We start from the raw sequence: 239,985 nt of genomic DNA, 5'->3' as shown, positions 1-239,985 counted from the left end.
ACCCATGGGTATTCAGTGAATTGCCACTGCTGAAAGTGGTATTGACATTGTGGAAACATGTTTTATTTATGTTAATGGCACAGCTTCCTTATCATGATACTCCTTCTCAAAATAAAAAATAAAAAGGACTAGGTTTGTTGGTCAGTGATAGTGTCTCTAGGTTTAATCCCCTGTACTACAAAAAACTAAAAAGAAAAATTAGTGCAACTTAGTCATGATAGAGAAAGACATTTTCCAGACCAAGGGCACAGGAAGCCACAAAGTCTAAGACAGGGCGATACGAGAGATTAGAATTGAAAGGCAAGTCAGGACTTTGCTTTTATCCAAGGGACTCACTGAAAATTTTAAACTGGTGATGGGCTGGGACTGTGGTTCAGTGGTAGAGCGCTCCCCTCACACAGGCGGGACCCAGGTTTGATCCTCAGCACACATAGAAATAAAGGCATTGTGTTGTGTCCATCTACACCTAAAAAATAAATATTTTAAAAAATTTAAACTGGTGAATAATAATGGAGATTTGCAGTTTGTATAATTTCTTCAGTCTGGGTTAAGGTCAGAGGCAGAGAAACCTCTTCTAAGACAATTGCAGTAATACATGCCAGAGATAATGAAGGCATGAACTGGAGCCGTGTAACAGGTATGGAGTGAGGAGATAAATTTGAAAGGTATTTAGGGCTTAGATTTGCTCCCTGCCACTTGATATTGATCTGACCAGTATTTCTTCCCCTATCTCTTATTGGACTTTCATATCATCCTTGGCAAATGCATGGTGGAGCATACACCTGTAATCCCAGCAATTTGGGAGGCTGAGGCAGGAAGATCCTGAGTTTGATGCCAGACTAAGCAAGTTTAACAAAACTCTTGATTCCCATATCCTCCCTTTAGCCACTGTCCTATTGAAAGACCCACCGATTCCCTGTCCAAGAAAGACGCACGAGGCACTGGCTGCAAACGCAAGAGGTTTATTCAGACACAGACGCCTGTGGGTGCTCAGCAAAACCTCAGCCGGAGCTTTGGTGAACTGGCACACCGGGCTTTGGGGTACAGGTCTTTTATAGGATAATGGGGCAGGTTTCGCGCGCGCGGGAAGTGACAGGTTTCTTATTGGTTATTTTGAACCCAACATATAGATTACCTAAAGGGCAAAGTTGTTTTTCACTTTATGTTCCTGGATAAACCTCATGACAGTTACATATTAACACTCTGGTTTTTCTGTTCCTGCTTATCATTATCAGTTCCTGTTTGTTCAGGCATGCCTTGGGATCTGCTTTTCTGTTCTTCCTCAACCATCCTGTCCCCTCACAATAGACTACCCTTAACTGATTAACAGAGAGACCTCTCTTTACGTGGGTTAGCAACATGCCCTGATGGTTTCACAATGGGGCCTGGGGTTTCTGGGCTGGGGTCTTTCACTATCATTTCTTCCCCCCCCCCCTTTTTTTTTTTTTTTTTTGTACTGGAAATAGAATCAGGGGTGTTTTTTCTGCTGAACTGTATCTCCAATTCATTTTTCTTTCCTATTTTGAGACAGGATCCTTGCTAACTTGCTTAGGGCCTCACTAAATTGCTAAGGCTGGCCTCAAACTTGAGGCCCTCATGCCTCAGCCTGGAGTTGCTGCATTAAAAGGGAAAGGAAAATGAGGAACAGGAAGACCAGGCAGAGGTACATTGACAAATAAATTTGTCAGAGCTGACAAATAAAGGGACATCTCTCCATGATGGACAGAAGCAAAACAGGCTTCAGGACTTTTATGGGGCAAAATCAGGGATTAGAGCAGGTTGGGTCCTGATTCTGGTGGCTAAGGGTGGGGTTGGTATGAGGAAGTGGTGATATGCCCTTCTCAGAAACCCCCCTGGGCAGGAAAGCAAAATTTTTTCCTTAAAATGGTGGTTGTTATTTAAGATGGCCGTCCAGATGCTAAGCAAGGACCTATGTTCCCCCCTTTTTTGTTTGTTATTGAGCGCCTTAAGGGACAGGGGTGTAGATCAACCTTCTGTAGCTTCTTCCTGCTGGGAAGGAGTGGCATCTGGACCCTTGTTAGGGGTGCAGGATGTCATTGAGGCAATGGTGATGGTCAGGAGGTGCTGGGCAATGCTGACTCCAATTTTGGTGAGGGTGTGAAAAGTTCTGTAACAGAAGCTGATGCACGGTTTGGTTAGAGATCTTTTGAATCTGGTCTTGAATATGAAAAACCAGCCTCTACCTCAGAGCAAAGCCTGTCCAAGGAAGGTAGCGTGACCCTTGTCCTTGGAAAGACCCACAGGGCACTCCTAGGCACATCCCCACCCTGCTGAGTTGTTTATCTACAAATAACAGGAGAGATCTGCGAGCCAGGTGTCCCTGACCCAGTCAGGCTAGGTGGGGACCCATAGCAGCCCCCTAGCAGCCACCAATCAGCATGAGACAGGGAAAACACCTGGGATGACAGATGACCCTCCCAGTAGTTTATGGTGGTTGGGAAACCATGTAGTTCAGCACGTACACCCCTCGTGGCCTAAACCAATCAGTTCAAACGAACCCCCCTCTTGTACTAACCAATCACCCCTACCCAACTTGTTCCCGCCAGAGAATGTGCTACTCAATGTTAAGAGTTGTTGGAATGATTTGCTGTGTGATGTTGTGATGCATAGAGTACCCCCAAAACCTATAAAATCTCACTGAACAAAGGACCAGGACTCACTCCCTGGGAACACTGCGTCGGGAATGGTAGTGAGTCCAGGCTCGAGCTTGCAATAAAGACTCTTGTGTGACTGCATCAGATTCGGCTCCTGGAGGTCTATTGGGGTCCCACGAATCTGGCATAACAAACCATGTACATGTGGCCTGCAATAAAAGACCTTCCTGTACGTGGCAGGGATGTGGAAGAAGCTCCTCCAGAGTTTCAATGCATGAATGGGTGAGAGGAGGAGAGGTGGAAGAGTCCTGAGGAGAGGGGAGGCGAGTAGCAGGGTTTAAAGGTGTGGGAGGTAAGACTGGGACCTTCCACCAGGGAAACCTGTAGAGATAACAGGCTTCAGGGGTAGAGAATGTAAGTCCTTGTATGAGGAGTTGTGAGAGTCAGAATGGAGGGGAATAGAGAAGAAGGCATCTTTCCATGGGATGGATTGGGACGACCGCAGACTTGATGGAACAGAGGTCTAGGACCAAGCAGTAGGAAAAATTAGGCCTTTTATTTTTTTTTCACTGCCAAGATGGGGGTGTTATACGGAGGATGAGTTTAAGGAATCCCTTTGGCAAGAAGTCTTGAATGATAGGCTGCAAGGCTAGGAGTTTTTGTGGGGAGAGAGGTATTGTGATTAGGCCAGAAAGTGGAGGGGGTCTCTGGTGAGAGGCTGATGGAAGGACTTGAAACATCCCGGACAGCAGGGCCCACCTTGGAAGGCACTGGCAGACAGAAGAGGGGATGGTGCTAAGGCAAGGGTGAGGCTTGGGGAGCGGCAGGTGAGTCTGCATGGAAGCGGATGTGAGGGGAGAAGGAACGCGTAGCCCCCTTCCCATAAGGGGGTCAGGGCACTGTGGAATGACCAAAAAGGAATGGGTAAAAATTAGAGAACCAAAAGCGCAAACAAGTCTAGGTGTCTGTAAGGGCTGGTAAGGTTTGCCCTCTACCCCACAATAGAGGTCATAGAACTCCTGAAGGACTGAACGTGTAACCCCGTGTCTAGGAAGGAGACAGGCCCACCTGAAATACGCAGAGTTACCCTGGGTTCCCACTTAGTGATGGTAGTGGTCCGGCGGTGGGGACCTGGGCCTCGTCAGTCCTCTGCAGCCAGTCCTAAGAGTTGGAAAGGGGAACCAGAAGGGCCAGATGGCCAGGGGCTGCTATGGGCTCGGGGACATTCAACGCCCCAGTGCCCTTCCTGATGGCATTTAGGACAAGGGCCCAGAAGCTTGCAAGGCTTGGGACATATACGAGCCCAGTGACCTGCCTGACCACAGTTAAAACAGGGTCCAGATGGTCCTGAGGGACCCTTCCGCAGGCCAGCGGAACCAGGGACGGATGCTGAGGCCAGACAGGCGGCTTGAGTGAGCATCTGATGTTTCTGCTTCAGGACCCTCTTGTCTCTCCCTTTATACACCTTAAAGGCCACTCCCAGAACCTCAGCTTGGGGAGTTAGAGACCCCTCTTAAGGTGCCTTAGTTTGGCCTTAATATCGGGGAAACTCTGGGAGAAAAACTTGGCCAATAGTAGTGGTCTCCCATCTGGAGTCTCAGGGTCCAGGTTAGTATGTTGTAATAAAGCCTTGGTCAGGAGGTCTAAAAATGCTGAAGGGTTTTCATTCTTATCTTGGATGATTCCCTGGAGCCTTTCATAATCGATAGCCTTATGGGCGGCCTTTCTAAGTAATGAATTGAGGCAAGTAATGAATTGGTTTCTACTCCAGGTGAATTATAATCCCAATTGAGCTCTGGATCGAGGGCCACTTCCATGCCAATTGGATGGCCAGGGGAGGTCTGATGTACCTCATCAGCATAGTTTCTTTCCTTTTTTTTTTTTTTTTTTAATATTTATTTATTTATGTATTTATTGGCGGACACAACATCTTTGTTTGTATGTGGTGCTGAGGATCAAACCCGGGCCGCACGCATGTCAGAGGAGCGCGCCACCTCTTGAGCCACATCCCCAGCCCCATCATCAGCATAGTTTCTAGCTTGCTCCCAAACTCGCCTGCGCCCCTCGGGCAGGAGGGTGTCCACATGACCAGGAGGTCCATAGATCATATGGACATCACGGAAGGTCAAATCATATGATTGAGTCAGATATTGAAACTCTTTGATCCATGTGGTGGGGACTTGGAGTATCGGACCCAAGCCGCTTTTCTACCTGTGAAAGACCTGACAAAGAAAAAGGCTCAGGAACCCAGATTACACCATCCACCCAGCCACCTCATGTAGAGGACACAGAGATGAGGGTTGGGCACCAGCAGCCCGTGAGCATGAGGCAGGAGGAGAGAAGGGCGGAGGGGCCGAGGGGGGACAGTTGCTGTGGAGACTTCATCAGAAGGAGAATTCTGATTCTGTATGGCAGGGGCTCATCCGCTGGATCCAAGGAGCTAAGGAGTCCTGGGTAGGACCTTCTGTCCCTTTGGAAGCAGGCGTAGGGGAGGTGTGAGCTAAGAGGACTCGTGCAGGAGAGCAGGAGTTGCAGAGAGAGGGCTCAGAACGTAGCTGCTTGAACGTATGATGACTTTTTCCATTTTCCCGACCGCTCACAATAGTTGAAAAGGTCCCTGATAATATTGGGATCTAGAGTGCCCTTAAGTGGCCATTTAGAGTCTTTATCCAAAGGATATTGGGGCCAGATCTGATTGCCCAAGTGGATAAGTTTTGGGGGTTTAGGTCTGGGGTGAGAGAAACAGGTTAGAGAAGTTAGCCAGGAGGCAGCCTAGGGGAATTTGGGAGGGAATGGATAAGGAGCCACCCGTGGTGGAGGCGGGTTTAGAGGTGGGGCGTCCCCCAGTCTCTAGTATCACCTAGTCAAGAGGACAGTTAGTCACCAGCACTGGGTAAGTGCGGGGGCAGGAGCCCATAGAGGTACTTGGATGCCCGGCTGGGACTATGTAGTAGGGGCAGAAGCTGAAGAGATTAACCCAAGGCCGAGCTCTCACCAGGAACAACTCCCAAACAATCACCTTGGTGTTTTTTTTCCTCAAGACCCAAGACCCAAATAAAAGACCGCCTATAGACCCTAGGTATCAGCTGTAGCTGTGAAAGCTGTGGCTGGGGGTGTCCCCGACCACACACAGTAACCCTAGGAGTGCCAGAGGATCAACGGTCACTTCCCAGGACCCGTAAGGTGGTTTAGGTCGACAAGAGACAGGGGTCTACATGAACTGTCTGGTGGTGGGTGCGGAGAGGGCACTCAGTGGAATGGAGGGCCTGGTCCCAAGATGGAATCTGGATGGGGGCCCAGGGATGCTCAGTGACCCTTGAAGAGGGGGAGTGGGCACAGTGGGGAACGTGATCCCAGGTTTCAGCACCAAAATGAAGGGAAAGCGAGGAATGAGAGATGAAGACCAGGCAGCGATCACAGAGAGTTTATTTGTCAGAGCTGACAAAGGCCATCTCTCCACAGGAGAGAGAGGCTACGCAGGCTGGGGTGCAGGAGGCTCAGGAATCAGAGCCAGGGGGTCCTAATGCAGGGGGTTAGGGGTGGGGTCGGTGTGAGGGAGTGGGGAGCCTTTCTCAGAAAGGCCCTTAGACGGGAAAGAGGAACTTTTTCTTTAAAATGGTGGTTGTCACTTAAGATGACCATCCAGATGCTAAGCAAGGACCTTAAAGTACCTTTGTTTTATTTGCTTTATTGTGGTGCTGAGTATGGAACCCAGCGGCTGACACATGCTAGGCAAGGGAGCCACCACTGAGCCCCAGCCCCAGCCTCCCCAGCTGCTTCTCCCCTCTCCATCCCCACCACCCCCGCCCCTGTCCTTTTTTTTTTTTTTTTTTTGGTACTGGTGATTAAACTCAAGGACACTTGACCACTGAGCCACGTCCCCAGCCCTGTTGTGTGTTTTATTTAGAGTCAGGGTCTCACTGAGTTTCTTAGTGCCTCGCTGTTGCTGAAACTGAGCTTTGTACTCTGGATCCTCCTGTCACAGCCTCCTGAGCTGCTGGGATTACAGGCATGCACAACAACACTTGGCCTCTATTTTGATTTTTAATCTAGAAATAGTACAAAACAATGGCCTCCTGGAGTTTTTTGACCCCCCCATAATTTTACTACCACTCATGTGAAAGTGACCCAGGGCCTCCATGATGTTGAATCATGGTTAAGCACAGATCCTATTATACTAGACTGATCAGCAGCATTTGACCCAGGTGTTCACTCCTTCCTCTTGGAAGCACTTCAGCTCACCGGACACCACGTTCTCCTTGTTTCGCCATCTATCGCTGGCCCTTCCTCTCCAATGTTCTTCGCTGTTTCTTTCTCATTCTCCATCCTGCCAACTTGAGTGGCCTACAGGGCAGATCTTTGGCCCTCTCCCCTGCCTGTGCTCACTCCCTCCGTCATCTCTTCTCCTCCTGTGGCTTTAAGAATCCGCTATTGTGGGTGACCCCCCCACATTCCTACCTGCAGAGCTGCCTGCACTCTCTCTTACATTCAATCCACCTTCAAAACATCAGCTATACATTCAAAATGCATACAAAGCCAGGCGTGGTGGTGTATGCCTGTACTCCCTGCTACATAGGGGGCTGAGGCAGTAGGATCACGTGACCCCAGAAGTTTGAGGCTGGCTTGGACAACATGGACCCCATCTCTTAAAAAACAAAAATCTAGGTGTAGTGGTGCTGAGAAACTGATGTGACTCTATTTTTGAAAATGAATAAATAACAGCAGCTTCTACCTCAAGGTCTGTCCTAAGGAAGGGGGCGTGACCCTTGTCCTTGGAAAAACCCACAGAGCACTCCTAGGCACATACCCACCCTGCTGAGTTGTTTGTCTGTAAACAACAGGTGTCCCTGGCTCAGTCAGGCTAGGTGAGGACCCACAGCAACCCCCTAGCAACCACCCATCTACATGAGACAGGGAGAATACTTGGGATGCCAGATGACCCCCCAGTAGTTTATGGTGGTTGATAACATATTGGGAAACCATGTAGTTCAGCACATACACCCCTCGTGGCCTAAACCAATCAGTTCAAACGAATCCCCCTTTTGTACTAGCCAATCACCCCTACCCAACTTGTTCCCGCCAGTGAATGTGCTAATCAATGTTAAGAGTTGTTCTTTGACTTTCCCGCAGTATGGAATGACTTGCTGTGTGATGTTGTGATGCATAGAGTATCCCCCCAAAAACCTATAAAATCTCACTGAACAAGGTGACTGGGACTCACTCCCTGGGACCACTGCATCGGAAATGGTTGTGAGTCCAGGCTCAAACTTGCAATATAGACTCTTGTTTGCTTGCATTGAATTGGGCTCCTGGAGGTCTATTGGGGTCCCACGAATCTGGCATGACAGTGCACATCTATAATCCCAGCAACTCGGGAGGCTGAGGCAGGAGGATCGCAAGTTCTAGGCCAGTTTCAGTAATTTTAGCAGGACCCTGTCTCAAAAAATAAGTGCCTGTGGGGTGGGGGATGGGCTGGGGATATAGCTTGGGAGTAAAAGAGCCCCTGAGTTCTAGCCTCAATACCAAAAAGAATAAATTTAAAAACCCAAATTATTTTTTTTAATATTTATTTTTTAGTTGTGATTGAACACAATACCTTTATTTTATTTATTTTTATGTGGCTGAGGATCGAACCCAGCGCCTCTCATGTGCTAAGCGAGCGCTCTACTGCTGAGCCACAACCCCAGCCCCCAAATTATTCCTTCATAATTCTGGAGGCTAGGAATACAAATTATGATTATGGTTTGACCTGATGGGGTAATCAGGTTATGAAGTCAGCCTATTGGATTGTGGTCAGTCTATTTACAGGAAAAGTGGACACATAGGGCTGGGGGTGGAGAGCACTTGCCTAGCATGGCTGAGGCACTGGTTCGATTCTCAGCACTGCATGTAAATAGATAAAATAAAGGTCCATTGACAACTAAAAAACATTAAAAAAAAAAAAAAAAAAAAGGACACATTGTGTCAGAGGTGAGGATGGTTTAGAAAAGCCACCAAGGGAAAGGCCTTTTCATTCTGAAAGCGATAACAAAAGGCTCTTGTTTTTGTACCCTCAGTCCCCCACAATCGTTAATGTCTTCATGCTTGATTATCTGCCTCTTTGCGCTGTGGGAATCGTTTTAGGGTGTCAGGAAGAAGCTGTTTATTGTGTAATTTAGACAATTTATTCTGCCAGAACATCGTTTCATTTACCGTGTGTTTCACCCGAGTCTGGCCCATTGTATCTTTTGTCATTCCTGCTCCTGGAGGACTATGAAGCATGGAAAGATTCTGTATGGTGTCTCTATTGGCCCAGGCCCCTTTCCCTCCTGTGTGTTCCTTGGTTGGCGTCTGTGGTGCGGGCAGATCTCACAGCACGGCTAAGCGTCTGTCTGTCTGTCAGGTATTCTCTGTGCAGTCCGCACCCTAAGAAGCCCCCACCACGGGCACGTCTGCTGCCCTGTGATCCCGTCAGTGTCCTTGGTCTATCCACCAGATTGACTGACCCTAGGTTAGCTTTTTATGTTGTTTGCCAGGTTTCAACAACAGCAAAGCTTGGCAGATTTGAAAGATTTTTTGACTTTTTTTTTTTTTTTTTTAACTTTTGGGAGTGTGTGGGGTATTTTGTTTTCCATTCTGAGGATTTAACCCAGGGGTGCTCTACCACTGAGCTGTACCCCAGACCTCCCCTTTTTTTTGAGACAGGGTCTCACTAACTTGCTGTGTCTGACCTTGAATTTGCCATTCTCCTGCCTCAGCCTCCCGATTGGCTGGAATTATAGACATGCACCACTACCACTGTGCATGGTTTATATTTTGCTTTTTATTTCTATTTTTTTTGGTACTGAGGATTGAACCCAGGGGTGCTTTACCGCAGAACTACATCCCCAACCTTTTTTCACTTTCTTTTCTCTTTTTTTTTATTATTTTAAAATTTTTATTTTATTTAGTTTTAGTTGGACCCAATACCTTTATTTTATGTGGTGCTGAGGATCCAACCCAGGGCCTCGCACGTGCTAGGTGAGTGCTTTACTGCTGAGCCACCACCCCAGCCCTCCTTTTCATTTTCTATTCTGAGACAGGGTCTCACTACGTTGCCCAACATGGTCTTGAATTTGTGATCCTCTGGCTCTGCCTCCCACGAAGCTGGGATTACAGGTGTGGGCTATGGTGCCCAGCCGTTCTTGAGTTTTGTCTTGTGGGATATTAACAACTTCTGCCAATATATGGGCAACAGAAAGGGGAAAAAACTGTCTCCCCACATGATTTGATGTTGAGAAACCTTGCTTAATGTTGCTGTCATGGGAAGACTATGTAATTGGAAGTCAGACAGACCCTGGGTTCAAATCCTGACTCTGCCACTCCCACTGGAACAAACCCAAGCACCCTGCTTGGCCTGTGTGCATCATGCATGCGTGAGCCCTCTGAGGCCAGAAGGGGGCGCTTTCTCCCATGTCTGGGAAAAAACTCAAAGGTGGGCTCTCCCAGCCTCCCAGGCTAGGTGTGTGCTTCTCCTGTTGACCTTCTCTTCACGCAGCTGGGTTCTCTCCAGACTTCAGATTTCAGCCCGGACAATTCCTCCTCTGGGAAACCACACTGCTCCCCACTTGCTAGTTATGTAACATCTCTATACTTAACATCTTTGTGCCTTAGTTTTTTCATCTGTAAATTGAAGTTAATAGCGCCTACCCCCGGCATTATGGTGAAGAATAGATGAAACAGTCATGCAAACAACCCCTACCAACAGTAAGCACTCAACACATTTTGTTATTAAGTGTTGGTTACTTACTGATTTTATGAACACATGTTTAGTTTACTATTCTATGACTTCTCTGCCCAGGTGAGGGGGTGCCCCCACTCTCTGTTCCCATAGCCCTGGTTCTTTAACACCAAACTGTACTCCCCCCGCTTTTTTTCTTTTTTGCAGTACAGGGGATTGAACCCAGGGCCTCCTGCACGCTAGGCAAGCGCTCCACCACTGAGCCCCTTCCACAGATGAAGCTTTCACAAAAGCCGGGGGCAGAGAGATGCGATGCCCTCAGTGCACCAGCCCATGCCGAGGCTCAGCCTTTGAAGTCCTGCTGCCCTAGTTTACAGAATAAAAAGTGCACATGGGTGAGGAGAGCAGCTGTTCTTCTCCCCAGTGACCTGGAATAGAACGAGACAGAGCCCTCGACCGAGGTGCCAAGAGCTGGGCTTCCAGGTGAGCTGCCACCTTCCTGGGTGTCCTGCAGCCTCCCCTTGTGTTTCTGGGGTGCATGCAGGATTCCTCATTCCTCACCCCTCGTTCTTCCACTGCCCCCTAGAGGGCATTTTTCTCTAGCACCAAAGATGCCAGTCAAGTTCCACTGAGGATGGATATAGTTAGATAACACCTCCTTCTCTCCTGTGTTCAGTCCCGTTCTGGTTTAGATATGAGGTGTCCCCTGAAGGCTCCTGTTAGACAGTGCAAGAAAGTGCAGAGGTGAAGTAACTGAGCTCTGAGAGCGCTAACCCAATCAGTGTATGAATCCACTTGAATGGATTAACTGGCTGGCAACTGTAGGCGGGTAGGGTGTGGCTGGAGGAGGTGGTGCCCTGGGGACCTGCTTTTGTCCCTGGTGAGTGAGCGCTCTCGCTGCTGGCTGTCATGTCCTGAGCTGCTGTCCTCCACCACACCTTCCCACCATGACGTCTGCCTCACCTCAGGCCAGAGCCATAGAGTTGGTCCTCTACGGACTGAGACCTCAGGAACCATGAGCACCAAATAGACTTCTCCTCCTCTAAACTCGCTCTTGTCAGGCCTTTTGGTCCCAGTGGCGAGAGAGCTGACTGGAACATCTCTGGGGCTGTGGCTCGGGGTAGAGGCCCCGGCACCACAGGACAACACCGAGGATGATTCCAGAGAGTTCGGACATGGTGCCATTTCAGGGAGCTGGGATTGAGGGACCCGAGGGAACACTATGGACAAGAGGCCAGAAAAGAGCGGTCTGGGGCGGTGACATGTGAGCCGTGACACAATGACCTGCAGATACCAGCCACAGAGGGGATCTGCTCCATGTGGCAGGAGCGCAGCCCGTCAAGGAGCAGCCGCCTGGTCCCCTGTTGCTTCTGCACGTGCCGCTTCTCTGGACCCTCAGAGAGGCTCCTTGGGCATCTTCAGCCTCCTGCAAGCTCGGTCCGAAGGCCAAGGCCACAGCTCTCCTGGCCTGGGGCCCTCTCTAGAGGCCCGTGACTGGGCCGGATCTGAGTTCCTGGTTCCTGTCTGGCAGGGGGTGAGCCGAGTCCTCCCAGCCTCCTCTCCCAGGGCTCCACTCTGGCCCCAAATCTCCATGGCAACCCTCGACACAATCCCGTCCCACAGGAGATGGGTCTAGAAGGGGGAGCCCAGCGACCACAGTGCAGAGGCCACAGTCACTGGTGGACGTGCCTCCCTGTCCTTGTGTCCTGCCAGCTGCCCCACTAGTGGGCCAGGCCCGTCCCCGTTGCCCCAAGGATCTTCAGGTTGCCCGCTGCTGGGCGCACCATTGCTGGATGGCCGCCTGTGGGCTGCTCCTGCCCAGGAGGCTGCTCCTGCTGGGGATGGCCGCCCTGGCTGCGTCTGCTCCGGAGACAGGTGAGTGTGGGCCCAGCCAGGGCACCCAGGAGGCTCAGCCCCGTCACTCTGGAGACTGTGTCCCCCCAGTCCACACTCAGCCCGAGGGACTGGGCCCCCTTGAGTGGGAGGGGCTGGGAAGCCCTGTGCCCGGTCTTGCTTGGTATCCCCACGTCCACCCCAAACCCTTCCAGAGGCCAGAGCTCCAAGTCACCCAGAAGCAGGGGCCTGGGGGCAGGCAGGACAATTGCTTGAAATGCAAACTATCGTGGCTTGGGAATCAGGTGTCCCTGCACCCTGCTTGTGACACGTCCCTGCCCCTCCTCATCCTTCAACCCTCCAGGTCTCGGGTCCTGCAGCAAAGGGCTGGGTAGGCCTGGTGGTGAGGCAAGGCCTGGGGTGAGCCGGGCCCTGGTTTCTACCTAGACCTAAAAAGGACAAGACAGGACAAGCGTCAGGGACCACCCTGTGCCTACACGACGAGGTCCCCCATACCAGGCCCTCTGCCTGGCACAGGGAGTGGCCCAATCGACCACTCTTTCCTTTTTCTTCCTCTGTTTTTTCTTTTCCCTTCCTGATCCTAGAGAAGAACCAGGGCCTCGCCCAGCTAGGTGAGCCCAGTTCCCCTGAGCTCTGCCCGCCCGACCTTTACAAGGTCATTCTACTTTTATTTATATAAAAAACTTATTTCTGGGGACTGAACCCAGGGGTGCTCTACCACTGAGCTACATCCCCAGCCCTTTTTTGTTTTTTATCTTGAGACAGGGTCTCACCGAGTTGCCCGGTTGGCCTGGCACTTGTGTCCCCTGCCTCAGCCTCCCAAGTCACTGGGTTCACGGGCTTGTCCGCCACCCCAGCTCCAATTTCCTCACGTTTTAAATTTGATTTTTCTTATTTATATGCAGTGCTGGGAATCGAACTCAGTGCCTCCCCAACCCTAGGCAAGAGCCTTAGCACTTAGCCCCGGCCCAATTTCTTCCCTTTCTGAACTCCCTCTTTCCAAGGCAGGCTCTGACTCTAGCGGGTCTACACCCTGAGCCCAGGGAAAGACCTCCTCCATGAAGCCCAACGTCCTGGCTGGTCCTGGAGCACCCACTGGAGCTCCTGCCTTGCTGGGGCGACCCACCTCCTCTTCCATCCCTGCGCATAGAAAAATCATTGTAGTGTGGACACTTACACATTTTCTCATATAATCCTCACAATTAGATGGAGATGTTTTGGTCTGTAAGTAACATACTGCATGGAGCTTAAAGGTAAAGACACTGTTTTCCTTAGGAGAGGCTGAAGCTAGACGCAGAGGCGCACACCTGTAATCTTGTTAATTGTGGGGAGGCTCAGGCAGGAAGATCAAAAGTTCGAGACTAACCTCAGCCATTTAGTGAAACCCTGCTCAACACAAAACATAAAAAAGACTGGGACTGTAACTTGGTGGTAAAGCAAGACTGGGTTCAATCCCCAGTATTAAAAAATAAATAGATAAATAAAAATGGCTGTAGGTGATTCCGGAGCTAAGTCAGCAGTTCAACTGTGTCGGCATTTCCCTGTGATTCTCACCACCTCGCCTTGTAAGATGACTGTTGCAGCTCCAGACATCACACCCTCAATCAACTGTTTCAGAAGCCTGAAGAAAAAGGGACTCCTCACCACACACCACTCCCTCTTTTTTATGGGGAGGAAAACCTAGGAAACTTAGGGTCTCCCAGCAGATCTTCCTTCAATCTCATTGTTCAGAACCAGGTTATGAGCCCGTTCCTAAACCTGGAAAAGAAGATTAGGAGTATAAAACTAAGTCCCTTTAGCACCCAAATGTGTCCACTCCATCCCTGAATAAGGTAATAGTAGTAGCTGACACTTAAGTATCTCTTATTAACTGCCAGGTGCTGACCCGACCCCTGACCAGTCCCTGTCCACAATCCTTTGGTTGCGATTCCAACATTCACAGTGCAGCACTAGGCCGGGACTGGCCGGCGGCTGTGGACCGCCCCTGTCTGCCCACTTGGGGTGACTGTCCGTGGGGGGGCGCTGGAGATGGTGTTTGCTCTCGGAGAACTGCTGCGGACGGCATTTGACTGCAGCTTAATAGAACATACATACATCGCGTTAATTTCATTTTTTCTGTGCTGTGGACAATTCTGAAACACACCCAGGGCTGTGGGATAAGGGGCTGTGGAGTTGAATTAAATTAAACCGCTCAGTCCTCACCAAAATTCTGGGATTGCTTAATCATCCTCATTTTCCCTGATGAAACTGAGGCTCGGAGAGGGTGAGGCACTTGCTTGGGGTCACAGAGGGCTCAGGTTTGGAATTGACCCGGGGTTTGCCTTTCCCCGCAGCCGACCTGGTGGACCTGTGCGGGCAGGCGTGGCGCGGGGAAGCGCTGCTGCTGCGCTCGCACTCCGCGTCGCGCAAGTTCTACTTCGTGGCTCCGCACACGGACTGCGGGCTTTGGATGCATGCAGCAGCCGCAGGCGACAGGATCCGCTTCCAATTCCACTTCTTCCTGGTCTACAGCCTGACCTCGGGGGCCCGGGAGCCCAACGTCTCCTCCCTGGCGCCCGCAGACCCGTGCGCCCCCGGCTCCTACCTGCAGTTCTACGAGGGGCCGCCGGGAGCGCCCCGGCCCCTGGGGCCTCCCCTCTGCGGCCTGACCATCCCGGCCCCCGTGGCATCCTCGGGAAGCTCCCTAGGGCTGCGCCTGGTCACTAGAGGCCGCCAGCCCCGCGTGGACTTTGTGGGTGAAGTCACCTCTTTCCGGCTGGGTGAGTTGGGGCTGAAGGGCAGGAGAGGGCCCAGCACACGGGCTGCAGAGAGCAGGGCAAGGTGGGGGCACAGAAGGTGGAGGGCTATGGGTCCAGACAGAGGGTAGGAGGTGGTGACCAGGGGGCAGGGTGGGGTGTCCCAGTGAGGGACATTCCAGACCCAAAGAACCCCGTGAATCTGGCTTCCACCAGATGGCCGCCCTACAGCTGCAGGCACAGCCGTGCACACTCACCCAGCTCACCGAGTGCACACCCCACCCTCCACCACGCAACACACCACTCACGTCCTACACACCCATGCACAGGCAGTACCACTTTACACACTTAAACGAATCACACACTGGTCCTCTCTCCTACTCAGCCCTTCAGAGGTTTGCAGAGGGCATGGTCAGGCCTCTGGTGATTGCAAATAGTGGACCCACACTCAAGCAACAAGGGCCCCTGGGAGGGGAAGTTAATGGTCCTGGTTCATTAAGCACCGTGTGGTCCGCTGGGCTCCGGCAGGCCTCACAGCAACTCTGCTGGCCAGTGTTATTATTATTTTTTAAATTTTTGAGATGTTCTCACTACCTTGTGGAATTTGGCCTCAAGCTTGAGATCCTCCTGCCACAGCCTCCCCAGGCCCAGGGATTATAGGCACGTGCCACTGCACCTGGCTTCTGGCCAGAACTGTTACCCTCACATCATGGGTGGGAAGTGGCCCAGAAGGTTGGGTGCCTGAGCCCTCCCCATCCACAAATCAGGCTGCTGGCCTTTCATGCTAGAGGCCGTTCTTTGGTTTAAACTGAGTTTGAGGCTTTAGCCCTGGCGGGTTCTCCTAGGACTGCAACCACCTGCTGCTGTCCCATCATCTGCAGTGATGGTGAGCAGAGCAGCTCCCAAAGCCTGGAAGCCTTATGGCCATCCCCAGGAAACCCCCAGTTAGAGGACTAACGGGACCGTGAGCACTTTCGCGCCAGCACAGGGTCAGGAAGAACCAGGCTTTGACAGCGGGCCCTGGGCAGCCCTGTCACAGTGAGCTGGTGGGAACTCGCCCACCCTCGCCGTCTCATTTGTCCCCTTAGTCAATGTCTCCTTTCTTCCTCCCTGGAATTGCGCATGCTCTGAATTTCGGATTTTAGATCCCCTTTGCTACCACAGTTGCTGGCTCTGGGATAAACTATATGAGAAACATATATTTGAACCAGGGATTGAACCCAGGGGCGCTCAGCCAATGAGCCACATCCTCAGCCCTTTATATTTTTTATTTAGAGGCGGGTTCTCACTGAGTTGCTGAGGCTGTCCCTAAACTTGTGATCCTTCTGTCTCAGCTTCCAGAACTGCTGGAATTACAGGCATGTGCCACCTCCCCAGCAACTTCATGAAGTACCCTAGATCCCTGGGGCCATGACCAATAGCGTCCTGTCGGCTCTAGGTGCCCAAGCTCCTGTCCTGTTACAACTCTCCTGCGGTGGGGAGGACATCAGCTGCCTCTCTCACTTCTGTGGCCTTGCGCCAAGAAAGTCACAGCTCTTCAGCGTTTTGGAGGGGCTCCAAAAACCAGGATATTAAGGAATTGGATCCAGGAGTTCAGGCGCTGTCTCTGCGTTCCCTTTCTCCGTCCGTGGGTGCACGGTGTGAGTCTGAGTGGTTTCCATCTCAGGCAGCTCCTCTTTGACTTGGCAACAAAGTGACCCTGTAGCTTCAAGTCCACAGTCACCCTTACAGCTCCACCCTCGGGAAATAGAGAGTTCTGGCAAAAGTCCTGAGGCCAAATCTGATCATGGGGCATGTGTCCATTGATGCAGCCAGAAAATGGAATGCTCTGATTGGCCAGGCCCAGGTCCCATGTGCAACGGCTGAGTGTGGTAATGGTCAGTCCCAGGTGAGCTAGCTTCGTCCACTGCACGGGATGCCACATGTGCCAACCTGGCTGCCTGACCCTGCGCAGGGAGTCACGCCGTTCTCTGCCGTGTGCAGGTTTGTTCATTAATGAGTATTAGCTGAGCACCTGCTATGTGCTGTGGGCTGCCCTTGGCTTTAGGGATAGAGCAGTGAACAAAAAAGTAGCTCCCTGCCCCAGCAACTGACCTGGGTGGGGAGAGACCATAAGCAAATCAGCCAGTGAATCTGCTCTGCAGATGCAGCAAGTGCTGCAGAGGACCCAAATTAGGAGGGAGGGAGCAGTATGGGTGAGGGGGTGGGCTTCCTCAGGATGGGAAAGGCTGATGGTAAGGTTACACTTGAGTGATGGGAGGAGCATGAGTCAGGGGCTGCCAGGGGAGAGAATTCCAGAGGAGCTGAGGGCAAGTGCAAGGCAAGTGTAAAACCCAAGGGTTTGCTGGGGTGTGAGGCTCACTGAGAAACTCAACGTGTGTGCACACGTGTGCAGACCCACCCGCACCACCATGTGCCAGTGTTAATTAATGAGCACAGGATTTAGAACCAGCTTGCCTCAGACTTACATACAAGCTGTGTGACCTTGGTCAGGGGACTTAACCTCTCTGTGCTTCAGTCTTCTTATCTTAAATGGGGCCAACAGCAGTATCTACTCCATGGGTTTGCTGGGAGGACTAAGTAAGCTGGGGCGAGACGCTTAGAACCCTGCCTGGCACAGAACAGAAACTCAGTGTTAGCTGCCACCGCCAGTGGGCTCATCCTCATCCATCTGACCCCTCCTGCTCCTGTCTGGGTGCTCCTGACAGCCCTCTGCTCACACCCCCATCTCCCTACAGGGCCACACACCCTATGGATCCAGGATCCTCACCTGGCTGTGCTCTCTCTCTCCAGGACCCTGTGGAGCCTATTTCCGCTGTCAGAATGGCAGGTGCATTCCACCGAGCCTGGTGTGTGACCCCTGGGGCATGGACAACTGTGGCGACGGCAGTGACCAGGGCTCCTGGCCACCAGCCAGCTGTAGAGGTCAGTGACGGGTGTGGCCTGGGCCCTGCAGAACGGCTGCCAGGGAGGCTCTGGGGCAGGAGGTGGGGAGGCAGGAGGCAGGGGAGCCCCAGGGAGGGCTGAGGAGTCGGGCAGCAGCAGAGCTGGAGGCCGGAGCAGGCAGAGCCGGAGCAGCGCCGAGAGGAGCCAGTTCAGCGCTTGTATGTGATGGCTAGTGGCAATCGTCTCGGATGGGCCCTGGCACCGGCGACATCAAAAGGAGAGGTGTTCTGTGTAATTGGAACCGGGGGCCTCACCCGTCTGTCCGAGGGTCCTGGGTTCATCACCCTCGAGACACTTTCAAAACCATCAACGTGGAGACCTGAGGTCTTGGAGAGTCCGTGTCTCGCTCAAGGTCACAAAGCCAGAGACAAGACTCCAAGGCTCTTCTCCAGAGCTCTCAGGATCACCCCTCGCCTCCGGCCAGGTCTCGGCTTAACTCTTCTTTTTTTGGCACCAGAGATTGAACCCGGAGGCTCTTAACCACTCCCCCCGTTTTTAGATATTTTACTTAGAGACAAGGGCTCACTGGGTTGCTTAGGGCCTCGCTAAGTTGCTGGGCTGGCTCTCAACTCCTGATCCTCCTGCCGCAGCCCATGGACTTTCTGTCCGTCTGTCCTCATCCCTCCCCCGTCCCTGGAGCACCTGGGGCTGCCTGGAAACACTGTTCAGATGAGGGGAGAATGAAACGCTCCACGCCTCTGGGTCATTCTCTGTGAAATGGGGGATACGCCCATTCAGAGCCGGCAGGAGCTGGGGGGAGGCACTGCGGGGACAGGGCCCTGCAGAGCACGGTGCTTAGGGCACAGAAGGTACTTGCTTCGCCTGTGCATTGTCCCCTCCTGAGAAGGAGCTCCGGAACCAGGCTGGGGGCGCCAGGGTCACTCCAGGGGAACTGGGCTGCACGAAATGACCTCACAAGAGACAGAGGTACCTTTTTCTTTGGGTCCTGTGACTGCTCTGCACAAAGAGAGAGAGAGAGAGAGAGAGAGAGAGAGAGAGAGAGAGAGAGAGAGAGCGAGCGCACACATACACACACACACACAGGCACGCGTGCTGACCCCTTTTATTGAGGAGAAACCATTCAAATGAAGAGCAAGGGGTCGGGTTCGAGGGGGCTGAGTCTAGCAGGTTGACTGACATCTAGGAAGGCCACGCCCAAGGGCACAGTAAGAGAAGGGGACACACAAAGGGCGTTTCCATGGAACATTCTATCCCAAATAGGGCAAAGGGGCAGGATTACAAAGGAACAGGTGAGTGTGGCTCAATCCAGGGGTGACCTGCCTACACCTGAAGACAGGCCCTCAACTTCCTGGACCAGGACAACGTCCAGGTCACTGCGAAATGTACTGATAGAAATGTAGCGACCCGGGCTAGGGCTGTAGCTCAGTGGAAGAGTGCTCGCCTGGTATGTGACGGTCAGAGCCTCTCACTCAGAGTGGCTCCCACATGGGGGCGTCCAAGCCCCCTCCTCCCCTCCCACTGTGTGACCTTGGCAAGAGACTTCAGCTCCGAGGCTCAATGACTTTCGTTGCCTGTAAAACGGAAGCACTCAGGCCAACTCAGAGGCCACAGGAGGAGGTGCCCAGGAGGGGCGGTCCCTTGTGTGCTAGCTGTCACTGCCCACTACAGGTCCCTCTGCAGTACCCAGATGGACCAGGAGCACACATGACAACGCCTCTGAGCCCATGGCTCTCAGCTCTGCAGACCCCCTCCAGATCACGGCCGAGACAAGCCCCCCAGGAAGCGGGGACCCTGCCCAGGAGGACGCAGTTTTGGAAGGTAGACAGACAGATGGCTGTTGGTGACGTGCATCCCTGCTCTTCCCTCACTTGTCCCTGTCCAGGTGAGGGGGACAGGGCTGTGGGCCCAGGCTGTGGCTAACTGGACTCCCTTTTCCGTGGCAGGCCCTGGGTTACAGGGGATGGCGCTGGCCTCCTCTCTGCTGCTGGCCTCTGCTGGCCTCCTCGTGGGCCTCCTGTGGTGCTGCTGCTCCCTGGGCTGGCTGGCCTGGGAACCTGGGGTCCATGGCCTTCGCCTCCGACGCAGTGCACCCTGCAACATCTGCCACACGGGTCCTGACCGGGTTGCCCCTGGGGGGCTACGGCAGAGTGGGCTGGCCTTCCAGGATCGGGAGACCGTCCCTAGAGAGGCTGTGGGGGTCTGGGGACGAGTGGGCTCTGGGGCCAGACACGCCCTGAGCTCCAAGTCCTGGCTGGCTGGCGGCCTTGGACAGGTCAGTCGTCCCTCTGAGACTCTGTCTACCCCTCTGGAGAACAGTGCAAGTCCCGCTGCCCGGTCATGAGGGCCACAGGAGGTAAAGCACACACAGTAACTGGTCCCGTGGCGTGGGGAAGGGGGACAGCTGTGCTGTGGCTCCTATCTGTGGGATCACGGAAGGGTGCAACTCCAGGGCAGGGAGGGTTTGCTCACCGAGGTCACCCTGCTTCACTCCAGGGTCTCTGTGGCCCAGCTCTGCCCACCCTGGCCCACCCTCAGGTGCAGCCCGGTCAGGACTGGTCAAAGACACAGGAGACCCCTGGCGGGGATAGCACCGTTTATTAAGAAAAATCAAGACAAAGACCACAGCAGGGTCCCTTGTAGGACCCTGAGGCCAGGGGTCCAATGCCACAGTCCAGGGCCCGCTGACCCCGCTGGGTCCTGAGGCTCTCAGGTGGGCAGCGCGGTCACTTCCCCTCCTCTCCCTCCAGTCAGGAGTCTCGCTTCCCCGCCCAAGGCACTGCTCCTCCTGACCAAAGGCTCCCCCACATCCCCTGGGCCTTCACCTCCAGATGAGTGGGGGGTGTGGCCTGGTGTGGCAGGCGGCCTCTCAGGGTGGCCTCTGCGGTGGCAGCTGCCAGTGAGAGTTGGATGGGGTTTCCCTTGCAGCCCCTGAGGGCAGGGCCCTGGGCTGGGTGTTGGGGTGGGGTGCAGGCCGGAGGGCTTGGGGGGAGGCTGCCGGGGCAGGTGGCCCTCTGCCTAGGAGGAGGCAGTTCTACAGCGGGCACTGAAGAGCTCTGGGGAGAGGTGGGCACGGCCACTGCGGCGCCTGCTCTTAGGCCAGGTGGTGAGCTAAGGTTTGCTCTCTGTGGAAGAAGGGGTGCCCAAGGGCGGCCCAGATGGCACCCCAACTCTATGATGGGAAGCCCCCTGTGGGCAGGAGAGTGGGGCAGTTCCACCCAGCTCCGTGCCGGCCCCGAGTCCTGGTGGCCTTCGGAGTCCTACTCCCCTCCTGCCCGCCTGCCTGCCCACCTGCGGCCTGTCCACATGTGGGGGGTGGTGTGCCCACTCCAGTCCAGCCCAGGGCGTAGCAGCAAAGCGTGGCATTGCCTCGGTTTCTTACAAAAAATTCACCATAATAATATTAATAATAATATACTCCATGTGGTCGGTGAGGGCACTGCCCGGAGTCCGTGTGGGGCAGCAGGTGCCTAGGAGGCACATGGGCCTGTGTTGGCCCCCGCCTGGGCGCGGTGCTGCAGGTCCAGGGGCTGCGGGGGTGGTGCGCCAGGCCCGGCGGAGTGCAGGACCAGATTCTTGATACAGCCCGTGATGCCCGAGGAGAACCTGCCCCCCGTCAGCGCGGCCACGTCCGGGGCTCCGCCTGTGGGGAGTGGAGTAAGAGGACCTGTTGGCTGCAGAAGCCCAGGAGCCCAGCAGGCCAGGGGACTCCAGGGCACTCCAGGGGACTCGAGCATTGCAGGGGGCAGCTCCCTCCCCCGCCGGCAGAAGGCCCAGCCCGGGACTTACCAACGTAGACGCTGCCTTTGGTGTTGACTGCCACATTAGGGCCTGGGGACCGCCCACTGACCAGCTCCTCGCCATCGACCTGGATGGAGCCTCGCCGGCCCTCTCTGCGGTGGAACTCGGTCAGACCTTCGCCCCGAATTCCCAACCACAGCAACCCGCCCCCCGGGCAGGCTCCAGACAAGCCCCCGCCTGCTCCCAGCGCCTCCCTCTGGAGAGCAGGCCAAGAACCCCGGCCGAGCCTGCTCCAGGGTCTTCCCTCTCGGGGCCTCCGCCTCCAGGGCCTTCCCTGAGCCTGCTGGGAGCCGCCCCCTGCGCCACACTCGGCCTCCCAAGCTCAGCGCTACCTCTCTGGGCATCATGGGCATCCTGTCCCCTTGAAGCACCGTGGACCCTTATCTCCGGTGCCCACTGGGCACATCCTTACCGCAGTGCCGTCACACGATGCCACTCGCCATCATTGATGGGGTCCTCAGAGACCAGGCGGGCCTCCCCGCTGCCTAGCTGGTAGCTGTGGGACACAGGCCGTGAAGGCATGAGCTGGGGCAGGACTGGAGGTGCGGCTGGCAAGGGCGGGCACAGTGTTGGGGGGGCTCTGGGAGTGGCAGCTGCCTGTGGGAGGGGCCAGGACTCACCTGAAGACCAGGTGCCCATTCTGCAGTCCGAGGCTGATGAAGTCTTTGCTGTGGCTGGCTTCGCCCACCTCCTGCCAAGGAAACACAGGTTCTCTAGGGTCCCCAGCCTAGAAAGCCGAGGTCCTCTATGGCCGTAGCCTTTACCTTCCTCTCTCCCCTCTGCCCCGGCCTCCAGAAGGCCAGCCTCTGCCCAGGAGTCCCGAGACTCAGGGCCAGTGCCCACTCACCACGCCCTGCCAGAGCAGGAGGCCGTTGGCCGTGCTGGTGCGAACCTCCAGCTCCACAGTCTCGGGTGCTTCAGGCAGGCTGTGGCGGAGGGGAGGGGGAGAGGACAGAAACCTGAGATTCCTGTCCTCCCCCTGGGTCTGCAGGCTGTCCCAAGCAACACCTTCTTACCTCCTGGAGAAGACGCGGCTGGGCAGGGAGAGGAAGCCGTTGTCATGGAAGTAGGCTCCGTACTGCCCGGGGGCATCTGCGGGGTGGGGTGGGAGTGGGGAGATACCTGCTCCCATCAGGTCCCCAGGGGTTCCCTGACCCCCCCTCCACCCCACTGCCGGGGGCTCGGACCCTGCAGTCCCTGATACCCAGACACCTGGGCAGGCAGAGGGGCCATCAACACGGATCGGGGTCTGTGACCTCGGAGGGGAAACTCTGCCTCTCTGTGCTTCTTCCTGACACTTCTTCATCCAGGGATGGAGGGGACCAACCAGAGCAGTAGTAGCGGGGCCTGTGACTTGCCACTAATACTTGCTTATCACCTTAGAGTAGCCATTTTGTTTAGCTGCAAATGTTTTAAAATATTGTTTCTGTTCCTGCTGTTTTGGAAAGAGCGGTAGCTCTTCCGACCACCACAAGACCCTGCTGTTGAATGTGCTAATAAAGAAGCACGTTGTTGCAAGTCTAAAAAGTGGTTTGATGACTTCATTTCAGTCTAGCCAGTTTCCTTTGAAATCCTGTTTCTTATGTCCTGCAGCTGCCAGGGTCCATGGCGGGTGGGCCCGATCCCTGTTGACCAGGGTCTGTCTGACTTGAGCCCTCAAAGCCCCACAGCTCCTGAAACCCTTAGTCCTCAGCAAACAGGGACAGCTGGCTGCCCCAGTCCCTGGCCCCGGGCTGTTCCGAGCCCAGGTGATCCTTGGCTTACAGGTGGGAAGCCTGCAACCTGGGCCCGCTGGCTCCAGGGCCACACCACCCCAACACCACCCACTCAGACCCACCGGCAAGCCAGCGGGCAGCACAGGCCTGGCAGGTGCAAGGGCAGGACACTCTGCTACTCTCCACCAAGCACCCAGGATAACTGCTCAACTTGTGATCCTCCCGCCTCGGCCTCCAGAGCCACTGGGGTTACAGGCGCACAGCACTGCGCCTGGCCTTTTCTCGGCTTTTGATTAGATGGCCCTTGAGCGTACGGGTTCTACCTTCTTCATCTTATATTTATTGTTCCCAGGGCAATGGGGGCAAAGTGATTGATGTCTGTTGATTGCATGAATACAGAGGAGAAAACCTGAGTCAGAGTGGTTCAAAGGCCTGCCTAAGGCCATCTTGCCAAAAATGAATGGGGCGGGACCCTGGTCTGTGTGGCTCCTCTACTTTATTCTACCCATCTGTGCCTGGCAAGTCCCTCCAAGGCCTGTTTTTCTAGGTGGAATTGAGGGTGTGGGTAACTGGAAGACTGAGGCTGAAGGGACAATGGCTGCTCTGGCTGGCCACAGCAAGTACATACCGTTACCCCCACTGCCTTCAAGATGCCACTCGGACTCTGCCACGTCAAGTCCAGAGCCTGTGGGGGAGGGCAGGTTCTAACTGGTGGGTACAGACACCTGGGGTGTCCAGCCCCTGGGCCCCAGAGGGAGGTGGACAGAAGCCAGGCCTGGTACCTTGTTGGCAGCGTGGGCCAGAGAAGCCAGGGAGACAGAGGCAGCGGGTGCCCTGGCAGGTGCCCCCATGCAGACAGGGCTCCCGGAGCTGGCAGGGGTTCTCCTCGTGCTCACAGAGGTCTCCTGCAGGCCAGGGCAGAGGTGGGTAGGTGGGCAGGAGCTAGAGGTGCCGCTGACCACCTGTGTCCCCAACGCCCCGGGCACCTCTTGCACCTTTGAAGCCGTCTTGACACAGGCACTGAAACTCATACTCGCCAGCGGGCATGCACGTGGCGCCGTGCTGGCAGGGCTGGCGCTCACAGGGGGAGCTGTCGTAGCACTGCCCGATGCCCTGGCTGCCCAGGAAGCTGTAGGTGAGGTCCAGCCGCTTGCCATTCACAGACACCTGCGGGCACAGGGACATGGAGGGACTAAAGGGATGTAGATGGTTGAGGCAGCAGAGAGAAGGGCACAGCCGAGGGCAGCTGGGAACCAGGTGCCAAGAACACCCGTCCACCCTGCCGATGCCCAACACGGTCCTTCCAAGTGGGGGTTAGCATTCCCATACCTACGTACATAGATAATTTTGGTGGGGTACCAGGGATTGAACTCAGGGGCACTCGACCACTGAGCCCCACCCCAGCCTTAATTTATATTTTAGAGACAGGGTCTCACTGAGTTGCTTAGCGCCTCCTCATTGCTGAGGCTGCCTTTGAACCCACGATCCTCCTGCCTCAGCCTCCAGAGCCGCTGGGGTCACAGGCTGTGCCACCATGCTGTCTATTAGTCTATTATCCCCATTTTATGGGAGGGGAAAACCAAGGTGCAGGGGGGAGTGGAGGGAGGGTGGCCCCAGGACCAGGGCTAGCTGCAGGTTGGCCCAGTCTGTCCCCGCCCCTCCTGCTTGTCCTCACAGGCGGTTCCTCACCTCGCCCACGCAGCCGCGGAAGTGGGCGCTCACGTTGGCAGCCGGGGAGAGCGGCACTGAGGGCTCCACGCCGCCCAGGTAGAGGAGGGTGTGCAGGTTGAGGCCCTGGCTCTTGCCGGGGGAGGAGCGCAGCACGGGGCGCCCGCCGTCCACCCGCAGGCTGCCGTCCTTGTTGAGACGCTCTGCGGACGCGCGGTGCCAGCGGCCCAGGGCCAGCGGCTCCGAGCTTCGCAGGACAGCCAGGCCTAGGGAGAGCGCCAGGTGGGGCTGGGTACCAGGGTTCTGGTCCCCCCACATACAGGGGAGCTTCTGACCTCCTCAGGGGCTGCCCATGGAGGAACCAGGGGCTGCTGAAGGCCACACACGGGAAACGTGCAGGAATAGGGGCAGTGGCATGTTGGTTCCTGAATTTGCTCCTTAGTGCCTCCTTGGGGCACGAGAGCCAAAGAGGGCACAGGGCTTCGCGCCCAGAGCCTCACCTGCATTTGGTACCAGGTACTTACCTGACCCCAACTCATAGCGAAACTCCAGGTGGCCGCCGACCATGGCCAGGGACACAAAGTCCTCCACAGGCCCGGCCTTCCCCCCACTGAACAGCAAGATGCCTTCAGGTGCCAGCGGCTTAAACTTGACATCCAGGCGCAGCTCGTGGTGTGTGTTGGTGAGGGCGGGCAGCGCCAGGTAGGAGCCAGCGCCCGACATGGACGGTGTGGTCACTGTCACACCTGCAGTGGTCACAGGTCAGCCAGGGGCAGTGGGGACAGTGGAGTCCCAGGTCTTACCCAGGACAGCTACTCAGTCTTACCCTGGGACCCCAGTACCCCTAAGTCCTCAACCCAGAGGCTCAGGAACATGTGGCTGCAGTGCCTAGCAGCCCTGGCCCTGGGGCAGCAGATCAGACTGTAGGGACCACCAATAAGTTAGGCATTCTGGGTGGGGGCGCAGGTAAGGGTTCAGGCTGCAAGCATGAGACAGCATGGCCAAGGGATCTGAGATTTTTTTCTTTTGGGTGCTTAACCACTGAGCCACATCCCCAGGCCTTTTTTATATTATTTTTTAGAGACAAGGTCTCACTAAACTGCTGAGGCTGGCTTTACACTGATCCTCCTGCCTCGGCCTCCTGCGCCACCTCACCCAGCCGATCTGAGGTCTTCCGGGGAATAACTATCCCCTGCAGGGCTCAGTCTGGCCTCTGAGTGCCTGGCCAGCTTCCACAGCCATCACTGAGACCCTGTGGGTGTCACACCTGATTCCACTCACCTTCCTCACACCTCACCCCCGAGCGACCCAGGTGGCAGCGGCAGGTGTAGCCTCGGCCATCGGGCCGGTTCACACAGGTGGCGTCCGGCCCACAGGCCTCTGGGGAGCACAGGGGCCATGAGGACACTGAGGTCTGAGCCCTGTCCTTTGCACCCTGGGGGCTTGGCTTCCTAGGACCAGGCCAGCTGAGAGGGCCGCCCAGGGCGTGAGGGAGAAGGGATGGGGCCAGAAGAGGCTGCGAGGCGGGGACAGCCGGGCGTGAAGAAGTGACTGTGTCTGGGGCTCTCTGAGATTGTACTTGGCCACCGCCCCCGCAAAAAAAAGACCACGTTTGGGTAACTGTGTAGGGTGACGGGCTCCTGGGTAATAAGATGGGGAGGTGGCAGGGACCCAGGAGCAGTGACCGGCCGGGGAGAGAACCTGGGGGGCTGCGAAGGGAAGAGTTCAGTTCCTGGGCAGGAATGGTGAGAGGTGGAAGCTCCCCAGATATTGGGGAGGGGGTGGGTACAAAGGGGCAGCAGGGGTGGAGGCTAGCACCAGGGTGACGGTGACGGGCAGGGCGGGGCACGCACCGGGGTGGCAGTGCAGGGCCTGGGAATGCTCGCAGCGGCTCCCTGTGAAGCCAGACAGACAGATGCACACGTAGCTGCTGCTCTCCGAGTCCTGGCACTGGCCCCCGTTCTGAAAATCAGCCCCCAGAGGTCAGTCCAAGGACGCCCCCGTCCTTCCCCCCTCCCTGCAGGACTCAGGGCAGCCGGGGGTGGGGGGTATGGGCATGGCAGGACCTGGCAGGGCCGGTCCCGGCACGTGGGGCAGTGGGAGATGCCGTGCGCAGTGAGGTTGAGGTCCTGGAAGATGGTCTCCTCACCCTGGATGCGCAGCTCCCGGACACAGCCTGGGGGCAGAGGGCAGCATGAGCCGGGGGCCACAGCCACCGTGCCCCGAAGGCTCCTGGGGGTCCTGCCTTACCTACGAAGCCGCTGCTCAGCCCTGCGTGGGGGATGGCACCGTAGTCGGGGTACCCGCCCAGGTACAGCTCCTCGTTCAGGTCCAGACCCTGAAACTTGCCCTGGGAAGGTGGGGGCGTCAGGGGCGGCCGACGGCCTGGGCAGGGGAGGGCAGGGGGCCAGGAGTGGGGGGCCTGAGTGGGGGGCTGTCGTCTCACCTGGGAGGTCCCATTAACTGGGGCCAAGTTGCCCACAATCAGTGAGCCCTGGGTGAGGCTGCGCAGCAGGGTCACCGTGTGGAACTGGCCCAGGGCCAGCGGGGTGGGGTGGCGGATGGTGGCCATGCCAGAGCCTGCATCAAACCTGCTCGGTGGGCAGCGCCAGGGTGGGAGAGAGGAGGCACAGGGCTTGTAAGGAGGGCTGCTCCTGTTCGTGCCTTGTCCTCCGGGCACTGCCCCAGCCAGCCTGTCCCTTTCCTTCCCCAGGTCTTCCTCCCTCTACCCTTTGCCCAGAGCTGTACCCAGCAGCCCAGAGCTCAGGCTGTTCCCGGCTCCAGGACCCGCAGCCCCGCCTGGCTTCACTGCTCTGGGTCTTTCCGAGACGACCTTGCCTTTCTGCTCATGGCTGATGGGGATGGGTCTGCAGGACCAAGGTCCTGGATCCAGTCCCCGGGGAAGAGGGGGAGGGTCTCACCGGAACTCGGGTCTTCCGCCTACGAGGCCGAAGGAGATGAAGTCGGGCTGCCTGCTGGCCAGGCTGGTGGGGCTCCCCGGGGTCCGCTTCTGCCCGTTGTACAGCAACATCCCTGGGCGGGGACAGCGTGTCACCATAGGCTCCCGTCACACCCGCCTTCCAATGACCCAAGCTCCAGCGCCTTTCTAAGGGACTCTGGCCCCTCCTCTTGGCACACCTCATGTGGCCAGAGACCTCTCACGGGATGTGGGCCCTACACTGAAGGCCCTACTGCGAGCCGCTAGACAGACAGAAGCTGGCGTCATGCACCCGGGAGCTTCCACCTGCAGGAGGCGAGGGACCAGAGACTCACCCGAGTAGAGAAGGAGGCCTGGCCAGGGAGAGTCAGAGACCCGGGAGAGACGAGAGAGAGAGAGGAGGAATGGGTGAGAGATGGCAGAGGGAGAAGGAGCAGAGACGGGTCAGGAGGGTGGGCACTGAGGTGCCAATGGCAGAGAGGCTCTGGGAGGCGGGGATAGCGCAGAGGAGGAGCGGTGAGGAGAAGAGGCAGGAGAGGGTCCCCCGAGCAGGGGCCTGTGGCCTGGGGGCTCTGCAGATGTCCCCTCCCAGAGGGCAGGACTGGGGGTTGCCACGGGTCCCCTCCCAGGCCAGCCCCAGATCCACTCTCTGCTGCTCACCATCAGCTGAGTCTGGCCGGAAGGTGACCTTGATCTCAAACTTCCTGTAGGCATCCTTGATGGTGGGCAGCGGCAGGAAGGAGTGGGGGGTCTGGGTGAAGTAGGGCACCACCCGCTCTGTGGGCACAGAGTACGTTAGGATGCCCTCCAGGGAGTGGGTGGGGCACTGTCCACTCTGGGGGCTTTGTCTCACCTGGGACCTGCAGGTGCGCAAAGGCTTTGACCTTGCCCTGGCGGTTGGTGGCGGTGCAGACGTAGGTGCCTGCGTCCTGGGGCCGCACGGAGGGCAGCACTAGCATGTGGTTCTCCAGGCGGCTATCGGGGGGCAGGTGGCCGTCCACCTGCAAACGTGGCCCTGAGCACCTGGCCTTGGCCAAGTCTGCCGTGGGTGCCTCCCGTCCTGCCCCAGGCCCACTTCACTCGCCAGGTACGCTCCAGGCCCTGGGGGTGCTGAGATGGCCAGTGAGGCAGCCCCTCCCAGCCCCTGCCCAGCATTTACCTTGCTCCAGGTGATGTCAGGAGTCGGGTAGCCGGAGGCCATGCAGGGGAAGACAGCTGAAGAGCCGGCGGGCACACGCACCTCTGGTGGTGTGGAGATCTGGGGCAAGGCTGGGGGGACAAGACCCGGCCATTGGCATGATGACAGTCACCACGTGTGTGCCCAGCCTGGGCCCTGTCCCATCTAATCCTCACGCCATCCCTTGAGGGAGGAGCCATGTCTGTTTTACAGATGAGGGGACTGTTTAGGACTGTTTGTTTAGACGGGGCTCACTGAGTTGCTTAGCACCTCGCCATTGCTGAGGCTGGCTTTGAACCCAGATCCTCCCTTCACAGCCTCCCGAGAAGCTGGGATTGCAGGCGTGTTCCACCATGCCCGGCTCCTCCTTTTTCCCCTTGATGCCCATGGCATAGCTCTCTCCAGGGCCACTCCCTTTCACCCCCTCCTGCCACCATTTGTGATGAAATCTGCCCCTTAAATATGGCCACAGGAAAATTCGCAGGACAGCGGGAAGGAGGAGCAAAGCAGGCCTGGGGGGGTGGGGGAATGGCAGCGTCAGGAGCTGGCCCGGCTCGTGCCCCACCAAGGACCCTGCTGGCCCTCACCTTGCACAAGCAGCAGCACATGGGACTGGGTGGTGCCGGCCGCGTTGGTGGCGGTGCAGCGGTACTGTCCTGCGTCGGCCAGCTCCACGTGGGCGATCCTGATGACATTTCCGCTCTGCACGATGCCAGGCCGCAGGTGTCCTCCAACTTTGCTCCATGTCACCTGAGGCTTGGGGTCACCCAGTGCCAGGCACTCAAACTCAACGGCATGGCCGACCACCACGGTCTGCACAGTGGTGCGGATGTTGATGAGCACCGAGGGCAGCGCTGGGGAGCAGGAGGTAGAGGTCAGCTGGCCAGGGAGGCCACAGACTGCCCCGGAACAGGAGAGCCTGGCCCTGGCCATTCCTCCCTCTCAGCATGTGCTTTTCCCCATTCCATGACGCAGCTCTTTGTGTGTGTGTGTGTGTTACTATCCTGTGGCCACTCTCTGTTGCCTGAGCACCGGCCACTATGCCCACCCCGCCTTCCTTCCTCCCTTGCAATCTGAACAAGGCCCCCTACACCATGCTGGCCTCCAGCAAGCAGATCCCATGATTTACTTCATCCTTTACATGAAGGGGACTTCCCTACCTTGGACAACCAGCTGGGCACTGGCCTGAGCCTGTCCCCAAGGCCCATGGGCCTGGCAAACGTATGTCCCTTGGCAGCTCTGGTCTAGGTTGTGGATTCTGTAAGGAAAAAGGATTGAGGGAGTCACACCCATTGAGGATGCTCCGAGATCACAGAGAGTTCAGGGCTCACCCTGATAGGAAGCCAGGGCCGGCTGCCAGCCCCCCTGTGAGCACTAGAGGTACGCAGGTGGGGCACCACCCCGACTGTAGAGAAAGGCCTTCTGCCCTCGGTCATGGGTCCATGTCTGGCCCCAGAGCTGTTCTCCTTCGTCCACTAATACCAGTGCAGCTGGGCACAGTGGTGCATGCCTACAATCCCAGTGGCTCGGGAGCTGAAGCAGGAGGATCACTGAGTTCAAAGCCAGCCTCAGCAAAAAAGCAAGGCACTTAGCAACTCAGTGAGACCCTATCTCTAAATAAAATACAATATAGGGCTGGGGATGGGGCTCAGTGGTCGAGTGCCCCTGAGTTCAATCCTCGGTACCCACCCTCCTAAAAAAAAACAAATCACCAGTGCAGACATGGGCCACCGCTACTGGGGGACTCCCAAACGTCAAGCGGGGGCTAGGTGCTGGAGAGGACGTGTTTCCGTCTTCTACAACTCACTCTTGGGCTGAGAACACTGAGGCTCAGAAAGGTAAAGTGACTTGTGCAAGGACATTGCTTTGGGTTGAGGGCCCAGTTGAGTCTTGGGCTGGGGGGTCCGAGCCCCACCCTGACCCACCAGCACTCACCGGAGCACCCCATCCTGCACGCTGTGGCCAGGAGGCAGCTGGCCCCCTTCCTTGAACCAACGAAGCTGGGTGCCTGCGTCGCTGGGCACGGCACAGTGGAACTCAACACTGGCCCCAATGCTCTTGGTCTCCAGCTGAGGGGTGACCTGCACGGTGGGCGTGGATCCTGCCAGGACATGGGTGGCAAGCTGAGAGCCTGAGGAACCTGAAGAGATAGGTGCAAGGTTCTGCGGGTCTCGCTGTGTGTGGGAGGCAGGCGCGGGGAGGGCAGCCCCAGGCAAGAGCGAAAGGAGTCTGACATCCTTTTTTTTTTTGTACAAGGGATTGAACCCAGAGGCACTTAACCACTGATCCACACCCCAGACCTTTTAACTTTTTATTATTTATTTTTTTGTGGTGTTGGGGATCAAACCCAAGGCTTTGGGCAGCGAGGCAAGCACTTTACCAACTGAGCTATATCCCCAGCCCTCATTTTTTATTTTGATAGAGGGTCTCACTGAGTTGCTTAGGGCCTTGCTAAATTCCTGAGGCTGGCGTTGAACTCCCAAACCTCCTGCCTCAGGATCCCAAACCACTGCACCCGGCTAGGAGTCAGACATCTTAAGGAAGGATGACAAAGACTGTTCTGGCTGTAGCTCAAAATAAGAGATCAGGGACGTGCCATGGTGAAGACTCTGGTGTGTGTGGTGGGCGGGTGTGGAAGCATCGCCTCTATTTCCTAAGGGCCCCCCGAGCCGTGGGCAGCTGGTGCCTTTCTAACTGCCTATGTGGAGGCATTTCCTGTCCACCTTACCATGTGTCTCTTACCAACTGACCAGAGAGAGGGCCTGTCTGAGACCACAGTCCAGGCCCTTGGCTAGTGGGCTTCATGCCCTGCTGTTTCTAGAAGTCCGGGCCCAGAAGCCCTCGCCTGCCTTTGCAGGACTGGGCCTAACACTGTTGCCCCCGTCAAGCAAGTTCCCAGTCTGCCTGGGCCCTTGGTGGACAAACCCAGGGCCGCTGGGATGAGTGGGTCCAGGTCCTGCCCTGAGCGCCTGGCGTCTGGCAGTGAGCGCTGGGGAATTTGCGCACATGGTAGCTTCCCCTGCCAGGGCAAGTCAGTGCCAGGGGAGGGAGGTGGTGATGGAGGCGGGCGGGGCTGAGAACACAGGGCACTTTCTGGAGCGGGCAAGTCCGCGTGCGCCCGGGAGAACCGGGGAGAGCAGGGTACTGTGGTGGGGGAAAGGAGGGAGGCCTTGGTACTCCATGTGCCCAGGGGCAAGCTGGCTCCTTTCTGTCCACCCGGAGCCCCGCTGCTTACCTTGGACAAGCACCTGGGCAAAGGCCTCTGCTGAGCCCACCCTGTTCGCGACCTGGCAGCGGTAGCGGCCAGAGTCCTCAGGGCCTGTGGCCTCAAACTGTAGCAGCTCGTTTCTGGCGGCTGCCCTCGGGGGGAGGGTGCCATCCGCGCGGCTCCACTGGAAGCTGAGCGGGGGCGTGCCATGGGCCAGACACTGGAGCCGCACCGTCTCCCCTGCCCGCACGGACGCGTGCTCCGGGACGACAGTGGCATATGGTGGGCCTGGAGTCAGGGGACACAGAGGTGGGGGGAGGACAGGTCAGGATGGCAGCAGGGAATAGGGTCTGGGTGACAAAAGACCAGGGAAGCCCAGAGGACAGGATGGAGAGCACCGGGGCCAGGTGGGGACGTGGATGGCAGCAAGGGCAGTCTCTGAGGTCCTCCGGGTGGAAGGGGGTCCCGGGGCTCTGTGGGGACTTTGTCCCCACACCATGCACAGGGGAGCCCAAGGGGAGGGGATGAGCGTCTTACTCTCCACGTGCAGCATGATGGTGGCCTCGGCATGCCCCGCAGGGCTGGTGGCATTACAGATGTACTGGCCCGAGTCCTGCTGGGCCACCCTGGGGATGACCAGCGTGTCGCCTTCCAGCCGGTGCTGCCAGGGCAGGGGGGAGCGCAGCTTGGACCAGTGGATGGTGGGCGTGGGGCTGCCTGTGGGGTAGAGCAGAAGATGGCCTTGGTTGGACTGGTGGAGGGTGATCTGCCCTCCACGGGGCCACTAAGTGGGTGCTTCCTGGCCACAACGTCATCCTCAGATCCCACGTGTCTACAACCCAGGCCCTAGGGCACCTCTGCTGTGCCAGCCCCGTGGGCCACCCCTGGCCGCACCTGTGGCTGAGCAGCGCAGTGTGGCCGTGTGCCCAGCTTCCAAGGTCAGCTCAGCTGCTTCAACTTGGACCTGGGGGGCCCCCGGGGCTGCAGTGCCCGAGTCCACGATCACCTCCACACGCTTCTGTGCTGTGCCCAGGACGTTCTGGGCGAGGCACACGTAGGTGCCTGCGTCGGAGGGTTTTACCGATGCAATCTAGAGGAAAGCAAGGAGGTGGTGTGGGGGCTTTGAGCTGGGCCCCCCGCTTTTAGCACCTCTGCCTGGCTACTGAGGGCCACGAGTCCATCCGTCCACCCACGCGGCCATCATCCACCTCTTCATCTGCCCGCCATCCTCCATCCCTCCTTTTCCTCTTTCCCGTCCCTCTCCCCTGGCCCGCCATTGCCGGTCTACCCACCACCCACCTATGGCCTCCTTGCTTCCTTCTCCACCTGCTCCACCCTCCTGCCTCTCCTCCAGGCAGCTGCTCTGGGCCAGGTCCTGGACGGGGCTCAGTCCAAGACGGATCATCCCTGACCTTACCTTCAGCACCGTGTGGCTGTCCACCAGCCCATAGGTCCGAGGCTCCAACTTGGCAGGAGTGCCCACCCGGGTCCAGCGGGCAGAGGAGCGGGGCTCCCCGGTGCTGATGCACTCCAGGATGACGTCCTTCCCCACCTTCACCCGCACGGGTCCCTCGGGGAGCACGGACACCGTGGGCGGCCCTGCCCAGAGGAACGACCGTCGCTGACCCACAGCAGGACTGGGCCGATGTGCACGTCCCAGTTCCCGCTGGGTAACGCTGGGTGAGCACCCATCTCCCCTCCACTCTGGTGCTCAGAGAGGGAGGAGAGCCAACAGGGAGCCAGAGCGCCGGGGCCGCGCCCCCTCACCGTGCACGCTGAGGTTCACCACACTCTGGGCCACGCCGTAGGCGTTGGAGGCCACGCAGCGGTAGGCCCCGTGGTTGCTGGGCCGGCTGCCCACGATGGTGACGGTAGAGCCGTCGGCGCTGATGTGGACATTGTCTGTGGGTTGTGTTGACGGAGGAGGCCAGTGAGGTTCGACATGGTCCTCCTCCTACTTTGGCACTGCCAGCTGCTGTCCCTCTGCCCCATGTCCCCAACCTCTCAGGCCTGGGTATGTGACACAGAGTCCCAGATGGCAGAAGATAAAAGTCCATGGAGACTCACCACAGGCCACACGTGGACATGGTGTGGGCGTGGTCTTCTGCCCCTGCCCTCTCACCCGGGCCCTCAAGCCTGCCCGCAGCCCCGCTGCCCCGGCGCTCACCCTCCAGCTGCTGGTTCCGGGTCTTCCACTCCAGGCTGATGGGGGCCGCCCCCTCGTGGATGAGGCACTTAAAGCTGGCGTCCTGGCCCTGCTGCACGGTGCTGCTGGGTGGGTCGATGGAGATGACAGGGCTCCGGAGACCTGAGCCCAGGGGGCAAAGGGCCGGGCTCAGTGGGCGGGGCTGATGTGACAGGGAGGCCCCACCTTGGCTCCAGGGTCTTCCCCCCCTTGCCTGCAGCATCCCCCACACTCACGGTAGGAAGACCCCGCACTGGGGACGACTGTGACCATGAAGGAGGCTTCCTGCTCAGGACCTGTGCTGCTGGCCACTCGGCACACGTACTCACCCGAGTCAGCCGGGGAGACGTGGTGGATCCGCAGCTGGGAGCCATGGGTCTGTCAGCGGGAGGAGAGGGGACCCATCAGGCCAGGTGGCTTGAGACAGGGGTCATTGCCCTGAGGACCTCAGGAGCTCGGGTGCCAGCTGAGCTCAGGGCTGAGCAAAGCTTCATTCCCAGAACCCCAGGGGCCAAGGGGCTCACTCCACAGAGGGGACAACTGAGGCTCAAGGGACGAGCAGCTGCAGGGCTGGGAGAAAAGTCCAGGTCCCTCAGGAAGTCTTCCCTGACAGGTATTTGGTCCCCCTGGTCCCCTAGCAGGGGTTTGCAGGAGATCTAGAAGCAGAAGGAAAATGCAGGGTGGATCTTCCTGCACTAGGGTCCCCCCCAGCCGGGCCCCATACCTGGTGCCGGGTGGGCAGGCTGCCCCCTCGCTTGTGCCATGTGACCTGGGCATGGGCCTGTCCGGGCACCACGCAGTTCAGATCCAGGGTCTGCCCCTCGGCCACGTGTGAGGAAGAGGCCTCGATGTACATGGGCTGGGCCAGTCCTGGGGCTGTGGGGACAGGGGTGGGTGAGAGGCAGGCTCCTGGGGTAAAGCCAGGACCTATGGTGGTGGCACAAGGCCACTGGTCTCCTGGAGGTGCTGCGGCTTGCGAGTGAGTGACAGAGCTGAGCCACATTGACCTAAGAAGGTCCGCCTTCCCTGGGGGGAGGGGCTGGTTAAGGGGAGGGGCTGGAGGACAGCCAGGGCCCAGGGACACAGAAGTAGCTGTGGAACTTCACCAGTCACATCTGGGAACACCTGGCTAGGCTCGGTCTTCAGCCATAGAAAACCCCATGATCCAGGTGACAGCAGGAGCCCTGAGGGAACTGGGGTGTGGCTCCCTGGTAGAGCGCTCGCCTCACGCGTAAAGCCCTGGTTTGATCCCCAGTAGCAATGACCAAAAAAGAGCCCTGAGGTGAGATCAGGAGCAAAACCAGGAAGGGCCCTGAGCCCTGCTTCGCCATCACCCACTGCTCCTTGTCACTCACCAGGAATAGGGCCTGGGCTGGAAGCCTCAATCGTGACCAGGACAGAAGCCTCCAGGGTCCCCGAGCTGCCTGTCACTTGGCATGAGTACTCCCCAGAGTCGGCAGGAGACACGTGGTTCAGCCTCAGTAGGTGGCCGTGGACCTGGCCAACGCGGGGTGAAAGTGCACGGAAGAGCTGGGAATGGTGGCCCAGGCCTCCCATTGCCACACCCTCTTGTCCCTGTGTCCCCTGGCTGCCATGCAGGCTGCCTCCGACTGAAGGTGACTCCCTTTGACTTTAGTGCGGCATTTAGGTTTCTGAGGACACTCTTTCTGGCAGGAGGAAGTAAGAATCGAGAGTAGGTAGTGTCCTTTTGTAATGTGCACCAAGGTGCAGGGTGGAGGTGGTGGCCGGGTCACTCCCAGCCTCTTCTCAACCCCCGACTCCAGCCATCTGTTACCCCAGCCCTGAAACCCCCATGGCCGGGGCCACTTTCCTTCAGGGTCGGGTTTGGGAAGGACCGCTGGGGAGGGTGGCGCATCCTGTTTTTCCCAGATTTCATACCTGGTGCCGGGCGGGCAGGCTGCCCCCACGCTTGTGCCATGTGACCTGGGCATGGGCCTGCCCGGGCACCACGCAGTTCAGATCCAGGGTCTGCCCCTCGGCCACTTGAGAGGAAGAGGTCTCTATGCGAATGGGTGGAGTGCCTCCTGGGAGAGGGGAATAGCAAGGGGTCAGTGAGCAGAGGCTCCCACCCCTGTGTCCTTAACCCCTCTCCTGGGTGCCCTGATGTGTAGATCAGAGGCCACCTGCAGAGTGGCTTTTCCACCTTCCCACTACATTTGGGTCTGGAGTAGGTAGCCTAGCCACCCGGGGGATGGGCGAGCCTGGAGATAAAGGTACCACTTTCTGGCCCCATCCCCATCTCCCAGGACCACTAGGGTCAGGGCTAAAGCCAGGAGCCCCCACATAGATCACTAACAGTTCCCAAACTCCAGCGTGCGTCGCTAAGAACATAGACCCCGGGGCCAGCCTGCCTGGGTCAAGCTCCTCTTCAGACACAAGGATCTTTAGACAGCTGCTTCCCATCTATACATGGAGAAAACACTCATGCCCACCTCAGACGGCTACGGGGAGGATGGGATAGTTACTGTGGGTCAGTCCACCAGGGCCAGCAGACGCGAGCCACCCTCTCAGCCATGCATGCCCGGTCACGGTTTCTGCTACTCTGTGGGCCCCTGGGCTATTAATTACTGTATACTTTCCTTTCAATTGATTCACTCTAAAAACCTTCATTACTTAGCCCCATTATAGGCACTGATTTCCATGAAGTCAGGACAGGTTTGATGTGTCACATTTTTTCCTAATGTACTGCTCCCGTAAGATGTCTATTGGATCACCCGTAAAATCACCCAGGGCTACCCCAGAGGCACAGGTCCAGGCGTTAGGGGACTCCCTGGATGATTAATAGTTAGAGAGTAGAAGGCAAGAGCTGTACCACCCCCTTCACAATTGGGAACAGTGACATGTGAAAAGGCAAAGTCCCTTGGGTGACATCTCCAAGTATGGACAGAGGAACTGGGACTCAGGCCAACTGATACCAGCTCCAAAGCCTGTGCTCTCAGGTCCTTGACATGGATGGGACCTCCCCCAGCCTCAGCCTGGCCCCTTGTCCTGGACCGCGGGAGTGGGCAGGAGGCAGGAGTCTGGGAGCGGAGGGCCGCGGTCTTCAGATGCCCTCCTTTGCTGTTCCCCTCTCCACCCCTCTCCCTCTTCCAGGCTCCCAGGCCCCTCAGGCACCCTCACCAGGGACATGGCCGGCACTAGATCCAGAGGCCTGGATGGTGACCAGGACTGAGGCCTCTTGGGTGCCAGAGCTGCCCAGCACACGGCACACATACTCGCCCGAGTCAGCAGGGGACACCTGGTGCAGCCGGAGCCTGGAGCCGTAGGCCTGGGCAGGGCAGGACACAGAGAAGGACCACCGGTGTAAGAGGCCAATCTGGAATCCTTGAAGGCCTCTAGCCCAGGTGGACGTGGCACCCCCTGGGGCTCCCAGGCCTTTCTCTCGGGCAGAGTTAGCCAGGGCCCAGCCTGTAGTCAGCCAACAGTCCTCCCACCGTTTCCTGCTGACCCATACCTGATGGCGAGTGGGCAGGCTGCCCCCACGCTTATGCCACGTGACCTGGGCGTGGGCCTGCCCAGGGACCACACAGTTCAGCTCCAGGGTCTGCCCTTCGGCCACATGTGAAGAAGACGACTCAATCCTGATGGGCACAGCACTGCCAGAGACTGGGGACACAGGAGCAGCAAGTCAGGGCTTGGCCAAGGTCAGATTTGAGAAGAGGTTGTGGGATCCATGGCCCCGGGAGGGTCACAGTTAACACTTACTAAGGACTCCCAGTGTGCCAGCCCTGTCCCCAGCCCTTATCCGTATTAACTCATTTAACCCTCACAAACTCACATGCTAAGGGTGGCACTAGTCACATGTGGCTATTGAACACTTGAAAGGTTAGAAAAAAAATTTTTTTGTAATGCTAGGGATTAAACCCAGAGCCTTATGCCTGCTAGACAAGCACTCTACCACTGCGCTATGTCCCCGGCCCCTTTTCAAGTTTTATTTAAGTTCTCCGTAAGTTGCCCAGGCTGGCCTTGAATTTGCAATCCTCCTGCCTCAGCCTCCCAAGTAGCTCGGATCACAGTGTGCACCACTGAGGTTGGAATGATCCATGTCCCCAGTTACCTGGCCTGGAGACTGAGGCAGAGAGGGAAGAGTAACTCCCTCCGTTCAGGAGTAATGCACCGGGTGATCTGACTCAGGCACCTTTGTGCAGAACCCAACACTGACCACTACCCAGGTCTGAGGACTCTGATCACAGGGGACGCTGTCACTGGGTCCCACCATCTCGCTCCTGGGACGAGGGTTTTCATCAGACTCACCAGAAGGGATGCTGGGGCCAGGGGCGACCGAGACCACGATGGAGGCCTCCAGGGCTTCGATGTTGTTGTTGGCTCGGCACACGTACTCGCCAGAGTCAGCCACGGTCATCTGGTGCAACCGCAGGCGGGAGCCGTGGGCCTGGGGAGGAGAGAGGGGAGAGCTGAGGAGCCCGTGGTCACAGCTGGCTCGGGCTTCCCTCATGAGGCACGTGGAGGCTGCCTTCGGTCTACCCCAGGCCCAGGACGCGGGAGTGTCCAGGGCCTAGAAGAAGAAGCCCCTGGGCGGTCCCTGTGGTGCCCACCGCAGGGGACCAGGGCTCCACCTCCACCTCCGGGGGCTCGTCTACCTGGTGTCTGGAGGGCAGGCTGCCCCCACGCTTGTACCACGTGATGGTGGCCTGGGTCTGCCCAGCCACCACGCAGTTCAGATCCAAGGTGTCTCCTTCCACCACCGAGGGGGACGAGGACTCAATCCTGATTGGCGGGGAGACACTGGGCACTGGGGACAGAGTGGGGAGGACGACACCAAGTCAGACAAGACCCACGGGGCTGGGGACCTCTGCGCCAGGTGCCCAGGCCCCTGTCCTCCACGCTCTCACCGTGGGAGGAGCCGCTGCCCTGGATGGTGACGATGAGCGAGGTCTCCCGGGAACCAGCCCCGTTACTGACGTGGCACACGTACTCGCCGGAGTCAGCCGGAGTCACCTGAGGGATCCGCAGCCGGGAGCCCACGATCTGGAGGGAGCAGGTGACAGTGGGTGGGGATTCTAATCCTGGGGATGCTGTCACCTGGGCCCCAGGTGTCTCAGGCCCCTCGCCTGGCCTGCCTCTGGGCCTGGGGGGATGGCAGCTCTAGTGTCTGTGCTGTTCTCCTCGTCACCTCTCCGGAAGGCCTGCGGAGGCCCCAGCAGGGGTGCCCGAGCTGTCATACATGTCGTCCTTCAGCGTGTCTGCCTCCCTTTACGTATTTTAATTTTTTTTTTGTTGGTACCAGAGATTGAACCCAGGGTCCCTAACCACTGAGAAACATCCCCACCATTTGTATTTATTTTTAAAAATTTTGAGACAGGGTCTCACTAAGTTGCCAAGACTGGCCTCTAACTTGTGGTCCTCCTGCCTCAGCCTCCTGAGTCACTGGAATGATAGACATGTGGGCCTGGCCTGTTCCCTTTTAGACCATGAGCAGAGAGTTGTTTTTTTCTACTGGGATCTGTGGTGCCAGGTTAGGGCTTGGCCTGCAGCAGCCTCTCGGGGAGGCTCAGTGGGTGAGCAGACCCGCTGAGTTGGCAGGATGCATTTCTGTGTCTCAGAGGACTATGCCATCACAGACGCTCCATGTTTGTTGAATGACTAGATGAGCACAGAGGGGTGCCGAGAGCCTGCCTCCCTGGCCCTCCCACCAGGGCAGCGTCCTCCCTGCCGCTGGCTCCGAACCTGGTGCCGGCTGGGTAGGCTGCCTCCGCGTTTGTACCAGGTGATGGTGTGGGGAGCTTGGCTGGCGACCAGGCAGTTGAGGTCCAGCATGTGACCATTGGCCAGCGAAGCCGAGGAGGACTCGATTCGCACGGGGTACACCACGCCCTGGGCTGGGAGGACAGGTGCAGGGCAGGGTGTGGGCGTTGCTGAGGAGGCGATGGGCCCCTAGGAAGCCCCCACCGTTTGCCATGATCTCTAAGACACTTACGGTGGGAGGGGCTGGGGCGCTGCTGGATGGTGACAAGGACTGAGGCTTCCTGGGTGCCCGAGCCACTGACCACACGGCACACGTACTCCCCAGAGTCAGCTGGGGTCATCTGGGGCAGCCGCAGCCTTGAGCCGTGCACCTGGGAGGAGGGGCAGGTCAGAGGCGGCGGGCTCAGAGCCCGGTCCTGGGTTTGTGGCCAGGCTCCTGTTTCCTTCCCTGGGCTCCCTCATGGCCCAGCCAGGGAGATGCACCACTGATGATGGGCACTGGGGACAGAGGGGCGAGGAGGACACAATTCCTGCCCCAGAGGTGGCACAGGGTCTAACCTGCCACCTCGCCCACGTCAGCGACTGCGGACACTTGGCACCAGGGGGACATGGGGAACAGCACTTGCTGACGGGCTCAGGGTAGGTGACGCACAGCATGAGCTCATTTGGCCGATGAGGACATTAAAGATCAGAGAAGTCAAGAGACTGGCCTGAGTCACTCGGCAGACAAGCAACCGAGCAGTAATGAACCTAAACATGCCTGAATTCAAAAACCATGATCCAGGGCTGGGGCTGGGGCTCAGTGGTAGAGCGCTGGCCTAGCACGTGTGAGGCACTGGTACGATCCTCAGCACCACATAAAAATAAAAAATAAGAATACTGTGTCCACTTAAAACCAAAAAAAAAACCCAAAAACTAAGATCCTGTGTTTTTTGCGGTAGTGCTGGGGGTGGAACCCAGGGCCTCACCCGTGCTAAGCAAGTGCTCTGCCCTGAGCCGCAGCCCGATCCTGAGCCTCTGCTCTTTATTCTGCAGTTAGGGGCACCTTCCAGAACCCTCCTCCACCCCCACTTCCTACCTGGTGTCGGGAGGGCAGGCTGCCCCCGCGCTTGTGCCACGTGACCTGGGCGTTGGCCTGCCCAGTAACCAGGCAGTTCAGATCCAGGGTCTGCCCTTCAGCTACGTGGGAGGACGATGACTCGATTCGTACTGGCGGGGTGACCCCGAGTGCTGGTGATAGAGGACAGAGGGTCAGCCCCCGGCGGGAGATGAGAAGAGATGGCGTGAGTGGGGACAGGGGCCACTGGTCTCTTGGGAGGTGTGGACTGAGGCTTTTGGCCTGATCCTGCACAGCTAGGACAGGGAGTTCCCTGGGTGGGCCCCCAGCCCTGTCCCCTCTATTGCCACTCACCAGGCACGGAGCTCTCAGGCTCAATGGTGACCAGGACGGAGGTCTCCAGGGGCACCGAGCCGCCCACCACTCTGCACACGTACTCGCCGGAGTCAGCAGGTGACACCTGGTGCAGCCTCAGCAGTGAGCCGTGGGCCTGTTGGGAGTGGGGGGTGAGGTCAGGGGGCGCCCCCGCAGCACCCTCAGAGCCCTGGAGAACTGGGGGCAGGTGAGCACCCCGCGGAGCCCATGCCCAGGGGGAGCGGCTCTCAGGTTGAGATGCACCGGCAGCGGCCACGCCGAGAATCCTTCCCCCTTAGAGGTCTCCTGACCTCGGGGGACCCCAAATTCTAAAATACAGCGTGGCCACAGGCCATGGCACTGAGGTGGGAGCGGTCCCTCGGGGCACTTCTACGCACTGGGCCCTGAGAGCTCTGCGACTGAACTTGATCCTTGGGTAAGTGTCACCACCACCATGTTACAAATGCTAGAACTAAGGCACCGAGAAACAAGCACCGGCCTAAGGTCACAGTGGTGGACCGGGACTCACGCGTGGGCTGGCGGGGCCTCGACTCTGGGTTCTAACCCTGCACAAGGTTACAGGGGGGCCAGGGCCTCCAGTCCTCCTCAGCACCTGGTGCTACCCTCTTCTCGGCCCCTCTAGCCTCCTGGACCTTTACCTGGTGCCGGGTGGGCAGGCTGCCCCCACGCCTGTGCCATGTGACCTGGGCGTGGGCCTGCCCCGGCACCACGCAGTTCAGATCCAGGGTCTGCCCCTCGGCCACTTGGGAGGAGGACGACTCGATGCGGATGGGCGGCGTGCTGCTGGGGGCTGGGGAAGAGATCCCTGGTCACTCTAGTCCTCTAACGCTGCCCGGGCCTCTCCTCTTTTTGCATCCCAGCCCGGCCTGGGGGCCCCACTCACGGTAGGCAAAGTTGGCCCCCTGGGTCCCGGTTACTGTGACTGTGATAGAGGCCTCCACGCCATTGCTGGCCCGGCAGACATATTCTCCTGCATCCCCTGGGGAGGCTTGGAAGATGTAGAGGCGGGAGCCACGGACCTGGGCGGCCATGGGAGGGAGCATAAGATGGGGCTTCCAGAGCCCAGGAGATCCCCAGCCCTGGGCTAGGAACTACCAGCCCCCCAGTCCAGGGGCTAGGACCCCACCCCCCACCACCCAAGGCCCCTTCCCATGTGCCAGGAGCTGAGTACCTGGTGGCGGGCTGGGAGGCTCCCCCCACGCTTGTACCACGTGACCTGGGCATGGGCCTGCCCCGCCACCACACAGTTGAGGTCCAGGGTCTGCCCCTCGGCCACTGAGGGGGATGAGGACTCAATCCTGACAGGTGGGCTGGGTCCTGGGGCTGTGGGGACAGAGTGAGGGTAGCAGATGCTCCCCTGGAGGGCAGGACCTGTGCCACCCGGAGCTGCCTCTGCCTTGGGCCTTGGGGGGTTTGGTGGCCTGGATTTGAAATGCTCAGATGGGTAACCGTAACAGAAGAGCAGGCCTTGGGCTGAGCCTGGCGGAGCAGGGAGAGGAGGCGAGATGGGGAGGGAGCCGAGCTAGGAAAGGAGGAGGCAGGAGCAGAGGCCGAAGCAGTGACGGGGCACAGAAAGCCGGGCAGAGCCCTCAGGCAAGCGGGCTTCCTGGGCAGGCCCTGAGGCCAGCTCCAGGTGGGCTCCCTCCCCAGCTGGCAGCAGGAGTCACTTGGACCCCACACCCCTGGGTGGCCCTCAGCCCCATCCAGTACTCAGTGTCATCAGTCACTCACCAGGGATGGAGCCAGAGGGCTCGATGGAGACCAGGACCGAGGCCTCCGAGTGCTCCGAGCCGAGGACCACGCGGCACACGTACTCTCCCGAGTCCACAGGGGACACTTGGTGCAGCCGTAAAAGCGAGCCGTGGGTCTGCGTGCAGAGAAGGGTGGGTTGGGAGGAGACCAGCGCAGCCCCGTCCACCCCCTCTTGCAGGCTGGACCTGGGGGCCGTCGTACCTGGTGCCGGGCAGGGAGGCTGCCCCCACGCTTGTGCCACGTCACCTGGGCCTGCCCGGGCACCACGCAGTTCAGATCCAGGGTCTGCCCCTCGGCCACTTGGGAGGAGGAGGACTCGATGCGGATGGGCAGGGTGCTGCCTGGGGCTGGACACGGGGTGGATCAGAGGCCTGGGCACCTGAGCCTCAGCCTGCAGCCCTGGGCAGAGGGCCATGGCGGAAGACCAGGCCCCGGCTTGGGAGGGCTGACTCGGGGCTTCTCTGCAGATGGAATCACATCTTCTAGCTCCTTTCCTCCCTGTCTCCAGCTTGGGGCTCCAGGCTCATCTACCACTGTGACCTCTTATGACGAGGTGGTAGGAAGCCACCCAGAGATGCGGAGAAGTCACATGACTGTCTTCTCCAGAGCGTTCACCATGTGAGCTAAGCGCTTTCCACTGACACCGTCTCATCTAAACCACACCACAAACTGGTAGGTAATCTAGGAATGGTACCGTCTCCATTTCACAGGTGAGGAAACTGAGGTCCCCAAAAGGAAAAGGTCTGGTTCAAGGCTGATGAAGAGAGGAGTCAGGACTGGAAGCCAGGCCAGCCCACTCCCAGCTCAGAGTTCTGCCCTGAGGCGCTGCTGGCTGCCAACCTTCTGCAATGGTCCCGTCACTTGTGGTCCAGCCAAGCTGGATCAGCCCTCTGGCCCCGGGTCCCTGCTCCCTGAGCAGGCAGCAGAGGGTCAGAGCCTGCCTGAGATGTCCCCTGTCCCGATGCTACTGAAGCTCACATCTTCCCCGGAGTATCAGGGAGCCCAGGGCTCAGCCATCCTGGCTGGCCGTCCCCAGCTTCTCACCTAGGGTGTGGCTGGGGCCCGAATGGGTGCTGCGGGGGACGGAGACCATGATGGAGGCCTCCTTGGGGCCCGACTCCATCTCCACTCTACAGACATATTCTCCAGAGTCCGCTGGCGAGACCTGGGGGATCCTCAGCCGGGAGCCATGCATCTGGGCCAGGTGGGGACAGAAGGGAAGATGGACAGGGATGTGGCCGCTGCTCCCTGTGGCCTTGGTGGTTCCGCCATCAAACTCTCCTGGGCTCTGCTCTGAGCCACCCACCCAGGAGCGAGGAGGGAGGAGGGTAGCGTCCACCGGCGCACAGGCCGGCCCCAGCCAGCGCCCCTGCACCCTGGGAACCCCGCCAGAGCATGGGGCCTCCTACCTGGGCGTGGGGAGGCAGGCTGCCCCCTCGCTTGTACCAGGTGACCTGTGTGGGGGCCACCCCCGCTACCACACAGGTGAGGTCCAGCGGCTGCCCTTCCGTCACAGTGGGCGATGAGGACTCGATCCGGACTGGCAGGGAGCTGGCGCCCGAGGCTGGAACCAGAGGCGGGTAAGCGGGCCTCAGGGAGCCACCCGCCCTCCCCTCCCTCGGCCCCCAGGCCCCGCACCTGAGAGGACGACCACCTGGATGCGGGCCTGGGCGCTGCCCGCGGGGCTGGTGGCCACACAGAGGTAGAAGCCAGCGTCGGCCGCCGTGATGGCCGGGATGAGCAGCGTGGCGATGTCCGTGCGCTCGGACCTGGCCTGCCACACACCAGGGGCTCAGCCACCCGAGGGCCTGCCTGGCCCGGGCGAGCAGGGAGGACAGGCAGAGGGGCCCCCAGGCTGTGGCAGACCCGGGGCCAGTATCAAGGCCCAGCCGGGCACCAAGGGCAACAGAACCAGGCCGGGGTGACGGCCCGGGCCCAGGGTCCCAGGAGGGAGTGCAGGGAGCCAGAGGGGAAGAGGTGGGCACTGGGGGCTCTCGTGGAGGTGGCGTCCTGGGAGGGCAGATCTCACCTGCGGGGGGAGGCTACCGCCTTCCTTCCTCCAGGTGATGGTGGCACTGGGCACACCCGCGGCCCTACAGTACAGCCTGACCGTCCGGCCTTCGTGCACCTGGGTCCTCTCCGGGCTCACCTGGACCCTGGGCCCACTGCCCCCTGCAGACAGTGCCCTGTGAGAACACTGCTCGGGCCGCCCACAGCTCCCCGGCCGCCCTCAGCCCGGCCCGCTCACCGTGCACCTGAAGCATGGCCCTGGCCACGTGCTGCCCGGCGCTGCTGAGGCCCCGGCACAGGTACTGGGCCTGATCCGAGGCCTCGACCGCTGGCAGGCGCAGGATGCCACCGTGAATTTGTGCCTTCTGAGGGAGCTGGCCACCAGGGCCCCCTAGCGTGGAGGTGTGGAGTCAGTGCTGACTGGCACTGGCCTTGCTCAGGCTCCCAGGGGCCAGTCCTGGCCCTGCCCCCCCACCCCCAGGACGGTCAGGCCCCGAATGTCGCTGCGGCACAGCCTCACCTATCCACTCCAGGGTGGGTGTGGGGCTGCCTGTGGCGCTGCAGCGGAACTCGGCCGTCTGCCCGGGCTGCACCGTGAGCTGTGGCGGGTGGATGGAGACCACGGGAGCAGACGAGGAGCCCGGGGCTGGGGGAGAAAGACGACGTGGCAGGTTGGGGAACAGAGCTGACCGCAGTCAGAGCCCTGCCACTCTCTGCTGCGGCCCTAGCCCTGCGGGGCCAATTGTTCACCCAGTGGCCAGAGGGAGGAAAACACCAATGGGAGCCAGGTGCAATGGTGGCACATGCCTGTGACCCCAGTGACTCAGGAAGTTGAGGCAGAAGGGTCACAAGTTCAAGGCCAGGCTGGGCATGTTAGTGAGACTCTGTCTTAAAATAAAAAAAGGACTGGGGATGTAGCTCTGCGGTAAAGAGCCCTTGGGTTTGGTCCCCAGAACAAAACTGAAACAAAACAACACACACAGACATCTGTATGTACACATCTGTCTCTATGGGACCTTGTTACCTCACTTTGTGAGATCTGCTCATGGGTTCCCTATTGCTTTATAATAAAACCCAATTTTCCTCTGCTCCTCCACATACCGCACACTTTTACCTGCTTGGACCTGAGGGTTCCTTACCCACTCTCCCTCCTGCAGCCCCAGTCAGGTGGGTTTGCTGTTCCTTGGCCACAAGCTCCTGCCTCAGGGCCTTTGCACACGCTGCTCCCTCTGCTCTCTAATTGGCTCTGCGCCTTTCCCTTCAGGCCTGGGCTTAGGTGTCACCTGTACAGCAGTCCAGCTGCAGCAGCCCCCTCCCCGTCCCCTGCGCTCCTTTCCAGTAATCACATGCCATTTGTCTGTCCGTTTGTTCCCTGGCTATGTGTGAGCTCTCAATGTGGATCTGCATCTTAGGAGCATGGAAATCCTGTTTGTCCTTCTGGTCCCTGCTTCTTTGGAGGCCCAAGACCAGGACCTGGCATACTCTAGGCACTCAGAAATGACCCATCGTGTGAAGAAATGGTGTGCAGTCCCGGGGCTGGAGGGGTTCGGGGGCGGCGGCTCGGGCGTGGTGACATGGGGCTACCTTGCACGTGCAGCGTGGCCGTGCCCTTGTCCATGGCGAACATGTTGGAGCCCGTGCAGACGTAGGTGCCCGCGTCGCTCAGGTGCACGTCGCGGATGGTGAGGATGCCGTTGAAGTCCATGGCGCGGGAGGGCAGCTTCCCGTTGTGCAGCCGCGTCCACACCAGGGTGTAGGCGGGAGACTTGAGGGTGAGGCCGAGTGAGGATCACGTGGAAGGGTCAGGGACCCCATGACAGACCCCGCCCTCTCCTGCCAGCCCACCTTGCTCTTGGCTGTGCAGATGAAGGTGACGTCCGTGCCGGGGCGCACGCTCTGGCTCCGCTGCTCCTCCACTGTCACCGTGATGGGCTTGCTGGGTGCCTCTGTGGGGACAGGGAGCCCTCAGTGAGCTGGGGTGTGTCCTGTGACCACATTTTCTTTCTCTGTCCCCTTCTCTGGGGGTCACTTCTTTCCTGAGGGAGATGCCACTCACTGCCCTGGTGCCTGTCGCCCCCACCCAGGCTGAAGCCAGGCAACTGCACCCTCCCCACGGTACCCAGGAAGGAGCCCCTGGCCCCAGCTCAGGATTCCAGGCCACAAACGAGCTCTTAACACTTGACACCTCACTTCTGCGAGTTTCCCCATCTGGTTCGAGTTTCCATCCTCCCCAACAACATTCCACACCCCCTGGCTCCCTCTGCCTCCCAGCCACCCTCTGTGTTCACAGCTCAGGGCTGCTCACTCACACTTGTTGACAAAACAGAAACTGCCCTCAGGAAATGTTCCCATCTTCCCAAATCCCCAAATCTGCCCGCTCCCTCCTTCCTGGTCCCTGAGGGATGGACCCTCCTCCTGCCCACCCCCACCCCACCCCGCACCTTCTAAGACCTGTCCCAAACACGTCCCGCCTCTTGTGCCACACCATCCTCTCCTCTCCCTCCCTGCAGGGTTGGTCTACTCTACAGATCAGCGTGTTCTGGAATTTTCCAGTTCTGGACCCCATGTTTCCCCGTAGAGCGGCTACCCCACCTCCCAGCCTCCCTTCAGAGCCGAGCCCCTTGAAGAGCCTTCCAGACCTGCTACTTTCCCATCCACCTCCGCAGCCTCGCTCCACCCTGGTCTCTGCCTTTCTCCCCACTGACAACCACTCTTGTCTGACCTTCAAGGTTATCTCGGTCTTTATCTCACATCCCCTGGCAGCCGGCCAGCGACCTGCCCTCTGGAAGCCCTTTCCCCACCCCACTTCCTATGCCACCCTCCTCAGCTCCCTCCCACCCCACTGGCTGCCCCCTGCAGCTTTTCCTGTCCTTCCTCTTTGACTTGACATGTTCCACCTGGAGCTCCCTGCAGCTCTGTCCTGGGCCCTGTCTTGCAGTCACTGTCCCTGGGCGACCGACCGCATTCTGCACTGTGACTGTTGACACCATTCCGGGGCCAAAAGCCCCCAAACTCACCTCTCTGGCAAGGACCCCTTTCCGCAATTCAGACTCACACATAAAAACACCTGGGTGACAAACCCACTTAGGTGTCTCCCCAGCACCTCAAGCTTAGTGAGTCCAAGTGAAACTTGGGGTTGCCTCTGACCTGCTGCTGGCCCAGGCTGCTGTGCCCCAGCCCTGACTCCAGTGCCCTCCGGCCTCCCTTACACCAGAGGCTGCCTTCCTTGGCACAGGGCTTTCCTGGGGCCACTGGAGCCCACGGTGGGACAGAGGCGCAGGGGAACTGAAGCTCTGGGAATAGGCGCAGACTCCAGCTCCTGGGGGCAGGGGCAGGGAGACGCTGAGATGCGTGCAGTACCCTGGCTCCAGTGTACTTGGCCACACGGAGCCCAGACTGTGTGCAGCGGGAGAAGCTGCTGGTGACAACACACCTCCTCCCGCTGCACAGTCCTGTTTGGGCTCTGTTTGCAGGAGCCCAGATGAAGACACCTTCCAGCGGGGCCTTCTCTGCTCAGTAATGGCACCATGTTTATGCAATTCTGGGATCTAGACCCCGGGGAGCAGCCTCCTCTCCTGCCCTCCTGACCATGGTCAAGTGCTGCTGATTCTGTGTCTCAAACAGACCCCGAGTCCACCGCCCCTTCCTGCCTCCACAGTCATGGCCTTGTTTGGGTGGGCACCACATGGAAGTACCTGCAGCCCCGCCCAGGACAGGCCACCGTGGGTCAGGGAAGAAGGGACTCACCAGTGACCAGCAGCTCTGCCCTGCTGGTATTGGCGTGGTGGAGGTTCCGACAGGTGCAAATGTAGACCCCGGCATCAGAGGGCTGCACGCTGGGGAAGTGCAGTTCGGAGCCTGGGGGTGGCGGGGGAGGAGCTTGTGAGCGCAGATGTCCCTCTCGGCCTGGCCCCCCGCACACAGGGATAGGACCTGAGCAGGGCAGGGACAGGCCCACCTCTCCCCTCTCCCTGAGATGACTCTGGGGTGAAGATCCCAGCCAAGGCTACCTTGATGTCGCTGCTGGGTGCTGCTGGGCACAGGCCGCCCATCCTCACGGGTCCAGTAGAAGTAATGGGGTGGGCTCCCGCTGACCTGGCACCGCAGGGAGTGAGCGCCACCCTGGGGCACGATGCTCCGAGCAGGGTGGACCTGGACCACCAGCGGGGCTCGATCTGCTGGGGTGGGGCAGAGCAAGGAGAGGCCGTTCCAGCAGGACACCCCTCATCTCTCTCTCTCCCGAAGACTCGTGTCCCCCAGGCCCCCAGCTTCCCTGCCTTGCCCATTACCCCCACCTGGGCTCTGGTCCCACTTACCCTGTGGCAGGCACCGGCCCCCTGGCACGTTGGGGTTACCTGTGTAACCCGGGGCACACCTGTCAGGAGGAACAAGCACCGGCTCTGTCAGGCCGTAAGGGACCCCGTGGCTCATGGTGGACTTGGGGAGCCAGAAACTCCGCCAGCTGCCTAGTGTGGGGTGAGGTGGCTCAGGGCTTTGGAAGGAATTTGGGGACCAAACAGTCCCCAGCACAGGGCCTGAGCTGAGAAAGGGGAGTGTCAGGGAGCATAATGAGGAAGGAGGGAACAGCCATTCCACAACCGTTTATTAGGCAACTACTATGTGCCAGGCTCTAGGTGCCTAGTGAACATGATGAAGTCCTTGGCTTTGCAGAACCAACTAACTGGGACTCCGACCTGGAAATACCATGTACAGAGTCGGGCTAAGGGTCGAGCAGGTGTTAGTCAGGAGGCTTCCCGAGGATGGGACTCTGAGCTGTATCTCCCTGGAGCGGGCTGTACTCTTCCTTCAGAGGACCGACCACAGTTTGTAAATCGAACACTCGTGGGATTATTTTTTCCCTCCCTTCCTATTCCAGGTGGCAGACTCTGAAGGGGCCGAGATGGACTCCCCTTGGCTTACCACTTTATCTCCAACAGCTCTGTATATACATGGCCCACAGTAGATGCTCAGTAAAAATGTGTTGAATGAGGGAATGAAGCTAAGAGGAAGTTAACCAGGAAGGGGAGGGTTTAGGGGCAACAACCGTTCCGTGCAGAAGGAACGGCGTATGCAAGAACCGAACAGCAAGAATTCAGAAAAGCTCTGTCCAGCTAGCGTGGGAAGTTGGGTGTCAGAAAAAAATCACGTGGGTCCTAAGAGGTGTGGGCCTGTCAAGGGCAATGTAAGTCCTAGAAGGGTTTGGGGCAGGGAAGGCACAGGACTCTGTCTTGGGCTCTCACCCAGGAATCTACCATTTGCTCCTTCCCTGTATCTCTCGTTGCAAACTTACTGCTCGCAGTACTGTCCGCTGTAGCCGGGCTCACAGGCTGTGCAGCGGTAGCCACCGGCTCCCAGGCTCTCACAGGTGCGGGAGAACCTGGGGACGAGAGGCAGAGGTCAGGCCGTTGGAAGGAAGTCCAGTCCTCACGCTGCTCCCTCCGCTCCTGTCCCGAAAGCCAAGGCAGCGCGCTCCGCCCACAGAGGGACTGGTCCTGGGCCTCGAGTAGGGGCACCCACATGTTCTCCGGGTTGGTCAGCGGGCAGGCGCAGGGATGGCAGTCCTCGGGCGTTCCGGCCGTGGCGTCTCCGTAGTAGCCAGGTGCACACAGCTCGCAGAACTCCCCGGCAGCGTTGTGTTGGCATTGCTACAGGGACAAGGGGGTCAGACACCAACCGCCAGGTGGCATTTACCCCGAGCCTCGAACTTCTGCAATCTCTCTGTCCAGAAAGTCCAAGTTTGTGAGCTTATCTTACGCAAATCATGGAAGGGCACAGTTTCATTACAGGGACAGTCATTCAACTCCGAGGTGTTACAACACCCTAAACATCCCAAAGCGGGGAACTGGATCCATTAAACAGTAAATCCTCACAAACAGCTATCAAAAAGGACGGTGTAGATTATATTTCATGGATTCTTCTCCCCACAAACCTATGATCTCAAAAGAAAGCAAAGGTGTACACCTGGGTATCTGGGGATAGAACTTTGAAAACACATGCTTCAACGTGACAACGTCCGGGCTACATATGCTCCTCCAAAGACACGTATGTGTGTTGGATTAACATAGCATGTTCCTTGATCTGTGTTTTTAGCTCGTGGCTCTATCAACCAGCTGGCCCCTGGTCAGGTACCCAGGACAGCCATACACACACACCGCCCCGAAAAGCCCAGTATTACAAAAAGTTACATTATGGAAAGATATTCAGGAATTACTATAAGAAAACATTCGATTATTAAACACGATCCTGTGTGTATTTGCAGAATGAAAAATATTAAAAAGCATGAATATTGCTGGGTGTGGTGGTGCACGCCTGTAATCCCAGCCGCTTGGGAGGCTGAGGTGGAAGGAAGGCAAGTTCAAGGCTAGCCTCAGCACCTTAGCAAGGCACTAAGCAACTTAGGGAGACCCTGCCTCGAAATAGGAACTATAAAGGGCTGGGATGTGGTTCAGCCACCCTGGGTTCAATCCCTGGTACCAAAAAAAGAAAAAAGTGTGAATATTCAAGGCTGGGGAAGCAGCTTGGTGGTAGAGCACTTACTTAGTATTTGTGAGCCTCTGTCTTCAATCCCAGAACCACGCACACAGACACACATGCACACACACACACACACACACACACACGCACACGCACACATACACGCACACACACACATACACATAATGTTAATATTTGCCCAGGAAAGGAGCAAGACAATGTCTCACTCCAGTGCTGACAGCGATTCCCCCAGGTGGTGGGTGGAGGGGCTCTTAACTATCCTTTTGGTTTCTCTTTATGGGCTGGGCTGCGGGGTGGCTCCATGGTGGGCATTTGCCCAGCAGACCAGAGGCCCTGAGTCTATCCCCAGCACTGCCAAAAAACAAAACAAAAAAACTTGCATTTAAGAAAGAAAAAAAAAAAAAAAAAGCCTTTGTGCTCTGACTTCTACGGAGAACACATCACTCGGTGATAAGGAATAAGATACAATAAGAGCCCAAGATCTCTTTACAAAGGAGCATGTTATCCCCTAGCTGTGGCCTGCCCGCCACATCCACAGCCCCTCGGTGACCTTGCTGGCTGACCCATGTGCTTGGCCACAGGCCATACCCTGTGATCTTGTCCGTGGATCCAGGCCTACCTTACCAAACTCCCCCTCCCACCCACACGCACCCTAGGACGGCCCCAGGCCCAGCCAGCGGACCCCGCCACCCTTGGCCTTGCTAGCATCTCACCGAGCAGGCCCCGGTCTCTGGGTGGCACAGGTCTGAGTGGCCGTTGCATTCACACAGCTCACAGTGGCCGAGGTAGAGGCCGCTCCCTGTGCGCGTGTAGCCAGGGGCGCAGTCCTGGGGACAGAGCAAGTTGGGTCTCCGTTACCAACAGGATCCCACCTGGAGCCAACGGACCCACACCTCCCTCCCGTCTGCCCCCTCCAGGGTCGAGACCCTGCTGGCTCTTGGAGCCCAGCCTCCCCCCACGTCCCCTCTCAGCAGCCCTCTGCCCCCATCTCCTCTTCACTCTCTTGCCGCTCCAAAGCAGGGACAGTGTCTGCCCACCCTGCCGGGTACCCCTGCCCATCTGAGCACTGTGGGACCATTGTTTGTCCCTAATGGGACGCCTTCCCCACCCCAGGACTCTGTTCCTGGATTTTCCTCTGGTGGGAAAGGTTTTTACTGAAGAATTTCACCCTAAAGTGGGAAAAGCAGGTTGGAGAGCCCTAGATGGGAACCGGCCCTTGAAGGTCCCCATGATGAGGTTACACTCATTAAACAAAGTGAGGGACGCCACGCACGGCGCCGGGGACGTTGGTATACAGCGGAGACTGGTCGGCACAGATGTGAAAAGACCCTCTTCCCTGTCCCTTCCACAAAGCCCCCAGGCCCGCCCTCCCTGTCACCGCAGAGGGATGCGCGGGGCAGCTCCCCCCACTGGGGTGCAGAAGCCGCCAGGCTCCGCCTGTAAAACGCCTTAGACTTGAAAACTGAGAAACAGAAGCACAGCTGGGGGGGGGGGGAGGGTGGGGGGGGTGGCGGGCCTCTGCTCCTTTCCCTCCTGTCCACCGGTTTCCGGGCCAGTGTTAGGACAGACTGGTCTCTGGAGTCCCTAGACCTGGGCTCAGACTGGCTTCTGCCACATGCTGGCTGCGTGTCCCAGGCTGGACCACGGACGTCACCGTCCTCTCTTACCTGTGAAGGTGGGTGACCGCCTGGACCTCGGCACTGAGAGGATGCGGTGCAGGGGACCCCTAGCTATGGCAGCAGTCACGGCCACGGACAGCTTGCTGATGCCGCCAGGTGCAGGGCGGCTGGATGGCCACACACTCACCTGGCAGGACAGGCCCACGTAGCCTGGGGGACAGCGGCACTCCTCCACCTCCAGGGCCCGGGGTCCGGCGGAGGGCCCCGGCTGGGCGACCTCCATGCTGACGGCACTGATGCTGGCCGCCAGCGGCACGGAGGAGAACGTGGCCCGGACCAGGAGCTCGTCCAGGTCGGCCAGCGCCATCAGCAGGTGCTCACGGGTGGCCGGCTGCCCGTCGGGCCGGCGCCAGAATTCCTAGGTGGGGGCAGCAAGAGTGGGTGAGGACACGGGGCTCTGCCCGTCCCTCCTTCTAGGCCCTGCCCCAGGGCTGTGAGGGGAGGGGCAGTGGTGTCAGTGTCAGTCTCCAAATCAGAGCGGAGGGTGGGGTAGGGTCAGGTCCGGTGCCAAGGCCAAGGGCCCCTCACCTCTCGGAAGACGATCTCATAGCTCTTCCTCTCCGGTCCCTGCAGAGCCGGCTGGGTGGCCACCAGCATGATGTTGTTGCCCTGGAGAGACGCGGGGGGTCAGGAGGGGAGTTGAGTGGCTCTCAAGGGACCGCCACCCGTCTCAGACCCTCCATGCCACTCGGCCTCTCGTGCTCTGCTCTCTGAAGCTCCAGCGCCCACCCCCGACTGCTGTCCCCCATGCCCAGCGGGTGCTGTCCACCCAGGCAGTGGGCGGCCCTGAGCCTGACCCCCAGCCTTGTCTGGGCTGAAGAATGGACACCTGGAAGGTGGGTGGCTTCCACCGAGGAGCACTCACCGTGATCTGGACGTCGGGGTCAGAGAGCGGGCTGCCCTGCGGGCCTGCCCTGTAGGAGAGGGTGTACCGCAGCCGCCCGCCGTAGGCCGCCACCTGCGAAGAGGCAAGTTCCCGTCACAGGCTGCCCTGCCCTCCCGGGGGTGGGCTTCGACCACCCAGGGAAGGTCGGGCCCCGGGAGGCCTGCCCACGGTGCTGCACCTCCCCTCCCCAGGAGGCCAGTGCGTGGCCTGCAGCTGCCCGGGGAACAGGCCATCTCTCTGTCCCTCCCAGCCTCACACACGCAAGGACGCAGAGCGGCTTCCCTCCGAGCTCCCCGCTGCCTGAAGGTCCAGTCAACGAGCTCAAGCCCCTTTTCATTTACAGGAATTTCCCCCAAAGGGGACAAGGTAATGGCAGTGACCGCCGCGGGAAGCCTCAAAGCTTCAAGAGTTCTCAATCGAGGGTGGGCGGAGGCTGAGGGTGCCCTCAGAGGCCTCACCTCCTGTGAAGTTTCCTCTGCCCAGAATCCACCCTCCTCTGGCTGCAAACCACACGGGGCTTCCTCTACACGCAAGAGCCCTCCTCTATTCCAGGGCCTGGCCCTACTCCTCCAGTCCTGGCCAATCTGCACAGCCCACCACTCCCCACTCCCACCCTGGATGGACAAGGGAACCTGGCACTGCCCCCTTCTTCTGGACAGACAGAGACTCCCTTCTCTAGTCAGACAACAAGCTGGAAAATGGCACCAACTGAGCCAAAGCTCTGCTGAGCCCCTGGATCCAGCCACGCCTGATGCTAGATGTCCTTGGATTCTGCAGTTTAGTGAGCCAATAGATGGTTGCAGACAAGCCTGATGGACTTGGGTTTCTACTGGCAGGAGGGGAAGAGTTTTGGTGCTTGTTAGAGGGCTTGCATGAGTAGCCGAGGCTCCAGCTCACCCCACTGGCTAACCTGCGTGCTCATTCAGTGGTAAGCACTACCCAATCACCTGCTGACCACCTGCCAGGCCCTGGGCTCCACAGACCCTGGGGCTGCTGTCTGCAAGCCCGGGGTGTGGTTAGGGAGGCAGGGACAGACCCAAACAACAACAGAAGCCCCTGGTCTCCTACTGACTTTGGATGCCAGCAAGATCACAGCCACATCTAGGACCAACTTTCTAGCAAGTTGTGGGTGCACATGGCGCACAGTGACTGAGGGGGAGGCCTCTGCAGCCTGCAAGACCTAGGCTCCAACTGCAGCTCTGCTGGCTGTACGTTCTTGGGCAAGTCACTTAACTTCTCTGAGCCCCACTTTCCTCAAATGGAAACAGGAGTAAAACTAATACTTAGAGGCATCATGAGGATTAAGCGATTCTGGACACGTAAATGACATGCTTGGCGCGGATGTACACCACGCTCAACCACTTGCCCTCACCTCCACCCTGGCTTCAGGAACGCCCCTATACCTGCGCCCCTTGCCCTGGCGGTCTTGGGGCGTCTCTGAATGTCAACTCATCCCATCTTATGTAGGCGCTGAAGAGGCCCCTACGTAGCTTTGGGAACCAGGCAGAAGCAACAGCAATGCCAGCACTCAAGTGAAACCCAGGCCGATGATGACGATAACAACCGGGACAATGACAGGAATGACCAGCAGACCAGGGGCGAGCTTTGGGAGGCCAGGCCCCTTCTGCTGGTACATGACACAGCACGCAGTAAGCACTTTTTGTGTCTGTGTACCAGGGATTTAACCCAGGGGCACTTAACCACGGGGCCACATCCCCAGCCCTTTTTACTTTTGTTTAGAGATCAGGGTCTGAGTTGCTTTGGGCCTCTCTAAGTTGCTGAGGCTGGCTTTGAACCCATGATCTCCTGCCTCAGTCTCTGGAGAGCGGCTGGGACACAGGGGTGTGCGCCTGGCGGCAGTAAGTACTTGATGCTTCTGGAATGAAGGAGTGCCCTACCAAGAGGCAGGCCGGCAGCGGACACAGGGTCAAGGGAGCCTCAGGGCTTGAGAAGCCCTTGCAGGAGAGGCAGCCGGAGGGGCCAGGGCCAAGCCCCAGGGAAGTCCCCTTCCCGCTGAAGGCCTCAGTCCCCGGGTCCGAGCCACAGAGGGCTCTAACAGAGGACCCTCTGACATTTTAGGATTCTCTGCCCCCCTGTGACCCTCCCGATTCTTCATTACCTTGTCCCCCAGGAAGGCTAGGGGCAGCTGCCAATACCAGAGACTTCCAGGAAACAGAGAGAAGCCTTCGTAGGAGAGAGAGAACTAGGACAGAAGGGCGGGCGGTGAGAGCGCGGGCAGGGGCCGGGGCCTGCGGGCCACAGCGGGCAGGGGAACAGGACCATCCCGCCCCAAGCTCGGGTGCCGGCCCCTTTCTCTGAGGAACTTGCCTCCTGCTCTGGACCCGGGCACCCCAGCTGCTCTAGGTGTGGCCGGGGTCAGCATCTCCCCAAACCTGACCCCAAGACTTAAGCAGCACGTAGGGAAACACTTGAGAACGAAGTGGCCCTTTCACGCACATTTAAAGATGTACCACAGCATCACTAAGGGGCGTGGGATCAGCCTAAAGGGAAACTGGACAGAAATGTCGGTCCAGGCAGCGGAGAGATTATGAAGCTGGTTCAAAGCAGCCAGAGTCAGGGTGGGGGTCCCCTGGTGGCCGCCTTGCACATACCTGAGAGTTCCCTGGGGAAGACAGGGCAGTAAAGGAGGAAGAGGAGGAGGAGGGAGAGTCGGAGGAGGGAGAGTCGGAGGAGGACGAGGAGGAGTGGGACCCGGGAGCTGCTCGCAGGGCAGGCTGGGGGCGAGGGGGCAGCCCCCGCTGAGGGGAGTGGTCATGGGCGGCAAAGTTGGCAAGGAGCTGCCAGATCTCAGCGTCCATCCGCCTCTGGGCCTCGTCCACCTGGGGCACCGGGAGAGGAGGGACGGAGGAAAGGAGCAGAGACAGACAGAAACGATGCCCGTGAGGGAGGCTCTGCCAGCACCCCCCCACACTTCCGTGCACAAAGGCCAATGCCCGCTGCTCCGACGGAACCCTCTGCTCCTCAGGAGCCAGGTGGGCACATCCTGGGATGGGCTAACTGACTACAGGCTGCCCCTGTTGGGGATAAGCCCTCCAGAGGGTGCGCATCAAGAGGTGGCCAGACAGCTCTCTGCCACCAAGACCAGAAGTGCTGGCGGCTGCCCGGGCATCTGGGCAGGGGAAGCTGCCCCTCAGGCCTGACCCTCCACTGGGGCTCATGGCATCAACCCACACCATTTTGTGGCTCTGGAATGTTTCTGGAACTCAGGAATGGACTGGGCACCAGGAGGGGCCCAGATGGGTATGGGGAAAAATGACCCAGGAAGGCCAGGGTCTCAGTCAAAGGCTATTCCTTGGGGCCCGACAAGCCTGGCCCAGCCAGGCCTGGGTTACCTGTGAAGCCCGCTGGGCCTGGCCCCTGCCCTCTGGGGGTCCCGGGATCCTCCCAGATGTCACAGCTGCCCGCCACTGCTCCTCTGAGAGGGACGTGCGGTTCTGACGGGGTGGAGGTCACAGGCCAGCTGAGTCCCTCAGGCTCCCAGAGCTGGAGCCCTGGGAAGGATGTGCTCCCAGGTACCCGATGGCCAGAGGGGCCACAATGACTGGGAAGAAAGGTGCATGCTCCCCTGTTTGGGTGGCACACGGGTTACCCCAGGTGCTAGATGGGCATGTGCACCTGGGGGGCGTTAATGGTTGCCTGGGGGCAATGCCAGAGAAAGCTGGGGGATCAGGTATGGTCTCAAGGATTAGCGTCAAATTAGTTTCCCTGCCACCTCGGTCACTGTCCTGACCTCAGGTGGTTGGCACCAGGATCAGATCACACAGCCAGGGAGGCAGCCAGAGGCACATGCCCCTGGGCAGCAGCGAGGGGCCGGACACAGCAGTGCCCTGACCCCAGGGCCGTGGGAACGGCCTGAGCTCATGCAGACCCACACTGTCTTGGGCACTGGGCATCTCCACACAGGGCGAGGGCACCCAGGAACACGACATGCCTGTCACACCGGCGTCACACCTCCCACAGCGAGGGCCTACCTGGTGAGCCCAGCGCATCCGCGCAAAGTACGCCTCCCTCTGAGTGGCACAAGAACCGCAGGAAGGAGACAGAGAGGTCAGAGCAGCAGGACAGGGCACAGGGAGGCCAGGAGAGAAGGGACGGAGGAAGGAGTGGGACCAAAGGTAGCCAGCTGTGCATGGGCAGGGGACTTGGCTCTGCTCATGGAACAGGACAGAGCTTCCCCTCCTAAGTGACCCTGGGGGGCACCGGCTGGAGCACAGGTCAGCAGGGGACTCCTGTGCCAAGCCCCACTTCCTTTGGGTCCCCAGGATGGCAGACAGCTCCAGGAACACCAGGGAAGGCTGCCCTGGTGTCCACCCTAGACCCCTGTCCCCAACAACATCCCACACCACCGTCCCTGGACCCCCTTCAGAGCGATAAAGACAGTCATCCCAGCCTAGCTGGTTTGGGTTTTGGTTTTTTTTTTGTTTTTGTTTTTGGTACCAGGGACTGAACTCAGGGGCACTCAACCACTCAGCCACATCCCCAGCCATTTTTTCTTGTATTTTAGTTAGAGACAGGGTCTCCCTGAGTTGCTTAGTGCCTTGCTTTTGCTGAGGCTGGCTTTGAACTGAGATCCTCCTGTCTCAACTTCTCGAGTCGCTGGGATAAAAGGCATGTGCCACCGCACCTGGCCATATATATATACTTTGAGACAGCTCCTATACATATACACATACACATATTTGAGACCAAGTTGCCTAGGGCCTTGTTATGTTGCCAAGGCTGGCCTTGATATTTCAGCAGTGCCCTGACCCCAATGATTTCAATCCCGCCTCCTGAACTGCCGAGGTTTCAGGTGTGTACCACCACACCCGGCTAGTGTAGCGCGGGCAATCTGAGTTTGAATCCTGCCCTTGCCCCCTAGGAGCTGTGGGACTTTAGAGAAGTTCCCGAGTCTCTCTTGAGTTTGTTTCCTCGTGTAGGAAATGGGGCAGTGGGACCACCTGGCTTATACAGTTGTGACTTATGAAACATGAAACTGCTCGGAACGATGCCTAACATACAGGAAGCACTGGATAAATACGCCCCATAATAAAATTACTACACCCAACACCCAGCACGGAGCCTGCAGTGTAGACAAGTGAATTTAGAGGGAGCAAGGGAATGAAACGGAAATCGTGTCCCATTTGTCCCTGAGTCTCAAGGGCCTGGCCTGGAGCCTGTTTGCTGGAAACTGCACAAAAGCTCATCACTGTTAACAGCTGCACACACAGTGTGCCAGGCTCGGTCTCCAATCCTTCAGCCACCTGGAGTTGAGGGCTATGAGGAGGTGTCCTGCCAGTAGATGGCAGAGCTGAGATTCACCCCCAAGGTCACACACTGAACCACGATGTGGTGGCCGCCCACCAAGACTCCCCTGGGGTGAAGTGTGTCTGAGTCCCCATGGACTCAGGTGCTTGACCTGGGTCAGAGCTGGTGCTCGGGGAGGGTCTGCAGCCCCCCACGGGTCCCACCTTGTCGCCCTGGTAGGCCTCCGGCAGCTGCCAGTAGAAAGACTCATGGCCAAGTTGGGCGAAGTTGGCAAAGGAGAGCTGGGTGCCCTCGGGCACGGGCTCCACGGTGAAGCCTCCCGTCAGGCGGCTGTTCCGCTGAGGGTTCACCAGGGCAAAGCCTTGGAAGTCCCCAGGGGCAAAGCGGGTGTCGATCTGGCAGCAGAGAGGATCAGGTGTCAGTCTAGTACAGGGCAGGCATATGGGGACAGGGGACAGGGACAAAGGTTATCAGGACAGGAAATGGGGCCTGCTGAGATCAGGGGAGACGTAGGGGTGGGGGCACATCAGGGTGGAGGATGGGGAGATGCAGGGCTCAGGCTGGAACGGGCAATAATGGGGGCACAGGGAGGGTCTAAGGACAGGGGTCAGTGTCACTGGGCGTGGTGCTAGGACGGGCAGTACTGGGGGCTCAGGGATGGCTGTCCTTACAGGTAGACCGGACTTGGCTGTGCCAGGCTCCTGGCTGGCCTCAGGGAGCAGCAGGGAGTGGCGGGCTGTGTGGCTCTTACCAGGTGGCGGGTGTAGGAGGAACTGGCACACTGCTGGGTGACTCCCATGCAGAAGCAGGGCAGGCAGCCCTCCGGGTGGCCGGCGCTCAGGTGGAAGTGGTGGGGCCGGCAGCGGCTGCAGGTGAGGCCCTCCACCTGTGCCTGGGTGGGTGGGTGGAACATGTGTGCCCCCGCCCCCCCAGTCCCCCCCCTCAGGGGCCTTGGAGTCCCTCCCACTGTGAGGCGCAGGCCCGGCACTGACCTTGCACTGGCACTGACCGGCAGCATCACACTGGCTGCTGATGCTGCCCTGAGGGTCACAGCCACAGCCTATCCCCTCTGGTGGCTGGCCATCTCCTGAGGTGGAGGAAAGCCACAGCTGGAGCCCCCAAGCCCACCCAGCACCCCCAGCCCCACTGCTGAGCATGCAACCGCACCAGGCACCCAGTTCATCTCTGAAGTCAGCTCTCTGACTTAAAGCCACCGGACCCAGGTCACAGGGGAACAAAGGATCTGCCCTGGAGCCACCGGGGAGAATGGGTAGCCCGACCCTACAACCCTACTCACTCCGGCAAGGCTGGCCCTGGCTCGGGTTGCCATAGTAACCTGGGGCACACCTGCAGAGAGAGCAGAAAGCTGGGGAGCCTGAGAGGGCCAGGCCTGGGGTGGGCACCTGTGTTTGGACTCCATGTCCCCCAATTAGCCCAACTCATCCATTTTACAGACAGGGAAACCGACGGGGAAAGGGCAGGAATGTGCTCTAGGCAGTGGGTCAGCCAGATGGGACCTTGGCCCCAGGACGTGCAGCAACAGGGGTCTCCTGGGAAGAGGGGTCGGGTGGGGCAGGGGTGCTGGGGCTTGAAGGTGAGCTGCAGGCCAGCACATCTGAGGCCTTCGAGGCTCGGAACACCTGGCTGGAGGTGGAGGCTCCAGGGAAGGGAGCTGACTGCCTCCAGGGACCCGGGCAAGGAGGAGTGGGAGTCCCCTGGTTCCTCCTGGACAGGACGGCTGGGCCCACCTGAGGACTCCGGAGGAGACCCCTCCTACACAGCTTCACCTTCCCGAACCTGCCTCACCTCTCACAGTGGCGCCCGCTGTGGCCTGGCGAGCACGAGTCACAGGTCGGGTGGCCGTCGGTGTCCAGAAAGCAGGTATGGGCAGCCCTGAGAGCATGGGGCAAGTTTCCCGTGAGGAAGGCTGCGGGCCCTCCTCTCCCCAGGGACCCTCCCTTGGACCCAGGGTGGAAAGGGAGGAAGGGCGCATGCTCAGAGTTCCACGAGCACCATTCTGCTCAGCTGTCACACAGGGGCTAAAGTGGGGTGCTGTCCCCGTTGGACAGATACAGTGGAGGCTCCGAAGGTGAAGCGCATCTTCCACCAAGTGACAGGTCGGGGAGCCTAAGACGGGTTTAACCTCTGACCCTCAAGAGGACCCGGAGGAAGGGTGTGTGGCAGGGGTGGGGACACAGGAAGGGTAGGGGCGGGACGCACTGGCCAGCAGCAGGGGCTCCATGGCATGGGCACGGCTGGCAGTCCTGTGGCGTGCCCCGCTGGGCATCCCCGTAGTATCCTGGCTGGCACTGCTCACACCGGGGGCCCACTGTGTGGTGCTGGCAGCCCTGGAGGACAGAGCACTGGTTGAGGCAAGGTCCCCGAAGGCCACAGATTCCTGGGGTGGAGAGGAAGGGGGCGGGGCTCACCTGGCAGGCACCAGTCTCAGGCTCACAGACCTCCGAGTGGCTGTGGCAGCTGCAGCGTTCACAGGTGCCCAGGTAGAGGCCGCTGGGCATGCGTGTGTAGCCTGTGTCACAGTCCTGGGGACAGGAAGATGGAAGGGTTATGAGCTGGGGGGGCCCTAGGGAGGGGTGGGGCAGCAGGGAGCACATTGGATGGATCTGCTGGACAGGTGCTGGCCTGGAGCTCACCTGGCAGGACGGGCCCCGGTACCCAGGCGGGCAGGTACAGTGCTCCACCTCCAGCGCAGGGTCCTGGCCAGTGTCCTCAGGCACGGCCACATCCATGCTGATGCCAGAGACCCTGAAACACGACAAGGCCACTGAGTGAGGCACTGCTCTGGGCCAGGCAAGCCTGGGGCCCTACACTTGATGGCCTCGTTTGTGCTCCAATGTCACGACGCTGTGTGGCCCTGTCCAGATGCCTGGCTCCTTCCCCAGCAGCTGCCTGGGCCCAGGCGAGTGGCTCACACCTGCAACTTTCTCCAGAGAAGTACCCTTCCTGGCCCAGACGGGTTACACCCCAGCTCCCCAGGTGACAGTGCCAGGACTCTAAGTCCCGAGGCCTCTGTGGGGCAACTGACCTGCCAGAGCTCCCTTCAGGGAGGCGGGGCCAGGCTCGACCAGAGCCACATCCCTGCTTGGTCCCTCCCTCCCTGTGGGCTCACGGTGGGAATCACATGCACCCACTCCAGTCCCTGACTAGAGCCAAGGCCCGTGAGAGAGGCGGTCAGCATGAGCTCCGTTTGACAGATGGAGAGAACAAGGCAAGGAAAGGCCACGTGGCCTGTAAGTGGCAGAGCTGGCTGGGGGCTGCGCCAAGTTGTACCAACTGGATGACAGCCCCCTCCTGAGCCCCCATCCTCCTGTCCGGGCCCTAGGCACCTGCTCTCAGCGGGCCTGCTGGGTGTAGGATGCTCGGACCAGGAGGGCATCGATGCCCGCCAGCGCCATCAGCAGGTGCTCCCGTGTGGGCCAGCTGTCCGTCAGGCCGCTGCCAGGCTTGCTGTCAAGGAAAGGACAAGTTACTTAACGGCAGACTTCCCAGGGGGCTGTCCCCACCCGCCCCAGGCAGGGCCCTGTGCAGGCGGCTCACCTCCCGGAAGGGCACAGTGAAGGTGCTGGGCTGGCCGGGGCCGGGCTCCCGGGCACTGTGATGCTCCAGGACGATGCCGTTGCCCTGCAGCACCACCAGCGGCTGCCTGTGCAGGGGCGCAGAGCTCGGCTGGGGTCGCTGGGTCACTGTGAAGCGCAGCTCTCCTCCGTAGGAGGTCACCTGCAACACGGGCAGATGGGTGCTCAGCGGAACCCCCGCACCCACCCCAGCCACCTCTCCCAGGCAGGGAATCTCCTCCTCCCAAGACACCACGACCCCCTAGCTCCCAAATCCTGGATTGTGCCGTTTCTAATGCTCGCTTCCTCTTCCTTCCCACCCCTGCCCACCTTGTCCCCCCGGAAGCTCGAAGGGAGGCTCCAGAAGTAGGGTCCAGACAGGAGGCTGTGGAAGGAGGAGAAGGCCAGCTCCCCGGACATGGGGGACGAGATGCCCTCGCTGGTGGTGTGGGTGCCTGCAGCGTCGGTCAGGCTGAAGTCACTGGGCTCCGAGGAGGCCCCCAACACCTGCGAGAGGAGAAGGGGCCGAAGTGGGGCTGTGGCCTGAGACCCATCCTCGGTTCACCGCCCTGGGCCTGTCATCCTGCCCGCTGGCCGCCCGCCCGTGGCTGGCTACCTGGGCACGTCTCCAGGAGGAGCTGGTGCACTGGCGGCTGACACCCATGCAGAAGCACTTGAGGCAGCCGTCAGGGTTCCGGGCACTCAGGTGGAAGGAGCCATCGGCACACTCATTGCACAGACGCCCTACCACGTTGTCCTGCAGGCACAGAGCTGGGAGCTGCAGGACAGCCCACGGAAGGGGCTGCCTGGAGCTTCCGGTTGAATCGTCCCAGTCTAGATGGGACCCGAAGCCCAGTAGAGTCATCGAAAGACAGATCGTGTCACCGCTATCTGAACAATACCTCTCCGGTTAACAGAAGCTTATGCAACCCTCTCCCCCTTTTCTCTCTGCCTTCTAGGGGGCTCCCAAAAAGTTTAGATGTGAAACAGACAATTTGATTAAAATCACTGCTGTTACAATTTATGGAGTGTTGCAGGCACTGGGCTAATTAGCCATCACCTTACTTACACCCCTGAGTGCCTCCACAGGTAGGTACAGCTATCTCCAGCCTTTGGAGGGAGGGGACAGGAAATGACTGCTCAAGGTATTAAAGACCTGGAGTGCCTGACTCCAGAGTCTCTTCTCCACTGACACTTGACTCTCCCACTCTTATCGCAAGTGACTTCCTTTCTCGGAGCCTCGTCTCCTGGTAACTTAGGGATGATGGCACCTGCACCACCGTCTCAGTGTGAAGACTGACCGTGCGGCGGGGACAAGGGCTTAGTGCAGACCCGACAGCACAGGCCTGCTCCAAGGACAGCTGGAGCCTGACTCCCTAGCCAGGGCTGCGGCCGGAAGCCAGGCCACCTCTCAAGGCCACAGACAGCCAGGCCCATCAGCCTCCACAGGACCAGCAGGGGAGGACCCAGCCTCCTCCTCCCGCGCCCGGCGGAGATGCCAGGCCCCGGCCTGGGTGGGGTGGCGTGCATACCTTGCAGCGGCAGGCTTCTCCAGCGGTCCCCACGCTGCCCCGCTCATCACAGAGCACAATCTCCTGGTCTGGGGACACGAGGTGGGTGTTGGCAGGGCAGGCTGGGGTAGGACTCAGTTAGGACAGGCAGACCCCAAGGATGCTGGGGTTTGGGCTGGGCTGCAGGGGGAGGTGTTGGGGACGCGGCCGCCATACTCACTGGTGGGCCTGCACTTCCCGCCAGGCTGGATGGGGTTGCCCTGGTAGCCAGGGGCACACCTGGGGGAGAGCGGGCGGTGAGCAGCTCTTCTGCGCCCCCCTGTACAGCCCACCTCCCACCGTTGGCTCCCCTCACCTCTCACAGCGGCGGCCTGTGTAGCCGGGGGCACAGGCGTCACAGGTGGCTTGGCCATCCGTATCCAGAAAGCACGTGTCAGAGAATCTGTGGGTGTCAAGGGGGCAGCGCATGGGGCAGGTTGGGGGCCAGGGCCTGCACTCCCCTGGGGAAAGGACCCCCGTCCACATGGTACGCTGTGGGGCACGATGTTGCCCCCCGCCCACCTGTTCCTGATCTGCAGTGACCGCAGGAAGCCAGAAAGGGAGAGTGAGAGCCAGAGAGGCCCAAGGGCACAAGCACAGGACAACTCAGGGACCAGTCTCCCGCCTCCCTGCCCAGAGCGTGGCCCCAGCCCATGCACGAGCCGAGTCTGACCTGCGGGAGGCATCGATGTACGGGCAAGGGCAGGGCCGGCAGGCGGTGGCCGTGGCCTTGGTGGCATCCCCAAAGAAGCCAGCTTTGCACTTGTTGCACTGGGGTCCCTCCGTGTTGTGCTGGCAATTCTAGGAGGGCAGGGAGAAGGAGGGGCTCAGGGTCTGCGGCAGAACTGGCCAGGGGGCTGGGTGGGCCTCGGAGGCCGCCTGGCTCAGCCTCCCCCATCGGGCTGGAAATAGTTAGTCCAGCGGAGTGTCTAGCCACGTCCTCTCACCGATGACAGGCTCGCCCCCCACAGCAGCCAGTCTCATAGGTGGTTCCAAACGCCTACTTTATAAGGACCTAACCGCCACCCACTTCCACTCTGCACCCACAGGCCAGATCTGCTCCTGGGGGCGGGCACTCCTTTGCCCCTGGAGGGTGCTCAGGGATTTGAAGAGAGCAGTTCCGCCCGCCTCAAGCCTTCTCTTCTGTCAGCCCCAACCATCGAAGTTCCTCTCTGTTCTTTTTCTTAAATATTTTTTATTTATTTACATGTGGTGCTGAGGATCGAACCCAGGGCCTCACACATGCCAGGCAAGCGCTCTACCACTGAGCCACCACCCAGCCCCTCCTCCACTATTCTTAAGTAATAAAGTTGACATCTACCCCTTTTCCTTAGGGACGCCCCTGGAAAACCCACGCCCCACATGACTCTCTCTGGGATCAGTCTGATCAGGGGGGAAGGGAATGAGAGCTTCGTGTTCCTTATCTGGACACTGCACCTAAAGGCCATGGTAGTTTGTCTAGCAGCGATGCGGGCACAAGGGAGCCTCACACCTGCCCTTGCCCCTGCCCCCTTCCCCCTCCAGCGCCAAGTGCCAGCGGGCCCTACTCACCAGGCAGTGGCCATATACAGGATCACAGGAGCTGGCATGGCCATTGCAATTGCAGCCAGAGCAGGTGCCCAGGTAGGGCCCATCAGGCACCCGGGTGAAGTGGGCATCACAGCTCTCGCAAGACAAGCCAGAATAGCCGACGGGGCACCTGTGGGGGCAGGATTGAGAGAGGGGCTGTGGAAACGTCCAGGCCCGGCTGTCTCTCCTCCGCCCTTGTCAGGGTCCTGGGGTCCCCGCCAGGCCAGGTCAGGCACCTGCACTCCTCCACGTTGTGGGCACGGCCGTGGCTGGTGGGATGGGTGACGGTGGTGTCCATGGTGACGTCGCTGAGCCCCACGCTGGCCATCTTGGCATTGTAAACCGTCTGCAGAAGCACGGCCTCCAGGCTCCGCAGCACCTGCAGCATCTCGGCCCGCTGTACCGGCCGCCCGGATTCGTGCACCCAATGCTCCTGGTGGCAGCAGAGTGGCAGAGTGACACGCCAGCACCTCCCAGCGCACCCCACCTGCCCTTGGCTCAGGTGCCCCTCACCTCAGAGAGCTGGACTTGGCGCTGGTTCACGGCCCCGGGCTGGGTGGGCTTGTGGCCTCGGGAGAGCAGGCGATGGCCGGCACCCACCAGGACCACGTCTGGCCGCTGCACTGGCTCCAAGAGGCCACGTGCCAGCTCATAGCGCACCTTGTAGCGTAGGGAGCCACCATAGGAGTCCACCTGGTGGACACAGGGCAGATCAGTGCAGGGCAGCTGTGGGCATGTGATGCCCAGTGCCCCTCCATGAGCAGCCTGCCCGGCCTCTGGCTCCTCCCCACTTCTGCCTCCCTGTTGCTCCCAGAGGGCTGGGTGCTGAGCAAGGAGGCAAGAGTCCAGCTCTGCCTCTGGGGTGCTCAGTCCGTGGCAGCAGCTCCGTAACGCTGTGCCCAAGGAGGCCGAGGCGGGGACACTCATGCAGCCTGGGTATGACGGTGGTCAGGGGAGGCTCCCTGGATGAGGGGATGCCAGCCCTTTCCCGAGGCTGAGGAGAGTGGTGGGCAGAGATCCTGCCCTGCATGAGGAGCTGCCGCCCGGGGCTGTGCCAGGGCCTGAGCCACCTTCCCCTGGCAGCAGACGCTACACCAGCAGAGCACAGGTGGGTGCGGAGGACGGGAGGAGTGCTCGGCCTCTCCCGCCCGGGGCAGCCCGGCCGCACCTTGTTGCCCAGGAACTGCTGCGGCAGAGACCAGAAGGAGTCGTGGATGAGGAAGCGGCGCGACAGGTCCACCAGCTGGAACTCCTGCAGGGCGGTGTCGATCTGCAGCTGGGTGGAGGACAGCGGCGGCATGCCGGGCTGGGAGGGCATCGTCACGTTCACACCTGCAGGGGCGAGGGCAGGCTGAGGGCCGCAGCATGTGCCTGAGAACGTTCACCTCGAGGGGCAGGAGTCTAGAAGGGTGGGCAGGTTCTAGGGGAAACCCGACTTAGAGAAAACTGTGGTCTCTCTCCCAAAGTTTAAAAAAGCATGACAGTCCCCTTCCAGTCTAGACTTCCTCCCGAAGATTCGGGCAGTGCTCCCCAGGCACACTCCGGGAGGGCAGAGCCATTTTGGGAACTGCAAGATCAATGAAAGGTCAGGGGGATTCTTTGCAGCAGGACCTCTCAGAGCCTTTGGCTTGGTAAGAGATTCATGGACTGTCAGGCTTGGGACAGCCCAGCGGGGGCAGTAGAGAGCCACGAAGGACCAAAGACCAGGAGCCCAAGCCCTGGCTGCACTGCGCTCCAAATGCATGAGTCTGGGCAGAGGCCTCAGTTTCTCTGTCTGTAAAATGGTGCTAACAGTGGCCCATCTCTTAGAATTATTATGAAGATAAAATGAGCAAATTTAAATTGATTTCAAATGCCTAAAAACAGGTGCACCAAAGGGGTGATCAAAAACTGGTGCGCCCTAGTCATGCATGGTGTCACACCATGCATGTGGTGTCATCCCAGCCACATCTAGCTGAGTGTCATCTAGCTGAGGCTAGAGGATAGCAAATTTGAGTTCAGCCTCAGTGACTTAGCAAAATCTTATCTCCAAAAAAAAAATAAAAGGGGCTGGGGTTGTAGCTCAGTGGCAGAGCGCTCACCTAGCACCTGTGAGGCACTGGGTTCGATCCTCAGCACCACATAAAAATAAATAAAATAAAGGCATTATGTCCATACACAAATACAAAAAATAAAAAATAAATAAAAATAAAGGGCTGGAGATGTACCACGCTGGTTGGTGGAGCTCTAGCAGATGGGGAGCCTGTTGCTCCCCAAGGCTGTCCCCGCTGGCTCTGGACAGATTTTTTTTTTTTTTTTGGTACCAGGGATTGAACTCAGGGGTACTCGACCACTGAGCCACACCCCCAGCCCTATTTTGTATTTTATTTAGAGACAGGGTCTCACTGAGTTGCTTAGCACCTCGCTTTTGCTGAGGCTGGCTTTGAACCTGTGATCCTCCTGCCTCAGCCTCCCGAGCCACTGGGATTATAGGTATGCACCACTATGCCCCACTATCTGGACAGTTTGACTCTTAGAAAGTTCTTCCTTACACTGAATCCACATCTGTCTGTCAAAAGCATCAACACTTGATCCTGAACATGGAGAAATCTAGCCCCTTGCGCAGAAAGACCACACAGCCTCCATCACAGCTTCACCACCAGGCCCTTCTTCTCCTTCCCGGGGATGCTTTCAGGGCCCCTCCTCCTCTCAACCTCCACACTCAGGCCACCTGCTTGGTTTGGAATCCTCGCTGCCCTGACCATCCACATTCCAACCAGATAGCCCTGGTTTCCTGCTCTGCCTGTAAATAGCGTGTGACCCCATGAAGCCCGACAGTCTGACGGCCTCCCCGCCTCCTCTGGCCTCCAGCTTTCCATTTGAAATCCCCAAACAGCCCTGAGCGAGCAAACACTATTGACATTCTCATTCACCTTGGCCACGTCAAGCCAGGTGCCAAGTGCGTGCTCAGCAAGTGGGGCCGTTAGTGGTCTAAACACACTGGAGGGCAGCTGAGGGAGGCTCCACGCGACCCTCTGTGGGTCCCCAACTGAAGAAGTAGCACGTCAGGCAAGATTCGTTGGGGGCTCAGTGCACAAGGAGCGACCCCTAGACCTGCGCACAATTCTCCACGCTGCAGGAAGGGAACGAGGAGGGGCTGCCTGACGTCGGGTGGCAGATGGCACCACTGAGACCTGAACCCAGGTCAGCCTGATGTCCAGTGTCCTCTTAGCCGCCCAGCCAACCTGCTGTCAGAGTGACAGAGGATTAAGTTCCACTGCTGGCCTTTATATTTGGGGAAAAAGTCCCAGAGGAGGAAAATGACTGGCGCACTGTCACCCAGGCAGTAGAGCAGGACAGCCCTGGGCTGGGAAGAGGCCAAAGCCTGGGCTGTCATATTCCAGTGACCCCCAGTCCCTCTCAGTCTCAGAACAAGGGTGTTGAGAGCAAAGATGACAAAATTACCAAGTATCGACTACCTACCTGCCTGGGGCCAAGTACTGTCCTAAGTGACCTACATGACCGACCGTCAGGCCTTAGAAAAACCTAGGAGAGACTGATGCTCCCCTATTGTCTCTCTAACTTAATGATGTGTCTACTTATTATTTTGACACGGGGTCTCAACAAGTTGCCCAGGTTGGCCTCAAACTTGTAATCCTCCTGCCTCGGTCTCCTGAGTAGCTGGGATACAGGCGTGGTGGTGAGGGCTTACACCCCCATTTTGTAGATGGACAGACTAAGACACAAGCTGGTAAGGAGACCGAGGGCGCACGGGCAGCAGGACACGCAGGAGGAGACTGGCCCCCATCTTCTCCATGGCCAGGAGCATCCCGGGTCAGGTGTGGTGTGGCTTTTCCTAAGTGTTTGCTTTTCCTGAGACGCTTCCCTTGCGGGGCCCAGTATTTCTCCAGCAACCCCGTGTCCCTCCCTGCCCGCTGGTCCTGGTCTGTCCAACATATACTGGCCCCCATGTGCCCTCTCTGTGTCCACTGGGGCCTGGAGCCACGTCCCAAAACACCCGCCCACACACGCACCCTTGAAGTCGTGGGGCTGGTCAAACCGCAGCTGGATCTGGTCCCGGAAGCGGCTGCTGCTCTGGCACACACTGGTGACCCCAAAGCAGAAGCAGGGCAGGCAGGAGGCGCTGGGCTCCAGGTAGAAGTGTCCGTCGGGGCAAGGGCCTGTGGGGCGGCAGGGCAGGGTGGCAGTGAGCCACGGGCAGGGGGCAGGTGACCCTACGCCACCCGGCGCCGGTGCCCCTTCCCGCCCCACCCTCACCCCCGCCCCGGCAGCAGCACCTCGCTGGGGAATGAGCTCCAGGACTCCGTCGGGGATGCCGAACACCATGCCTCGCGCGTTCATGGCCTCACAGGTGTAGGCGCCCTGGTCTGCTTCCTTCACATCGTGGATGGTCAGTGTGCCACGGCCACCCTCGGTGGTCATTGTCACCCTGGTGGGCCCAAGACAGCAGTGGGTCAGGCCTGGGCCACTGGTGGCACTGCTTCTACACCTTTGGCTCCCCCTTGGGCCCAGAGCCACACCTGGGGTGAGAGGGGATGTGGCCCCTTCTACACCTTTGCCCCCCCCCCCCCCCCCCCGGTCCCAGAGCCACACCTGGGGTGAGAGGGGATGTGGCCCCTTCTACACCTTTGGCACCCCGCCCCGGGCCCAGAGCCACACCTGGGGTGAGAGGGGATGTGGCCCCTTCTACACCTTTGGCACCCCCCCCCCGGGCCCAGAGCCACACCTGGGGTGAGAGGGGATGTGGTCCCTTCTACACCTTTGGCCACCCCCCCCGGGCCCAGAGCCACACCTGGGGTGAGAGGGGATGTGGCCCCAGTTGAGTCTCCAGTTGATGATGGGGGTGGGGACACCAATGGCCACACAGGTGAAGGTCACCGTCTGGCCCCGGGAAGCCTGGATCAACTCCTGGGGAGGGGTCACCACCTGGGGAGGCACTGGGGAGACGGGAGCAGGAGTGAGGGGTCGCAGGGGTGACATGGAGAGGAAGGGTCCCCGTGGAGCCCCGAGGGGAGGGGCAGTGGCTGGGCCTGGAGAGGGGCCAGCGGAACCCTGCCCAGGGCCAGGCCTGCATCCCGCCCCCAGGTCCCTGCTCACTGCAGCCAAACTCGTCGCTGCGGTCGGGACAGTCGCTCTCCTCGTCACAGTGGAAGCTGGCGGGGATGCAGGCGTTGGTGGAGACACAGCGGAACTCCGTGGGCTTGCACACGTCCTCAGAGTGACCAGTAGCTGGGGGACAGAGTGGGTGGTGGTGTGGGCACCAGGGCACTGCCCACAGGCAGCTCCCCGTCCCCTACCCACCTCAACACCCTCCTTGCCACCTTCCTCAGAGGTCCCCAAGGTCACGATGTCATCTCACCCTGGTGAGCTGCCCTCACCAGGCCCGGCCACTGCTGCCACATCATGGCCAACAGTGTCATGTCCAGCAGGACACAGTCACAAGTCTGCCACCAAACAGCTCCTTACACACCCGCCTCCACCACTTACTCCACTGCATTCCCCCAAACGGACCCTACCCTGCTGGTCAGACGAGCCCAACGTGTCACCCAGGCTGCTGAGGCATGGGTGATTGTCCTGCAAAGGCTCATGGGTTGGGAGTCTGGTCCCAGTGTGGTGAGGTGGACCTTGAAGAGCTGGGGCCTAGGGGCTGGGGCTGGGGCTCAGCGGTAGAGCGCCCGCCTAGCAAGTGGAGGGCCTGGGATCATCCTCAGCACCACATAAGAGATATATATAAAATAAAGGTACTGTGTCCAACTACAACTAAAAAATAAATAGTAAAAAAGAGGTGGGGCCTACTGGGGGTCCTTGGGCCCTCGTGGGGGTACCCTGGGAGGGACTGCGGGAGCCTAGTCTCTCTCTTCTGTTTCAAGATGTGAGCTCTTCCTCCCACACATGCTCCCACATCTGCTAGAAGATGATGCAGCCAAGGGGGGGTCCTCTCCAGAGTCCACATGATGCTGGCTGGACTTTCAGCCTCCCAAACTGTGAGCTAAATAAACCTCTTTTCTTTATAGCCTAGTCTGCCTCATGTACTTCATTATAGTAATGAAATACATTACTACAGACCAGCACCCAGACCTCATACATTCAGTCACCCCCTGTTACAGAAGTGCCACCTTGAATAGACAAGACCCTCAAAGAGGCTGGCACCTGCAAACATAGGTAACCCATACTGCTCTCTCTATGAGCCTCCCCACCTGGGTAACTGTCAGATATCAGCAGTGTCCAAAGCATTGGCAAGAGGAATAGGTGGTGGGTAGATGGCGGATGGGAGACAAATGGATGGAGGGCTGGGAAGATAGAGAGAGGACGGGGGGGGGGGGGGTGGACGGTGGCTTGCGTGGGAGGGAGGACTCTGGGTAGCTGGTAAATAACTGGCTGCGGCTCTGGGTGGCAGATGACAGGCAGGAGGCTGGGTGAATCAGGGGTAGATGGTTGAACGAATGACCAGATGGGCCAAGAGCCGGATGATGGGGGAGCAAATAACAGAACCAGCCTTAGGTGAGAAACCTCTAGGCCTGTACCATGGTCCGACTGTGTCCAACATTCACGTGTTAGAAACTGAATCCCAACCCACAGCCCCGAGAGGTGGGACCCTGAAGAGGTGACTAGGTCCCAAGAGCTCTGCACTCAAGCATGGGCTACTGCTACCGTCCCAGGCGTGGACTGCTATTAAAGAGGATGGCTGGTCCTCTCTCATTCTCACTGTGATGCCTTCCTCCACGTTAGGCTGCAGCGAGGAGGCCCTCACGGGCTGTGGTCCCTCAGTCCTGGATTTCCCAGCTTCCAGTGCTGTGAGTTCTCTAAACTGTTTTTGCTCATAAAGCACCGAGTCTCAGGTGATCTGTCACAGCAGCGGAGAACGGGCAAAGCCAGCCCATAGGGGAAGACTCTGATGCACAGACATATCAAGGTCCCCATCATCAAGGGGACCGGGCATATCAGCCCTCAGTCATTCATCTGACCCCCGTGCAGGCCAGGAGCAAAGGAGAGTCTAAAGACCACAAAGACTAAAGGTAGGTGCCCAGCGCAGGAGTCCTCACTGCTTAATGCCTACGCTGGGGCCTGCCCAGCATCAGGGGAGGTGGCACTCTGTGAGGCAGAGGTGCAGCAGGACTGGGCTGGGGTGGGTGGGAGAGGGGTGCCACCCAGACCCTGGGACACTCACGGCAGTCAGCCTCGTCCGTGTGATCCTCGCAGTCAAAGTCACCATCGCAGCGCCACAGCTTGAGGGCACAGTGCCCATTTCCACAGGCGAACTCGTTGGGCTCACAGGGCGGCGGGGGCTCTGTGGGCAGCAGGTGGGGTTCAGCAATGGCTCCCCCAGCGCCCCATGCCAGACCCCCGCACCCCTCGCTCACCGCAGCCCAGCTCGTCGCTGCCGTCCTTGCAGTCCTCCTGCCCGTCACAGAGGTAGTCCTTGGGGATGCAGTGCCCACTGTGGCACATGGCCTCTTGAGGCCCACAGGGCACGGGGCTGCCTGGACTGGGCAGCAGAGGATGGGGACCAAGGGTCTCCGGTGGCCGCCATGTGGGGGCCGCCTCTGGCCAGTGCAGTTGAGGTGTCGCCTCCACCACTGATGGCCCGGGGCCCAGCTCTGGGACAGGCTCCTCTGTGGACAGAGCCCTTGGTGTTGAGCCCCACGCCCCTCGGACCCTCCCTCAGCCCTCAAGCCCCATCCCTGCCACAGCTGGCCCCCAGCCCTGTCTGCCGCCACCCTTCCCTTCCCTGGGCCAGCACCAAACTCTCACAGCCCAAGACCAACTCTGGGACCCGGTCATAGGCACCTGACCCTCCACAGCCACCTGTGTCCCCAGACAGTCGCTCACCACAATCGAGCTCATCGGACATGTCCCTGCAGTCAGGTCGCCGGTCACAACGATACTCCAGGGCCACACACTCATTGTAGCTGTGGCAGGCAAACTCGGCCTCGGTGCAGACTCGGGGGAGCTGGGGCACTGTGGGGGTGCAGGGAGTCAGGGCGCAGGCGGGAGGCTGCGGGGCGTGGGCAGACAGCACGGGCACCGCCTGGCTGTGAGTGGGCTTGGGCGCCCAGCATCAGGCCACTGTGGCAGACACGGCGGGGACAGGAGCACTCGGTGGACACACCCACAGCACGCACAGGCACGGGACAGTGGCAGTGGCCTCGCCCACCCCCACATAGACCTACACACACTGACATGCCACACACATGCAGGCACTGCACGCACACGGCGGGCCACAGCCTGGCCAGCGAGGACAGGGAGGGCGAAGGCAGCCGCAGGCTCTGCCCGGCCGCCGGGCCTTCGCCCTTCTCTCCCTCCGCCCGCTACATTCTCTAGGTGTCCCGCTGGACCCCAGCCCGGCTCACACTCTCACCTGGTGTCACTGCAACCCCCACAGCGGCCAGCGGGGGTGGGGGGGTCTGTGCTGGAAAGGAAGGTGTGGTCAGCAGCCATCCCACCCGGGGCCTGGCGCTGAGGGCCCGGCCATCCCACCCTCCGCCTCCAGCCAGGACTGGTTGAAACTGGGCGAGGAGGGCGGCCCAGCCATCTCCAGGCCCGGGTCAGGGGATGCCAACCAAGCAAGCTTGGTCCTGGGGGCAGTGCAGAGGGTCATAGTTCACTGTTCTTCTCCTGGTTGGGCTAAGCCATGGCGGGAACGGAGTTTGTCCTGATCTGGGTTCCACTGAGTCAGAGGGAGGTGACATGCTGGAGCCTCCCCAGACGGGGAGAAGTCAGAGCTGAGAGGATCTAGAACTCGCATTCGGAAGACTAGACTGCGGTCAACATGGGAGTCCGAGTCGTGACCCTGAGCAGGAGGGCCAGGCTTCCGCGTCCAACACCTGTGCCACTTTGGCCAGTTTCCTGTTCTCCCCAACAGGTCACCTGGTCACTGGCTGTGGCCACAGGGTTTGGTTTCCATTCTCGCCCCTCCACTGTCTGCCTGCACAGTGTGGACGAGCCCCCTCCTTCCCGGGCCTCAGCCTCCTCATCTCCAAAACACGGGGACGCTGTTTCCCAGGGACTGCTAGGCAGCCTGGATGCAGGGCCCGGCATAGCCTCGGTGCTCGGGAAACAACTGCGGCTGGATGCAAGTTTGTGGTGGTGTGGTCAGTAGACAAATGTCTACATGGAGTGGGCAGGAATGGGGTCTGGTGGGTGCACGTTGAGCACATAGCGTTCCGCCCCAGGGCCCATGGGGCAGGCTCAGGAGGTAGTGAGCTCTCCGTCCCTAGTGGTGGACAAACCCAAAACAGGAAAGCCCACAGTGGAGACACCAAGAGGGGACTCACTCAAGTCTAAGAAACCAGAGCAGGTGACCCCAAGTCCCAGAATAGGCTCACCTGTGCCCAGGCGTCGGAACTGGAATCCCTGCGGGGAGGTGACATAGGAGTCGATGGAGCCCCTGGAGATGACCGTGTGCAGCACTTCCTGAATCTGAGCCCCGTCCGCATTCCCTTCTGAGCCCACATCCAGCTCCACGAAGACCCAGCCGTCCAGCTCCCTGGGGTGGGAAGGGGCAGGGGCAGAGGGAGAGAGAGAGGCCTGTGTTCTCGGCTTCTCCATTCAGCCCGCCAGGCCCAGGCCCCATCCGGCACAGCCTGGCCCAAAGCAGGGCCATTCAGTGTCCAAATTCCCGCCTCCAATTCCTGACTTTTCACCCCAGTGATTCTCCCATCAGGCCTTTCGCGCCCAGGCTCTTCTGCCACCTCCTTGGCCCCTGCAGGCGCCCCAGGGACCCTTCTCACTTGATGAATACCACGCTGACGACCTGGTCTCCCGGGATCTTCAAGTACTCCGACTCCAGCTGCGGAGGGACACGGCACCGTCAGCCCCCGGGCACCTTCCCCTGCCCACCCGCCATCCGCAGGGGGCTCCCCGACCCTCCACTTGCCTTGTCCACCACAGCCTCAGACACCTCCCGGAACTCCCTGGAGCCTGCGTCCTCCAGCCGAGGGCTGTATTCGATGGAGTGGGTGAAGTTTACCAGGGCCCGGAAATAAACTGGAAAAGAGGGGAGGCCTGCCAACATGAGGGCCTGGCCTGGCACGTGGGGGCCTCTGGCTGCTGGACGGATGGCGGAAGAGGGGAGCCCAGGAGGCCCCCCACAGGCTGTGCACAGCCCAGCTCGCCCATGGAACACAGGCTGCGACGGCCTGCGCCCTACTCGGGACTCACCGCAGAGGCCCCAGCCCGAGAGAGGGGCTTCAACTAAGAGGGCAAACGGGCTGACCCAGAACCCAAGTGACAGTGCAGAGACCCCAGGGGCTCAGAGGAAGGCTGAACAAGGCACGTGGCTTGCACAGAAGGCTGGCCCGACACGGATTCCCCACGTGTGACAGGGATGTGCCTCTCCAGCCCGGCTGATCCCCCATCTGTCCAATGTGGCTCAGCCATTGCCTCCTCCAGGAAGACTGCCTGAGCTGCCCTGGTTGGCCGGGGACCCCTCCTCGGGGCTCCCATAGCACCCTTCCCCTGCGCTGCTCAGGCCCTGCTGGGTGACACGTGGACAGTAACAATCATGGTTCTTTGTTTTGTTTTTTGAGACAAAGTCTCTTGCTCTGTTGGCCAGGCTGGCCTTGAACTCCAGGTGCTCCTGCCGAGGCTTCCTGAGCAGCTGGGATTACAGGCACGACCGGCTGTGCCCAGCGGAAATCACTGTTCGGAGTCAGCCACATCTCGGCACCGACCCCATCTCTGGGCTTCTGTTCCGGTAAAGTGCGGATGTCAGCCGCATGTACCACTGGGTGCCACAGAAGCTAAATGGTGCTGTGCTCACCACACCCCTTACTGGGCTCATGCGCCGTCTCTGGCACAGAGCGATCTCTCGGGCATCAGAAACCCAGGCCACTTTCTCTCCCTACCACCTGATGGCTCCATGGGGGACCCTCGGCTCTCTCCCACCCCCGAGCCCTGGCACGTGCACAGTGTGAGCACATGGCAGGGGCTTCTAAGTGACCGCTGAGAAAAGTCACGTCATCTGGTGTGAACACACACAACCATTCTTCCTTCAGCACTTACTACACCTAAGACACTTGGTAGTCACTGCATTTTATAATGCTCTTGAGTTCCGATGTGTTACAAAGACAAATAAAATTCAGTGGCAAATGAGTCACACACACAGACTAGTCCACAATCAATGCTGGATAAATACCGGCTGACTCAATTCATACCCTAGGGCTGCAGTACACACAGATGGGTGTATATGTATGCACACGCGCACGCACACACACACACACACACATAATCATTTCTTGAGCACCTACTATGTACAAAATATTTTTATGCATTAAATCTAACACTGCTTGTGAATGCAGGTATAAATCATAAATACCAAGTAGCTGTGAGTCACCAAGGACTCTTCAGTGGGTATGGAGGGCTCAGAACACGGCCTGGCACTGAGTGGTACGCTGCACGGAAGGCCGTGCGGCTCAGGAAGCCTCTGGAGCTCAGCTGCCCCTGACAGCCCTGTGACCCTAGGCAAGCACTCCGCCCCTCCATGCTCTCAGCCCCCACCTGGAACCTTAGGTAAGAGCAGTGCCCACGTGAGGGCCCGGTGAGGATTAACGGGTGATGAACACGCTGGTGCCAGCAGCATGGGGGCGTGGCTGTGATTATAACCCTGACTTCAGGACAAACCCAAGACCTAGATCTGGCTTTATTTCTTCCCATCCAAGAAAGATATCCATCCCCTTAACAAGTCCACATGGAGGGCCCACTGTGCGCCCAGGAGATGTCAGGGCAGGAGAGGCAGCCTTCTGTCCCCGTGGAGACCACTCTCCAGCAGGGACAGAAAGGAAACCCAGGAGAAGAGTAGGGACGGGCGCCACAGGAGCCGACGAGGAGGGCAGGGGAGGGGGGCTGGGGAGGCGGAGGCAGAGCAAGCCCAAGTGCAAAAGGCCAAGCGGGCAGTGGGCTCAGAGAGGCCGCAGACACGGGCAGAGCAGGCAGACGCGTGCGGGTGGGCGGCACAGGGAGCAGCAGGGGCCTTCCACCTCCCTCTGGTCTCCAGGCCCAGAGGTGCGCAGCCCGGAGCCAGGACTCTCTCCCTGTGCTGCCCAGGTGAGCGCCCTGGGCTGGTTCACTGAGCAGGTCAGCGGGGACTTCCACCCTGAGCAGGACGCTCTCGAAGGTCAGCTCGGAACCACAGCCACCGGCCAGCAGGGCTGGGCTCTTGGGTGCTGGGTGGGTGGGGCTCTGTGGGCCAGAGCGTGGGGGCCGCGAGCTCAGCCACAGAGGCCTCTTGTGAGCCAGCACAGAGGCCCATTGAGAGTCCCCCACCCCGGCCCCTGGCCTCAGCCCACAGCCCAGCACAGGCGAGGAGGCCGGGCCTCTGCCCAGGAATGCACCCACTCCCAGGGGAGGGGGCCAGAGCTCCACAAAGCCCCTTTCTACTGGGGCCTGGGAAGGGCCCCGACTCTCCAGCCTGACCCCTTCCCTCCCTTCTCCCAGGCCCGGGGCAGGTCAGGGCAAGCCCTGGGTCTCCAGCCTGAGCTGCTGTCCTGGCACTATGCCTGAGCATCAGGGCAGAGGTGAGGCTGCGGGGCTCAGGAAGCAGCCCCGGAGCTGAAGGTGTCGGAGCAGCTAGAGGCGGAGGCCTGGGGGTGAGCGGGCTCGGCCAGCCCTCTCCCTCCTGGCCCCTTCCCACCCTACCTGAAGCAGAGGCAGGAGCGGAGGCCGGAGCAGCCCTGTGCTGAGGTGGAGTAGGACACGCACCGCCCACCCCAGGCCTGAGCAGGCTACCCCACCAATTCCCAGTGCCCCCCATGCTCAGCAGAGCTCCCTGGGCACCCTGGGTCCCCTAGTGAGCCTGGGGTCGGCCTGTCCTGAGGTAGACACATGCCTCCTGTGCAGCTGGGAAAGGGAGAACCGGAGAGCAAGGGAGGGGGCCGGAGGGAGGACCGGGAGGGGGCCCAGGGCTGATGGAGACGAGACCCCTTATCAGACTCCACGACCATCATGCCAGCACAGAGAGGGGGAGGTGAGAAGGGACAGACATGGGAGACGGAGCGACCCAGAGACAGAGACAGAGGAAGCAGGGGTGGGGAGCAAAGGCAGAGGGGAGCCGGAAATGCAGAGTGGCGGAAGCCGGGCAGGCAAACACTACAGCACAGAAAAGAGCCCAAGGCAGCAGGAGAGCAGGGAGACAGGTGTTTCTGAATAGCAGGGAGCCCCAGACGGGGCCTCAGCTGGCCGGCTGGCTTGGCAGAGGCCGGGGGCCTCAGTACCCACCACCCTGGGATGTGGCATGTCCCTGGGGCTCGCCTGACACTCCCGTTCCCAGGCCACACCTGGCCCCCAGGTCCTGTCATCCCATAGGGACCCACACTTGAGGCGGAGGCAAGTCCAGGTGAGGGAGGTCACAGTCAGGACCAGGCCAAGCTGGGCCCAACCCTCCCGCCTGCACTGGCCGTCCAGGATGACCCTGCCTACCAGCTGGGCAAGTGCCCCCACTCCTGGGGAGGCCCCGGCTGCTTCAGAGGCCTGTGGCTGGTTGTTCTCAGCCCCCATCAAAACTAGGTTTTGGTGCCCATTGCCCTGAGTGGCTCTTTCCTGTGCCTGTCACACAGCCTGCTATCCCCAACCTCACAGGGACTGGCCAACCAGCGCCCGGACTGTCTACAGGTCAGAGTGCACCTGCCTCTCCTTCCCCAGGGCAGGCCCAGGGAGCCCTCCAGGCCATCAGCCCAGGAGGGGGTGTCCTCTGCTTAGGAGGTCTGTTCTGGAGCTTCCAAGGGGGCAGATTGGGGACCTACAGCCACTTACCCATCTGGAAGTCCCCGCTGCCCAGATCCCCACTGCCCAGGTCATCTGCAAACAAAAGAGAGACACACTCAGCAACGTTCACACGTTCCCAGAGCACCTCCCCGCTGTCGGGTATGGTTGTGGGCCCTGGCACGTGCAGGGAAGGGTCACGGCTGCCCTCCTCCACGTGCCCAAGGAGAGCTGGCCTGTGAAGTCAGCTTAGAGGACTCCATCAGAGAGGGTGTGGACCGAGTCCCAAACTCCAGGGACTCCGTGATTTGTCTGATGGCTGGGGCAGACTGGCCTCCAAGGAGGACCAGGAGGACACAGGGCAGAGGCTGGGTGAACACCCCGCACTGTGCCCTTCCAGTACTTTCCCCAGTGGTCCTGATGCTCCCAGGCCACAAAGAGGAGTGGTGACCAGCCCCGGTCACAGAGATTGTAAGTGGAGGATGCTGAGGTCCTCAGGGCCAGGACTCAGGATGCATGTGGCCCACCTCCCGAGGCCCTGCCTGGGGTGGGATTCACGTGGACTCCTGAAGGGCCAGTGGGAAGAACCATGACCCCACCCGGCAGCCCACTCTCCCAGCTGGGGCCCCTGGCACCTCCAGACGCATCGTCAGCCAGCAGGTCCTCATCGTCAGAAAGGTATGCGTAGCTCCAGCCAGCCCGGCCCACGGTGACAGTCTCTGTGTCCTCAGGCAGAGACAAGCCATCATATGCCCTGAGCCCGCGGGTCACCTGTGAGAGATGACAGAGCCAACTGAGTCATATTTCCTAGCTACGCCAAGCCCTGGGGCCTTCCCTCACCTCAGGGAGGACCCAGAGTCTACCCCATAGCTGTCCAGCGGTAAAATTAGACGTAGCTTGGCTAAGAGAGCCAGGCTGGGCTGACCACTGGTTTTGATTTTTTTTTTTTTTTTGGTATCGGGGATTGAACTCAGGGGCACTCGATCATGGAGCCACATCCCCAGCCCTATGTTGTATTTTATTTAGAGACAGGGTCTCACTGAATTGCTTAGCATCTCACTTTTGCTGAGGCTGGCTTTGAACTCGCGATCCTCCTGCCTCAGCCTCCCAAGCCACCGGGATTGCAGGCGTGCGCCACAGCGCCCGGCTGAAACACTCTTTTTGACTCAGCTTCCCCAGATATTGGCCTCTGGAGGCCTCAGTGCCCAACCCTGCAAATTCTGAAAGAATTTTCAAACAAAGCAGCCAATGAAGATCACTTAGTAAACGATGTCTCCTTTTTCTTTGGAGAAGGCAAGGGACAACCGGGATATGAGTGAATGGACGGGTGGGGGTCGGGGATACCAGCAGTTAAAGGGTGACTTGGACCAGCAAGGATAGGGGACACGGGCAAGTGGAAGGGTAGCCAGGTCAGCACAGAGGGGAGCGGCGGATCCAGGCTGCTCCTCCAACAGCAGCTCCCCACACCCACACTGGTCACCCCCCTCCGCTTCAACTAGGTCCAGGGCCCCAGGCTGCGGGACGCTCGCCGTTGCCCTGAGCTCGGGCACTTTCCGCCACACTGATAGGCTCCTCCATGCCCGGGGTGAGGCCCGGCTGTTGGGCTGAATGGGGGCAGCACAAGCGTGGTGTCAGCTCCGTGTGACCTGGGGCTAACGCTGAGCCCAGCATAAGCTCCCCTGAGGCTCTGGTTCTGTAGAGGGCGCGAGGCCCTGCACCCGGGCTCTCGGGTGTGGTGTGGGCAATGGACGCTGCTTTCCCCTTGGATGTCTCCACAGTTTTCCAGGGAACTCCAAGGAAGACAAGGGGAGCCCCAGGTCACACGAGCCCACAAGCAAAAACACGCACAGTCACTCTGGCCCCTTAAGCCATGTCCAAACGTCCTGGTACGAGGACCCCTGGCATGGTGAAAGCCAAATCCACCGCTAAACAAGGGGGTGAAGCCCAAGGAGGAGAAAAACTCAAGAGCCAGTGACACCCGGCTCCGTCCCCAGGTCCACATCCCCCCAACCCTGTTTAGCTGCTGGACCGTCCTTCCTCCCCTTGGGGCCCTCTCTCTCCTGCTCCCACTCAGCTTGGACAGCCCCTCTTGAGGGCCCAGCAAACTGAGGCACAGGTGACAGGCTCAGCCGCAGGAATGAGCTTCAGACTCACGCGCCACCAGTTCATGTGCAGGAGACTCTGGGGCGTCTCAGGCAGCGACAGGAAGGGCAGCAGTTGCCTGGGCTCAGGGTCAGGCTGGGGGTGGCGGGGATGGCACACAAGGGAGGTTTTGGGTGCACTTTAGAACCTCTGTGTCCACCTTATTCTCATCGCTGACCTGCACCAGTAAAGCAGGTGTACCTGCGTGGGTCACTGCCGTCTCAACAAGGAGGGGGCAGAGAAAAAACCCAGGGACAGGGACGGTCCCAGCTGGGCTCCCACTGCTACTGTCCGCATCCCACTCGGATGGAAGCACCTGGAGGGCAGGGGCTGCGGTGGATGGTCTCCACCTTCTCGCACGGAGCTCAATCAAGACTTGAATGAAAAAAATAAAATAAAAAGACTTGAAAGAAGCCGGGCACGGTGGCACAAGCCACTCTGGAGGCCAAAGCAGGAGGATAGCAAGTCCCGGGCCAGCCTGGGCAACTCAGTGAGACCCTGTTTCTAAGTAAAAACTAAAAAGGCTGGGGATGGAGCTCAGTGGGAGAGCACCCTGGCTCCAGGGCCCAGCACCTCAAAGAAGAAAAGGAGACTCGAAGGAATGGACGTCAGCACCTACTAATTCCAGCTGCCTCCCCGAGACTTGCTTTGGAGGAGCGCCCACCCCCACGCAGTCTATCTGCAGCCCCTTCCTAGGCCGCGAGCTCCCTGGGGGAAGGGCTGGGTGCCACTGGTCGCGCGGTGTTTAGAGGCCTTGGGTAAGACAGGCCCTGCCACCCCTTACCGTCTTCACAGCCTGCGGCCCCTTCCCCATGGTCCTTGGGCACTGCCACCTCCTGCTCCTGCTGTTTCCACCACAAGAGTGCCTGTCTCTGTTCTGAGTGGTGCCCCAAGGCCCTCTGGGCCACGTCCATGGCTCTTTAGAATCTCCAGAGCTGGTGGCAATGACTGACTCCTGGGCCCCAGCTCAGAGCCCCTGCACTGGGTTCTCATCCCACGTTGAACGCACAGCTGTCAAGTCCAGGGGACTCTGACTGCCACGGGGTAAGACAAGGCCTAGGCTCAGCTTCCTTCCCTGGCTAGGGGTTGAGGGCAAGGTTTCCACTGGCTGGAGAGTGGGTCCCAAGCAGGCCCAGGTTGACCAGAGGGGAGCATGAGGCTAAGGCTAGTGCAGGAACACTGCCTTTGGGCACAGGAGGGTTGAGCAGACAGGCTCGGGGTCTTCCCACCCGAAGATTCTTTTTTTTTTTTGGCATTATAGAGACAGTTTTATTACTCTACTCTTTCAATATCTTCTTCTTTTTTTTATTTTTATTTTTTTCATCTTTCATACATTTGATTCAAGTGAGTTACGCATTTCCATTTTTACCCCAAATACAGATTGTAGAATCACATCAGTTACACATTCACAATGTTTACATAATGCCATATTAGTGACTGTTGTATTCTGCTGACTTTCCTATCCCCTACTATCCCCCCTCCCCTCCCCCCGAAGATTCTTTATGTTGCCCTTTCCCTTCCCATGCAACAAGGCTGCAGAAACCAAGCACAGGGCACAGAGGTTCATGGCACCCCTAGACAATGCTCTCTGGAAAGGAAAACCTCGGTGGTGAGCAAGGTCCAGTGTTTTTTCCCAGGGAAAGAGCAGCTAGTGTGTGTGTGTGGGGGGGTGGGGGGTGCTTGGGACCAGACAGGAAATAGCAAAGTGAGATTCAACATGGAAAAAATGCCAGGAACACACATCTGCAGCGAGAGGGGAAAGAAGACTCAGAGCACGCCAGGGCCTGGACAGGAGTCTCCCTGAGTCCCAGGGGTCCCAGGTTGTGGACCCTTCTAGATGCCACCCTGACCTTGCTCCAGTCCCCTCCCCAGGTCAGAGGTCCCAGGTCAGCTCAGGGCCCCCATCAGGGGCCAAGTCAGCCTGAGCAGACTTCTCTGGTTAAAGGCTGAAGATCAAAAGGCCCCAGCAGCTGCTTTTCACATCTGGGAGGGAGATGGAGCCAGACGGAAAGGAGCACAGAGCAGCTGAGACTGGGCCAGGGACGGGCCTCGGATCAGGACCTGGAAGTTGGGATCTGCTTGGGGAGTAATGAGAGCTGCATTCACTGAGCGCCCTCCATACACTAGGTGTGCGACGCTGGGCTGCAGGAGGCGGGGCGGAGACCGCCAGGTCACAGGCTGGAGGCCATGCGTGCAGGAGCTGGGTGTGTACCCAGAGGTCTGGCTCTGGTAAACCCGGCGCTGGGCTCACTGGGAGCCCCTCTCCAGAGCCCCTCGGCTCATCACTGCCGTTCACGGAGCACCTCCTCAGCCTCCGAGTCATCTGAGATGACAAGAACCCCCTGAGGTGGCCGAGCAGCCACGAGTGATCCCCATTCACTGGGGGAACTGAGGCCCAGGGAGAGGCCCCTGGTGCAGATCACAGTGGGCCCAGCTCCCCACCCCCAAGCTCTCTGCTACCTGGAAAGGAGCGGGGCTGGGGCTGTCCCCAAGGCCTGAGCCAAAGGCACAACTAGGAAGCCAGATTTGGCCAGGACCTGCCCCAACCTGACCAACTCACAGGGAGGCCCCAGGGATGCCCGAGCTGGCAGCAGCCTGGGCTGTGCGGCGCGTGCCTTGGGTCCCCAGAAAGGCCATGAGTGGCTCCAAGGTCAGAGGCAGAAATAGAACCCAGGCTTCCTGCCCTCCAGCCCCCTCCGGCCATGAGGGAGCCCGGCTTCCTCCCAGAGGAACCCAGTACTTCAGTCGGGCGGGCGGATGGCGGCTGAGAGGAGGGGTCTGGAGGGAGACCTGGGCCAGAGGGGAAGGAACCAAGCTGAGAGGGGATTTTCCAGCCCTGCAGTTCCTGGCGGGAGGAGGTGGCTGACTCACAGGTCAAGGCCAGAAGTTTGTTCTTCCACCCTGGGAACAACTGCTTGGGGCAGGGATATGGGTAGGGTAGCCCCCAGGGGCAGGCACCCTCAGACCCAGGGACTTCTGGGAGGCACCTGCTCCCTCCGGCTGGGTGTCCAGGCCCTCCCAGTCAGCATGAGGGTGCATGCAGGGGGAGCTCCAGGTTCAAGTCCTGCAGAGGCTCAAGAGCACCAGGACAGAGGCTGGACCCTCTGCTGGGCAGGACAGCTCCTGGCACCACAGTCAGGCCACACCCTCAGAGGCCCTGGGCAGCAGACAGAGAAGGTGTGGGCAGGGAGGCCCAGGCAGAGATAGGACACAGGGTTTGAGGCTCCCAAGAGTGTTTTGAAGGTGGACTTTTCAAAGATGAGTGTTCAGGTTCTGCTAAAAGCAAAGTTGGTGGCAGATGGCAGCACAGGGACAGGACAGCAAGAGGGCTTCCTCCAAGCCAGGTCCCTGTGGAACGGCTCGATGCACCCTCACTGCACCCCAGGGCAGGGCTGGTGCTACGGGGACACTGTCCCCCGTCTGCAAGGAGAGAAATCCAAAGAGCTCTGGAAACCAGAAGTGTTGGTTTTGGTTTTTGACTTGCGGGGCTGGGGATGGAGCCCGGGGCCTCGGGCAGCTGGGCAGGGGCCACAGCCCCACTGAGGCCGTGGCATGCAGCCGGCGCATGCTCTCAGCACCTTTCTCCAAGAACCTTCTGGATTCCAGAACATGCTGGACCCCAGGTTTTGGGCAGGAGACTACGTTCACTTTATAGATGAGGAAACAGGGGCTCAGGGAGGGCCGGCCACGAAACGGGACCATGTGTGTGAGGCCCGTAGCACCTCACATATAGTAAGTGCTCAGTTAGTGCTCAGACAAGCACCATGCAGGGTGCAGAGGGAGAGGAGGGGTGGGTGGATGAGGGGTGATGCACGGGAGTGCAGGGTGTGGGCTCCGGCCTGGGTCGCGCCAGGTGCGAGGTGAAGTGGGGGCCTGGGCCACAGAGCTGGGTTCCAGGGCTGCAGTTGTCTGCCTGCTCTGAGGCTGGATCTGGGACACCCCAGGGGTGGGGGTTTGGGCTTCTCCAAAACATTCTTCACATGCCTGGGGCTCGCAGCCTCCCTCCTCCTGCCTCCTGGCCTCCGGCCTCCGTCTGAGCCCCCCACCGCCCCCGCAGCTGGGCAGGAAGGTCTGAGCCCTCACAGTCCTCCGGGGCGGCTGCAGCTGCCCAGGGCAAGGCTCCAGGCATCTGGGGCTGGAGTGAGCTCACCTCATGGAAATCCAGAGGCAGTGTGGGGGTGGGGACAAACCCAAGGCCCCCAAATCTCTAGGGAGGAACACAGACCCAACGCCCCCACACCAAGATGCAGGTTCCCAGGCAGCACACGTGCTTCCCCTCCTGCCCAACCCAGACACAAGGTCAAGGTGCTCTGCCCCACCCCCAGGCTGCAGGGTCCTGTCCACTGCAGGCGGCAGGAATCTGTCAGGGCAGCACTTTGCTGTGCGAACTGCCAGGGGCGGGGAGCCCGACACAAAGGCCCCAAGGCCTTTAATCCCCAGGCAGTCTGAGGGGGCGCCTGGCCGGAAAGGAGGTGGCTGCGGCCTCCTCAGGCATGCCTGCGCACCCGTGCCTCCCGTGCCAGCTTCTCACACTTGGGCCCCCAAGGCAGCCAGTCAGCCAGGAAGAACACTGATTCCCAGCGGGAGGGCGTCACCCCAGGTGCCTAGCTAAGTCTTCAAAAGGCTGGTGTCACTCAAATCCACAAACCTCATGAGCAGACAGTGGTGGCAGCCCTGTCTCACAGGTAGGGAAGCTAGGCTCAGAGAGGGAACATCACCAGCCCTTGGCCACACAGCTAAAGCAATGAGAACTGTGTTGGACTCAGGTTCACACTCTGTTCTCTACCCCAGGCCCCTGCTTCTGCCCTCTGCTCTCGAAAGCTCTTACCGAGGCCGGGGACCTGGAAAGGCTGTGTTCCACTCAGGGCCCTAAGCCAGCACCAAGGTGGCTGAGGAGGGTCAGGGCCTTCAGCAGAGACCCAGGGAGCAGGAACAAGGGCTTGAAGTTTCTAGCTCTGCCCCGAACTCACCTGTGGCTCTGGACAGGTCCCTGGTTTCTCCCTTTTAGCAAAAATTACATCCAGCCCCTGCAGGGGGCGGGGAAGGGGGACTCTCTGTGGGAGGCGTCTACACCAGCCCCCTCAGTGGAAGTGCCCAGAGCCACCAGCAGGGTTGGTCTGCGGCCCTCGGCATCCCACCACAGAGGCACACAGTAGGCCCTCCGTATTTGTGACTCACTGTCAGATTGCTGAATGAACTTGTCCAAAAACCCTGAGGCAGGAATTAGCCACTGGACAGAAGAAACCGAGTGCAGAAACAGGAAGCAGGACGGTCCCAGAGGCAGGGGGCCACTCCAGGGCCGGGTTCTCCATTGACAAAGCCCATGCTGTACGGAGACCTGCGTCTGAGCCAGGGGTCACGTGGCCCAGGAGGGAGGAGGCTGGCACAGGGTCCTTGAGGTGCCACCTGAGGTGCTCCCTGCCCTCAGGGCCTCACTGCGGCCTTGAACTCCCTGCCAGCCACGGCTCTTCCCAGAGGCAAGCAGAACGAGGGCGACTTCTTAGAGACGCATGGCCAGCGAACCCTGAAACTGCCCGGCCTGTCCCCAGGTGGCCTTGAGGTGGTCTCTGCCTTGGGGGCTCCTCAGCATAGGTGGAGTGGGCAGCCCAGCTGGCCAGCTACTGACCAAGCGTAGGCCCAGCAAGAGCCCTGGGTCTCTGGGTCTCAGGGGAGTGGGGCAGTGAGACAGGGAGGGCCAGCCCCATGCTCAGTGGGCCGCCCGGATTCCAGGCCACAATGGCCACCTTCTAGCTGGGCAGCCTCAGCTTCCCCACCCACTAAGAAAGACCTTCAGTCAGACCCGCCCTTGGTCATAAGGTTCCATCCAAGTCATTTTGACCTTGATTTACTGAGCACCTACTATGTGCTGGGTCCTGGGGATAAAATGATGAAGTGGACAGAAAGGGAGTTCTGTGTTCCTGCAGAGGAAGGGAGGGGGAGTCACATGCCACTAAACCACATGGTGACAACACTGTGAGGAGGGGTCTGAAGAGGTAGGCGGGGGCTGGGAGAGGGCACGGTGCTCCCCACTTAGTGAGGGGCTGGAGAAGACCTCCCTCCCAGAGGAACTGGTGACCCTGAGGTCAAAAGATGGCTTTGCTTGAGTGCGGTGCAGGGGGGAGGTTGGAGGGGTGCAGGGGGCAGTCGGGGGGGTGCCGGGGGCAGTCGGAAGGGTAAGCCAGGCCAAGGGGAGGGTACACACTGGGGCCTGTGGGAGGGACGGGAAGGAGCTTTCAGTGGGACACGGTGAGGTGACAGGAATCCAGGCAGTGGCCTGCGCGGGCTTTTCCACTGAGGAGCACCGCCCCCAGCTGTGCAGCTGACCCAGGTGCGGTGGCCAACTCTCCCCAGCCCTGGGTCCCTGCACTCTCCTTCGGCCCAGGACACTCCAAGAACACCCCCCCCCCCCCGCAGCTGAATGAGCTGCCCAGCTTCCAGCGAAGGTGCAGAAAGCCACCAGGAGATGCCCTGCCTCCCCCGTGGGCCACGGTGGCCGAGGCAGCAGGGATAGGAGCTGCCCAGCGAGGAGGTCCCTGGGGTCAGAGTCAGCTGCCAGGCACGGCGGGTGCCAAGGTGGGTGCCAACTGTGCAGCAGCACTCACTTGTCACCTCCCCGCTGAGTCCTTTGGTTCTCGGGTCTTCTGGCTCCAGTGTCCTGCTGCCCTGGGCACCAGCACGTCTGTGGACTTCAAGGCCACTCCAGCCTGGCTGGGCGTCCCCAGCACATGGCCCTCATGAATGAAGCCTCCGTGGGGGGTTGGGGTTTGATTTATGAATCAAAAAACGATCCACAAACTTTTGTTGAAATGAGACCCCACGAAAACAAGGCCACTTCCTGAACCTGCAGCTTGGGCCTTGCTGATGCGCTCACTCTCCAACGAGTGAGAAGAAAAGTCCTCATTAGGACCAGCCAGGCTCTGCATGGTCCCCCCCAACACACACACGTGCACACACACACACACACACACACACACACACACGCCAACCTCTTTTGCTCATTCTCCCTGCTCCTTCCCTTCTGGCCACATTTGTCTCAACAGTGCTCAAGCCCAGCAGCTCCTTCCCACCTCAGGACCTTTGCACTTGCTGTGCCCCTGCCTGGGACACTGCCTCCAGGTATTCCATCGGCTGCTCCTTCTCTTCCTCCAATTTCTGCTCAGATGTCACCTTTCCGAGGCCACATGGAGGACTGGAGCCTCCTGTGGTTCTCTCCCCTCCCCCCAGGGCCTGCTCTGCTTTTCCCTGCCCTCCCACGAGGAAGGTTTTTCTGTGTTCATGTATTTCCCTGGTCTCCCCCAGGAGGAAGGGAGTGGCGGTAAGGCAGGGGCTGTGCCCACTCTGCTTACTGCTGTTTCCCCATCCACATAGAGATGCTCAGTAATATTTACTAATTAATGAATGAACGGGGTTTATAAATGAGCCTCTGTGGGCTGGCTTGTCAGTAGTCACAGAGTAGCAGGCCCCAGTCCTCAACCTAAAGGACTCTGGACTCCCAGGTGCCTCCTCCTGCCACTCTGTGGCCACTGATGCCTGGGTCTTCCTGTTGGGGGTCCATCCTGGGAGGACAGGAGGCCATGTGGTCACTGAGGGTATCCCGGGGAGTGGGTGGGGGCCTCAGAGGCGAGCAGGGCTGAGCCCCAGATCCAGGGCCCTGCGTAAGATCGCCAGGCAGCAGGCCCTGGTGACCAGCTCTGCACTTGCTCGCTCCGTGGGCTCCAGCAACAGGAAAAAACAGGTTGCTACAGCTGTGGCCAGGAGAACAGCACCCCCTGCCCCAGCAGAGGGCTTCCCTCCTCTGCTTCCTGGAGGAGGAGGTGGGGCGGGCACACGGGGGCAATATGGGACACCAGGAACTGGGCTCCCAGCTCAGCCACTCTCTTGGGCTAGTCCCTTCCCTTCCCTGAGCCTCAGACTCCGTCCCTGGCAGGTGACATGGCAGACCCAGATCACAGGTGTCCAGCCTGTCCTAGCAGCCTCGTGGTCCCTCTGGAGAGGAGGTGAGGGGAACGAGGGGACACAGGTAGGGTTTGGGGTCCCCTCCCCCAAATGCTCATTTCCATCAAAACCAATCCACCTTTGCCATTTTATTCCGCCTGACTCAGCCCCTGGTGAGCTGTGAGGCCGTGAGCAAGCATCTCACCTCCGGGCCCCTGTTTCCTCACCTGTAAAACGGGCACCACCCACTCAGAACAGAGGACCCTCCACATCTGTGGCTTCCACCAACCAGACTGAAAATAATCCGGAAGAAACCGCCCCTGCGCTGGACAGGCCCACCTCTCCTGGAGGTCCCTCCCTGACCCACACACGGCCAAGTCGCCGTCCACAGGGCGCTCACGCTGGCTGGGTGTCGAAGCACCTAGAGATGGTTTAAAGTTTACAGGAGGCGCACGTAGGACAGATGCCACTTCTCATAAGGGACTCACGTGTCCTCAGGGCTCGGGATCCACGGGGGTTCCCAGGATCCATGCCCCACTGACACCGAGGGACACCTGTCAACCATCTCCCCTCCCAGGGCTGTTGTGAAGATGGAACTGAAGTGTGAACCGATACCAACAGCACAAGTGCATGGCTCTGTGGGTTTTTTTGGGTTTTTTTGGTGGTGCAGGGGGTGGGGGCCTGGGGGTGCTAGGCAGGCTCCCTGCCACCGAGTCACCCAGCCCCGTGCTCATCACTACCCTCTTTGGAATAAAGCTTTCCTCTTAGTAAATCGGAACGCTCTGGAGCTTTAAAAGTCCCTCTGGCTTTGGCATTTCACCGTCCCAAACCCTGAAACGTTAAGATTCTAAAATTCTAGGCTGGGCGGCCGGGGCTGTGGCTCAGCGGCAGAGCGCTTGCCTAGCAGGCGTGAGGCACTGGGTTTGATTCCAGGCACCACATGAAAACAAACTAATGTATCCACCTAAAACTAAAGGTACATAAATAAATAAATATTTTTTTAAAAAAAATCTAGGCTGGGACTCCCACCAGTCAAAGGAGCCTGGCTAAGGCTGGGATGTGGCCGGGTGACAGAGTGCGCTTGCCTAGAGTGCACGAGGCCCTGAACTTGATCCCCAGACTGCAAAGGGGAGGGGGGAGAGAGGCTGGGAGGCTGGGAGGCTGGGAGGCTGGGAGGCTGGGAGGCTGGGAGGCTGGGAGGCTGGGAGGCTGGCTAAAGGAGGGAATGACAAAGTCAGAAAAACACAGAGCTAGGAGCCAGGCTTCAGGACAGAGCCAGCCAGGGTTCTTATCACCATCATTATCAGCGTCACCTCCTCCCTCCCTGCTCCAGACGTCAGAACGTGAGCTAAGCACACGCGGACGTGCTCGGGTAGACACGGCCTCCCTGCAGCGGTGAGCTGACTGCACAGGGAGCACGTGCGAGGCCTGGGGACCTGGGAAAGGCACAGCTCGTCAGGCACGGAGCTTTCCAGTGGCCCATGGGAAGAAGGCAACCGAACCTGTCCTCGGCTGCTTGTCGCCTTGCTTAGAAGCTGCACAGCTCCTGCCTTTGAGGGAGGCCGAGGCCAGGGGCAGAGACGGCGGTGATCGACACAGTGATCCAATCCTGGAGTCTGGAACCGTCCTGGGAGAGCCTTCCCGCCACACCCCAGCATCCTGGGTCTGGGCGGGATTACCCACGGCTGCCCAAGCCGAAACGCAGCCAGTGCCCAAAATAGCCAGGGCAGGGGACGGTGCCAGGAGGCCCCAGGCAGGGCCTGGCCAGGCCTGTCCACAGGAGGGCCCACTGGGCCAACGCATGCACACTCGGCGCACAAAGGGGCGTCACTACCGGGCACACAGCCCTCCAGGGGAGTCCCCCACCCACCCACTCCCCGCAGCACGTTGCTCACGCAGGGCAGAGCCAGGCTGCCGCCCGCAGGCCCCACCAGACGGCCTCCTGCAGGAGCCAGAAAGAAAAGTCTTCCCAGAAGGCCACCCATGCCATATAGGGAAGAGCCCGACCTGGCTCCCGGCTCCAGGCCTCCTCCTCAGGCCCCGTGTGGCTCCTGCAGCCCCGGCCAAGACAATAGGGGCTATTCTGGGCTGATGGGGTATTTAAAGCTCCGACTGGCCTGGTCCCTGGGGAACAAGAGGCCTTGCCCTCTGCAAGACCTTCCTGAAATTGTTGCTCCCCAGACTCGGGCGGCTGCGCCCCTGGCTGTTCCCAGCCTCTCCCGGCAGGCCCTCCCGCAAGAAGCCCAGGGCTGCCTCCTCCTCCAGGAAGCCCACAGGCCACCTCCAGGTCCAGCAGCACCCTGCAGACCCTCCGGAGAGCTGGCTCCTGTTCCCCGAGGGGCACCAGGGTCCCCTGGGTCCCAGCGTTCTCATCTGCAGTGCCTGTGTCAGGATCCCAGGTGCGTGAAGCGCTTCCGAGGCTTCCGTGGCCGAGAGGAGGTTGCCACCGCCTGCGACACTGGTGAGCGGGACAGGCGTTTTGTCTCACCACTGCTCTTTTTCCAACACCTGGCACACAGTAGGTGCCAAATAAATATTTACTGATTGATCTAAGTATTTGTGGAATGTATCCGGAACCCCCATGGAACCGCCCCGAGCTCGGGCACACGGCGGGTCCCCCTCTCCCTCTGATGCTGGCGAGTTGATCACTTCACTTCATGGGCCCAACATTCCCAGGAGGCAGGTACCGTTATTATTTTATAAGCAAGAAAACGGAAGTTCCATTCCCCACGATTCAGGAGCTTGCCCGAGGTCCTAAACTACTCAATGGTCAAGCTAGGAATCAGACTCAGGGACCCAGAAGCTTCTCTCGTTCTGTATGAAACCTTGAAAAAGACCAGGGATATCTCTGGGCTGGGAGCCAGGAGCCTGAATTTAGCTGTGTGACTTTAAGCAAGTCCCTAGGCCTCTCTGAATCTGTTTTCTCTCCTATAAAAACACAGAGTTCAGTCCTAGTCCTTCAGATCTTTCATAGGATCAAAGGAGCCAAAGGATGTGACCACGTCCCCCCTATAAGCCCCAACTCCTCCCCAGAGACAGCGGCTGGGAACGATGGTGGGAAGAGGCGAGGGGAGGAGGAGGGGACCCAGAGCCACTCTGGAACAAAGCTCCGCAGCTGCGGACAGAGCTTGTGACAGTTCTGGGTCTGGCCCAAGGAGGGGGAGAAGGGGTGGCTGGAAGTCACCTCTGGCCCTCCTCAGGCACCCTGCCCTGCTGACAGCTGCTGGGGCCTCAGGGCCAAGGGCCCCGGGCAGCCAGGGGCAGGGGCTCACTGGGTCATCTCAGTCCCCGGGCCGCAGCCACCACTCAAGCCCAGGAAGCAGCCTGGGCGCCCCCACAGCCCTTCACCCAGTTTCCTGGGAGCCTGGGCGGGGTGGAGGCTGGAGCAAAGGTCTGTGGACCAAACGTGCCTGACTCAAGCGGGACCTCGGGATGGCAGCAGGAGGGGGACGGCAGGACTGAGGTCCAGGGGAGCCCTGTGGCTGACTGGGGGGCCTAGCTGGAGGCTGTGAACTTGGCCTGCCCGGCCACTCTCGGGTCCCAGCCGCTTCGGCCCACAGCCTCTCTCTCCTCTGCACACCCGTAATTACGGCTGACCATATTTTCCAAAGCAAAACTCAAGAAATCTGTTGAACCAGAGGTTTTTGGGCTACTTCCTGTGTCAGAGGCAGCCTGGGAGATGTAGTTTGGATGTAGAGGTTTTCAAATTTCTGGGGCGTGTTAATTCTTTCTGGGGGAACACTACTATTTATTATATTTTACTAGTAAATCAACGTCATTGTAGGAAATACGTGCATTCCGCAGTGCGTGCACCTGGGCAACTTCCACCTGTGTGAACCTGGGCAAATCACTTGACCTCTCTGAGCCTCTCTTTCCCTCAACCATAAAATGGGAATAAAAATGACAGAAGGCTGACAGAAAACAGGGCTTGTTGTCCCACACTTACTAGGGATGAGCGTCACCTCGTCCCCTCTTTCCCATCCCCAGCTCATCACCAAGTCAGTGAGCTCACTAGAACCCCCCAGAGAAAACAATTCCTGCTCTGCCCCATCCCTGGCTTGATAAGGCACAAGACTCATGCCCCCGGAAGGTTCCATCACATTCCTAGATCCTGAGCTCCCAGCTGGAAGGGACAACCTGCACCAGTACCCTCACTCATCAGAAGGGAAACGGAGGCCCAGAGAGGGGAAGTAAGGACTCCAGGGAGACCAGCCGGAGGTGGAGGGCCGAGGTTCCAGTCCTGTCTCTGGGGCTGGGGATGTGGCTCCGTGGTGAAGCACTCGGCTGGTATGCAGGAGGCCCCAGGCTCCAAAAAACCAACCAACAACAACACCAGCCTCTGACACCCCCATCTGCTGGGCCACCTTACACCTGGGCCCAGCCCCCACGGTGACAGGGATGAGCAGCATCCTGTAAGCTTAGGACACAGCAAGGACATGGCAGCCGCCCCAAGACGACAGGAAGAAGAGCCCTCGGCCACTCAGTGGAGGAGGCAGGCCCAGCCTCCTGACAGGGCCTTTCACCTGCAGGGTCTCCTCCTTCCCGAGGCCAGGACAAGGCACCACAGACGAGGGTTCGGGAGGGCGGCAGGCATCTAGGTCTTTGTGGGGGCTACTGAGGGCCTGAGACCCCATCTCGAGCTCTGGGCGGACAGTGGCCCCTCCAGCCTGTCCTCCAACCCTAGACAGGCAGGTGGCCTAGGGGTGGGCGGCAAGGGCTGGCAAGTGGCGGGTGCCTGCTCTTGGCAGGGAGAACGCCCAGTCCCGGGGACTCGGGTCACCGGAAACGCTGAATCTCCCTGCTGCCTGTCACCTCGGACCAGGAATGTCTGCCGCCCAGGGGGACATCCTGTCCACCTGCCCGACAGCCGGGGACAGCCAGGGACCTGGGACAGTCCTCTGCTCCCTGCCCCGCCCCTGGGGGCTGCTGGGGGCCCTGGGTCCCCCAGGTAGGGGGCACCTGTGATTCTGGGGCAGGAAGCGCTGCAGTAAGGGACCAAGAACAGAAGGGGAGAAGGCTGGGGGAGGGACAAAGAGATGGGGACCACCTTGAAACCTGACCCCCTGGGCCCTGTCACCTGTGCACCACATGAAGGCTCTGACCTCGTGAACCCAACGCTGGAGGAGGCACAGGGTGAGCTCAGGAGTAGGACCGGCCGGGGGGCAGCCTGGCCCCACCATGGCCAAGGTACGGGGCGCTGGGCAACCCTCCAGCCCTCATCTCTGACCCAGGTGACAACAGACCCACAACAGGGAGGCCAGGACCCAACGCTCCCCCTGGCCGAGTGTCCAGGGACCACTGTCCTCAGAGCTCCCTAGGGAGGGCCGAAGGGGAGAGAAGCACAGCAGGGTTCAAGTCCGGATTCTCCTTCCTCCCAAACTGGCCATCCTCGCTGGGCCTCCAGGTCCTCCCCCCATGGACCACAGGCCCATCCCATCTGCCTGTCAGGGGAGGAGGCCAAAGGAAGGGGACAGAAGGCCTGGGTGCTGCACGGCCTGGGGCCTCTGGGCAGCTTAGACCAGCAGCTCCTCCTCAGACAGGCGGGAGGCTCAGAGCCTCCCCACCTGAACCGGGACAGCCTCCTGCCTGGCCTCCAGGAGTCCGCATCCTGCCTGTGTCCTCTGGGCCTTCCCACTCAGCACCCACGGCTCAGCCAGAGCCAGGGCACCCGGGTCATACTCGGGCTCCAGGCGGCAGATGTGCCCTTCAGGCTCGGGACTGGGCCCAGGCAGACCCCTGCGCTCCTGAGCAGGCAGAGGCCCATGAGCAGGCTCTGTTACCAGGGTGCCAGAGCGGGCCAGCCCTCGTGGGCAGCCGGCCAGACCCTGAGGCCCAGCCAAGTGCAAACAGCACGCTTGGCGCCCAGATACAGGCGCGTTGGAGCGGGCAGGCTGCCCGCTGTCCCGTCACAACAAACTATCATCTCTGCCCTGCCCAGGGGCCCAGGCGGCCGGCACCCCTGCTGGAGCCGGGGGCTGGGGACGCCAGGGAGGCCTCTCTCCCTCCCGACGAGGAATGGGCAGTGGGACTCTCTCAGAGGCTGGACAGGGACAGTGCAGGCACCAGCAGAGGAGCAGGGACGCACATGGACCAGGCTGAGGGAAGTGGGAGGGAAAATAAGGGGGACTGGCGGGAGCCAGGTATGGATATTTTAACATCTGTGGTGACATCAGGCAGGGGGAAACTGAGAGAAGAGCCAGGTGCTGCGCAGGAAGCAGGGCGGCCACCGTGGGGGGTCCCAGAGACTGGACAGCGTCCAGTAAGAAGCCCTAGGAGGTCCCGTGGGGGTACACCGCACTTGACACACCGCAGCGCACTTGACACACGGAATCCTGGGCCGAGACAGAAACGTCCGCCGTGCAATAAGGAAGCCACTAGCCACAAGTGACACTCAGGACTCACAGAGTGAGGAGTGAATTTCTAAAATGTTTTATGTGATCTTATTTCATTACGTTTCACATTTAAACAGTCACACGGGACTAGCGGCGGGTCCTGGACCATGTCGGTTACACCATCACGGACCCCCAGGCCCAGCCTGCAGGTGCCACTGCCTCCGGCTACAGAGGAGGGGACAGGCCCGCCTGAGGCCACATGGCTGCCCAGCCAAAGAGGACACTGGCACCAGGCCTGGCCCCTGCACTGCGCTCCCCACCCGGGTCATTGTCAACGCTGTTAAAGAGTCGAGGAAGCCATACGTGTGTGGTGATAAGGCCGCCCGTCAATCAAGACCTCAAGCCTCTCTGCTTTTGGCTGAAGTCTGTCAGCTGCCTCGGTTATCACGCCCGCCAGAAGGTGACGGGCCATTTATAAAGGCCTTTGATTTTTTTTTTTTTTTTTTTTTTTGTCATGAACAGGCAGAACGATGACTGAATAATCCCAGTTGGTTGGGAAGCCAAGTCGTTGCCAACACCCAGAATCTTCAGTGGCAAGGATGCTGGGCTGGGCCCTCCCCACCTTGTCACCCCCACACCACGCGGGCCTGAGAACCGGACAACATCTGCGCAGGGGACGCAGGGTCACCACAGGGTCACCCACAGCCTCTGGGCCTTCACGCATGCTGTTCCTGCCTCTGGACGCTGTTCCTCCACTCCCGCTGGGTCTACTCCCCGCCCCCAAGGCCACCTCCCTGAGACCCCCCCACCAAGACACCTTCTTCCACAGCTAAAGACCTTCACTCCCACTTTAAAGCACTAGAGATTCAGTCCCAATTATAGTCATTCGGGTTGATGTCTCTCCCCTCCCACAGGAACCATCAGGGACAGTCCCCAGGTGGTTTTTTATTTACCTTATTAATGTACACATCTAACCTTCAGATACTGCCCAATGCCCAGCAGCCTGTGGATCATAAACAAGGATTTACTAAATTAAACTGAATTATAATCCTGGCTTACAAGTTTGGGGACTCAATTTCTTATGGCTCCGCTCCAATCCCCCGGGATCCCAGTAGGCAAGTCCTTCCCTGCTGTGGATCTGGAATTGCACCTCTGTAGAAGGTAGCCCCTGCCCTCTTGGGACATCATTGGTACTCACTATACTTATTTAACAGACACTTGTCAAATCCTAAGTCACCTTCCTAACAGCCCCAGGAGACAGGCTGCACTATTATAGCAACTTTCCCCGTTTGCAGAGGATGTTACAATTAAGTGGATCAAAGAGAGAACGTAAGTCCAGAGCTTAGCGCTGTGTGTGTGGATCACTTGAGGTACTGAGTAAACTGTGGTGGGTTCTGTTTCTTCCTGTGTGATCAAAGGTCTGCAGAACTGGGGCCAAGTTAGGAGCTCCCCCAAGCCGGACACACAGCAGCTATTTCTCATCAACTCAGTTTCAGGTCCCCCAACCATGGAAGGGGACAGGGGAGGCATCTGCGCCAGGCCAGGGCAGCTGCTCCTCTCCCCCACTGGGACCCTGGGGCAGGGCGGTGTCTACACCGCAGGCCACGCCAGTGGAGGGCCCCTCTCCTGGCCATCACCTGGAGGGAAGACCGTCCAGCTCTGCTGGGCGCGGGAATGGAGGGGCCTGAAGAAGGTGCTAGGGCAGCTGTTACCTGCCAGGGCCTGCAACACCCCGTCCCGCCAGCCCTGGCCCAGGTGGGAAGAGGGGGCGGAGGCACGTGAACACCTGCGCTTCCGACACCCCTCACAGGGTCAGGCAAGGATGACAGCACTCCTGCGTCCCAGAGGTGGTTTTCAGGATGATCTCCGACTGCAGAGGCCAGCGCTTCCCTCTCCCCTCTCCAGCTGGACCCGGCCCTCAATCGCCTGGGGATCTCTTTAGCACACAGATTTGGCTTCTGTGGGACTGCATATCTGAGCTCCCAGGTGAGCCTCAAGCTGCTGGGACATGGCCTCCGTAGAAGCTGAGTGCGCTTTCTCTTCCTTACAGTGGTTTCACTGTAAGAAAGCCTTCAAGGGGACTGGAACCACCTCACTGCTGTTGACAGTGAGGTCCAGTGGCCTGCCGGAGCGCAGAAGGCTAGAAAGAGGCAGAAGAAGCAGGACTCAAGGCCAAGGCTGCTCATCCATGCTTCCCATGCATCACACCACCCCAAGCCCCACCCACCTGGAGCAGCAGCCACCATGGAGCTGGGGACACAGTCCCAGCCCTGCCCTCCACCAGGCCCCTCGCCAAGACAGCCAAAAGGAGGTCTGGGGGGCTGGGGTTGGGGCTCAGGGGCAGAGCGCTTGCCTTGCATGTGTGAGGCCCTGGGTTCGATCCTCAGCACCACATAAAAATAAATAAATAAAATAAAGGTATTGTGTCCACTTACAACTAAAAAGATAAAAATAAAGAGGTTTGGGGCCACCACGCCCGCTTCCCAGCACCGGCTTCCAGCGCCTTCTCTCCATCACCTTATAAAGTGGCCCCGAGCGGCTCTTCTCCAAGCTGCAGTTTCATTTCATGGGGACTGAAGTGCCCGCCTCTCCCGCAGCCTCCCAGCGGCTTCACACATTCCTTGTGGAGCAACATTACCTAATTTAACCATCGCCCTGCTCTCCAGGGCTCTCAAAATAGCAGTTGCCAGTGGGGGAAATGCCCTAATGCTATCAAAATAAATAGTCCTCCTCCTCCCCCCTCTGGGCCTGCACCAGCCTCAGGACCCAGCCCAGGAGGAACCTAGGCCCAAAGGACAGAGGTGGGCCAGCTGCAAGAACCCTGGGACTCGCTGGGCTGTCGTCCAACGTCGCAGCAGCTCCGTGTCCTCTCCACACACATCCCTGGGCTCTGCCCCCAAATCCTCCAGCTGGGCCCCTTGGCCCCCTGGGCCATTGTTACCCAAGACTAGATTCAACTTTCACTTTCTCCTAATAGCTAAAACTGTAACAGTAATATGATAATAATCGCCGCCATTCTCTGGGTATTAATTATGGGCTAAACACTTCCTACACCTTGGCTAGCTGGAGCCGCCAGGCGGAGATTAGCTTCCAGGCTTGCTGATAAGGAAGCAGGTGCTCAAAAAGGCAGAGTGACTTGCCCAAGGTCACACAGCCCAGAACAGGCAGAATTGGGGTGGAAAGCCAAACCCTGCAGCCCCAAAGCCCTGACCACAACACGCCTTCCACTGGGGCTCATCCAAGGAGTGAGGCTGGAGAGGAGAGCGGGGCACTTGGTGCTGCCAGGGGCCTGCTGCCTGGTGTGTGGGTCTAGAGTCTGTTCCACAGGGGACAGACTTATCTATCTCACCTCGACCCAGTGGGCCCTACCGTCAGCTCCCAGGGCCCCAGAGCACAAGCTGCCTGTCACCCTGGGATCCAAGTCCTGCTGCCCCAGCCCATGTGCGCAGAGCAGGCTGCCACATTAAAGCAGGGAACACCCAGGCCGCTGACATACCTGGGGTGCAACCAGTGGTTAAGGAGCTGGGAGGGCAGGCTCTCCCACTGCCCAGGGTAATCATTAGCCAGGGCGGAGCCAGGGTGGAGAGCAGGGCCCAGCACCCCCAGGGCCAGCTCCTCCCCACCCAATGCATCCTGGGGCCATTCCGCAGCCACACAGCTGGGCTGGTGAGCTAGAAGGGAAGGCTGTGCCACCAGGGCAGCGGCCCAGCAGGGTCCTAGAGGGCATTACAAAGTGTGTGGCCGTCCCTCACATGCTTCCTGCCTTGCTCCTACTGCTGTTATGAAGATCTCATGGTGAAAGGCTGCATGGCGGCCAGACCAGGGCTTGAGGCCTTCCCAAAGCAGGGGGGAGGCACACAAAACTGAGGCCCCTGAGCTGCCTAGGGACAGAAGAAAGAAAGGGAAAATCACAAAGTAAGAGTTCCAGTTATTTGTAGATGCCTGCTCTGGCTACAGGTTACTTATACGGATCTCTACTCTTTACCAAAAGCCATTTCTACCTGACAGATGAGGCTGAGAGAGGTTAACCCACCAGCCTAAGGTCACACAGCACTAAGTGACAGAGCTATAGGAGGACTCAGCCCTGTGCTTTCGATGACATTGTCCCAAAGTACAACCTGCAGAATTAAATGGAGCAGAATAAACTGGAGGCAAACTCACATAAAGGAGCCTCTAGGCTGTATGAAGCCCTTCAGTTCCCTAGCCAGAGTCCTGGTCTTTCTAAAACCCAAAAGTGTCCTGGGTTCAGAAACTCTAGTGGAGAGAGAACTGGGGAGGGCCCGGGAGAGGGGTGTGTTAGAAAGGGCGTCTCCCTTCATCTTGGGTGTCATTAAAAGGTGGTTCCTGGGGCTCCTAGCAACTGTCAGGGCAAGAAGTGGGCCTTCTGGGAGACTGCAGCGGGAGGGGGTAGGAGGGGCCGGTGGAAGGCCGGGAGCCCCTGGGAGAGGGGCAGGAGGAAGGAGGCCTCAGCGGGAGGCCTGCATCCCCGGGTTCTCCACCCAGAGAATTCCCCTCAGCTGCTCAGGTGAAACCCAGGGGAGGCCCAGGCAGGCTGAGAGCTTTGATCTTATCACACATTCCTGCCCCGGCAGCAGTCCCTGTCCCCTCTCCCCCGCCCCCACCAGCCAGGTGAGAACCAGGCCCACTTAACCCTTTCCTCCCTGTCCTCAGGTCAAATCCAGGCTGCAGGCAAATCTGCCCTCAGAGCTCTCCCGGGGCCCAGGAGCTCTCCTGAGACTGCCCTCCATCCTGCTCCGCCCCGTGGTCTCTCTGCCCCTTCTTCCCACCAGCTCACTGCCAGGGAGAGGGACCTACAATAATAAATTGGAGCTGAGACGTCACAGAGAATTCCTGGGCTTGCCCTGGATCACCTGTCTGAGGACCCTGTGGCTCCTGGTGTAGAGGTCACTGGCTAACAGGACACTGGTGATGCCCCTGAATGTTCACTCCTCTGGAACCCAAGGGGCCCAGAGGAGGACCCCACGTGGGCAGATCACTGTAGGACACACGCACGAGTCAGACCGGCTTCAAAGAGGTCTGCGGGCACAGGGAATGGCCCCCCTCATCTGTTTCAGGTCTTGGCACCGGTGGGACAACGGTATCAGCAGAGGATGTGGCATGGGGATATAGCATGGACCCTTCAAGGTGGCTATGCCAGGCCCCACAGAGTAGACCACCACCAAGTTCTCCTGGGGAACTTCAAGTTCCTTTCCTGGGACGTGGCCAGAAGAGCAAGACCTGGCCCACTTTTTTTTTTTTTTTTTTTTTTTTGAGAGAGAGAGAGAAAGAGAGAGAATTTCTTTAATATTTATTTTTCAGTTTTTGGTGGATACAACATCTTTATTTTATTTTATGTGGTGCTGAGGATCGAACCCAGCGCCCTGCGCATGCCAGGCGAGTGCGTTACCGCTTGAGCCACATCCCCAGCCCCTGGCCCATTTTTTTAAGTAGGAAAAGGCCCAGGAAAGAGGGCCTAGGAAGACCCAGGCCTTGACCTCTTGCCTACTGGGCTGGCCAGGTACAGGGTGGGGGAGCTGGATGGATGTCACCTCTGCTATCTTGGGGACTTCCTCTCATTCTTTCCCCAGTTTTAACGACCCCAGCAGGAGGCCCCGCCTGCACAGCCAACAATGCAGACACAAGGACAACAGGAGCCCAGGGACCAGGGAGAGATTCCTGGACCCCTGCCCATGACTTCCTCCTGGCCCTTTAGGCCCACTTCCTCCAGAAAGTCTTTCCAGATCACTCAGCCAAACGGATCTGTGCCTTCCCCGATGATCTGGGCCCTGTGGGCTGAGTCATGCTGGGTTCCCAAGTCTGGCCTCTCCAGCAAGACCCACAGCTTCTGGCTGCAGGGAGACCCCGGGCCTGCCTCAGGCTCCTTCCAGCCCACCTTCCTCTGCAGGTGGCTCTGGGGTCTGGGGCTATCACTGCCCTCTGAGCCACTTCTCACCTGGAACTGGAAGTATAAGCTCAGCCCCCAAGGGTTGTTGTCAATGCAGAGAAAACACTCGGCCCACCATCAGCACACAGTAGGTCCTCAGGCAGCGCCAGCAAAGGAGCCAACAAATGAATGGGCAGGTGGAGAGATGGACGCATTCTTCTGCCTCTCCCTGTTCAGGTGACAGTTTGGGACTTGTCCACAGAGTCTACTGACTTCCAGCTGGTCCTCTGAGCCTTGTATGTCACCCAAGCCCCAGTACTGAGTAGGGGGAAGTGAAGACTAGAGATGATTTGCAAGAGCCCCAGGCCGGGCTGGCCCAGAGCGGGTGGCAGTTTCAATGAAGAGGAGGCACAAGTGCTCACTCAACATGGGTCGATGGCCCAGGTGACCAAGGTCACTAAGGAGGAGACCCTGCATGTCCCTGGGCAGAGAAGGGAATGGCCTGTGCTCAGGAAATTCCCAGGTCCCTGTTCCTCCAGCCCGAGGGTCACAGGAAGGCAAAAGGCAAGGCAGGGAGACTGCTGAAGTGACAGAGGCCACTGGGGCTGGGATTTATGAGGCCAGAATTTCGACCCATCCAGCCCCGGAGCGATCCAAGAAGAGGCATGATCCCAGTTCCCAGCTATGTGAACACTGGGAATGCCAAACAAGGAGAGCGTGAGTCAGCGGGAGGAGGGGCTGGACCCGCGGGGAGGTGGGGGGGAGGTGGGGGCAGGGGCCGAGGTGGGCTGGGAAGGGGCCAGAGGCAGCTGGGAATCCCAGCCCCACCCCAGGAGGAGCATCTGTGGGGTCACCCGAGGCCACCCTGGAGTCCCGGCTGCCTCCCCTTCCCACCAACCAGGACTGGAGAAAGATAGAGACCGTTTTCAAGCATTAAAACTGGAGGCACCTGGACGTGACCCACCAAGATGGCCAGAGAGGCGGCTCCCCAACAGCCAGAGCCCAAAGCTCAGGGTGGGTGGGGAAGGCTGCCTGGTCCTGGCGCGTCCCTCCTTGTCCCTAGTCCTGCTGCTTCTCTGAGAGCTGCGCAGCCCAAGGACCCCGGCAAAGGAGGGCACCTCTGGCTTGCCCAGAGATCCCTGGGCAAGGTCCCACAGCCTCCAGCCTGGGCCTGAGGGAGGACAGGGCTGGGACGGGGTCCTAGGATGCCCCTGGGCCACTCCCCTCAAGTTGCATGAACATCCTTTCTGCACCCAGGGGAGCACTTGGCCACACCTCCTGCCGCTCGCAGCCCACCAACTGCACACATCTGGGCAGGGGACAGTGCGCCTGCAGACTCCAGCCTTTCCCAGGCCACACCCTGGGGTGTGCCCCCCTCCTTCCCCCTCCAGGAAGGAGCCATCAGGGTGGAGGGGTGGACTCTGTCCTGCAGCTGTGGCCTCAGTGGGGGAAGGGGGCAGTGACAGACCAGAGGCAGTCGCATCCGGGACTCTGAGCTATGAAAGCAAGGCAGCAGGAGGGGACAGTCCCTCCACACGGCCATTCATTCAGCAAGCCTGGGGCAGGGCACGGGCCAGCAAGAAGGAAGGTGTGCCCTGCGGGCTCTGGAAACCGTAAATCAAATACCAGGCTGGCCCTGCCCTCAGCAGGAACAAGACTAGTACAGCCACCAGCAGCTACGGTGCACCTACCACATTCCAGGCATATCCACCTGGCCACCTCAAAGCCACCAAGAGATGGGTACTGTGACACCTATTTCACAACTGATCTGAGGCTCAGAAAGGTAAAGCAACTTGATCAAAGTCACACAGCCAGCCAGGGTGGAGCCAAGGGTTGAAGGCGGGGTCCTCTAGCCCCCGCCCCCTCCACTGAGTCACTCAAGGGAAATACCTGCGAGTCCAACAAGGACACAGAAGAAGAAAGCTGGCACCGTGGGCATCCCAGCTCGCCCGCATCCCCTGGGACCCAGTAGAGAGCGTGGCTGGGACGGTGGCTCCCCTGAGTCCAGGGTCACAGGAAGCCCCTCCCCACCCTTGGTCAGGAGCCGTCAAATTTCTTGAGGACACTGACTTCCTCACTGGACAATCGGTCACCTGCTTAGCGCTGGGAAAGTGACAGTGCACAGAACTTATGGCGCTTCCCATTAAATGCACAAATATATAAGCCAGAGGCTCAGGCCACCAGCTCCGCAAAGGCCACTCGGCAGGCAGCCCTTCCTCTCCTACCCCCAGGTCCATGCAGAGGCCCAGATGGAGAAGGCCAGGGGCTGACAGCCCCACCGGCCCTCCTCCTGCTCCCCCCAGAGCCTGCTCCCCAGAGCTGTCCCTTCTCAGTCTGTGATGGCGGTGTCCCCCGGGGATCACGCCTGGGAGGAAATGCAAGGGAAGCGATGTGGGGTCCTCTCCTGCCATCCCAGCCCTCACACACCCAGCACCCACTCCTGTCAGCCCCGCCTTCAAGATATACTCAGGGTTCAACACCTCCCTGCATCTCCTCTGCCAGGTACAAGCCCCAGCGGTCTCTTTCGTGGCTTAGGGCCACCTTGCCTTTGCTCTTGACCCCTCCACACAGCAACCAGGGCGATCCTGTTAAACACCAGAGTTCTCGACAAGTTCTCATCTCACTGGGAAGCAAATCCTAGGCCCGGCTGTGCCAATCTCCCCCTACCCCGACCCTCCACCGACACCATGTGCTCCCTGTCTCTCATACAGCCCATGACAATAGGCCTCCCTGCCAAGCCTGGTCCCACCCCGGGCCTTTGCACTGGCTGTCCACTCTGCCTGGAATGCCCTTTCCTAGATACCCTCAGCTCCCACCCTCACTTCCCGCAGATCTCTATGGGGGCTTTTCCTGACCCTACCACCCCACGCCACCTCCTTACCCTCCTCTTCCCTGTTTTATTTTTCCTTCCAAGCACTTATGGCACCTGACAGATTTACTGTCAGTCTTCTTGCCCTAGCCACAATACAAGTCACACAGGAGGATGACTCTTTTGTTCCCCGCTATAAACCCAACATCCAGAACAGGGTCAGATGCAGAGAAGATTCTCCACTAAAGCTTATTAAGTGAATTTAAAGGCTAACCCACACCTACAGGGGACTTTGGTTTACAGAATATTTAGTTACGTACGTCACTGGTTCATTCATTCATTCATTCATTCAACGCACATCGCAAGTGGGTGCCAGACACCTCCCCAAAACCACAGCAACAGGGTGCCCTCCTCTGCACCCCAGGGAAGTGCTCTGGTAGGAAGCTGAGAGCTGGTCCCAAGGACATGTCAGGATGCCCCAGGGATGCCGTGAGGTCCCTTTAGCGCTGTCCACGCACAGGGAGCAGCATGGGTGGGGGGAGTGTGGTGGCGGAGATTTGAAGGCCCCACATTCCCAAGCCTCAAAGAGCCACCTTGTTCTCAAGGCTTTCCTGATGGTGCCCCCAGCACAGCCACCTCCGGCAGCCACGAGCCACTCCCCTCTCAAGGCGGCTATTGACATGGCCCCGACGCCACCAGGCTGGGCAGCGGGGCTGGCGGCTCCCCGCGAAGCGAGTTCCACACATACTTCTGGGTTTCCGTCAGCCTGCTCTGGGCACTGGGGCAATTGGCCCCAGCCAGGCCCTGGGAGCAGGAGGGGGTGGAGGGCCCAAGAGGCCAAGGCCTGGGCTGGGGCAACATTCCAGCAAGGCCAGGACCCTAGCCCAGCCTCCCTGTTCCTGGCAGAAGCAGGAGCAGAAGGGAGAAGGCCGGTGGGCGCCTCGGACCCTTGGGGATCTGCTGCGGAGCCGGACACTCCTCACTCCTCTTCTAGCAGGACCTCTCAGAGCTGGCACTGAACTGGGGAGGGGGCAACTGGTCAGGGATGGAAGGCTCCCTTACACCCCGGTGGTCCGAGGCCACAACCCACAGGTCTAGCCCCCAGGCACCTCTCATTCATTACTCCAGATCTCGCCACATCTGGGCAGCCCCTCCTGCCCTCTGCCCTGAGACTCACCCCAAAGTCAGGCAGTCCTGAAGCTTCTAAAGATCTGCCTAAACCCCCAGCACCCAGGAAACAGCCCAGGAAACCAGGGAGGGCTCCATGCAGAGCGTCCTGAGGTTGTTCTGCTCCCGCCAACTAGGGCATCCCCAGGAGGCCCCACGGACACCCAGGCACAGCCCTCCTGAGCCCCTGTTCCCACCAGTCCTTTTCTGAACTAGGCTTTGTGCTACCCAGGGCCAGAGTTCTTGGTTACATCAACATCAGTGACAAGTTTTATCACCATCTCCTGACTGTGGCTACCAGCAGATGGGACAGCAGATAGGGTCCAGAGAACTTCATCTGCCTTCCAAACTTGGCTCCTGCCAGGTACAGTGGCACATGCATGTGATTCCAGCTACTGGAATGTTGAGGCAGGAGAACTGCAAGTGCAAGGCCAGCCTTGGCGACTTAGCAAGACCCTGTCTCAAAATACAAAGGAGCTCCGTGGTAGAGCACCCCTGGGTTGAATTCCCAATACTGCAAAAAGAAAAAAAATACTTCCCTGAGTGTGTGGTACACAGTCACCCGGCAAGTTCTCTAATCTCTCTGAGCCTCCATTTCCTCTGCTGAGAGGTTGGGAACCACACGAGGAGCTGTGGTTTCAGACACTGGACAAGTACCTCCACTGAGCACTGACTACCTGTCAGGTGCTAAAGGTGTGATGGTGAGTAAAAAACAGGTGAGGTCCTTCTCTGTCTAACGTGGACAGAGGAGTCAGGTAATGAAGGGGACAAATAAATGCATGTCAGATGAAAAGAGAAATAAAACAGTAGGGCCGGGGACACAGCTCAGCGTAGAGAACACGATTGGCATGTGGGTTTGCTCCCTAGGACCAAAGAAGAAAGAGAAATCAGAACAATGAAGAGGGCAGCCAGGACCTGAAGGAACCAGGCAGGTCCTGAGGCTTCAGGGACAACTGTTCCAGGCAGAGGAACAGCAGACGCAAAGGCACTGACGTAGGAGTGAGCTTAGCATGCTCAGAAACAAAGAGCGTGGTCGCTGGCCAGGGCGAGAGGGGAACGCTGGCAGCAGGCGAAGCCGAGACAGAGTCCGGAGGCCACATCTCCCTCCCAGGCCTCGTGGGCTGGATGAAGTCAGGGGCTTGGATCTGATTCCCAGCAACAAGAGACGGTGGGAAGCAGGGAGCCACGGAGCGACAGAGGTAATGTGAGGATTCGCAGACAAACCGAGCGTCCAACAGACAGTGTGCCCTGGATAAGTGGGAACCATCCACAGCTCTTGTCACCATCTGGCCTGGGGGCCCACAACCTCCGTGCTCACGGTCTTCCAAGTCTGAATCCAGTCACCTTCTGCCACCCTCCTTCACCATCTCCAGGCAGGGCCCCAGGCCCGCGGATCCCAACTTGCCTGCACTCAGCCTGGGAACAGGCCCGGGCCAAGCCAGGCGGGGCCAGGACTCCTCAGACACAGGGCGCTCAGCCTGAGAGCTGAGAGTGGGGGGCATCTCTGCAGCTCTCCCTCCGGAATCCCCCAGGCCCTTTACTGTCCAGCCCTTGCAAGTCTGGGGCAGGGGGTCAAGCCAGCCAGCTTGTGGAGGGGAGGGCTGAGGTTCTGCCAGGAAGGGGAGGCTCCCCCACCCCCACCCCACTCTAGCCAGCAGCCTCCCCTGTGAGGAAATCCAGCGGAGGCAGGAAGCAGGTATCTCAGCTAACTTCCCTCCTCAGCCCTGGAAAACACCCTGATCACCACGGCCCCCTCAAGTCTCCTGGCTCCTGCAGCACTGGCCCCAAGAAAGGAAGGGCCAAGGCCCCCCAAAAGAAGAAAGGGTCGGGAGGCCAAGACAGGCCCTGAGCCGCCCAGGCCCCGCCCCCATTCCCAGCACCCTCTCCACCCCTCAGAACTGAAATTACTCCCACACTTCATCACAGACCACTGTTCCCGGGGTCCTGCCTCCTGCCCCAGTGAGGCCGGAGCGCCCTGCAGCCCAACTTACCCTGCTCTGTGTCCTACCTCCCCACTGGCTCCTGCCTTGTGGCTCTGAACCCAAGGGCAGAAGAGATCAAGAGCAGCAGGCAAGGAGGAGCCCAAGGCCTGTGAGGAACCTGCTCTTTTAAGACTCACAGCAAACTTCTCCCTCACATTTAACAGATGTGAAAACTAAGGGTCAGACCGCGCAGCTAGCCAACAGCAAGGCTGGTATTCGAACCTGGCCCTGGAAGACTCCTGAGGCCGAGCTCCTTCCAGCCCCCACCATCAGCCTGGGTGGGACGGTACAGACCTCCACGTGGCTGTATGCAAGTCCCAATTATAAATGGCCCACTGTCTCTGAGTTCCAGGAAGGCACAGACAGGGACCAACCTGGCTCCCTCTGGCCACCGCAGCCCCCTACCATGTGCCTGGGTATTGGGACACAGTAGGTGCTTGGCAAATATCTGCCCTGTGAATGAACCCCTGGACTCCCAGTGACTGTCATGGCACGTTGCTCAATGAAGATCCGTTGAATGAACAAGTGAATGGGATGATGGGCGGGAGGCCGGGAACTTCTGTGGAATTCCTCAGGCACACAGCAAACAGCTCCACCCACCACTCCTGCCATTGTACACCCCAAGCGTGCAGGAGCCCCTCACAGGGGCAGAGGTGGGAGAAGATCGGGAGAGACTGTTGGCTGAGAAGACACTCCAGGTCTCGATGGGTGCCTTGGGAAGGAAAAGGTAGTGTAGGGAGCTAGCTGCGAGTTCAGGTCAACTGGGAGCACCTATAGGACGCCACTGGATGGGCTCGGTGACAAGCCAAGACAGAAGGGCTGGGGATATAGCTCAGTTGGTAGAGTGCTTGCCTAGCATGCACAAGACCCTGGGTTCAATCCCCAGCCCACCCCCCCCCAAAAAAAAAGCCAAGACAGAAGACGGAGGCTGCAGCGCTGGGGAAAGCAGGAGAGGTGCTGGGTGGGTGGGCAGAACTGGTGAGGGGTCAGGTCTGGAAAGGGGGTTAACAAGTGACTCAGGAAGGCAGAGGTGAGGGAGCCAGCAAGGCAAGGACAAGGAATCAGTCACTGGGCAAACACTGGCCCCGTTGGAAAAGTCACTCTCTTGGCTCTGAGAACAGGAGGCAGGGATAGGGACTGTCTAGGAGCACCTCAGAGGGGTGGGGGTGGCTCTGTGGCTCACCACAGCAGGCCCAGATGTGCCCCCACCCACTTCTACCACCAGCTGCCCGCCACCGACCCCGCCCAGCCCTCCTTGAGTTCACTCAGGTCCTCTGGGCTTCTCCTGGCCCAGTGCCTCCTAGGCCTCAGGATTCCTGACTGGACCTGAGGATTCTCTTCCTCCACATGGATCATCCATCTAAGCTCGGAGCAGGGGACTGGGCTGTCAGAGCAATTGGGCCCTGGACCTGGCCTATGGGGAAGGGGCAAGCTGAGGAAACTCGGATGCCATGGGGGCCCACCCCTAACAGGCCCTGCACCACGCACACCCACGTCTGTTCCACCCCTGCGGACAGCCACCCTGCCTTACACATTTTGAGGCCAGGCAGTTGCTTTACCCAGGCAGGGCTGGCCTCAGAGAGGTGAACAGCTCACTTGAGGTCACACAGTTACTCAGTGAAGGACAGGGATTGATCCAGCTCCTCATGGAGTCAGCCTCATGACTCCAGAGTCCTGGGTGTTCCACACAAGCCTTAGATTTGTTCCAAAAGTTCTTTACTTGTGCCTGCCTGGTTACATGCTACCCACGGGGACAGGCAGCGTGGTAAAGTTTCAGCGAGGACTGACAGGGTCCCATCACCGCGCGTCCCTCTGCCAAGTTGGCGCAAAAAGGGGCACCCTCATCCTGCCAAGTTCCCACCCCGCTGGAAGTTTCTCCTCCTGGTCCCCAGGAATGGCAGGCTGGGCCATGCCCAGCGTGACTCTGAACCTCGGCAAAGTGGCTGCGAAACCCAGGAATTCCACGCGGGCCGACCCCGCCCCCGGACCCACGCTGGGTCCCCGGGTGTCCCCTGGGGTGGCCCCACGCCGCGGGGTGGCGCCGATCTGTGCCGGCCCGGGGTCCTCGGCGGGCGCCGCGGTCCCGGGCCAGAGTCCCGGCCGCGCAGCCTCGAGGGCCCCGGCCAAGTTGGCGGGCGCTCCCGGGTCCCCGCCCCGCACACTCACCGCGAGCAGCCGCCCGTACAGCAGCAGCGCCAGAAGCAGCGCGCCCGCCGCCCGCCGCCCCATGGCCCGGCCTCGCTCGCTGGCTCGCTCGGCGCCGCCCGCAGCAGCCGCTCGCTGTCCTGCGAGTCCTCGGGACAGCGCGCCCGCTCCCGCCGCCCCCGCCCCCGGCCGCCCGCCCCGCCCCTGCGCAGCCAGGCCCCGCCCCGGCCCGGCGCCAGGCCCCGCCCCCGGCCCGCCCCCGGCCGCGGGCTGGGCTCGCCCGAGTGGGCCGCGCAGCAGGCCGGGCCTTTGTCTGGCCCCCAGCCGCCCGCGGCCCCGCCGGCTCCCGGCCAAACGCGGCCTGGAGTGTGGTATGGGACGGCGCTGGGGCCTCCGCCGGCCGCCCCGCTCCCGAGGCCGCTCCCCGCAGGCAGGGCACATCCCGCACGTCGCGGCCGCACGCGGGCGGCGCTCCAGGACCCCGGGATCTGCGTCCCATGCTCGCACGCACGCCGCTTTCACACCCGCGTCGCACGCTCACGCCCACTTGGACCCATACGGACACCGCCTCGCTCAGCATTTCTGCACTAACACGCTCCGCGTTCCCCGCGAGCCGTCGAAGCTGCTGCGTCCCGCGCTCGTTTACCCACAGTCGAGCTGCAAACTGGACCCGCACACGACCGCTGGCACTCACGTTCACGCTCACCCAACAAGCCACGAAGCACATGGATGTATCTGCACACACAGATTCCTCTCACAATCACATTTCACACGCAGGCCCATGTCACTTGTCGCACGCTTACCACCAGCCTGAATGTGTTTTGTTTTGTTTTGTTTTGTTTTTTGGTATTTTTTTTCCACTTTCTCACACTAAACACTGCGGTGACTCGCCCAACGGGCGCTTAATACTGAATTGAATCAGCCTCCTTTCCTCGCACCATTTTTTCCACCGGAATCACTCACAGACCAAGTTTGATTCACATAAATCACAGCCCAGTGCCAAAGACACCAGCTCACACCCCAGGGCCCAGACACGGCGTGGCTCACACCACAGCCCGCATCGCAGATGCTCGGGCTGTAAATCACCGCGGGTGATCCGCCTCTGCCCCACAGACAGCCCACCACCCGCCAGGGGCCCCTCCACGACCTAGCGCAGGCCCCCTCCACGACCTAGCGCAGGCCCCCTGGCAGCGCCCGATTGAGGCCTAAAGAGAACGCGGTGTGTGGGGGCGGCGGTGGGGTAGGTGTGGCTTTCAGGAAAACCTTTTGAGTAATGATAGAGGGAGGAGAATAAAAACTGAAGTTTCCATTGTTTCCCGTGAGTTGCTAGGTTCCAGAGACTCCTGGCAGGGTTCGCAGCCAGGACTGAGGTGCACTGTGGACAGAAGGAAGTGCCCTGTTAAGTGGGTGGCTCCAGGCGGGCTCCGGAAGGCGTGTTCCCTATGATAGGGACCTGCAGGCTCCCAGGCATTCTGGGGACTCCCGTCTAGACCCTTAGGGGGTTGAAAAAATGGTGGTGTTCTGACGCCCATCCCAAATAGATGCCCCATCTCCAAAAAAGGGGGGGCTCTTATCTGCCTTGTGGGCACATTTCTGGGAGATCGGCTTAGAACTGTGAAGAGCAAAAACCACATCCAGAGTGTTTGGTCAACCCTGGCCCCGGCCCAGACTCGGAGCAGAGCACCGAATAAGGTCTGCCTCTGCTCCAGACCAGAAGATGAGACAGGCAGGGAAGGAATGCCTGATCCTGGCCCTCAGCAGACCCTAATTTGATGGAGAGGGTGAGCCGCCGGACACAGCCCCTCCTCATGTTATTCTCAGCCTGATGGAGCCCCCTGCCTCCACCATCCACCTGTCCAATCCTGAGCTCATGGTTCTGCCCCCAAGTCAGTTTCCTCATGTAGAAAGTGAGAATAAGGTTGACTTCTTGGGCTGGGGCTGTAGCTCAGTGGTAGAGCCCTTGCCTAGCATGTGTGAGGCCCTGGGTTAGATCCCTAGCACCGCATAAAAAAATGAAATTACCCAGCAGCTCTGGAGGCTTCGACAGGAGGATTGTGAGTTCAAAGCCAGCCTCAGCAGTAGCAAAATGCTAAAGCCACTCAGTGAGACTCTGTCTCTAAATAAAATAGAGAGAGTGCTTGGGATGTGGCTCAGTGGTCAAGTGCCCCTGAGTTCAATCATCCCCGATACCAAAAAAAAAAAAAAAAAAACAAAAAAAACACTAAATTAATCAAATAAGGTATTATGAACATCTACAACTAAAAATATATTTTTTAAAAGTTTGAGTTCTTATTGGTCCATTTTAGAATACATGTGTTGTGAGGCTTAAGATGAATTAATTTTTAATTTTAAAAAAGTTTCAGGCACTTAATAGGCAGTATCCATACTTATTATTTCTAGGTGTCTGCCCAACCTGATGAGAGACAGGCAAGGCTGCCCTCGGCAGCTCCAGGCCGGTGGCAGCGGAGCAGCCTCTGCCCCCAGTGTGCTGCCCCCAGTCTGGTGGTGAGATGTGGCCCCACCCCAGGGATCTCGGGTCTGATGGCAGTACAGCCCTGTTCGTCTCAGGAACTCCCTGATGGATGAGGAAGGCTTCAAAACTCCACTGACTTCAGCGTTGGCAGGTGGCCAACCTGGTGGCAGCATTTTTCCAGGGCTTCGCCTGTGTGGGAAGGGTCAGCATCCGTAACAAATCCCATTTCATGAGCTGCCTCCGTGTCTGTTCCCTACCTCGGGCTCTTTAGGTCCCAAAGAGTTGGCTTCTTGCATGATTTGCTCATGAGCAAAGAGGAAAGGGGAACAAGCAACCCTTTGTAGATGTTTGGTGAAGACCAGCAGCGCTGAAAGTCTTGCTTCCTAAGAGTGTGGGGAAGAGATGGGAAAGCTGACCAGGGCCTGGAAGGAGCTGGGCTGACCCAGGGAGAAGGAAGATATGGGCTGACCACGAGTCTTCCAGAGACCCCGCCCACCGAGGATCCTCATCTCCCTGTTTATCCTGCATCCTGTGTTTCCCACTGAGGGATTTGGCTGGCTCTGTTTTATTTTGCAATCTTCGGCATCTTTGGTAAATGCTCTCGGTTGCTGTCTAGGGCCTATCTCCTCTCAGGACTTGGAAGTGCAGCAGGGGCTGAGCCTCTAGGCTCTGCTGAGCCTCCAGGGCGCACACATGACCACTACTGGATGTGCTTAAAGCTCAGGGTATTTGTCGCACTCTTGGGGACTGAAACAACAAAAGTCTCACACAAGGTTCCTTAGTAAGGAGGGACCACAGGAGTTCAGATAGATAAACAACCTGCCTTCAGAGAATTAGGAACTGGGGCCTTTTGGAATCAGCAGCCAGAGTTTGTGGCTCACCTGTCTGTCTGCCACTCCAAAATTCACACGACCCAGCTTCTCCTTGCTTTCATTCCTACTCCAGATCTTTTTGTTGCCTCAGGGCTTCTCACTCATCTTACTCACATTCCTTTGTTCATTCATTCTAGGCTTCAGGGGACAGTTGGGCAGGTTGTTCACTAGACAAAGGTATGCATCCAAATGTGTAAATAGGAGTGGTGTCACACCTGCTGGGAGGCTATATCTTCCCACAAAGGGTACCACAAAGGCAATGTATGGGCTACCTGTGGCCCTACACTCTCTAGATAATGGAAGTAAACAGCTCCTGCCAGGCGCTGTGGTGCACATCTGTAATCCCAGCAACCCCAGCCAGCCTGAGCACTTAGGGGGGCCCTAAACAATTTAGCGAATTCCTGTCTCAGAAAATAAAAAGGACTGGAGATGTAGCTCAGTGGTAAAGCACCCCTGGATTTAATCCCCAGTACAAAAAAAAAAGTAAACAGCTACCAGCAAAAGGGGTCCCATGCCTGTGGGGGAAAAGCAGATGTTGGCAAAGTACATCCTTGGGTTTGAAATTGATGTGAAAAAAGAGAGTTGGAATCAGGAAGAGGAAACAAGGAGATGGGGCTGGAGGAGAGGAGGAAGAGGTGAGGACTTGGTGAGTGTTGGGAGAGGGGGGAAGGAAGGGACCCGCCCATCTCTCCAGCTCCCCACTTTCCCAGCTCGGGCTTCCCACTGCAGTTCCTTCTCCTATAGAGCTTTTCTCCAACTCCCGCCTCCCTTCTCTACTCTCCTGTAGGATTCAGTTCAGACAGGGTTTCTGCATTGCTGAGGGTCTTGCCAAATTGCTAAGGCTGGCCTCAAATTGGGATCCTCCTGCTTCAGCCTCCCTAGTTGCTGGGATTACAGGCGTGTGCCACCATGCTTGACCTCTATCTCAACATTGACAATATTATATTAGAAAAAAACATTCAGCATTTGGCTTTGGGGGATTGGCTTACTTCACTTAGCATTATATTCTCCAGCTTCATCCATTTACCTGCAAATGCCATGATTTTATTCTCTTTTATTGCTGAGTAATATTCCATTGTGTGTATGTGTGTATGTATGTGTGTGTGTGTGTGTGTGTGTGTGTGTGTGTATATATCACATTTTCTTTATCCATTCATCTACTGAAGGGCATCTAGTTTGGTCCCATAGTTTAGCTATTGTGAATTGTGCTGCTATAAACATTGATGTGGCTGTGTCCCTGGAGTATGCTGTTTTTAAGTCCTTTGGGTATAGACTGAGGGGTGGGATAGCTGGGTCAAATGGTGGCTCCATTCCCAGTTTTCCAAGGAATCTCCATACTGCTTTCCATATTGGCTGCACCAATCCGCAGTCCCACCAGCAGTGCATGAGTGTGCCTTTCCCCCCACATCCTCACCAATACTTAATGTGTTTGTCTTCATAATAGCTGCCATTCTGACTGGAGTGAGATGAAATCTTAGAGTGGTTTTGATCTGCTTTCTCTAGTTGCTAGAGATGATGAGGCATTTTTTCATGTATTTGTTGATTGATTGCCTATCACCTTCTGAGAAGTGTCTGTTCCATCACAAGGAGGCTGATGCACAGTGGGGTTGGGAGGGGAAGTGTGGGAAGATTAGACAAACTGCAGATAGGGCAAAGGGGGAGGAGCAGGAGGGAGGGGGCAAGGGGTAAAAAAGACGGAGGAATGAGCTGGACACCCCTACCCTGAGTACAGGCATCAAGAGGGCAGGATGGTGTGGGCACACCGTGTACACCAGCAGCGAGATGAACACTTGTGCTCTACATGCGTAATGTGAATCGTGATGCACTCTGCTGTCAGAGGTAACACATTAGAATAAAATATCAAAAAAAAGCCACAAAACATCGACAGTCTTGACCACCTGGAAGGCGCTCACCAGACCAGGCCTGCTGAAGGCAGAGGACACGCGTGTCTCAGTCCCAGTCACCTCCCTGGGGAGGAGCACCACGCCTGGCACAGGGTGGGCGCTCCGGTCATTTTCACTTGCTGAAAGAACAAGTTGGTTCAAGCCTGGCTCCCCGCGCTCCTCTTCTGGGCTGCACTTGAGGCCAGGATGAGCCCCCTTTCCTGATCCGTTGACGTTGACTCTTATTTGATCCCACCGCCGTCCTGGTGGTAAGCAAGTGTCTATGTTTACTGTCCCCCTTTCCCAGGTGAGCGCACTGAGGCCCGAGGGTGAGGGGCCTCTGGGGGGGTCCTGCAGTCAGTAAGAGGTTCACCCCCCTGATGGCAGAACCCACCTTCTCAAGCTCAATCCACGTGTTGACCTTGGTGTCCCCACCCTGCTTGGGCAGCAGCGTGGGACTTCTGAACGTGGCCCTGGACCTGGCCCTCCCTGATGGTGTCCCAACGCCAGTGGCGAGCTCCTACCCTGAGACCCAGGGTTCCCACACTGCACCTCGCCCTCCCCCTGAAGGGCTCCTTGGAACGGGGGTTCTCTGGTCCAGGGAGTTTGGGAACCCTGCTCTTCCTCCCACACCTTGCCCATCTCAGGGGTCTCTTCTGCACTAAGGTGTCCTGACCAGGCCTCCAGCGGAATCACCCATCCATCGCTCCCTCCATGTCGGGAGGCCAGGCCCCCGGTGTTGAGGGGAAGCCCTGAACTTCTCGCGGACCTGGCGTGTCTCCTAACGCACTTGGCAGATGCTGCCCCAGAGACTGGATCCTGAGCTGACCATAAATGGTCCTTATAATTTGAACTTGTCACTAGTGCCACCCCCCCCCCCCCGTGCCGCCCCAGCCAGGCCGGAATTCTGTGGCTCCACACAGGCCCCCGCGTTCCTGCCCAGAAGCCCCTGCTCCAGGCCAGAGGAGCTCTGAGCAGGGCTGCAGTTGGAGCTCCAGAAGTTTCCTTCCTCTCCCTTCCTCCAGGCGGACATGTGCATTCTACCCCACCAGGGAACACGGGTGATTTCGCCTCCTGCTTGCCTCACTTAACACGGTTTCCCTAAACCCAGCTCTGGGTCAAGACCAGGGCTAATTAAACAGGGATTCCTGGCCCAGTGCCAGTCCCTAAACTGTTTATCGCCAGTCTGAGATAAGGAGCTCGCCCCCGGAGTGGGTGTCAATCAGCTGTGTCCCCGAGTGAGCGAGCAGTTTGACCCAGTTGACATTCTTCCTTCTCAGCGACTCCTGCCCCACGCTGGGAGCGGTGTGTGGGTCGCGGTTCTGGTGCGAGCTCTGCGTTGCAGAGGGTGACCGCTCGTGACCGGCCACTTTGATTCCCATTCGCACTGCCCTTGCACGTCATATTTCTAATAATTATTTGGTATTATGTCCTTGACACACCACACTTCATTAGCCATCTCCTGCTGGTGGCCATTTGGGCTGTTTCCAGGTCTTTGTCATCAACCAGCGGTTGCTGGGCTGGGAACAGCGCGGCATGTGTTTATTTTTGTAGCTCCCTCAGTTTTTGAGGCCGCGGAGGTGGAGAGGCCTCTGCAGGGACACGAGTGGCCGAGAGAGGCCTCCCCCTGGGCCTCTTGACCCCGGGGCCCCCTGTTCCTTCCTCCAGCTGCTCTGCCCTTCCTCCTGGGCAGACTTGTGATTTTCTTTACCAGCCCGTGAGCCCTCTGCGCTGTTCCCGCCTGTTGACTTTTGGAGCTGAGAGAAATCCTTTTGGAATGTCCTGTGCCTTCTCCCTCCAAGTTCCCGGCTTTGTTCAATTGTTCACCAGAAATTCCTGCCCCATCGGGAGGGGCCTAGGAGCCCGTGGAGGAGATTGCCAAAAATGGTGGGACCCGCTCAGCCCAGCACACACTGAGGCTTTTCTGCTTCTGTGCAGATTTCAACTCAAAAGCAGGCAGTACAGACGCACGCAGCTTGGGGGACTGCCCACCCCTAGGTCTCTGCTTCCTCTGTAGAATAAGCAGGACCAGCCATGTGCAGACCGTCTCTCAGGGATGAGGTGGGTGAGGGATGGGGTGGGCTGAGGCTCAGAGGGAGGGTTGGGGGTGGGGTGAGGGTCAGGAGAAGGATGAGTGTGTCTCTTGCACACACAACACCTGGGGTGGTTCAAAAAGCTGGATGGGTGTGGTGATGATGCTCACCTGCAATCCCAGCTACGGAGGAGGCTGAGGCAGGAGGATCATAACTTTGAGGCTTAGCCTCAGCCATCCATTGAGACCCTGTCTCAAAATAAAAATAAATAAAAGAATCTGGGGATGTAGCGTTGGTGGCCCTGGGTTCTGTCTCCACTGCCACAAAAAAAGCTGCCTTTGTTCTTCTAGAATTCTAAGACAGTGATATCAAGTCACCCTTTAGAAGGGGCCACATGTGGGTGTGGTGTTTTCTTTCTTTTTGATACAAAAGAAATTTCAGTATCATGGCACCGTGCCAAGTGATACGAAATGATTGGGCAGCTGGGCCAATGGATCAGGCAGTAGAGACCCCGGTGACCCTTAAGTGCTGCCGGGGGTTTGCCTGCCTGCTGAGAGCCCTGGTATTGAGGAAGGATCCAAACCCCAGAGTGAAACACCACCCTTGCTTTGTCTAATTTACTGATTATTTTGGAGGCCAAGATTTACCCCTTTCTCTTGAAATTCATTCAATAAATATTAAGAAACCGCACTTCAGATGGAAAGGGCGTTGACTGAGGGGTCAGGGCCTTGGCTTGGATCCCAGCTCTGCCACTTGTGGATGGCAGGGGTTTGGGCCAGATACCCTCTCCCCAGAGCAAAATGGGTTAGGAAGACAGCCTGGGAGGGGGCAGGGGTTGGGAGCCTATGTTTAAGCAGGGCACAGGGTGAGTGCCATGGTGTGCCTCCGCAGAGGCCAAAGGACTTTCCTGCCACCTCTGCTCACAGGACACCTAGGCCACCTCTATACACAAGGGACCCCACAGAGCAGGCTGCCCCATTGTTCCTAGGCAGCATGCTGCATCCTGTTTACACAGCCCCTGTGTGGTGAGGATCTGGGGGCCTCTGCCTGGCCACGTGGAGCAGCAGCACTTCTTTAGCTCCCAGGCTTATCTTCTCTGGACTTGGGCTCAGTAAGGATTTGAGCATGAACGGTGAGTACCCATCCCCCATGGCAGCTTGGGGCAAGGGCAGAGACTGTGTGGTCCCTACTGGGCATGATCCAATGCCCAATCAATGGGTGAATCCCATGGGAGCATCTACTGAGCAGCAGGTCCTAGAATGACCTCTGCTACCTGTGGAGCACCCACTAGTTTCCAGATGTCATGATCTGGGAGGGAGGAGGGACAGGAAAGGGCAGAACTGCGCACTGAAATGGAGAAAATCGTGCTATGTGCGAATATGAATATGCCCCAGTGTATCCCACCTTGATGTATTATTTCTACAAAGCACCCACTTAAAAAAATGAATGAATAAAGAGAAGACCAGGAGAGGAGAGAAAGGGGAACAGTCAGAGGGACCAGGGGAGGGAGAAAGGAAATCCTTAGACTGAAATGAAACAAGATATTCCATGCATGTCTGATGTCAAAATGAATCCCGCTATTATGTGTAACTGTAATACACCAATAAAAGCATTAAAAAAAGAAATAGTTTCTGTGATCTCTTATGATCGATCACTGTTGAGTACCCAGTCTGCATGCAGTCCTCTATAATGACAATGCTGACCATATTTATCATTTTTTAGAATGAATTATTTTGTCCCCAGAATTGAACCTAGGGTGCTTAACACCCCTACCCCCTTTTTATATTTTACTTAGAAGCAAGGTCTCACTGAGTTGCTTAGGGCCTCACTAAGTTGCTGAGGCTGGTCTCAAACTTGCTATCCTCCTATCTCAGCCTCCCAAGTAGCTGGGATGGGGGGGACCACACCTGATCCAACCATATTGTTTAAAGCCACCATGTTCTGTGGACTTTCTCATAATCACGTATACCTGACCTCTCTGTGCCTGCTCCCTCATCTGTAAAATAAGGACAATAGTTATGAGGATTAAATGAGTGAATAGATACAAAGCACTTAAAACAAAGCGTGGCACACAGTTAAGAGCTTCGTAAGTGGGGCATCGTTGACATTATTAGCGTTCATTGTCCTATAATCATTCTCAGGATAACAGCAGTTAGCATTACTGGGCACCTATTGGACACAAGGCCCTGAGCCAATGTTGATATAAAAAGTGACCTCTATTGAAAGCCAGAAGGGAACTAGATGCTGGTCACCTCAAGAGCAATGTCCAAGTGCGGAGTCTTACACTCTAAAACTAGGGGAAATAGGACCATTTTGGAAATAAGTGTCTTGGTGGGAGAGTCACAGAGAGTTGGCTCTCATGCTTGGAAGCCAAGCCAACAGACCTGGAGCAGGAAAGGGATGTTTTAAGCAGCCAAAAGGTTTGAGAATCAGGACACTTTAGTGTCCTGAACTATCTCAAAGTTAGACCATATGGATTTTTGGGGAGGTGGGGGGGGATGCAGAGGGTGTATTGGTTATTGAGCCCAAGAGCACTCTGCCACTGGGCTCATCTCCAGTTCTTCTTATTGTTGAGGCAGGATCTCATGAAGCTGCCCAAGCCAGCCTTGAGCTCGAGATCCTCCTGCCTCATTCTCCCAAGTTGCTGGGATCACAGGTGTGTGCCACCAGGGTCAGTTCAAAGTGGATTCTAACAATCCATATGAATGTTCACCTTGGGAGTTGAGACTACTGGGGTTCCATCAGACTAAGCTGCAGTCTTTTCCTGGGGAGAAAAGGTAAAGCAAGAGACAGAGGAGGGGTTTGCTCAGTGCTGAGCTTTGGCCCACGGAAGGATCTCCCTTGCCCTCCAGAGATGGCATAGAAGTGGAGGGGGATTCAATGGACCGGGGTTCGCTGCCCTCTTCCTTCCTCCTGCCCTGGGGAGATACTCAGGTCTGTCCCCTTCTCTGCTTGGCCTTAGGGGCTGGGCCACGGCAGGCCACTGCCTTCAAGCACCAAAGAACCTTGTGGGCCTCCAGGTTCTGCATTATCTCAAGGCCCTTCCACCCTGAGCGGCCGTTGGCCTTCCTGTTGCCAAGGAGACAGAAGGGCTCCTGCAGCAGGGACTGGGTCTGAGGTTATACCCACACAGAAACGGACTCCAAGGCCTGAAACACACAGAGGCACACTGGAAGGCGGCTAGGGAGCCCGGGTTCTTGTGTGGACACTCTCAGTCTCAGCTTGGGAGTCTCCAGGCCTGGCCTCAGAAACATCAGCGTCCAGAGGATGCTCTGGGAGTGTCAAAGCTACTGTACCCAGGCTCAGAGGGGAAAGGGCGTGGAGAGGGAGCCAGGTGGTCAGGGTCTCAGGGCAGACCAGCAGAGAGCTGGGCTGGAATCCTGGTCTCCTGAGTCCCTCAGCTAGCAGGACTGGGCAGCTGGGGACCCTGTGGGCCTGGTTTCCCAACTCCTGAATTACTCAGGTCTCTGAATTCTCAGTGGCCCAGGGAAGAGAGCAAGAAACCCGCAGAAGTGAGAAAAGGGGACCACCTTCTCCTGACCCTCCAGTCTCAAGACAGAACCACTCTCTCCAGAGAGTTCCCAGCAAGCCCTATCCTCCCACCCACGGCCACCCCAGGCTCCTCTGCAGCGCCTCTCACACGAACGGATCAGAAAGTTCTTCTCTGTTTACCCTTGGTCCCCGTCACCAAAATCACATCTTGAAGAGAATAAATGTGCATAAAGTGCTTAGGACAGTTCCTGCCACATAACAAGGGCTCCATGAGTGTTTATCCTTCTTTTTGTAATCATTATCTACATTTCTGCTCACTTGGGACAGTGCTAAAAATCAGCCAGCCTGAAAAGAGAGGAGAATGAATAGGAACTGGTAATGAACAGCTGCCCCGTTTCATCTCATGGGGAAACTGAGGCTAAGGGAGGCTTCAGAATCTCCCTTACATACAAAGCACTTAAAACAATGCCTGGCACACTTAAAGAGCTTAGTAAATAGGGTGTCATTAGATTATTAGCTATGGAGCATTCATTGAGTGAAGCACTGCCATCGTCCTCAGGATAACAGCAGTTGGCATTACTGGGCACCTACTGGACTCAAGGCCCTCAGCCAACATTAAGAAATGACCCCAACTGAAAGCCAGAAAGGAGCTAGGTGCTGGCGACCTCACGAACAGTGCCCTGAGTGAGGGTCTTACACTCTAACTGGGGGAAACTGGACCATTTGGGATGTGAGCATCTCCAAGAGAGTCAGGGACCCATTCAAGATATAAGGGCTGAGACTCCTGAGACCTGCGGGCTTCTCACTCTGCCTGCGAACATGTTGGTTGAGCCCACAGAGTATCCTACCATTTTAAAATTTGTGGCTAACATAAAATCAGATCCCAAAGCCAGGTGTGGGGTTCACACCTGTGATCCCAGCTACTTGGGAGGCCAAGAAAGGAGAATCCCTTCAGCCCTGGAGTTGGAGGTCAGTCTGGGCAACCCAGCAAGACTCTGTGTCAAAAAATAAATAAGAATGAAAATCACATTCCAGCTTCTCTTGTGAAGGCCACGGCCCTCTTCAGAGCCAGGTATAGACCAAGTGGTCCTTGCCCGCTCAGCCATAGTCTCTGCCACTCCCTGCCACTGCCCGCCCAATTCACTCATTTTTACTTGACTGTGCCAAGAGACCCACCCTTTGAATTCATAACCCCAGTCTAAATGGTCATTTCCCCCAACAGAGCCTTGGAAGGAGCATTTTGCCACAGACAATTTATTTTCCACAACTGCAGCGTGACGGAAGTGTGCCCGTCGCTGGCTGATGTCTACCTTACCACCAGTTGGAGGGTTTGGAGACGGGCTCAGGGGCACTCCAGCCAGAGCGGATGGCTTCCCAGAACTTGGGCAGACGATCTAAGGAGAAAAGCCCATTGCCAAACAAGGGGAGCTCAGGCAGCTTGATGCCTGGCCTCTGCCGCATGGAAGTCAAGTTGTGGCCATGATGCTGGTGGGGACAGCTCTGGTTGGTGGAGCCGGCCAGACACTGCAGCTGGTTGGCGCCCCTAGTGGATGACACCATGCAGGTGCTGTTTTTGGAGCCGTCCCTGGCGTGCAGGCTGCCGCTGGGGGCGGAGTAACTTCGGGATGAAGTGCGTTCCATGTGGTCCAGGTAGAGGGAGTTGGCAGCTCGTTCCAGGTAGCTGGCAGCAAGCCGCGGCAGGCTCAGCGTTTTGGGGCAGTTGCTGTAGAAGGCGTTGGTAGATCGGTCCAGGTAGTTGATGCCTTTGATGAGCTGGTCCAAGAAGCTGGAGCCGGTGGGGCCCAAAGGCCGTTCTGAGCAGAGCAAGCAGTTGGGGCTGCCCTCAGAGGGCTGGTAAGAGGTCTTCCTGGCCACCTTGGAGCCTTTTTCCAATTGACTTGACTCCACGCACTTGGAGTTGTAGGGCCGGCCCATGCACACTCTCCCCTTGAGGAGTTTGGGGGAGTTGACACCCAACGAAGGCTCTGAGTGGCTACTGCAGGAGCTGAAGTCTGAGCCACTGGGGGTGCGGACGCGGGAGCCCTTGACGTCGTTGGCGTCGTTGGAGCCAGAGCCTTGGGTCCAGCCTGGAGTTCGAGCCGGCAAGGACGGGTTGTTGGGATTATTTGAACGGCTACTGCAAGAGTTGGATCTGCTCTCTGGGCGGCCAGACATCACTTTGGCTGGGGGGGGATCAAATTTGTGACTGAGCTGTGGCCGCACCTGGAGGTTGCTTACCTGGACCTGGAGAGGAGAGAGTTGGGTCGGCTCACCTGGATTCCCTCCCACCTCCCTCCAGACTCTCTCTCTAGGGGTTCCTCTCTGTCCCCAGACGTCTAGCACTTCCCTGATCCCTCTCCCTCTCCTCCCCACAGGCTCAGGGATTTCTTCAAACTGGAAGACCAATACCCCTTTCCTCAGAAAGTACAAGAGAAGGGCGAGAGAGAGGGAGGAGGGCAAGATCCTCAGAAAGACCAAGACTAGAGGGCCTCCTAGGAAAAGCAGAGGCAGGATCTTCTCTTTTCTCTAGCTCTCAATCCTGTTCTGAAATTTCCATCCACCTTTGAAGCAGGAACTCCAGGATACCACAAAGGCCAAGGACGGAATCTCTAATGAGTGAAATTGCAAGCAGAGACAGGCCTTAGGTGTTCTCAAGTAGCTTACCATCAACCATGCAATGCCCCCTAATACTGAAAAAAACTGTCTCAGCCTTGATGCGGTTCTACACTCAGAGATTCTCTGTGTGCCCAGCCCTTCACCCTGTGCCCTACACGGATCTACTCATTTAATTCCCACTACACATCCGTGTTCTAGTTCCAGTTGACAGATGGGAAAAACTGAAGCTCAGAGAGGTAATGTGACTAGCCTGCGATCACACAGCTTGTAAATTACAGGCCAGGGTAGCATCGAGGGGATGTCTGATGGCCTCCCGACAGACAATGGTATGTTGCCAGGGTGACCTCGGTCTCCCTGACGATCTGTTAAGCGTGAGTTTTCTCCACACTAACTCTGCGGGCCTGCGCAGGAGCCCTGGCAGGGAGACCCTGGGGGAGGGGGGAGAAGGGTACTAGCTAATCCTGGAACCAAGTTTGTCCTGACTACAGGAAACTCAAGTGGGGTTGGGGGTCCAGTGGAGCAGGTTTGCTCATGGGGCTGGGCTTGTGAGATCAGAACCTGCCAATTTGTTTGGTCTTGCCGCTCTCTGACCACATAGGATTTCCTCACTTGACCTGCCAGAGGAAGGGGCATTGGGGTTCCTACTCCTCCTGGCCCCAAAATAGGCCATTCATGGAGGATAAGACCTGGCCAGGCCAAAGAGATGCCCAGTCCATTTCACCACCTCCTGTCCCTGGGCTCAGCCTAGGCCTAACAAGGGCAGTGTAGTACCTGCTGTCCCCATTGTCCCTTGGCTCCTCAGTACTAACCGCCACCCACACCCCAGCCAGAAGGAGAGCTCCAGCCCCTCTTGCCCATGACTGCCCGCTCATGCTGAGCGTCCAGGCGCCTAGCGCCAGCACAGCTGTCTCGGAGCCCGCCCCATTCAGAAAGCAGCTGCCTGCCCGGGTCCCGGCCTCAGCTGCTCTTGTCCTTCGAGTCTGTACTGAGTGGAATGTCCAGACTCAGGCCTCCTCCCTGCCCGGCCCAGCCCCACCCCATCTGCTTCTTAAAAAAAAAAAAAAAAAAAAATGGAGAGGATTGAGGATTGACTCCCGCAGGACTGGCCCTTCCCCCTGGCTGGCCAGGCCCCAAATGTGACAAGGGCCCGCTCCCCTCTCACTCTGTCTCTTAGGAGGTAGATGACATAGACCTCCTCTGGCTCTCCACTGGGGATACCCTCATGCTGCCACTCCAGACTGCTGGCCATGTCATAGAATCATGGAATCCTAGCGCTGGGAGGGGCCTCCGGGGGTCATCCTGGCCAGGCCCCTGCCTAAGGGCCACTTTAAGTCTGCCAGGACAGATGGGTCCTATTTTTGAAACGAGGCTGGGGTGGCTGTTTTCCAGGGTTCCTTGTTGTTTTTCTCATCTTCATTGTGCTGAGAGGCAGGAGGTTTTCTGCTGGTTCAAATATAACTCGGGCTTGCTGCGGTCAGCACGGGCTTCTTTCCTCATTGGGTGGGCCAACATTTACCCAGGGTCCCTCAAATGCTGTCCCTTTAGGTGACCCATTTAAGGGCATGAATGCAGCTTCTTTTCTCCCTTCTCACCTCTCCCCACGGGGCCAACAGTCCCATGCTGACACCTACTCTGTGACAGGTTCCAGTGAAAGCCCAAGGACCCTGGGGGTTTGGGGGTTTTGGATTTTTTTGGGGGGGTACTCTGTATTGAACCAGGGGCACTTAACCACTGAGCTACATCCTCAGCCCTTTTTATTTTTTTATTTTGAGACAGGGTCTCCCTAGGTTGCCTGGGGGCCTCATTAATTGCTGAGGCTGGGTTTGAATTCATGATCCTCCTGCCTCAGCCTCCTGAGCCACTGGGATTATAGAGGTGCACCATCACACCCGGCCTGAAGACTCTTCAGAGAGCAAATCCTCTCAGAAACCAGCATCCCTTGTTCACTCCAGACATTTGTGTTGAATGAAGGAACGAGATTCTCCGTTGATGTCTCAGTGTGTTTGCCAGAAAAAGCTTCTCTCATATTCTTCCCCTGAATTTTGAAAATACAGTTTTGGGATCATAGCTCAGTGGTAGGGTAGTTGCTTTGTGTGCATCAGATCCTGGGTTTGATCCCCAGCACTGCAGGAAAGAAAGGGAAAGAAAGAAAAATTAGAAATACACTTGTTGGTTTTTTTTTTTGTGTGTGTATTTTATTTAAAGACAGGTTCTCGGGGCTGGGGATGTGGCTCAAGCGGTTGCGTGCTCGCCTGGCATGCGTGCGGCCCGGGTTCGATCCTCAGCACCACATACAAACAAAGATGTTGTGTCTGCCGAGAACTAAAAAATAAGTATTAAAAAATTCTCTCTCTCTCTCTCTCCCTCTCTCTCTCTTTAAAAAAAAATAAATAAAAATAAAGACAGGTTCTCACTGAGTTGCTTAGCGCCTCGCGAAATTGCTGAGGCTGGCTTTGAACTCGCAATCCTCCTGCCTCTGCCTCCTGAGCCACTGGGATTACAGGTGTGTACCACCGCACACGGCCTATCTCATATTTCTTTCTTTCTTTCTTAGTTGTAGTTGGACACAACACTTTTGTTTTCTTTATTTTTATGTGGTGCTGAGGATCGAACCCAGGGCCTCCCACGTGCTAGGCGAGCGCTCTACCGCTGAGCCCCAGCCCCAGCCCGTGATCTTTCTTAATGACCAGATTCAGTATTACAAAGCACTTAGTATAGGATCTCCCCGCTCCAGGCAGGATGGCATCAGCGCAGAGTCACTAAAGGGAAAGGCCTTTAGCCCTGGGCTGGCTGAGTTATGGTGGCCAAAGAGAGAACAGCGGGAGGGATCTGAGGGGCTTCCCCAAGTGGAGGAAGAGCAACTTGGGAGAAGAACAGGGAGACGGTGTCCACAGTCCACAGATGGGGCCTGAGCCAGGCCTGGTTCAGCTCAGGGCTGGGGACTGGTCGGGCAGGCGGGCAGCCAGCGAGAGGGCTGGGCTTCTGGGCTGTTTGTCCTGACAGTACCCAGGCATCGAGATCACTAGCCATTTCTGGCCTGGGCACTAAAGAGCTGCTGGAAATAGCTTGAGGACAATTATTTCTGGAGGAATGTCCTATTTCTCTGTCTTCCCAGAAAGCCAAACTGAGTCTCTGTGACCCAGAGGAAAGTCCCTCTCTATCTCCTGCTCCAAGGGGCCTGCAGGCCTGTTGGGGGCACAAAGCCTTTCAGAGTTAGAAGGGGCGGGAGCCAAGAGTAAGGACGAAGACTAAAAGCTCCCTTCCCTGATGGGGAGAGGGTTGGCTCCTTCTGGATCCCAACTCCACGTTGGTCCTGTTGAGGTCCAGCTGACTCTCAGTCTGGGGACACGTGATGGGGGAAAACGAAGGGAGCCATCTGCCCAGGCCCACCCCAAGAAGCCACACCGATGGAGCAACTGTCACGTGCCTAGAAGCTGAGATTGTTGCCTCTGGATCCTTCTTATCTACTCCCTCGTTTTTTTAACCCTCCTAGCACCCCCAAGAGGCAGGCATTGTTTTCCTGAGAAGGTCAGAGGAGGCTCAGAAAGGGCAAGAGGCTTGCTGCGCTCACCCAGCAACCCAGAATTAGCCCTACCTTCTGGGCTTAAGCACTTGAGCTAGGGAGAGGGTGGCTCACCCTTCTCATTCAGCAAGGGATCAGTGAATGACCCTGTGAATGGAGCCACATGGGAGCCGCATGGGAGGGGGGACATAGGACAAGTGGGCAGCTGTCACCTCCCAGCCCACTTCCTCCCACTGAGCCCCCTACCTCCCCGCCCTGGCCAGACTCAGCTGCCTCTCCCTCCCTAGAACTGCAGGATGGGGGCCAGGCTCTCAGGATGTCCTGGGTGGGTGTGGTGCCCCGCCCTGCACCATCTCCAGCCACAGCCCCGACACCCTGCCCCACTTGGACCATCTACAACTTTGGTTTCTTAGCTCCGTTGCCAAACCAGCTTTGGGGAGGCTGTCCCTCATCCTGCCCCACCCCCCTTTCTCACCTGACCCTCCCTCTCCCTGTGCTACCAACATCCTCCAAGACCAGCAGGGGTCCCTTCCCAGTTTCCTTGCACAAAGTGTCATTTCTCAGACTTCCCCAGAGTGCAGGGTGGAGAGCAGCCCCCTTCCCCAGAGACATGAGGATCCTGTCCCATTAGCACATATGGGACTCAGCAGTTCTTTACCTGCCACTCAGAAGTCTCTCCCCTCCCACTGAGATGAGGGGAGAGCCGGCTCCTAGTCCCTTCAGCCACGGGGCTCTTTGGAAGCATGCAGAAGCAACCCCAGCTCAGCCGCCACCGGCGAGTGGCCCCCAGCTCAGTCCAGGGACAACTGGAACCAAAAACCATAAAAATTTGGCCCTTGCTCTGTTTGAAAGGGCATCTGTGCCCAGCCCCATGTGACAGATGACTGGCAGTCTGGCTCACCTGGACCCCTCCCTGGCACTGAGCCAGCCTGCCTGCAGGGCTGAGAATCTCCCCTGGGCCAAGTTTCTGACCCTCCCCCACTCGCAGCTTCTGCCTGTGTCCCCCAAACCCTCAAGGATAAAGACCCTCCACTCACGTGCTGCCGAGAACAGTGCTTCCCCAGGTCCTTGGGTGGAAAGAACAAGCTGGGGCAGATCTGAGCTCAGGAGCACTGGGCAGGTGTGGCTTGGCAGGAGCCCCAGCCAGCAAGAGCTGCCCTCCTGTCAAGCCACCCTGGTCTTCTGAGGCAGAGCGCCAACCTGGGAGGGCACAGGGCTCCCCTACTCGTGGGGCCTGGGAAGTTCCCTCCAAGGGCCCATGGGAGGATGGTGTCTGCGTGGCCTTGTCAAGAGCAGACAGGCCCACAAGAGGTGGGACAGCAAGTGACCGGCCTGTGCTGTACCCCCCGGGCAGGGACAGCCAGGTTTCTCCAAACCTTGATCCCCTGTTGGGTAAGATGGGGGCCAGGAGGGTGCTCAGGGGACATTGCTGACTTGATGACTGTCGACGAGAACAAGCGTTTGCAAAATGCTCCATGTTCCACGTTTGGCTCTAAACGCTCCACCAATGCCCACACGGCCACTGAGCTCGGCTGGAGTCCTCTGCACTCAATTGTTCAATATTCTGGAACTGAGTGAACTGATGATTTAACCGTTGGTAGTTTGAAACCAGCCACAGCAGGAGCATTTACAGCCAGGAATGGACATACGGGACAAATCAGGACACCTTGGTTTGAGACCTGGTTCGCCAGCTCACCCCTGAAGCCTCGGGCCCCTGGCACAAAGTTCACCTCTTTGAACTCCGTTTCCTCATCCATAAAACCATAGGTGCTAGCTGTGACCCAGTGCTACGCTCAGTCTTCGCTTTACGTGCATTGACTCATTTATTCCCCTTTGCTAAATGGTCATAGCATCTCCCATTTTTGCTGGTGAGAGACGGGAAGGGCAGAGGTGCAGTAACTTGCCTAAAGGAACAGAACAGAACCCAAGTTCTGAGCCAAACACTTTGGCTCAGGTCTGCCCTTAACCTCTGGGCTCTACTGCCCCCTGACAGAATCGCAGTTGCCATTGCGCTTTTGGCATCTAATAGATGCTCCCCAGGCCCTCCCGCCTCGGAGGGCAGTCTCTTCTTTATTTATTTAATTAATTCTATTTTTTTGTGGTACTGGAGATTGAACTCAGGGGCACTTTATCACGGAGCCACATCCTTTTATTTTTTTATTTTTTTATTTTTCTTGCTGAGTTGCTGAAGCTGACCTTGAACTTGTGATCCTCCTGCCTCAGCCTCCCGAGGCACTAGGATTACAGGCGTGTGCCACCACTGCACCCAGTAAACCTTTTCTTGAATAGTCAAATATAACAGCTCAAATCTCCATCCTGGGGGCCATGGGCAATTCTGAGCCTTCCCCAGCATTTCAGAGGAAGCCGGCCGGGGGACTCTCAGGGCCTCTCGTCAACCTCAGTGGGAATCTCTGCTTCTGGACCCGCTCTCAGCCCCCTGTTGCTGCCTCACTGTCTGCGAGTGTCATCTTCTCTCACCCGAGCAGCACAGACAGGCGGCTGTTTCACAGAGTTCACTTAGAGGAGGAAACAGCACAGAGTGGAAAAGAGCTGACCCCACATGTGTGACAATCACTCGGCTCTTCATGCCCCCTGGCCTCCTTTCTCTCAGACCCAGGCCTCACGGTCAAGGGCACTGGGGACCCTTCTCCCTGTTAGCTCTCCCCACCCCCACAGCCCCCCCCCCCCCCCCCGCCCCGCTCAGGCCACTGAGCCTGAAAAGTTGGCCATTTCCGCATGTTGATAAGACCTGACATTTCCAGTTATCTGTTGGACCCAGAAAAGTGGTTCCCGACTCCCTGATTCTGACCTGGGCAGGAAGGCTTTCCTTCCCACCTGGAAAGGAAGCTGTTGGGCTTGCTGAGGAGCTAGCTTCCTGCGGCCACCCCCACCGCGATGCCTCAGCTGATGTCCTTCCTGCAAATGTGCTTTGGGCGACTGGATCCTTCCAGTCACTTCCTGAGGTCAAAGCTTTTGTTTTTCCCGGGAAGGAATTGAGCACTGAGTTCTGCTTCACCCCAGGTGGGGCAGCCGCAGGATCTCAAATCCCTCCTCTGTAAACCGAGGATGATAAGAACACCTGCCCACAGGCTGACCCCTGGCACGGAACAGGCTCTCAGTTAAGTACCTACACACTGGCTCTTGCCACCTTGTTCTCAGAGAGACCGAGGTCTAGGCCCAACTCTGGTATTAGGAGCCGAGTGAGCTGGGCCTCAGTTTACCCAACGGGAAAAGGAGAAGGAGGTGCAGAATGGTCTCTAAGGCCCATGCCAGGTCATGCTCTAGAGTGGCCCCCAGGAATCTCTACATTGTGCCCTGGGGGCCCTTCTAGACCTTGTCCTAAGTATGTCAAGTAGTTATTTTTTATTTTTATTTTTTGGTACTGGGGATTGAACCCAGGGGTGCTCCACCACTGAGCCACATTCCCAAGCCTTTTAGTTTTTTATTGTGAGTCAGGGTCTCCCTAGGTTGTTCAGGGCCTGGCTAAATTGCTGAGGTTGGCTTTGAACACATGCTCCTTCTGTCTCAGCCTCCTGAGTCCTGGGGTCACAGGTGTGTGCCACCTGGGCCTGGCTGGTTGATCATTTGTACCTTTTATAATGAGCTGGTTAACAGAAGAATTTCCCTGAGTTCTAGCAGCTCCTCCTCTGAGGAGGAGGTTACAAGAACCTCCAATCCTTAGCTGGTGGTACAGGACAGGACTTGTGACCAGTGTCTGCAGTGGGGGCAGTCTTGGGGGCTGAGCCTGAGTCCTTTGTCTTGTGAGATTGTAGCTAACATCAGGTGGATTGTGGCAGAAACAAATCCAACTGTTGGACAGCGAGTTGGCGTTAAAGAATCGCAGAATTGTTTGGTGTCAAAACGCACCTCGAAGCTTCCTTTGAAACCTGCTCCTGCCCACAAAGAAACTTGTCCCAGAAATAAGGACAGCAGCTGGCTCAGGCTGGGAAGGAGGCCCCAGCCACCACTGGGAGGATTTGGTGGGGGTTCCCAAGAGCCATGGTACTGCTCTACCAACTCTTCTGGACACTTGAAATCGTTCCCAGTGGTCAACTTGAAAGAGGAAGAGAGGAAGGAAAGAAGGAAGGGAGGGAGGGAGGGAGGGTTGGATGCTGTAGAAAAAGCCTGGTTGAGATGAGAAGTCTCAGTTCTATTTTTAGTCATGCCCTTGACCCACCCTATGACCTTGAGCAAGTCACAGCCCTTTCCCTGGGCCTCAGGGGCCAGTCTCTGCAGCCTTTCCAGTGCTAACATTGTGTTGGCTATTGTCTGAGTCCATTGTCTGCCACTATAACAAAGGTGATTTAAAAAGAACAGAGATGCATTCCCTAGGGTTCTGGACACTGGCAAGTCCGAGATCAAGGCGCTGGCATCTGGGGAGGGCCTGCCTGCTGCATGGTGGGAAGCGTCACTGGGTACAAGGGCCAGGGTGTGAGCTCAGGACTCTCTTCCTTTTCTCATAAAGCCACTATTGCCATCACGGGGACATCTAATCCTAATTACTTCCCCAAAGGCCCCATCTCCTAATACCATCAACATAGAAATTTGGGGATGAAGCTTCCAACGCTTGAACTTTTTAGGGACACGTTGAACTACAGCAGAGAGTTTTCATTTTCCTCAACCCTAGGTAGTGAGCATTTGTGGGGCACCTGCTTATTTAGGTGCCTAATTCCCACTCCAGCCACACAGCCCCTGGAGAGTAGGGGCTGTCTCCTCACCCTGGTCTCCCCCGTGCATAACACAGGACCTGGCACTTAGCAAGATGAGTGAAGGAAGGAAAATAAGAAGGATATAATACCCAGCACAGTGGCATATACCTATAATCCCAGTAACTAGGGAGGCTGATGCAAGAGGATTGCAAGTTGGAGGCCAGCCTCAGCAATTTAGTAAGACCCTGTCTCAAAATAAAAAAAATAAGAAAAGGTCTGGGGATGTAGTTCAGTGGTAAAGCACCCTTGGTTTCAATCCCCAGAAGGAAGAAAGAGACAGTAAGAAAAGAAAGGAAGAAAGGAAGGAGGGGAGGGAGGAAGGAAGGGAGGGTAGAGTTGAACCCAACAGCACCTAACCACAGAGCCACATCCTCAGCCTGCTTTATTTATTCTTTATTTTGAGACAGGATTTCACTAACTTGTTTAGGGCCTCACTAAGATGCTAAGGCTGGCTTTGAACTAGCGATCCTCCTGCTTCAGCCTCCCGAGCCTCTGGGATTACAGGCCCGCACCACCATGCCAGGCTCCCCTGAAGGCATTGAGTCTGTGATTTAGCCTGGGGTCTCCTTGAAACTGGGGCTCCCTCTACACACTTCCTCCTGCCTGGGCCCCCAGATCCCCTAGGCCCAGGAAGTGATGCAGGAGCAAGAGGGAGCTGAATTGGAGTCCCGGAGGCTCAAGACCTGGCTCCAGAACTAGACTCTGCCTCACCACCAGGAGAGTCTGGGTCACCACCTGAGGGCAGGAAGCCTTCCTTGACCTGGGTCGGAGTGCCTACCAGGTGGGCGGGCTGAGTCCTGCAGCCAGAGGCCCACGCTTGCCTTCCTTGCCCAGCCTAACAGAGCTCACCGCTCTGCCTGCACCCAGTCACCTTCACCCCTGAAACCACCACTAGCAGCTCAGCCAGTGCCAAGCAGCCTCCTGGGCAGGGAGGGCTGCGGGGGCCAGGAGACCTGGGTTCTGCTCCTACCGCTGCATCCCAAGGGCCAGGTAAGTGGCACTTCCCCCTCCAGCCTGAGCCTCCATCGCTACACCCTGTTTCATGCTTACAGTCATCGTGAGGCCTGAGATAGACAAGGTCTCATCGCAAGTCCCCTCCTTTTCCATAGTCAAGGACTCAAAAGCAAGCCTGGAGATACAGCTGCAGCTCCTGCAGCCCGCCCAGCTCCGCTCTCTCCCTCCTTGGTTGACATCATCTGATCCCCCACTTCTTTGCTGGCATGTCTGCCCAGGCCACCTGCTGCCACACCCAGTGTGGCACTGATCTGCCTGTATTCAAGCGCTACATAGACTATGGCATTATGCTGGACATGTTCGTCTGCGGCTTTCTTTTCTGGCCTGTGAAATGCTTTGGAGATCCAGCCGGGCTGACATGTGCAGCTGTGGTTCAGTCACTTGTGCGGGTTAGTATTGCATCTTAACAAACCTACCATCATTCATCCATTCTCCTGGTACACATTTCATTATGTCAAACAACACTTAAAAATTCTTGTGTGTGTCAAAAAATGTTTATGTGAAGATGAGCTCTAGGGGCTGGGGTTGTGGCTCAGTGGTAGGGCGCTCGCCTAGCATGGGCAAGGCCCTGGGTTCGATCCTCAGCACCACATATAAATAAATAAATGAAATAAGGGGATTGTGTCCAACTATAACCAGAAAATAAAAGTAAAAAAGATGAGCTCTCTCAAGGAGCTCACATTCACTTATCAGTGGTAGTCATCTTTTTTTTTTTTTTTTCCCCAATCCTGGGGATTGAACCCAGTGCCTCATACATGCTGGGCAAGCACTATACCACCGAGCTACATCCCTAGCCCTTTTGAATTATTTTGTTTATTTGTTTTGGTACCAGGGATTGAATTCAGGGGCACTCAACCACTGTGCCACATCCCCAACCCAATTTTCTGTTTTATTTAGTCTCGCTGAGTTGCTTAGCACCTTGCTGTTGCTGAGGCTGGCTTTGAACTCCTGATCCTCCTGCCTTGGTCTCCCCAGCCACTGGGATTACAGGCGTGCGCCACAGCAGCTAGATCACTACTTACTTTAAGGACAGCATGTTCTATACCCAAATTGAGACAAATGACTTGACAATGAGGCCGATGGGGGTGGGGATTCCCTGGAAGGTACCATCAATGATTTGCCACTCTGTCCAGTGCTTCCCTCGGACTAAGCCTTGTGCCTGGATTCCCAAGTGAAGGAGTTAGTGCTGCTACTTTAGCTGAGGAAACTGAGGCACAGAGAGGTGTCTTGGCAAAGCCACATACCTGGGGTTGGGCCAGAATTCAGACCAAGCCCGGTCTGTCTGACTCCTCTGCCCACATTCTCACCAGAGCAGAGGAGCCCTGAGCGGAAGAGCCCAGGCGGGAAGCACTGATCCGAGCAGGGGGTGCAGGGAGGGCTCCCTGCAGGAGGTGCCAGTGCCAAGCAGCCTAGGAAGACGGGGAGCTCTGAGGGGGCAGCCGCAGAAGGCATCGGGAGGAGGAGACCTGTGGGCCAAGGCAGGCCGAGCCAGGCCTCTCCCACTCCCCTCACCCACTCCCAGGCTCCTCCCTGCCCCAGGACTTTCTTACATTTCGCGTTTTCGTCGGCCTCTCCCCGGTCTGTCTGCTATTTGTCCTTTTGTCTTATTCCTCTTTTCCTACCGTCTTTCTCTTGGGCTAGCTCTTCCAGTCCCCTCTCCTTATTCATCTGTTCATACATGCATCTAGCCACCCCTCCACCCCCTCGGTTGATCCATCCATCCATCTGAATGACCTGAGCTCCAACTCGGTCCCAGGGCCATGGAGCCTGAGAGACAAGCCCTAGAGCCAGTGGTGAGGGCATCTGTCAAACTGAATTAAACCCTTACAGGAGCCCCTGCTACCAGTCCTCGCCCTCAGACACACCCAGGGACAATCACCCTTACATAAACTTCCTAGAAAAATCCTGGAGGCAGTCGTGGCTCTTGGGCACCCCCTGCTGCTCACTTGGATATGACACCCGGGCTGGAGAGTGCGAGCTGCAACTGCTGCCAGAAGGTTTGGGTTTTTTTTTTTTTTTTTCATCCCTGAGCAATTTCATTTTAGGGGTTTCTAACAGTGGGGTTCTAGTTAGAAATATTTGATGATCCAGGATTTGCCCGAACCAAATGCCAGAGTAAGAAGCAGTTAGGGGAGGGAGGGGAAGAGAGAGAGAGAGAGAGAGAGAGAGAGAGGCGCTTGACAGGAGAGAGCATGGGGGCTCTGTGGTGTGTTTGCATGTTGTGTGTATGCGTGCTCCTGTGTTGTGTGTACATGGTGCCGGGTGCAAATTTGGAGTGTGTGCTTGTCCAGCTCTGGCCACGATGGGGGTGCCTTCCCTGTGCACCCTGGGTGATCTCTGAGTGTACATGGAGGTTGTGAGAGCAGCTGCCTCATAGTTAGACAGGGCCACTCTGAGCCCGTGTCCCCAGGTTCCCTCGTAGGATGGGCTCCAGTTGTCCATCAATGTACCTGCATGGGCTTCCCTCCCGTCCCTCGCTTCTTCCTCCCCTGGGCGTGCTTTTCGGGGTTACCTTCTAAGTAAACTGGCTGCTCTCCAATTCGGTCTTGGAGTCTGCTCTTGGCGCAGGAAGGAGGCAGCCCAAGAGGAGATGCCAGCACACGGAGGTCATCAAAGTGCAAAGATGGCACTAGCCTGGGTCCATGGTGACATCGCTGTGCTGCTGTGTTAGCCAACCCTGACTGACTCACCCCTGCCTTCCGGGGGGTGAGGACACCCTTAGCATTTAAGGCTGTTTTAATGGGAACTTGTAACTTGTGGCGGAAAACTCTAAGAATTCAGCACTCTCCCGGTGAACGCCATGTGGGAGGCAGGTCAGCAGCCAGGTGTGGCCTTGTCCGGGAGGATGCAGCGCACTGCTGAGTGTGTGTGTGTGTGTCTGTGTGTGTCTGTGTGTACGTACCCTGTGTGCACTGACGCCTGCTGTGTACAGGGCCCTGTGAAGTGGCTGTTACAGTTTGAATCTGAAATGTCCCCCAAAGCCTCAAGGGTTCCGAGTGGGGCTTTGGGGTAGTGATTGGATCACGAGCGCTCTGATGGCACCAGTGGATTAATCTGCAGATGGCTGAATGGACTGTGGGGAGAAGGGGCCTAGTTGGAGGAAGTAGGTCACTGGGGACACGCCTCCCCCCACTTCCTAGCTGCTGTGAGCAGAGCAGCTTCCCTCCGCCCCACCCTGCCACCATGGAAGCTCAGGCCCCCACTGACCGTACCTGACGGGCAGGAGCCACCTGAGTCTGCAGGCTCCTGGTGGGAGCTGAAGGGTGGAAGGAAGAGAGAAACCAAGGTGTCTCTGTCCCTATGCCTCCTGCATGGCCCCCAGGACAGGCGTGGCTTGGGCCCAGCTTCTGCTGGGTGATCCTGGGAAGCGGCAGGGTCTGATCCCTGGGCTCTCCGACCTTCCCTCTCAGCACTTCCCCCGCCTAGGTAGCCAGTTCCCTGGACTAAACTCCATACTTGAGAGTTCTCTCTTCTGGTGTGACCTGGCTGGCCCCGGGTGGCCCTCTTACTTCCAGCCTGAGGAAGAGGCTGGTGGCTTATACCAGGCAGAGCCAAGGGAACTGCAGAGAACTGCAGCTGGGCCCCGGTAGCCTCACTCTGACCACCCCCCCCCTCAACCCCAATCCAGTCCTGTGAGGTTATAAATCTCATAATTGTGATTCTGTCACTTGCGTCCGAGAATATTTGAGCTTCGTAGCAGAGACCTGTAGCTGCCTCTGCCATCCATTCTCCCCCTCCTCCCCACTAAGAGGATTTTTACTGTGTGCAGGGCTGTGCAGAAGGAAAGCCACGTTCTCCTGCCTCCCAGGCAGACAGAGGAGGCCGGGGGCTGATTCCTGGGCAGGCAGAAGGGATGCCTGCAAATTCCAGGTTGAGAGCTTAGAGATAAGGCCTGCCCCTCGGTGAGCTGGCACCTGCCTGTGATCCCAGGAGAACTGTACACCTGAGGCCAGCCTGGGTGATTTACTAAGGCCCTGACTCAAAAATAAACAAATAAATAAAAAGGGCTGGGATGTGGCTCAGTCCTAAAGTGCTCCTGGGTTCAATTCCCAGGACTGAAAATGAATAAATAAATACAGATGAAGCCGGCCCTTGCCCTCTGTCAGTCTGGAATGCGGTGTGATCATAGCCGTCACATGCTGGACTGTTGGGGCTGCCTCCACAGAGTGACCATAAACTTGAGCTTAAACAGCAGAAATTATTCTCTCACTGTTTTAGAGGCCAGAAATCTGAAATCGAGACGCCGGCAGGTTGATCCCTTTGGAGGGCCACGAGGAAAGGCCCTTAAAGAACCAGGTGCTCATGGCGGTACTGGGAGGGGGTGAAACCTTTAAGAAGAGGGGCCTAGGAAAGGTCTTCAGGTCACTGGGTGGGGGGTGCCGAGGAAGGGGTTTGTAGGATACCGAAGGTCTCCTCCTCTTCTGCTTCCTACCGTGGGTGAGGGGTTCTGCTCCCCATGCACTCCACCACGATGGGCTGCCCTGCCACAGGCCCAAAGCAACAGGAGCGACCAACCACAGACTGAAACCTCTACCGCTGTGAACCTTTTCTCTTTATAAGGTGGTGGTCTCAGGCACTCATTATAGTGAAACAAAGCTGACTGACACGAGGGGTGAGGCTTCCGTGGAGGAATTCTGGGGGAACACGACTTGACCCGTAATACACGCCTTGGTCAAGAGGGCCCACCTTGGGGACGGAAGAGCCGGAGAGGGAGCAGATAAGGCCACAGAGCAGAGGGGCGAAGTTGGCATGGGCTTTGACATCCGAGGGCAGCAAACGTCTCTCTTCTTCTGTGTTATTCTTGTCTTCGGTTTTATTCAACCCAACCCTCATCATAGTAAGAGTCTTGAAGGGAACAAATGTCAACCCCAAAGGGTCACTGAGGACTATTTAATAGAAGCTGGGACAGGATTGAGTAACTTACCCAGGGCCAGTGAAGTGTCCAGAGGCCAGCTACAGTGAGGAACCGGTCCCCCCCCCAGGCCTGAAGGGGCAAAGGGAGGGAGCAGTTAATGGAGCCCAGGGATGGGGAAAAGAGAAGGCCACTGGCCATGAGTGAGGGTCTCTGGGGAAGACTGCAGCCATTACACACCTGAGGCCTATGAGTGGGGAGCCGAGGGACAAATTCCCCAATTGCTCTCTGTCCCCCAGTCTCCTCCTGGCACCTCCCATTGGCCGAACCAAGGCCAGGGCACATAGGAGCCCCCAGAGGCTACCCACAGGGGCAGCCAGCCGGGGGCTGCTCAGTGGGGCCACCCTAATCCCGGAGGCCCCCATTGCATCTATAAGTTCCGTGAGGTACCTCTGCAGGCTGCACAGAGGGTTCCCTGGTGGCTGAAGAGTGCCCGGGCTGTGGAAGGTGCCCTGTTGTTGAATGCAAATGTGCCAGGAGGGGTCCTGGTGCCTCTGTCCCTCCCCCCACGGCAGCTGGAGGGCTTCTCCCGCCCCCCCGCCCCGCCCTCCCCGGAAACCGTGGCACCTGCCGTGGGAATGAGGCTGTGCCCATTGCCCAGCGGCTCCTTGGGTTCCAGGTGAGGTGGCACCTTCCCTGAGACAAGAGCCACCTGTGCCTGTCCCAGCCTGGGTCCTCTCAGTGGCTTTTTTGGGGCCACAGACGGGACACCTGTCTGACCGTGGGCCTCTTTCTCCTCCCCAGTGCTGGGCTGCCATCAGAGAGAGATGGGCGGGTAGCGGGGAGCTTCAGGGCGGTGGGGCTCCAGAGGGGCCTGGGCTTACACCATTGTGCGTGACTCACAGTTCACCCCCACATTAAAGGCTCAGGGAAGTGCGGTAGGAAAAAGCCGTTTGGATTTTGTTTGACCTCATATTTCCCAATCTTTTTCTCGGGGGGGAGTACCAGGGATTGAACTCAGGGGCACTCGACCACTGAGCCACATCCCCAGCCCTATTCCGTGTTTTATTTAGAGACAGGGTCTCACTGAGTTGCTTAGCACCTTGCTAAATTGCTGAGGCTGACTTTGAACTCACGATCCTCCTGCCTCAGGCTTCTGAGCAGCTGGGATTACAGGTGTGTGCCACCGCGCCCAATCTCATCAGGTTATTGGTGCGTTACTGGATGCCCCCTGGGTTCTGCCCTGAGAGGTGATGCCATGGCAGCGAACCAAGCAGACGATGCCCCTGGCTCCGAGGGGTTCTGCGCTGGTGGGTTCGTCGATCCAGAAACTCTTCACCTCCTCCAGACACTGCTCTTCGGAGTCCCCATCCAAGAGCTGCTACTAAGCTTTTTGGGGACACGCAGGGGTGGCCTCCAGATGTGTCCAGTATGAATGTCAGGGTCAACTGCGCTTTCAGAGTAGGAAGAGGACGGCATTTAGAGTCCTTCAGGGGCGCACTCCTGTAATCCCAGCCATTCAGGAGGCTGAGGCAGGAGGATCACAAGTTTGAGGCTAGCCTCGGCAACTTATTGAGGCATAAGCAACTCGGTGAGACCTTCTCTTAAAATAAAAAATGGGCTGGGGATGTGGCTTAGTAGTCGAGTGTCCCTGAGTTCAATCCCTAGCACTGAAAAACAAACAGTCCCTTCAGCTACGCCTTTGTCGCCTCCTTTAGTAACTGTTATTGAATACCTACTATGTGCAGAGCTGCCTTCAAGGCACTGAGGATTTGAAGATGAATGAACTTGTGGTCCCCATGGATCTTCCTACTGGGTGGAAATAATGGATCACGCTCCAAGATAACGTCTCCCCGGCTTCCTAGACCTACCTCCTAACCCCTCACGCTCTTCCACCAGACCTTCACTAACACGTCCCTCTCCAGGGGTGGCTCGCCCTGCTTCCTGCCTAGGCTCATGGGATGGAACCCCCTCTCCTGGCTGGGCACACGTTCTCCGTGGTTTGCTCAGGTATCTCCGGGCCAGCCCCCCCCTACAGGGTTAATCAGCAGTGAGTGACAGTGTCCGCCCACACACATGCCTTAAGGATGAGACCCACCTGGCAGGGATGGTGATGGGCAGCTGGCCTCAGAGGCCGTCTCTCTCGGGACCAAGCAGAGGCCAGGTGGCTGCGTGTCTTGTGGAGCGTACAGTGTGACTAGGACTTGCTCAAGGCCACCTGGATAAGGGCTGAGGAGGTTTCTTGTTTGAAGTTGGCGGAGGGTTTGAACCTCCCCCCCCTGTGCCCTTGGGAGAGTCTCTGCCAGGCCAAACAGTGACAAACCGGGGGACCTTGAGCCAGTCCCAGCTCTTCTCTGGAACGACGCCCCGTTTTGGCCCCGTGGGTGTCAGGCCCTCTGTGGTGGCATCTGGGAGGGCTGACCTGCCTCCCTCTGTCCTCCTGGGCGGGGGTCTGGGGACTGGCTCCGGGTGTCAAAGCTGAGTAAATAAACACGCCCAGGCCCAGGAACGGCGGGAGGGCGGGCTGCTGGAATCTCAGTGTGAAGGGCTTTCACAGCTGCTTCAGTTCCTCCACACATTTTCCACAGACCCAGGCTACTGGAGTGGCGGGTGTCACTGTGGGTGTGACTGCAGGGGGTCCGCTCTAGCCAGCGGCCCCACCTGCCACCGGAAGAGGTCCACTGCACAGCTAAGCTTTGCCCTTCCCCAGGCTTCCAAGCTGTGGGTGCCCCGGAGGGAGCCACGCGCTGCCCTAGGGTGCCGAGGATGGACAGGAGGAGTCCCGGGGGAGCCGGAGCCGCTGGCCTTATTGAGCAAACATCGTATGGAGCACTCCAAAGTGCCAGGCCCTGGGCTGGGAGGCTGTTCCCAACCAATGACCAGGAGGGGCTCGGTCTTTCCTACAGATGAATGTCCACGGCCCCTGGGGTGGAACTGCTGGGTCACATGGGACTTCCGCTCCAGAAGCTTCCCCTTGGCTGGCAGGATCTCCCCCATCTCTCCAGGCGGATTTCTGAGCTCCAGCCACACCAGGCTCCCTTTTCTCGAACAAATCAAGTCCATTTTTGCCTCCAGGGCTCCACGCTTGCTGTCCCCTCCACTCAGAGCGCTTTACCAGCAGGACTTCCCGTGACTGGCTTTTACTTATCCTTTAGAACTTGATCCAATGGCTTTCCCAGCCCAAATGCCCCTTTCCCTCGTTCCCACCTAAAGGAGGGGTTCCTCCCGTTCCCATCCCAGCCACCATGCTTCCCGTCATAGCACCCACCACCTCTTTCCCCTGGAAATAGGCTTCACTCACTTAATGCTGAGTCCTCATTGCTCACCCCACTAGTCTGGAGCTCATGGCCTTGGACAGAAAGTGCCCAGTGAAATACTTTTACTTTTTTTATAAGGTACGGAGGATTTAACCCAGGGATGCTCTGCCACCAAGCTACATCCTGACGCTTTTTCTCTGGAGACACAGTCTCTGGTTAAGTTGCTGGGGCTGGCCTTGAACCTGGAATCCCCCTGCCTCCAGCCTCCAGAGTAGCTGAGATTACCAGGTGGGTGCTACTGCGCCTGCCAACAAAATCACTTTAATTGAGGTGGAGACCAATATCAATCTGAGACTCTGAGAGGTTGAACCATGAGCTCAAGGTCACAGAGTTTGGACGTGACAGAGCCGGGATACGATTGGCCAGGTCTGCCCGGCTCCTGGCCCCCACTTTCTTTCCTGGGAGAAGCTGGCCCTTCTGATGTAACCCTTTTCCCCAGTCCCTTGTTATCAGTCGGCTCTTCCGGGCCACCTGTGCAGTCACATGTTGGAGGGAACCCTGGGCCCTTCTATTGGCTGTTGGTCCTCTATCTGCCGTGGGAAAAGCCATGGCCTTGACCGTGGGAAACTTGGTGTTCTACCACCTGTTCTGGGGCCATGTCAGCCCCTTCCGCCCACCTTCTACATTATATTAGAGCCCCGGCTCCCTGATTCTTTCTAATCGTCTCAAAACTCACCATGCTCCGGCTGCTGGGTTCCCTCCTATGTGTGGCCCTTGGTAAGACCCCGACCTGTACCTCTGTCCCTGAGCTGCGCTGGCCTGGGAGCCCTTGAACTCTGCATCCACCTCTGGTTCCATGGGAGGGAGTCTTGGTGGACCCAGGGCATGACTGTGGGGCCTTCAGCTGGGGGCTGGAGGGAAGCTGTGGCCAGAGTAGGTCAGCAGAAACCGGATGCCCCCAAAGGCTGTGAGAGTCCTTGAACAATGTCTCATGGTCGAGAGTGTGGGACCCTGCACTTGGATGGCTGGGTTGGAATTTCCACTCCTGGGCTGAACACTCCAACTCTCCTCTTCCTCATCTCTCTGCCATATTACTGTCCATCTCAGGGCCATCTCCTCCAAGCAGTCTCCCTTGACTGACCATAATGGTAAAGGATAACGTTTACTGAGTGCTTACTGTGTACCTGGCAGAATGCTCGGGGCTTTTTTGTAGATGACCTCATAGCATCATCTGGGTCCCCTGAGGACAGTACTGCTGTCCCCGTTTTATAGATGGGGAAACTGACCCTCAGAGAAGTAAAGTAGCTCATCCTAAAACAAGTGACCTAGTTGCACCTTGGACCCAGGCAGTCTTCCTTCGAAGCTTCCTCTCTGTGTGACAATAGCTATCATTCCGAAGGGCTCATTGGCCAGGTACCATTCAATCCTCTCACTAAAGGGGACCTACACACTGGGGATGCTAGTTCAAATGTGGCTACTGAGGTCCAGAGAGGGAGAGGGGCTTGTAGAGAGTCACACAGCCAATCTGTGGCACAAATAGGACCAGGACCCTGAACCCTCTGGAGGACTGACACATCTACTCCTCACTCTAGCCTCAGTTTGCGGCCGACCTTCCTACAAGTCCATTGGCCGTGTTGTCAATGGTGAGGACGCGGCTCCTTACAGCTGGCCCTGGCAGGTAAGAGTAATGGCAGCCACACTCGTCCCCATTGTGGGCTCTGGACCCCAGCCTCTGGTCACATAGCATCCAGTCCCGGCTGCATTGCTTCCTTTCCAATATCTGCTTCAGCTTCCAAACCCCTTGGACAATCTGCTTCTCACAGAGGTTTTGCCCATGTGTAACATCTCACCGGGCTGTTTGCTGTTTAAAAATAGAATCTGGGGGCTGGGGCTGTAGCTCAGTGGTAGAGCACTTGCCTAGCACGTGTGAGGCACTAGGTTCGATTCTCAGCACCATATAAAAATACATAAATAAACTAAAGGTATTATGTTCATCTACAACTAAATATATATATATATATATATATAACCTGGAGTGAGGGCAATGTTTAAGGATGTGGCACACTAAGGGTAGAACTTCAGGCACTGTGTTTAGGGAAGGAGATTTTGGGGGACTCCTTTCTAGATTCCTTGAATCCCACAACAGGGTTGTAGAGTCTGAGAGCAGCAAAAAGATAGGAACTTTCTAGAAGCCAGTGGAGGGAAGCCCAGAGAGTCAGAGCCACTGTACTGTCAGCCATAGTAGAAACCAGTCACGTGGGGCTATTTAAATTTAATTAAAATTAAACGATGTTAAAAATTCAGTTCCTCCTTGGTAGCCACTTTCCAAATACTCATTAACCACACGAGGCTAGTGGTTGCCATCTTGGGAACCAAAGTTAATGGGACATGGTGGCTTCCATATTGGGGATCAAGACATGGTGGCTGCCATATTGGACAGCAAAGACATTCCTATCATCACAGAAAGTCCAGCTGATAGGGTCAGCATGCTTGTTCTGTGAAGGGACACACAGTCAATATGGAAGGCCTTACTGGCCTTATGGTGTCTGCATCTGCCACTGAGGCACGAGAGCCGCCACCGACAACACATAAATGAATGAGTGTGAGCCTGGTTTGGCCCCTGGACCGTAGCTTGCCAACCCTTGGTCTAGAGGGAACTTCTAAAATCAGGAATGTGTAGAGAATGAGAAATGAGGCAAAGGATTCTGGGTGAGCTGTGCGCCAACAGATCCCAGAGCCCTTGAGAGATCTGAGGGTCAGAAGAGTGGGAGGGGGTGGTGACAGAACAGAGGGCCTTGGGAAACTCTCAAGGTACGGAAGGTTTGGGGATGCCCTACAGATCAGAGAATGCTGGGGTTCCCAGAGAAGTCACAGAGCCTGGGGGACATAAAGCTTTAGCAAAATCAGAATAGGATCCCAGAGGGAAAGTGATAGGTCCGCCTTGAGCAGCTGCGTAGGTTATGCACTGCACATTTCTTTCTGTGTGGACAGTGCCCTCTAGAGTTGTGCAGTGTACAACCAATAAAATCATTGCTGATGACCCAGACAGGGGGGCCCAGACCACTCAGGTTCTTTCCTCCTTGGCCACCAGGTCTCCCTGCAGTATGAGAAGAACGGCGCCTTCCACCACACCTGTGGCGGCAGCCTCATCGCCCCTGACTGGGTCCTGACGGCAGGCCACTGCATCTCGTGAGTTCTCTCACTTGCCCCGGCCCTCCCCAGCTGCTGCCCCTGTGTGACTCAGGCGCCTGGGACACTGGGTTGGCCGAGGCCTAGACTCACCCAGCCTCCACCTGCAGGAGCTCCCTGACCTACCAGGTGGTGCTGGGCGAGTACGACCAGGGTGTGGAGGAAGGCCCCGAGCAGGTGATCCCCATCAACCCAGGGGACACCTTCGTACATCCAAAGTGGAACTCCAACTGCGTGGCCTGTGGGTGAGTAAACCCTCCGGTGTGGGACCGGGCTCTTCCACCTGTCCCTCCACGACCCAAGAAGAACCTGAGGAGAACCGCAGGGAGAGGGGGTCTGCCAGCAGCCTCAGCCCAGGAGACCACCTTAAGCCCTTCAAGCTCAGCTTTCTCCTAAGCAGAGCCCTTGAAAGTGCAGCGTAACAATGAGACCCCACCCATCCTCGCAGGGCCCCTGGGGTGAGCAGAGAGACAGCTCAGACCCTGGAGAAACGGCTTGAGGGACAAGCAGGCACAGGAAGACAGAGGGCGGGATTTCTCAAAGTGGCGTCCAGGGGCAGCAGCGGCTGTGGCCCTTGGGAAGCCAGGATTCTTAGTCCTCTGGGCCCAGACCCACTGCCTTGGAGATACTGGGCCGGGCCCCAGCAACCTGTGCTTACTGGCCCTCCAGGTGTCTCCCATGCAGCTAAAGTGAGAGGGCCACTGGGAACATGGCCAGGACCACCATGAAGGCCAAGGCCAGCAAGGCTGAAGGGGCTCTGGGGGCTTTTCTTAACTGCTTGACAGATTTCAGAGCAGGGCAGAAGGGGGGCCCCTGGAGCCCAAAATGCCCGCACTAGGGGCCACAGGTGGGAGCTGATCCCCTGCAGGCCCCGTGTGACTCTCCCCCTGCCCCCAGCAACGACATCGCCCTTGTGAAGCTCTCACGCAGCGCCCAGCTGGGGGACACTGTCCAGCTCGCCAGCCTCCCTCCAGCTGGTGACATCCTGCCCAATGAGACCCCCTGCTACATCAGCGGCTGGGGCCGCCTTTACAGTAAGTGCTGACCCCTCTAGCCGGCCCCAGGGACAGTGGCAGAGGGCAAGGGCCGGGGGTCAAAGGCCACACCAGGATTGGTCCTGGCACCTTACTCCCGTCCCTTTCCAGCTGCAACCTGTCCCCCATCCTCCCAGACGTGAATGTGTTCAATCAAACACTTTGGGGTATCTGTCGGGTGCCAGGTGCCAAGGATGGAGCGGTGTCAGTCGGATGCAGCACTGCAAGCCCCCCCAGATCAGAAGAGCTGTGTGCCTTGAGTGCCCCACTGTCGGGCTCCTCGCCCCCACCCCCAGGTCTCCCTCTCAGCACTCTCTATCCCCACAGCCAACGGGCCTCTGCCGGACAAGCTGCAGCAGGCGCTGCTGCCCGTGGTGGACTACCAGCACTGCTCCCAGTGGGACTGGTGGGGCTTCTCCGTGAAGAGGACCATGGTGTGCGCTGGCGGGGACATCCGCTCCGGCTGCAACGTGAGTCAGCTCTCACCTGTGCGTGGTGGCGTGGGGTGTGCAGTTCCCTGAAGTCCCTCTGCCACCTGCCTGAAGGTGGAGGAGGTATCTTGCCCACTTGCTCCTTCCACCCCCAGACTAGGCAAGAGTGGAGCCCAGACAGAGCCGGGCCTGGGAGTGAGGAGCCCTGGCTCCTAGGCCCAGTTCGCATGCAGACTTGACCTGCAGAAGTCACTGTTTCCCCGGGGCCTCAGGCTTCCCCATCACTTCCAAAGCCCTGTCAACGATGGCTCTGAGGTTATAACTAACATTAAGGATGTCCTCAGGGCTGGGGAGATAGCTCAGTTGGTAGAGTGCTAGGCTTGCAAGCTCAAGGCCCTGGGTTTGATCCCCAGCACCATTTAAAAAAAAAAAAAAAGTTCTCTTTGTTCTGGGGGCGCGAATGGAAAGTACCGTTTTGTGGAGTACTTCGTCTCTACTAGGTGCTGCGCTAAGATCCTATATCATCTTGTTTAACCCACACAAAATTGTATAAGGCAGATACTATTTTTCCCATCACAAATAAGCACACGGAGATGGGCGCAGTGGCCCACACCTGTAATCCCAGTGGGTCAGGAGGCCGAGGCAGGAGGATCATGAGTTCGAAGCCAGTCTCAGCAGTTTAGTGAGGCCCTAAGCAACTCAGTGAGACCCTGTCTCAAAATAAAACATAAAAAGGGCTTGGCGTGTGACTCATTAGTTAAGGGCCCTGGGTTCAATCCCTGGTACCAAAAATAAAAAACAAACAAAAAGATAAGCAAACCAATTCCCAGAGAATTCATCTCCTCTGAGGGATGCTCAAAAGCTCTAAGGTTCAGAACCAACTCACCCCTCCCTGATGTTCCAGGGTGACTCTGGGGGACCCCTCAACTGTCCCACGGAAGATGGCTCCTGGCAGGTCCACGGGGTGACCAGCTTTGTGTCTGCCTACGGCTGCAACACCCTGAAGAAGCCCACGGTGTTCACCCGCGTCTCGGCCTTCAATGAGTGGATAGAGGAGGTGAGGCCTGGCGGGGGGGGGGGCTCTGGAGAGGAGCCGCAGCCTGAGGGGCCTGGGAGGCTCCTGAGGCCAGGGCCCTCGTGAAGACATTCCATGGGGCCTTGGGGGGTGTTGTCTGCTGTAATGGGGCCCCAAGGGCCTCTGGGTTTTCTGGGGAGCGTTGGGGTGTTTATGAGGTATTTTCTCTGGATCCCGACCTTTCTTATTCTGGAGGACAGAGAGGGATGCCCGACAAAGGGCTGCCTGAGAGGGGACAGATGGGAAAACGACAAGAATGAGGGAGGCGGGCGGGGTGCCGCGGTACACACCTCTAATCCCAGCACCTGGCAAGGCTGAGGCAGGAGGATCGCAAGTTCAAGACCAGCCTCAGCAACTCAGTGAGACCTTGTCTCAAAATAAAAATAATAAAATAAAAAGGGCTGGGGATGTGGCTCAGTGCCTCTGGGTTCAACCCCAAATACCAAATGGATAAATAAAATAAAAAAGAAGATGGTGAGCATCATGGGACAGGGGACACTCCAGGCCCCAGGGAGAGCACAGCCCTCATGTGGGGACAGGAGGTCAGTGAGGACGACTATCGTTCATGGTAACAGTAGTAGCCCGCGTACAGGAGTGCCAGGCCCAGGGTGAGAACAGAACCTGGCCAAGAGCTGGATCCAGAAGCCCCTGGCCAGTCCTCCTCCTCCTCCCGCTATAGAGACGGGGAAGCCAGGGCTCAGAGAGGTGCAGTCGCTCTTCCAGGGTCACACTACCGGGTGGTGAGTGGCAGGGCTGGGAGTGGAGCCCAGTTCCACCCCATTCCAGAATCTGTCCTCCTAACTAGGGTATTCTGTCTTGTGTTTTTCCAGACCATAGCAAGTCACTAGCTCCACGGCCCCGCCAGCAGTGTGGATGTCACTCCCTTCCTAGAGAATAAAGAATAAAGATCTCAGAAAGCCCCGAGTCTGTCTGCCTTCATTGACTCACCATTTCCCCTCTGACTGGTTCTTAAAATCTTAGATCTGAAATGCTCAGGGGAGGCCAGATCCAACCCTCTCAGATGAAGATGAGAAAACACGAGGCCCATAGAGAAGACGTGGCGCCCCGCCATCCTGGTTGCCTGAGGGTTTCCAAGGACTTTTAGTGCAGAAAGCCCCTGGAAAACTGGGTCAAGGTGTTCACCGTAGTGTACAGTCACACACAAACCAGTGGCTTTTAATAAAGGTGTTAAAAATGGAATAAAAACCTGCAGGAAAACTGACCTTGTCAGCCTCCTGTAGGCTCACGGTACAGTGGGGAGGACCGTGGGTTTTCTATTCTGGGGCTAGAGAAGGAGGGCCATGGTTGTTCATTCACTCATCGAACATTCGTTCCTTGTTCCAGAAGAAGGCTCAGAGGGGGAGGAAGATACGGTTCCTGCGCTGATATGGCTCATTATTTAAAGAGAAATGAGTAAATCAGAGTCATTAAACATTTACTAGCTACCTACGTATAGCAGGTTGAGGGCTGGGAGTTCAGGTAAGTCGGCCAACCTCACAGTTAGCCTAGGTGCATAGGGAAGGAGATGTCCACACTGGCGTACGGGGGCTGTTTGCCAAGCTCTTGTTCCCTCTGCCACGGCATCTGGTGGCTGCTGGTCAACCTGGTCCCAGAGTGAGCTGTTGTGGAGCAGAAACTCCACCAAACCCCTGATGAACATGTCACACAACCAAGAAATAAATTCTGTTTGTCATAACACTAAGCTTTGGGATAATGTTTGTCACAGCAGCACGGACTTAACTTATTCTGGCTGACAAAATGAGTTTGGTGATTATCCTTCTGCTCCATGCTATACTGCACATATAAATATCCATAAACAATATATTACATTGTTTTTTTTTAAATACAGACATGTTATGTGATCTGACATGCAACTCACTTCTCCATTTAATGTTTACTTTTTTGAGCTGCAATTGTGCTGCTTTAATCTATCTCTAGTTCACTGCTGAGAGCTTGTAGGGTACCTCATTACGTAACACCACCAATTATTTATGCTTTTCCCCCCAACAGTGGACATTTACACAGAGCCAATGTTTTTGTGATTACAACCAGTGCTTCAGTGGATGTCCTTGGACTTACCTCCAGATGCACATGTGCGAGATTTCTCTAGGGAATATTCCAAGAAATGGGATTGCTGAGTGGGAGGGTGTACTCATTTTCAACTTTACCAATTACCAAATGGTTCTTCAAAATGATTGTATCAACAATACTTCCTAAAATCCCCCCTCTTTTCCCTTTTCTCTAACACTGCCCCCACACATGACAAACTGCCCACATTTTTCTCCCAAGGCCACTCGTGGGATTTCAACCGTCTCCACAAAACTTTCCTCCAGCCCTCAGCCCTACTCTGGCTCTTACAAAACCCAAGAACTGGTCTGGCAAGGCCAGAGCGAGGGCAGGCAAGGAAGGAGACTTCTGTATCGTGGGGGTGTGGGGGAGGGCGAGAGGAAGTTCTGGAACCACACACACATGAATCATTTTTACTGAGTTCGACCACAGAGCCAAGCAGGTGCGATCCGATCGACTGCAGGCAGGGTGCAAAGCCTGAGTCCTCTCACCCCCACAGCCCAGGGAGGGGCCCTTGGATAATTTTCCAAAACAGTTTCAGAATGAAGGGAAGTGAGTCCTGTGTGATCCCACACTGTGACCACGCTGTGGGCCCAGAGGCCTCCACCCAGCCACTGGGGGAGGCTAGAGGCTGCTTTGACCCTCTAAGGGCCACACAGGGCAGCACAGAGTCAAGGTATCTTTCCTAAAACTCAACAATTTGACCATCCAGTCTTCCTATCCTTAAATCTCCAAATCTCAACAATTTAAATCTTTTAAAGACCATCTAGTCAGTAATTAAAGTTTTGGGACAACAATTGGAGTCATCATCAACAACAATTTTCACTTTTGCTTTCTAAATCATGAAAAATCAACAATCTCCATTAAAAAAGCATATTTTAAAGATGGTAAAGGGTCAGCACTGGGATGCTTTCTCTTTAATGCCTGATGCTAACAATTTCATTCTCCTGTTAAAATCATCAAAGTGTCAAACGAGCCATTCGTTTAATGGTAAAAGTCAACGATTCCATTTTACTTGTTTCTTTTTCCTTTCCTGGAACATTGATATTGGCCATAGTTTAGACGTGCTGACTTTGGGAAACAGAGCTCTCAAAAAGTTACTCCAGCTGGGCACGGTGGCGCACGCCTGTAATCCCAGTGGCGTGGGAGGCTGAGAGGGGAGGATCAAAGCCAGCCTCAGCAAAAGGGAAGTGCTAACCAACTCAGTGCGATGCTGTCTCTAAATAAAATACAAACTAGGGCTGGGGGTGTGGCTCAGTGGTCGAGTGCCCCTGAGTTCAATCCCCTAATAAATAAATAATTAACTGTTATGGGGTACTGTGGCACATGCCTGTAATCCCAGCGATTTGGGAGGCTGATGCAGGAGGGCCAGCTTCAGCAATTTAGTGATATTTCTCAAAATAAAAAAAAAAATAAAAAGGGCTGGGGATGTAGCTCAGTGGTAAAGCACCTCTGGGTTCAATTTCTGATATCCCCCTCCCAAGTCACCCCCTTTCCCACTTCTCTTACAGCTTTCACCCATTTGTTTATTGCTTCCACTTCTTTTTCTTTGCATTTAGAAAACCCACCAGCAACTAGATTTACTGGACATGGGCTGCATACCTACTGGTTTTCTGTGTCAGGTTTGGGTGACACAGGAAGATGACCCGAACTGGGATGCCGGATCCCCTAAGCAAGGGTGAGGACTTGGCTCCATGTTCTAATGGAGACCTATGATGATAAGGGGACCCAGGAGATGGGTCACATTGGGGCCAGAAGACTGGAAGTCTCAATGGCCCGTTCACCAGATGACAGAGGCAGACAGGGATGCCCATCAAATGTGACTCTGCCAAACTTCCTTGTGTTAATCAGTATCAAAGACATAGTGCTGAGAAACCTTGTCTGAAGTCAGTCTGTTGGAAACCCTGCTGTTTAGAATCACATCCGTAAGAACAGAACACCCGACTCTTGCCTAGTTGGTTGGAGCCGGATTCAACATAAGAGAAGCAGCCTAGATTTCCAGCCCAGGTGCAGAGCTTCAGAAAAGAGGCTTCTGAACTACAGTCTATATTTATTTTAACTTTGTGGTGTCCAAGGAAACAGAACTGTTAGTCTGATTTTTAGTCCAAGCCAGATGTTAGACCCTTTACACACTGCCAGGGTTGCTCTGCGCCCATCCACCCGATTCATTTTAATTTTACCTCAACTCCACCCTTCCCTTTCTTTTTCTTTTCTTTTTCTTGGTGGGGGGAGGCGGTACCAGGCATTGAAATTGAAATTAGGGGCACTCAGCCACTGAGCCACATCCCCAGCCCTATTCTATATTTTATTTAGAGACTCACTGAGTTGCTTAACGCTTTGCCATTGCTGAGGCTGGCTTTGAACTTCCGATCCTCCTGCCTCAGCCTCCCAAACCGCTGGGATGACAGGTATGGGCCATCACATCAGCCCACCCTTCCCTTTCTTTTGGGGAGACACTCCAGTTTCTTTGGTGTGCTGTTTCCCTTGCTACATCAAGTTCCGAAACCTAATTCTGTTAAATCACAGCTAGGTTGCTGGTGATCTGTATCAGATTGGCTTTATCATAAAACTCTTCCCTATATCTCTTTTCCTTCATTAATTCAACCAATGCTTACTCAGTCTATGCTCAGTTTTAAGTGCTGGGGACTTGATGGTGAGAGGATAGACAAGGTCCTTGGTCCTGTTGACCTGTCTCCAGCAGTAAGATAGAAAATTAACTTTTTTTTTTTAAAGTTGCATGATTCATTTTTATTTTTTTAAATGCATTTTTAAAATTTTGTTTATTTTTTTATGTGGTGCTGAGGATCGAACCCTGGGTCTCACATGTGCTAGGTGAGCACTCTACCACTGAGCCACAATGCTGGGAGCCATCAGCCAAGTAGGTATGACAATTTCCTTGCCAGCGTACTCCCATGCTGTCTAGTGGAAGGACTCCTGAAAGGTGACCTTGCTCAAGGACCAGGGCGGATCCGTGTTTAGGGTATCCCCGGTTTAGCATAATAGGAGATTAGGGTGTTCCCCATTTAGAATAGGGCGTATCCTGCTGCCTGAGTTCCTCTTGAGTTCTTAGGGTCAGACAATATATTTGGGAGACAGAAGCCCTGGAGTGGTGGATTTGGGCAGAGAACATGGATTTCCCCAGAGCGTGTTTGTAGAAGGCCGGTGTGAGATCGGGAATAAAGAATTGCTGTTTGAATCTACAAGCTGTGTGGTGGCTCGTGATTTGTGCCCAGCCAGAGACTGCGGCACCACAACCCCAGCCCAAGATAGAAAATAAACTCTTAACCAGAGAGACATGAACAGGAATGCATCCGGTGATGTTGTTGCTCAAACATCCTGAAGTATATTCTGCTTACTAAGATGGCTTCGATGTTGCTAGATGATCACACACACACACACACACACACACACACTTGTACTTTGTACTGGGCATTGAACCCAGGATGGCATTCCACTGAGTTATACTCCCAGTACATCTTATTTTTATTTTTTAAGTCTTGAGACAGGGTCTTACTAAATTGCTGACGCTGGCCTCAAACTTGCAATCCTCCTTCCTCAGCCTCCTGAAAAATCGCTGGGATTACAGGCGCATGCCACTGAGCCCACCTAAAGCTTCATTTCTTAAACATGAGGCTGGCGTGCCTACCCTGGTAGGAACTGGAAAGACCTGGGGCAGAGACACATAGGGCTAAGATTTAGCGTCCTATACACAGAGGGTCCCTTCCTGGACAGAAGGTCAAACCACTCGAGCACAGGCCCACTGCTGACTGGGTACAAAGAGGCAGGGCCTATTTTATAGACTGGGCCCTGCGTCGTCTGGACTGACTCCACCAGGTGCGCCGCACTGGACCACTGTCTCCAAATAGCAGCCTGCAGCCTCTTTTTGGTTTCTCTCCTGTGGGTGGTGCAAAGGCCCAAGGGTGGAACCTCAGGGTGAGGCGCGCTGACTCAGCGGCAGGCGGGCTCGCAGAGGATCTCAATTCCCGCTCCTTTCTTCCCATTTTGTAACTGGGCAAACTGCGGCTCCGAAATACGAAGAATTTCTCCCCAGCAAGAAAGCGGCCTTGGCTGTACCCGCGCGGTCGGGAGGCAAGAGGACCCAAGACACCCAGAGACCACCAAGGGTTAAAATCATAAAGTTGGCGAGCACCGCCGAGGCCTAGAGAGACCCAGTCCCTCTAACCTAGTCTCCCCCAACTTCCGGGGGTGCGGCTTCCGGTTCCGGCGGTGCGCCACCGAGCTCGGGGCCTGAGGTGGTGTTCCTTTCCTGGATGCCGTCGTTGGTTTTGGGTGTTGTTGTGGTCCTCTCCGCCCAGTTCCCCGCCCTCCTGCATGGCACCTGCGCGGGTAGCTGCGAGCGGGCGGCCTGGTGGTGGCAGCTCTAGGAGTGGGGAGGCCCTGCCCTTGCGACCTGTGGCCCCCTCGGTCTGGCGTGACCTTGCATTTCGCTTCCCCTCCGCCGGAAGTGGAACCCCGGAAGCCCATTTCGGCCTCCAGCCTGAGCCCCTGAGTCCGGGCGGTGCGACGGCAGGAGTCCAGGCTTTTCTTTACCGGACTGAGCCTTTGCATTGCCTTCTAGTTTTGTGACCTTGAGGGGGCCCCTCACTCCATGTCTCAGTGTGCTTCTCTGCAAATGGCGATGACAGTGTCTGCCCCGTGGGTTATCCCGAGGGTTGGGTGAAGGAAAGGTTCTGGGTGTCTGTCCCTCAAATGCAACAGCGTTAGCAGCTGCTCCTGCTAATGAAGAGAGCTGGGGCAGAACTGGTCGTGTTTATAGGATAGGCCACCTGTGGAGCTAGTCCATCTTTTAGATCTGACCTTGAAAATGGTCTTACTGACCATTGAGACTATTTCTAGAAGCCAGGTTTGTGAAGGCCTGGTGCTGGGAACTAGAACAGTTTTTTTTTTTTTTTTTTTTTTTTTTTTTTTAAGGTGTTTTCTGAGAGGTTTAGGGATTTCCACTCAGAAAGGTCTGGGGCGGGAGGGGAAACCAGAAAAGTTTTTCTCCGTCTTGATGTGAAAGTGACACATACTTGTAGTTAAGAAAAAAAAATACAGAGAAACAGTGAGGAATGTTCCCCATTTCTTCTAGTGTTCCTGCCGTTCAGAAGTAAACAAACTATTTGATAACCTTCAGATATTGTTTTTGAATAGATCAGGTTACATATGCTTATGTGCATATATTTTTAATTTCCTCAAATGGGATCATATAATTATTCATCTGTTACTTGATTACATGTGATATATTATGGATGACTTCACTTAGGTATTCAGGCCTGCTTCATTGTTTACAAGGCTGTATAATATTCCACGCACTGCTTGCCAATACTTTTTTTTTTTTAATTGGTTATTCAAAACATTACAAAGATTGCAGAATCACATCGGTTACACATCCACATTTTTACATAATGCCATAATAGTAACTGTTGTATTCTGCTACCTTTCCTATCCTCTACTATCCCCCCTCCCCTCCCCTCCCGTCTTCTCTCTCTACCCCATCTACTGTAATTCATTTCTCTCCTTATTTTTTTCCCATTCCCCTCACAACCTCTTATATGTAATTTTGTATAACAATGAGGGTCTCCTTCCATTTCCATGCAATTTCCATTTTCTCTCCCTTTCCCTCCCACCTCATGACTCTGTTTAATGTTAATCTTTTCCTCCTGCTCTTCCTCCCTGCTCTGTTCTTAGTTGCTCTCATTATATCAAAGAAGACATTTGGCATTTGTTTTTTAGGGATTGGCTAGCTTCACTTAGCATAATCTGCTCTAATGCCATCCATTTCCCTGCAAATTCCATGATTTTATCATTTCTTAGTGCTGCGTAGTACTCCATTGTGTATAAATGCCACATTTTTTTTAATCCATTCATCTATTGAGGGGCATCGGGGTTGGTTCCACAGTCTAGCTATTGTGAATTGTGCTGCTATGAACATCGATGTTTGCCAATACTTTTAATCATTTACCTGTTGATCGCTTCAGTTGTACTCAATGTTTTGCTTTCCTTGACTGGATATTTCTTTTTTTAGTCAAGGTACCTGTTTGCTTTCTGTGGCCATAGCAAAATTTGTGAGCCTGGGTCCTTTATAAAGAAAGAGGCTTATTCAGTTCAGTTTTGGAGGCTCAAGGGCATGGCACTGCCTCTGCTGAGGACCTCCTGGTGGATGGCATTACAGCTGCAGAAGATTGTGCAGGATCCAGAGATCACGTGTTGAGACAGGAAACAGAGACCAGGGGGACACCAATCTCTCTCTTACAACAGCTCACTCTCCAGAACAACCAATTCACACCAGAAGGTCAATATCCATTTTTTCCCAAGGCATCACTTCCAGTAGCCTAATGACTTCCCATATCCCCAGCTCCTTATTTTTGAGACAGGGCCTTGCTAAGTTGCTGGGGCTGGACTCAAACTTATGATCCTCCTGCCTCAACCTCTGGAGTCATTGGGATTATAGGTGTGAACCATGGTGCCCAGCCCCCCCACCTCTTAATATCACACTGGGGTCCTGGCTTCTAACCGTGAACCCTCAGAGGTAAACCACATCCAAACTGCAGCAGCACCGCCCTTTTCATCATTTAGGTTGGTAACAACTTACATTTGGGGATGAGTACCCTATTGACTGAGCAGAAACCCCAGATTACATGAGGGCTGGTATACTCCCCAGAATATCCAACCTACAAGGTCTTTCAGAAGTAAACAAACTATTTGATAACCTTAAGGTTAGTTTAAGGCCATTAGAAAATAGGTCAGGGAAACTTTTTAGAGAAGAGGTAACTAGGCGCTGAGAACTAGTAAATGTAGGGCAACTGATTAGTGCTTACCTCTGTCAGTTGTCCAGGAAACAGATTTGAGAGACTGAGGTGAGAGGGATCCTAAATATCAACACTCCTGCTATGGAACTCTGGGAGGTATGTTCATGAAAAAGATGAACCTTAGAAAGGGTCATTGTAGGGCTATAGTTGTAGCTTAGTGGTAGAGCGCTTGCCTAGCATGTGTGAAGCACTGGGTTTGAGTCTCAGCATCACATAGAAATGAAATAAAGGTCTGTCACCAACTAAAAAATATTTTTAAAAAAAGGGTCATGGTAATGGTGGTATTGGATATACCCCAATGTGAGAATTCAGAAATTTCTGTCATTTGAACACTTTTTTTTTCCCCATCGACTTGGGAGACTGAGGCAGGGGATTGAATGGCATGTAAGCTAGGCTAATGGTCTACTACTGAGCCACATCCCTAGCCCTTCATTTTTTATACTTAGAGACAGAGTCTCACTGAGTTGCCCAGCCTGGCCTTGAGCTTGAACTTGTGATCCTCCTGCCTGAGCCACCCTAGTAGCTGGGACTACTGTGTGCTATACTCCCTTTCCGTTACAACTGTTTGAAAGTCCTGGGGCTGTCGTACACCCAAAGGGTGGGAGTTCTGCACTGCTAGGATTCTGACAGGCTCCCTTATACTGGTACTGGAGGAGGAGGAGGATCCTAAAGAGAGGGATGTTTTGTTTTGTTTTTTTAGCCTTAGCCCCTGCTCTTCTAAGCAGCTCTGAGAGTTGTAGGAAGGTAGAACAGATTGTAGAGTAGATGGGGAGTTTTTCTCTGTTTTGGTACATCTTTATCAATTGTTTTATGGATCTGAAAAATGTTTTGTAAAGATGGCTGGAAGAAGCAAGCACCCATGATTTTAAAGTCCCACTCCTGTTTGTGTATATGATTCTCACTGTTGTAGCCTAATGTCAGATAGAATGCCAGGAAGTGCATGCAAGGTCATTCATTCTTTATGCTGTTAAGAATCTTTCTTCTTGGGGCTGGGGCTGTAGCTCAGTGGTAGAGTGCTTGCCTAGCATATGTGAGGCACGGGGTTCGATCCTCATAAAAATAAAGTATCCATCTACAACTACAAATACTTAACAACAAAAAATATCTACGTTTCTCAATAGGAAAGATAGTTTTGTCAGATTTATTATACTTTCCTGTGTACATATGTGAATACACCATAGTGAATCTCAACATTGTATACATTCACAATACTGGGATCCTAATTAGAATAAGATATATTCCGTGCTTATATAAATATACCCAAACAGATTTTACTATAATATATAACTAAAAAGAACAACAAAAAAAGAATCCATGTTTCTCTTTGTTGGAGTTGGTGGCAAGTGCTGCTAATCCCATCGACTTGGGAGACTGAGGTAGGAGGATCCCAAGTTCAAGGCCAGCCTCAGCCACTTGTCATGGCCTTAAGCAACTTAGTGAGACCCTGTCTCAAAATTTAAAAAAGGCTGGGGATGTGGCTCAATGATTAAGCGCCTCTGGGTTCAATCCCTGGTACAGCGCCTCCTCAACGATAAAACAAAACTGTTTCTCATTTTGTCAAACCATTCGCACATTTTCTCAATTGTGTCGATCCAGCAAAAAGAAAACAAAAATAAAATTTCTAGTAGTTTTTTAAGAAAACCTTGTTAAATTTGGAAAGCTTACACAACCTGGGTCTGGACAAGATCAGGGTGGATCTTTTTGGTTTGTTTTAGCTGACCTTGACTTTTGTAATTGTGCCTGGGAGTCTGAAATATGTGCAGAGTTCCAGAATGGAGACTGACGTTTCCCTAGGGCTGCAGATAAAGAAGTACAGAGTGATCAAATGAGCTCACCACCAACTGAGACGGTAGCCAAAGAGCTAGAAGCCATCCTAGTATTGGCTTCCTGGGTTCCGGTTCCATGGGAACCTGCTGGACTCCCTCCAGAGACCCTCACTGAACACTGTTGAGGACCTCACTGCTGTGCCACAAAGCAGTTCCCTCAACCCTTCAACCTCCAGGGAGAGGTTGCAGCTGGGCCCAGGACATCCTCAGACATCTCAGGAGCTTGCTGAACAGCGGTTGAGATTTTGATAGTCACATGAAGGAGAGATGCTGGTGAGGAGCAGTTCCAGGCTGTGCAGCCTGAGAAGCTCAGAGCTCAAGTGCTGAGGGGTCAACCTGGAGTCAGAGTCACTGGCTCTCTGCCTGCTTGTGAGAAGTAAAGCAGAGCTTCTCTTGTTGTAGAATCCAACTTTGGCTTTGGGAAATCTGAACCTCCATCTTTGAGCTTGATTTTGACTAGTTGAAATAAGAATCCTTCAAAGCCCGTGACTGGACTTCCTTTTGGCTGGAGCAACTTTAGTTCCTGGGACTGTAAATTCCAGAAGGAATTGTTTGCCCTCTTGTTAGGACAAGTGTCCTGCTGCTTGGAATAAGAGTTTGTTTTTCTTCTACGAGATGCCTCCTTCTTTTGTACTTTGTAATATGTTTAATTTTTTTTTTTTTTGTATCCAAAGAGGTAATCAGCTTTAATTTTCAGTGTTCATGATTCTCACTTTGATGACATGACATGAAAGTTTCTGAAACCCCACCATAACTTGTTGGGAACGCTCTTGAAGTATTAAAATTTGGTTCTTGATAATAATATGTCCTGTGGTAGTCACCACGGTCAGTGTTTGGTAAGGTAAGATTCTCAGGAGTAGGTGTGACCTGGCGGTAAGAACTATGGCCGTGTTCACTGAGCGGAGACAGGAACAGTTGTGGCCTTTGTTTTCAAAACAGGATTTAAATTGAACAAAACTGAGAAAGGGATAAACAGGGTCACAAGAGGTGAGTTGCACTTAGGCAGAGCTGTCCCACTTGCTCCTTCTCCATTTCCATTCCCTCTGGGCTGCTGCTTGTCCTTGGGCAGACACCTCCCTGTGAAGCTGAGACACTGTTCCATTCTGCTCTGCCTGCAACAGAGGTCACGCTTGCTTTTCTGTGTTCTGAGACCTGTGTTTTGACTGACAACTGAAACAGAGCAGTGGCTGTGGTGGTGACTGAGTAAACAGCAGCTGCTTCCCCAGCTCAACCCAGTCTAGAGGAACCTTTCTGCCTCTGTCTTGGTTCTTGGGCTTGTAGATCTGCTCCTGTGACAAGTTTGGTGCCAATTCAGAAATGGCTTTTGAGGCTGGTTGCTCGGTGTGGCACTTTTATGTCTTCTGCTGATGCTTATTGAGTACTTCCTTTGCCTCCAGGAGTGTTCTAGGTGCTAGAATACAAATACAAAACCCAGTTTTATGGAAGTGTGTAGTTTTCTAGAAGCAGCGTTTTAAAATCTTTTTATTTTTTCTTTAGAGACAGGGTCTCACAAAGTTGCTCAACTGTCCTTGAAGTTGTGATCTCCTGCCTCAGCGTCCCGAGCCACTGGGATTACAGGCGTGCATCACCATGCCGGGCTCTGGTAAGTCTTAAGAAGCTCTTAGAAGCAGGGGGTGGTGGCACATGCCTGTAATCCCAGGGGCTCTGGAGGCTGAGGAAGGGGGATTACAACTTCAAGGCCACCCAAAGCAATTAAGTGGCACCCTGTCTCCAAATAAAACATAAAAAGGACTGGGGATGTGGCTCAGTGGTTTAGCACCCCTGGGTTCAAGCCTCAGTACAATCAATCAATCAATCAAAATTATTATTTTACAATTTATTTTATTTTTATTTTTTTTTAAACTTTTTTTAAAGAGAGAGTGAGAGAGGAGAGAGGAGAGAGAGAGAGAGAGAGAGAGAGAGAGAGAGAGAATTTTTTTAATATTTATTTTTTAGTTATCGGCGGACACAACATCTTTGTTTGTATGTGGTGCTGAGAATCGAACCTGGGCCGCACGGATGCCAGGCGAGCGCACTACCAATTGAGCCACATCCCCAGCCCCAATTATTTTACAATTTAAAATAACATATTTCTAAGCTCTTTAGTTAGATTATTTATTTATTTGGCCATGTTAGGGATTGAGCCCAGGTTCTGATGCATGGTAGGCATGTGCTGTACCGCTGAGCTATATTCCAGAAAAATAACATTTATTGACATACACAGAGTATGCAGCTGGCCTTCCCAGGAATATCATGTGTGGTCAGTTTCCATAGGCAGCTCAGTGCAAGGCACTTGACAAATCAAAAATGACCCTTAATCACTGACTTTTTTCTTTCTTTTCCTTTCCCTCCCATCTTCTCTTCTTCTGTCCTGAGGTGTGAACCCAGGACCTCACACATGCTTGTTAAGTGTTCTACCACTGAACTATGTACTATTTTTTTTTTTTTTTGGTACTGGGGATTGAACACAGGGGCACTTTACATTGAGCCACATCCCCAGTCCTTTTTATTTTTATTTGGAGACAGGGTCTCGCTAAGTTATTGAGGCTGGTCTCAAACTTGTGATCCTCCTGCCTCAGCCTCCTGAGCTGCTGGAATTATAAGTGTGCACTACTGCGCCTGGCCCTACTGACATTTTTTAAAGGTGAAAGAAATATTTGCCTGTGGATAAAAAAGTTCAATAATATACAAGAGTATGGTATAAAAGTAAAAATTAATTAGCTTGTTATATTAATTTTTTATTAATTTCTTCCAGAAAATCATATGTGAGCAGAAACACACACACACATTATATAACTGTTTTATTTACACAAAATTCATAAGCATGTTTGGTATATATTTATTTTTTTTAAATTTTTTTAGTTGTCAGTGGACTTTTATTTATATGTGGTGCTAAGAATCAAACCCAGTGACACACATGCTAGGCAAGCACTGTACCATTGAGCTATAACCCAGTCCTTGGTGATGTTCATTCAGTACTTCCAGTGCCATAAATTTCTTTATTGCCCAGTGAGACTTAGAGGTCTTTTGCTTACCAATATAGAGAGATTTGCTTTCTTTACTTTGCAGCTGTTTAATGTCGCCTTGTTCGGCTTTCCAATAGGAAATGCAAGGTCAGGATCTAGGCATGGAGTCACACCTTTGAAGCACAGGGGAGGTTTAGAGAGGTGAGTGACAGAGCCAGGACTCAGTTTCCATGTTTTGAAACCATCATTAGTTTCTCCCAACAGCCCCTGGATACCAATTCTTTTCCAAGGAAGTGAATTTCCAGATGAGATTTCTTAATAAACCAAGAAGTGGGGAGGCTGGAGTTCATCTGCATTTCTTCTGGCCCTAGCCCCTCATGCCTTTGCTATAGGCCACACTATCTGAATGTCAGAGTGGACCAACTCCAATGTCTCGAGACCCTTGGAATTCAGGAGTAGAGAAATTCCCCATACCTAGTGCCCCTCCCTGAGTGGCTCTGGTATGTCTGTGTAGCCAGTCGATTGTGTGTTCTTGAGTCAATCCAGACCCTGATTCTAAAGAATCGAGAACTTATAGATGTGCGAGTGATGTGGAAGGAGAAGGGTAATGAAGAAATGTCCACCTACCAGGTGGCTGCAGTGAAAGCCGGTGCTGGGAGGACAAGTAACCTGAGATTCCTAGTGACCTACTGGTGCCATGGAAAAACATGTCATCTGTTGGGCAGCTACTCCCTGAGCAGTGAGTGGGTGCCAGGCCCTGGCTGCTGGGAAGAAGCCAGCTCCAGGGGACATGGAGGCCACGAGGAGTCCATCACGATGGGGGAGGTGGCTGGAGGACTCTGGTGCAGCTGGCCTTCCCAGGAATATCATGTGTGGTCAGTTTCCATAGGCAGCTCAGTGCAAGGCCCTTGACAATGGCCTGACTGTTCTTCTAAACATTTTCTTCCCACCCACTGCTGTGCATTTATTGGGCATTTTCCCTTGGCCCAGAATGTCCCTCCACTTTACCTCCCCCGTCTTTGCCAGCCTACTCCTATTCCTTTTTTCTTTTCCTTCCTTCTTTCTTTCTTTCTTTTTTTTTGAGTTGTGATCTCACTATAATGCCAGGCTGGCTTTCAACTCCTGGAATTGATTGTGTCCTGGGCTCAGTGATCCTCTTGCCCAGCCTCCTGAGTAGCTTGGACTACAGCATAGCCCACCGTGCCGGCCAGCCTGCCTGTCTTTTCTTTTTCAGTGCTAGGAGTTGAACCCAGGGTCTCGCACGTCCTGAGAAACTGCTCTACCCTGAGCTGTACCCGGGCCCCTCGTTCTTTATGATATGGACCTGGTGACCTTAATGAAGCCTTCTTTGGTTTCTGCTTTGAACCTACATTTGAGGTCCTCCCATGCGTTCCAGTAACACCTTAGTTGTTGTTCTCTCTCAGTCCCTGTTCATTCAGCATGTATGCATTATGTACCCGATGTGCCATCCCTGTTCTGGGTATTACACTAAGCACACCCTCCCCTTTCTGTCCCCTGGCAGGTTGTGAGCTCCTCCAAGAGGGAATCTGCATTTCTGTCATCTGACATAGGGCCTGCGCAGGGCTGATCTCAGCACACAGCCTGACATTTGTGGGACACGTGGCTGCTGCCTGACTTATGGCTTTTCTTTCTAGTGAACGTAATTAACTGTAGTAAATGGGTGACTATTAAATGTTATGTTGGGGAGGGAACAAAGAATGGGACCACTAATTCCTGTGGGTGGGTTGGGGATGGAGGTAAAAATAAAACAAAAATAGGTGGGGGAGGCTTCACTCAGGAGGCTGCTTCCTGCTCTGTTAGCACCTGACCTTGCAGTGAGGTGAGGTTAACTGCCCTTGGCTGGCTCTGCTTAAAAGCTCAAGGGCCCCTTTGGTGCTTAGCAACAACCTTGAGTGCCTAGAGTGGTGATTTTGAAGCTGGGTGTGGCTCCTGGGCAGGAAGCCACCACCACCACCAAAACAGCTTGGGCCTCCTGCACTTCCTCCCTCCAAACTCCACCCCCGGCTGGGCCCACAGTGTTTTGGAGCCCTGTCTTAGGAGCACAAATGAGAAGTCCCTAGCAGTGGTCACTTCTCCACTTATGAGGTGTGTGATCTCAGACAAGTTGTGTCACCTCTCTGAGCTTCAGTTCCTGTATTGGCTTTGTCCCTGTCTCGTTCCCAGGTAAGGCCATCCTCGCACAGCACTGGAGGAACAGAAGACCTCAATAAGTACTCTCGTACCTGAGTCTGCCTGGTGAGGGGAGAACTGAGTCATTCTTCCCCATCTGTCTGATCTTGCTCTTTCCTCCGAGCCCCTCTGCCAAGCCAGCCTCATCTTCTCAGTCCTGATTTCTACAGATCCTGTCCTGCCTTCCCATTCCCCCTGCCTCCCTTTTCCCTAGGATTATCTTTTGCACAGTCAAATCTCGTCAAGACTCCCAAACATCTACATCTTGGCGAATCACAAGCATTTTGTTTTTTAGGTCATTACTATTGCTGTGGTGATCTTTCATTTTTTAACAATTTAAATATAGCATGCCTCTTGTAAAGTACACAAATCTTAACAGCTCAATGAATTTGTAGAAGTGGGCATATTGGTATAGCTGCCTTCCAGATCGAAATATAGAAGATTGACCCAGACATAGTGGCACATGCCTGTAGTCCCAACCGTTGGTAGGCCGAGGCAGGAGGATTGCTTGAGTTTGTGAGTTCCATGCCAGCCTGGGCAACATGGTGAGACCAAGTCTCCAAAATAAAAACAACAACAATAACAAAAATCTGAATATTTCCTCATGTCTTCCTCCAGCCATTAATCCCCTGAGAGAGAACTGCTTTTTAATATGATTTCTGCATTTCTAACTGCCCTAGAGTAGAGTTTCCTGTTTCTGAACCAATGGGATCATTTCATATGTGGCTTCTTGTGCTGGATAGACGATGTCGAGCATCCCGTTTTCCATGTCTGGACACCTGGACATGCCAGTTCTTTCTGCCAGGATGGCGTGCCCTCTCCTGGCTTACCCAGTCTGGGCACCTTCTTGAGACCCAGATCAAACCTTCCCCCTTTGGGAAGACCTTCCTTGGTCACCTGTGAGTCTGAATCCCAGCTCCTCCGCCTTTCAGCTGTATGATGGCAAATGTTACCAAGCCTCCATGCCTGATTTTGGTTGATCAGTTTCCTATTTCAGAGTTCTGGTGAATTTCAAGTGAGCTGGTATATATTAAACACTTAGAGCAGTGCTTGAAGCCCAGGAAGAACTTAATAAGCGGCAGCTGTGACTATTGTGAGTGCTCTGCTTTCCTTATTCCCTACATCTGTCCAAAGATTCAAATCTTGTTTGTCCCACTGTGAGAGCTTAATTCCTTGAGTAACGCATGGGTTTTCATTTCCTTGTATTTCCACAACAGAGACATATTCAGTGTGCCCTGTGTTCTGGCACTGAGGGGCCAGTGGTGAAGGAAACCCCTGAATTGACTTTTTAGTGGGAGGAGAGAGATACTAAGAAAACTAAAGAAGTGAGACAATATGGAGGTAGTGATAAACTTGAGGAAGGAAAAAAGGCAGCGTGAGGTGATAGTGGTTGGAAAAGCTCTTCTTGAAGAGATGGCATTGAGCAAAGATCTGCAGGTAGAAAGCAGCAGGGATGTGCAGAGTCACCGAAGCAGGCATAATAAACTCAGGATGTCTAAGGACATTGAAGAGAGCAGTGTGGCTGGAGCCCAGAGAGTGCGTGGTCCACTTGAGGATGGAGTGATGGCCAAGGGCCAGCTGCCGAGGGCCTTGTAGGTCACAGCTTTGGATTTTATCCCAAGGGAGGGGAAATCCATTAATCCATTGAAGGTGTTAATAAGAGGGGAATGTCATTCTTTGTATCCAAGGCACTGAGCACGAAAGATACACTAACTATTGAATATAGACTACAACATGCTCCTGACCAACCAGCCAACATGAGCAATTCTAGATTGTTTTCAAGCTGAAGTTGTGACATATGATACTCTGTTTTTTTTTTTTTTTTTTTGAGATAGGGTCTTGCTAAGTTGCTTAGGGTCTCACTAGGTTGCTGAGGCTGGCCTCAAATTTGGGATCCTCCTGCCTCAGCCTCCTGAGTTTCTGAGACTACGGGTGTGTACCACCACACCTGGCTGTGGATTCTTACCAAACCTTGCAGGGATGGGGATGGAATTCTGTTACTGGTAGACTTCCTTCCCTCCCCTGTCCCAAGTCACCCACCTATCTGCAGTGACCCAGATCACTTGCACTGGAGAGGTGTAACTGAGATGAGGGAGGCAAGCCTGGACCAGTTAGAGAAAAGTCAGGAACGAAACAGGTTTGGTCAGTTCCTCTCCTTTCTTTTTTTTTTTTTTTTTTTTTTTAAAAGAGAGAGTGGGAGAGAGAGAGAGAGAATTTTTTAATATTTACTTTTTAGTTATCGGTGGACACAACATCTTTGTTTTTTTTTTGTATGTGGTGCTGAGAATCGAACCAGGGCCGCACGCATGCCAGGCGAGCGCGCTACCGCTTGAGCCACATCCCCAGCCCCCTCTCCTTTCTTCAACTCCAACAAGGGTTCAGGTCTCTGAGCAAGCATTATGATATGGAACACGGACATAGCAGGGGGCTGCACAAGAAGGAGTTCCTCATGAGAGCCCCTTAAAGTATGGCCACCAAACAGGAACATTTCTGGAGTCCCAGCAGCAGACTGGGGATCGCTGCAGGGCCTGGCCCATGAGCAGCCAGAGCAGTCAGGATGAAGGTGCAGCTCGGGACTTATTGATACAGATTTGATGCAAGGATATTAGCCTTTTAGCAAGACATTATTTTTATTAATTTTTTTTTAGTTGCAGATGGACACATACCTTTTTTAATTTATTTTTTTATGTGGTACTGAGGACCAAACCCAGTGCCTCACATGTGCCAGGCAAGCACTCTACCACTGAGCCACAACCCCAGCCCTTTATTTTTATTTTTTAAAAAATATTTATTTTTCAGTTTTAGGTGGACACAATATCTTTATTTTATTTTAATGTGGTGCTGAGGATCGAACCCAGTGCCTCACGCATGCCAGGTGAGTGTGCTACCACTTGAGCCACATCTCCAGCCCCTATTTTTTATTTTAAGTCAGGGTCTCCCTAAGTTGCTTAGGGCCTCTCTAAGATGCTGAGGCTGGCCTTGAACTTGTGATCCTCCTGCTTCAGCCTCCTGAGTTGCTGGGATTACAGGGGTTCACCACAGTTCCCAGCTGAGAGATTTTGTCTTAATGCTATTATTATTATTTTTTAAAAAATTTTATAGTTGTGTATGGACAGAATGCCTTTATTTGTTTATTTTTATGTGGTGCTGAGAATTGAACTCAGTGCCTCACACCGTGCTAGGCAAGTGCTCTGCTCCTGAGCTACAGCCCCAGCCCACAATGCTATTATTTTTAACTTTCATTTTTATGAATTACTACACATGAGAAAAGCACATAAAACGCCCAAGTATAACAAATAATTATGAAGCAAATACCCATGCATCACCCAGTTCATGGATGTTGCCAACACCGCCCCCTCCCCCTCCCTTCTGGATTATAACCCCCTTTAGATGTGGCCAGTAGCTCGGTTTTTAGGATAATCTCTTCATCCTTTTTTCTTTCTAGTTTTACTGCCTATGAATCACATTGAAAGCCTTAAATTAGGATTTTCTCACATAAATTCTAAAACTGCAGACAACAGAGAACTGCGTCTTTGAGGTAGATCCTCCTCCCCTTTAGTGAACCTTGGCAGGTTCCAGGAGATAGAAGGCAGCGGCTTTGTGGTCTTTGCCATTTGGCACGGAATGCAGCTCCAGGCTTCTCTCAAGCAGCCGCTGGTGTAGACACCAATGATTCCAGTATGGTATGCTTTAAATACAAAATCTTGAAACGACTGGTTGCCAGGGGTTGTCCAGGAGGCTTCCGAGCTGAGACCCAGGTTACTCAGTGAAGGAAAGAAGAATTGGAGTTTGGTGGAGTGGGGACACAGGGTCAGTGTTGGTGAAAGGTATGGTCCATTTGGGAAGGAGAGTGGGACTTGACGGATAGGATGGGTGAGCAGGAAAGGCGTTTTAGATAAGCAAGAGCAGGGGCAGAGAGCTAAGAAATCATGGTGCCTGTATGTGTAATGCTAAGAAATCCAGTCGAGCTGTGTGAGGGAAGGTGTGATGGTTACTTTTATGTCAACTTGATCTGTGCCTAGATGTTTGATCAAACATTGTATTGGGAGTGTCTGTGAGCATGTTTCTAGAAGAGAGTGTGCAAGGCAGGTTGCTGTTCCTTATGTGGGCGAGCCTCATCTGATCAGTTGAAGGCTTGCATAAAACATGAAGGCTGACGCTCCCCCAAGTAAGGCAAAAAAATTTTTCTCATTTTCAGACTCAAGCTAAAACATGAATTCTTTCTTTTTTTCCCTTCTGGTACTGGGGATTGAATCCAGGGGTGCTTTGCCACTGAGCTACATCCACAGCCCTTTTAATTTTTTATTTTGAGCCAGGGTCTAAGTTGCTGAGTCTGGCCGTGGACTTGCAATCTTCCTGCTTCAGCCACCCAGGCTGCTGGGATTATGGGTGCGCACCACTGTGCCTTGCTCAAACAATGAGTCTAAGCATCAGCTCTCCTGGGTCTCAGGCCTTTCAACTTGGACTGGAATGACAACCCTTGACTGTCCTGGATCCCCAGCTTGCCCACCCATCCTGCAGACCTTGGGACTTGCCAGCCTCTGTAATTACATAGGCCAGTTCTCTGCCTGTCAATGGATCTTTACATCTGTTTACATCCTATTGGTTGGTTTCTCTGAAGAACCCTGGCTAATACCAAAGGGAAATAGCAAGAACTTAGAATAGCAAGTTGGTGCCAGACTGCGGAGGCCCAGTATATATACCCAACTAAAGAAGTTTGAATCTTCTTCTGAAGACAAAAGAGAAAACCAAGGAATGACTCATTGGAGCTGAGATCTGTGAAGGTGAATGTTTCCCTGAGTAAAATGAATTAAAGCACAGATTCTAAAAGGAAGCCTCTAGAGACTGGACCTGAGTTTCATGGACATGGAGTCTACAAGGCAGAAAAGGTTGGGTTCCCTTGGATGTCAAGGGTACAGGAGCCAAGTACAGATAGAGGTCCTGTAGCACCTGCAGAAGATAGGAATGGAGGACAGGCTTGATGATGCTCGTGGGACCTCGGAGAAGCTTGGATTTAGAAATGGGGGTGAGAACGGGAGCTGGAGGAGGTAGAGATCTGGGAGCCCTCTGCACAGAGGGTAGTGACATATTACACAGGGCCCCTGGGGGACAGAATCTTGGATTGCAGAATCTTGGATTGTAAGAGAAACGTAACTCCACCTGGTTCAGGCAGCAGAGGGAATTTGTAGGCTCATGTGACCAAAAACTCAAGCAAAACTGGACCCAGTGGCTCATGCAAGGTTACTGGGACTTGGTTTTACATCTCATCTCGTCTCTCTGCTCTGCTTCCCCCCCTCTGCCGTGGTCTCATTCTCAGGCAGACTCTCTCCTCCCTGTGGGAAGCTGGCTGCCAGTAGTGCCACCATCACACAGCTCCCAGCAAATAGATCCATTGAACTAGACAGTTCTGTCCAAGTTCCATAATTGGAGCTTATTGGATCACATGCCAGTTCTTGAAATGCAGCGGCAAAGGGTCTTTCTACAGTGCTCTGATTGGCCAAGCCTGAGTCACATGTTTATCCCTGCATATAGGGACAGGGTCTTCTCTTCTAGTGGTACTTGGATTGAGAGTGGAGGCAGGGGCTCCTCCAGGAGAGATGTGGATATTGGAATGCGAACCACAGGCAAAGGGGAGCTGGAGGCTCACGGGCGGCTCCCCAGTTACTAGGAGAGAGAAGCTGGAGTCTGGGCTGGCAGCACAGCAGAGGTTGGGGTCAAATAGTAATACCTTTCTAGTTGGGGTCAGTGAAACGTCAAGGAGAGACTGACAAAAACCTAACGAAGTGCTAAGTGAGTTCCTGTCCTCAGAATAAAGGCAGGAAAAGCCTAAGAGCCGATAGGGAAAGGGCAGATTTTGTTTGGGAACATTCATGGGATTTTGTGACATGGGATGAAGGAAAGGGCAGTACCTTGTGGAAGGAAACACACATCCCCCTGTGGTTTAAGAAACTAAGCTTATACATTTATGATAGTCAAAAATTACAGTAGCCTGGGCTAGAGGTGGTGCAGCTCAGGGGCAGAGCATTTGCTTAGTATGGAGAAGGACTTGGGTTTGATTACCAGCAATGAAAAAGAATTTTACAATAGCCCAAACTAAATTCCAACAGTAGGAGATTGAGTAAATATTGTAATGCCCACATAGTAGAAGTAGCCATTACAAATGATGCTTTATTTGACTTGGAAAGACGTCCATAGTGTAGTTTTTGAGTGAGAGAAGGAGCTTACAGTTTTATTTTTCTGCAATAAATGTATATCCATAGAAAAATGCATACTGTGGAAACATGTATACCAACATGTTCACAGTTGGTATCATTAGATGTGGTACTACACAGAGGCTTATGATTTATTTTAAAAAATATATATTTTAAAAGTATTTTTTAATTGTTGATGGACCTTTATTTTATTTACTTGTATGTGGTGCTGAGAATCAAACCCAGTGCCTCACGCATGCTAGTCAAGCACGTTACTACTGAGCCACAACCCCAGTCCCTTAAATATATATATATATTTTTTAATTAATTTTTATTGTAGGTTGTTCAAAACATTACATAGTTCTTGATATATTATATTTCACACTTTGATTCAAGTGGGATATGAACTCCCATTTTAAATATATTTTTTAATATTTATTTTTTAGTTGTAGTTGTCAATACCTTTATTTATTTATTTATGTGATGCTGAGGATCGAACCCAGGGCCTTGCACGCTCTAGGTAAGAGCTCTACAGCTGAGCCACAATCCCAGACCGGCTTATGATTTCTTTCTTTTTTTTTTTTAAAGAGAGAGTGAAAGAGAGAGAATTTTTTTTAAATTTTTTATTTTTCAGTTTTTTTTTAATATAAAGAGAGAGAATTTTAATATTTATTTTTCAGTTTTCGGATGACACAACATCTTTGTTTGTATGTGGTGCTGAGGATCGAACCTGGGCCGCACGCATGCCAGACGAGTATGCTACCGCTTGAGCCACATCCCCAGCCCAGGCTTATGATTTCTTTAGAATAAATATGCTGTGGGTTGGGATTGTGGCTCAGCGGTAGAGTACTTGCCTAGCACGTGTGAAATGCAGGTTCAATTCTCAGCACCACATAAAAATAAAATAAATACAATAAAGGTATTATCTCCAACTACAACTAAAAAAAAAAACTTAAAAAAATTATATATGCTGGGTGGTGTGATATCATAGTTGTCAACTAGAGCCAGACTCTGGAGAGCAAGTCCATGCTCTGCCACTGCCTACTGTGATGACCTTAGGCAAGTCTCTTAATGCCTCTGAGAATCAATTCATGCATCCACAAAACGAGGGTGATACTTCCTAACTCACTGGTTGGTTGTATTAAATTAGTAACTATTACTGGGCTTGGTGGTTGCACACTTGTAATCCCAGTTACTTGGGAGGTTGAGGCAGGAGGATTTTTCAAGTTCATCAGCCTAAGCAATTTGGTGAGACCCTCTCTCAAAATAAATGGTAAAACATCCCTGGGTTCAATTCTCAGTACACAAATAAATAAATAAATAATCTATTACCACATGCAAAACTGTTAGCATCAGGCCTGTAGTAAACACTAAAAAATGTAGTTGCTCTTGTAATTAAAAAATACAAAAGAAACCATGACTATTAGGACTGGGATTGTGGCTCAGTGGTAGAAAGATTGCCTAGCATGTGTGAGGCACTGGGTTCGATCCCTGGCATCACATAAAAATAAACAAATAAAATATATTGTGTCCATGTACACCTAAAAAAACCACATGACTATTAGATCAGCTATGTTGGAGTTAGGAGACTTTCTTGGCCAAATATGTGAAATATTATTAAAATAAGTTATGTTCTCCATCATTAGAATGCATCTGTGAATGAAAAAGGGAAGATCTCTATTTTCCCGCAGCTTGCACAGTGTCAGGGAAGACAGGTGAATAAATATAATAAAAAAAAAATATATAGGGGCTGGGGATGTGGCTCAAGCGGTAGCGCGCTCGCCTGGCATGCGTGCGGCCTGGGTTCGATCCTCAGCACCACATACAAAGATGTTACGTCCGCCGAAGAGAGAGAGAATGTTAAAATTTATTTTTTAGTCTTCGGTGGACGCAACATCTTTGTTTGTATGTGGTGCTGAGAATCAAACCCAGGACGCACGCATGCCAGGCGAGCGCGCTACCGCTTGAGCCACATCCCCAGCCCTCCCTCTCTCTTAATCGTAAAAAAAAAAAAAAAAAAAAAAAAAATATATATATATATATATATATATATATATATATATATATATATATATATATATATATAATAAGCAAACAGGGTGGCGCCTGCCTGGGGAGGCTGAGCAGGAGGATAGGAATTCAAAGCTAGCCTCAGCAATGGTGAGGCACTAAGCAACTCAGTGAGACCCTGTCTCTAAATAAAATACAACATAGGGCTGGGGATGTGGCTCCGTGGTTGAGCGCCCCTGAGTTCAATTCCCGGTACCAGGAAAACAAAAACAAAAACCAAGATAGGATGATCAGGGAGGGCAGGGACATATGAGGTGCAGGGAAAAAGAGGAAGGCAGAGCAACAAATGCAAGGCCTTGGGAAGGGAGGAAGTCTCCAACCCAAAAGCAAACTCATGTGGCTGCAGCCAGGGACATCGAGGTCTGGGCAGAGATAAGAGCGGTGTTCACCTCTCCTGCCGAGCGGATTGAACGTACGCCCGGAGTTATCAGGAAGTCATCCACTTGCAGTGATCTCGGACAAGTCACTACTCTCTCAGAAGCAAAGGGGATAATTCTTTGCTTCAAGAGGTTGCAAGTTTCAAAACAAACGTTAGTGTCAGCGCTTTATACTCAATCATAAGGAAAGAGGTGCGGAGCACTGCTGGGAAGGTGGGAGGCGGGCTAACCGCCGCAATCCCGGCCGGTGGGAAGAGACTCAGACTCCGCCCCTCCCCGGACCGATCCCGCCTCTTTTACCTCCTCGTCCCACCCACTTCCGCGGGCACCCAACCGTGCGTCTCCTGCGTGCTGACGTCAGGTGCGTGCCCCTGTCCGGCAGCCGAGGAGACCCCGCGCAGCGCTGCCAACGCCCCGGCGGAGAAGCTGAGGTGAGTGCGGGGCCTGAGGCTCCCAGCGAGAGCGGCTCCCCCACCGTCCGGTCACCCCACGCGGTCCCCCCAGCCCTCTTCGGTTCTCGAGGGCGTCGGGTCTCTAGGGCCCCAGGGGGCCAGGGGGCATAGAGCGCTGGGCAGCGCCGGGCTCGCGTGCGCCCCCGGGCTCGCGCGGGTCCGGATTTTGCGGGAGCTGAGGGGAGGGGTCGCGGTGGGGCGCTCGCCTGCGGGAGGTGCGCGGCCGGGCCCGGGGTGCCGGACTGAGGGCGCGGCCGGGCCGGGCTGTCACCGGCAGCGGCGGAAGGAAGGGGTCACACCCATCCAGCCGCCGGCTCCCCTCCCCCTCCCTTCGGCCCTCGGGCTCCCGAGGTCCTGCGGGCGCGATGCCGGGCTCTGGGCCGCAGGACCGCCTGCGGGCGCTTGGGCGCCGGGGCGGGCTGGGGCCGGTTCTCGGAGCTCGGGGGCTGGGTCCTGCCCGCTGCGCTCCGGAGTGGACTTCCTGCTTCGCGGGGCGCCGCCGCGGACATTTTGCGGCGGGCGGGGGAGGGGAGCGGAATTGCGACCGCGGCGGGGAAGTGGCGGCGGGGAGGGTCCGCCCGGCAGCCCGCTGGGCCTCCGCCGGGCGCCGCTCCGCGGCCTCCAGCCCGGTGCTTGGCTGGGCAGGGCGGGTCTCTGCCCGGCGCCCCCAGTTGCACCGACTCCTGCCTTGGGTTGAGTTCCTGGTCTTGCCGTTTGCTTCTCCGACTCTGCTCTTGTTCAGCTCAGGCTTCGCTTTCAGGGAGTTACCTAACCACCTCCCGAAACCCTCGTCGGCCGCTTCCTTAATTCCCCTTGCTAGGGGGAAATTTTCTTTGTTCGTTCCCCCCCCTCCCCCTTAAGTCCAAGAGAAATGCAGTGTGGAAGATTACGTCATCGCAGTATATAAGGGGTGAGAGTTTTAACTCCTACAAGTCAGGGGCTCACCAAGTTAAGACAGCTTCCTCCGGACTTGGTCGGGCCATCACCCAGGGGCCCGTTCTGCCGGCTTCCCAAACACATCGTATTCAGACATGAGGTTTTGAAATCCTGGTATCTGCGTTCTTGGCCGCTTCAAATGTGTCTAAAAGCCACGAAGGTTAAAAAATTTCAGAATTAGTTTGTGCCAGGGAATAAAACGTAAGACACACCATCTGTAGTGGCTTAGGCGTTAACTTTAAGGTCCCCAGTCAACTTTGAGGGAGCAATTCCTTGGTCCAAAATGGCTTTCCTAGACTCTTTGACTTCTCAATGACTTATTTGATGTAGAGAATATGCCCAAGTCTACTCAAGCTCCCTCTTTGTGGCCAGGATATGTTGAAAAGAGAACCAGTTATTTTTATGCCTAATCTTTGTTTGCAGGGGACTTTAGTGTTGTTACTAAAAATGAATTTTGCATTTTTAATTAAAGAAACCCCGAGTAATATTAACATTTTTAAGCAAGTGAGATCCAATTATATTACGCTTCTTTATAATCAAGGGTAGCTCCTGTTGGAACAATTGCTTTCCCATTGTTACTCATTTGTATATAGAGAACAGATTACTTGTTAAGAAACACTTAAAAGGAGTGGTAGGTTGAAATCAGCTTTCTGTAATATGTAGGTGTTACAGAAGATTGGATAGGTATGGAGCTTGGATCTTTTGAAATACATTTGTTAACATGGTATCATATTTTAGAAGCATAAAATTGGAACACTTATCTATTTCTTGAGTCTTCTGCAACAGATTTATATATACACACATTTGTCTCTTATATTAACAATAATTTGGATTTGTAATACTTAGACTGAGACAAGAAGATAAGAGATTGGTAATCAAATATTAAAAATGAGCTCCTAGCCAGGTGTGGTGTCTCATGTCCTACTCTGGAGGCTGAGGCAGGGATATCACAAGTTTAAGGCCAGTCTTGGCAACTTTGTAAAATGCTGTCTCAAAATAGAAAGGACTGAGTGCTCCTGGGTTCAGTCTCCAGTACACAGGGGCGGTGGCGGGGTGGGAAATGAGCTGCTTTCCATTAATTTTTTTTTTACGATTTTTTTTTTTTTTGGTTAGACACAATACCTTTATTTTATTTATTTATTTTTATGTGGTGCTGAGGGTCAAACCCAGGGCCCGGGGCATGCCAGGCAAGTGCTCTACCGCTGAGCCACAGCACTAGCCCCCATTAATTTCTTTAAGGCCTGAAAGATCAAATCTTCTCCTTACCCCTAAAATATGTTTTCATATTATGGCCAACACCCATGCTTAGTAAACCAAATTATTTTTTAGGAATCTAAACCAAATGTTGCAGCCTAGAGTAATATGTGGGTGTGAATTAGTGTGATTCTTAATGCCCATCAAGACCAAATATTGAAGTTTTTGCTTCAAGATTTATATTGCTTTTTTGGGATATTTTTTCCACTTATAATTGTATGGTATATTAGGGAAGCATTTGTAGTTATTTTTATACTACAAAGTTACACTAATAAAATGTTTTGATCCAATAGCTGTCAAATTTGGGAAACTTTGAAGTACCATTACTTTGCCTGGTCTGGATTGTAATGTGTGTGTGTGTGTGTGTGTGTGTGTGTGTATTTTTTTTTCTTTTTTTTTAATTTTATAGTTGTACATGGACAGCATGCCTCTATTCTATTTCTATGTGGTGTTAAGGATCAAACCTAGTGCCTCACACATTCTGGGCAAGTGCTCCACCACTGAGCCATAGCCTCAGCCCCTGGATTGTAATATTGACAGGCTTTCTTAAAAGTAAAAATCAAATTGTACTTTTCTTTGTAGATACATTTTAAATGAATTTCTCTATTGATTATCCCTAGAGGATAAGGAAGACAATAATCACTTTAGGCTATAAGACTTTGTCTGATAGGGAGGGAGGATTAATATTGTGTTCACTTATCTCCCATAACCAGCTCTTTATATACCTATATATTAAAGGTCTCCATTGTTTTATGATAATGCTTATTCAGTGTTTTCTTCCAAATATATTTAGTAATTTCCCCTGTTAGAATGTGAATTCCAAGAGACTGGGGCTTTATCTTGGTATGGCATCCCGGATTTCTAGCACCTAGAATATTGCCAGACACATAATAGATTTCAAGAAATATTTATCAAATGAATGAATTTGGTGATGTCAGAGTGTTAACATTTTCTCTTTCTGAATATTTCCTAGGCCTTCGTGCTATTTTTTCTGAGACAAGTTTTGTACTTGGTCAGCTATATCCATATTTGGGCCCATTGAAGTGGTGATTACTAATCTCTGCTTTACCTTCTCCATCTGTTAAGTCCTATATTTTCTGCAGCTGCACTATCTGGACAATTTGCCACCATTTAGAAACTCTTTTGATGATTAGCTCTCTTATTCTCCTAAAAATTATTCTGATTTAACATTTGTTTCCTTATCTTCCTCTATTTCTTTATTTCCTAACAACAGCTTAGTTTTGCTGCTTCTCTACAATATCACATTTTTGGTTCTGTTATGCTTTGTCTCTTAGGAGTTTCTACTTTTATTTGCTCATGTCTTTAGTCCAAAGGATTTTTACTAAAACAATTTTTATTAATGCCATCTCAGCTGTGTCTGCCATTGCTGCTATTGTAAATCCCAGATGTCAGAATACTTCACTAGTTGCTCAGAACATTGTTTTCACTGCTTAATTAGATGAGGTGAAATCAAATCTCTTGCCACCAAAATGGTATTCCTCCTTGAAATTTTAGAAAAAAAATTATTTTAACCTATTATTGACTTTATTATTTTTTTTAAAGAGAGAGAGAGAGGTTTTTTTAATATTTATTTTTCAGTTTTCGGCAGACACAACATCTTTGTTTGTATGTGGTGCTGTATGGGTTCAATCCCAGTGCCTCATACATGCCAGGCAAGTACTCTACCACTGAGCCCCAGCCCCAGCATGTTTTTTTTTTTTTTTTAATTTGATTTTTTTTTTTTTTTAGTTGTTAATAGACCTTTATTTCATTTATTTATTTATATGTGATGCTGAGAATTGAACCTCACACATGCCAGTCAAGTGCACTACCGCTGATCCCTAGTCCCCGTGTATTAAGTTTTTTTTTTTTTTTTTAAAGAGAGAGTGAGAGAGGAGGAGAGAGAGAGGAGAGAGAATTTTTTAATATTTATTTTTTAGTTATCGGCGGACACAACATCTTTGTTTGTACATGGTGCTGAGAATCGAACCCAGGCCGCACGCATGCGCTACCACTTGAGCCACATCCCCAGCCCCGCGTGTATTAAGTTTTGAAGCATTCTTTTTGAAACTGAAACTGCTATGGTGATGTTGTAAGGTATTTCAGAAACAATGTTGGGTGCATTATTTTTTCCCCTCTACTGAAGGATAGCCAGGTTTCTTTTAGGCCATGTAAGAATTGCAAGGATTTTAATTTGAAAATGAATCTGAAGCCTGTTTGACTTTTAAAGAAATTATGCTTGCCTTTTTTTTTTTTTTTTTTTTTTTTGGTACTGGGTATTGAACCCAGGGGTGCTTTAACTGAGCTATATCGCCAGCCCTTTTTTGTATTTTGTTTAGAGACAGGGTCTCACTGAGTTGCTTAGGGCCTTGCTAAATTGCTGAGGCTGGCTTTGAACTTGAAATCCTCCTGCCTCAGCCTCCTGAGCCTCTGGGATCATAGGCATGCACCTTTGTGCCCAGCTCTGTTTGGCGTTTAAAGGAATTATGCTTTCTTGCTTATGGTGTAGAATCACCTCCTTGTCTGTGTTCCTTATGAGGAACTAGTGAATTGTTTGAAGTTATTAAAGTGCTATTGCTTCCCTTAGTAATAATCATAAGTTCTAGTTTAGCTTATGAATTTACTTTTGAACTTAAATGACATTTTATTGAAAACCCGTTGCTCTGGTTGAGGAATGGTTTAAGTTTATGATCAGGATAATTCATATTGGTTATGAAAGCTTAGAGGTGAAATACAAAGTTGGCATTTAGTGGTCCAACTTGAAAAGTATTTTCTGGTTTTTTTGTTAAAATAAATCATAACTAGCTATACATAGTGGTGCTATGCTCTAAGCCCACTCCAGCTGCTTGGGAGACTGAGGCAGGAAGATCGAAAGTTTGCTTAGTGTTCAAGACCTTGTATCAAAATAAAAAAGGGCTAGGGATGTAGTTCAGTGCAATGGGAGAGCACCCCTGGGTTCAATCTCCAGTACCAAAATAAATAAATGAAGTAAAAATAAGCCACATCTCTAATCTCAGGGGAGAAATGTTAATAACTAATACTTAAGCTGCCATCCTGGAAAATTATTGCTATTCTTCAAGGAATACATTGAATTTATTTCCTTTTTCTTAAACTATTGGGTGTAGGAGAAATTCACCAGCATTATTTTTGTGCAGTATATGCTCTAGAGTAATGCTTCCCAACCCTTTTCAAATCAAAGTAGCCATAGAAAGGTATCTGTATGCCACCCTAGGGTAAATGGAGAGGCTGTTCCTTGCTGGCCAGAGGAGACTCAGTATGCCAGGAGAGCTGGGGGATCAGTATCTCAGGCACACCTGTGTCCATCCTCTTCCTCCCAGGTGGCAGTCTAAAGCCATCTATTGTTAGCTATAAAGCTATCCTTTCAGTGAAGAGATTATCAGTATTTGTTACTGAAAAGAGAAAAGCTGTCAGAGAACAGTTCAAAGGAAGAACAAGTGAAATCAGAGGAAGAAGTTGTGGTGGAATAAAGGAATACTGTATTAGTGCTAAACTGAGTGTGAGAAGAACATAAATTTAGAAGAAAGAATAAGCAGTATTTAAGCTCAGTCCCTTTGTTCTCTTTTTTTTTTTAAAGAATTTTTTAAAAGTATTTATTTTTTAGTTGTAGTTGGACACAATACCTTTATTTATTTTTATGCAGTGCTGAGGATCAAACCCAGGGTACTTACCACACATGCTAGGGGAGTGCTCTACTGCTGAACCCCGGCCCCCCCATTTGTTCTCTTAGTAGGCAGTTTATTTGTAATATTTTTGGTTTGTTTTTTAATCTGTTTAAAAGCAGATGAAGAAGAGTAGGAAAATTAAAAGAATACTTTTTTTTTTTTTAAAGAATAATATCTGGACTCGGTGTAGTAGCACATGCCTATAATCTCATTGGGATCAGAAGGATCTTGAGTTCAAAGCCAGCCTCAGCAACTTAGTGAGAACTTTTCTCTAAATAAAGTATAAAAAGGGCTGGGGATGTAGCTCGTTGGTTGAGCACCCCTGGGTTCTATCTCTGGTAAACTACCCCCGCCCCCCCAACCTCCCCCCAAACCCTGTTTCATACACTTTCATCATAATATAATTACTATAACTACTAGTACTTGTTTTACTAGCTGAATGCTTTGAGAGGAGCTCTGTTTTAGAGCTCTTCTGAAATTGAACCACCTATGTATCACTTATTTTTTTTTTCCAGAGAAAACATTCTTTTATTGTAGGGTTTAAGATTAACAGATTATTTTTATATTTTGTGGTGCTGGGGATTGAACCCAGGGCTGTGTGCATGGTAGGCAAACACATTGATCCATATCCCCAACCCCAAAAGTAAGATTTTAAAATAAATTATTATATTTTAAAATGTAAATTTTTATTTATCAGATAACTTGAAATAAATGGATATTTTCTGTTAATATCAGGGCTAGGATTTAAACAATGTCTAATATCTTCCTTTGTTTCACAAAGTATACAAATATATTCCTAAAATGTAAGCTAGGAAATGTATGAATTATTTTGGGTTATGTTATTTATTTGCTCTGTTCATTATAGGGCAAAAGGGAATGTTCAATCATTGTAATAGTTTGTAAATTTCTAAATATGGAGGTAGGGGATAATTTTAATTGTTAGAATAGTGCCTGTGTTTAGTGTATTTCATAATACCTAAAAGATGTTTCTATGGGTTTGGGTGTCAAATAAATTAGAAATTCTACTTATTATATCCTGATCTTGGAATTCATAATGTATGTAAGTTTATTAAAAATTCAGAGAAGTTAAATCATCAGAAAATCTGTTTAGCTTGGTATTTCTTATGCTTGTTTGATGAAATTTTTTTTCTTTCCCATGGATTTTTTTTATTTTTTATTTTTTAAAGAGAGAGAGAATTTTTTTTTAATATTTATTTTTTAGTTTTCGGTGAACACAACATCTTTATTTTATTTTTATGTGATGCTGAGGATCGAACCCAGTGCCCTGCGCATGCCAGGCAAGCGCGCTACTGCTTGAGCCACATCCCCAGCCCCTACCATGGAAAAATTTAAAGTTTTGAGAAAATGGTGGATTAGTAATCTCCATTAGGTAAGGCTGTTGAGGTGTCAATTAATGTTTGCTATGAGTAGAAAAGTAGAAATAAAATTTCCCTTAAGTTTCTAATACAGGTGAATGGTAGAGACACATAGGATTTATTATTGCTTTGGCTTAAACCTCACAGAAGAATTGTACAAGTACTTTAGTTTGGACTTTCTTGAGATAGAACTGAACCTGATATATATGAAAGAGATCTTTGGGGTGTAGCTTCATCTCAAGTTAAAATTAGGCAAGGTGTGTTAGAAGGGAGACCAGTATTGGGACTGAAGAATTGATTGTCTATTGGCTGCAAAGGAAATTTTGAAATGGAGTCATTGTCTCCAATTTCTTCTCTTCTTGGGTCATTGGTCCTAGTTTGAGTAATTTGTTTTCTAGTATTCTGCAAAGTTTACAGTTCTTCAAAGCCAATATTTTAACATTCTGAAAGTTCTATAATTAGCTGTTCCATTTGTGATTCAAATAATTTGTTTTATATTTTTGCTATAAAATTTTTCCTAGTAATTGTTCACATATGTAATTTTTTTAGGAACTTGTGGTATGACATATTTCTTTGTATTTTATTTTATTTCTTATTTATTTATTTTTTTAAAGAAAGAATTTTTTTAATATTTATTTTTTAGTTTTTGGCAGACACAACATCTTTCTTTGTATGTGGTGCTGAGGATCAAACCCGGGCCACACGCATGCCAGGCGAACACGCTACTGCTTGAGCCACATCCCCAGCCCCCTTTAATTGATTTTAAAGTGTGGTGGTGCACATTTGTAATTCCAAGAACTCAGAAGAGTGAGGCAGGAAGATGGCAAGTTTAACCTTGGCAGTTTAGCAAGACCGTGTCTCAAAACATTAAAAAGAACTGAGAATGTGCTGGGGTTGTGGCTCAGTGGTAGTGTGCTTGCCTAGCATGTGTGAGGCACTGAGTTTGATTCTCAACACCACATATAAACGAATAAATGAATAAAGGTCCATCAATAACTAATTAAAAAAAAAAAAGAACTGAGAATGTAGTTCAGTGGTTGAGTGCTCCCTGGGTTCAATTGTCAGTATCAGAGTAAAAAAATTCTAAATGAGTTGTTCAGAATTAGAGGCATATTTTAATCCAAAACCAAGGAGTATAAGATTGTTTACATTAAGGATTTGCCTCTGATACAGTTGCAGGCACAGTGTGGTGCATGTGTACTTTTTTGGGATGCTGCTTTTCTAAGGAAAGATTTTTGTTCTGTTTTTGCCCATTTAAATGGGCAAAATGTATTGGGCGGGGGCTGGAGCTCAGCGTTACTGCACTTGCCTGGCATGTGTGAGACACTGGGTTGGGTTCTCAGCACCTCATATAAATAAATAAATAAAATAAAGGTCTATTAACAACTAAAAAAAAAAAAAAAAGTGGATCTGTGGCACACTCCTATAATCCCGGCGGCTGGGGAGGCTGAGACAGGAGTTCAAAGTTAGCTTCAGCAATGGCGAGGCTTTGAGCAACTTAGTGAGATACTGTTTCCAAATAAAACATAAAATAGGGCTGAGAATGTGGCTTAGTTGTCGAGTACCCCTGAGTTCAATCCCTGGTACAAAAAAACAAAAAACAAACAAAAAAAACAGTCAGTAGATCTGGGTATGGTGGGTGGTGCACACCTGTATTTTCAGCTACCTGGAGGCTGAGGCAAGAAGATTGCAGATTTGAGACCAGCTTGGGCAACTGAGAGTGACCCTGTCTTAAAAGGGCTGGAGCTGGGGTTATGATTCAGTGGTAGAGTGCTTGCCTAACACTTGTGAGGCACTGGTTTTATCCTCAGTACCATAAAAATAAATAAATCAAATAAAGGTATTGTGTTTAACTAAAAATATAAAATAAGTAAATAAATAAAAAGGGGCTGGGCATATAGATTAGTGGTAGATTGCAGTGCCTCTGGGTTCAATCCCCCATATCACCACCACAAAAAAAAACAAAAACAAAAACAAACAAAAAAAAACCCAGTAGAATTGTGTATTCACTCAACAGTATAGAGATGCTCATGGAGTAAAGTGTTGTAAAGTGTTGAGGGTCTGGTAGAACTTGGGTTGCATTTTAAAATAGGGTAGGCAGAGGAGTTCTCACTCTAAAAATGGCATACCAGCAAAGATCCGTAGAGGATGTGACAGCCATTCAGGCAAGAACATGACAGGAAACAGGAACAGCTGTAATCACTTTCAATCAATGACAGTATTAAACTTAATTTTGTAAGATGTTCCTTAAAAATAGACTTTAAGCAATTGTAGTCCATAATCTATTTATAGAACCATTATAGGAGCTTAGTTACCAAATGTGTTTAATATTTGAAGAAACAGTTGATAGTCAAGGTAGAAATCTACATGGTGGTGTTCTTAGTTTCAAAGTATGCTTGAAAAGCCCAGTTTGTTGCCAACATGTATTGGTTATTTTTCACTCTTTGCCACTCTTTGTTTCTTTTGAGTTTTTAAAGTTTTTAGGTAAAACATATTGTTAATTTTCAAGCTGAAATACCTGTGCCTACTGATGCAGCTTTCAAAGCAAATGTTGCAGCATTTCTTGTTATTCTTTTTTGAATGATATTAAGATTTTGCAGTGTTGCGGATTGAAACCGGGGTCTCATGCATGGTAGGCAGTCAGTTTATCACCAAGCTTCTCCCTAGTCCCTGCCAAGTGGTCTTTTCATTTTTCTTTTTGGTGGTACTGGGGATGGAACCCAGGGGTGGTCTCCTAATGACCTACATCCCTAGCCCTTTTTATTTTTTATTTTTTGAGTTTGATCCCCAGTACAGCAAGAAACAAAAACAAGACTTCTTCAAATTTGCTCCCCTTTATACAAAGCCTCCACAACCTGATCAAAATTTAAAAATTAAAAAAATTTTTTGTAGTACTGGGGATTGAACCCTGGGCCCTTTACCACTGAGCCACATACCCAGGGCTTTTTTTATTTTATTTTGAGATGAGGTCTTGCTAAGTTGTCCAGGTTAACTTTGAGCTTGAGATCCTCCTACTTTAGCCTCTTGTGTAGTATTACAGTACTTTAACTAAGTTTTCTGACTTTATCTGATTTTCTTTGATAGTTCACCTGGGGGTACAAATACGGTATTGGTACTCCTTAAAAACAATCAAACAGGGCTGGGGATGTGGCTCAAGTGGTAGCGTGCTTGCCTGGCATGCGTGCGGCCTGGGTTCGATCCTCAGCACCACATACAAACAAAGATGTTGTGTCCGCCGAAAACTAAAAAATAAGTATTAAAATTCTCTCTCTCTCTGTCTGTTAAAAAATAAATACAAACTATACTTAAAAAAAAATAAAAAGTCAACTCCCTTGCTTCTGGTTTAAAAAAAAAAAAAAACAAAAAACAAACAAACAAAAAACCCTGTTGTTGATGGATATAAAAGAAATGGTAGCTCACTGTACCTCACCCAGGTTAAATCTCTTCTTGCCTGGCTTTCAGCCTCTTTGTGACTTGGACTTATTCAGGTGTGATATTTTTGTTGTTGTTTCTCACTTTGGAATCCTATCTCCTGATATTTCATCTAATTAGAGACTTATTCTTACTTTGTAGACCATTGTTATGTATTTGCTACTTTAAAAAAAAATATTTTTAACTGGGGATTGAACCCAGAGGTGCTTTACCACTAAACTATACCCCCCACTTTTCTTTTTAATTTTGAGACATGGTCTCACTAAATTAATTGCTTAGGGCCTTACTAAATTGCTGTCCTTGAATTGCTGGGATTTAGGTGTGTGCCATCATGCCTGCTGGCTCTCCACATTTGCTGCTATCTTTTTTTGGGAGAGGGGGCAGGGGTTGAATCCAGGCGTGCTTAACCATAGAGCCACATCCCCAGCCCTTTCAATGTTTTGTTTTGAGAAAGGGTCTTGCTAAGTTGCTTAGTATCTGGCCAAGTTTCTGAGGCTGGCTTCAAACTGGTGATCCTCCTGCCTTAGCTTCCTGAGCTGCGGGGATTTTAGGCGTGTGCCACCGCATTCGGCTCCATATTTACTACTCCTATGAACACCTATGGCACTTACTTATAGTGTAAATTTGTAGCAGTTGGAGACTACGGTTGTTAGCCTTTTATATTTATAACTAGAAAAGTGTATAAGATGATGTATGTTCAATATCCTAGCATAGTGTTTGGCACAGTATAAGCATTCAGTAAATTATTGAAATGTTTGAAGGCTTTTGAAGGCATAGTTTCTATCTTACCCAGTGTATCACTATAATGGGCACCTAAGATGTTTTGCTGCCTTTTTTTTTTTTTGGTTAATAGAAGAACAGAAGTCTATTGTAACATGTTTTAGGTCCTAACTTATATCCTGATTGGAGAAGGTCTTTTAGTGCTTGAGGGTCTTGTTTTTTTTTTTTTTTTTTTTAACTAATAGACATACCTACTGTTAATTTGTTTTTATACCCCTCTCCCCATTGGGGATTGAACCCAGGGACACTCTCCCATTGAGCTACGTTCCCATCCCCCTCCCTTTTTTTTAAAAAATTTTTTTTAGTTATAGTTGGACACAATACCTTTATTTTTATTTATTTTTATGTGGTGCTGAGGATCAAACCCAGCGTCTTGCATGTGCTAGGTGAGAGCTCTACCGCTGAGCCACCACCCCAGACCCCTATCCCTTTTTAAAATTTATTTTTATTTTGAGGCAGAGTCTTGCTAAGTTACCTAGGCTAGCCTGGAATTTGCAGTCCTCCTGCTTCAGCCTCCCAAATTGCTGGGATTACAGACCTGTATAGCCATGCCTTCACATTGTTGATGAAGTGTTTTCTTCCTTTTGGTTACATGGTTTGAAATGGACTTAGACAAATAATGTGAATATTTTTTATGACTCTTTGAATATACATGCAGGCCATTTTTAAAAAGTGGCCTGAGATAATGAATAGATGAAGGATTTTGGTGATTTTGGTTTTTTAGTACTTGTTAGTTGTTAGACCTCAGATTTGCTGGTTTTTTTTTTTTTTTTTTTTAGTTGTTGAATATGTTTTGTAGATCCTTTGATTTTAGTATATAGGTTTTTAAAAAAAATATTTATTTTTTAGGTGTAGTTGGACACAATGCCTTTATTTTATTTACTTATTTTTATGTGGTGCTGAGGATTGAACTTAGGGTCTTGCAGGTGCTAGGTGAGTGCTTTACTGCTGAACCATAACCCCAGCCCCCATAGTTTTGTTTTTAAAATTATCTACTACATGCACATGGTGAAAACTTCAGTACTAATGAGAACATGATAGAAAATAAGACTACTTATTCCAGACACCTAAATCCTCTCCTAGAAGCAGCCCTTCTTAACCAGTTTCTTTCGTGTCTTTTCAGGTGGTCCCTACATCTGTAAGTATGTGTATATCCTTTACTTAAAGAAAAAATACAAATAAACTGGCATGTTACACACATTGTTCTATACCTGTTTTTTTTTTTTTTTAATATTTTTTATAGTAGATGGTCACAGTACCTTTATTTTATTTTTTAATGTGGTGCTGAGGATTGAACCCAGTGCCTCACATGTGCTAGGCAAGCGCTGTACCAACTGAGCCACAACCCCAGCCCTTGTACCTGTTTTTAAAAACTTAGTATTTAGAGATCTTCTATGTTGGTACTTTATTAGTTTGCTGGAGCTATCTTGACAGAATACCACAGACTGGATGATTTAAACATACACATTTGTTTCCTTATAGTTCTGGAGGCTAGAAGTCTGAGATGAAGGTGTTGATAGGGTTAATTTCTTATGAGTGCCTCTCTCCTTGGCTTAAACATTGCTAACTTTGAATGTTTTTACATGGTCTTCTGCCTGTCTGTCCTAATCTTCTCTTCCTGGTGGGTTTTTTTTTTTGTGATGCTAAGAATTGAACCCAGGGCCTCATGTATGCTAGGCAAGCACTACACCACTGAGCCACATCCCCAGCCCCTAGGCCATATTTTGAGGGAAAATCTTACCTTAATCTCTCTCAAAGTCACATACTTTGATAGTGCTTTTATTTTATTTTCAGGGTTGCACAATAGGCTTTGACTTTAATGCAATATAGAATATAGCCTGCTGTAGTTGATTCCCTAGATAAGATTCTAAATTGGCTGCTTATCTAGATTATTATATAAGGATAATAGGAACTCATGCTAGTGTATATGGAGTAAGCTAGTTGATTCTTAAAACAACCTATGATGTTAGTATTACTGTTTCTTTTCACAAATGGAGAGATGAAGATTGCCCAGAGTCGCACAAAAATAGGAATATGAGCTGCAGGGCTGACTGGTCTGAAAGCTTATGCTGTTTGCTGCTATTCTAATTATTGTCTTATTATAGTTCTGATCTTTACAGAAGGGCCATTGGTATATTATAGGCTTGTTAAATATTTGTTGTATGATTAAGTAATATTAATTTTTTTCTAAAATTTTTGTTGCTAAATTATAATTTATAAGTAATGGGGGATCATTGTTACATATTCGTATATACATGCACTATAACAACATATTTTGTCCAGTGTCATTCCCCAGTATTTCCCCTTTCTCTCTCTTCTTCTCTGCCTCTGATTCCTTACTTCTACTCTGTTGATCTCCCTTTGATTTTCATGAAATCTACCTCTACCTTTCTTTTGTTTTTTCTGTCTAGCTTCCACATAAGAGAATACATATGACCTTTGACTTTTTGAGTTTGACTTATTTTGCTTAATGTCATGTTCTCAAGTTTTATCCATCTCTTGCAAATGACACTGCCGCAGTATGGCTGGGCACAAAATCACGAGCCACTCAAGCAGGAACAAACTTTATTTTTTGAAACTGCCGCCAATGCCAATGCCCCATGCCAATGCCAATGCCCCGTACGCGTCTGGGAAGATTGCCGATTGACCTTCGCCTCGTTCTCCTGGATCCCAAGAGGCAGTTCCTCCTCCGGAATTCCCTTCTACCGCACTTCCCCAACCAATGGGAACTCTCCAGGAGTCCCGGAGCAGGCCGAGGTGGACAGCAGGAGTCCAATATCCATATGAATGCAAATCTTAACATAATCATATCATCTCAATGGCTAGCTGGAGTCACCTTTCAACCAAAAATGCCGTGCATCATATTACTTGGCTGTGGCTCTTAGTATCTCCCCCATTCTGTTTAATTAAGCAACAAGCAGTGTGGCTAGGGACCGTGCCTGTTAGGTTTGTCCAATTCAACATATGGTTCTTACCCGTCATCGGAAAACTGACCTCTAGGCATCAGCCTCCTGTCTTAGGTTGATACCACTGCAATTGGATCATACCCGTCACTGACTACCGGTCCAGCATATAGCCATACTTGTGGATAGGCCTATGCACCAGTGGGGGGTGAGGTTCTTTGCCTCACCTCTGTTGGCCCCAAAATTAGACCATCACTAGTAGAAGGGAGGAGGATATAGAAATGCCACGACACCAAGTCAATTGACAGCTCTTTAGGAAAAATTGCAACACTGGTGACACATCAGCAAAGATACGCCAGCACTATCATAATTCGCTGCATCAACAGATAGATCACAATGTATACAAGTGATACATAGTCCAGGCAAGTTCTGTAAGCAGTTCAAAGCGGAGGAATCTATCAATATGTCCATATCCTCCCAAAATAAATTGACTCTTTGAATGAGCATTACTTGTTGAGTTATTATTCATTGATGCATCAGTTTATACAGTTTGTTGTGATAATTATCAAAGAAGTTGTAGTTTGGTTTCATCTTTGTCTTCACCGGCACTGGGATGAAAATAGGAATTCTGACAATGATGCTAAAAAAAAATATGTAACATTTCAACAGGTACTAAGAAAGCAATTTTCAGAACAATTTACATTATCCTGAAAAGAATTATTAAATATAATGAAAAGGAAAGGTGAAAGTAAACAAATGGATCTGTTAACCTGCTTATTTGTACACATATTAAAACAATCCTCAACAGCTGTTTACCCAATTTAAATTAAGCCATTAATAAAAAAAATTTGGATCCATTTATTCATGAGTGCTCCTCATATATGATATATGGACATATGCACATACAGACATACAACACAAAACAGAAATGTGCACATGTAACATACAACACATAAGACAATAGTAAAGGCCTTGTAGCTTTACCTAGGTGAAATCTCCATTGCAATGTTTAAAAACTCCACAGTCAAAAAATAAAACTGATCAGAAAAACATTAACCTAGGTCTGTGTGAGCTCAAAAATAAAATAAAACTTTATGATGTGGGAAAAAGCAATAATATAATAGATATTGAAAAAAGCATCCTGGTTAATCACTATCACAGATGTAAGAATAGCCAAGCTGGAGTTCTGGATATCAGCTGTTATGGATTTGAGTCAAATCATCATCTTTTTGATCTGTAGAAATTGTTTTGGTTAATCTCTCTGGAATCCAAATCAGCTGCTATTCTCCCTGTGGAAACACACAAACAGAGCCCCGACTCCAGACAATCACTGGGTCAGGACCTTTCCATTGTCCTGTTAGAATATCCTTCCAAAGTACCTTAGGCTTATGTACATTTTTTGGATACAAATGTCTTTCCGCAGCACTAAGCCCTGATGAATCCAAATTTAAAAAGTTTAGAGTAAAAAGGGTTATTTTAAGTTTATCTTTGGGGGATATATACCCTTTCCAATTCCCTCCTTTTGTTTTAATAAGTACATTTTAATAGTTTGATGAGCTCTTTCAACCATGCCTTGTCCTCCCTATGGATTGTATGGAATTCCTGTTATGTGAGTAATGCCAAATGATGAGCAAAATTGTTTAAAAGAGGTAGAAGCATAACCAGGACCATTATCTGTTTTTAACTGTTTTGGAACGCCCACAGTGGCAAAATTTTGTAAGCAATGAGCTATAACATCTTTAGTTTTTTCTCTGGCATGAAGGGAGCCCATCAAAAATCTGGAAGAAGTATCAACTTTAATATGCAAATATTTTAATTTTCCAAATTCTGGCAAGTGTGTGATGTCCATCTGCCTAATATGGTTAGGTATCAGTCCTCTAGGATTGACTCCAAGATTAACTTGTGGTAAAAATGTCACACAATTTTGACATTGTTTTATTATATGTCTGGCTTGTTCTTTAGTTATTTTAAAACGCTTTTGTAAAGTATTAGCATTGACATGGAACCTTTTATGAAAATTTATAGCTTCTTCTATTGTGGAGAAAATATGTATGTCGTGTAGATTTATCTGCTAATTCATTGCCCAAACTAAGGGCTCCAGGCAATCCTGTATGTGCCCTGATATGTCCTATAGAGAATGGATCTTTTCTGTCCCAGATTAGACTTTGTATAGTGGAAAACAAAGAGAAAACAGTAGAAGAAGGGGAAATCCTACCAGCATCTTCAAGGGATACTATAGCATTAACTACATACTGACTATCAGAAAATAAATTAAATACAGAATCTTTAAACATCACAAAAGCTTGTAATACTGCATTAAGCTCTACCTTTTGAGCTGATTGTTTGGGTACTAAAAATGTAAAAGTTTGATCGGCGTAACTACTGCTGCTGTACCATTATTTGACCCATCGGTGAATATATTTGGAGCATTTATGATAGGAGTTTTTCTTGTCATTTTTGGAAAAACTACAGGATGCTTAGACCAAAAAGACAGCAAAGGATTAGATGGTAAGTGATTATCAAATGAAACATTAGATTTACACATGATTATTGCCCAAGTATTTAACTCATTAGCTAACTCATCAATTTGATCCATAGTATATGGAGTAATAATTTTATTGGGAGAAATCTCAAACACTCCCTTTGCTGCTTTTATTCCTTTGAGTATTAATTGTGCTACAACCTCAGGATACCTAGTAAGAATAGTGTTAGGAGAATAAGATAAATGTATCCACAATAATGGACCTTCTTGCCAAAATTCTCCTGTAGGAATATTTTTTGGTGGTAGTACAATAAATAATAAAGGCAAACTTATATCAATTCTATCCAAATGTATATTTTCCATATATGTTTCAATGATTTTTAATGTCTTTCTTGCTTCAGGCGTTAACATGCGGGGTGAATTTGGATCTGATGGACCTTTTAGGATATCAAATAAAGGTCCTAGCTCTCCTGTTGGTATGCCTAGATAAGGCCTTATCCAATTTATGTCTCCCAATAACTTTTGAAAGTCGTTAAGTGATTTGAGTTGATCTACTCGTATTTGAATTTTTGGTGGATGGACCATGGTTGAGGATAATAGAACTCCTAAATAATTAATTGGAAGATTTAATTGTACTTTATCTATTGCTATCTCTAGATTATAATTTTTTAATAAATTTGTAAGTGTGGCATAACATTCTAGCAATGTGTTTTTATCTTTATGTGCCAATAACACATCATCCATATAGTGAAATATTTGTAGTTCAGGATTTTGATTTCTAAGTGGCTGGATTGCTTTGTTAACATAAATTTGACACATAGTTGGACTATTAGCCATCCCTTGAGGGAGTACTTTCCATTCATATCTCTGATCAGGACCTTCATGATTTAGTGCAGGGATAGTAAATGCAAAATGTGGACTATCCTCAGGATGAATCGGAATTGAAAAAAAACAATCTTTAATATCTATAGCTAAAACATACCAGGTTTTTGGTAAAGCAGACAATTGGGGAATCCCTGATTGAGCAGGTCCCATAATAACCATCTCATTATTAATGGCTCTTAAATCTTGCAATAATCTCCATTTACCAGATTTCTTTTTAATGACAAAAATGGGAGTATTATGGGGAGATACGGAAAGTTGTGTTTGTCCCTCCGCTAATTATTGTTTGACCAGGTAATGGGCTACTTGTATCTTTTCTTTAGTCAGGGGCCACTGAGGAACCCACACTGGTCTTTCTGATTTCCAAGTAATTTTGATTATCTCAGTGGCCCTTTCTGAAAATCCAATCCATGTCTATTTATTCCTTGATCTATTTGAATTGGTGCTGCTATATACCTTGTTCTTGTTCTCTTAATCTTTTTTCTTTCCTAAAGCCTTGTTTAGCCCTAGTAGTGGGCACGTTAGGATTGATGTTATTTGTTAATGTCAAACCTAGTTGATCTAGGACATCTAGTCCCTATAAATTTATAGGAAGATGATCCAATACATAAGGCTGTATAGTTCCTTCACATCCTTCAGGATCCTTCCAATCTAATACCATTGCACTTTTATGGGGATTAGTCGCCACTCCTAGGCCTCGAAGCGTTTGAGTGGCTTGTTGTAATGGCCAATGTTTTGGCCATTCTTGACGAGATATGATGCTAAGGTCAGCACCTGTGTCCAGTAGCCCATTAAATTCATGTCCTTGAATATTTAGTTTTAGCATGGGGCGAGAATCTAAATTTAAAGACAGCATAGCCCAATCTACACCTGTGGAGCCTAATCCCCTGGAACCTCTTTCTACAGTACGACTGGAAAATTTATCATGCAGGCTGGGTATTATTAATAACTGTGCTATTCTATCTCCTGGTGAAATTACTGATATACCTCTTGGAGAACTAGCTATAATTTTTATTTCACCCTCATAATCGGGATCAATTACCCTAAGATTTATCTTAAGTTCTTTTAGTGTAGAAGAACTGTGTCCCAATAATAAGACTACTGTTCCTTGGGGAAGAGGTCCTTTTACTCCTGTGGGAATGATTTGAATTCCCATCTCTGGAGTTAGTACTGCTCTGGCAGAGGCGCAGATGTCCAACCTTGCGCTCCCTCTAGTTTGTCTGATGAGGGATTTAATGGATAATGTGTCCTGGGTACTACCCTGATGGTGCTGCTGGGTTCCTCCATTGCCCCATATACTTGTGATTTTGGGCCCCGGAGCATTGGGCCCTCCAATCCGTTTTTTGGCAATGGAGCCTGATGCCTTTCTCCACGATATCGTGGGTAAACACTCGGTCCTTGTCCGTTTTTTGATAACGGAATACCCTCTATGGTGGTTTGAGGACGGCATCCATTAGCCCAATGTCTCCTCTACGGCATTGTGGGCAAATACCCGGTATTCTAATTCTTTGATACCTAGCTTTGTTAAACCCTCCTCCTATGGGGCAACTTCTTTTAAAATGTCCTGTTTGATCACAATTATAGCATGTTTTTGGCCTGGCATCTAAAGCCTGTTGTACTGCTGCCAAGACTTGCCCTTGTTCATTAATGTCTCTACATAATTTAATATATGTGTTTAAATCTTCATGTCTCCATGGTCTAATGACCTCTCTGCAGCAACGATTTGCTTGGTCATAAGCCAGTTGTTTTATAAATGGCATTGCCTGTTCTGTATCCCCAAATATTCTAGAAGCTGTTTGAATAAGCCTATCTACAAATTCAGTGTAAGGTTCATTAGTTCCTTGTATTACCTTAGATAATTGTCCTTGTAAATCTCCATGCCCCTGTAAAGTTTTCCATGCTCTAACCACATCTACAGCAATTTGTGCGTATATGCCAGGATCATATTCAATTTGTTGCTGTTGACCCTCATAAGGTCCTTTTCCTAACAACATATCTAGATTTCTTTGAGGGTAACCGGCTGCTGCATTTCGCCTAGCTGTCTCCATGCAAAATTCCTCATTGGCAACCTTCCAGAAGAAATATTGTCCTCTATTTAGCATAGATCGACACATGTTAGCCCAGTCTGCTGGCGTCATGTCCAAGTTGGTAATGGATTCGACCATGCTCACAGTGAAGGGTGCTTGCGGCCCATAGGTTGTTACAGCCTCCTTTAATTGCTTCACTGTTTTGAAATCTAAAGCACAGTGAATTTGTTGCCCTCCTGCCTGCTCAAGTACAGGGCATGCTAATCTTTGGGGTCCTGCCTCAGGATTCCGTCCATCAACTACGGGAGTTGAGGGCTGCTCAGCTGTAGATGGAGCTGTTGGTTGAATTACGCCCTCTGGTGATAGAACGGAGTTAGTAGCAGCCTCCTGTTGTAATTCCCCGCCTGATGGTTGTTTTTCCTCTAAGCTTTCTTCCTTCAAATTTTCCTCTGTCTGACTAGCTCGAGAGACCTTCTCTTTTGCTTGACCTAACATGTTTTCTACCATAGTCTGGATCTCTAACAATTTACTTAACAGTCTTTCGGTTTGTTTTTTGCTAGTTTCTAATATACTATAAAGGTAACCCAACTCAATAAGATAGCGTGAAACAAAACCGAAACAGAATGAAACAAAAACAGAACAAAAAATAGTTGTATCAATTTTCTCTTTCTCAGGGCCGAACAACTTCAAACCTTGAGCCAACCATTTTTCCCAGTTTGCCTGAGAAAATTCTAGGGATAGGCAGCTTGAAACAAAAACAAAATAAATCAAAACAAGAACACATTGTTTTTTGAAATGGTCACCCATTCTCTCGACTTCCCTCAGGGGTGAGCAATTTTACTCACCTCCAAGCTTCAGGCGTGCCCTGCACGGGCCACCAACTGCTGCAGTCTGGCTGGGCACAAAATCACGAGCCACTCAAGCAGAAACAAACTTTATTTTTTGAAACTGCTGCCAATGCCCCATACACGTCCAGGAAGATTGCCGATCGGCCCACGCTGCGTTCTCCCGGATCCCAAGAGGCAGTTTCTCCTTCAGAATTCCCTCCTACCGCACTTCCCCAACCAATGGGAACTCTCCAGGAGTCCAGTAGCAGGCTGAGGTGGACAGCAGGAGTCCAATATCCATATGAATGCAAATCTTAACATAATCATATCATCTCAATGGCTAACTGGCGTCATCTTTCAACCACAAATGCCATGCATCATATTACTTGGCTGTGGCTCTTAGCATGACACAATTTTATTTCTTTATGACTAAATAAAACTCCATGTTTATATACACCATATTTTCTTTATCCATTCATCTGTTGATGGACACTTAGGCTGTTTCTGTGTTTGACTACTGTGAATTGTAGTGCTATAAATGTGGATATGCATTGCTATAATATGCTGACTTTAATTTGATTAAGTAATATTGTCTCTTCTTAAAAAAGAGGTGGGTTCTATTCTGTAACATTTTGGTTAATAAATGTTACATTCAGTTAAAACTGCTCTTTGAGATTAGAATGAGATTTTTGAAAGGATTGATCAAATTAGCAAAATACCCTTTCAAGTAGAAGCAAGGATACTTGAGTTCCCTCTTATTTATAGTGTTTGGATGCTTTTGCTTAAGTAGTTTTTTCTTTCTTTCTCTCTTTTTTTTTTTTTTTTGGTGTGGGGAGGTACTGGGAATTGAAACCAGGAACACTTTATTACTGAGCTATGTCCACAGCCCTTTTTAAATTTTTTTTTATTTTGAGACAGGGTCTCCCTAATTTGCTGATGCTGGCCTCAGAATTGTGATCCTCCTGCCTCAGCGCCCCAAGTTGCTGGGATTACAGGTGTGTACCACTGCACCTGACTTAACAGCAATAGTTCTGATCTTTACAGTAGGGCCATTTGGTTTATTAGTTTTAACTGGGAATAACAGTAAGGTGCCGTATTAATTATTTACTCACTGCTGGGTGGTGTATTAGTTACCTCATTTTAGTTGCCTCATAGTAGTTTTGTGAATCAGATTTATTTTGTAGATGAGAAAATTAAGGTATAGAAGTGAAGTAACTTGCCAGGATCACACATGTAAAGTGGAGCTGAGATTGGAACTTAGGTTTGTTTGCTTTTCAAAATTATGTTTGAGGCTGGGCACAGTGGCACATGCCTGTAATCTCAGTGGCTTGGGAGGCTGAGATAAGAGGATCACAAGTTCAAAGCCATCCTCAGCAATGGTGAGGTGCTTAACAACTCAGTAAGACACTGTCTCTAAATAAAATAAAAGTGGGACTGGGGATGTGACTCAATGGTCAAATTCCCCTGAGTTCAATCCCCGGTACCCCTGGCCCCCCCACCCCCCACAATAAAAAAAAGTTTGAAAAGCTCATGCTTCCCTCCCATGTTATGATTTAGTCAACAATGTTTTAAATAAATTTTTTAAATTTAATTTTTTCCTTTTAATATATGACTCAATATTATGTTAGAAGCTTGGGAGGGAGATAAAGAAATATAAGCCTAGTACTACCCCAGAGAGCTTAAAATCTGTTAGAATAAAGGCAATCACATATGAATAAGAAATAAAATGATAGTACTCACGTGATTAATTTATTCACTGGAGTGACTACTATGTGGCTGGTATTGGACTGTTTCTGGGCATAAAACAAGTCTTTTTGCCTTTTTGGAAATGTCCTTATTTTAAAGATCTTTCTTCTTGACTGCAATATTACAAATAAACAAGATAATTGTAGATTATGACCAAACTGTAGAGGAAATAAACAGGGTAATATGATAGAGTGTAAGGAGGGAGGGAGTTGTTACTCACATAATATATTCAGGGGAGGACTTTGTGAGGACAAGTGGTGATTTGAGCTGAGATCTGAAAGGTTGGAAGTCAACAGCTTCAGGAACAATGGGAAGGAGTATTGTTGTTAAAGACCAAAGGCAGGACAGAGACTGGCATGTTTGAGTACATAAGAAAACAAAACAAAACAAAAACCTAAGTGGCGAGAACATGGAGAGTGAAGATGGGGAGATGAGGATGTGATAGGAGTTTTGAAAGTTAAGAAGGGCCTTGTCTTGAGAGCTGTCTTAATCTGCTCTGGCTGCTATAGCAAAATACCATGGATTGGGTAAACAACTGAAATTTATCTCACAAGTCTGGAGGCTGGGATGTCCAAGATCAAGGCACCAACCGATTTCATTTCTGGTGGTTGATGGCTTTTTGGTACTTGCATGGTGCCTTTTCACTGATCCCATTCACCAATTAAGACTTAATTGCCTTCCAAAAGACCCTGTTTCCTAATAACTATCACCACAGGGATAGGTTTCATGAATTTTAAAGGGACCCAAAACATTTCGATCATACCAGGAGGTCAGACCATTGGGATGGAAGGTGAGATTTTTGGGTAGAAAGATAGTATAAAGTAAGATGAGTTGTGCGAAATGATGCATGCCAATAATGCCAGCTATTTGAGAGGCTGAGGCAGGAAGATCCCAGCATGGACAATTTACAAAATCCTATCTTAAAAAGACATTGTCCTATAAAAAGACAATGGGACGTTATTATCTTTTAAATATATAAACTGCCCAGTAAAAAGGGACAATGGGCAAATATGATATCTTGGATAGTGGGACAAAATGGGTTAGAGGGGAGGGGGAATAAATCCCAGTATCTCTTCCAACAATCAAAAGATGATATAGCCCATGTTACTAATATTTCTGTTCCAGTCTACCTCAGATTTGACTATTGGTAAAATATCTACCAATTTTTCACATATTCACCAGTCTCACGTCAAGAGCAAGGACAAAAAAAAAAAAAAAAAAACAGCAGTAGGACTCTGTGCCATGGAGACCTTGTCCGTTAAATTTCTATAATGATTCAATATTAAGAGTGAATAAATGGAGTGTTTGGGGGGAAAATGAAGTTACAACTATTTAAGGATAGAAATCAAAATGAGATGTGATTATTTTGAAAAATTAAGTTGATTAATGTTGTTAATTTATTATTGTTGTTGTTGTTATTTTGGTGCTGGGGATTGAACCCAGAGGTGCTTAATTACTGAATCACATTCCCATCCCTTTTTATCTTTTGAGACAGGGTCTTGCAAAGTTGCGTAGGTCCTTGCTAAGTTTCTGAGACTGGCCTTGAATTTGGGTTCTTCCTGCTTTAACTTCCTGAGTTGCTGAGATTACAGGTGTGTGCTACTGTGTTTGGCTAGTCTTGCTAATTCAAAATAAAACAAGTTAAATATTGTTTTATTTAATGTTTGTAATTGTTTCAATTCTTTTTATATGTTCACTGTGAGAAGCCACTTTGCTTACAACTGTTTAAAATTTAAAACTAATTTTTTTTAAAAAAAATTTACTATTTAGTTTTATTTAGGTGGACACAATATCTTCATTTTATATTTATGTGGTGAGGATCGAACCCTGGGCCTCATGCGCGCTAGGCAAGCACTCTACCACTAAGCCATAACCCCAGCCCCCAAAACTAAATTTGTTGTTAACTGATGTGTTAAAACATAAAACTTGTACATGTTTATGTGATGCCTTGTATATGTATTGTGTAATGTTTAAATCAGGTTAAACCTAGCTGGTTTTTTTTTTTTTTTTTTTTGTGGTTGGAGCACTGGGGCTTGAACCCAGGGCACTAAACCACATCCACAGCTCTTTTCTGTTTTTTATTTTGAGACAGGGGCTTTCTAAATAGTTGAGGCTGACTTTGAACTTTGGCGTAACAACTGAGCCACATCCAGCCTTCTTTAATATCTTATTTAGAGACAGGGTCTCACCAGTTGCTGAGGGCCTTGCTAAGTTGCTGAGGCTGGCTTTGAACTTTCCATCCTCCTGCCTCAGCCTCCTGAGCTGCTGGGATTATAGGCATGTGTCACCGTGCCCGGCTCCTACCTTTCTTGATGGCAGGATTGGGTCTTTATTAATTTCTTCCTTGTTAGAATAGATGAAACATAAACAAATGAAAACTATTTAATTCTTAGAGATGTGCTGACTGGCCTAGAAATGAGAGAAGATGGTAGAAAATAATTTAAAAAATTTTTAAGGAACATATTTTATAAAGAAAAGTTAGGGTAATGAATAAAATATGTAAGACTGGACATTATTACATTCCATTAATTTTAATAATTATGCTAAGAAACTATCTAATTGCTATATTATTGATATATATATATTTTGAAAACATAAACTCTTTTAACAAATTATTTCTTACAAATCTTAGTAAAACATGTGAACATGGTCTGGAATTTTTTTTTTAACCCTACTCAGGAGTTAATGCATTTATGGATGTTTGCATAAGACAGGAGACTTGTGGGTCATAGGCAAAGAAGTTTATTACTTAAGGCATAGTATGTAGCATGATGTTAATCTCTGTGTTACTTCTCTTAGTCCTAAGACACAGCTCTGTGGAATTCCCTGGGTAAAAGGGGAACTTAAATTTTTGGCTTACCCGCAAGATGTAACTATAGGGGTACAAGAGACCCATCAGGACTATATTTTCTAGCACAACATTATCTACTTATTTTTTTGGAGGGGGGGATTGAACCCAGGAGTGCTTTACCACTGAGCTTCATTCTTAGTCCTTTTTATTTTATTTTATTTTTGAGACAGGGTCTCGCTAAGTTGTTGAGGCTTTGAACTTGCAATCCTTCTGCTTTAGCTTTCTAAATTATCTACTTTTTACTAAAAAATATCTTACAGAATTCCAATTTTAGTTGAGTTTTCAAGTTGAAATGAATATATTTATTATTGAAAAGTTTCTTTTGGATTTTTATTAGGACAGATGCTTTGAGCAGGGATGTTTTTGCTTTGACTTTTTGAAGGGATGCCAAAGTTTTCTAAGATTGTTTATTGTGTATTCTGAAAATAAATTGTAACTATCTTTCCGAGGCCTGTTCTGTATTTGTTTGCAGTCTAAAAAAGTTGGAAAAGAATGTCAAGATACTTGGGTGTTGGGCTGAGGCTGTGGCTCAGCAGTAGAGCGCTCGCCTAGCATATGTGAGGCCCTGGGTTTGATCCTCAGCATCACATAAAAATAAATAAATAAAGGTATTGTGTCCAACTACAACTAAAAAGTAAATATTAAAAAAAAAAAGATATTTGGGTGCTGTCTAGCTTTGCAACAAATCCTTGTGTTTTGGCCAGAATTTTCTTATATGTAAAATGTTGGGGGTAAAGTTAATTCATTAAGGACTTTCATTAGGACTTTCTAAGCAATATCGTATTCTTGGTTAAACAAATAAGGTCAGCTATATTAATTTAATTTTTTATATATATTCTGTGATGTAGACTAAACAACATATTCAACATCTGCATACATGTGAGTGCATAGTATATATCTTTAGTTTGGATACTGTGGTTTCTTTTTTTTAAATATTTTTTTTTTAGTTATAGATGGACATAATGCCTTTATTTTATTTGCTTATTTGTACGTGGTGCTGGGGATTGAACCCAGTACCTCACTCATGCTAGCCAAGTGCTCTACCATTGAGCCACAATCCCGTCCCATTTGTGGTTTCTTAAGAATCATATAGTAAATGTTTTAAAAAAGTACACTTTATCAGGGTGGTAGCACATGTCTATAATTCTAGCTATTGGGATACTGAGGCAGAGTATTGCAAATTTGTAGCCAATTTGAATTCTCTGTGCAATTTCATGAGACCCAGTCTCAAATAAAATAAAAAGAGTTGGGGATGTAGCTCAGTGGTAGCGTGCCCTTAGGTTCAGTCCTCAGTACCATAACAAAACCCATAGGTGGGCACAGAAACTGAGGCAAGAAGAATAAAAGTTCAGGACCAGTCTGGGCAACTTGGGGAGATCTTATTATTAATACTTAACATAGTTTTAAAAGGGGTATAATGATAGAGAACATAAAATTTTCAAAAAACACTTGTTAGTAAGTACTTAATCTCAAATCTTTCAATATATTGTATGTGCCTTGTTCCAGGAGAACCTTGGGATGTGTTGTTGGGATCCTCCCATTCTTCCATACAAATCCTTTTTCCAGGAATTGTTGTTTGTGGAGTTTATTTGGGTGTTCGCCAGTAATAATGAAGTAAAGAGAGAGTACATAGCCTTTTTAAATGTGTAGTGCATGGACTCCGCAAAACTTCTTGGGATTTAACTTCGAGATTCTCAAGGGTGATTAGACTCTTAAAACGTTAACAACCTAGAAGATATGGATATTGGTGTGGCTGTCTGATGGAGGAATAAATACTGCCAAAGAAAGTGGAAGATACATGCTCTTTCACAATTTTTTCCTTTTATGATCGGCAGAATCATTTTTTGTACTGTAAATTGCCCAATTCGAGTTGTAAGTTATGATATAAATGAACATCATTATCAAAGAGGTATAGTGTTTAATTATTGGTGCGAAATAACTGTTCTAGCCAAGTCACTAGAACATTGGATAGCAAAATGGAAATCAGTTCTTTCCTGCTATAGTGATTTGACCTTATTTTAACAGGTTAACATGGGATATACTAACATATCTGGCCTAGTTTCCCCTGAAGCTGTTGAAGCTGTCATTATATATATATAGCAAAAGCAAAGTGTCTTTTCTGGCCACAATTTGTGGGTCATCTGGTATCATTTTTTTAAAGGGTTTTGTTTTGTTTTTTAATATTTCTCAGTTGTTGAAGGATCTTTATAATTTTTTAAAATATCTTTTTAGTTGTTGGTGGACTTTTATTTTATTCATTTACTTATATGTGGTGTTGAGAACTGAACCCAGTGCTTCACATGTATGAGACACATGCTCTACCATTGAGCCACAACCCCAGCCCCGGACCTTTATTTTATTCATTTATTTATATGTAGTGTTGAGAATTGAACACAGTGCCTCACCTGTGTGAGGCAAGTGCTCATTTTAGTATATGAAATAACTATTAATACCTGCTAAGGGCTTTGCAGAATAGTCTTAATTATATTCGAGCTTGATTCTGAAATGACCCCCTTTGTAATGGTAGGTAGCTCAAAATTCAATTATATATTTGGTGAGAAGTATGAGTACTGGGCTGGGGTTATGGCTCAGTGGTAGAGCACGTGTCTCACCTAGCATGTGAGGTACTGGGTTTGATTCTTAGCACCACATAAAAACAAACAAAGGTATAAAAATAATAACATAAAAAAAGAACCATGAGTACTATAATTATTCTGGAAATAAAAAGAAATTGTACAGGGTGCCATAATGCATGCCTGTAATCCCAGCATCTTGGGAGGCTGAGGCAGAAGGATCACGAGTTCAAAGCCAGCCTCAGCAATTTAGCAAGACCCTAATCAATTCGGTGAGTCTCCACATAAAATACAAAAAAATGCTGGGAATGTGGCTCAGTGGTTACGTGCCCCTAAGTTTAATTCTTGGCACCAAAAAAAAAAAAAAGAAAGAAAGAAAAATTGTATTCCTTTCTAAGGAGTTCGTTATAATTCCTTATATTGACTTAAGGTTGCCTTTACTCAGTCAATACTAATAACTAACATTTACTAAACTTTTACTGTATGTAGACACTGTTTTAAATTTGCATGTATTATGTATTCAGTTTACCCTATGAAGATGGTGTGTATTGCTGTCTTCATTTTTAGAGAAGGGGAAGCTAAGCCACCAAAAAGTTAAATAATTTGTACAAGCTAGGCACAGTGGTACACACCTGTGATCCCAACTACTTGGAAGGCTGAGGCAAAAGGATTCAAGTTTGAAGTCAGCCGTAACAACCTAGTGGGACCCTGTCTCAATATAAAAAAGGGCTGGGGATGTAGCTCAGCGGTCAAATGCTTGCCTAGTACGTATAAAACTCTGGGTTCATTTCCCAGTACCACAACAACAATAAACAACAGAAACAACAAAAAACCCCAAGCTCCCATAGCTAGAGTATGGTAGAGCCAGTCTGACTCTAGAACCCAGGCTGTTTGTAACAGATAACATTAGTTTCTAACAAATTGCTGAGCTGTCAGGTTGGGAAGCCTAAGAAATGAAAGATTTGTGGGTCAATATAAAGATTTGTGGGTTACTCTATCTTTCTTACTCTCTATTCTTGTTTGACACACTTCTATTAAAAATTCACTAGTTGTCTGTAGGGTGAAGAAATGGGGAAGTGAACTTAGATCCTACTTCTTACTTCCTCTTTATTTTTGCCACCTTCTTTGCATTGCTGGCAACTCTCATAGCCATATAATTGCCACTCCACTAGCTGTGATCATATTTGTTTTTATTAATGTTACTTTTCAGGAGAGGAAGTATGGTATAATGTTTAAGAGCAAAGACTTTAGAGCCAGACTTCTTGGGTTTAAATCCCAATTCTACCACTTATTGGCTGAGTAACCTTGGCCTGATTACTTAACTATGTCTCTTATCTTTTTACCTGTAGGGTAGGGTAATACAGTATCATATTGCATATGAGTATTGGGAGGATGAAATGTGTGAGTATGTGTAGTGTGTTTAGAAGAGTGCATGCATGGCATCTAGTAAGTGCTATGTAAGTGTTTTCATTATCACTATTTTTAAAAAAATTAAAGAAATTTAACCTTTATTTATTAGTTGTTTTATTTATTTTTATGTGGTGTTGAGGATCGAACCAGGGCCTCACTTGTCCTGAGCCACAACTCCAGACCCATAACTGTTGTTATTTGAGAACAATTTTAAGTTGAACCAGTTACTGATTTAGGCTAGGGATCAGAATCTTTAAAATTTTTTTGATTGGTTCATTATATTTATACTTAATAGTGGGATTTATTATGTCATATTCATGCATGATTTGTGAAGTAATATATACCTATATTCAAAAATATTAATAGGCATTTGTAAATCATCATGATTAAGTATTATGAAGGGAGCTCTGTAAGCAAATAGCCCTGATTTCGAACTCAAAGTTAGGTGGGTCTTTATTTTCATTCCATAGGGTTGCAGTTCTAGCCAAAAATTGTAACCCCTTCAGGGTTGAAATTGAAATAGGTTTTAATGTTGAAATCTAGGTGTGTACAGTGTATTTTCTTTTTAAAAATTCTTCCAGGAAAACAGTTAAAGTATTTCATTGAATCTAAGATTCCATTTATCCCAGTTTCATAGATGTCAAAATATGAGGGGAAAATGGCTGATATTAATTGTAAGATGTCCTCAATAAAGATACATTCTGTTTTAGAGATACAGATGTGACAGAAAGTATCAGTATTGATGAAATACAATAAATCTTTGGCAAATCTGTCATTGAAGCTTCTTAGAATGGAGGACTATTAGTAAGAAGCTGAAGTAATTCTGTCAGTATGTTTTAGAGCAATCTTAGAAATGCAGATTTTGGATTCTTCATGTCATGAATATTGAACTAGTAACTATGAAACCTGGTGCTACAGTAGCTGCTGAGACTAGGGATCACTTGGATATTTGTCCAGTTCATGATGTTCACATATTCTGGTGTTAGTGGTGGTGCTCTGCTGTTTGTTGGTTATAGCCTGAGTAACTAAAGCTCTAAGGCTGAGTAGATGAGCTGTTCATTAAAGCAATGGTCTTTGTGTGGCAGTGTAGTTTGCATAGGGGTATACGTAATGCACATGTGTGTACATACAACTGAAGGAAAGGTTTCACAAAATAATAGCTGATACACTGCAGGGTTCTGATTCTGATAGAAGCCTCTTCTCCTTCATTATAAAAAGAATCATACTGCTCATTTTTATATTGGACTCTTAAAAAATAACACTTAAGTAGTTGAAACTACCAGGGATGGAAACAGAAAATTGACTCTTATTTGTTATTGTGACTTTCAGCAAGTCACCATTTTTCTTTTTAGGATCTTTCAGCCGTAGTAATTGTGCTGTTTCTATGAATAAACTTGTTGCTAGTTGAGGGAAAGTATATATAATGTAAATACATATAAATATAAAAGTACAAATCAATAAAACAGATATCTTTAATCTTTTGTAGGTCATCAAATTTGAAATATTTAAAGTGGATACAAAACTATTTCCGCAATGCAGACAATTAAGTGCGTTGTTGTGGGCGATGGTGCCGTTGGTAAAACATGCCTCCTGATATCCTACACAACAAACAAATTTCCATCCGAATATGTACCGACTGTAAGTATAAAGACTTCTGTTTGTGAAATGTATTATAACTTGATATCCTTAGAAATTTCTTTATGTACTGAAATTTTCTGTTTTTAAAAATCTTAATTTCTCATGGGTAAATTATATACACTTTAATTAAACAGTTAAAAAAACAGTGGAAAGCCAGAAAGGGTGACACAAGAGTTTGCAAAGGGAGGCAAAACTCCAGTAGATAAGATTCTTTTTTTTTTTTTTTTTAATTGGTTGTTCAAAACATTACAAAGCTCTTGACATATCATATTTCATACATTAGATTCAAGTGGGTTATGAACTCCCATTTTTACCCCAATTACAGATTGCAGAATCACATCAATTACACAACCACATTTTTACATGATGCCATATTAGTGACTGCTATATTCTGCTACCTTTCCTATCCTCTATTATCCCCCCTCCGCTCCCCTCCCATCTTCTCTCTCTACCCCGTCTACTACAATTCATTTCTCTCCTTGTTTTTTCCCCCCATTCCCCTCACAACCTCTTATATGTAATTTTGTATAACAATGAGGGTCTCCTTCCATTTCCATGCAATTTCCCTTTTCTCTCCCTTTCCCTCCCACCTCATGTCTCTGTTTAATGTTAGTCTTTTCCTCCTGCTCTTCCTCCCTGCTCTGTTCTTAGTTGCTCTCTTTATATCAAAGAAGATTTTGGCATTTGTTTTTTAGGGATTGGCTAGCTTCATTTAGCATAATCTGCTCTAATGCCATCCATTTCCCTGCAAATTCCATGATTTTTTCACAGTAAATAAGATTCTAAAGAGAGGTCTTGGAGAAGTATGCCTTACATCTTGAATGAGGTGACTTTTTTTGATATCTTGGCCAATGATTGATCAATGCTTCGAGGTCTTCTGGGGTGCTCTTCAGAGTCGTGTAACTTCAGAGAAAGTAGTATGTATCTTATGGAGCTGTTTACTTAGCAGTAATGAAGTTCTAGAGAAAACCTGTTTGGTTATGAGAGTACAGCCTTTGGTTGTCTTCCCCCATATGTGTGTGTGTGTGTATATATATATATATATATATATATTTTTTTTTTTTTTTTAAATAACTCCTTGTAAGAGTAGAGGTAAAATGGGGATAATGAGGATAATAAGATGAAACATATTTAGAGTGACAACACACTTGTGAAAATATACTTTTGGGGATACAGTGTTTGTTTCACTTGTAAACATTTCTGAGTCTGTATTGTAAGACTTTTATTATTTGGTGTAATATCAAAAGTGAGCTTATGGGTTTTTATATGTGTATATATGGATCTCTGAGAAAAGGATAAAGAAGGGAGAGGAATAGTAAAATAAAGTTTTAAATGAACCTATTTATTATTTAGGTAAAAATAGATCTGTGAAGCACTTACAATGTACCCATAGTTCCTGTTTAAGTTATTATAAAAATAGATTTGGTATAAAATGCATATTTGTGTTCACCTATGAACTGATATAACATAAGATAATAGAAATTTAGAACTGAAAGCATCAAATATATCTATCACCTTATTTATCTTCTATTGATGAGGAATTCAGGCCCAACCTGGGGATGAAACTTAGATGTCTTAAGTAATCAAACACTAGTTATGAGTAAAGTCTGGAATGGATGACAAGCTTTTATGATTCCCTGCTTTTTTTGTTGTTGTTGTTTTGTTTTAAAGATTTATGATTCCCTTTTTTTGGTTGTTTTTTGTTTTTGTTTTGTTTCACTATGTTGCATAGGCTAATCTTCAGCTTCTGGGTTTGAGTGATTCTCTCCTGTCTTAGCTTCCAGAGAAGCTGGGACTATAGCTGCATGCTACCATGTGCAACAACTGATTCTTATTCTAGTCTTGTATATGAGGGCTTTTTACTTTTTTTTTTTGATATTGGGAATTGAACCCAGGTATGCTCTGACACTGAGCTACATTCTTTTTATTTTGAGGCAGGGTATCATCAATTTACTGAGGGTTATTTTTCCGACTCTTCTTACATGTAACTTAAGAAAATAACCTATGTGGTTTGAGACTTGAAGTACAATTCATTTCATTTCCTTGTGAACCAGAATTGACTTCTTTACCATTTCACTGCTGTCCTTGTTTCCAACCTTTACATTTTAACAAGCTCCCAAACAACTTATTAAAACATGAACCAGAAAATTTGAATAGGGAGCTAAAAGGTTAAGCAGGGCTAGTCTTCAAATGTGGCACACTTTCCATTTTAGAAGCATAGCTTTTCTTTTTTCAAAAAATTGATTAAAATCATTTAATTTAGACATTTTTTATTGTACTTTGACAAAATTACAGTTATATATTAAAGCATTGCTTTTTAAAAAAAATTGTTATTTATTTATTTTTATGTGGTGCTGGGGATCAAACCTAGTGCCTCACATGTGTAGGCAAGCGCTCTACCACTGAGCCACAACCTCAGCCCCCAAACATTGCCTTTTGGTTGTAAACGAATTCAGAGGAATCCATGGATTAATATTGGGTCTTTGCCCACTTACCATTACCTCCCATTTTCACAAATAACTTAGTACAACCAATTATATATACCTAATATATTTCTAGTCAAAGATGATATCTTAGGTCATGTAGCTTGTACCCAATAACATGAATTTTTACTATATTTTCTGCTGCCAGGTATCAAACGCAGGGCTTCACACATGCTGGCAAATGCTCTGTCATTGTCCTATACTCCCAGCCCAACATGAATTTCACTATGAAATTCTAAATAAATAATCTGTCAGCTTTTTCTTTCACACTTTCCTGGAGTGCTTTACTATGTCTCTCATGTGGGCTTTTTTGCCACAAGGCTCTTCTCCTCTGAGACCCTGAAAGAAAAAAAGATTATCATGGATCTAGGAGATTTTAATTCTAGTTTAAAAGGAAATGGTCTAGGAAGAAAAACTTCCTTAGAAAGCAGATTGAACCTTGAAGTAAACTGTTATCTTAAATGTTTCTGACTTGAATAGGATCATTTTGCTTAAGTAGGGGCTCCTTCCATGATACCTATAACCCTTTTGTGGCTCTTTATCTAGTCTGCTGGGGTAGAGCAGCCATCCCAGGTTACTTTTTCCTAGAACCATTTAGTTCATGCAAGGGTTTAGTTGGCAAGGTTGGTTATATAAGGAAGATTGACTAAAGGAGGATTAAGTCTTAGGAAGGAGGCTGGGTTGTAGCTCAGTGGTAGAGCCCTTGCCTATCGTGTGAGGCACTGGGTTCAATTCTCAGCACTACATATAAATAAATAAAGGTCCATTGACAACTTTAAAATATATATATATGAATGATAAATCTTAGGAAGGAAACATTGCCTTAGGAACAGTCCTGTTCCATTTTGACCCACCCTTCACACACTAACAATGGTGTATTGTTTCGTTTTTAGGTTTTTGACAACTATGCAGTCACAGTTATGATTGGTGGAGAGCCGTATACTCTTGGACTTTTTGATACTGCAGGTGAAAACTTACTGTCTTTTATAATGTAATAGTTATTGATTTTTTTTGACATTTGGGAAATTTATACATAGCAAATCATTTACCTTATGTGAATAGTTAGCAGGATTGAATATAATGACCAAAGAGCAGTCCCAAACCTGGGAGGACTACTAGGAGTTTAGAGTATGCTGATGGATGGTGTGGTAGGAAATCAAATAGAGCAGACTGCATTAGAGAAGCTCTAATTGAACTAACACCCTGATGTGTACACCTTGCAGAGATTTGGGAACTATGTTGATGGTTGGGGAGTAACTAAGGGAATGAATTCAGAGGAAAAATGACTATTGATTGTCTCACTGCATTCCTACTTTCCCCTTTTTTAGTGCCTAGAGTTTCCTAAATATGCCCAAGGTTGTAATTTTGTAAACCATTATGATTGCTTTCATTTGAAGGCTTATGTAGTATGCAGTATAGTATGTGTTTAGAAAGCTGCTTATAGTAAGTAGCTTGTTATTTTATACTGTATCTGAAAATAATTTCACAGGTGAACCAAATTTATCTTACAGTATTTACATTTGTTTTCAGCTATCAAGATTATAAGAACAAACTATCTGCTTCCTTGAATGTACCTTACTCTTCAGTGTCCTCAGTTTTATTTTCTACTTGTTTTTAACAGTGGCTACATGTCTTAATTTCTGACTTCTCTCTCTAGTCTCTTATGAATTCAACCTAAAAGAAATCTTAGAAAAGTGATCTTTCAATTTATAGGAATTCTAAACTGTCTTCTTTTTATGAGTTAATTTTGCCATTGTCTGTCAGCTCTCATGGAGTGTGTTTATGCCCACTTTGAGGAACTGTCTGGATTTAATTGGGAGGGTGAAATGGAAAGATAATAGAAAACAGTTAAGTTTAGAGAAAATTCTAATGACTTGTAAGTAGTAAAAGTAATGGCATATTAGAGGCAACTTGAAAAATAGAGAAAACAGTGACCTATAATCTCATGATAGGCGAAGGACGTTTTCTGTGTGCCTTTGGAGGAATTGGTATGCTGAAAAAAGACAATTTATGGCTACTTGTGATTGAAAATTAAATTTTGCTTCCAGACTTCCAAGCTTATTTTTGTAAGCCTTTACAAAATTTTAATACCACTTTAAAAAGTTTTGTGGATGTATAATGCAATAAAATTCACTCATTTAAAGTATTCAGTTTGAGTTTTAAATTCACCATAATCAAGATATATAACTTTTTTTTTATCATCCTAAAAAGTTTTCTTGTGCCCTTTTACAGTCCTTTTTTTCCTTCTTTGAACTGACCTCAGACAACCATAGATCTTCTTTTTGGTTTCTATAGTTTGCTTTTCTAGTATTTCATGTATCTGGAATCAAATAATGTATAGTTTTTGTGTTTGACTACTTTCATTTGGCATGTTTGTGAGAGCCATCAATGTTGTGTGCATCAATAGTTTCTCTTTATTGCTGAGTAGTTTTCCATTCTATGGGCATACCATTTACAAGTTGATGGATGTCTGGGTTCTAGGTTTAAGCTATTATAAATGCTTGTGCTGTGAACTGCTTCCATATTTTAGCTGCTATAAATACGAGTGTTTGAATGCCTCCTTGAGACCTTGCTTTCGATTCTTTTGGGTATATACCCAGAAATGGAGTTGTTAGATCATGTGATAATTCTATTTTTAATTTTTTGAGCAACCTGTTTTCCACAGCGCAGTGCCATTTTATGTTCCTGCCAACTATGCACAAGGATTCAGTTTCTCCACATCCTTGCCAACACTTACTGTTTTGTTTTTTTTGATACTAGTCATCCTAGTGTGTATAAGATATTATAGTGTAGGGTTTTTGTTTGTTTGTTTGTTTGTTTGTTTTGAGATGGGGTCTTTTTATGTTGCACAGCCTGGTCATGAACTTCTGGGTTCAATAGAACTTGCTGTCTTAGCCTTCTAAATAGCTGGAACTCTAGGCACATGCTGCCACATCTGACTTCATTATAGTTTTGACTTGATCACTAATGATTTGTGATCTTGAGCATCTTTTCATACATTCATTAACTGTTTGCACGTCTTCTTTGGAGAAATGTTTATTTTAGTTCTTTGCCCTCTAAAAAAAAAAAAGTCTTTTTTTTTTTTTTTTTTTTAAATAATGTGCTGAGGATAAAACTCAGTGCCTCACACATGCCAGGCAAACATTCTGCTACTGAGTTACAACCCCAGCCCTTTTTGCCCTTTTTTGAAATGGTTTTTTGTTTTTTTTTTGGTTTTGAGTTTTGGGATGTCTCCGTAGATTCTGGATGTTAATTCTTTATCAGATATGTGTGATTTGCATATATTTTTGTGGAACCTTTTACTCTGTCGATACTGGCCTCCCCTCCACCACCCTTTTCCAAGCTAGGGATTAAGTCCAGGGGATATACCACTGAGCTCTACTCCCAACCTTGGGATTGTCTTTTTTTAAAATATATTTTTAGTTGTAGATGGACCCAATACCCTTATTTTGTTTGTTTAGTTTTGTGTGATGCTGGGGATCAAACCCAGGGCCTCATATGTGCTAGTTAAGTGCTCCACTGCTGAGCTGCAACCCCAGCCCCTTGATGTTGTCGTTTGATACATAAACATTTTAAATTGTCATGAAGTCCAATTTGTTGTTTGGTTGCCTGTGCCTTTGTTATATTAAAAAATCATTGCCATGGGGCTGGGTTGTGGCTCAGCGGTAGAGTGCTCGCCTAGTGCTTGTGAGGCGCTGGGTTCAATCCTCAGTACCACATATAAATATAAATAAATAAATAAAGATATTGTGTCCAACTACAACTAAAAAAATAAAAAAAAATATTGCCATGTCCAATGCTATGGAGCTTTTAATTTTTATTATTTATAAAATTATATATTTTTTCTATTCCTTCCAAATAATTCTTTTTTTAAAAAATTTATTAATTGAATTTATTTATTTATTATTTATATGTGGTGCCAAGACTCGAACCCAGTGTCTCATGCATGCCAGGCGAGTGCGCTACCACTGAGCCATAACCCCAGCCCCCAAATAATTCTTGGGGATTTTTGAAGGGATTGTATTGAATCTGTAGGTTCCTTTGGGTAGCGTTGACATATTGTCTGGGGCTGGGGTTGTGACTCAGTGGTAGAGCGCTGGCCTAGCGTTTGCAAGGCCCAGGATTCAATCCCTAAAATAAAGATATTGTGTCCAACTACAACTAAAAAATAAATATAAAAAACAAACAAATAAAACCCCAATATTAAGTCTTCTAATCCATGAGTATGGAATGTGTTCCCACTTATTTATGTCTTCTTTTGTTTCTTTTAGCAGTTTTGTAATTTTCACTCTACTAATCTTTCATCTCTTTTGGTTAATTCCTAAGTATTTTATTCTTTTTGAGTATCCATTGATTCTTGCCATTTTCCCCCCTAAGTCTTCTCAGTTTCAGATACTGGTCTTCTATGAATACATTAACTATACATATTATTTACTTTGTTAGTCATGAGAAGTAATGGATTTTATCAGCAGAGTTTGAGATTTTTGTTCCCTCAAGTGGTTTCACTATGATTGCTTCTTAGATATGATTAGGACTGATTTTTAACCATATCTGTAGCAACAGTTTATTGTTATTGCATTATTGTTGAATTACTACTAATGGACTAAATGATTGAAAACTATAAACTGGAAATAAAAGCAAGTAATTAATATAATTGTTGCTGTTCTGAATTCTTGACTTATATAAATGGAATTAGTTAAGTGAGAATATTGTCCCCAAGTATTTTATTACTAAACCATTCTATAAGTCTAAAAAAAATATGACTTTTCATTAGATAATTTGCTTTCTGGCTAATGATTAGTGTGTTGTTAAGCTGCATGCTTAATCTGTTGACTTGTGATTTTAACATAAGAACACCAAAATTCAGTTGCTGAATTCTCTCCAATTTTTTGCTTTAGGGCAAGAGGATTATGACAGATTACGACCGCTGAGTTATCCACAAACAGATGTATTTCTAGTCTGTTTTTCAGTGGTCTCTCCGTCCTCATTTGAAAATGTGAAAGAAAAGGTAAGTTGGTAAGATACTCTTCTCCTGAAAAAGGTCTTCACGATTTGTGTTGATCTGTCATAAAAAAAGTTTAGAGGCTTTCAGATTAACAAAGGTCTATTTAAAATACCTTTTCTTTAGTGGGTGCCTGAGATAACTCACCACTGTCCAAAGACTCCTTTCTTGCTTGTCGGGACCCAAATTGATCTCAGAGATGACCCATCTACTATCGAGAAACTTGCCAAGAATAAACAGAAGCCTATCACTCCAGAAACTGCTGAAAAGCTGGCCCGTGATCTGAAGGCTGTCAAGTATGTGGAGTGTTCTGCACTCACACAGGTAAGGACTGTGGTGAACCTATGTTTCTTTATGGTTGAGAGTTGCTTGTAGCATTGAGATGCAGAGATAATTTCTAACAGTGGTCAACAGTCCTCAAAGCTTCCCAAGAAGAATACGATTGGCTTCATACATTGTGTGTTGTTTTGCTGGAGGCCTCTGGGTTTATGGAGAACATTATTAGTCTCTAAAGCTCTTGCATTGGTGGGTTCCCATGTTGTTTTACTGAATGATTTGAAGTGGTCAAGTCTGTTTAAAAACAAACAAAAAACAAAATAAGAACAAAACAACTTTCAGGAGAGGTCCAGACTTATGGGAGAGAATACAAATGACTTTTTTTCTCTTTAGAGGCTTAAATTTTCATTTAAATATATCTGGGGGTTTTTTTGGCCAATTTCGACAAAATTGATGCTATATTGTTTCTGGGGCAATTCATTTGGGGCGGAGAATCAGTTAAAATATTTTGAGACTTTTTGGGTCAGATGAGGCTCCCTTGACTATTTCTGCCATAGTCCTCAAGCATGCTTCATGTAGTGTCACTATTCCTGTCTTTTTGGAGGCATTCCTTCCTCATGCTGATCTCTTCTGGCCATTTCTGAGTGCTTTGGATTTCTCCTAATAGTTAATGGGAACTCAGGTTCTGAGGATAGGAAGCAATGAGTGGGAGAGTTGTAAACCATTTATATACTTCAGTATCTTTACCTTTTTGTTATTGCCGATCCCCTCCTTGGAGTATTGTTTTGCGGGCAAAGGAAAGAATTATGGAAATAATGAGCACAGAGCTCTATCGTCTACTGGTACTGGTGCTTTGAAATTTGAACAATGAGAAGACATGCCTGATAATGTAGAAGTTACTAATAATTGTATTAAACCCACTTACATTTATTATCATGCTTTTTAGGTAATTGTTTTTATTAAGTTTTTAAAAAACACTATTGGATTCTTGATTATATGGGTAAGTGGCATATATAATTATGTATATTATATTTGCATTAAGTATTTAGTATATAGGACCTAACACGTAATTTAGTGTTTCCCATTTTGTGCTTGGTTGGATATTTAAAGATAATACTTTTATGCTGGGTGTGGTGGCACCTACCTGTGATCCCAAATGACTGAGGAGGCTGAGGCAAGAGGATTGCAAGTTTGAGGCTAGCCTCAGCAACTTAATAAGACCCTGTCTTAAGAAAAGATCTGGGGATGTAGCTCAGTGTAAAGCATCATTGCATTCAGTCCTCAGTACCTGCCCTTTTATGCTTAAATGGATATTCCCTAGAATAACTTCAGTTCCTACTATCAGACGATTTGAACACATTTTCCTAAAAGTTTTCCCAAGCTATTTAATGCTATTGTAAAAGCAAATATTTAGATGTCCAGAAGAATTTATATTTCTCATACAACATAGATGACGATTTAAAAAAAAAAAAAAAAAAAGCCTCATTGCATTTCCTAGAAAAGTGTCCCAGTATGTATTATTGGGTGAGGCGAGAGGGATGTGTGTGGAACATCCACCTCAGAGTTGGACACCACAGACTCTGTTTCATGTCCTGTGTTGCTAGATATGGGCTGTTTTTGGGAAAATGGAGGAAATAGGCCATATGGACCTAGTTTTAGATCACTGATGAAGCTTATTTTAGATAATTAGATGCTTCACTTAAGAGTTGTACATTGTGAACAGGTGTACATAGTGAATCATTTTGCAGAGAATAAATTTAGAAGGGTATAGCAGGTACTTTTTTTTTTTTTTTTTTAAACAGATTCTGAAGCTAGACATTGAAGCAAGAGAAAATAGAAAATGGGGTCTGTGATTGTGTATATGAATGAGAACTTTCAAGACTGCAGATTCATTAAAACGAAACTCTATGTAAACAGATAGTGGGTAAAGCCAAGATTAGTTTGGTTTCTAAGGTATTTATGCTTTGTCCATAATAAGAAAGGATTTCCTTCTTGTTATGGATTATACCCTAATTTCTAATGATCTTCCTCCTCTTTTTTTTTTTTTAAATAAAGTTTATTTCCTTTTCTACCTCTCACTTTTATATTTGACTGTGAGAATTTGTTTCTAGCTGTATAGAAAGAATTGTAGAGGAACTTTTAAGTTTTGTATAGCATTTCTTCTATGAAAATAAGGTAGAAAGAAGATAACTTTTTAGTCTCTTTCCCTCTTTTTAAGTACTTATTACTGTCTTGCTTTTTTTTTTTTTTTTTTTTTTTAAATCTAATGGAATGTGTGAGTACCGTTCCTCTGGACACCATTGTGGGGTAAGGGTGTGAGAAGGAACACACCTTCTGGGGCTCACAACCATTGGAGCTGTGTTCTGGGACTTTGGGGGACATTTTTACCTGGGATCAAATTGACCTAAAGAACATGTGAAACTGCTTTGGGTGGTAAACTTGTGGCTTCAGATTTAGGTGAGTTTAGATGAATCTATAGATCTGGGCCCAGGTACCACTATTACCAAGTCACACTGTCATGGTGGAGTTTCTGGCTGAGGTGTAAGTGTATTTCTACATCTTAATCGCTGTAGATCTGAGGATATTATTTGTTTTCACTCCATGCTTTATGCCCTGATACCATGCAGACATCTTAAAGCACCGACTGCTTGCTAAAACTCATTCTAGGACCCCATTCTTTGTTTTCTTATGATTCGGGTGGTGGTTACTTGCTCTAATAACATTGCTGAATAACTGAAGTGTATGCTGTTTCTAGAGTCCATTCATTAGGACTCCTCTCAGTTGCTACTGTTGCACAGTGAACACTTCTAAATTAACTTTTTTGTTCTAAGAAATTGATTTACTCTGAAATTCTGATTAATCCCATTCAGATATATCACTGAATCTAGAAACATGAAGCATGCCTGTTAGTCGCTATTTGTGTCCTTCAGTTATTCAGGGGCTGAATTCACATAAGCCTGAAATTGCAATAGATTTATTTCCAAAGTATGTGTGCCATTCTTTCCATTGAAATACTAGGAGATTATGTTTACATATCCATTCTTCTTCCTGGGCATTATTTACATTAAAATGTTGTAATATTAGATTTCATTGTATGATTATTTTAGAAATCAAAATAGTGCACTTTCATAAAAATTGTTGTCTTGAGTGCTCAGTTAACCTTTTTTTAAGGTGAAGTTCCTGTTCAGTTATATACTTTCCCAATATTGAGTTCAAGATCTAACATTGTGGCATTTATTTTTCTAAAAGCACATTGCTTCTGTGAATTCAGCTCATTTAATCCAGACTGCTATTGTATCTGCTAGTCTTTCTAATCCTCTAACCTGGCTGCTATTCTCTCTCCTCCCCTCTGTCTTGTAGAGAGGTCTGAAGAATGTGTTTGATGAGGCTATCCTAGCTGCCCTCGAGCCTCCGGAAACTCAACCCAAAAGGAAGTGCTGTATATTCTAAACTGTTTTCTCCTTCCCCTCTTTGCTGCTGCTTTCTGTCCCACTACTGTAGAAAATTAATTTAAAAACAAAGGAATAAAATCATCCTGTTTGAAAGCCTCTGCGTCTTTTTACTCACCACCTTAGAGCAATCTCTGTATTAGTTTTTGATCAACAATGCAATATCTTAATAGACTATTTTTTGTGATCAGTAGTCAAGTTGGGCTTGTTTAACTTTCTGCTGCTTGGGTTGCCTGATGCTCAGAGCTTTTTGGTTTGAAATTACTGTTGCAAAAGGGAATGTGGTCTGGCATTAAGAATGTCCTCTTGGAGAAAATAAGGAGAGTTTTTAACACTTCTAGATCTTAGTTCTAGATGGAGAAAGCAACACAAACATCTTTTTACTCTTATGATCAATTGTTAATTGTAATTGCATGATGAACTTTATGGAAAAAGGGTGACTTGCTAGTAGAGTATAATGGGGAAGGGAGGATTCTTTTCTGGTTTTCCTTTGTGTAGTGAAACTTTGTGTTGCTATTGCTTTGGCTGTCTGTGCTGTAGTGGAGTATTTGTCAGTGTGGGGTGGGGAAGATATTGATGTATCTGTTACTGCTTTATAAGTTCATTTGTTACATTATCTTTTAAGAATAGCTTCCATTTTAATAGTTGATTTAAGGTTTGTTAACATTGAGATGTAAAGCTGCCACCTTTATATTTTCTTGCTTCTGATTTATTGTTGTGAGGGAAACATACAATTGTGGTTACCTTTAAATTTTGAGATTAAAAATATACAATTGTTTGTATAAATGGCTGATGAAGCTTTATTCCTGTTGCATTGACTGGCTCTAACTACAGATGTATCAGGTACCCATCTCTTTGCTTCCTTGAATCCCCTTGGTTCTAATTGGTGGGATAAAGGGAGTTCAAAGTGAATATCTACGCAGCTGCCATAACTGTGCTCTTTGCCTGTGCCTTCCATACAGTAAGGATGCCACTGTCTGGGTGGCCTCTCAGTCCTTTTTCACATCCAGCTGTTTCATTTGAATGCAGAGCTGCTGCCCTGTTTCTATGTGAAGTGTTTCAATGGCACGTTAACAAAACTCATTGAATGAGCAAATGTGCTTGTTTGCTTTTTGTGACATACATTGGTCTGTAAAAACTTGTATGAAGGGATCATTGTCTTACACATGAGTATCTGTTCCTCTGCTCTGGCATTGCTGAATCCTTCCAGTGCCCTGCCTGGATAAAACTTGGTGAAGTGAGACTGTGATGTTGATATTCAGGGTTGTTCTTAATGTTTCTTCATTTGCCCACTCTTGAAGGTTTGATTGTTTTGAAAACTTGAACTCCAACTCTATTATACTGAAAATCAGACTGCCGATTTCTTCTTTCTACCCCTTTTCAGAAAGGCCTAAAGAATGTGTTTGATGAAGCAATATTGGCTGCCCTGGAGCCTCCAGAACCGAAGAAGAGCCGCAGGTGTGTGCTGCTATGAACATCTCTTCAGAGTCCTTTCTGCACAGCTGGTGTCGGCATCATACTAAAAGCAATGTTTAAATCAAACTAAAGATTAAAAATTAAAATTCGTTTCTGCAATAATGACAAATGCCCTGCACCTACCCACATGCACTCATGTGAGACAAGGCCCATAGGTATGCCCCCCCCCCCGCCCCCGCCATACTAGTTAATTTTGAGTAATTGTGTATTGTCAGAAAGTGATAAGTACTAGTTTTTGTTGTTTTAAAAAAAAAAAAAAAAAAAAAAACCAAACCACTTTTTTTTTTGTTTGTTTAAGAGCAAGGCATGCTTGTGATGACTTTGTAACAGACTAATTTGTTGAAGCAGTTCCCTGGTTCCAACCTGGAGAGTAATGAGTAATCCGGGACACTTTTGCCCCCCCACTTTTGGTTGGGGGGGAGTGTGTGTGGGGTTTATTTTTTAGTCTTTTTTTTTTTTTTTTTAATTAACTGATGGACAGCCCTTAGGAGAGGAGGACAAATTGATTCCACATTCCACTCCCTAGATCTAGTTTAGAAAATGTGTTCCCCACCTGGTGCTCTTAGGAAGGAGTATAGTAAATGCCTCGTTAAATAATATACTCCTTTTTGAAAGTTGCCTTTTCTCTCCATCCTTGAGTAGATCCAGTATTTGATGAAATTCATGAAAATGGGTGGCAGCTGTCTTGCCCCTCCTCTTTTCTAGGATGCACTCTATATGTGACTGTGACTTTCAAGGAAATTTGTTTGCCATTTGCTGTTTTTTTTTTTTTTTTTTTTGGGGGGGGGGAGGGTTCATTTCTAACTTCTTTCATTGATAAATGAAGAAAAGTATTGCACCTTTTGAAATACACCAAATGAATTTGGTTTGTAATTAAAAAACATTTTTTTCCCCTGTCAGTCATTGTTTTATATACTTAGCATAGATTTGCAACTCACTGTGTGGTGGTCCTAGAACCCAGCTGAAGACCTGACACACAGAGGAACTATGAGGGGTGGTGCTAGAAGACAGATGCCTGCAGGATGATTGGCATCCTTTCAGGTTTGAGGATGTGGGCCTGCTTCATAAAGAAGCTGGTGGTGGATGGGGTGGGAGAACATTTACGAACAAGGGGATTGACCAGTTGGGAATCCCCTTATTTCTGTTTTGCATATGAGGCCCCCCTAGCCCACTGATATTCTTTAATGAAAATCATGGCAAGAGTCTTGATTGTGGAGACTCTTCATAAGTGTTAATAGGGATTTTTTTTTTCCAGCTTATTTGGTTGCAGTTTCCAGTTTTTAAAAATGTTTAGATAATCTTTTTCCACCTTCCCCAAATCCTAAAACTTGTAGATTCATTAGTGTTGAACCAATGCTTTTTCCTGTCTCAATTCTTTGTATATGCATTCTTTTCAGATGTATTAAACAAACAAAAACCCTTCACAAGCCAGCCTGAGGGTTGTTATTTTCCCTCCGCCTCTTATTTTTCAGGTATTTAGGAGTGGGAACTTGACTCTTTCATAGCACCAAATTCTAACAAATTTTGAAGTAAGATTTTAAAGCTTTATTTTTGCTTCTTTACTGGCATTCACTTTGAGATATTTTCCCCTCTGTATGTTCAGGTTTGTGCCTTTTCCCTAAGTTTGACAGGCAGCCCAGAAACTACTTTCCTTACACTGAATAGGTAAGCATCAGTTCTTAGTGCAGAACTGTTCAGGAAGCTCACTGCTGTGTTGTTGGAAGGAAATGTTAGCACATCTCTAAGCATTAATTGGAAAGCTGCCAGTTTGCCCTAGGTTATCTGCATTAGTAGTTCTCGAATTTGACTAGTAACTTAACTAGAGTGCAGCTTGAGCATTAGAATTTTAAAAAATTTCCAGATATTTCTAAAGTACAGCTAAGTTTGAGAACCAGTGCTCCTAGGTTGTTGTCCCAAACTGTGACTCTCGGATTTTATTTTAGATTATTGTGAATCTGAGTCACTGATTCTTCCTTCCATCTCTCCACTCCCCAGTGTTAGGTATCAAACCCAGGGCTTTACTCATGCCAGGCAAGTACATCTCATCCTTCTGAAGCATTTTCTTTAGATGGCAAGAATAGTATATTTGCTCTAAGGGCTCTATATGGACCTGTATGAGAATCTTAAAACCTTAATTTATTTAAGGTTGGTATTTTGGTTTGATAGTTCTCCGTAGGGAGTTATATTTGCCATAATTCCCACGATTTCATACTGTGCTAGAATTAAGCAGGGTTGTTTGGGAAGGGGTTAGGAAGAGGCACACCTAAACTTTACCAGTTTTAAACCAGTGTATCATATTTATTGTTTACTATACGAGGGAGAGGTATCTGGATCTTACTTGATACCCTGGAGAGCAGAGACGTGTATCCTTACTTGTAGGTCCTTAATTATTACTGTACCTTTGATTTAGGGCAGTGTTGGACCTAAGATATGGCTCTGAAAGTAGTCATTGGATGGATACATGATTTTAAGAATGAATTGAGTCAAGTAAAGTACATAGGTCACATGGCTGAGTTGATGAATTATGCATGCATCAGAACAAGGGTAATGAAGAACAATTTGACTTTTGCATATCAAAAGAACATGGGTAGCAAGCAGATGAAGAGAGCATGGTTTTCTATTTAAATATTGTTTTCTCATTGACTCAACAAATTGTTCAAATTGTTTATAGTAGATAAGTGATGTTGCCCAGGGAGTGTGGTTTAGAGGTTGGAAAAGGATTATTGTGGACAGGATTATTGCAGACTTAGCTTGAAGCAAAATTTACAGTATTTAGTCTGATACAACATGAATATATTTCACTGGTGTTCTAAAATGGGTTTTACTGAAGATCTTGGAAGTAGGCTCTGTAGTTTGTTAAAGGGGAAGAAAGGATTGTGGAACCATTGCAATGTGTCTTTTATTCTGAAGTGACTTTTTTTTCACAGTATAGTCAGAAGACCTCCAATTTGTGTATGTCTAAAATTGTGCACCCTGCCCCCTTTTGCTTTCAAGAACTGATATTAAATCAGTGATGTCTTATAGTTGTTATCTATAGAATGAGTATAATAGTGCTGTGTCCCTTTTCTTCATTGTTGAGTTTGGATTATTTTGAGGTTATTTATGGTTATTTGTGTTTTGGGTGCTGAGAAACATAGTATACCACAGCTTTGTTGAAGAAAGATTGAAACTTAGTCCCTGCTGGACACAGCTGACCCACATTAGGAGTTAATTATGTAACAGGGAAGGGATAGCATCTCACCTGGAAGTAGCAGCTCCATTGTCTTTAAGGAAGGGCTGGATTCTTCATGATTAGGGTATCTTGATAAATTTTATCAGGAAAGTGGCTTTAAATCACTCTTACTGTAGCTTTCCTTGTTCTCCGTGAGTCTTAACCTATATTCACTGAACTTCAGAGAATGGTGATTTAATTACATAGAACAACTGAAGACCTCACCAACATGTTATTTCCTAAGTATTGCTTTGAGTCTTTTTACCCAAAGTGGTCCCACCTTTTTTTTTTTTTTTTTAAATGAAAACCCACAGTAAAGAGACTTCAGAATCTGAATATATTCTCTTGCTTTTTTTCTTTTACATTTAAAAATGTTTTCCTTAGTGCGTTATACATAATAGTGGGGTTCATTTTGACATACTTATAAATGTATATAACGGTTTGCTTCATTTTAGTCCCCAGTACTTATCCTTTCCCACCTTTCTTCCCTCCCCCACCTTTTTTTTAAAGCCCCATTTTATTAGCTGGTGCTGCCATAATACTGCATTATTAATCATCAGGACAGAAGCTTACTGCAGTAAGCACTTGTTTTTCTCACTTCTGGGACAGTCAGATTTGCCTCTAGGCTTCAGATTGGGCTCAGCTGGACTCTGAAGATAGTCTCCATAATGAAAAACAGAGAGCAATGTCTACCTGAGTGGACCTTCATGGTGGGCAAAAGAGGGCCAATCAAACACATTTACAGTTTCTTATATTCTGTTGTCTAGAAGGTGTCACATAGCCAAGCTAAAGTTAGTGCCACTCACTTATTCCTACAGTCATTTGTAAATTCAGTAAATAGTTTTATTTTCTTAAGGGCTTAAGGCATTGAGAATATAGGAGAGAATAAAATAAATATCTCCTGACTTTTGGTTGGAATTTTCTTTCCCTTGTGGTTTTGATAGCTGCATCTTCTTTAATAACCATGTGGTTTCATCCCACTTCAAACTGCTTCCAAGAGAGTCAAAGCCTTGTCTGTGTGTGCATACCCATGACATACTCATTTGTCATTATTTATTGAGCACTTTCTGTATTGGCCACTGGAGACTTTGGAGAATGGTAGTTTCAAGCAGTGTAGATGTAAGCAGGCAGAGATAAGGACTTCCACCTACCATCCCATAGGGTACTCTGAGCATTATGTTCCATGTGCTGCAGTGTGGTGGTCAGCTGGAGCCCCCATGAGGTATCTGGGCCATTGCTAGCCCACATGGAACCTTTGTGCCAATTGGAAAAGTCCCAAGTCTCTATGAAAAGTGTTGTGATAATATTCTGATTTTTTTTTTTTTTTTTTTAAGAATAAGACATTTGGCTGCCATTTTGTATTATAATTGTCATAGTAAATACACAAATCAACTTTGACTGTGAGGCTAAGAGTACTGCCTTAGAGTTGGTGCCCTGTGCACCAACTCTATATACCTTGTGTATACCTTGCACAGTTTATATTTGGTGTTGTTACTCTATAATGGACTTAAGTGGTGGGATTTAGAATACACTAAGAACAGCTGGGTGGTGGAACAATTTTATAATGCTTTTTGGTTTATATGCTACATTCACAGAATTGGAAATAGGTAGTATAAGCCCTTAATCTTACACATGGGAGGAAAGTTGAAATATAGATGACTTGTCTGTCACTGCACAGCTGTATAGTGGCTTAAAACCTACATTCCTGGCTTCCCATTTCGGTGCTGTCTTGCTAGGTCTAGGTTTGCATCTTAGGTCTGCATCTTTGTGTCCTACTCAAATGTGAGCACTGCCTTCCTGCTTTACTTAGTTTCTCCTAGAATCTTTCTGTACTTCTTGTCTGGCTGCCTTCAGGTAATTTTAGCATTAGAATTAGATTTTTCACAGAACTGTTAAACTTAGAGGCATATCCAGTGAGTCATTGAAGCCTTATATTGCAGAAAAAGTATAATAAAGGCGTATATTAGGAGTTTTAAGGTCATTTTGCAGATTAGTGGGGTTAAAATGTAAAGAAAGCCTTAAATTTAGTGTGGTGTCATAGTTGTAAATGGACAACCATGAAGTAGAAGTGACAGATATTTCAAGATAAAAGGTAAGCTAAGGGGCTGGGGTTGTGGCTCAGTGGTAGAGCGCTCACCTAGCATTGTGAGGCCCTGGGTTTGATCTTCAGCACCACATAAACATAAATAAATAAATGTATTGTGTCCATCTACAACTAAAAAACATTTTTTTTTTTTTAAAAGGTAAGTATTTTCTAACCTATTAAAATAGAGTACAGGCTCATAATCATCTCTCTGCTCTGTGGCAGTGTTTTTCTCAGTGTGAGCTGTGGACACCTCTCAGTCACCAGGCTTCCTGGACCCTGCAAAACTCGGTGAATGTGAATCTCTGAGGGTAGAGATGAGGTGCTTTCAGTTTAAACAGGCCTCCCTCCACTGCCATGAAGTCGGTGGGGGCCATGCTCACAGCACTCCCTTTGGCAGGTACCTTCTCTGCTGTCCTTGGTTCTGTAAAATAACTGCACTTGGTCAGTGTTCAGATCTCAAAGGTAAGTCAGGTGTCTGGTTGGTCAGCAGTTACACCAGAAGGTTAAAAAAATTCCTTGAGATGCTGAATTTACAGGTATGGGGTGGAACTTGGGGATCAGTCGAGGTTTTAAAAGTTTCTTACATATAATTTTGGCTAGCTATGTTTGGGAACCAGTGCACACTTTGGTGACAGAACAGTTTTGGTGAATATCACCTACAGACATTTTTTTCAGTGACTTATTTATTTAGGTACTAAGGATTGAACCCAGGGGCACTTAACCTTGGAGCCACATTCCTAGCCCCACCCTCCCCTTTTAAAATTTTTTTAGTTATAGATGGACACAACACTTTTATTTTGTTTATTTACTTTTATGTGGTCCTGAGGATCGAACCCAGTGTGTCACACGTTAGGTGAGCACTCTACTGCTGAGCTACATATAACTCCAGTCCCCCCAACCCTTTTTAAATATTTTATCTAGATACAGCGTCTTGCTAAGTTGCTGAGGCTGGCTTTGAACTCGCTATCTTCCTGCTTCAGCTTCCTGTGCTGTCACTGTGCCCTGCTTTAAAAAGGAAAATAATGCTTGGACCTATTTTAGTCATTTTCTGGACATAGGGTCTGGTTATCACATTTTTATAAAAATTATTTTGGGGACATTATTCTTTAAAGGTTTATCTTTTCCCAGTGTTGGGATTGAATCCAGGGCCCATCATGCTAGTTAAGCACTCTTTCACTGAGCTGCTCTTTATTTGAGGAATAAGGTTTTCCACACTTGTCCCAAACCAGCATTTGGTTCTTGATTCCTTAATCTGAAAGTGGGTTCATAGTCATATAAATTCTTCTTATTTTTTAATTGGTGATACTAGGGATTGAACCCAGGTTCTTACACATAATAGACAAGTGTTCTACCACTGAGAGCTATATCCCTGGTCCTTTATATTTTGAGATAGGATCTTTCTAAGTTCCCTGGGCTGGGATCCACCTGCCTCAGCCTCCTGAGTATCTACGGTTACAGGTGTGTGTACTGCTGCACTTGGCACTCATATAATCTTATTGGCTAAATAGCACTGAAGATACTTGGGGTAGACTCCAAAGTATTTAAATTACTTAAGCAGCCATTTGAGAGAGGGCAGGCATTTGAACTGTAAAGATCAGCTAAGGTTTTCAACTCAAAGCTAAAATATAGAAGAGGGCTATATTTCCCCACTAATTTCAAGACACGTGTACTGGACAAATTTTACTGGAAATGGATTTTCTTTGTACTCAGAAACATTTTAATTCGTCCACAAAGTGTATAGAGGATTAAATTCCAAATAGTATAAGTCAGTGCTAGAAATGAATGAAATTGAAACTATTTGGCAAACTAAATTGGATTTTTTGGCAAAGGAAATTTCTTGCTAACTTAAAAACAGAGTTTACTTTATTCCTTTCTACAGATGCCACCCCCACCCCCATTATTTGTGAGACCTTTGGGCAGGACAGTGTTATTTGGCTGTCATTTGTATCAGTGCATATCTAGTTTCAGATGATTTGAATTTTAAGACTGAATGATTAAACAAGTAGCTGCTGCATTCATGGATTAGTTTGATAGTAATGGATTAACATTTGACTGCATAAAGTCTTAGTTTCTGTGTCTTGATGTATGGCTTATTTGTAAATTGAGGCAGTCACATGAAAACATCTTCTCAGAGGCAGGAACTGGAGAGGGTATGCCTGTGTGGGTTTCTAAATATTCAGTGCTTGAGCTGTGAGCCTTGAACTGAAAATTCTAACTCTCTGATCATGGGTTTTGTAGCATAGCCTCATGAGAATGGGAAAGCTTGTCCCAGTACCAGGCTGTTTCTTGCTTCTTTTATCCAGCTAATTTTAACTCTGGCCTTTTTTGTTGTTTTTCCCATGAGCTAACCCATGAGCATTTTGTGTGGTTGAGATTAGCTCCACCTAGTGGTAAATTTGTTAAAACTTTGGTGGTTGGATCCATGGCACCCTCTACCTAAACCATTTTCTTATGGAGTCTTGATTTATGGCATAAAATAAGAGAGATTGGTACAGTACCTCGGTGAACTGGAGAGACTACTGAATTATTCAAGAGAGGCTGTTAGGAGTCAGCCTGGGAATTCATAGGTAATCCAAATCTAAAATTCAAGGTAGTGTCAACCCTAGGGAAATAATTGCCCAAAGCCTTGACTCTGCCTTTACTGTGTAATTTTGGAAAAGTCTCTGAATGTCCCTAAGCTACATCAGTAAATCAGGAATAATGGCAATATCTACATCTCAAGGCTGAAAGGGTGAAATGAGATCATATCTGTGAAAGTTTTTTTTGTGAACACAGAGGTGCTATGCAAATATTAGCAGATACCAGATTTGCATTGTGGTAGGAGGAGTTTAGGTCATGGGTAAAGTATGGACTGATGGCATTTGGATGTGCACATGGGAGTGTGTAAGGGGTTTTGTGTTTTCTCTGATTTGCTATAGGAGTGCAGATTTAGCGTTTTTGAGAGGTAGACTGTCTCAGCTCAAGGCAGTTTACCTTCTCTTTAAGAAGACAGAGATGGGGCTGGGGTTGTGGCTCAGCAGTAGAGCGCTCGCTTAGCACGTGGGAGGCCCTAGGTTCGATCCTCAGCACCACATAAAAATAAATAAAATAAAGGTATTGTGTCCAACTACAACTTAAAAAATATATATATATATAAAATAAAAGAAGAAGACACAGAGATGACATTTCTCTCAAGCTCTCTAATTTCATGGTCAGGGTGTGGCAGATTTGGTGTCTAGTGAGGGTGCTTCTTGGTTCATAGGTGGTGCCTTCATGTGCACAATGCATTACTTCCCAAGCGTTCTATATGCTTCCCCTTCAAAATTGCTCATGTCTTTTTGGGACTCCTGGGTGTCAGGGGAATAAATCTCTGAAGGTCAGACCAACTGTGTGCTTAGTATCTCCAGTCAAGCTAGAATGCAGATCTTTCTTACTCTGAAACCCCATGGGCTTGACTATTACTTATTGTGAGGAAATGAAGTGTTTGTGACTAATTACAAAGCTGAAATTATAGCTCAAGTATCTCACGGTAGCCGGGGCAAGTAAAATCCTAGAAAAGGCTTCCAGTACAAGGGTGGGTTGATTGGGAAGCAGCGTTTTGGAGAAACAGGCTTTGAAATCAGTTATAGCATGAGAGAATGACATCCTTTTCCCTTGCAGGACTTTAGAGGATCTTGAGGCACCTTGTCCTTTGTGTCATTTGGTCTTTTAGAATAAGAACATTGGAGTGTTTATTCTGTGCTCCTAAGCCCTTTTGTGAATTAATCCTCATAGCATCCCCATTTTTCAGATGTGGCTTCAGAGCTGAGTGAGGGATCTGGAAGTTGAATTTGGGTAGTCTGCCTCTAGAGTCTGTGCCTCGCTGCCCTTGGTTTCATTATAGCAGCCCTGTGAGTTGACCAGAGCAGGTTTTTGATGAGAAAACTGGACATGACTGAGTACCGTAGGCCAGGGGATGGGAAGCTGCCTCTAAAATGTGTCTCCCTTCTGTTGGCTTGGATTTAAACCCAGTATCTCTAATGCTGTGCTGGGGCTCTAGCTGCATCTGCTGCTCAACAGTGAGGGGACCTCGGGCAGTTTTGAGTTTGGGTAGTAAACTCAAACACAGCCTGTAAGGGAGACAGGAATAGATGGTGTTCTTTTGCCATTCTTTGTCAGATGGCAAAACTGAAGCTAGACAACTGGCATTGTGATGCTTTACAAAGTACTCGTGTAGGCTTTGAATTTGAGTGGCTCTGTCATTTGATCTCTGCCTTTAGGCAAGTAACTTACACATTTAGAGGCTTGCGTTCTTTGAGATGGAAATAGCTATACTTTGAGAGTTGTAGGTACCATCTGTAAATGGGATCAACAGTAGTTGTCATTACTTCCATCATCATTTTTGACTCATGGCAAACCAGGATCAGAAAACCCGGTTAACTTTGGGTTCTTGGGCTGCTGGAGGAGTAAAGGGACTCCTAGCCTGTTGCTTAAAGTCTTCATGTGAGAATGTGAGAGTATGTCCTCCTCCCTCGCTTTATATTATGTCTCAACTCTAACCACAGGAAATATGTCTGGAGCTTTAGACCTATCATGGGCCCTGATGTCTGTATCTTAGCCCTTTGTGAAGTGTCACAAGGTCTGCCTGGTTTGATGGAGAGGATTGTGGGCTTGATTCTGAAGTATGTACTTCTGAAAGGACTGCCCCCCCCCCCACTTTTTTTTTTTTTCTGTTACTTTAGAACTTCACGGTCCTGTTGGTATTGAGGTGTTAGGGAGTTAGATGCATCCTTTGACAACTTTTGGAGGGTGGGCAGCACCTGTGAGTTCTTCATTGGCCTCTCGTGTGAATGACCTCATCCATTTCACCAAAGGATGCTGTGTTTGCATTTATCTCTGTTGTTGTTATAAAACTTCTTTGTCTTGGTTGTCAGTTTATTCCAAGACCACTCTTTCCTTAGCCCCTAGGGACCTTGAACCCTGGTAAATTAATATGTGACTAGTTGAGCCTATTTTTGCTGTTAACTTGTATTAAGCTGTTTGATGTTATTTCTTCATTTTCCCCATGGTAGTTATAATACTACTTGAAAAAGCCCTGGATTGGGAATTAGAGACACAGGTTCTAATTGGGGCATTAGAATTGCCTTGGGCAAGTTGCTGTACTCCTTTGGGCCCTATGTTTTCTGTTCTTGTTTGGTATATGTATTTTAGCAGTAGACCCCTCATCCACCACCCCAACAAATCTTACACAGAGCCCTGTTATAGAAACAGAAGGTGTCATGAATAGCTGCTATGTTGATTTGGGCCCAGCGGGTTTGCTCCTACCACTGCCTCCCGAGTTCAAGTCCTGGGCATGCATGTATGCTCCCTTTGGGGGCCTCTGAGGCACTGCCAGGAGAATCGTCGAACACCACCTATACAGGATCAGTTGCTTCTCTAGCTTCTTATAGCTATAAGAATATTTTTTGCCAGCTAATGATAGGTAGCTAATAAAAAATGTATACAGTTGGTATTGGTGTAGTAAATATACAAGTAGACTTTTGAGTTTTTAGGAGACTTAGTCTATCTATTTATTTATGTGGTGTTGAGGATCGAACCCAGTGCCTCAACACATGTGAGGCAGGTGCTCTGCCACTGAACTACAACCCCAGCCCTCTGTTTTTTTTGTACCAGAGATCGAACCTGGGAGTGCTTTACCATTGAGCCACATTCTCAGGCTCCCTTCCCCCATTTTAATTATTTATCTTGAGACAGGATCTTGCTAAGTTGCTTAGGGCTTTGCTAAATTGCTAAGGCTGGCCTCAAACTTGTGATCCTTCTGCCTCAGCCTCCCAAGTTGTGAGGATTATAGGCATGTGCTACCACACCAGACTGTCCTTAGGAATCTTGATTATTATCCATTTTAGGATCTTCTTCAATGAATTTAGGGAGGTTTTTTTTTTTTTTTTTTTTTTTTTGTCTTGGATTTGAACCCAGTACCTCATGCATGCTAAGTATGTGCTCTAGCACTGACCTACATCCCCAGTCCTGAGTTTAGATTTTTATGGATACACTTGAGAGATTCTAGGTTTGGTTTATTGTGTAGTGCTTAATTTTTGCAGTGTCCACTAAAAGCTGACTTAGGGGTTTTGCTGGGAGGTACAATATGGCTTCTTAACAGTGGTGGACATGATATTTCCCTATCTTATGGATTACTTTGTCTTCTGGGAATACTGGTAGGATCCAAGCATAAATACAACTCATTGGTAAAGTTAGATACTTTTATAATTCTTGCAAAATTAGGTAGCAAATTTGCTGCTTTTGTTTCTGTTTCAGGAATCGTTCTAGTGTAGATTTTGTGTAGAACTTTTTAATTTTAAAGCGAAATAGTAGTATACACATTTCAGAGTAGGAGACCTGAATTTGAACTTGGCTTTTTTTTTTTTTTTTTTTAAGGGTACCAGGGATTGAACTCAGGGGCACTTGACCACTGAACCACATCTCCAGCTCTATTTTGTATTTTATTTAGAGACAGGGTCTCACTGAGTTAATTAGTGTCTTGCAGTTGCTGAGGTTGGCTTTGAACTCGCAATTCTCCTGCCAGCCTCCCAAGCTGCTGAGATTACAGTGTGCACCACTGCTCCCGGCTTTAGCTTCTTTTAAACTAACTGGTTTGAGCAAAGTACTTTGGCTTTTGAGGCTTGATTTGCCTGTCTCTAAAACTGAACCAGTAATACCTGCTGACCTTTTGCAGAATTGTCATGAAGATTAGGGTACTGTGGTGTTCTCTCCTCTTACTCCACTTCAGTGAACACAGATGAAAGGGCAGACAGTCAAAACTTTGTGAAAGACTTTTTCACATAGAACATCCACTTTATTTTACATTTATGTGGTACTGAGGATTGAACCCAGTGCCTCATGCATGCGAGGCGAGCACTGTACCACTGAGCCACAATCCCAGCCCCGAATGTCCACTTTTATAACATCACTTACTGTGATTGACTGTGGCGTCACAGGGTGGCTGGTCTGTATTGAGTTCATTTGACAGGAGGCAATATAGAGTAGTGAGTGGGAACGTGGGCTTAGAGCCACACTGCCCAGGTTGTTCCAGCTATATGAAATTTGATGTCTTCCTTGTCACAATACCTACTTCATAGGGCTTTTATGAGGATTCAGTGAGTTCACATTGGTAAGGTGCTTAGAGCCATATTTGGCTCTAAGCTGTTTTGTGATTACCTTGAGGGAAACTTGCTTCTGAAGAGTCCAGGGACTTTAAAGATGCCCTGAATGGCAGATTCATTTGAACCGAACCCTCCCTGGAGATTACACTTAGCAGTGTTTGCGGGTGGGGAATGCAGTGTAAAAATCTGCCGAGCAGTCCCAGTAGCATTTCTGGACCCTCAAGTCCCTCTGGGTAAGATCCAGCTCATGCTAAGATGTGCTGTTACCCATTTCTTCCCTAAAAACAGCAACCAAGATTTTCTATTTGTACAGTGTTTGACTTCCTTTTAATGTGTCCCCACAGCCTCTGAGGTGGGCAAGCTAGGGCTCGGAATCCATTACGTTTTAAAATAATGAAAGGTGTGGGCTCTAGGACGGAAAACAGTTTGCCAGGCCTCTCTTGTGTTTACACCTGTGATCTTTATGGCAGCTTGACCCTACTCTGTTTCAATGGGGGCTCTAAAATGTGGGGTGATCAAGGGTTACCATCTGTGGAGTGGAAGAATGGAAACCAATGCATTTCTGGCTCATGGAGCTCTTAGAGGAGCTAATGGTGTTGGTCCCTGGTGCCATAGTAGATCTGAAGCCCCTCTGGGAATAATGATAATAAAAAGAAAAAACAAAGTGTGGCTTACCCCATCAAGGGTGGCTCGAGCTGACTTTGGGAATACCTCTGATTGTCAGTAGAGTTTTTAGAATACTGTATTCACTGTGAGGTGGGTGACAAGACAACATTCTTTCCTCTTTTGGAGTTTATATTCTTGTTGAGGGTGTCAGGCACATGAGTGAAGTGTAAGGCATGTCAGAGATTGTGTTAAGTGCTGAGGAGAAATCAGAGTAGGGACTCCACTGTTTATCTCTGAATCCTTAGACTTCTGGGATTTGAGAAAGGATGTCCTTGGAAGTCTTCAAAAGTCTAGGTTTTATATGTATCATAGAACTGTAAGTAATTTGAAGAGCTAGAATGTTTACAGTCTTAGACATACTTAAAGTCCTCAAGAAGTCGGGGCATGTGTCATCCCCCTCTACCTCTCTCCTCGCCCAAGCCAAGGCAACAAATCCCTGCTCAGTCCTGTAGAAAGAGGAAACCTGATGTGGCTCAGAGTTTGGCAGGTGCCCAGTCTGACCCCCTACTTTCTTATTCAGGTGTCTTTCCTGCCTATTTAAGTTTGTTTTTTAAACAAATCAGTATTAGTGACAAACAAGTTTTAGCGGAAGGTTTTATATGTTGAGGAGAGAGTCAGGATTATCTTCAGTCCCTTGTTTTACACAGGGAGAAGGGAAGCTACGTGCTCAAAGACATACAAAGCTCATTTAGTGGCAGAACCAACCTGGATCTTATACACAGTTCAGGAAGTAAGTATGCAACAGAAGCCCGCCCCCCTCTCCCATTTTGTACTGGGGATTGAACCCAGGGGCACTTAACCATTGAGCTACATCCCCAGCCATTTTTTTTTTTTTTTTTTTTTTTTTTTTGAGACAGGGTCTCGCTAAGTTTTGAGGCTGGCCTTGAACTTGTGATCCTCCTACCTCAGCCTCCCAAATTACAGGATTATAGTCGTGTGCCACTATACCTGGCAGGTGCTTGCTGTTTTGTATCAGATGAACAGTTCTTGCTAGTGAAGAGTAGCTGAACTTAGTCTGCAACACATAATAGGAAAACAGGAACTGAGCAGACATAGGGGAGTTTCCCTCCTGAGCTTATGGGCCATTAGACTATACCTCAAGTGCCTGGAAGACTGAAGGTGGTGTTAACAACTAGTGATTTGGGACTGTCAGGTAGAAATTAAGAAGAGAGCTCTTCAGCAGGCTCAGAGCAGAGACTGTGTTTCTAATGTCTGTCTCAGTGGGCCTGGCCTATTGGCCATTACCTCTGAGTGAAGCATGGTGTGTCCGTAACAGTGATGGAAGCTTGTTTATAACCATTTTACAGGAAATTTAGATTTAGAGATGTGCCCTGCTCTTCTTTCCCGGAGACCGTGGGTATGTGTCTGAGGTTTGGGTTCCTTAAGGTAAGAAGAGAGGGCATGCGCCTCTTGTGGGTAGACAGGTGAAGGGAGGCCATGGAGCAATTAAGTTAACCTTGATGGGACTGGTGTTGGCATCAGTTTGTGTCCATTCAGACTAAGATATTGATGCTGGGAATGACATGATAGGTGACTCTGTCAGCTAAAAAGGCAGCTGGAAGGGCCTTTCGAGGTGATTTAGATCAACCTATCACTTTGGGTGGGGTGGGTATAATAGCTTCATTGAGATATGACTCATGTAGTATGCATTCTATTCAGAGTTGTGAAACTATCACCACAAAAAACTTTAGAATATTTTTTTTAACTTCAGAAAAAAACCCTGTATTCTTCAGCTGTCGCCTAAAGCCTCCACATTCCTTCAGACCTAAACAATTGCTGATTTACATTCTGTCTCTGGCTTTGCCCTTGCTGGTCATTTCATTTAAATGGAATTGTATATTATATGGTCTTTTGTGTCTGACTTGTTTCACTTAGCATATGTTTTCAAGGGTCATGTATCATTCATTCCTTTTTGTGGCTAACTGGCATTCTGTTGTGTGGTATATCACATTTATTATTATTATAATTATTTTGTGCTGCTGAGAACTGAACCCAGGGCCTCATTCATGCTAGGCAAGCACTCTACCACTGAGCCACACCCCAGCCACTCTTTGATGATTGATAATGTTCCAACAAACATTCAAGTACCCATTTTGTGTGGCCTTGCAGTTTTCAGAAAGGGGAACAGAACAGAGAAACGTGTACTGCCAGGAAGGCTGTGGTGCCATCTGCTTGACCAGGCTGGTAGCTAGCTGTGAGGAACTCAGGGCATGTAGGGGTTTGTGGAAGGACTGAAGTTGCCTTAGTTTTGGGGTCACCTTCTTTTGCTCAAGAGTGCACAGTGACTTGAGGATGTACTTTGATGTCACATGTCTACTGACCCTGAAGCCTGGGATAAGTGACTTGTGTAAGCCTTAGTTTTTCCTTTTTTTAAAAAAGGAATTCATGCCTATCTTGTGGTGTCCTGAACAGTAGCAATCATATAGGTCAAGCACCCACCAGCCTGCTGGCTATCTAAATGGTGCCATCATTTCGGAGATACTGAAGGCCTTGAGGTGGACATGTAATGACCCAAAGCAGCCACTAGGTGGCAGAGAAATAGCAAGAAAAGTCTGGCTACTCATGTACCTGGGACTTAGGAAGATTTCTGAGTCTTTTTTTTATTGCCCCTGAAAGGAGAGTACAGACTCCAAAACAGCTGAAAAAGGAGCCCACAGAGTCTCATCATCCTCTACCTGCAGCCTGTACTTCCATTTCTGAGAAGCCCACTATCTTGCAAAACCAATCATCTTGCTTTCCATTTCTCAAATAATTGCTGCCAGTTCCTTAGACCCCAGTCTTCTTAATTCTCATGAAATTGCCTTTCAGGTTACCTTCAGCCAAGATCAATCTTTAGTCTCTCTTTTTTTTAACTGTTTGTGTATATATGTATATGCGGAGTTGGGGGTGGAACCCCATGGTCTAGCTCATGCTAGGCAAGCCCTCTACCACTGAGTTATACTCCTAGCCCTGTTTATTTTATTTTGAGACAATATCTTGCCAAATCTCCCAGACTGGCCTTGAACTTGTGATCCTCCTGCCCCCGTTTCTTGGGTAGCTGAGATTTCAGGGATACATCACCATGCCTGGCTCAGATTTTTTAACTTTAAAGAATTGGGTCATGATTAAGCCTTGGTGCAGACTCTGTCTTTGGGAAGCTTGCAGACCAAGACATTGTCTGGTATAGACAGATGTGTTCTGCCCCTATAAGAAGCATCAAGTTTGTGTTTTTATGGAATAGTGAAATGGCCATGTGAGGGTTGGGGTTTAGAGGTAAGTGGTTTGTTTCCAGGCTGTGAAGAAGTTGGGGTTGGTTGGAATGTGTGCAGGCAGACAGCACATCTTCAGGGCATGTGCTGGGACCATTAGACCAGATGACCTTCACATTCTCTCATGGTCTCAGCCAAGATGGCCAGAAAGGGGAATGTTCGCTTTTTCTTGGGCTGTTTAGGAAGATTTCCTACAGCTTGGTTTCTCTCAACTTTCTCTTGCTCCTAAGAACAGTTGTGGATCCAAGAGTGGAAGCACCCTAGTTTGCAAAGGCAAGTGAGTAGAGGATGGAAAAAGCAGGTCAGGTGAGTTAGAAGAGGTCTGGTAGGATTCTGGGCCGGGAAGGAAGTAGCTTGGAAAGAGCATGAGGTCCTGTAATGAACAACCTGAGCTGGGGAAGCCAACACACTGGACTCTGCTGCCAGCCTGAAGTTCAGGCAAAAGTGCATGGGCCTGCTGTGTCCGTGCCTTGCAGATCTGGCCCTGCAGCCAGCTCCGGGCTTCCACTGCCTGATGATTATTATGTCTATTGTCTTTTCTTCACCAGTGTTGGAGCCTTTTTCTGTATCCAGCATGGTGTTGAGCACGTAGTACTTTCACATGTTTAAAGAGAAGAAAGGCAGGGAGAAGGAGGTGTCAGGAATGCCAAAGAAACCAACAGGGGAAAGCACACGTGGGCCAGAATACCATCTATTTATAAAGCTGTGATGAATGCATTTATGTTCATTTTCATAAAGACCCATGAGGCCAGTAGAACAGGTGGTTTATTTTATAAATGAAAAAACTGATTTGGAATTGAGCTTGCACAAGATCTCTCCAGGTAGACCAAGTCTGATTGAGTCGGTGCTCCCTCTGCTTTGGTGTGGGGGTGCTCTGTTTCAAGCCAGTGGGTTCTGAGGCTAAGGCCAGGACCAACTTTCCACTACTTCACAAAGTGTGGACCAGGTCCATCCTTAGCCCCTCTCATGTCCCTGTGTTCCCTCCATGGAGCCACACACCCTAGTGGCAGGCTCTGTTATTGCGTGGTCAGAGAGGTAGAAATGACTCAGGGAAGACCAGCTGGCAGCTGCTGCTTTGGCTTCCAGATTAAGGAGTCTGGGTTTTGCCTCCCTCACATGCATTTTTCCTTTCAGATGTTAAATGGATGAAAAACTGAAGGTGGAGGAAGGAATGTTGAAAATACCTCAGAAATTACAGGTTTTGGAGTAAAACAGATGTAGGTTTCTGACCCATCTGTGCCATCTAATAATAGGTGTGACTTGGGAAAAGTCCATTAATTTTCCTAAATTTCTGCATCCCTAAAATTAAATAGTTCCTGTGTAGTAGGGGTGGTGAGAACTATAGGTATGTGCAGAAAATGGTGTGTTGTGAGTGTGCACTGCCTCTGTTTGGCTGTGAATCCATTTGCAGCCAATGGGTGGGCCCTGGACTACCTTTTGCTCTGATGAACTGAGAGCAGGAGGCTCAGCCTGGGCATGGTTCTTGGGACACTCACCCCAGGGGCTATAGAAGCTGATGAATTTGTACTTTCCCAGGAGAAGGGGGAGGATGCCTTTCAACTTCTTGCTGGCTGTTGAGTCCTGAGACAAAGAGGAGACAAGCCCCAGGACTGAGACAATCATGTCTTTATTATCTCAGATGTCTCAGGCCTGTCCCCCGCCTGGAGATATATGGCCGGGAAGGCTAGTTCCCTGGCCTCGGCGTGATTCCAGGTCCTAAGAATGTCTGGCTGTTTTATAGCAAACAGGATCACGCACAACAGCCCAGCATCCAGGCATCTCCAGCAGGCTCATGCTGCCTACCAGCTTGTAACACAGTGGGACCTACAGCAGTGTGACACACATCCCATGGCTCTTGGGGTTCCAGCAGCTTGGTACAAGGCAGCAGCCCTGGGCATTGGTGAATCCATCCAAGACTCTGGGCACAAAGCCAACAGTGCAAAGTCTGACTCTATGCAGGGACCACCTTTCAGGCCACGCTCCACTGGTTGTGGGCTGCCCTGATTCTAGCCTGGTTCCACCCTTAGGGAGCAGCTGTAGGGAGCCACTGAGAGGGCTTGTTTATAGATGCACTTGGCACAGGACAGGGAGACCAGCCGCGATGAGTCCTTGAGTTCCAGTGTCCAGCTGCTCCCAGGTGCTGGGGAGCCTTCCACTCTGGGCCCCAAAGAAACGAGCCCACACTGTTGTCTTTGGCTGAGACTTCAGGAACTTGGAGATGAGACCAGGAGACAGTGGGTCAGATGGCCGTCCAGGGCATCAATTATAATAAAGCTGTGTGAGCTGGCCCTCCAGGGAGGCCTTGTGCAGGGGCCAGGGGTCGAACACCCAGGCCAAGGATCTTCTCTGGGGCCCTGAAAGGGGAATTTTTGGTCCTGACACCCGGGGGTAGCCAGTGCAGATGGCCTCGTCCATTCCCCAGACTCCTTTGTTCTGGAGGAGGGGCCCAGAGGAATGAATATAGAATGTAGCATTTTGGGAACTTTATAAAGGATCAGAGTCCCTTCTTGTGCTGCCTCCCATTAGGGAATCAGTCTATGTTGTACCTGTCCATGCATGGCTCAGTTCATTTGTCCTTTATGTAGCACCCCCCCACACACACACCCCTACCCTGCACAATGTGAAGTAGAAGTTCAAAACTTCAATTCAAAGTTGAAGAAGCTCACAATTTGGGAGAGATTTGAACATGTAAGCAATAGCATGTGACAATGTGACATGTAACTTGGGGAAGCACAGGTCTTTAAAAGGATACTACTAGCCCTTTTTGTTGTGAAGTATGTGCTCTGCCCAACTCAACTCTGGGGACCTCACTTCAAGCACCTGCTGGCACAGGGTTCTTGGGATCTGGGGACAAGCAGGAGCATTCCTGTTCAGCATTGTCATAGCTGATGACCAAGCTCTAGCACATGACAGTGTGTTAAGTGCTTCGTACACTTTATCTTCACATGGCTCTGAGATGGCTGCTCTTTTCTTTCCCAGTGTATGGTTGAGAAAATAGGTTAAATGACTTGCCCAAGGTACACACAGCGAGGAGGTGGTGAAGTTTAGATTATTTGACTCCTGAGCTTTTAACCACTGAACTTACCTTGGGAGAGTAATAGCATAGCCAAGGGAGAGAAAGTGAGTACTGTTCAAAATGCTTATTTTAAAATCACTATTGCTTTGGGCGGGGGAGTTGGCTCTGTGGTAGACCACTTGTCTCCCATGAGCAAGGCCCTGGGTTGGATCTCCAGCACCGCATACAAAAAACTTTAACAACAGAACACTGTTGATTTGGTTTTAGTCATAGAGTTATTCTGAAATGTCAGAATGCACAAGGTGAGGGTTTTGTGTCTAGAAGAGGGGAGGTAGGTTAAAGGTTGGGAGCCTTAAACAATGCTTCTGCTGAGTGAACTGTATGCGGTTCTTTTGAGGACTACTGGAGGAGAGTCACTTATTTCCCTCTCTCTGCTGGGTTCTTCCTATCAAACTGAGGCCTACTGTAGTTGAAGATGGGCTTCTGAGTAGCTTGAGGACCAGGAATCACATGCCATGTTGAGAATATCCTAGGTCCTTGGAGGAGAAGGTTGGGGTTCATGTGTGTGGAGTGCTGTATTGAAAATCTTGGTAACTGCTCAGGGGTGGGGAGTGCATGGCCTAGGTCTGCAGTGCAGGGAACAGGAGAGGGAGCTCTGGTATCTCCCTCCATTATGGTCTGTTTCTCACATTAGTCCTTTGAGATGGTATAGAAGGGGAGGCTGACACTCATAAGGGTTAACTTATCTGAGGCCACCAGCCATGGAGGGGCTAGAAAGGGGTTCACACCTAGATCTGTGCAACTTCAGCTCTCAGGCTTCTGCCTTTCGATGACTGTTCTTTTGAAGAGCAATTCTAAAGCCCCCTCTCCTCTTTCACATCTGATTTGAATGGCTGAGCTGCCCCCATCTCAGCCTCCCACTTCCCGGATTGAAGTGGCCTGAATTCATAGCAGCAGCCACATATCCTCTTGGTCACTTTTCTGGATTCACTCCAGGACCATGATGAATCAGAGGGGCAGCCACTCGCCCTGTCCTGGCTGTGATAACCATCAGCCATTCCTGAAGCTTCCCAGGTGGCTCCAGGCGCTGTCCAAGAAGGGATGGGGGAGGAGGCCCAGGCCACAAGGGTTGCTGGAAGGAGGGAGAAGGAGGGATTGGAAGATTCCAAGGAGAAGAGAGACCCAGCAAATCCTGATGTCAGCTAAACCTGCTGCCCCAGGAACCTACAATGTCATCCCCCACATCTCAACACACACTTCCCCTTGTCTATTTATTTATTTGTTTAGGTACCACGGATTGAACTCGGGGGCACTCAACCATTGAGTCACACCCCCAGCCTTATGTTGTATTTTATTTTTATATCTTTATTTTACTTATTTATTCATTTTTATGTGGTGCTGAGGATTGAACCCAGGACCTCATGTACTAGGCGAGTGCTCTACTGCTGAGCCACAACCCCAGCTCTGTGTTGTATTTTATTTAGAGACAGAATATTGCTGAGTTGCTTAGGGCCTCACTGTTGCTGAGGCTGGCTTTGAACTCTTCTATCTCAGCCTCCTGAGCCGCTGGGATTACAGGCGGGTACCACTGTGCCACGCCTCACTTTAAATTTTTAAATGTTTTTGGTACTGGGATTAAACTGAGGGGCACTTTACTACTGATGTACATTGCCAACTCTTTCTATTTTTTTTTTTTTTTGGGTACTAGGGATTGAACTCAGGGGCACTCAACCACTGAGCTACATCCCCAGTGCTTTTTTGTATTTTATTTAGAGACAGGGTTGGATCCCCAACAACATACACACAAATTTGCTTAGTGCCTCACTTTTGCTGAGTCTGGCTTTGAACTTGCGATCCTCCTGCCTCAGCCTTCTGAGCTGCTGAGATTACAGGTGTGTGCCACTGTGCATAGCTTAAATATTTTTACTTTTGATACAGTCTTGTTAAGTTGCCGAAGGTCTTACTATGTAGCTGAGTCTGGCCTTGAACTTGAGATCCTCCTGCCTCCACCTCTGGAGTCTCTGGGATTATAGGTGTGTGCTGCCATGCCTGGCTCCTCACTTTTATTTTTTCAAAATATATTTTATTTATTTTTATGTGATGCTGAGGATTGAACCCAGGGCCTCACATTTGTGAGGCAAGCGCTCTACCCTGAGCTTTAACCCCAGCCCCTGGCCCCTCACTTTTAGAGAGCAAGCCAGGCACAGGCCTGTGATTACTACCAGCATCTGACAGCCCTTCCCCTTCCCCGTCTGCAGAGCACTTCCCCATCAGCGTCTCATTTGGTCTTCCCACAACTAGAATGGTGTAGAGCTGGGGCAGGAATGCTGTGTAAAGCAGGGAACTTTAGATTAGACCCGGAGATCAGACCACGTCCAGTCCTGGCCTGTGTTGTCTCCATCTCTGCCTTACAGATGAGTAGGGAGTTTACTGACTTGCTTCAGGTTACATGGGCTGCCAGCAATGGAGGCTAAATGAGGCTTCCTGAGAAGGAAGGGAGAGCGGCATCTAGAGGCTCTGGTTAGGAGTTGGTTAAAGTCCTGCTTAGGAATTTGCTTGTTTTTGTGTGCTTATGATCTGTTTGTTTTCCTTCAGTTTCCTAGTAAAAGATATTTTTGAAAAATATCCCCTATTTGGCTGAACTGGAGGAGGAAGGACTCATCTCCTCTAAACCTTGGTCTAGATGTTCTAGAGCCAGGTGTGCAACAGCCCAAAAGAGGTTGGGACTGTGGGTTGTCAGCCCCTTCTGGTTGTGGGCAGGAACCTGTCAGCCCATCTGGCAGCCTTGGAGCTGGGCTTGAAGTCATCTGCCACAGAGCTGGGCAGGGGGATGGGGAGGGCTGCCGTTTCCTGCTATGGCTTTATTAGCCCAGCAGTGAGACTCCAGCCTCCCTCCCTCTCTGCTCTAAAGAGAAAGATGTCTGCAGAACAGTGTGTAGATCCCCAGCAGAGTGACAGGATCCAGCCTGGCCCAGCCAGGGACGGAGGATACCTCTTCGGGGGAGGGTGTGGGCTTAATGCTCTGTGGCCCTCCAACCAGGAAGCATCAAAGGTAGGTTTAGGCCAGCAGTGGGTGAGGAAAATGGAAAGGCTTAAGGGACTGGGGAGGGACCTGGTGACATGACACACTGTACCATGACCAGAAGCCTGAAGCCCTGGGCTGTGTCCTTAGGCAAGTTTCTTTTCTGTGGGCTTCAGTCTCATCCCTAAAGGTTAGATGAAGCGTGCACCTGCCTTGAAGTTGGCTTATCTAGTGGGAAATATTTATGTTCATCTATTTCCTCGTGCCATGACATGAAATGATGCTGGTAAGTAATTTTATTGTGGCCTCACCCACAGTTGATGTAGTACTCTGTAAGAAGTGGTGGTGTTGAGTACTGATGATCCAGCACTGTGTCCTGAGGGGACCTGCCCACCGGGAGGCTGTAGCTGTTGCTTTCCCAAGTAGAAGCTCCCAGGGTGCAGTAGTTCTTTTAAGTCCATTTATGGCCTTTGTCCCTGGCAGGAGGTCTGTAAGGAGGAGGAGAAGTGGGGTCTCAGTAGGTTAGGAACTGAATTGAGAGTAGAGGGTTTGGCTTAATAAGAAGGCATCCCCAATCCTAGGGATGATGAAAGTGGCGCTGGCCTGGAGTTAAGGCCTTGTGTGCCCCTGAGGCTGGCCCTGTCATTGCTGAGTTTAACTAATTAAGCCTGAGAGAGCCACTTCTTGGTCTAGGAGCAGTTTGGCAGAGCTTGTCCTGGGTCCCCCCTGCTTCCCTTGGCACAGTCACTTTCATTTTTTCTTCTCCTGGGTCCCTCTTGCCTTCTCTGTTTTTGGGGTTCTGCCTTATCCTTGCCAGTACTAGAAGGTGCTGAATGGGGCTAGATGCTGGCCTTGTTCCAGGGTGTTGCATAGTCGATTTCCTCATTAGATTGTGAGCTCCTTGAGGGCAGGGGCCAGGTCTGAATTGCCTCTTGGCTCCCATGTCCAGCATGGAGCCTATATCCTTGGCCCCTGACCAGAGGGTCCAGTTGCTTGTGGCCTCAGTTATTGGGCTGGCCAAGGAGGAGCAGGCCTGAGTTGGGCCTTCTCCCTCACAGGTGGCATGGGTGGGGATGGGAGTGTGTGCCGAATCAGAATACATGGCTCCTTGTGTCCAACTTCCTCTTCCCGCCTGGCCCACGGTTTGGGAACAGTGGCTTTCTTTCTGGGGCAGCCAGGGCCCCTGGCCAGAGTATGCTCTATCAGCCCTGTCAGCTCTTCAGTGAGCCCCGGTCCTGCTCTTAACCTAGAGAAGGCCCTGGGTTATTGGTGTTGTTCTTGGCGGACCACCGGGCCCCTCAGCAAACAGGGAGGCGAGTGTGCACCCGGCCTGGGCCTGTTTGTGTTGGCCTCGAAGGCGGGGGATTAGCTCAGCTGGGCTGCTAATTGCCTCCAAAGTGCCTGCCCGGGATGCTGACAAGGGCTGGGCCTCTAGTCCCCTCCTCCCCCAGCAGGCACTGGGCCAGCCTTGGGGGCCTGGCCCAGAAGGGCCCCTTCTCTCCCCTGTCAGCGCCTGCTTGGCCTAGACCCTTGAGATGCGGGCAGGGGGTTACCAGGACTGGCAGCTCAGGAAGGAATGGGGGGAGATGTCTATGAAGTCATTGCCTGGGCTTGGCCAGGCACGCTCCACAGCCTCCCCCACATCCTTAGACACCCTCACCCCACTCTGCCTCAGATGCCTTCTCCTGTAGCCCAGCACTTTGTCTTAGTAGGAAGCTGCTGGGCTCTTTACCTCAGCCACTGCCGTTAGGTCTCTCAGTGCCTTCTCTTTCTTGGGCTTTTCTCCCTCTGTTCCTCTTTGTCTGCCCCCCAATTTCTAGCCCTTCTTAGCCCCCTTTGGTTGCCCTGTTCCCTCTCTTCTGTTCAACCCTGTGGTCCTATGTTCTTCCCCTTGCTTGGCACTGGTCGACCTTAAGCCTGCTGTGGTGCCCCAAACTTTGTGGACCACTTGTTTTCAGGAAGAGGTGGAGTTGGAGGTCTACTTTGTCACTGTTCTGACAGCTCTCCCAGATACCTCCAGGTCTGAGCTCTGAGCACAGCTGTCCAGGATGGAGCCTGGACACAGCCTCTGCCAGCCTGCCTAGCCTGAGGACTGAAGGCCTTCCACGCCCATGGGGGATCCCACTGGGCCACCACACACCAGAGCTTCGGAGCTCTGTCCCTCCCACCTCCACTTCTGAGGGTGCTCCTTG

The 239,985-nt window shown here is 51.5% G+C and overlaps 5 protein-coding genes across 12 annotated transcripts; 3 read left to right on the top strand and 2 right to left on the bottom strand.

Annotated features, from left to right (window-relative positions):
• The first annotated feature begins 12,107 nt into the window (after positions 1-12,107).
• On the top strand, positions 12,108-20,151 carry Ldlrad2 (low density lipoprotein receptor class A domain containing 2). The gene is made up of 5 exons (XM_076862638.2): positions 12,108-12,189; positions 14,502-14,927; positions 17,697-17,828; positions 19,479-19,628; positions 19,754-20,151. Exons 1-5 carry the CDS (start codon positions 12,108-12,110, stop codon positions 20,149-20,151), a joined length of 1,188 nt encoding a protein of 395 aa, XP_076718753.2.
• Positions 20,152-20,386: 235 nt separating this feature from the next.
• Hspg2 (heparan sulfate proteoglycan 2) lies at positions 20,387-110,686 on the bottom strand. Its single transcript, XM_076861096.2, is given in 99 exon segments — positions 20,387-21,450; positions 21,597-21,700; positions 22,021-22,104; positions 22,229-22,299; positions 22,456-22,534; positions 22,625-22,700; positions 23,952-24,008; positions 24,106-24,228; positions 24,319-24,490; positions 25,013-25,257; positions 25,516-25,737; positions 26,273-26,371; positions 26,845-26,953; positions 27,058-27,167; positions 27,242-27,341; positions 27,438-27,582; positions 27,913-28,024; positions 28,590-28,706; positions 28,783-28,930; positions 29,089-29,198; positions 29,694-29,960; positions 30,267-30,364; positions 31,042-31,246; positions 32,342-32,602; positions 32,852-33,031; positions 33,209-33,404; positions 33,732-33,913; positions 34,082-34,216; positions 34,482-34,622; positions 34,736-34,877; positions 35,224-35,375; positions 35,855-35,996; positions 36,399-36,544; positions 37,641-37,788; positions 37,975-38,126; positions 38,775-38,913; positions 39,122-39,273; positions 39,374-39,509; positions 40,209-40,360; positions 40,459-40,597; positions 41,305-41,456; positions 41,638-41,773; positions 42,297-42,448; positions 42,542-42,677; positions 42,830-42,981; positions 43,390-43,525; positions 43,612-43,757; positions 44,455-44,605; positions 44,820-44,974; positions 45,049-45,184; positions 45,440-45,582; positions 45,659-45,811; positions 45,941-46,066; positions 47,005-47,185; positions 47,266-47,366; positions 49,168-49,278; positions 49,431-49,598; positions 49,737-49,795; positions 50,711-50,797; positions 50,938-51,065; positions 52,629-52,742; positions 53,722-53,952; positions 54,123-54,203; positions 54,460-54,552; positions 59,952-60,143; positions 60,500-60,640; positions 60,741-60,835; positions 61,046-61,095; positions 61,555-61,641; positions 61,969-62,096; positions 62,178-62,291; positions 62,403-62,514; positions 63,096-63,109; positions 63,111-63,182; positions 63,184-63,216; positions 63,307-63,486; positions 63,654-63,830; positions 63,940-64,080; positions 64,856-64,923; positions 65,055-65,113; positions 65,190-65,276; positions 65,547-65,674; positions 66,425-66,572; positions 66,679-66,875; positions 66,956-67,135; positions 67,611-67,774; positions 70,456-70,602; positions 70,720-70,871; positions 71,235-71,379; positions 71,540-71,671; positions 73,611-73,730; positions 73,804-74,055; positions 74,273-74,401; positions 75,769-75,929; positions 76,174-76,232; positions 76,320-76,429; positions 80,192-80,236; positions 80,776-80,911; positions 110,558-110,686. Coding segments are annotated over 99 exon segments (13,167 nt in total). The 5' UTR covers positions 110,621-110,686; the 3' UTR covers positions 20,387-21,277.
• An 11,914-nt stretch (positions 110,687-122,600) lies between these two features.
• Positions 122,601-123,464, bottom strand: LOC143403058 (uncharacterized). The gene has a single exon (XM_076860645.2). The coding sequence runs from the start codon at positions 123,462-123,464 to the stop codon at positions 122,601-122,603; it is 864 nt and encodes a 287-aa protein (XP_076716760.2).
• Positions 123,465-141,997: 18,533 nt separating this feature from the next.
• Positions 141,998-147,837, top strand: Cela3b (chymotrypsin like elastase 3B). Of its 2 annotated transcripts, none has more exons than XM_076863263.2 (8): positions 141,998-142,037; positions 142,853-142,938; positions 144,352-144,449; positions 144,560-144,694; positions 145,347-145,483; positions 145,811-145,953; positions 146,819-146,971; positions 147,820-147,837. In XM_076863263.2, the coding sequence occupies exons 1-8, from the start codon at positions 141,998-142,000 to the stop codon at positions 147,835-147,837; spliced, it is 810 nt and encodes a 269-aa protein (XP_076719378.2). The 2 variants fall into 2 exon arrangements, with proteins under 2 accessions (XP_076719378.2, XP_076719377.2); XM_076863262.2 differs by having other exon boundaries at positions 145,811-145,957; positions 146,784-146,971.
• A 5,435-nt stretch (positions 147,838-153,272) lies between these two features.
• On the top strand, positions 153,273-216,226 carry Cdc42 (cell division cycle 42). 7 transcript variants are annotated; one of them, XM_076861082.2, is made up of 8 exons: positions 171,857-171,919; positions 193,441-193,517; positions 195,764-195,860; positions 202,589-202,740; positions 206,117-206,189; positions 210,122-210,231; positions 210,352-210,549; positions 215,335-216,226. In XM_076861082.2, the coding sequence occupies exons 4-8, from the start codon at positions 202,636-202,638 to the stop codon at positions 215,422-215,424; spliced, it is 576 nt and encodes a 191-aa protein (XP_076717197.1). In that variant the 5' UTR covers positions 171,857-171,919; positions 193,441-193,517; positions 195,764-195,860; positions 202,589-202,635; the 3' UTR covers positions 215,425-216,226. The 7 variants fall into 7 exon arrangements, with proteins under 7 accessions (XP_076717201.1, XP_076717196.1, XP_076717203.1 ...); XM_076861086.2 differs by lacking the exons at positions 171,857-171,919; positions 193,441-193,517; positions 195,764-195,860 and adding exons at positions 153,273-153,309; positions 159,192-159,297; XM_076861083.2 differs by lacking the exon at positions 195,764-195,860.
• The last annotated feature ends 23,759 nt before the right edge of the window (positions 216,227-239,985 follow it).

Source organism: Callospermophilus lateralis, chromosome 7 (assembly GCF_048772815.1).
Source record: "Callospermophilus lateralis isolate mCalLat2 chromosome 7, mCalLat2.hap1, whole genome shotgun sequence".
NCBI lineage: Eukaryota > Metazoa > Chordata > Mammalia > Rodentia > Sciuridae > Callospermophilus > Callospermophilus lateralis.
This window is presented reverse-complemented; position numbering and strand designations above follow the sequence as displayed.

Coding starts and splice junctions, on each gene's coding strand:
- Ldlrad2 (XM_076862638.2), top strand. CDS start 12,108: ATGGCCGCCTGTGGGCTGCTCCTGCCCAGGAGGCTGCTCCTGCTGGGG. Junction 14,928..17,696: donor AGTCACCTCTTTCCGGCTGG/GTGAGTTGGGGC, acceptor CTCTCTCTCCAG/GACCCTGTGGAGCCTATTTC. Junction 19,629..19,753: donor GGAGGACGCAGTTTTGGAAG/GTAGACAGACAG, acceptor TTTCCGTGGCAG/GCCCTGGGTTACAGGGGATG.
- LOC143403058 (XM_076860645.2), bottom strand. CDS start 123,464: ATGTCTGGCCGCCCAGAGAGCAGATCCAACTCTTGCAGTAGCCGTTCA.
- Cdc42 (XM_076861086.2), top strand. CDS start 202,636: ATGCAGACAATTAAGTGCGTTGTTGTGGGCGATGGTGCCGTTGGTAAA. Junction 202,741..206,116: donor CATCCGAATATGTACCGACT/GTAAGTATAAAG, acceptor TTTCGTTTTTAG/GTTTTTGACAACTATGCAGT. Junction 206,190..210,121: donor TGGACTTTTTGATACTGCAG/GTGAAAACTTAC, acceptor TTTTTGCTTTAG/GGCAAGAGGATTATGACAGA.
- Cela3b (XM_076863262.2), top strand. CDS start 141,998: ATGCTCCGGCTGCTGGGTTCCCTCCTATGTGTGGCCCTTG. Junction 142,939..144,351: donor CTTACAGCTGGCCCTGGCAG/GTAAGAGTAATG, acceptor CTTGGCCACCAG/GTCTCCCTGCAGTATGAGAA. Junction 144,450..144,559: donor ACGGCAGGCCACTGCATCTC/GTGAGTTCTCTC, acceptor CTCCACCTGCAG/GAGCTCCCTGACCTACCAGG.